Genomic DNA, 226,873 nt, shown 5'->3' on the forward strand with positions numbered 1-226,873 from the left:
TTAAGAGGATTCATGGAAAGATCGGTGGAATTTCAACTGGCAGAGAGAGAGTGAGGGTCTAGAATGGCAAGGAGACCACAGGGCCAAAAGGAAACTAGCTCAAGAAGTGGCTGTGGAACATGAGTCAGGGGGTTTGGCATGAGCTTGAGATAGGCAGTGGAGAGGAAGCGGGGAACGTGGGCTAATTCTACCCAGGAAGGGCCTGACCAGGCAGGGTCCTGTCCACAGCAGCACAGCTTCTCCACCGAGCAGAGCAGCTACTGGGTTTGTGGAGAGACCTTCAGAAGCAACAAAGCTATAGTTAAGTTACCAGAATTTGACTTTGCAATCTGTGTACAGGAAAAGAGGACGGGAAATCTGGAGCCAGGAGTCACTTGAAGGTTTAGGTAGGAAGAAGCAAAACTGCCAGTATCCATAGATGATGTGTGTGAGTACACAGGAGCCCCAGGAGAACCTAAAATCTAGTTATTTGATTTATAGAAATGTTGGCAGATAAAACAAATGTAACATTTATGCATAATGAAATCTTATTTAGTCTTAAAAAGGAAGGAAATTCTGCCACATGCTAAGCATGGATGAGAAACCTGTATGAGGGTCAAGAAGCAACAGTTAGAACTGGACATGAAACAACTGACTGGTTCAGAATTGGGAAAGGAATATGACAGGCTGTATATTGTCACCCTGCTTATTTAACTTATATGCAGAGTACATCATGAGAAACGTTGGGCTGGATGAAGCACAAGCTGGAATCAAGATTGCTGGGAGAAATATCATCAGCCTCAGATAGGCAGATGATACCACTCTAATGGCAGAAAGTGAAGAGGAACTAAAGAGCCTCTTGATGGGGGTGAAAGAGGAGAGTGAAAAATCTGGCTTCAAACTCAACATTCAAAAAACTAAGATCATGGCATCTAGTCCCATCATTTCATGAAAAACCAAAGGGGGAAAGGTGGAAACAGTGACAGGTTTTATTTTCTTGGGCTCCAAAATCACTGCAGATGGTGACTGCAGCTATGAAATTAAGAGACACTTGCTCCTTGGAAGGAAAGCTATGACAAACCTAGGCAGCATATTAAAAAGCAGAGACGTCACTATGCCAACAAAGGTACATATAGTCAAAGCTATGGTTTTTCCAGGAGTCATGTATGGAAGTGAGAGCTGGACCATTAAGAAGGCTGAGCACCAAAGAATTGATGCTCTCAAACTGTGGTGCTGGAGAAGACTCTTGAGAGTCCCTTGGATCAAACCAGTCCATCCTAAAGGAAATCAACCCTGAATATTCATTGAACTGACTCTAAAGCTGAAGCACCAGTGCTTTGGCCACCTGATTCAAAGAGCTGACTCATTGGAAAAGTCTCTGATGCTGGAAAAGATTGAAGGCAAAAGAAAAAGGGGGCAACAGAGGATGAGACGGTTAGATAGCATCACTGACACAATGGATATGAATTTGAACAAACTACTGGAGACAGTGGAGGACAGGGGAGCCTGGTGTGTTGCAGTTCATGGGGTGGCAAAGAGACACGACTTGGTGACTGAACAACAACAATAATTACATACATATACCACATCTTTATCCATTCATCTGTACATAGACTCTTCCATGTCTTAGCTATTATAAATAGTCCTGCCATGAACATTGGCGTACATGCATGTTTTCAAATGAGAGTTTTCATCTTTTCAGGATATATGCCAAGGAGTGGAATTCCTGGATCATATGACACAAAGATAGTTGTTAACAGCTGCCAGCCAGTGCTACCAGTTGTTTTGTTCCAATAATGGCCCACGAGCAGAATTCTGAAGGCTAGACTTCCACGTGAGTCCTGGTGGATAAAGTGGCTCTTTTTCTAGAACCGGGCATGTCAATCCTGCCAACCCCCAGACCACCAACTTGCTACACTTTATATTCCTGGATGAAGCCAGCTTTATAGGAGCCATGATGTCATTTCCCAGTTTCTCAGCTTTCTGGGAGTCCTTTTTCTATTCACAGAATGGCTTTTGAGCTCCCATTCAACAAGGATCCTTCCTTCAACAAGGATCACCTATGACCTTGTGCATCAAAAGGAGCTACAGTTGGTCAACTTTTCCATCAGTACCCAGCTCACCCCATTTCAAGAGAGAAGCTCCTAGAAAAGCACATTGCCAATATCCTCTTTCCACTATTGATATAATGAACTTTATTAGCTCCTTCCTATTAATGACGTGGAGTCCTAAGCATTTTAATCAGAGGTCCTCATTTTGAATTCTCCCTACCATTTGTTTCTAGCACACTGGGTTCCTGGGCCTTTTGTAGAAAAGCTGGAGATGAAAGGAAGTGTCTCCCTCTGAATGGAAATTAAGCATGAGAAGTTATTACAGATCAAGGTGAACTGGAAATGAAATAAACAGCCACTGTATCCCAAACAGGAAACCACTAATTAGATTTTTGAGTTCAGCACAAATGCCTCCTAAGCTGCATGTTAATACAGGAACTCACTGTATATTGATTCAATTTGCTTGAATCGAAGGCTGCACAGGCTGGATGTGTCCCCAGAGGTTCATTGTGCTGAGCATCCCACAGCAATGGTTGTATTGAAATGTAAATTACACCTTGAAACATCATTTGTGTCCAGTGTTTGGAAGCTGGTCATTCTAAATTATTATTTTTACCTTGTCTTGGCCTTGGGAAAATGTCAAAAGTGGCCAGAACTCATTCCCATGTCAGACAAACACATACATCTAGTATTAATTATACACAAAGCAGACCCATAAATTTCAGTCCCTGAACCAGTCTGACAATTCTTTAATTAAGAAACTTCAGCTATCATATATATATATATATAACCGAGTCACATTGCTGCACAGCAGAAATTAACACAATGTTGTAAATCAAATGCTGCTGCTACTGCTAAGTGGCTTCAGTCGTATCCGACTCTGTGCGACCCCAAAGATGGCAGCCCACCAGGCTCCCCCGCCCCTGGGATTCTCCAGGCAAGAACACTGGAGTGGGCTGCCATTTCCTTCTACAATGCATGGAAGTGAAAATTGAAAGTGAAGTCATGTCCGACTCTTGGTGACCCCATGGACTGCAGCCTACCAGGCTCCTCTGTCCATGGGATTTTCCAGGCAAGAGGACTGGAATGGGGTGCCATTGCCTTCTCTGGTAAATCAACTCACTTCAATAAAATTTAAAAATTAAAAAAAAAGAAACTTCAGCCATCAAACAGTCCTCAGTTGGGACGTGGGGTTGACAAGCCTCAGAGATGGCGTCAGGTGACTGAGTGCTCTAAAAGCATGACCTGCTTTTGACAATTGCATTATTTCGGGAGAGAAGCAGGAAGATTCAAAAGAGAACTCCACAAGGGCATGGGTAAAGAGAGAGGGGCAGAGGAAAGGAAATGCAAAGTGGGAAACTGCTTGCTTGGTAGAAATGCAACAGGGGGCAGTGGTCCAGTGGTTAAGAATCTGCCTTGCAGTGCAGGGATGTGGGTTGGTCCCTGGTCAGAGGCACTAAGGTCCCGCATGCCATGGAGAAACTAAGCCCGAGGGTGGCAACTGCTGAGCCAACACGCTCCCAGGCCCGAGAGCCCGTGAGCTGCAACTAAGACCCAACACAGCCAACTGAATAAATAAAAAGAAACGCAACAGAGGTTATTTGTAGCATTTGAAGACAGCAGCTGAACTCAGTCCACCAGCAGCCTAAACTGAGAGCCAAGCAGACAAACGCGCAGAGCTCAGAGGGCAGGGCAGCTGTTTACGCACAGTTCCGCTTGGGGGCGCCTCCTCTCAGAACAGTCTGCCTCCCAGGATCTTCCGGGAGAAGAGTCGCAGCTGCCTGATTTTTCATTTCTTCCACCCTACCTCCCCCCCACCAAAAAAAAAAAAAAAACCAAAATCAACAAGGAAAACAAAATCAACAATAGAACAAGGAGGAGACCCTGCAAAGAATAATCGGTTGAGACTAGGGGAAAGGAAGAAGGAAATTTACCCCAAATGAATAGAGCTAATCAAACTTCTCCCAAATCAATGATTTTTAAAGAGTGGTGCCTGGATTCTCAACTCAGCATCACCTGGAAAATTGTTAGAGAGGCAAATTCTCAGGCCCACCTCAAGACTTACTAAACTGAGAGATCTGGGTCTAGCAATCTGTTTTTTACAAACCTTCCAAGCGATTCTGAGGCAAGCCAGCAATGGAGAACCACTGTCTTACATCATTATCTCCCCAAGACTGCCCCTTCCATAACCCAGTTGAGGAGGCCCCAGCAGCTTTCAAGTCAGCTGCTTCTATTTCTAACAGAATATTGTGAAAATGATGCTTATCAGACACTGAACCCCACCCCTGGAGCCTCAGGGAAGAAACACAAGTAGGCGTTCCCCAGCAACTGTCACCCTATGACATCTGCCCCTTTCATCCGTGTGTTTGTGAGCCCTGTTCTTCCTCTAAGCTTGGGGTTTCTAATTTAATTACTCTTCCTAATTTTATTGTCTTGCCTTAGAGCAAGGATCTGCAAAGGATCTTTCCAGGGAATAACCAGGTTAACTCCTTGCAGGTTTCAAGTTTGAATTAGGCAGCACATTGAAGTGGCCGCCAGAAAATTGCATTAGCACTGTGTCATTCCGTGTTCATAGCCATGGAAACCGTTCTTTCATAATCTATCAACGTCACTTTCTTAAATCGTTTAAAATCAGTGTCTCATAATTATATTTCCAGAGGATTCCTGGCAATACTTATGTGATTTTGTATGTATATAAATGTAACTTTTCCCCAGTATTCCTATTATGAAGACTTTGGTTTCCTCACCCTTAAAACTAAACAGTAATACTGAACTTTCAAGGTCATTGTGAAGGCCAGATGTAATGTCGTGTTTTTCAGTAGTGTATACTTAATAAATGGCGTCTAATTTTGTTGATATTTTCTGCTTAGTCTATGCTATCTAAACTTCCTAAAGGGCCCAAAATAAAATTCTTCATTCTAATAAAACTATGAATAACCTGGGAGAATAATGGAAACTTAAATTTTTAATTGTAAGAAACTTAAAATCCTGGAGAGAATAAACACAATACAAGAAACTTTCTTTTTCTCATCCATAATACACCAAGTAGGATGGCTCTTGAGGGCCTGTACATAGTCACTACCTAAGTGGGCTTGGAAGAGAAGAAATCACGAACAGAATGACCCAAGTAGAGGAGAAAGTGCTCACAGAGTGACGGACTTGAGGGTCAATAGGAAATAAGTGATTTCCATCCGGCGTCTTCTCTACCAGACAGTGAGGAGTGGGAGTGGTCCGTGAGCTCAGGCTGCCTGCTTTGGAATCCGGCTCTGTCATCTCCTAGCTGTGCTCTGGTGCAAGTCACTTAATATCTCTGCATCACTGTTTCCTCATCTGTAAACTGGAGACAAAATTAGCACTTGAATTCCCTAAGTTGAGAATGTTTTGAAGTGTTTAGTGTGAGCCAAGTACCGTTCCACATTCTTTATACGTACTAGATTTGGTGCTTACTACAGTCCTATGAACTATCATCAACTCACAGTTAAAGAAACCAAGGGACAGCTTGAGTGATTCCTCCTACAGCCAGTCAATTGTGGACCCAGGATGCAAACCAGATAATGTGGATCCAGAATTTTCTTTCCATCCCACTACCCCACGTGATCCCCTCAGAACAAACATGAGCAATGATTATCACCGCCACCACCACATCCACAGATGAAGATGTAATTTACTTGTTCAAACTCTACAGAACGAACGACACTGATGAAGTACTCACTGTATTCAGAACACAGCGTCAGGCATCGCTCAGCAACTTCCAATCTATTTGTGGAGACAAGATAGAATTTGCTCACTCCTTGTCAGATGTGCAAAGGAAGAAGGGGAGGAAGAGAAGAGGGGCAGGGAAAAGAGATCTTTAGCTCTCCTTTCCTATAATCTATCTCACCTTGTTCTCAAGCTCTCATCCTGCTAGTGTGATCAGGAGATGTGGGAGAGAAAGAGTTGGAAACATTAAACCTAGGAGCCATGCTCCTTCCCCTTGTCTCCTTCCACCTCCTGCTGCCTCTGCTACTGGCGGACCTGTGACTGGCCTCCTCTGGGTCTTTCTCTCGCTGAAGTTTAATTCTAATGTCTTGCTAACTATTGATAGCATAACCTTTCCCTGGATTTCACTGGAACCACTGGTCTTCCAAGGTATCTGCAACTGCTTTGAGGTCCCCCATGTGGGTGGCCTGCACTGCCTTCTGCTTTAGTATTAACATCTCTTCACTTCTGACTACTATGAACAATCTTCTTGACCTTCTGGGCTCAAGAATCAGCATCTTCCAAGTTCCCCAGTGCCAGAGGACACGTATAACTTCTGCATCCCCTAGGACACAGACAGTAAAGAACTAGGCTCATCCCTTAGGCAATTCTTTTAGCAAATTTTCCCCTACCATTTGGATACATACAGGCAAGTCTGCCATGCCAAATTCTGGGCTTCTCTCTGGAGTTTACAATGTCTCCAGGTCATGTATGAGGAAAGAAAGACCCCAGATCATGTGTTTTCTATCCTTATGCTTCTATCATCCTGTCCACTGGCCCATCACCATCCTCAATCTCTGATCTCAGAGAGGAGAGGAAAGTCATTTGCATCTGAACTCGGTCTCACCTCTTTCACCCAATAGCAGAAGGTCTTCCAGTTTCCTCTTCCCTCCAAGAAGAACATTCCTTAGGTCATGGTCTCCTCCTTTCTTTATTTTAGCCTTTTGGTCTTTTCCTGTTAGAGAAAACATTACAGAAAAATACACAGAATTAACAAGAAGTGAAATTGTAAGAGGAATTATTTTTTAAATATCTTATGTTATAGCCATAAAACATTAAGCTGCCCAGGAGCGGTGTGTGTTAAACACTTGATAAGGGGCTAAAGGAGTTCAGAGTTCAAGGGAGCAACATTCATGAGAGCTAAGATAGTCTAGGAAGGCTTCATGAAACTGATGAGATTCGGGCTGTTTGGAAGTTTTGTACTCCTTCAACAATCAGGAAAAAAGACAAAACTGGAGTTGGCATCGCAGGAGGGGAAAACCAAGTGGGCAAGTCATGACATTTATAAGATCTCCTGGGCACACCAGTTGAGATGGCATGTGTGCATGCGTGCTCAGTCATTCAGACATGTCAGACTCTCTGTGACCCTATGGACTGTAGCCTGTCAGGCTCCTCTGTCCACGGGATTCTCCAGGCAAGAGTGCTGGAGTGGGTTGCCATTTCCTCCTCCAGTATATCTTTCTGACCCGAGATCACATCCACGTCTCCTGTGTCTCCAGCATTGGAGGCAGATTCTCCACCACTGAGCCACCTGGGAAGCCCATAGTATAGATGGAGCAAGGGTTTGTTTAGGGAAGGGGTACAAAGCAAGAGACCACTAATGGTTGGGTCAAAGTGCCCCATTAGGTAGACAATTTCTGTATCCCCATTTTACAGAAAAGACCCAAAAGCTCCAAGACATTAAATGGCTTGTCTAAGACCACACGTCCAGTTAGTTGCAAAATCTTCCATCAAGTCTTAATCTTCACATGGATAAAATAAAATTATATTTGGTGGTCAGTACTTTCATCTTCCTCCACGATGCCTTGATGAGGAGAGGTTGTTATCCATATCCCAAAGTCATTTTCAATATCACCAACACACACAGTTACTCTAAGGTCAGCACGGATGCTTTGTGCAGCTTGAGCTTTCAGATGTGTGCTGTAGGCATGGTAGATACTGTTGGTGCTGACAACAGAAGGCAAATTGAATTTTCTCCTCGACATCCCCACAGGATGTCGTTTATCAAGAAAAGCCCTTTTCTATATGCCACCTGCTCTGAAAACATGACCACGAAAGGTACAATCATATAATGTTGCTGTTACAAACGCCACTCGATTTACTTTTAAATGTCATTAAAATTGCTTCTGTGAGAGTGCAGGCCTGGGAAAGAAGAAAGGTCTGTTGGGGATCATCTGCTGGAGGTGATGGGTGATCACTGCTGTAAGCCATGGATGGAAACTAGGCAAACCAGAGAGCTCAGCACAAGGAGGGCCTTTGGACAGGGGATAAACATAAGGATTGGAGGAGCTAATGTGCAGGAGCGGAAGGGATCGCCCTCAGATAAAACTCTCCTCCCAGGCTCTCAGTTATCCTTCTAATGAATAAGACCCTCAAAGTGGTGCTCGCTCTCTGCTTAACATCTCCACTTGGAAACTGATACAGGTTCTAGGTGTGCCTGAAATGTTTACACTCTAAATTTCCCTTAACCTAATTACAGTCATTTCATCATAATTCAGTTAACTGAATCCAATTCTAATCAATTGGAAATCAATCAATCAATCCAAATCTAATCAATCTAAACTGAATTCAATTCTAATCAATCTCTAGCCTAGAGGTGTGGACTTTTTTGATTCCCGTTTCTATCATTTCCTTCTCAGTATCTATTTTCAGCTGTTTCTACTCAGCTTACCTTAGAAAATGGGGCAGAATTGTCAACTGACTCTGTATCTTAATGGATTACCATTTCCCTCTCCCTTTCTTCTTTTTTCTTAAGCCTATTTACTTACATTACGTAATCACAGCCTTAAGAATAAGCCCTTGCTTCACTAAACCAGGGATTGAAGGCTTTTAGACAATAAGCAAAGTGTTTAAATGTCAGTGCTTTGTAACAAATATTTGCAGTGAGATTCTGCCCCGGGTGTCACATAGAGAAGACCACCCTAGTCCTGGGTGCTGATGGCGTGGCCACTGCCTGTACTCATAGCCCCCTACCCCAGCTTTGGAGTTCTGTAAGGCGGGCCAATTTCCTCTGAGTCTGACAGGAGCGCTTTCTTGGCCTTCGTTTGCCTTGTTTTCAGGACAGAACTCTAGAGCAAAGTGACCTCCTTTCCAGTCCTTGTCCCCAAGGAGCATCTGTCCACAGATGCACATAGGCACGTTAATTGCTTTTCTCTTAACTTCTGAGCATTTTGTTCAGTTACCACACCTTGGATCTCTATTTTGCACCACTTCCTCCTGCATAGATGGTCCTCAGAACAGTCTGTTTTCCTAGCCCTTTGGACTTTACATATTAATCTGTCTGTCTCAGATGTTGCTCTCCTAGAAAATATCTTTTTGAAAGAGTTCCCCGAGAATCCCTAGAGAAATGCGAGTGCTTCTTTGTCTCTGCTCTCACTCTATCAATACTTAGTACATGTGACCGACCTTTAGGGCAGGCTTCATACTGAATTAGAATCGCTTGTTTGCATGTCTGTTTCAAGAGACACAGAGGTGTTTAAAAACAGCTGCTTTGTTAGTTGAAGTCTCCAAAGAAACAGAATCAATCAGATGTGTGCATATATAGAGAGAAAGTGATTCAGTGAAGGAATTGGTTCATGGGATGGTGGAGCCTTAGTGAATCCAGAATCTAATAGGGAAGACAGACTGAAGGCTCAAGAAAGAGTTGCAGTTTGAGGCAGTCTGCTACAGAACCAGAAAGAGCCAGTGTTTCAGATGAAACCTGAAAGTTGTCTGCTAGCCAATTGCCTTTGCTTTGGGGGAAGAGGTCAGTCTCTTTGCTATTCAGGCCTTCAACGGATTGGATGAGGCCCACCAATATTATGGAGGGCAATCTGCTTTACTAAAAGTCCATCAATTTAAATGTAAATCCCATCCAAAAATATAGAAACACCCAGAATAAAATTTGATCAAATATCTGGGCACAGAGGCCCAGACCAGTTGACAAGTAAAATTAACCATCACAGGGATATCTTTGACATCCTCAGCACCCAGCAAAAATTTAATATACAGAGTGTTTGTTGAATGAATAGCGTCCAATGAAGAGATAACAATGTTCTCAGAGCCTTGAAATATCCAGTTCAGTATGGATGACTTGACATTTTCTTTTTGACTTATTTGTATACTTACAAAAGCCCCTTACAATAGTGGCAAGTTTTCATTTAGAGATCCATAGTCTATCTAACCTTATAGGCAAAAGATTAGGAGCAAATCCAGGGAAGGGAAAAATAAGTTTCTGTCCAGAAATGAGAAAAGCTATGTCAGGCCGCTGCCTAAGCTGAGACCATGTGATATTTCCATTTATGCTCTTCTCTTTCCCTGGGCCCCTGAGGTGGAATGGAAAGACATCCAACAAGGACTTGCAGACTAATCCCCGGGCACAATCTGCACCATTTCTTCTATCCCTGTTGCCCTTAAGCCACATGAGTCATGAGTGGAGACTGCCATAGATGGAGTGCAAGATTTGTCTAATGAATTCAGAGGCTACTTCCCCACTTCTTATCCTTTTCTCTGTATTTGACTCTTCAAACTTTTTATATGGCCCCTGAAATCAGAGTGAGGAAAGAAGGATGTTGGAGGTGCCACTATAAATTGTACTAAAATTATTTTTTGAAGTAATAGAATGTCCTTGAAAGACCTATAACTAATAATGATTTAACAGAGAGATACATGAAGGCATTCTGTCTAAGCAGCAATAGAGGAAAATGATCCTAGAGATCCTTGGGGATTTATTTATTTGCTTTATTGCAGCCCTTTTTAAATGAGATTGGTGAATTTAAATTCTACCTTGGGACTCATTTCTGTGGTTTTGGTCTGGCTCCATAATTTTCAAGAAGAGCAAAAGTGTCTGAGCACTTACTCATTCATTCAAAGTACATTTATTGAGGCCTTGTGCTAAGCCATGAAGATGACTAAGACCCAGCCCTGCCTTCAAAGAGCCCAGTACGGGGAGGCAGCCATATACAGATGGTTTAAGCAGCATTATTTATGATAACAAAAAACTGGAAGCCAACCAAATGTCTCTATCAAAGAGAGAATAGAAAAACAATCATGGAGGAGGCCCATAAACCCTAAACTTTGGAAACAGAAAGCAACCTCAAAACTTATTTGGTGGTAGAACCTGACTTGAACTACCATGAAGCTATTTAGCATCTTTATTATTCCACTTAGTGTGAATATTTTCTACATTTGAATCAGAAATATTCATGTATTTGATTACAAAATGCTTCTCAAGACCCCAATGGGGGGCTACGATAGAATACACATCCTATTATCTTTATTAAAACAAGCAAAAAAGCATGTATTTGGAAACACCTCTGGCCCCAGGGATTTTTCTAAAGCCTTGAGGACCTGTGTAGTCATACAGCAGGATTCCATCAGCAATGAAAATGAATGAGTTACAGTTACACATATCAACATGGATGAATCCCAAAAGCCTAGGGAATGAAAGAGAGTCACAGAAGAAAACATTCAGCATGATACATGTTTCCTAGAGTTAAAATGCTAACAAACCTAACACTGTATCATGCAGGAATGCATGCATTTTTACCTGTAACTGAAAGAGCAACGAGAAGCAAAAGAATCATAAACAGAGTCTGAGTGGTAGCTCCTCTGTGGGGAAGGGGGGCCACAAATTAAAACCGACAGAGTGGGTGGTGTGTTGGCAGCGCTCTGGCACAAAACACTTGCTGAAGCCTCTGTAGGCAAGGCCCCCACGTGGAGCCATAGAGAGTGTGTGAAGGGAGCTGGTGGGGGTGTGAGGTGGGGCTATGAGCTCTCATTATAACGGGGAGGCTGCCATGGTCCTCCTGCAATCACCTCTCTGTAAAATCACAGTATTGAACCTGTGTCTAACAGGACTGTTGTTGTTTTCTAGATTTTCTTCTCCCTTTGTCCTAGATTTAACCTCATATGTCCCAATTAGAAATTGGTTTAGGTAGGAGCTGGCTATCGAGGATAAAAATAAAGGCTGGAGATGTATAGGGACCTCTGATGAGAGAGGATGCAATTAAAAATCTCCAGTCAACAGGAAGTCAAGATATGAGTGATTCATTCTAAATTTGTAACCCTGACTTTATGAGCATTTCAGACAATTAACGAGAATTGCTAATGAGAATGCACACCAGCTTGATATTCAAAACAGTTATCCTCATTAAAAGTGAATCACAGTTTCTACGCATGGTATACCTAATCTCATCCTACTTTTGCACATAGAAACTGCCTTACTCAATCTGACTGTGGTGGGTATAGAGCCTGAGAAAGCAATTGCAGAATTCTTCTGCGTCATAAGTAGACGGCAGTGCCTTCAGCAGTACCTAGGGGAGATAGACACAACTGGAGACAATTGGTGGTGGGAAATTATGTTTATCATATGGTCCTGATTGTAACTCACTCCATATCTTCATCCATCTAGATGATGTTCTGGGCACTGTGCCAGACATTGGAGGTAGAAAGGTGAACATGGTCCATGCCCGTAAAAGAGCTCCCTGTTAGAAAGAGATAAAATAAGAGAAGAGATGATTATAAGCAATGTAATAGCACTATTATTGTTCAGTTGCTAAGTTGTCCCCAACTCTTTGTGAGCTCATGGACAGCAGCACTCCAGGCTCCTCTGTCCTCCACGGTCTCCCAGAGTATGTTCAGATTCATTTCGACTGACTTGGTGATGCTATCTAACTATCTCATCCTCTGCCACCCGCTTCTCCTTTTGCCTTCAATCTTTCCCAACATCAGGTCTTTTCCAATGAGTCAGTTCTTCACATCAGGTGGGCAAAGTACTGGAGCTTCAGCTTCATCATCAGTCCTTCCAATGAATATTTAGGGTTGATTTCCTTTAGGACTAACTGATTTGATCTCCTTGCAGCTCAAGGGACTCTCAAGTCTTCCCCAACACCACACTTCAAAAGCATCAGTTCTTTAGTGCTCAACCTTCTTTATGGTCCAACTCTCACATCCATACATGACTACTGGAAAAACCATAGTTTTGACTAGATGGACCTTTGTCAGCAAAGGGATGTCTCTGCTTTTTAATACGCTGTGTGGGTTTCTCATAGCCTTCCTTCCAAGGAGCACCATCTTTTAATTTCATGGCTGCAGTCACCATTCACAGTGCTTTTGGAGTCGAAGAAAAGAAAATCTGTCACTGCTTCTACTTTTTCCCCTTCTATTTGCCATGAAGTGATGGGACCAGATGCCATGATCTTAGTATTTTGAATTTTTTTCACTCTCCTCTTTCATACTCATCAAGAGGCTCTATAGTTCTTCACTTTCTGCCATTAGAGTGATATCATCTGCATATTTGAGTTGTTGATATTTCTCCTAGCGATCTTGATTCCAGCTTATAACTCATCCAGCCCAGCATTTTCCATGATGTACTCTGCATATATGTTAAATAAACAGAATGACAATATACAGCCTTGTCATATTCCTTTCCCAATTTTGAACCAGTCTGTTGTTCCATGACTGATTCTAACTATTGCTTCTTACCTGCATACAGCTTTCTCAGAAGCCAGGTAGGGAGGTCTGGTAGTTCCATCTTTTTAAGAATTTTCCACAGTTTGTTGTGATCCAAAAAGCCAAAGGCTTTAGCATAGTCAATGAAGCAGAAGTAGATGTTTTTCTGGAATTCCCTTGCTTTCTCTATGTTCCAGTGGATGTTGGCAATTTGATCTCTGATTCCTCTGCCTTTTCTAAATCCAGCCTATACATCTGGAAATTCTTCATTCATGTACTACTGAAGCCTAGCTTGAAGAATTTTGAACATAATCTTACTAGCATGTGAAATGAGCACAGTTGTATGGTAGTCTGACCATTCTTTGGCACTACCCTTCTTTGGGATTGGAATGAAAACTGACTTTTTCCAATCCCATGGACACGGCTGAGTTTTCCAAATTTGCTAACATATTGACTGCAGCATTTTAACAGCATCATCTTTTTTAAATAGCTCAGCTGGAATTCCATCATCTCCAATAGCTTTGTATGTAGTAATGCTTCCTAAGGCCGACTTGACTTTACACTCAAAGATGTCTGGCTCTAGGTGAGTGATCACACCATTGTGGTTATCTGGGTCATCAAGACCATTTTTGTATAGTTCTTCTGTGTATTCTTGCCACGTCTTCTTAATCTCTTCTGCCTCTATTAGGTCCTTATCATGTCTGTCCTTACATGAAATGTTCCCTTGATATCTCCAATTTTCTTGAAGAGATCTTTAGTCTTTCCCATTCTATTGTTTTCCTCTACTTCTTTGCTCTGTTCATTGAAGAAGCCTTCTTATCTCTCCTTGCTATTCTCTGGAATTCTGCATGCAGTTGGGTGTATCTTTCCCTCTCTCCCTTGCTTTTCACTTCTCTTCTTTCCTCAGCTATTTGTAAAGTCTCCTCAAACAGTTTGCCTTCTTGCATTCTTTTTCTTGGGGATGGTTTTGGTCATTGCCTTCTGTACAATGTATGAACCTCTGTCCATCATTCTTCAGGCACTCTGTCTATCAGATCTAATCCCTTGAATCTACTTGTCACTTCTACCGTATAATCATAAGGGATTTGACTTAGGTCATACCTGAATGTTCTAGTGGTTTTCTCTACTTTCTTCAATGTAAGTCTGAATTTTGCAATAAGGCGCTGATCTGAGCCACAGTCAGCTCCTGGTCAGCTTATTTTTGCTGACTGTATAGAGTTTCTCCATCTTCAGTTGAAAATAATATAATCAACCTGACTTCAGTATTGATCACTGGTGATATCCATGTGTAGAATCATCTCTTGTGTTGTTGGAAAAGGGTGTTTTCTATGGCCAATGTGTTCTCTTGACAAAACTCTGTTAGCCCTGCTTCATTTTGTATTCTAAGGCCAAAATTGCCTATTTCCCCAGGTATCTTTTGACTTCCTACTTTTACATTCCAATCTCCTATGATGAAAAGGATGTCTTTTTTTGGTGTTAGATCTAGAAGGTCTTGTAAGTCTTTGTAGAACTCCCTAGAGATGTGTGTTAAGAAGACCTAGTACAGAAGAGATTCCATTAAAACATGGTATACCTTGCCTATAGCAAAAAAAGATGGTATTGACCTAAGTTTTGAGGGATGAGTAGGAACTGGCCATGTGAAAGAGAAAAAAGGGGAGATACACATGAAGATCCAGTTTTATTCCTCGAGAAATAAGGTTTATTCTTCAGCTTGAATCATTTAGCCATGAAGATGTCATGTCTACTTCCTGTCAGGTCCCTTCATTCTTGAGAAATTTTAGGTATTGAGAATCTATGAATTCCATTGGTACAGGAGAGAATTTCACAAAGTCCAGGAGAGCAAGAACATATAACTATCCTGGGGAAGTGTGAAATTTGAAAGCCTGTTGTTGTTCAGTCGCCCAGTCATGCCCAACTCTTTGCAAGCCCATAGACTGCAGCATGCCAGGCTTCCCTGCCCTTCACCATCTCCTGGAGCTTGCTCAAACTCATGTCCATTGAGTCAGAGGATGAGATGGTTGGATGGCATCACCATTGAGTCGGAGATGCCATCCAACCATCTCATCCTCTGTTGTCCCCTCCTCCTCCTGCTTAAAGCCTGTGAGGGAACAAATATAAATAATAATAAAAACAGCTTCTATTACTTGAATGCAACTCTGCACCAAGCCCTGGACAGAGCACTTAGTAAAAAAAAAAAAAGTCTCAGTCAATCCTTCAAAAACCATAAATGGTATGTTTTACAGATATTGCAAATGAGACTTGAAACAGTAAATTTACCTGTCCAAAGTTACAAGGATAATAAGAGGAGGATCTAATTTTGTTTGAACCCAAAGCTTTGCTCTTGAGGAAATAAAATTAAGAAATAGTAAAGATTTAAGGAACCATATAAAATTCTCCCTGTTTCAGATCTTTCAATTATAGTTTTGTAGGATAATCTAGGAGAAGGCAATGGCATCCCACTCCAGTACTCTTGCCTGGAAAATCCCATGGACGGAGGAGCCTGGTAGGCTGCCGTCCATGGGGTCTCTTAGAGTCGGACACGACTGAGCGACTTCCCTTTCACTTTTCACTTTCATGCATTGCAGAAGGAAATGGCAACCCACTCCAGTGTTCTTGCCTGGAGAATCCCAGGGACGGGGGAGCCTGGTGGGCTGCCGTCTATGGGGTCGCACACAGTCGGACACAACTGAAGTGACTTAGCAGCAGCAGCAGCAGGATAATCTAATTTACTTTCCCACCTCCTATGACCCACAGAAGGACCCACTTGTCCCCCCAGAGAGGTAATAGGAGTGAAGTGATAGTGTTGAACTAGTATCCTTTTCAACACTATCGGAATGCTCCACTGAAGAGGCATTTCCAACCTTTTATTACAGATAAAATCATCTGTATAATTTCCAAAGAAACCATCAGACAACTCTGGCTTCACTAAAATAATTAGAAGTTATTGTGTGCAGTGGATTTTATTACTGGTAAGAATTACACAAATATATCCTACTTTCTTTCTAATATACAACAACCTAGAAGGGATATGTTGTCCAACAACTCAAAGGAAGAAATAACAACATTAATATTGAACCACAATATCCCCTGGCATAAACAATGAAAATAAGCCTTCACTTTCTCTTTCAAAACTCCTGAACCATCTTCTCAGTAAAGCCTCTCTGAGTCACACACTTGAATAAAAAGACATCCTCCTGTATTCGTCAAAGTTCTCCAGAGAAATAGAGCCAAAGGAAGTATACATAGGAAGAGATGTATTTTAAGGACTTGGCTCCTGCAATTGTGGGGGCTGCAAGGCTGAAATCTGCAGGAAAGGCTGAGGGAACAGTCAGGCTGCAGGCTTGGGTCTGGAAGCCTCCTTTCTCAAGGGATCAGTCTTCTCTCTTGAGGTCTTCAGTTGACTGAATCAGGTCCATCCCCCTCAATCATGGAGCATTACTTTCTGTACTCAAAGTCTACTGACTTACATGTCAATCATACCTAAAAAATACCTTCACAGCAGCATCCAGATTGGTCTTTCACCAAACAACGTAGTACCACGGTCTGGCTAAGTTGGCACATAAAATTAACCATCACATCTCCCATACCCCAAATCTAGAAAAATGGTCACACCGTGCACCTGACCGCCCAAGTGAGAAGCTTGGGATCTGCTAGATCCTTTCCCTCCCTTCACCCCACAAACCCAAGTCCTGAAAACACTACCTCCCGAGTATTTCTAGACTTAGTTCCTCCCTCTTCATCCTCTTGCCTACTACCATGTCTATTACCTGATTTTAAAACCACTGTCTCTTACCTGATTCTATTCAGGAATTGATTTATTAACAGGGTCCCCTAATAGATCGCCTTGCCTCAAGTTCAGCCTCTTTTTACATTTCAAAACCATTAAATTCATGTTTCATCTTAAAATGCTCCAGTGATTCCGCATTGTTTTCTAAACAAAAATCCAAGCTCCATAACACATGGCCTCAGGATCTTCATGACCTGGCCCCTGGCTGCCTCTCTGCCTTCATGTCCCTCCAATCATCCTCATTCCAAACCTGGACGGCTACTTGCAGGGGCCAAACACGCCATGAGTTTTTCATATTGTAGTAACAGTCACACTCTGCTTCCTCTACTAATAATGTCTTGTCCATCTGGGAAATGTTGGCCCCTCCATCTTCAAATTTCCCCTTTTCTCAATCAGGCTCCCTTTGGCTATAGACAGTTCATACAATACAGAGCTACATTTTCCTTTTTCTGTGTTCCCATGGCATGCAGTTCATACTTCTATCAATCACATATACACATGAAAAATATGTCTATTTACATGCTTTTCATCACCATTAGTACACCACCTGGTTAAAGGATTAGATTTTCGTCTCTATTTGTCTCTGTATTCACAGTTCAAAAGACAAAACCCACTTTAGTGCCCATCACTTAGCAAGCATCAAACAAATGTTTGCAATGGTCTTTTTACTTATTTGAAAACATCTCCTTCTAGATATAAGCTCTTTGAGGAAAATAATTGCATGTTTGGTTTACCCGTGCTTGGCACAGTGCCTGGCATATAGGAGACATTGCAAAGATTTGTCCAATGAATGAGCACATTGGCCATTACGTTCCATCATCTCAACCTCAAGTATTCTATTTTTCTTGTTCTGAAGTCTTCAGCTAGGTAGAAAGGCTCTCATCGGCATGGACTAGTCTTCTACTATTTTGTTGTCCTTTCTACTCTCTGCCCCCACCCATCTTAGGGCCTAGTACAGGGCTGGGTACACACTGCTGCTGCTGCTGCTGCTGCTGCTGCTGCTAAGTCGCTTCAGTCGTGTCTGACTCTGTGAGACCCCATAGACGGCCTCCTACCAGGCTCCTCTGTCCCTGGGATTCTCCAGGCAAGAACACTGGAGTGGGTTGCCATTTCCTTAGGGACTTAATTAATACTTGTTGGTTAAATGATGGATAGGTTTTACACCTGTGTACTCTTTCCTCTGAATCAGAGCTCCTCGTTTCAAAATTCATCTCTGAGCCTGTTATAATGAACTAGCGAAAATCAGACTGAGCAAGTCTATCCAGTCAGTTCTGCCCAGGAGAGATGGTGTGCATATCTCTTGTGATTAATCTGTACATGTCTCAGGCACACACCCATACCCTCCAAGAGGATAGTATTTCACCTGATGCTTAGATGAAGGATGAGGGAAGGAAAAGTCAGAGAGAGGAAAGCTGCTGAAAGAAGACTGGTACCTAGGGATTAAGGTGAAGCCAGAGCTGACTAGAGTTAGTTAAGTCATGGGAAGTTGTGGTTCCATCTAGAACCAAAAATCACCAAGCTCACCCTGAGCCAAGCAACTCAGCTGTACCTCTTGGACAAACAGCATCTGGAAGGTGATAAGCCCTTTATACACCACCCTTTGATCAGAGTTCTGAGCATCCTCCCAACCATATTCACAGATAAAGCCCTGGACTCCCACATCTCATTCCGACCTTGGCTCCTCACTTCTTGTCTATTCCTTCTGACTGTGTCTTCTGTTTCTAGGCCCAAAATCAAACCTCCAGGACCTAAAAACAAATGTGAGTTCCCAGTGTGACCCTCTCGAACATGGTTTTGCTGGATAAGCAGTGTATCAGTATCTGAAGAGCAGGATCTTTGGACTTAACAGACCTAGATTAGAATTCCACTCACAAGCTGAGATACCTTAGGCCCCTGAGCCTACATTTCTTAATGGGTTAAAGCAGATTTAAAAATACCTACCCCATAGAGAATGTCTTAGTCCACTTGGTCTGCTACAAAATAAAATACCATATACTGAGTGGCTTACAAACAACACATGTTTATTGTTTCTCATAGTCCTAGAGGCTGCAAAATTCAAGATCAAGGCCAGGCAGATTCAGTTTCTGATGAGGGCCCAGCCCACTTCCTGGTTCACAGACAACACCTCCTATTTGTGTCCTCTCATGGTGGAAGGGTTAGAGAACTCTCTAAGGTCCTTGTAAGTCACCAGGCCTCCACCCTCATGACTTATGCACTTCCAAAGGTCTCACCTCCAAATACCATCACACTGGGCATTAGATTTCAAAATAGGAATTTGGAAGCCGGGGGCAAACATTCAGACCACAGCAGAGTTTTATATATTAAATGAGATAAACAAGAGTAGCTATTATCACTGTCATTCACTCCCTTTCTCTATCTGCATCTGCTGGTCCCCACCCTAGGGGCAGATGGGCACATACCCAGACCCAGCCAAGTGTTCCATCCTTTCCTCCTGGCCACTGTAATTAGTTGACAAATGGGCATGTGGCCCCAGCATAAAAAACGAATTCAATGTCAATATGGTTTGAAAATGGAAGATGAAAGGTGAGATCTCACTTTTCTTCAAAATTATAAGCTCTAAGAATTACATAAGACTCTTGTTCAGCCGCTCAGTCATGTCTGACTCTTTGTGACCCCACGGACTGCAGCATGCCAGGCTTCCCTGTCCTTCACCATCTCCCGGAGCTTGCTCAAACTCATGTCCATTGAGTCAGTGATGCTCTCTAACCATCTCATCCTCTATCGTCCCCTTCTCCTCCTGCCTTCAATCTTTCCCAGCATCAGGGTTTTTTCAAATGAGTCAGCTCTTCGCTTCAGGTGGCCAAAGTATTGGAGCTTCAGTTTCAGCATCAGTCCTTCCAATGAATATTCAGGGGGAATGATAAGCTCTAAGAATAATGTAAGACTTTAATAACAAAGTGTATAGCCGTCTTTACCACCACATAGAAGGACCCTGCCTGAACATATATCCAGAGAAAGCTCTAATTTGAAAAGACAGATGCACTGTTTACAAAAGCCAAGACATGGAAGAAACCTATGTGTCCATCAAGAGATGAATGGACAAAGACTATATGATACAGATATACAGATATACAATGGAATGTTATTCATCCATAAAAAAGAAAGAAATAATGCCATTTGCAGCAACATGGATGAACTTAGAGATTATCACACTAAGTAAGTCAGAAAGAGAAAGACAAATGCCATATGGTATCAGTTACACGTGAAACCTAAAATATGAAACAAATGGACTTATTCACAAAACAAAAATAGACTCATAGACATAGAAAACAAATGTATGGTTACCAAAGGAGAAAGGGGTAGGGGAGGGATAAATTTGGGATTAACAGTTAGAAATACTATATATAAAATAGTATATATAAATATATATACAATGGCACCCCACTCCAGTACTCTTGCCTGGAAAATCCCATGGACGGGGGAGCCTGAAGGGCTGCAGTCCATGGGGTCGCTGAGGGTCGGACACGACTGAGCAACTTCACTTTCACTTTTCACTTTCATGCATTGGAGAAGGAAATGGCAACTCCAGTCTTCTTGCCTGGAGAATCCCAGGGACGGGGGAACCTGGTGGGCTGCCATCCATTGGGTCGCACAGAGTCGAACACGACTGAGGCGACTTAGCAGCAGCAGCAGCATATATAAATATAAAATAGTATATTTCCATAAGTCATAATGGAAAATATGTAAAAACTAAATTACTTTGCATATACCAGCAACTAACACAACGTTGTAAATCATCTATATTTCATTAAAAAAAAAAGACCCTGCCTGAAAATTAAGCCAATAGAGGAACCCTAACCCAGACATGCAAAGACTGAACTCCAGAATTCAGCAGTACTTGAAGCTAGCTCTACTCTCAGATTTTCCAGTACATGAACGATACATTGTCTCTTTTTTGCTGTCTCTAACTCAAATTGGTTTTTATCATATGCAACAGAGTATAGAACTATATACATAGAAGGAATCAGTTCAGTTCAGTTCAGTCGCTCAGTCGTGTCCGACTCTTTGCGACCCCATGAACCGCAGCACACCAGGCCTCCCTGTCCATCACCAACTCCCAGAATCCACCCAAACCCATGTCCATCAACTCAGTGATGCCATCCAACCATCTCATCCTCTGTCGTCCCCTTCTCCTCCTGCCCTCAATCTTTCCCAGCATCAGGGTCTTTTCAAATAAGTCAGCTCTTCACATCAGATCAGATCAGATCAGTCACTCAGTCATGTCCGACTCTTTGCGACCCCGTGAATCGCAGCACACCAGGCCTCCCTGTCCATCACCAACTCCCAGAGTTCACCCAGACTCACGTCCATTGAGTCAGTGATGCCATCCAGCCATCTCATCCTCTGTCGTCCCCTTCTCCTCTTGCCCCCAATCCCTCCCAGCATCAGTCTTTTCCAATGAGTCAACTCTTCGCATGAGGTGGCCAAAGTACTGGAGTTTCAGCTTTCCTTCCAAGGAGTAAGCGTCTTTTAATTTCATGGCTGCATTCACCATCTGTAGTGATTTTGGAGCCCAGAAAAATAAAGTCTGACACTGTTTCCACTGTTTCCCCATCTATTTCCCATGAAGTGATGGGACCAGATGCCATGATCTTTGTTTTCTGAATGTTGAGCTTTAAGCCAACTTTTTCACTCTCCACTTTCACTTTCATCAAGAGGCTTTTTAGTTCCTCTTCACTTTCTAAGTGGCCAAGTATTGTCCAATTCAGTGGCCAGACTCCAAAAGTAAACAGTCAAGGAAAGGGGTTGCAATCCCTCTTTATTACTGTTTTGTTTTGTTTTGTTTTGTTTTGTTTTGTTTTTCCCAGACCAGGTACCATCTGGCCTTTCTGAAAAACTATATATTCTAGCATTTACTAACTCATGTGTTATAGGTCAGAAGTGGGAGAAGGATAAGAAGTTTCACCCAGAAGTATCACACAGCGCTTCTCAGCTGTCTGATAAGAAAACCAGATCATGTCTATAGATCCATTTTCATTTCAGTCTGTGTATCTGTCAGGAAAACAGAAACCAGTCTAAGCATTTCAACAGAGGGAACTTAATTCAAGGAACTGGTTAGACAGATGTTAGGGGGCTAAAAGAGCCAAAAAAGGGAACCTGTGAGGTACCCAGAGGTTTTAATAACTGCAGTTGGAAGCTGCCACGCCTAAGTGAGGGAACAAAGAGAGAGACAAAAGGAGATGCTTCCTGGAGCTACAGTCAGACCTCCAGGAGAGGCAAGCCTGGCTCCTGCTGATACCGCAAGATGAAGCCAGGGCTGGGTGTCCCAAAAGAAGCTGGAGGCTAGAACCAACCGTCCCCACAGTTGGGCAAAGAGCTGTGGCTGGGATGACAATGACCAGAACCACAAGCAAACAGGAAGTCACTTCTCCCCTCCTCCTGCCTTCCGGCTTCCCGCTAGTGCCCCCTCATGGCAGAACCTAAAAAGATGCCAGCCTACAAAAGAAAAATGTTATGCGGAGATCCAGCCCCAGACACAGGAGAACTAGGTTCAATCCCTGGGTCAGAAAGATCCCCTGGAGGAGGACATGGCAACCCACGCCAGTATTCTTGCCTGGAGAATCCCCTTGGAGAGAGGAACCTGGCGGTCTGCACTCCATGGGGTCACACAGAGTCGGACCCAACTGAGCGACTAAGCACACCCATCCCCAGCATCAGGGGCAGAATACAGAAAGTGGAATTTGGAGTTGAGTGACAATTGAATAACCAACTCAGCCTACACTCTTAGATCATATTCCTACTTGATTTATCTCCCTTCTCAACAGGTTACCAGATAATTCTCTTATCAAGGAAATCAGCCCAGCTTCATTTGTCTTGACTGTCAAAGTCAGAGCTCAAACAACCCCTGAAAGTTTTTGTGCGTTTGTTTGTTTGTTAATCATGAACTACATCTTTGCATATCATTTCTCAAGTAGAATTCCAAACAGAGAGCCTGGGCTTGTTTAGCCTGACAGAATCTTGTAAAGATAGTTATAAGAGTCCCAGGATCTCCTCTTCAGAGAGTAACCACTAAAAACAGAGAATAAGAGAATAAAAGTCAATTCAAGGAAAACTGCCATGGCCTCTTTGCTCTGTACAGGACAAGGAAGCAGGGTGTATTATCGAATACTACTCACTCCTGAAGGCTTTACACATCATTATAAACCTTTTCAATGATGTATGCAGGTGTCATGGTCCTCATTACAGTCCATATGTCCCTTCAAGCCAGTGGACTATCGTGAGAATGAATATTTTAATATCTTCATTCTTTTCCATTTATCCCACACCACACATGACCATGGCCTGAAGACAAAGCCCTGACTACTCTGCGTAACTTGGCCAATTGCCAAGGTACAGTGAATCCAGAGTACAGTGGAATAGAAAATAAATGGGCCCCAACAACTGACCTCTTACAATTGGAGCTCAGGAATTTCATGATTATATGCCTAGAGTAGGGTTTTTAATTCATTTTTCTGAGCGCTTAGTGCATTATTTATATCTGCAAACTCATCTTTCAATTCTAGAATTTTTGCTTTATCTTTTGAATGATTTCTTCCCTCTCCTCATTTCCTGTGGAAACACCAATTAATCAGCTAGTAGAACTCTGGTTTGATCCTCTAATTTCATCTCTCTTCTCCTCTATCCTTGTCTGACAGTCTGCTTCCTGATAGCCCAGTAGAAATAAGACGGTTTGTGCCTCACCATCCAACAGGTAGACTTTCACTTAATTCTACTGCTTTCAGAAAGATGCCTGTCCTCTACTGCCCCTGGTGCCCTGAGTGCAGAGCCAGTCTGATTCAGTTTCTCCAAAGAGTGAACTGCTTCCCCTTGCCTGCTGGGATGTGAGAGGTGGTTGTCCAACTGATTAGGGTGCAGAAGAGAACCCTCTTGTTTTTAGCCTCACCCCTCACCTCTTCCTTGTGAGGTCTCTGGTACTTTCAATTCCTGAGCCCTTCTGGAGGTACTGAAAGCTTTGCTTATTGTCATCTCCCTCTGCAGGTTTCCAAAAGTTGTCTAAATAATAGAGTAAAGCATTCAAGAGCATAGGACCTGTGTCCAGATTGCCAAGATTTGAATCCTAGCCCCTCTACCTACTAGCCACTTGATTATTGTTGTTGCTCAGTCACTCAGTCATGTCCAACTCTTTGCAAGCCCATGGACTACAGCCTGCCAGACTTCCCTGTCCTTTACTGTCTCCCAGAGTTTGTTCAGACTCTTGTCCATGGAGTCAGTGATGCCATCCAACAACCTCATCCTCTGTCTCATCCCCTTCTACTCCTGCCCTCAGTCTTTCCCAGCATCAGGGACTTTTCCAATGAGTCAGCTCTTTGCATCAGGTGACCAAAGTATTGAAGCTTCAGCATCAGTCCTTCTAATGAATATTCAGGGGTGATTTCCTTTAGGATGGACTGGTTTAGTATTCTCATTTATAAATGAAGATTATAATAGCACCTACCTCTTTAGGTTGTTATAAAGATTAAACAATATCTTTAAAATATTTAGAGTTTTACATTGAAAACAATAAAACATTGCCAAACTAATTAAAGACACAAATGAATGGATAGACATCTTGTATTCATGGATTGGAAGACTTAATATTGTTAAGATGTGAATGCTACCCAAAGCAGTCTACAGATTTAATGCAATCCCTATCAAAATCCCAATTGCATTTTTTTTTTAAGAAAGAGAAAACTCCACCATAAATTCATTTGGTATATCAAGGGACTCCAAATAGCCAAAACAATCTGGAAAAAGAACAAGGTTGGAAGTCTTATACTTCCTGATTTTGAAACTTATTACAAAGTTGCTGCTGCTGCTAAGTTGCTTCAGTCGTGTTTGACTCTGTGCAACCCCATAGACGGAAGCCCACCAGGCTGCCCGGTCCCTGGGATTCTCCAGGCAAAAACAAGGAGTGGGTTGCCATTTCCTTCTCCAATGCATGAAAGTGAAAAGTGAAAGTGAAGTCGCTCAGTTGTGTCCGACTCTTAGCAACCCCATGGACTGCAGCCCACCAGGCTCCTCCGTCCATGGGATTTTCCAGGCAAGCATACCAGAGTGGGGTGCCATTGCCTTCTCTCATTACAAAGTTACAATAATCAAAAGAGTGTGGTACTGGAGAGAGGCTCAAGAGGGAGGGGGCATATGTATACTTATGGCTGATTCACATTTTGTATGGCAGAAACCAAAACAGTACTGTAAGGCAATTATCCTCCAAATAAAACTAAATAAATAAAAAAATTTTTTTTAAGAAAGTGAAGTCACTCAGTCATGTCCGAGTCTTTGCAACCCCATGGACTGTAGCCTGCCAGGCTCCTCTGTCCATGGGATTCTCCAGGCAAGAATACTGGAGTGGGTTACCAGTTCCTTCTCCAGTGGATCATCCCGACCCAGGTATCAAACCCGGGTCTCCCACATTGGAGGCAGACTCTTTACCATTAAGTGTGGTATTAAAAAGTGGGCGGGGGGGGGGGGTGGCAGTGTTACTGACATAAAAAGAGAAACACAGATCAATTGAACAGAATAGACTCCAGAAATTTTTGACAAGGGTGCCAAGACCATTCAATGAAGAAAAGAAACGACTTTTCAACAATGGTATCAGGTTGACTTTTCAACTAATGGTGTTGGGATAACTGATATTAACAACAAAATGCAAAAGAATGGCATTAACTCAAAATGGATCAAAGTCTAAAACTATAAAACTCTTAGAAGAAACAGGAAAAAACCTTATGATATCAGATTTGGCAATGATTTTTAGGATATGATGCCAAAAAGTATAGGCAACAAAAGTAAAAACAGGTAAACTGGAAAAAATTTAAAACCTCTGTGCATCAAAGGACACAATCAATAGAGTAAAAAAGGAAACCATGAAATGGGAGAAAATATTTGCAAATCGTATATCTGACAACTCAAAATAACCCAACTAGGACGCCCCTGGTGTCACAGGGAATAGTAATCCACCTGCCAACGCAGAGGACACAGGCTCAATCCCTGGTCGAGGAAGATTCCACACGCCATGGAGTAACTAAGCCCCTTGGTCATAGCTACGGAGCCTGAGCTCTGGAGTCCTCGAGCCGCAACCATGGAGCCTTTGTATCACAGCTACCGAAGCCTGCACGCCCAGAGCCTGTGCTCAGCAACAAGAGAAGCCACTGCAGTGAGAAGCCCTCACATTTGACAAAGAGTAGCCCTCATTCCCCACAACTAGGGAGAAAGCCAGTTAGCAGCAATGAAGACCCAGGGCAGCCACAAAAAAAATTAATTATTAAAAAAAACAAAAACTAAAAAATGAGAAAACCACTTAGCCATTTCTCTAAAGAAGATAAACAAATGGCCTTCCCCATCTGGCTCCTGTCTCAGAGAATCGAGCCTACCTTCCCAGGTATCCCCCAGGTTGATAGAGATCCAGCGGCTGCTCCCTCCCTACTATCTAAATGACGGCCTGGGGAGTCGGACCTTCCAGCCCCCCAGGTTTCTGAGGCTCAATCATACTCCCTTAGAAAATCAGCACACTGAGAAACATTAATCATTCTCCTCTCTCACAGATAAAATAGTTTTCCTACTGATCCTGGGCAGGAAGTTCTCTCAGAAATGATGTGTGTTCTAAGGTGATTCCTTTCAATCTTCCCATTTCAGGGAAAGATCTTTCCATCCAGGGTTCCAGCCTGCATCCCAGGCACTTCTCCTCATGATGTGCCTGGTACTCAGACAATTTGGAAGTCATGTAATTCACCCTTAACACTGTGCAGAGAGAGAAACTGAGGCTCAGAGGGGAGATAAGCATGACCCAGAGGCACAAGCGGTCAAAGCCAGATTCAGGTCTAGATGTCTGTGCAGCTGCCTGTCCCGCCAGACAAAGGGCAACCATGTCTTATTAATACGACCAACACCGCACCTCCGAAGCCACCCGATAGTGCTACAAAACTAGACTTTCAGGGTTTTCTTCTTCTGTGCTATGTCATCCGAGCAGGTTACCTATCTTGCTCCCTGACGAGCAACCTCTGTAATACCTTGTTGGAAACGCAGAATCTCAAGCTGCAAGCTACTGAATCAGAATCTGACTTTAACAAGATCCCCATTGGGTTTATATATACATTAAAATTTGAGGAAAAAGGATTTAAATTGTCTGAACCTTAATTTCTTTATTTGTTAAATGGGATAGTAGTACCTACCTTGTGACATTATTCCAAAAATTTATTTTTCCAAAATGCAAGGTATCTTGCAAGCAATAAGATGCCTTAGTTTGAAAGGTCAGAGATTCGCTTCAAGGAGGTTTAAAACTCAGCCATCTGGCAGCATTAAAAGAAAAGAAATCTCCATACGCTACTTCAATTTAATTCAAATATTTTATAACTTACGGTCCTGATTAGAGCAGAAGCTAGAATATAATTCGGATTAGGAGACAGTATGTTTAGTTGTTGCTCTTGGGTGAGATTGCCTGGGTTTTTTCCACTTCCTAGAAAGGCAACCTTGAGTAATGTATTTACCTTCACTAACCTCAGTTTCTGCATCTATAAAGTGAGGCTAAGAAGACATCGTGTGGTGATGAGAATTCAGTGAGGTCATCCATACAAAACACTTTCCAGAGAAGGCCCGCTCCCGGCACCACCACCACCATCTTCATCACTGTTAATCACAACCGTGCTCCCTGTGACGTCACTCAATGAGCGTGACTTGGGAAGGTCTCAGCACCAGTGCTCCTGATGAGAGACACAACAGGAGCCTCTCCACCCCTGATGTGATTAATCAATCAAAAACTCATTCCCCTTCTATGCACGCTCAGTCTCTCGGTCGTGTCTGATTCTTTGTGGCCCCATGGACTGTAGCCCGCCAGGCTCCCCTCTCCATGGAATTGTTCAAGCAAGAATTCTGGAGTAGGGTGCCATTTCCTCCTCCAGGGGATTGTCCCAACCCAGGGATTGATCGCAAATATCGTGCATCTCCTGTATTGGCAGGCAGATTCTTTGCCACTAGCGCCACCTAGGAATCAGAACCATAGTCCCTCAGTCGTGTTCGACTCTCTGTGACCACACGGACTGTAGCCCACCAACCTCCTCTGTCCATGGGATTCTCCAGGTAAGAATACTGGAGAGGGTTGCCATTCCCTTCTCCAGGGGATCTTCCTAACCCGGGATTGAACCCATGTCTTCTGCATTGCAGGTAGATTCATTACCATATGAGCTAAAGCCCTCCCCTTCTATAAAGATATGCTTATCAGTGGCAATAGACATGCCTTCTCATATTTAAGCGTACGTCTCCTTCTCATATTTAAGCGTAAGTCTCAAACTCCTTATATTTAAGCATAAATCTCAAACTCCTTACTAGTTCTCTTTTTGTCCTGAACAATTAGGTAAAATTTTCTTTTTACCAAACACTTTGTAGGGAAAAACTCAAGGCAGTGATATGCAGCCTGCTAAAAGTCTTTTTCATCTCTTCCAACTGAGCCCAAAGAGCATTTCAGCAGTTCAACAGTTACATTCTGTTCAGAATCACTAGCTGGTTTTTTACAAAGTTTTTTTCTAACTATCTTCAAAGTGAATTCTCCATAGGGGCTTTGCAGGATACTAGGATTCTAGTTGTCTAACTTATCTCCTACCCAGCAAATTAAACAAGAAGAGCTGCCTCCGTCTTTCTTATCAGAACAAGTTCCCAAAAAGAAGATTCAGTTCAGCCCACATTTTGGCATATACAGCATATTACCTCTGCACAACACTTAGGAAGCAATGGAGGCCCCAAGACCCCTGGTAATTTAGTAAATAGCAAATTTAGTAAATTTGCCCAAAGTCACACAACATGTCAGAAGGGGAAATACCTAGGTCTTAGAAAGTTCCAAGGTTGCACGGTCTAGTGACTCCCAACCCTTAACCCAGTATATTCTTCCCAATGTTTGACCTAATCTCTCCTGCTATAGCTCAAGTGTAATGACTCTTATCCTGCCATCTACAGAGAAATCTTCAGGGATTCCTTTTTAGGTCTCACTCATCTTGGCCTTCACACAGGTATCTCCTTGGGAGAAATTAGTTCAACCCCATTAGAGCCTCAGATCCCACCATCTTTGATTGGCAGGAGGTGAACCAAACTGTGTGTGATGTGTCCAGTCCCTCGAGAGCTGGGCACAGAGCAGGGTGGCCTGCACATTGGGAGCCCCCTGCAGGAACAATCTCGGTCTCTGAGCAACAGAGAGCACCAGGAGTCATTACAGGCTCTGGCTTTTGTATTGCTCTCGACAATTTTCAAAGCACATCTACCATGTCCTACTGAGCCTGCCAACCATCCCATGAGAAGAGCAGGACAGGAATTATGGAGCTTCCTACTTTCAGGTGAATAAAATGAGCCTCAGAAAAGTTAAACAATTTTTCCAAAATTACAAGACTAATGAGCAGTGAGGCTAGGATCAATCAGAACCAAGACCAGATATTTTTTTTAATATAAATTTATTTATTTTAATTGGAGGCTAATTACTTTACAATTTTGTATTGGTTTTGCCAAGACCAGATATTTTTCCCAGGCTTTCTCTCTCACACCTTGGAAATCAGAATGGATCCTGCCTTAAGCTATTATTAGAAATGCTCTGATCATCTGTTGACATTTTAATGAGGAGGAGCTGGCTGAGAACAGAAATGACATAAACCCACTATTATGGAAACAATGACAGATTGTACTTTCTTGGGCTCCAAAACTACTGCAGATGGTGACTGCAGTCATGAAATTAAAAGACGCTTGCTCCTTGGAAGAAAAACTATGACAGACCTAGACAGCATATTAAAAAGCAGAGACATCACTTTGCTGACAAAGATGCATATAGTCAAAGCTATGGTTTTTCCAGTAGTCATGTATGCGTGAGAGAGTTGGACCATAAAAAAGGTTGAACACCAAAGAATTGATCCTTTTGAACTGTGGTGTTGGAGAAGACTCTTGAGAGTCCCTTGGACTGCAGGGAGATCAAACCAGTCAATCCTAAAGGAAACCAACCCTGAATATTCATTGGAAGGACTGATGCTGAAGCTGAAACTCCAGTACTTTGGCCATGTGATGCAAAGAACTGACTCATCAGAAAAGACCCTGATGCTGGGAAAGATTGAAGGCAGGAGGAGAAGGGGGGGCAGAAGATGAAGATGGTTGGATGGCATCACTGACTCAGTGGACATGAGTTCGCGCAAACTTGGGGAAACAGTGCAGGACAGGGAGCCCTGGTGTGCTGCAGTCCATGGGGTCCCAAAGAGTTGGCCATGACTTAGCCACTGAACTACGACACTGTCAGTGGGGAAGCCTGAGGCGGGGTTGGATGAAGAAAAGGAGAGAAGAGAAGGGCTCCCAGAACAAACATCTTGAGCTCCATTGTTTTATTGGAGACGAGATCTGACCAGGCCAAACAAACCCATCTGTAAGCTTTATGGCTTTGGTCCTAGACCAGGTCCCTGGGGGACAAACACTTTGTGTCTCTAATGGCCCACAATCTGCTGGGCACAGAGTAAATTCTCATACAGCTTCAGTGAATGAATGAATGACAGTAACTCCTGGCTTTGTCTTTCACAAGGTTATTGCCCTCCCCTTTAATTTTCTCTCCCTGCAACCTCTCCAATCTCTCTAGCCCAGGTCAGGGTCAGACCTCCTAATCAAGACAGGAATTATAGCCCAATAAAGGCCTCACCTTGGCCCATCACAGAGTGCAAGCAGCTCTGAGCCTGAGACAGCAGTTTTCAGGTGAATCAAGCTAGCAGTTTTATTGCTCATTCCACTTGGACACATCAGATTTGACATTGTTCCCAGCAGAGGGATTGCTTGTTGCAAAACAAAATGAAATCAATATCGTTTTATTAGCCATCCAGTGTAATAAATTTGCCCCAGATGACAGCCTCTACAGCTGATTCTTACCAAGCCAGGCTGCGTCTGAGATCTCAGAGCAACGTGTGCAAATGTTCTCCGTTCCTCCTGCTCTCTCCTCTCTGTCCTGGGCACAGTCACCCTGACCCCATGCTTAATCACTCTTAGTCTCTTAATCATGCTTCCTGAATCCAGGCTCTTGCCCTCTGGCCTTTCTCCACCTGATCCGGACAACCTCTCCTTCCTGGGGCCTTCAGAGTCCTTTACAGCTTCTCTCTCTCGATTGATTTCTTCTCCCCACTGCCCCTGGTCAGCCCACAGGCCGCGGAGCCATTCCGCAGTCCTCACGTGAGCACCCCAGCTTTGCACGTGCTAGTCCCTCTGCCTGGAGTGCCCTTCCTCACTTCTTTACCAGAACTCCTACTCATACGTCAAGAACCACTTCCTCTGAGACGCCTTCCCCAAAGGCCCCCAGAGAGAGGCATTTGCTCACTTCTCCATACCCTCTCAGTATTAACTCGCATCCTGACACCTGGCCCGTTATCTTTTAATTTTCATTTACTTGTCTCTTCTCCTATTTGTAAATTCCTCTGAGTATGAAGTATTATTCAACTTCCCATCCTTGCATCCATAGCAGGCACACAAAAAAAGCGTGTTGATGTGCAGGGAAAGAGTTACTGAGAATTGTCCAAATCTCTGGAGAACCCAGGAGCTATTGCTTGAGGAAATTCACAGGTTGCATGATGATAAGAAGGTTTCCTTGGTGGCTCAGTGGTAAAGAACCCGCCTACCAATGCAGGAGTTGCCGGTTTGATCCCTGCATCAGGAAGATCCCCTGGAGAAGGAAATGACAACCCACTCCAGTATTCTTGCCTGGGAAATCCCATGGACAGAGGAGCTGATTCCAATCTGTGATTACATATTACAGTCTGTGAGGTCTCAAAAGAGTTGGACATGACTTAGTGACATAACAACAACAATGCTAGGAAGGGGTATTGAACATTAACACTCTCCTAAAAGTATGCAAATTTTTGAAACTAATCACAGAGTGATTAGTGAAGAGCTGACTCATTGGAAAAGACCCTGATGCTGGAAAAGATAGAAGGCAGGAGGAGAAGGGAGCAACAGAAGACAAGATAGTTGGATGGCATCACCAAGACAATGGACATGAGTTTGAGCAAGCTCCGGGAGTTGGTGATGGACAGGGAAGCCTGGCGTGCTGCAGTACATGGAGTTGCAAAGAGTCAGATATGACTGAGTGACTGAACAACAAATAGCCAATCTATTTCAACATTTTAAATGTGTAAACTCTTTGGCACAGCCATTACACCTCTAGGAGTTCTTCCTACAAACATTCTCACATATGCACTAGGATATATCTATAGGAATCTTTGGTGCAGCTTTGTTTAAAATAGAAAAAAAAAAAAATACAACTTAAGTGTCCATTAAAGGAACACCAGTTACAAGGAGACTGTTTTGGGACTTCCCTGGCAGTCCAGTGGTCAAGTCTCTGAGCTTCCTCTTCACAGGACACAGGTTCGATCCCTGGTCAGGGAACTAAGATCCTGCATAGCAAGTAGTTTGGCCAAAAGAAAAAATAAATAAATAGAAAGAGAATGTCTTACCTAAGTCATTTAATATTACTTAGTAAGAAGAATGAAATAGAGCCATATGTACTGATTTGGAAAGATGTCTCAAGTATAACCAAAAAGTATTGCAGCACAATAGAAAAGAAATACACTAAATGGTTAACAGTGGTTATCTTTAGGACATGGTATTAGAGAATAATTTCATTCTGAACTCTATAGATTTCCCTACTTTTTTTATTTCCAAACAAACGTTTATAATAAAATTAATGCGTTAAAAAAAAAAAAAAAAGAAAAAGGCAGAATTCTCCCTTCGCCTTCTCTCTAGAGTCCCAACTGAAGGCTCTAGAGAATAAGCCCAGGACTATTCACAGGCTAGAAAAACTAGAACCTTCTTCTCCGTGGGTGCTCCACGAGGTAGACACAGCTCCCAGCCCTGCTTTCTCCCAGCTGTCAGTCACAGTCCCTCTTCTTCTGCTTCTCTGGGGACATGGGGAGAGCTGAGCAGACTGGGTGCAGGTAAGTCGGAGAACTCTGACACCAAAAGCTGCCTCTGCCTCTCTCTCATCCCTCCAAGCTGCCTTGTTGAGACCAAGAGAAATGAAACAGACTGCAGCTACACCATTTAGCAGCAGAAAGAGCCCTCTACCTTGACTTCCAGTGGCATCCTAGGCCCTGGGCAGGGTCTCTTATTGCAGGGAATTCTGCAGACAGGGAGGCTGGCCTGCCCAGGGCATGGCCTGCAGAAGGCAGGTGGGGACATAGCTCTTCGGAAAGGGAAAGGACAGGATAGTTGATGAATTCCATGAATCGGTAAATTGCCTAATCTAATCTTTCTCTTTGGGTGAGTGTCCTTTGTCTCTGTTTTAAATGATGGAAAAGGTCACGGGATGAGACTGCTGTCAGCTTTGTTTCTACTAAATGACAGGATCCAGGTCTGGCATCACCAATATTCCAGAAGCCTAGAAAAGGACATTAAGCGAAAGCAGCCCCGCCTACTCTCCTGCTGTGTAAGCTCTAGGGTCTGACCTGGGCTGAGAGGGCCTGAAAGATGCATATGTAGGAAATAAAAATAATTCTGGTTATGCTATACTATTAGTTCTAGTAATGCTATTACATAATAGCTCAATAAATACTACTTTTTTACATGGTGTCAAGCACTGTGAAAATGCTTTAAATGCATTTATCCCTCTTTAAAACAATCTTACAGAAAACACTATTATTATGCCAATTACACAAATAAGAACACTGACACTATATTAAATAACCTTCACAGCCTGTGATACTAGGACTGGTGTAGCCCCATTCTCAACCACTATACTATAGTGGTTTATACAGAAGAATCTGAGCTTCCATGAGAGATACACAAAGATGAGCCCAAAATTTAAGAGTAAGCACACATATTTACTTCCCCCTTAAAATTCTATAAAACTGCAGGCGGTGGGGGTGGGGGGTGGTGAATAATAAATCAATTAACATGAGAAGCAGTATAGTATATTGGTTAGGCACACAAGCACTGGAGTCAGACTATCTAGGCTCATATCTCAGCTCTACCATCTATCAGCTGTGTGGCCTTGGGCAAATCGCTTAACCTCTCTCTGATCCTACTTAGTATAAACCTTACCCTCTGTGTGAATGTGCAAAGTATATATTATCTCATGTAATTCACGAAATCCTGTATGAGACATCTTCCCTTATACAAGTTCCATTGATTTATGTACCCGACTTCACTTTCACTTTTCGCTTTCATGCATTGGAGAAGGAAATGGCAACCCATTCCAGTGTTCTTGCCTGGAGAATCCCAGGGACGGGGGAGCCTGGTGGGCTGCCGTCTATGGGGTCGCACAGAGTCGGACACGACTGAAGCGACTTAGCAGCAGCAGCAGCAAGAAAGATAAGTTCCCACCATTTTAATCCATGCATCCCAGTTTCACAGCCAATAAAGTTAAAAAGAAAACGTGTCTTAGAATCAATGAAGAATGGTATTTTCATGGTAGAGATAAGAAAACGGAAGCTCACTCAGATGTAAACAACTTCTCAATTTCTTCTGCACTCTGTGTGGGTGGTTTCTCCTCTGGTCTCCATACCACGCCTAGAGCTGGTTTTGTTAGTTCATTTGCTTTTAATTAAGTTTGGGCATAAAAAAAAAAAAAAAACACACACACACACACACCACACTTTTCCTACTAGAAGCATCCAATTTACTCCAATAGCTCCAGGAAGGCCATGACTGTTTGGAAGATTAAGTTCTCTGTCTTTAAAGGCAACTCTAACGTTTCACATGACCTTAAGACAGGACCCCTCATGCAGACTATTTCGTGTGCACAGTAGGGCTTTCCCTTGTTCCCTTTCATGGCAAAAGTCTCAGGGTCTGGAGGAAACTGAAGGGGCGCAGTTGAAAAGCAAAGCAGCATATCTTGGTAGGAAGCGTGTTTAATAGAAAGCCGCGTGCCTTGTTTTCTTAGGAGAGAGATCGGGAGGCTTCCTTCCAGTTCTGACCTCCTCCTCGGTCCGCCAGGACGGGGGGAGCTCGTGGGGGAGCAGCTACTGCCCCCCAGCACCCTCCTGCCCCTCTCAAGTTGGACTGAGTCCTAGAGGACATCTGCTCTACCTCTCAAGCTCTAATGAGGAAACTGAGGCCCTGCCGGTGGAAGGGACCCGCCGCCATCGCACAGTCCGAGGGATGATCACGGGATCTGGGCTCCGTCCCAGACCCGGGCTGGAGCCTGCCTCTGCCACTGGTGCCGCATGACCTAAGGCCGGTCCCCTAAGCTTCCTGGAAAAGAGCTGTAAGAGTTTCTCCTTGAAAGCAGTGAGGATTAATGGATGCCTGGCACACAGTCTGGCGTGCAGAACACAATCAGTATCATGTTTTATTTGCTACCTACAACTTCCTGTCATTTACTCGGGTTATTGCGCTTCACTTGTGCGGAGGAGGTTTGATGCCTTTTTAATACCGCAGCTCTTCACATAAATGAAGAATGCAGTCCTGTTCCCCGGGTCTTTTCCAAGTTATGCTACACAGTCTCTTCAGTCCTGTTTCCTGTGACATGATTTTTTGATACCTCATGGACCCAGCAATCCTCGTTGAAAAATTCCATTTGAAGCTTTAAAAAAAAAATAATACATACTACCAAAGAGTCATGGGACTTCCTTGATGGTCCAGTGAGGAAGACTCCACCTTCCAACGCAGGGGGAAAGGATGCAATCCCTGGGATCTCAGATCCCATATGCTTTGGGGCAGCTAAGTCCACATACCACAACTACTGAGCCCACACGCCGCAAGTAGAGAAAGCTCCTATGCCGCAAGGAAGACCCAACACAGATAAAACTATTTTCAAAAATTAACATAGAAAAAATGACAGGTCATGAAAATATATTCACAGCATGTATTAGAGGAAGGATTACTATCTCTCTAGTAGATCAGTGAAAAATCCTATACCATATACTACACAAAGAATTTTTTTTTTAATTTGAGCCCAATTAATAACAGGATAAAGAGTATGAACACGAAGTTCATACAAAAGGACTTACAACTAGTAAAAAAGTATCTAGAAAAATAATCAACCTCATTAATAACCAAAGAAATAAAGACTAAAATGATTGTGAGGTGCTATTTTATATGTAAAATTAGAAAAGAAAAAAATGGGTTTTGTCATGATAAGATCTAGTGTTTATTAGGCTACAGGGAAACTGGTATTTTCAATAGTGCAACTGCCAGAATAAATTTATACAACTTATTTATAAAACAATTTGGCAATGTATCTAAGGAGCAATAATAAATGCATACACTCTGATCCAAAAATGTCAATTCTGGTAATCTATCTTAAAAAATGTAAACATTTTATATTGTTTATAAAAGAAAGCTCAAAGTTTCTGTACCCACATGAGAAAATGGTGACCAGGAAGAATTTATATTAAGCAGTTAATAAACAGACAATATTACATTTTTTAAAGTAGGCTATAATTGTATATACACTGTTGTTAATGGCAATTATGCTTTAAAGAAAAGAACTCATAGGAAAAAAACATTGCAAATAAATAAACCAAAATGTAGATAATTGTTTTCTTGAGATAGTGGAATTCTTTTGACTTTTTTTTTTCACCTCAGCTGGGAGAACATGATGACTATACTCTGAGAGGCTGCAACTGCCGTAATATCTAACACCTCTGCAGGAAAATTCAGTTAAGTAAATCTTTGCTTTGACTAAGGAGCTTTATCAAAAGGATTTTTAAAATAACAATAAAGTGTTTATTTCAAAAGCAAATGCTGCCAAAAACAATTTTCCTAAAACCACTTCACTCCAGTATCTGGAGGCTGGTAAAAACATATCAGTTCAGGAAGGATGCATATATATTTGTATAAAAAGATGTCATGGCTATTTTCATTTGGGAACAGATCTTGCAGCAGTTGAAATTATAAATCTGTGCTGTTTTTACCCAAAGAAGATAAAAATATTAAAAGGACAGCCAGGGTAAGATCCTGGTAGGAATAACTTCCCAACCAGCTCCTTGAAAACATTTTGCTTTACTTATTTCATTTGCTGACTGTGGTGGAGCATGTCTGAAAAACCAGTGGGAACTCTCATTCCAATTATGACCATAGTTAATTATAAAACTATGAGCAAGCTATTTAACTTCACTAAACCTCAGTTCTCTCATCTGTAAAATGGGGATGAGAATACTTAGTTATAGAAGTATCACAAGAAATAAATGAAAAAGGGTGTGTATTTTCTTTTTTAATTCTTATTTTTTATTTATTTTTAAGTCTTTGGTAAATCTTGTTATCACACTGCTTCTGTTTTTATGTTTTGGGGGGGTGGGGGGTTGGCCAAGAGGCATGAAAGATCCTAGCTTCCCTACCAGGGGTTGAACCCACACCCTCTGCACTGAAAGGCAAAGTCTTAACCATTGGACCACCAGGGAATCCCAAACGGTGTGTATTTTCAACAACCTATCAAAGCAGGTGGTTGGACATAGTATCCCATCCTCCTACCAACACACAAGACTCCTGAGGGAAATAAGTGTGCGGCAAAGTCTAGCTGAAGAACATGCTTTACTGCTGCTGCTGCTGCTAAGTCGCTTCAGTCGTGTCCAACTCTGTGCGACCCCATAGATGAGACTGCAAACATGAATGCAGACTGGGCCATACTTTGTCTACACAGCCTGGATCATGGGTTCAAAGTGAAAACAAGCAGGACCTTATGGAGGTTTCCACCAACTCTACCCTATTTCTTCATAACAAAGACTCTTACTCATCGCTGACTACCATGCAAGGGATACCCGGAATCTTAACCCTATGCAGCTGCTGGGGACGAGAACACTACTGTTTTATTAAAGATTCTGAGGACTTGCGGCCATTCCAACTTTGTCTCCTACTAATCTCTCCATTTACCCTGAGAATCAGACGCATCTAACCCTTACTAGCTCCAAAACGTGGCCTGCTGTCTCCCCCTGCACCCTCCCCACTCTGACCATCCACACTGCTTTCCCGCCACATCAATATCAAGCGAATGCAGCAGCAACAACAAAAAAAACTTCAGTCGATGCGTAGAGATGGGATGGACTTCTCCACATCCGTATTACGGACACTTTTGTCATTGACAGATTTTAATGCTCTCCATTTCGAACAGTTTCAAACTACCCTGAGGTCCAAGACAGGGTAAACTTGGAGTTTTGTTGAGGATAGAATTTGAATCACAGTTGCTGTGAGTCTGGAGTACAGGAAAGGATCATGGAATCAAGAGGCTGGTGAGAGGGTTTAGCATAAACAAGATCCCGGAGGAGGAAGGGGACAGACTGTGGTGGTGACTCCTGTCCACTCTCGCCTTTATCCCACTCTCTTAGAGAAGGGGTGGGCAAAGGATTAGAGTCTAGTCCCTGAACCCCAGAAAAGGAGTCTGGAGGCATCAGGAGAGGTAGGCCAGGTCCTCTAAAACGGGAAAGAGGAAGGCCGAGTAGGGAGAATGGCCAAAGACCCAGGGGCAGGGCTGATCACTGATGACTGGAGACCAGGGCTCAGGCACCAGCTGTCAAGTGGGAGCTTGAGACCTCAGGAGCCAAGCACGCTCTTTGTCACGTCTACCAATTGAGACTGATGTTTCGGTTGTATTAATATTTTTTCTGAATTCTGTGGAAGAGTATGAAGCTATAGAGGAGTTCTCAAGTTCAGAGGTCCCAAAGGCCTTGGCACGTATCCTCTGAAATGAGAGAATCTAGTGGATTCGGTGAGTGCCTCCATCATACTACCCATCACCTGAGGGTGTTGGGGATTCTGCTTTTTCCTCTACTAGAGGGGCCAGGGGCTTGGTCCTGGTGGTCCTTGTAGCTATCTTTGGAACCACAGGTCAAAGTGGAGCAATGATGGCTTTTGACTTTTGGGCCAGGCTGATTTGCTCATGAGTAAAATCAAATTAAAAGATGTGTGCTCCATGGAAGGAAAGCTATGACAAACCTAGACAGCATATTAAAAAGCAGGGATGTCATTTTGCTGACAAAGGCGCATATAGTCAAAGCTATGATTTTACCAGTAGTCATGTATGAATGTGAGAGCTGGACCATAAGGAAGGCTGAGCACTGAAGAACTGATGCTTTTGAACTGTGGTGTTGGAGAAGACTCGAGAATCCCTTGGACTGCAAGGAGATCAAATCAGTCAATCTTAAAGGAAATTAACCCTGAATATTCATTGTAAGCGACTTCACTTTCACTTTTCACTTTCATGCATTGGAGAAGGAAATGGCAACCCACTCCAATATTCTTGCCTGGAGGATCCTAGGGACGGGGGAGCCTGGTGGGCTGCCATCTATGGGGTCACACAGAGTTGGACATGACTGAAGCGACTTAGCAGCAGCAGCAGCAGCATTCACTGGAAGGACTGAAGCTGAAGCTCCAATACTTTGTCCACCTCATGTGCAGAGCTGACTCATTGGAAAAGACTCTGACGCTGGCAAAGACTGAGGGCAGGAGGAGAAGGAGGTGACAGGGGATGCAATGGTTGGATGGGATTACTGACTCGATGGACATGAGTTTGAGCAAACTCTGGGAGATAGTGAAGGACAGGGAAGCCTGGTGTGCTGCTGTCCCTGGGGTTGCAAAGAGTCGTCTATGACTCAGTGACCGAACAACAACAACAAAAAACAAATTCAAGCTGGCTTGTGGATCTTTTCTCATCAGCGTTTGGACTTGCAGAGAAAGTCCAGAGAAAATTCAATCAGTCTCTGGTAGCCAAAGCCAGATGCAAAACTTCAGAGCTGTCAGAGGCTGTTTTCCTCCCATTAAAAAAAAAAAAAAAAAAGCCAGATTGCTACTAAATAATCATAATAACAACTAATACTTTTTAAGTACCTTCTATGTACCAGGCACTACGCCAAGTCCTTTATGTGCTTGTAGTCCATTTAGTCCATAATCTATTTAGCCCTTACAACAACCCCAGGAGGAAACAACACGATTATCTTTTTGTTTACAAAGAAGGAAACTGAGACAAAGCAGGGTTAAGTAACTTGCTCAATATCACATAGCTATTAAGGAACAAAGCCTAAGGTCATTTGGCTCCAGAATCCATTATCATAGCCTCTATTCCGTGGGTCCCCGCCTCCCGGCCACAAACCTGTACTGGCTCCTTAGGAATTGGGCGGCACAGCAGGAGGTGGGCGGTGGGTGAGGGAGAGAAGCTTCATCTGTATTTACAGCTGCCCCCCATTGCTCATATTACCACCTGAGCCCCGCCTCCTGTCAGATCAACAGCAGCATAATAAGTGTAATGTGCCTGAAACCATCCCCGCCCCCAACCATGGAGAAATTGTCTTCCACAAAATTTTGTCCCAGGTGCCAAGAAGGTTGGGGACTACTGCTCTGCTCTACCTTGGAGAGCTGGCAGGCAGAAGTGAGAAAAAATGAGATGGCCAGAGCCCTGGTTCTATTCAAGCCCCCGTTTCAGCAGTTCCAGTCGGCATCTGGAACCATCTGCCCCAAGTCTGTTAGAAAAGGATGCATGACACAGTTGGTACTCAAGGGGAATTTCTACCACTAGCAACAAAAAAAATGTCTAGCAAAGATAGTATAAGCCCAGCATGGAGTCTGGTGTCCACCGGCAACCTTTGTACTCTGCCTCTTCCTCTTCCTGTCTCGACAGGGCAGCCAACGTGAGATCCCACTTCCAGATGAAATCACACCCTTGTGCTCTGGTGCTCAGTCAGGTCCCACTCTTTGCAACCCCATGAACTGTACCCTCCAGGCTCCTCTGTCCATGGGATTCTCCAGGCAAGAAGACTGGAGTGGGTTGCCATGCCCTCCTCCAGGGGATTTTCCTGATCCAGGGATCAAACCCGAGTCTCTTGAGTCTCCTGCATTGGCGGGCACATTCTTTCCTACTAGCTTTGAAGCCCTCCAGTCTCCTCCCGGAGCCCTAGGAGAAAGTTGAGACCTCTCTGTGCAACATACAGGATCCTTCGGGGTCTTGCTCCTGCTTCATGTCTCACCATTTCCCTGCCTGCTTCCCATGACAATCTACAACTAGGGGGAGAAAAATTCCTGGGCTCCCACACAGTGTCTCAATCCCACAACCATTTAATTTATTTTTTATTGAAGGATAATTGCTTTACAGAATTTTGCTGTTTTCTGTCAAACCTCATCATGAATCAGCCACAGGTATACATATATCCTCTCCCTTTTGAACCTCCCTCTCATCTCCCTCCCCATCCCTCCCCTCCAGGTTGATATAGAGCCCCTGTTTGAGTTTCCTGAGCCACACGGCAAATTCCCATTGGCTGTCTATTTTACATATGGTAATGTAAGTTTCCATGTTACTCTCTCCATACACCTCACCCTCTCTTCCCCTCTCCCCAGGTCCATAAGTCTATTCTCTATGTCTGTCTCTCCACTGCTGCCCTGTACATAAATTCTTCAGTACCATTTTTCTAGGTTCCGTTTATATGTGTTAGAATACTCAGTCCCACAACTGTTTTATCTAAATTCACCCAAACTGCTTGGGGCTTCCCCAGTGGCACTAATAGTAAAGAACATGTTTGCCAATCCAGGAGACATAAAAGATGCAGGTCCAATCCCTGGGTTGGGAAGATCCCTCGGAGGAGGGCATGGCAACCCACTACAGTATTCTTGTCTGGAGAATCCCATGGACAGAGGAGCCTGGTGGCTGCAGTTCATGGGTTCCCAAAGAGTCGGACAAAACTCTTAACAAGTGACTTAACAAGCACGCACCCCAACTACTCACAAGTCATTCTCAGCATTGGTGTCCACTTTGGGTCCTGCTCTCTTGGCTGGTTTTTGCTAGTCACTTCTCCAGATGCTTTTAACCTCTGAGCCACCAGGGAAGACCAGAGGTTAAAAGCATCTGCCTGCAATGCAGGAAACCCAGGTTCGATCCCTGGGTCAGGAAGATCCCCTGGAGAAGGAAATGGTAACCCAGTCCAGTATTCTTGCCTGGAGAATCCCATGGACGGAGAAGCCTGGTAGGCTACAGCCCACGGGGTCCCAAAGAGTCGGACATGACTGAGCAACTCTCTTTCTTTCTTTCTCCAGATATAGTGAGCCCGAAAACAGAGCTCACGACCTTAGCACTGCCAGATGAGGTTCGCTCACCTGGAAGACTCCCGGACACTGTATCCACGTCATTTCTGCCCACTGTACCTCCCCTACCTGGGATTCCGCTGCCTAACCGAGGTGACTATGAGCACAGTGCCTGGAGCACAGCAGTTGCTCATCGTGTGATATCTTCCTTCCTTCCCCTCGTCCCCACGGGAGAGCCCTATAACTGCAGTGCACCCTCATCCTGCCCTCGTGAAAGCATCTCAGGACAGATTGCCCACTTCATCTGCCTTGCAGCTTATCTGAGAACCATCAGGCTTCCTGTTCGGGTCCTAGGATCAGACAAGAAAGGTCCAAGTCCTCATGCCTTAGGTCGAGGTGGGCGCTCCTTTGAGGGCTGGGTCTGTGGCTGCAGGGGCCGATCTAAGGGCTCAGCTGTGAGGAGGAAAGAGCTTCAGAAGCTGACACCCCAGCAGACCGGAGAGGGCCAGCCCATACAGCACCTTTCCCTGACCTGAGTTTCACTATAAAAAGAACCAGCTCAAAACAAGCTGTGCTGGGAGCACCGTTCCATCCTCAGAGCAATTCTACCGTGTCGGCAGAAGAAAGAGGGCTGGAGCATCCCACTCTAGTACAATTGAACAATTACCCCTTAAAGGTGATAATTACTGTTTGATCATTTGTAAGCAAAGGCAAGATGGGTTTCAGGGTTTTCTCCTCCTTGTTGGAACTTTCTGTGAAGAAACTACTTATTTTCCAAAGACACAGACTTTGTGCTTCAGACCCAGATGTGAATGCCTTCAGTACCTACCCTTCCAAGAGGATATAAATTTCCAAGAGGACATGTTTCTCTTTTGTGCTGTGCTGCTAAATTTAGGGGTGACCATGACAACTATCTGGATAACTTAAACTGGAAGAGGACTAGACAGAGGATGACATGGTTGGATGGCGTCACCAACTCAATGGACATGACTTTGAGCAAACTGCTGAAGGTAGTGAAGGACAAGGAGGCCTGGCTTGCTGCAGTCCATGGGGTCGCAGAGAGTCAGACACGACTGAGCGACCGGACAACAGCAACAAGGACTAGACCTTTAGCATGTGCCCATGAGAGGGCTTCCTGTAGGGCTCAAGGGGTGAAGAATTCACATGCAATGCAGGAGCACGGGAGATGTGGGTTTGATCCCCAGGTGGGGAAGATCCCCCTGGAGGAGGAAATGGCAACCCATTCCACTATTCTTGCCTGGAAAATCCCATGGGCAGAGGAGCCTGAAGGGCTACAGTCCAAAGGGTGACAAAGAGTGGGACACTCTGAGCCACTAAGCACACACAGGCACTTGTACTTAAGAGGCAGCTATCTTGTCAAATGCCATACTGACATCTCAGCAACCGTTTGACCAAGATGACAACATAGTGTTTCTTGCAAGGCCTATATAGAAAAAAACCTATATTCAGATTGCATTTTTGTATCCGTAAGCTGAGTAATTGATCTGCCTATTCTGGACATCAGAATCTTATCTGCATGATTCAAAGTTTGGAACCTTATCATGGCTGGAAAAAAGTCGAGAATAAACGAGACTAACCTATGAAATAAACTACATACAAATTATTATGCAAATTATTTAAGCATAAACGTACAACTCTGTGGGATGGGAAGGTAACTTCAGGAATGGTGGAACCCTTTGATGCTTAGCCAGGTATGTCCAAAGAACATTTCTGCCCTCTTTCTATCTGGAAGGTCTTCATTTGTCATCCTGATTCTTCATTATAATCCTTTTCTGAGCCCACAGGACACATGTCCCACATATATCTCTAATGGCCACTTGCTAGTCTTGAAATTTTGAGAATTCTCAGCCTCTCTCTTTCTCTTTTTAAAGATGTTTTCAGTTTTTTTAATTGAAGTATAGTTGATGTACAATATTATATGTTACAGGTATACAATATAGTGATTCACAATTTTTAAAGGTCATACTCCATTTATATTTTTTACAAAATATTGACTATTATCCACGTGTTGTACAATATATCCTGGTAACTTTTTTTTTTTTTTTTAAAGAATTTCCAATGTGGACCATTTTTAAAGTCTATTGAATTTGTTACAATACTGTTTCTGTTTTATGCTTTTGTTTTTTGGCTGCAAGGCCTGTGGGATCCTAGCTCCCTGACCAGTGACTGAACCTGCACCCCCTGCCTGGGGAGGCAAGGCCTTAACCCCCGGACAGGCAGGAAGTTCCCCCTCATGGCTTGCTTTATAGATGTCTCCCTTTCTGTCCTAGTTCCAAGTTCAGGCCATAAGTGCTGACAGAATCACAAAGTCATTATTTTTATGGTTCTAGTGGCCATGATTCCTAATACATCAGTGCAAATATCCACAAATTGCTCCACCTTAAAGAGGTGCGGGGTTCTGCTTGCCTTTCGACAGCCCCTGAGCAGGAGGACACGTGTCATGTCACGTGCCGCTCGGCCTTTCAAGGGAGGAGCTCCACCTCCGGATGCAGTGCCGTCTTGAGTCTCCGGCCCCGAGGAGGTCCTCTACCCCAGGCTGCCTCCCGTGTGTCCTGCCCACAGCCGTCTGGAGAGGTGCCAGTTCTCCACTCCACATTCTCTCATACCCAGCCTGTACCTATTCTGTTCATCTGTAGAGGATGCCTTTATCCTCAGGGAAACACCCACCCTTTTCATACATGCCACCCATGCCTTTCATTCATATATACGTGCTGTGTGCACTACGCTCAGTCACTGCAGTTGGGTCTGACTCTTTGGGACCTAAGGACTGTAGCCCACCAGGCTCCTCTGTCCATGGGATTCTCCAGGCTGGAATACTAGAGTGGGTTACCATGCCCTCCTCTATGGATATTCCCGACCCAGGGATCAAACCCAAGTCTCCTGTGTCTCCTGCATTGCAGGCGAATACTTTATCACTGCGCTATTAGGGAAGCCCACACACACACATATATATATATATATATTTATACACACACACACATATATATACACATACATATATACCACAATTTATTTATCCATTCATTCTTTGATAGGCACATTTGGACTGTTCTTTTGGCTAATATGACTAGTACTGCTATGAATATGTGTATACATGTATTTGTTTGAGTATCTGCTTTAATTCTTTGAATAGACATCTAGGAATGGGATTGCAGGGTCATACAGTAATTCTGTATGACTTTGGAGAAGGCAATGGCAACCCACTCCAGTGTTCTTGTCTGGAGAATCCCAGGGACGGGGAGCCTGGTGGGCTGCCGTCTATGGGGTCACACAGAGTCGGACACGACTGAAGCGACTTAGCAGACTTAGCAGCACAGTAATTCTGTGTTTAACCTTTTGAGGGAAGACCCACTTCTTTTTGAAGTGGATGGGGAATTCTTTGTGAAAGGGGGTGGACATTTTCCCATAGAAGACCCAGAGGTGATTGGATATCGTCTACAGACGGCAGGACTGTGTCTTATTTCTGCATTCTCATGGCTTAGCACAGTGCCTGGCACCATAAACATGGCTTAATAAGGATTAGTTGAAGGAATCAATGAAAAATCAATGAGAGACACTATCAAATATGATGTAACACAGCAAGGGACATAATGTTTTAGCAGTTCTTTTTTTCTTTTCTTTCCATTATTCTTTCCTTAATTCATTGTAATCAGCAAACCTGTAACGGGGTGACATTGCCAGGCCCCTAGTACAATCAGGAAAAGATTTCTCCCCAGATGTGTGGGAGACAAGGATTGGTGGTCACTTTCAAGCCATGAAAAAATGTGATATTAACATGACACAAAGCTTTTGTGACAATGGGCTCCTCTGACTCAAGGATTACACAAAAACTGTAAAATGCTGTTGCAGAAATAGGGCAGAGGATTTTCTTCTGTTCAGTCCACATCCGCCCTCTAGTGTCGAGAGCTCCAAGTAAGCTAAGGAAGGAAATGGAGCCCACTGGGGCCCACCAGTCTCTCAGGGCCCCATCCCCCTGCCTTAAAAATGACACTGGGGTTCCTTTACAACACCTATTCAAAGAGAAAAGCACTGACCGATGTCAGGGGCCCAGGCTGCATCCCCTCTTCTTAAATTCACAAGCGCTGCACCTCCAGCCATCTCACGCACTTAACGTCCAAGCTGGGTCCCCAGACCTCTGGGCCTCACAGGAAAGGGTACTGGAGTCAAGTGTCCAGGGAACTCAGGATGCCTAAAGAAACTGTGCTGTCACTGGAGACGAAACGGGAACCCGCCAAAGAAACTCGAAAATACTTTTACCTTCAGCTGGAATGTATTGACTCGGGGTTAGATTGTCACTGCTTATCTCCCATTTGCCAAACGGTAGCTACCTATGTCTTGAATTAATTGAAAATAGGAAAATAGGTAATAATTTTATATATGTGGTGGGTAAAGAGTGCAAGGTACGTTTTAAAGTGTTTAACATACTAAAAGTGGCCCTTCACAGTGAAAAAATCAGGACCCTCTTCCTTGATATCCTGTTGGCCTTGGAGATACAGATTAACTAGGTTGCTTTCAAGATGGAGCATTTTCACGGCCAGACCCCCCTCATCAGACATTGGGAGCAGCAGTGATTCTTTAGCCTACACTAGTGAATGGCTCATATGCTTTCTAGAAAGTGCTCAAACTTTTATCCCTTTGGGCTCAGAAGCTTTTGAAATCTCCTGAGAGTCTACTGTGTAAAATCCGAATTCCTTGGTCCTTTTTTCTTTTTTTCCTCAGTTTTATCTGCCCCAGTTCCTCTCCGTCTTCCGAATGACTGCAGTGCCCTGATCTATCAAGTCTTCTCACCAAACTATGACTATATTTTGAAGGTTTATTCATTCATTAAACACTTATTTATTAAAGGCTCGTTATGGGCCAGGCATTATGGTAGGTGTTGGCGAAAATGATGACAGATGTATCTCTGCTATCACGGAGGCTACGTAGAAGAAGTGCCGTGATGTGGGAAGGTTGGAAAGTCGCTCAGTCATGTCCAACTCTTTGTGACCCCATGGACTATACAGTCCATGGAATTCTCCAGGCCAGAATACTGGAGTGGGGAGCCTTTCCCTTCTCCAGGGGATCTTTCCAACCCAGGGATCGAACCCAGATCTCCCGCATTGCGGGCAGATTCTTTACCAGCTGAGCCACAAGGGAAGCCCTAGAATACTGCAGTGGGTAGGTATCCCTTCTCCAGTGGATCTTCCCAACCCAGGAATCAAACCAGGGTCTCCTGCATAGCAGGTGGATTCTTTACCAACTGAGCTATCAAGGAAGCCCGGCAGGGGGCGGTATTATAGGAGTCCATAACCAATACACGAGGTTTATGTGTAGAGAGAGCAGGCAACCGCCCCCCCACACACACACACACACACAACACACACACAAATAGGTGGGATTTAAACAAAGATCTGAAGGATAGGAAGGAATGAACCAGGTAAAGAGGAAGAGAAAGGGGTCCGACTTGAGAGAACAACACGGACAGATGCTCCAAAGTGGGAAGAAGCGCGGAGATTAATTAAATGTCCTTGCTTATTCCTGCATTCTCTCCCAGACCTTGTCCCGACAATCTCTACCTACTAATACCTTTAAAAGCAGGGCTCAAATCTTACCTCCTCTTGCTAACCATGACCAAAAAGTATCATCCTCAACTGAACTATATTCTTTTTTCTGTACCATTTAAACGGCTCTACTTCCCTTAGTGGTTCAGGCGGTGAAGAATCTGCTGCAATGCAAGAGACAGACGTGGGTTTGATCCCTGGGTCTGGAAGATCCCCTGGAGAAGAGTATGGCAACCCACTCCAATATTCTTGCCTGGAGAATTCCATGGACAGAGGAGCCTGTCGGGTTACACACAGTCCACGGGGTTGCAAAGAGTGGGACACGACTGAGGGACTAACACTTTCACTGTTTCACAATCCATGACTGCCTTTTGTGCAAGGGATTAGAATGTTATGTTTTCCTGGTTATATTATAAGTTCTGGAAGAGCAGAAATCTTTGCATATAGTAGGAACTCAAATAGTTGTTGAACTGAGTTATGTTTCTTTACATTCCTCACAACAGCTAAACTTAAAGTGGGCAGATATTTTTGTGAGCAAAATTAAAAGAATGAAAAGTGTTCTATTGTTCAGTGACGGGCAGGGATCATCAGGAACTATGAAGGGTCTGAGATCTTACCTATCTGCAAGATAATAAGTTAGCCTGCCATGGTTACCCGGACGCTGGCAGATGACCTGAGGCTAACAAACCACTTGAGCACCTGCATATTTGCCTCAGTTCCCCTCCCCCTGAGTCTCATGGCATGATGCAGATGGCCCTGGAACGTGCCTGCATGTGCAGTGGATTGCATTACAGAGACGAACCTTGAGCTAGAAAAACCCAAATCTTTTATAATAGGCAGTAGACTTGAAGCCTTTCACTCCAGAGGGAGAAACTGTACTTCCCAAGACTGTTCATTATACTGTCTTGCAAAGTTCTCTCGTCCTTAAAAAGAGAGCCCATAACAAAAGGCAGACAGGCCTCTATGCACAAGCTATGCAGAGTCTTGACAGACCTGTGGAGAGCGGCCTCCCAATGTTGAGCAAAGTCAACAGGCTTTAGTACTAAAAATAGCTGCAACTCATTGAGTATTTATATGTACCATATACTATGCTAAGTATTTTATCTGCATTAGCTCCTTTATTCCTCTTAACACACGAGAAAATATTAACACATTTATGGAAAAATATTTTTTATCAAATAAGACTTTCAGCAGACAAATAATAGGAGCAGTGGAGAGTTTGGGAACACAAGAGCATTAGGCAGGTCTCACATGCATGCTCAGTCACTTCAGTTGTGTCCAGCTCTTTGCGACCCCATGGACTGTAGCCCACCAGGCTCCTCTGTCCATGGGAATCTCCAGGCAAGAACAGAGGAGTGAGTTGCCATGCCCTCCTCCAGGGGATCTTCCCAACCCAGGGATCAAACCACGGCTCTTACATCTCCTGCGTTGGCAGGGGAGTTCTTTACCATTAGCGCCACCTGGGCTGCCCGGTCTCAGTTCAGGTCAGTCGCTCAGTTGTGTCCGACTCTTTGAGACCCCACGGACTGCAGCATGCCAGAGGCCTCCCTGTCCATCACCAAATCACAGAGTTTACTCAAATTCATGTCCATCGAGTCGGTGATGCCATCCAGCCATCTCATCCTCTGTCGTCCCCTTCTCCTCCTGCCCCCAATCTTTCCCAGCATCAGGGTCTTTCCAAATGAGTCAATTCTTCGCATCAGGTGGTCAAAGTATTGGAGTTTCAGCTTCAGCATCAGTCCTTCCACTGAATATTCAGCACTGATTTCCTTTAGGATAGACTGGTTGGATCTCCTTGCTGTCCAAGGGACTCAGGAAGTGGCTAAATCTATTAGCTGAATACCACCTGGACTCATTCCATCTGCTGTCCCTGCTCCTGCCTCTGTACTTCTTTGGCAAAATGAGGCTGTGTGGGCTCCCAAATTCACTTGCTGTAGTTCCAGCAAACTTCAGAAGATGATTAAGAATCCCTGAATTCAATTGCTAATTCCACAAAAAGGAATATGATTGGCCCCAACATCAACACTGTGTATGTACGTTGGGGAGAGAATTTTATAGTAATACAAATAATAATGTGTATTAATATTAAAGAGGTACACTTTTTCATAACCATTATTGAATTTAAGGTAAATAAAAATTTTGTGTTCTCACTGGTCTGTATCTTCCAGTATACTGAGAGCTCCTAAAGAGCAGCTGGAGTTATTTTTATTAATAATACCTGTTGACTTTACTTATATCATTTAAGAGACTTAAAATCATATTGGGACTATATTTATATATGTACATAAATTAAACATTTTCTTGTCACTAAGTTTTTTTAATACTTAATAATTGCATAATATTCCAATTAGGAATATTTCTGCAGGTTACTGAATACAGGACAGAGGAGCCTGGTGGGCTACAGTCCATGGGGTCGCAAAGAGCTGGACACAACTGAAGTGACTGAATATCTTTATTATCTCTGTGCTGTGCTTAGTCGCTCAGTCGTGTCCAACTCTTTGCCACCCCATGGATTGTAGCCCACCAAGCTCCCCTGTCCATGGGGATTCTCCAGGCAAGAATACTGGAGTGGATTGCCATGCCCTCCTCCAGGGGATCTTCCCAACCCAGGGATCAAACCCAGGTCTCCAGCACTGCAGGTAGATTCTTTACCATCTGAGCCACCAGATTATTTCTAATATGTCATTATTATAAATAACACTGCAAGAGCTAAAATTTAAAAAAAATCTTAGCCTCAAGGACTTCCCTGGTGGCCCAGTGGCTAAGACACTGCGCTCCTAGTGGAGGGGCCCCAGGTTCAATCCCTGGCCTGGGAACTAGATCCCACATACCGCAATTAAAATATCCCTTGTGCAGCCAAATAAATAAATAATAATAAAAACTTTAAAAAAAATCTTAGCTACAAGGTAATTTAGAGTAAATTCTTAGAAGTGAAACTAGCTATTCAATTTTTAGAGTTTATATATTATTACATTGTTTTCCAAATACGTTGTACTAACATAAACTCCTGCCAGTAGCTTGAGTGACCGTATCTGACGGTTTATTTGGTAGAACTGATCATTATTTTTTAGAAAATCTTTAACAGGTAATAATGGTATATCCTTCTGTTTTACTCTTTTTTTTTTTTTTTTTAACTGTGAGATTAACTCTTTTTGAGGAGGGGTTGTTCTTTGTCTTTCAATTTTTAAATAATCACTTATATTTCCTCTCCATACACTGTTAAAGCCCTGTCAGGAGTTGTGTTCTTTTCTTTTTTCCTCCCTACTTTAAACTTTTCATTTTGCATTGGGGTAGATGCTTTTGAACTGTGATGTTGGAGAAGATTCTTGAGAGTCCCTTGGACTGCAAGGAGATCCAACCAGTCCATTCTAAAGGAGATCAGCCCTGGGATTTCTTTGGAAGGACTGATGCTAAAGCTGAAACTCCAGTACTTTGGCCACCTCATGCGAAGAGTTGACTCATTGGAAAAGACTCTGATGCTGGGAGCGATTGGGGACAGGAGGAGAAGGGGACGACAGAGGATGAGATGGCTGGATGGCATCACCAACTCGATGGACGTGTTTGAGCGAACCCCGGGAGTTGGTGATGGACAGGGAGGCCTGGTGTGCTGCGATTCATGGGGTCGCAAAGAGTCAGACACGACTGAGCGCCTGAACTAAACTGAACTGATAGCCGGTTAACAATGTTGTGGTAGTTTCAGTTGTACAGCGAAGGGACTCCTGTTCTTTTAATGTGTCTCAGTGCTTAGAACTGTGCTTGTCATGCAGCTGACACAAAGCTCTGAAAACAAATCCGTAGATTGAGTGGTAACTTTACATTCTTATAAGCATAATTAAGCCACTAAAACCTGACGATTGATTACCACTTTGTTGTTTTGTTAGTTGCTCAGTGTGTCCAACTCTTCGCGACCCCATGGGCTGTAGCCCACCAGGCTCCTCTGTCCGTGGGATTCTCCAGGCAAGAGTACTGGAGTGGGTTGCCATGCCCTCCGCCAGGGGATCTTCCCCACCCAGGGATTGAACCCAGGTCTCCCGCATTGCGGGCAGATGCTTTACCGTTTACGCTAACAGAGAAGAATTTACAAAGAATACATCCCCGCATCTGAACCCCACAACTACTGTGTGCTGCTATTTTCAACACTTTACCATGTGGGGAAAACTCTGGAGTAACTAAGGTCTGAGCGAGATAAAATGGTGATATATCAATCAGGTCGTCCCAAGAAACGAGAGAATTCAATAATGTTCTTGCCTGGAGAATCCCTGGACAGAGGAGCCTGGTAGGAGGCCGTCTATGGGGTCGCACATAGTCGGACACGACTGAAGCGACTTAGCAGCAGCAGCAGCAGCAGCAGCAGCAGCAACAGCAAGACAGCAACTAAACCGAATAAATATGGTCCTCCCGTACACTAGAGGGCGAAGCAGCCAGATTTGCAGCAGCAAGAAATGAGAAACGAGAACCTTGGGGGGACTACACTTCCCAGAAGTGCTCTGCGCAACTCCCGGCATGCTCAGCGGCCAGGGCCTGCACGTCCCAGGTTGCCGCGGGGTTGGACGTTACCCGTCGTCCACTAACCCAAACCGGTGATGGCCGCTGGCTCTCTGGCGGGAGTCGGCCGTTTAGCTGTACACCTCATTGCCAGGGTACGGGCGTCGGGAGGTTCTCAAACAAGATTCCGCTTCTTAGGGCGGTAACGGCGTGCACGGGTTGGGGTGGGGCGGTGAGAGAAGCGGAGCCGCTGTAAACCATGTTAGTGAGCTGGGGGTCAGTCTCTTGAGAGGGCCAACTTCGCGAGACCGCGCGCGGTGCAAGCCTGTGCCGGGAAGTCCCCTAGAAACGCCACAGGCCGAAAACTACATTTCCCGGCATCCTCTTGGCGCCAGAACTACGTTGCCCGAAAGGCTGAGCGCGATTCGCCCCGTCTTCTCACCCGGCTGCCTCCGGTTGGAAAACCTGTGAAATGTGGGGGCGCTGGGTTCGTCCGCTCCTGCGTTCTGAGGTTTCGAGCCCCTGTGGGTGTTTTTCGCCGGCCCTGCGGAGAGGTGAGAAAAGGCACCGTGTCGCCCGATGCCTGTGTTCGCTGTGGGGAGGTGGTGTCGGTGGTTGGTGCCAGCTTGGGCGAGAGGAAGGCGAGGGTGCCTCCGCCTCCCTCCAGCCCACTCCGGGGCCTGGAGACCCTGCTGCCGAGCCTCGCCCCGAGAGGTTGAGGCGGGAGGCGCGAGGGCCCAGAACGCGAGCGCCAGCGCCCGAAAGCCTGTCTTCCCGCCTGGCTCTTTCGCTCGAGCCCCGCCAGGTGTCTCTCTCAACCCTTCTCTGTCAAGGGAGGCTGGTCATCCCCGCCCCCTCGCAGGTGTGTAGTTTGTGCCCGGAGAGGGCCGTCACCTTTCGCGGTTTGTTCAACTTATACTGTGTTAACTCGGGTGCCTACCTCGAGCCCAGGTCATTTGGTAATCTACAGCGCACGTTTCACTTCAGTTCAATTCAGTCGCTCAGTCGTGTCCGACTCTTGGCGACCCCATGAATCGCAGCACGCCAGGCCTCCCTGTCCATCACCAACTCCCGGAGTTCACCCAGACTCACGTCCATCGAGTCAGTGATGCCATCCAGCCATCTCATCCTCTGTCGTCCCCTTCTCCTCATGCCCCCAATCCCTCCCAGCATCAGAGTCTTTTCCAATGAGTTAACTCTTCGCATGAGGTGGCCAAAGTACTGGAGTTTCAGCTTTAGCATCATTCCTTCCAGAGAAATCCCAGGGCTGATCTCCTTTAGGATGGACTGGTTGGATCTCCTTGCAGTCCAAGGGACTCTCAAGAGTCTTCTCCAACACCACAGTTCAAAAGCATCAATTCTTCGGCGCTCACCTTGCTTCACAGTCCAACTCTCTCATCCATACATGACCACAGGAAAAACCATAGCCTTGACTGGACGGACCTTTGTGGGCAAGGTAACGTCTCTGCTTTTGAATATGCTATCTAGGTTGGTCATAACTTTCCTTCCAAGGAGTAAGCGTTTTTTAATTTCATGGCTGCAGTCACCATCTGCAGTGATTTTGGAGCCCCCAAAAATAAAGTCTGACACTGTTTCCTCATCTATTTGCCATGAAGTGATGGAACCAGATGCCATGATCTTCATTTTCTGAATGTTGAGCTTTAAGCCAACTTTTTCACTCTCCACTTTCACTTTCATTAAGAGGCTTTTTAGTTCAGGTCCGCTTTATTTTCGCTGTAGTTTTCCATACTCGGGAGCAAACTCAGAGAGAAGGACAGGGAAGCCTGGCGTGCTGCAGCCCGTGGGGTCTCAACGAGTCGGACTCGACTGAGCGACTGAACAACAAACGCTTTATTTACGCTGTGGTTTTTCAGTACTTGGCAATCGCCTTTCAAGAAAAAGGAACGTGATCACGGGAAGCTACAGTGGTTGACGGGCAGGTGCACCTGTCACCAGTGTATGTTGGACAACTGAATTTATTGAGAGTCGTTTCCAGAATCTTTTCCCCACAATTTTTAAACCCTTTGGGGTTGTCTGCAGAGTAGGTACTTCGTGCTAACCTCAGCGCTCTCTATTCACCTTAAATCTTAAGTGCCGGGGGAACCGGGATGCCAGCACCACAACTTTGTGCTGTTTTGCTCGTTTCATTTTAGTCACACAGCAAGACTGCCGTTATTGACCGCCCCGCCGCCCCCCCCGCCCTCGCCGCCCCCCCCCCCCCCCCCCGCCGCCATCTCTAAGACTGCTGTTTAGTGCCCAGGGTCCTTGGCACGGTATTTGTTCTTACTTAGGACGAGCTGGTTGGATGCATCACTGACACAATGGCCATGAGTGAGCAAGCTGCGGAGATGGTGAAGGACAGGGAAATCTGGCATGCCAGAGTCCATTGGGTTGCAAAAAGTCGGACTCCACTGAGCGACTGAACAACAACAAAGGTATTTAGTTCGTGTGTGTGTTTAGTCGCTCAGTCGTGTCCAACTCTTTTGAGACCCCATGGAGTTTAGCATACATACACATTATGATGGACTGTACAAAACGGACGTTTTTTGAACCCTGGGAAATCATCCCAGTCTCAATTTTTTGTAAAGTTTCAGAGCTAATATAATTTGAGTCCCTCATCACTAAACAAATATTTATTGAATGTTTACTGTGTTCAAGTAGTTTAAACTTGCCTCAAGTCAGTAATCAAGGAATTTAAAAACCTTGACCTCTGACTCAGGGAAGGATCTTAGTTTTCATCTAGTTACATTACCGTTTTAAAGATAAAATAAGGCACAGGAAGATGTTATGTAAGTTTTGTGACCACTGGTGCTGGTTTCCTCAGTTCAGTTCAGTCACTCAGTCATGTCCAACTCTTGGCGACCCCATGAATTGCAGCACACCAGGCCTCCCTGTCCATCACCAACTCCCGGAGTTCACCCAGACTCACGTCCATCGAGTCGGTGATGCCATCCAGCCATCTCATCCTCTGTCATCCCCTTCTCCTCCTGCCCCCAATCCCTCCCAGCATCAGAGTCTTTTCCAATGAGTCAACTCTTCGCATGAGGTGGCCAAAGTACTGGAGTTTCAGCTTTAGCATCATTCCTTCCAAAGAAATCCCAGGGCTGATCTCCTTCAGAATGGACTGGTTGGATCTCCTTGCAGTCCAAGGGACTCTCAAGAGTCTTCTCCAACACCACAGTTCAAAAGCATCCATTCTTCGGCGCTCAGCCTTCTTCACAGTCCAACTCTCACATCCATACATGACCAGTGGAAAAACCATAGCCTTGACTAGATGAACCTTTGTTGCCAAAGTAATGTCTCTGCTTTTCAATATGCTATCTAGGTTGGTCATAACTTTCCTTCCAAGGAGTAAGCATCTTAATTTCATGGCTGCAGTCACCATCTGCAGTGATTTTGGAGCCCCAAAAAATAAAGTCTGACACTGTTTTCACTGTTTCCCCATCTATTTCCCATGAAGTGATGGGACCGGATGCCATGATCTTCATTTTCTGAATGTTGAGCTTTAAGCCAACTTTTTCACTCCCCACTTTCACTTTCATCAAGAGGCTTTTTAGTTCCTCTTCACTTTCTGCCATAAGGGTGGTGTCATCTGCATATCTGAAGTGATTGATATTTCTCCCGGCAATCTTGATTCCAGCTTGTGCTTCTTCCAGCCCAGCATTTCTCATGATGTACTCTGCATAGAAGTTAAATAAGCAGGGTGACAGTATACAGCCTTGACGAACTCCTTTTCCTATTTGGAACCAGTCTGTTGTTCCATGTCCAGTTCTAACTGTTGCTTCCTGACCTGCATACAGATTTCTCAAGAGGCAGATCAGGGGGTCTGGTATTCCCATCTCTTTCAGAATTTTCCACAGTTGATTGTGATCCACACAGTCAAAGGCTTTGGCATAGTCAATAAAGCAGAAATAGATGTTTTTCTGGAACTCTCTTGCTTTTTCCATGATCCAGCGGTTTCCTAGTTCATTACTATTTCTCTTACTTAGCAGAACATCAAAAACACTGAGCTTCTAAAAACAGATTTTTTGGCTGTCCCTGAGAAGTCAGCCGCTGGATGTGGAGTCCATAGATCTTGTGTTAGTTTATTATTTAATATATTAATCCTGATCATCTTGATGGAACTAGCAAAGCATATGTCAACAGACCAGCATGTAAAAATATATATTAATAATCAGCTATGTCACTGAAGTGTTGCAACTCTACAGTTAGTAATATTTTTTAATTTTTAAATTTAATTCAAGTATAGTTGATTTACAAGGTTGTGTTAGTTTCAGCAATGGTGTTATATATATACACATCTATACTATATATTCTTTTTCAGATTCTTTTCCATTATACTTTATTTCTGTTTTGAAAATTTTTATTGAAACATATTTGATTTGATTGTATACATAGCAATTTGTATCTGCTAATGCCAAACCCTTAATTTATCCCTTGTCACACTCATTCCCCCTCATTCCCCTTAAGTTTCTTTTCTGTCTGTGAGCCTGCTTCTGTTTTGTAAGTAAGTTTGTTTGTATCATTTATTAGATGCTACCTGTAGGTGATACCATATGATAGTTGTCTTTCTCTGGTTTACTTCATTTAGTATGATAGTCTCTAGATCCATTCATGTTGCTGCAGATGGCATTATTTCATACTTTTTTATAGCTGAGTAATATTCCATTTTGTATATAATCTTTTTTTGTTTACAAATTCCTTTTACATTTTTATTAGCATATAGTTGATTTACAGTGTTGTGTTGGCTTCTGCTGTACAGCACAGTGAATTATTCACACATATGTGTGTGTGCTGTCTCTTCAGTTGTGTCTGACCCTTTGTGATCCTATGAACTGTAGCCCCACCGGGCTCCTGTGTCCATTGGATTCTCTAGGCAAGAATACTGGAGTGAGTTGTCATGCACTCTTCCAGGGGATCTTCCTAACCCAGGGGTCAAACCTGAGTCTCTTAAGTTTCCTGCATTGGCAGGTGGGTTCTTTACCATTAGCACCACCTGGGGAGCCCCTATAGCTATACATATATCCACTCTTTTCTAGATTCTATAGGTCAGTATGGAGTATTGAGTTCCCTGTGCTTTCCAGGAGGTTCTTATTAGTATCTATTTTATATATAGTAGTGTATATATATGTCAATCCTAATCTCCTGATTTCTCCACCTTTTTCTGTTTTATAAAGTTCATTTGCTCCATTTTCTTAAATTCCACATATAAGCGATATCATACAGTATTTGTCTTTGTGTCACTTAGTATGACATTTTCTAGGCACGTGCATGTTGTTGCAAATGGCATTATTTCCCTTTTTTATGACTGAGTAGTATTCTGAAGCCATTTTGAGTATTTTCTTGTGTAGGGAGTGTTCTAATTTCATTGATTTGCCAGGTTTCCCAACACCACTTGCTGAAGAGACTCTCTTTTTCCCGTTGCGTGTTCTTGCATCAGTTGTCAAAGAGAATTCATCAGAGGGCTGTGGGTTTACTTCTGGGCTCTGTGTCCTGCTCCAGTGATCCGTGTGTCTGTTGCTGTGCCAGTGCCACACTGCTGAAATTTCTGTAGCGTCATAGTATTGTTTGTTTTTTGTTGTGTTTCTTCAGGATTAATTTGGCAATTCTGAGGGGTTTGTGTGCGTGTGTGTGTGTGGTTCTATATAAATTTTAAAATTTATATAGAAGTTGTTCTAGTTCTGTGAAAAATGTCATGGGTAATTTGGTAGGGATCGTATTAAATCTGTATATTGCTTTGGATAGTATGGTCATTTTAACAAGTCTTTTAATCCAAGAGCATGGGATTTCTTTCCATTTGTTTGAATCACCTTCAGTTTTATTAGTGTTTTATAATTCTCAGCATATAACTCTTTCACCTCCTTGGTCAAGTTGATCCCTATGTTTTGTTTTGTTTTTATTTTTTTGATGCGGCTTTTAAAAGGACTGTTTTCTGACTTTCCTTTTCTGATATTTCATTGTTAATGTACAGAAATGCACATTGATTGGTGTGTGTTGAACCATCATTGTGTTCCTGCTGCTAAGTCACTTCAGTCGTGTCCGACTCTCTGCGACCCCAGAGACGGCAGCCCACCTGGCTCCGCCGTCCCCGGGACTCTCCAGGCAAGAACACTGGAGTGGGTTGCCATTTCCTTCTCCAATGCATGAAAGCGAAAAGTGAAAGTGAAGTCGCTCAGTCGTGTCCGACTCCTAGCGACCCCATGGACTGCAGCCCACCAGGCTCCTCTGTCCATGGGATTTTCCAGGCAGGAGTACTGGAGTGGGGTGCCATTGCCTTCTCCGTGCGTTCCTGAGTGAAACCAATTTGATCATGATATATGATCCTTTTATGTGTTGTTGGATCCAGTTTGCTAATATTTTGTTGAGAATTTATGCATCTATATTCATCAGAAATATTGGCCTGTAATTTTCCTTTTTGCTAATGTCTTTGGTTTTGGTATCAGGGTGATAGTGACTTCATAGGATGACCTTTGGAGTGTTCCTTCTTCTTCAGTCTTTTGGAAGAGTTTGAGAAGGATCAGTATAAGTTCTTCTTTGTATATTTGGTAGAATTCTCCAGTGTAACCATCCCATCCTGAACTTTTGTTTGCAGGGAGTGTTTTTAATTATACATTCTAATTCACATATAAGCAGTTGTTTTGTTCATATTATCTCTTGATTCAGTTTTGGGGGCTCCGTGTTTCTAGAAACTTGTTCACTTCTAGGTTGTCCAGTTTATTGGCATATAATTATTCAAAGTATTCTCTTACAGGTTTTTGTATTTCTGCAGTTTCAGTTGTTATTTCTCCTCTTTCATTTTTTTTTTCTGTTTATCTGGATCCTCTCCCTTTTCTTCTTGGTGAGTCTGGCCAGATTTGTTGATATTGTTTATCCTTTCAGAAAACCAACTTTGGGGTTTTTCTTTTGTTTGTTTTAGATTATTCTTTATTCTTTATTTATTTTTTATTTTTTATTCTTTATTATTATTTATTTTTTTATTCTTTATTATTATTTTATTCTTTATTATTGTTTATTATTCTTTATCATTATTCCCACATAACTTGTGGGAATTCTAACCAGTGGACCACCAGAGAATTCCTCATTTTCTTTGATCTTTATTTTTTACTTCCACCTACTGACTTTAGGTTTGCTCTTCTTTTTCTAATTCTTTTAGGTGGTGGCTTAGGTTGTTTGAAATTTCTCGTTTTCTTGTCTTTCTTCTTTTTTTTTTTTTTTTTGAGGAAGGCGTTTCTCTGTGAACTTCTCTCTTAGAGCTGCTTTTGCTGTATCCATAGATTTTGCTTGGTTGTGTTTTCATTATCATCTGTCTCAAGGTATTTTTATATTTCCCTTTTGATTTCATTGTTGACCTATTTTTTTAGTAGCATATTATTTATTCTCCATGTAATCTTTTCCTTCTCTTCCCCCCCTACCCCGGGGTTGATTGCTAATTTCTTACCATAATTGGTCAAAAAAGATGCTTGAAATAATTTCTATCCTCTTAAATTTATTGAGGTTTGTTTTGTATCCTAATACGTGGTCTGTCCTAGAGAATATTCCATGTGTGCTTGAAAATCATGTGTGTGGGGGGATGTAATATCCCAAAGATATCAGTTGCTTCTAACTGTTCTGTTGTGTTCTTGAGGACCTCTGTTGCGTTACTGATTTTCTGTCTGGAAGGTCTGCCCACTGATGCCAGTGCGTGTTCAAGTCTTCTACTGTTCCTATACTCCTGCCAGCTTCTCGATTGTGACAGTATTTGTTTCATGTATTAGGTGCTCCTATATTGGGTGTACATATGCTAGCTAGTGTAATATCATTTTATTATAATGACCCTTTTATCATCATATATAGTGTCCTTTATCCTTCGTTACAGCCTTTGTTTTAAAGTCATTTCTGTCTGATAGGAGTTTTGCTGCTCCCGCCTTCTTGTCATTTCCATTTGCATGAAGTGTCTTTTTCCATCCCCACCCTTTGAATCCGTGTGTGTCTTTGCCCTAAAGTAGGTTTCTTGTAGACAACATAATGTTGGTTCTTGTTTTATTATCCAGTCTGCCACTCTTAAGTCTTTTGATTGAAGCATTTAGTCCATTGACATTTAAGGTAATTATTGATAGATATGTATGTATTGCCATTTTAAACCTTGTTTTCCAGTTGACTTTGTATTTGTTTCTTTCTTGCTTTTTGTGTTTCCTTTTGTGGCTTGATGGTTTTCTTTTGTATTATGCTTGACTACCTTTCTTCTTGGTGTTTGTGAATCTATTGTATGGTTTTGATTTGTGGTTACCTGGTTTCCAAGTTTGTTAATCCATTACGGTATCTTCTTGCTTTAGATTGGTAGTCATATAAGCTCAAACATGGTCTAAAAGATCAACATTTTCATATTCCCTTTGCCCGCATTTTGTGATTTTGATGTCCTATTTTTATGTCTTCATGGTTATCCTTTTCTGTTCATTGTAGTTATAGTTACTTTTGAAAGGTTGTTGCTGAGCCGTGAAAGACACCGGGATTCTTGGCCTATAGAGGAGAAGAATTAACCCTGGGGCCAGGGACGAGGCTTGATAGCTCAGAGCTTTTGTGTGATAAAGTTTTATTAAAGTATAAAAGAGATAGACAAAGCTTCTGACATAGACATCAGAAGGGAGCAGAAAGAGTGCCCCCCTGCTAGTCTTTAGCCAGATGTTTTACAGCTACCAGCAGACTGCTAATTAGAGAACGGAAATGTCTCAAAACTCAGAGACTGGCACCAGGCCCCTCACCCACAGCATACATTTTGAGATAACATTGGCACAAGGTGAGTTGTCCCAGGCCATAAAATGATTGACATGAATCTTGAAGAAAGGCAGGTTTCCAAGCAAATACAGTCCCACTAACATAGCTTAAGAGAACACTTGCATGAGTAAAACATACTAGTTTGTCAACTCGGTTCTGAGTCTGAGTTGAATAGCTTAAAACAAACATTTTGGAAGAAAAATGCATTGGTTAGCTCAAGGTTTGAGAAAAGTTTAGGTGTAACTAAGTGTTGTTATGGCAATACAGAATTTTAAAAGAAACCTCTTTTTAAATTTGTGTAAAGAAAGGGGGAAAAATCTAACACTTGTTTGTTTCCTCCTGCCGCTTGATAGAGAGAGAAAAAATGTCTGACACTTGCAGCCTGTTCTTTCTTAAATTTTTCTTCTTAATCTGTGTACTGGTTTATTTAAATGATTTACTTTCCTAGTGTTGAGCTTCTCTTTTCTCTAGATTCCTGCTTCTCTATTTAGGAACTTTTTTTTTTTAGGATAGGTCTAGTGTTGCTGTATTCCTTTAGTTTTTGCTTGTCTGAGGAATTCTCTCTCTCTCCTTCTATTCTGAATGGTAATACTGCTAGGTAGAGTATCCTAGGTTGCGCGGTTTTCCCTCACTTTGAATGTATCTTGCCACCAGAGAAATAAGCCAGTAGCCTTAAGGGGGTTCCCTTATACCTAATTCTTTTTCTTTTGCTGCCCTTAAAGACCTCTTTTTACCTTTTGCCATTTTAATTATAAAGTATCTTGGTGCAGGTCTCTTTATCTTGGCTAGGATCCTCTGTGCTTCCTGTATTTGGATATCTGTTTCCTTCTTTAGGTTTAGGAGGTTTTGGGCCATAATTTTTTCAATTTTTCAAATACATTTTCAGTCCCCTTTTCTCTTTCTCCTCCTTCTGGGATCCTTATAATGCACAGATTGCCATACTTTATATTATCCATAGGTCTTTAGTTGCTTTCATCTTTCTTCATTTGTCTTTTTGTCTGCTGTTTTGATTGGGTGAGTCCCAGTATTCCATCTTCCAGATCACTTCTTTGTTCTGCATTATTTAGTTTATTCCTTTAGTTTGGTTTTCATCTCAGCAAATGAGTTTTCTAATTGGCTCCTGAGCTTGCAAAGACACCAGTATCATAAGTCTGCCAGTCACGCATCTGTGGAGACATGCTCAGATTTCAGCCCTGCCTCTGGGTGTGGGCAGCTTGCTGGCACTTGTGTGTTCCCCACGCTAGTCGAGTCAGAGCCACACCTGCTGTGGGCTTGCTGAAACCGAGGCTGCCCCTCCCCTCGCACTTGGATTTACCGCGGGGCTTCTGTGGCAGACCAGGCTTCATCCTGTGCACACTTGCAGTTGCAGCCAGACCACACTCCAGCCCCGTTGGACTGACAGGGCAGACCTCTCCACAATCTGTCCGCCCCCAGGCGCACCGGCAGATGTGTGTCTCAGGCTGGGGCGAGTGAGGTGGCCAGGACCAGCTCCGCCTGCCTAACGCAGGCCTCTGCTGCTCTCTTCTCTGAGCCTCTGCAACCCTCTCTGTCCCAGCTGATCGCCTAGCCAGTGATGGGGGTTCCCAGAGTGAGGGAACTTTTTTCTTGCACCGGTTCCATCCCAATTCTTTTCTTTCTCTCTCTCTTCCCCTTTAATCCCACCACAGTACATGATGACCTTTCTTGAAACTTTGACTGTATGAGATATGCTGGTGTTCAGTGAGTGTTTTGTGAGAATTGTGTGTTCTGTGAGCTCTACCCTCTTCTATTTTGCCATCTTGATGTCTCCCCTAAGATAAAATATTCTTCAGTTGGGCCATCTAAGAAATGATTCTGTTTCTTTGCATGTGATTTACACGTAACTCACATGTCCACACAAAATGTTACAAGCCAGCTGCCTCTGCAGGCTTACTACTTAGGAAAGAAAGCAGACCACTGTGAGTGAGGCAGGAAGAGCAGCAGCTATGTATGGACTCCACAGTGTGCTTCAGTTTTACGTTTTTTATTCTACTTTCTTTGAAGAGCTAGAAAACGCACACAATACAAATGTTGAAGAGCATATTCATTTTGTTACTGTTTTCATAGAACTTTGACCAATAGTGGCTGCTTTGACTTAGAAATTTGACTGCATTAGTCCTGCCTGTTAAGATTTTAAAGCATTATAGGCTTGGACTGTACCTCAAAACTACTACACAAGTAGCTCCAAAACTTATATTTAGGTATATTTATTTTTCAAAATCTTCATGGCTGAATCTGATACACAAATAAGGTTGAGAACCACTGGCCTATAGGATAAACTTTAAATACCGTTGCACTGCAAGCCATGATCCTCATAGTCTGGTCAGTCTGGTTTTCTCCTCCATTCGCCCTATTCCCTGTATCTACTCTCCTACCTTTGTAGCAGCATTATAGAACCTACCATTCTCCAGATTTTTTTTTCAATCTTCCTGGATGTTTCATATATGTATATACACACACACATACACATATATATATGTGTGTGTGTATACAGAAATACACATACGTTTATATGTATATAAGGAGAAAAGTCAAACCAATTCTAAGTAATTTCAGTGCATTCCTGAATGAAGTTCAAGAATATTTATAATACAGATATATCCACCACCAAACAAGGTAACAATCTTTTTAGCATCCAATCAGAAATCATCAAGCATGAAAAAATCATAACCCCATAATGAAGACGAAAAATCAACCATTTGAAACCAAGCTAGAATTGACAGATGCAAGAATTAGCAGATATGAACATGTTTAAAAATTTAGAAGATAAGGAAAAGGTAAGATGATCAAGTGCAGAAGTGGTAAATCATGGACAGGCCACGCATGGACTAGAATACTGGATTCTGACTTAAAGCTTGCCACCAGATGCAGCTGAATTGCCAGTTGACATTCCCTGATACGGTTTTCATATGAGTCTGCAAGCAGTTGACTTACGGTCTCTGTGCAGTCAAGCCGCTGTTAATGGTAACTGGTATTTGCAGCCGCTCCCCAGCACTGGCATCACTGCCTCACTTGTCCACCAGATCATTGGGTGTTAGTTTCTCACAAGGAGCCTAGACCCCTCACACGTGCAGTTCACAGTAGGGTCTGCACTCCCACGAGGATAGAGCCTACTGCCACCCGATACGACAGGGGACAGAGCTCGGGTGGTAATGCGGGCAGGGGAGAGGCTGCAAACACAGATGCCGCCTCGCTTGCCCACCTGCTTCTCCCTCCTGCCGTACGGCCTGGCACCCGGTCCATGGCCTAGGGGTTGGGGCCCCTGTTCCAGATGGCACTCAAAGCCAGGGAGATTGCTGACCTCTGTGCTAATGTGTGTCTCTCTGTGTGTGCACACGTGCAGAATTGCTCCACCTTTACATCTGCTTCCTTTTATATCTGGTTACCAGAACTCATCTGAGTACTTGAATGAATTAGTCTAAAGGACTGGACATTACTCTTTCATTATTTGAATTTAGAGTTTATGTTTAGATTAAAAAAGAAAAAATCTGTTTCCTGCCTTCCAGTCTATGAAGTCAGTGAAGACATCTGTTATGTCTGGTTTTGCTCATCATCCCTGTGCCCAACACATGCCTAGCATGCAGATGTTTTTTGACTGGCAAGATACATGGGAAGGAATCACATTCGCCATATACTATACTAGCAGAATAAGTGATACTTGAGGTTGCAGCTTTGTCTTTGAAGTGCCTAGATGTCTTAAGTGACTTAGGATAAAAAGGACAGCATGAGGAAACAGGGCGTTTCCAGTCTGAATCCCAATGCTGCCAGAGACTCTATGACCTTAGGCAAAACCTTAGGCTTTACTTTTCCTAGGCTTGATATTCTTATCTAAAAAGATGGATAATACCACCTGGCCTTGGTAGAATATAAAGTATCTAGTATAGTACCTTGTGTTTAACTAGTGTTTATGCTAATTAGCAGTTATTTTACTTAATACATAATAGCAATAAAGTTTTGTGTGGTCAGAGTTCACTTTTTAATAAAATCATCAGCAGTAGATAAAATAGGACCATTTTGTGTCTAGGTTAAAAATCGAGAGTTATTGAAATAGGACATTTATTTCAAAACTAAGAAAAACTTCTTAGGTCTTTTATGTTGATACCACTAAATACTCCAGGATTTTAAATCCAGTTCACAGATTGGCTCAACAATAAAATATCATGACCCAACTAACTGCCAAGCACTGTTTTAGGTACTGTGCTCAGCTGCTAAGTCGTGTCTGACTCTTTGCAACCCCATGGACTGTCACCCAGCAGGCTCAGGCTTTGTGCATGGGATTCTCAAAGTAGGAATACTGGAGTGGGTTGCCATTTCCTTCCCCAGTTTTAGGTGCTAGAGATACAGTAATGAAAACAGTCGAGGCCTCATGGAGCTGACATTCTGGTTCAGAGAGACGAACAGTAAATAAGGTAATTTCCAGTTAGAACTAAGAACTGTGTAGGAAATAAAATGTGGATGTTTAACAGTGGGAGGATAGAAAACTACTTTAGATGGGGGCATATTATAAACAATTATTATAGCTCTATGAAAGACTTCTGAGGAGAGTTGGGCAGTTTTGTGGCAGTAATATCCAAAGTCCTTGATATATATTATTTAAACTGACTCTTAAAATTTCAGAATACTAAAAGAAAACATTTATTGATTGTTTTCTAGGTACAGAATAATGTTGGAGACTTTTTTCAGATAAAAGAACAATGGACTCAGGAGTTATCTTGCTTGAAATTACAGAATTCCTGAGCAGAAGAGCTGGAACTATATTATAGGTTTATGGGGGAAATGCTTTAGAAGCTAGAGTGTGATGCTTCTGTTAACTACAGAAAAATAATTCTCCTTTCAGACTTCTTCACCACCAAAACCAAGGAAGGATATGATATGAGGCGAGTGGACATAACTCCTTTAGAACAAAGGAAATTAACTTTTGATACACATGCATTGGTCCTGGACTTGGAAGCTCATGGTGAGAAACGTGGATCCCTCTTGAAAGGAGAATGTTAACAACACTCATAATAGATTACCTAATCAAGACAATATCACTGTTATCAACCATTACAAGTCATTATTTAAATATAAAACCTGTCCATAAGTAGAGTATTTTAGTCATGAAAATGGTATAACTTAAAAGAATATTTACTGAAAAGAGAAATGCTCCAGATATGTTCAGTGAAAACAGCATTGTATAAGATTACGTGTACAGAATGATTCCAATTATGTACAAAAAACAACCATTGTTTCTAGGCTGATATTAAGTTCATGTGGAAGTACAAGCACAACAGAAAAAAAGAAAAACAAATTTTTATTTTCTATTAAAAATTAGAAAAAATCAAAGAACAGTCACAAAAAATTACCAGATATCCAAACAGTTACTTAAAGTATGTGATACTATAGAAATTGAAGAGTTGACTTAAAGGAATAAAGTGGCATTCAGAAACGAGTGTGTGCACATATATGAATATATATATCATTGTAAGGTGTGTGTGTGTATATATATATCTTAGAAAGCAATAAAAAAGGCATTACAAATTAGGGAAAGGAAGGACTTTAATAAATGAGTTATGATAAATGGCTATTGGAATAAATTTCTTTACTGAAAATAAATTCTAGATTGATTAAAAGCTAAATGTAAAAGAAAAAAGAAAACCGTAAAAAATATTACAGAAATATTTTTAGACTTTAATAGAGTAAGGAAGCAAGACATAAGACTGAAAGGCAATGAAAGTAAAGACATGTGACCACAGAAATATTTAAATCTGTGTATCAAAGGATATCTATAAGGTTAAAAATGTTAGCAACATATGTGACAATGAGCCTGTTGCTTTAATATACAAAGAATTCATATGAATCAATAAGAAAAGTTAAGCAGTTTTATAGAAAAATGGACAGAGGCCATAAATAGCTCACAGAAAAATAAATATATGTAAAGATGTGCTGTGGTGCTTAGTCGCTCAGTCGTGTTTGACTCTGCAGCCCTATGAACTGTATAGCCCACCAGGCTCCTCTGTCCATGGGAATTCTCCAGGCAAGAATACTGGAGTGGGTTGCCATGCCCTCCTCCAGGGAATCTTCCCCACCCAGGGATCGAACCCAAGTCTCCTTCATTGCAGGCAAATTCTTTACTGTCTGAGCCTCCCAGAAAACCCAGAAGAATACTGGAGTGGGTAGCCTATCCCTTCTCCAGGAGATCTTCTCTACCCAGGGATCGAACCCAGGTCTCTTACATTATAGGTGGATTCTTTACCAGCTGAACTATCAGGGAAGCCCATGTGTAAAGATATTTAAATGCAAGTTTTTAAGTATAAAAAATAACAACGCAATACCATTTTTATACCAATTATATACTTAAAAAAAAAGACCAGTAATACCAATGTTGATGTAGATATGGGGAAATGGATCAGTGGAATTAAAATTGGAGAGTGCTTTTAGAGAGTAACTTAGTATAATCTGTTGGTTTTTAATTATAACCTTTTTGTTTTTTCAAAAGGCTTCAGTTGACCCTTGAACAACACAGAGGTTAGGGACACCGACTGCCTGCACAGTTGAAAATCTGCCTGTAACTTTATAGTGGCCCTCTGTCCACAATTCCTCATCCATGGGTTCAACCAACCACAGATTGCTTGGTATATTCGTATTTACTATTGAGAAAAATCTGCATCTACATAGACCTGAGTGAGTGAGTGAAGTCGCTCAGTCGTGTCTGACCCTTTGCGACCCCATGAACTGTAGACCACCAGGCTTCTCCATCCATGGGATTCTCCAGGCAAGAATACTGGAGTGGGGTGCTAGTTCCTTTTCCAGGGCATCTTCCTGACCCAGAGATCGAACCCAGGTCTCCCGTATTGCAGGCAGACGCTTTAACTCTGAGCCACCAGGGAAGCCTTAAGTGGACCTAGTCAGTTCAAATCCATGTTGTTCAAGAGTCAACTTTATGAAAATTTAAATGATGGAAGTCTATTTTGAGATGGATGTGCACTTGTTAAAAAATATAAATACCTATTTGCTGTTTATAGGATTTGACAAAGCACAAGCAGAAACAATTGTATCAGCATTAACCACTTTATCAAATGTCAGCCTCGATACTATCTATAAGGAGATGGTCACTCAAGCTCAGCAGGTAATATTTTCATCACTTCTGATAGTCTCATTAAGATAATCTTTTTCATAACCCACCTTCTGTACACACCTGCATCTTCCTTATTGTTCTCTCTAAAGGGACCAGAATCCTTTAGTAAAGTCAGTATCCAGAGAGATTGAGGAGTTAGAATGGTCATCACAAAATTACGGTAACACACAGAATGAAATTGTCAGATCTTTCATTGTGTAAGATAATTATTTTATTTGAGACATGAGATGGTGGTAGACGGTTAGTGAAACAAGGCTTTCCCCATAGAAAGCCCACCACAGTAGAGGAGCTGACCACTTTACTGCAGTCGTGTGTGTGTGCTGGCTAATTTTCACAAACTTGGAAAGCTACTTACAAGGCTGGGAAGTGTGAGTCACTTAGTCGTGTCCGACTCTTTGCGACCCCATGGACTGTACCCTCCAGGCTCCTCTGTCCATGGAATTCTCCAGGCAAGAATACTGAAGTGGGTAGCCGTACTACTTCTCCAGGGGATCTTCCCGGCCCAGAGATGGGACCCAGGTCTCCTGCATTGCAGGAGAAGCCCTGCATGGCTGGGAAGGACTTCCATGTATCACCTGGCTTAAGATGCTTTCCCACTCTGTTGTTTTCCTGTATTTCTTTGCATTGATCACTTAGGAAGGGATCTTTTTTCCTCTCTCCTTACTATTCTTTATTAATACAGAATGAGTATATTTATTCTGTAATAAAATGTTTATTAAAGATTAAAACAAAAATAATAATATAGTTAATGCCTTAGAAGTGCTTCATAATCATGTTTTGGGGGAACAAGACTGACAGCCCCTTGAAGCCACTTCTGTATGACTTCTGAGGTAATTCTCCTTAATATTTCTTTTTTTTTTTTTAAGTATTTATTTATTTAGCTGTGTCAAGTCTTAGTTGCAGTGCACTGGCTCAGTAGTTGTGGCACATGGGCTTAGCTGCCCTAAGGCATGTGAGATCTTAGTTCCCTGACCAGGGATCAAACCCACATCCCCCCAACACTGCAGGGCAGATTCTCAACCACTGGACCACCAGGGAGGTGCCCCTCATTCATATTTCAAGCATAACTGCATAAAAGATGACAGTTAAGGACTGTATTACAGTCAGGGATGTCAACTGTACATAATAAAAAATACTTTTAATTTTATATAGGAATAATATTTAAAGCAAAACTTCCTGCACATCAGAACATTCACTGGAGTCACACTGTCCTGCTTCAGCCATTAGGCCTCTGTCTTATTACATTTATTGAGTGCTGCTGCTGCTGCTAAGTCGCTTCAGTCATGTCCAACTCTTCGCGACCCCATGGACTGCAGCCTACCAGGCTCCTCTCTCTGTCCATGGGATTTTCCAGGCAAGAGTACTGGAGTGGGTTGCCATTGCCTTCTCTGTTATTGAGTGCTAGCTGTGCTCCAAATATTACTGTGAACGTTTTATGTGCATTTTCTCATTTAATCCTGAAAACAGTGCTATAAGGTATAGGTAGTTATTTCCGTTACACCAAAGAGGAGTTCAAAGTCATTAATAAATAACTTGCCCAGAGTCTCAGAGTAAATGACAGTATTTGGATTCAAACCCAGGCAGTCTGACTCCAGAACTCACATTTTTAACTTCCACTCTATGTGACTGCCATCTGAGGGCTGTTTTTGGAGATGATGTGTGCATTCCAGACCCTTGGAAGTCATTTCTTAGTTATGTATCTGGAACTGTTATAGCCCCCGTTTTCTAAAAGTCAGTTTTGAAATAGCCTTTCTCCCTGAATTGGTCAGCAGAGGACTATGACCCCAACAGTGCACCCCGGCCATAGACTATGACAGAGTGGGAGTTCCATGAGTGATCTTGTTTGGGTTTTTTTTTTGTTTTATGAACCATGTTATAGAGATTCTTCAAGGCTATACTCTTATCTGCTTTTTGATAAAGGGGGATAAAAGATGAATCAGCAAACTACATGATTTTGAGAAGTTTAGTGGTAAAAGTTAGATTTTCTTTGTAAGCCTGCTTTATATCATTTATACAGGGACTTCCCTGGTGGTTCAATGGTTAGGACTCTCTGCTTCCACTGAAGGGGGCACAGGTTCGATCCCTGGTTGGGGAACTAAGATCTCACATGTTGCACAGCCAAAAAATAATCATTTGTACAAAAATATCCCTCGCTAGCAGGCCCACTTTTCCTTTCAAAAATTCTTTGTATTGCCAAATATAGGAAAGATACTCAGGAATTTAAACAAAACTAATTATGGTATGCTGACAAGGGCTAATTTAAACCATACTTCTATTTTATTACCTGACTTCTAAGTCTTATCTAGTATCCTAGAAATTTCCAGTGGTAGAAAACCCTTGAGAGTTAAAGCAATGAAAGATAAAAACTTTCCCATGTAGATATTTTTTAAATAAACAAGATTATTTGTTGAAGAACTCTTAGAGGTTAAGTAAGCAATTTATTGGGATTCTTTCATGGAAAAGACATTAGTTTCTCTTCACTGGGAAATCCTTCTCCTCCTTGAATCTCCTGTTTTTTGTTTGGATATCTCAAATATATAGATAGGTTTCATATGCTTAAATTTTTTTTTACTTAGCCAAGCAACATTATACCTTGTAAAAAGATAATTTTGTGTGTGTGTGTGGCAGAGTTTTATTAAAGTATAAAAAGAGACAGAAAGCTTCTGACACAGACATTAGAAGGGGGACAGAGAGCGCCCCACTACAGTTTTTTAAGTTTCATGAAGTTCCATGTAAGGGGATGGTATTATATAGATCACTAGATGACTTTACGGAGAAGGCAATGGTACCCCACTCCAGTACTCTTGCTTAGAAAATCCTGTGGACGGAGGAGCCTGGTAGGCTGCAGTCCATGGGGTCGCTGAGGGTCGGACACGACTGAGTGACTTCACTTTCACTTTTCACTTTCATGCATTGGAGAAGGAAATGGCAACCCATTCCAGTGTTCTTGCCTGGAGAATCCCAGGGACGAGCCTGGTGGGCTGCCGTCTATGGGGTCGCACGCACGGACACGACTGAAGTGATTTAGCAGCAGCAGATGACTTTAATTTTGCATTTCAGGAAATAACAGTACAACAGCTAATGGCTCATTTGGACTCCATCAGGAAAGACATGGTCATCCTAGAGAAAAGTGAATTTGCAAATCTGCGAGCAGAGAACCAGGTGATACAAGTCTCAATTTATTAATAATAAAATACTGATATCACAAGTATTCTGCTTGGTGAATAGGACCCAAAAACAGTTTCATGTGGTTATTAAATAAGTTTTAGGTAAAAGTCTACTACGTGTTCAACCGTACCTAATCTTCCTATGTATAAGTCAGTGTTTTGCATACTTAAAGAATTGTTAAAAAAAAAAAAAAGAGTTGTATTTTATATGGGTCCCATAAAGGAGGAAATCTTTGAGGTATTTTATAAATTTCTAGTGTGGTTTAGAATAATGTTTTCAGAGCTGAGAGTAATATGGCTTGGGGGAGGAGGGTTCTTTAATTGTTTTTGTCACTTAAAAGAAAAATGTTTGTGTAATTCAGTCAGAACTTTGTTATCCACTAGCCTAAAATATTAGAATATCAACCTACTTTTTATTAAAGCAGACTACAGTAGGTCCCTCTTTATCTGCATTTTTGCTTTCCACAGTTGTACTTATGTGTAGTCAACAAAATCTGAAAACATTAAGTAGAAAATTCCAGAAATAAACAGTTCATATGTTTTAAATTGCGCACTGTTCCGAGTAGGAGAATGTCTTTCACCACCCTGCTGCATCCCCACAGGACATGAATCATCTCTCTGTACAGAGTATTCACACTGTGTATGCTACCCACCAGTTAACATAAGAAAAAAACAGTACGCACATAGCTTTCAGTACTAGTCAGGGTTTCAGGCTTCCACTGGGGGTCTTGGGACATATTCCCACATGGACTGGGGGGACTTCTATATTAAAACATAAAAACATTTTCTAATGTTCATATTATTTTCTAAATAAGATGAACTATGTTTTTTTTCTTTATTTATAATCAAATTTTATATTAGAAATCCATAGATTGTCCAATTTTTGCTTTTGCAGGGTTTCAGATTTTTTTTGGTAAATCATATGGACTTTTGGTTTAACACCAATTGTGTGTGATCTTTCTTTATACCTAGAAAATGAAAATTGAATTAGAACAAGTTAAACAACAACTGATAGTAAGTGAAACTTTTTTACCCCACTTCGGAATATGTAGTCAGATATTCATGACAAGATCACTTTTTAAATATTTTTATTTTCTTTTACAGAATGAAACTAGTCGAATCAGAGCAGATAACAAACTGGATATCAACCTAGAAAGGAGCAGAGTAACAGATATGGTAATGTGCTTTTAAATGTACTTTTTCAGTCACTTATTCCTTTTAAATTCATTTTTAGTTTTTTTTTTTTTTCTCTAACCTCCTGATAAGTCATATCCTTTAGTTTACAGATCAAGAAAAGAAACTTATGGAAGCAACCACAGAATTTACCAGAAATGTAAGCTACTGGGTAACAGTTCCTCTGTTTTCCTACCGCTGTCATGCTGCCCTCAGGCGTGTCACTCTGTAGCTGCCCTCACGCATGTCAGTCTGTATGTCAGGACTTGAACAAGCTGGCCCTATACAGCCTGTCATTTCCTCATAGCTGCTACTATAGGTACCAGTACTTTGGGGGAAGCTGCCGCTAGGTGGGTGGTAGTCCTGGAGCTGTGACTTCTGAGTCAGAATCAAGCTTTCCAGGTAGCACTTTTTTTCAACTATTTTTATATGGAAGAGAACTATTTTTTCAAAAAGACCAGGGAGTCATAGTATTTAAGTGCTAGATTCAAGTAGTTCTCTCACATTATTTTTTAAGTAAATATTTATTGAGTGCTTATTATATGTTAGATCCTACTTTACTTACTATTTATTTAGTTATTGTATCAGCCTCTGGTTGAGGCAGGCACTCTTTCTCCCATTTTACCAGTTCGGAAAGTGAAGCCTTGGGAAGTAAAGGTCACAGAGCTAGTAAGTGGTAGAGCCAGGACATGAACATGGATTCTAAACTCCATACTCATAAATACTGTTTGTCTCTCAGTAATCCTAAACTGTAATCATTACTTAATCTCTATGGCTGAATAAAACCTAGCTTTCTGACTCAGCCTGGTCTTTTCCTTTTTTAAAAGTTATAAGCCACTTGGTCTACATTCTAACATGAGAGACATCATTCTTGATTATAATTCAGTAGAAGTACAGGTACCATTTGCCTTTCCAAGTAGCCTGTTCCCTTCTCTAACTTCTTGGCCAGGTAAAGGAGATGAAATCAAATTCTCTCACAGCTAATTTCTGAGCTCTAAGTATCACCTTCTCTTCCTACCCTTTATTAGCCTCTGTGCACGAGACATTCAGCGTTAACTCAATAGGCATATCTGCCATGGTCTTTAATATTGGTGTCGGTTTATCATAAATCTGGTTGGTTTTTCCTTTTGTAAAAGATACAGTTTTAACTATGATATCTTAAGGACTTTATACCCATAAAGTGATAGTTCTGTGACTTAACATTTTTGCTTCTTAGTTTATCCTTGTATATTTAGGTCTCAAATTCAGGCATACCTTAGAGACACTCCAAGTCCAGTTCCAGACACAGCAATAAAGCAAATATTGTAATAAAGGGAGTCACAGCAATTTTTCAGTTTCCCAGTTCTTATAAATTTACATTTACAGTATACTGTATTTATTAAGTATGCAATAATAGCATGTCTCAATAAACAATATCCATACCTTAATTAAAAAGTAACAGTCACTAAAAAGATGTTAACCAGTTATCTTCTGAGCCATTACCGAGTAGTAATCTTTTTGCCATTACCGAGTAGTAATCTTTTTGCAATAATAACATCAAAAGTCACTGATCACAAATCACAATAAATATATAGTAATAACAAAAATGTTTGAAGTATTGTGAAAATTACCAAAATGTGACACAGAGACATGAAGTGAGCAAATGCTTAGGAAAAACAGTGCTGATAAACCTACCTGACTCAAAGTTGCCACAAACCTTTCAATTTGTTTTAAAAATGCAGAATTTGCAAAATGCAATAAAATAAGGTATGCCTGTAACTTCCTATGAGGTTTTTAGTGGAATGTGCCCAGAATGTGATAATCCTGCTGCTGCTAAGTCGCTTCAGTCGTGTCTGACTCTGTGCAACCCCAGAGACGGCAGCCCACCAGGGTCCCCCAACACTGGGATTCTCCAGGCAAGAACACTGGAGTGGGTTGCCATTTTCTCCTCCAGTGCATGAAAGTGAAAAGTGAAAGTGAAGTCGCTTAGTCGTGTCCGACTCTTTGCGACCCCATGGACTGCAGCCTACCAGGCTCCTCTGTCCATGGAATTTTCCAGGCAAGAGTACTGGAATGGGGTGCCATCGCCTTCTCTGCTGTGATAATCCTAGTAGTCTCCAAATATCAAAGTAGAAGGAATACTTTTTGTCAGTTTATAATGTTCATGTAGTTTTTATATCACCATGCTTTTAAGCTATTTCCCCACTTAAAACTTTTGTAACACAAAATTAGCCCCTACATGAGGGTTTCTAAAGTCAGCATTTCTGTCCATGATACATAGAGACAAAATCTAATTATCTTATTCTTAATTACTACAGGATACCAAAACCAGAGGAATTATTTCAGAGATTGGTAACAAAATTGACACTGAAATTGCTTCTTTAAAAACCCTGATGGAATCCAACAAGCTTGAGACAATTCGTTATCTTGCAGGTAAGACTGTTGTCAGAGAAAGGAATTACTGTCATTTGGTTTTCAGACCTATTAGCTCCTACCTCCCAAGGTAGCCATGTGACACAAAAGGAGGAGCTGTAACAGATTTATTGTTTGGTCCCCTGCAGTACTTGGAAAACGTAAGTTTAATAGGCAGCTCTGCATCCTCTGAATAGGAAAAAGTGTACAGAAATCAAAGATACACATAAACACCCATACAAAATTATACAAAGATTAAACTAGGTATTCCACAATGAAAAAAAATGAATATTTTTTAGGTACAAATCACCAAAATAGATACAGGCTATTAAACACCACGGAGAAGGCAATGGCACCCCACTCCAGTACTCTTGCCTGGAAAGTCCCATGGACGGAGGAGCCTGGTGGGCTGCAGTCCATGGGGTCGCTGAGTCAGACACGACTGAACGACTTCACTTTCACTTTTCACTTTCACGCATTGGAGAAGGAAATGGCAACCCACTCCAGTGTTCTTGCCTGGAGAATCCCAGGGGCGGGGGAGCTTGGTGGGCTGCTGTCTATGGGGTCGCACAGAGTCGGACACGACTGAAGCAACTTAGCAGCAGCAGCATTAAACACCACAGCAACAAAGGGGTACAAATTACCTCCATTCTTGAATCCAGCTGAGGAAGCAGGGATACTGCCCAGAATGAGTCTGTCACATACTGAGTCACAACCTTGAGACCTGACCGGTTTATAGAGCCCCAAGGAGTTAGGGAGAATGCCCTCGAATAGTATTTTTCTTTTTTATAAAAAGTAATATATTTTCATCCTAAATTGGTCATATAATTCAAAAGCAATATAGTAAAAATGAAAGCCTTCTCCTCCCCATATGTATTTACTATTAGTAGTATATATCTTTCCTAGGTTTTTCCTTCTGTATGTGAACAGTATAGATTTTAAAAATAGTAATTAGATGATACTCTACAGGCTACAACTTTTAAAAATTTAACCAAATGTCTTGAATATCTTTCCATATGAATATATAATATCTTTTTACTAGAAATCATAGTATTGTATAATATGAAAATACCATAATTTACCTAAATATCATTTATAGACATTCTGCTCTGAAGTTTTCATTATTAAAAATAATATTGCACCAAATAGCCATATACATGTGTGAATAGATACACATACACACATTTACATTCTGTGCCTTCATGCTAGAATTTCTATATAAATTAATTGCTTATGCACATCTAAAAATTGGGATCAAAAAGATATACACAGTTAAGATTTTATGTTATTGTCCAAAATAAAATAGCTGCTTTATAGCATCAGTGATTTTTCTGGGCGGGCACTCATTATGTTGGAGCAGCAGCAGGAGTAAAGATGAAGCCCCCAGCCCCCTACTGACGGTCACCTCCACACCCCCTTCCTCTCAACTTGAATGACTTAGTCTCTGCCTTTTTCAAATATTGGGCTTCTGCTGAAGATCCATTTGAAGAAATGGATTCTAAGGCTAAAATGAGTTTCAAAAACCATAGCAAAAGTCTCTGGAACCAGAGATCTGTTCAGTAGTAATGCTCAGGGGAAATTCCAGATCAGCCCAGTTTGGAGTGATCATTCCCACTTTGAAAACAGATCTCAAAGCACCCCATTAGAAAGAGCTTCTGTTCCACTCGGCTTCTTCTGGTGTATCCACCTATAGATCAGTGTCGTGGTTAGTCTGAGCACGGTGATGGTCTCCAGAAAGCTTTTCATTCAGTAGTGGACATACACGAGGCAGACTAACAGACTTAGTGGCAGTGGGAAAAGAAATTAGCAAGTCTGTTTAGAAAGTTAGAAGATTTCCTATGTTCCTTTTTTCACTGAGGATTTACAACTACTTGTTCTGAGGGCACTGCTCTTCTTTTTAAGCAACAGTGTCTACTTTAGAGTCAGGTACACACAGCCTGGAGTCCTGCTTCCACGGCTTGCTCACAGTACAGCTCTGAGCTTGTTGCCTCATCTATTCGATGGGAATACCATCACCAACTTCATAGGGTTTTAATTATGGCTAAATAAGGTAATATATGGAATTCTTCAGCACACTACCTGGAACATGGTAAATAGCAGCAGGATCAAATGAGAGAATGTGTAATTGACCAGTGACAACAAGGCAAGAAATTCTTTAAGTGTTACTCTTTCTCCTCAAATGTCCAGCTTCCCACTGTGACTTAGACCTAATCCCATTTCTTAAAATTAGGGAACTCTTGTCATTAACCAAGTTTTAATAGTGTGATCAAATGGGATAATATATAATTAATTTACACATTAAAAATAGGATAGCTTTACTAAGAATGGCTGTTTCTTATGTCTTTAATATTGAAGTTTGCTTTTCATCTCAGAGTCTCTAAAATCATGGCTGTTTAAACAAACTAAAAACCTAGGGAGTCCAAAAGCCTCACCCAGATTCACCACCTTGAGGAAAACAGAAAGGTTTTCTCTTTAGAGTGATGTAACACAGACAACAGGTGGTATATGAACTATTTTAAAAGTCTGATGCCTTTTCTTCTACCTCACTGAGTTGTTTTTGAAGGGTTTTCATTAAAAATTCATTTTTTATTAATTTTTAATTATGAAATCACTTTTAATGTACTTTTAAGACAATTAAATTTGTCTTATGGATATGTGGATGTCTGTTCTTCTATCTTAATGACATAATTTTTTAATGTCGGCAAGAAAAGTTTTTCACTTAAAAATTATATCTAAAATTAATTTGTAATTATTTAAAGTAGTATTGTTAATGTAATAATAATGACATGAAACACTGTTTATAGCTTCTAATGGATGTACCATCCATACTTTTAAATTATTGTCATCCTTATGTAAAATATAGGAAGCTTCTAAGAAGAATTGGTATTAATCATGCCCTAATGGATATCCTTTATCGTTAGGTTTTTCATCCCCTAGAAAATTAAGCTAAGGTAGAAAACTGGCTGGATTTCCTGATTTTTTTTTTTTTTTTTTGCTTTCAACTTAAATTGAAAATGACATTATTCTGTTTATCTCTGCAGGATAATCTCAAATGCATGACCTATAACATAGCTGCTTCTTTTCACAGCCTCAGTGTTTACTTGCCTGGCAATAGCATTGGGATTTTATCGACTCTGGAAATAACAGTGGAATTGCTGTAGCTATGCATGCTCCTACTCCAGTGCTTTGACTCTTGGAACACTGCCTGGATGGATTTACTCTGAACATTCAGTAGGAACTGAATACATGATTATTTAAAGTACATAGACTAAAAGGAAATATTTTAGAACGGAAAGGTATATTTTGTCTTTATTTTTCATGTATGTCTTTATTATGTTGAAAGAGGCCATTCCAGACTTGATTGATTGGAGATAGGGCTTTTGTCTTTATGCTTTTGATAGCTCATAGAAACTGAACTAGTTTTTTTGTATGTTTACTTGAACTGTAAATCATACAGGATTTCTTTCGTATCTGTTGCAAATCTGAAAACTATTCCCGAGCCCACACGCTTGTTACTGTATTCATATAAAATATATACAATAACAAAGTTGTTTGGATTTTAAAAGCAACTTATCATATGGCTAGAGTTAGGTTTTTGGTAATAAACTAAAACAGTAAATTTTAAAACAATATGTGCCCTAGTTCAAGTATATGACACTCAGTATGAAATCCATAGAGTTGTTAATTTCTAATTCACAAAAACCGGTTTATCCTTGCTTCTTGGGAACCCGTCTTAAATTTACTACATAAAACAAAGCTTTTTAAAATCCAGCACATGTCTACTGGCACGTAATCCCTACTCTCAAGAAAATCATGGGGAATTTTATATTTTTGTTTTGCCATTACTGGGTCTATTTTCTTTGATAATGGCGTCTATTAATAGGATATATATTTCAAGAAAGTACAAAATACCATTTCATCTCAGACCGTCAGTTTTAGCCAGATCAAGAAGCCAAGGCCAAGAAGTGCTAACTATTTCAAGGTTTCATAATGCCTTGGCAAAACTTTAAAGTTTGATGATCCATTAGTTACTCAAAATGACCTCCATCATTTGTTTAGTTATAAATAGGGAATCTAAATTGTAGAGCAGTCAAAAGACCAGCCCATATATATGGTCTAGTGAGTGAGAATCAGACACTTTCCAACTAAATTTGTTTCAAAGATCTAACAGCTGACTTGTTTGTAAAACAAAACTTTCTGTACACATTATTTTGTATTCTGATTTAAAATATCTCAGAATTCACTTGACTAAGAAAATTCTTAACACATTATAAATTGTATGTAAATAAGTAAAGATCATATTGCAATAAATTCTACAGTACATTTACTCACTCAAATAAGAATGCCTGCTGTGGACATGCTGGTCCCCACATGCAGAGCTTCCCATGGAACTGAGGATCTCAGTTGAAGATAGACAGTAAACAGGTAAATTATTCATTTGCACAATTTAAAATACGCTAAAATTTTAAGAGGGACTATGTCTTCCCTCCATGTGAAGGAAGCTCCAATAGCATAACACTGGAACCACTCAGCTGTCCTGCCACAGGTGGTTCAGTGAGATTAAAGGAGAAGCAGACCCTGGTAGCCCAGCCACTTCTCCCCACTCCTGTCTGGGACCAGCCTTTCTACACACAGCGCTCATTCCATTCTGCTCCTGTGGGATCAAGCCCTGGTGATTAGTTCAGAGCACAGGTACTCGGCAAGCCACCAGCGTGCAAGCCACTGGAGCTGCAGCCCTGGAGCCGCAGCCCTGGAGCCCACGAGTGGCCCAGAGGCCCCCAGGCGCACGCACGCACACGGTTCTAGTTGACAAGTCCACCAGAGCAGGAGCCTGCCGGAGTGCATCCCAGCACTGCAGCGGGACGGCCAGCCTGCAGCCCCACCTGCACGTGTGCACCAGCAGTCGTGGCCTGGACCCTGCTCCAGACCTGCTGGGCTGTCCCTGCGCAGCCAGACTGAGTGCCCTCCTCAGGTCTTGGCTGAAGCCCAGGTTTTCGCACCCAGATGCCACGCACACCAGCAGGTATGCGTCTTGGGCTGGAAGTGTGGGGACATGGTCAGGACCTTCCGTGTTGGTCCCTCTGTGCCCTTCAGCTCCGTGGGCCAACTCCACCCCGCCCTCCAGCCCCTGAGGTGTCCTACCTGTCCTGGCCAGCCTGCCAGCCCCGCAGGAGGCTCCTGCCTCACAGGCATTCTTCCACAGCACGTGCCCAGGCGTGCAGGTCCCGTCCCAATTCCTCTTCTCCCTTTCCCTTCATCCTCCCAGTTATGTGGGGATTGGAGCTTTGGTTCTATGAGATCTGCAAGCATTTGTAGGTATTCTGTGAGAACTGTTCCACGTGTTGATGCATTTTTTGATGTATTTGTGGGAGGAAGTGAGTTCCATGATCCTGTCCTTCAAGCCATTCTGAACTGGAGTCCCAGTATTTTCTCAACATAAAGGAAAAAATGAGGCAGTGGAAACGGCTATGCACAAACACTGAGAATAGTGACTGTCATTCTGTAAAACAGCCACACTGACTATACAACATGAATACGCTAAATAATACATACCAACTCACCTGTTCGTCACAGCAGTCCTCTTAGGCAGGTGGTTATCCTCCATTTACAGCTAAAGAAACAAGCTAAGTGAAATTAAGGTCACGGAACCAGTGAAGCTGCCAAGGTCACACACTGGGTAAGTCACACAGACTTTAACTCCAGATTTTATACTCTTAATCACAAGAATAATCCCCAAGTTGAGTTCTTTGATAACTCACTCTAGTTTTGATTTGCATTTCTCTAGTACTTAGCGGCTCTATCCAGGCTCTTCTTTCCATGTGTCCAGGTTCACTCCTGGCAGTGTCCAGTGACTCACTGCCGTACCGCATTGCAGAAGAAGAAAGGGGCAAGATGTGGGCAAACTGTTTCCCTTCAGGGACATGACCACAAGGTTATACATGGCATTTCTGCTCACACTCTTATCGGCCACAACTTGGCATCTTACCTGCAAAGAAAACTGAGAAGTCAGCCCTTAGCCTGAGTAGCCACAAGCCCAGATAAATCCTAATAATTTGGGAAAAGAAGAGAAATTGGGGGACAACCAGGGAACCTCTGCCACAAGGGTACGTGCCTCTGTTAAAACGCTCTCCTGGTATTTCCTGCCTCACTGGTACAGACGGAGATATGGCCCTGAGAAAACTGGAACAAGTACAACAAAGTGTGAGAAAACTGAGTGAATAGAAGAAGCTACTCCAGGGCGCGATTCCCTTACAGTTATCAGGCTTGAAGGAAAAAGTAAGGCTGTGTGAAGTCCCCGAAGGGGAGGGAAATGTTGGACTTGGGAATTCCAGTTGTGATAAAGAAGAATGCAGACTCTGAAATTTCCCTCCTAAGGTTAGAATCCTAGCTCCACGTTGCTGTGTGACTCTGGACGAATTCCTTAACCTCCATGTATCAAGTACTACACCTCCGTCATATAAGCTGTGGTGGGAATTAAGCAGTAATGTGAAGAACTTACACAGATCACACACAAAGTGCCCAATGAATGTTGACAACCGTTTTTACTACAGATTGAAAGCCTACTGCATGATAATGACTAAAAGAGTTATAGAAAGGATAGGTAAGCCACTTTTTAACACTTGCTTATAGCCCTTGACAAGCCTAAACAAGTCTTAGCAACCAGATGCACTCATGTCAGGGCATTCAAGTCCTGGTGATACTGGGCCAAAATGGCCTTCAGCACCATGTAAAGTATCTGCCAGGCCCTAGAGGCTGGACAGTCTGGGGTGTGATGAGAAGGCTGCTGCCGGTGAAGCAAGGGCTTTGGGCTTGATTATCATTGGATATGATTATCATCCTGTCCAATCAACCTTGTCTATTAGTCCTTTCTTATAAAGCTTGCAAGACAGAACAATGGCTGAATTCTAAAGCAGATTATTTAGATGTGTATTTTTAGCAAATACATATTATATATTTTTTCTTTTTACAAGAGCTGATTTTCATTTTATGTAAACTTCCCTGGAGATATTTGGTTGTTATTATAAAGTTGTTCTTTTCTAAAACTTACTAGTCTTGTAACTTCTCTGGTGGTCCAGTGGCTAAGACTCTGTGCTCCCAATGCAGAAGGCCCAGGTTCAACCCCTGGTCAGGGAACTAGATCCCACGTGCTACAACTAAGACCCGGCACAGTCCAATAAGCAAACATTTAAAAAACAAATAAATAACACTTACTAGTCTTTTTCTCCCAAGTTCAGATGTTCTTTAACAGTCAAGTCATTTGACATACATATGACTAAAGCAAGCACATGAAAGATGCTCAACGTCACTAATTATTACAGGAATTAAAATCAAAACTACTATGAAGTACCACCACTCACTGGTTAGAGTGACAATCATTGAGAAAATCTATAGGACTTCCCTGGTGGTCCAGTGATTAACAATCTGCCTGTCAATTCAAGAGACATGCGTTCAATCCTCCACCTGGGAAGATCCTGCAAGTTGCAGGGCCGCTAAGCCCGTGAGGCACAACTACTGAAGCCCGAGCACCCTAGAGCCCATGCTCCACAACAGGAAGCCTGTGTGCCACGACGACGGGTAGCCCCTGCTCACTGCAACTAGACAAACCCCCACACACATAGAAGAAGGCCCAGAGCAGCCAAAAGTAAATACATGTTTCTAAAATTTACAAATAAATGCTGGATAGAATCTGGAGAAAAGGGAACTGTCCTACACTCTTGGTGGGAATGTAAATTGGTGCAGCCACTATGGAAAACAGTATGGAGGTTCCTCAAAAAACTAGAGTTGCCATATGATCAGCAACCCCACTCCTGGGCATACAGGCAGATCAGATCAGATCAGTCGCTCAGTCGTGTCTGACTCTTTGCGACCCATGAATCGCAGCACGCCAGGCCTCCCTGTCCATCACCAACTCCCGGAGTTCACTCAGACTCACGTGCATCGAGTCAGTGACACCATCCAGCCATCTCATCCTCTGTCGTCCCCTTCTCCTGCCCCCAATCCCTCCCAGCATCAGAGTCTTTGCCAATGAGTCAACTCTTCGAATCAGGTGGCCAAAGTACTGGAGTTTCAGCTTTAGCATCATTCCTTCCAAAGAAATCCCAGGGTTGATCTCCTTCAGAATGGACAGGTTGGATCTCCTTGCAGTCCAAGGGACTCTCAAGAGTCTTCTCCAACACCACAGTTCAAAAGCATCCATTCTTCGGCGCTCAGCCTTCTTCACAGTCCAACTCTCACATCCATACATGACCACAGAAAACACCATAGGCTTGACTAGACGAACCTTTGTTGGCAAAGTAATGTCTCTGCTTTTGAATATGCTATCTAGGTTGGTCAACCTTCCTTCCAAGGAGTAAGCGTCTTTTAATTTCATGGCTGCAGTCACCATCTGTAGTGATTTTGGAGCCCAGAAAAATAAAGTCTGACACTGTTTCCACTGTTTCCCCATCTATTTCCCATGAAGTGATGGGACCGGATGCCATGATCTTCGTTTTCTGAATGTTGAGCTTTAAGCCAACTTTTTCTCTCTCCACTTTCACTTTCATCAAGAGGCTTTTTAGTTCCTCTTCACTTTCTGCCATAAGGGTGGTGTCATCTCCATATCTGAGGTGATTGATATTTCTCCCAGCAATCTTGATTCCAGCTTGTGCTTCTTCCAGTCCAGCGTTTCTCATGATGTACTCTGCATAGAAGTTAAATAAACAGGGTGACAATATACAGCCTTGACGAACTCCTTTTCCTATTTGGAACCAGTCTGTTGTTCCATTTCCTGTTCTAACTGTTGCTTCCTGACCTGCATACAAATTTCTCAAGAGGCAGATCAGGTGGTCTGGTATTCCCATCTCTTTCAGAATTTCCCACAGTTTATTGTGATCCACACAGTCAAAGGCTTTGACATAGTCAATAAAGCAGAAATAGATGTTTTTCTGGAACTCTCTTGCTTTTTCCATGATCCAGCGGATGTTGGCAATTTGATCTCTGGTTCCTCTGCCTTTTCTAAAACCAGCTTGAATATCAGGAAAGTTCACGGTTCACATATTGCTGAAGCCTGGCTTGGAGAATTTTGAGCATTACTTTACTAGCGTGTGAGATGAGTACAATTGTGCGGTAGTTTGAGCATTCTTTGGCATTGCTTTTCTTTGGGATTGGAATGAAAACTGACCTTTTCCAGTCCTGTGGCCACTGCTGAGCTTTCCAAATTTGCTGGCATATTGAGTGCAGCACTTTCACAGCATCATCTTTCAGGATTTGGAATAGCTCAACTGGAATTCTATCACCTCCACTAGCTTTATTCGTAGTGATGCTTTCTAAGGCCCACTTGACTTCACATTCCAGGATGTCTGGCTCTAGGTCAGTGATCACACCATCGTGATTATCTGGGTCGTGAAGATCTTTTTGTACAGTTCTTCTGTGTATTCTTGCCACCTCTTCTTAATATCTTCTGCTTCTGTTAGGTCCATACCATTTCTGTCCTTTATCGAGCTCATCTTTGCATGAAATGTTCCTTTGGTATCTCTGATTTTCTTGAAGAGACCCCTAGTCTTTCCCATTCTGTTGTTTTCCTCTATTTCTTTGCATTGATCGCTGAAGAAGGCTTTCTTATCTCTTCTTGCTATTCTTTGGAACTCTGCATTCAGATGCTTATATCTTTCCTTTTCTCCTTTGCTTTTTGCTTCTCTTCTTTTCACAGCTATTTGTAAGGCCTCCCCAGACAGCCATTTTGCTTTTTTGCATTTCTTTTCTATGGGAATGGTCTTGATCCCTGTCTCCTGTACAGTGTCACAAACCTCATTCCATACAGGCAGACAAAACTATAATTCAAAAAGGTACATACACCTCTCTGTTCACAGCAGTACTGTTCACAATAACCAAGATGTGGAAACAAGTGTCTATCAGCAAATGAATGGCTACACTACTCAGCTATAAAAAAGAATGAAATAGTGCCATTTGCAGCAACATGGATGAACCTAGAAATCATCATACTAAACGAAGCATGTTAGAGACATATCACTTATATGTGGAATCTAAAAGTATGACACCAATGAACTTAACTATGAAGCAGACACAGACTCACCAATAGAATAAACTTGTGTTGCCAAGGCAAGCACGGGTGGGAGGGGAGGGGGATGGAGTGGGAGTTTGGGCCTCGCAGATGCCAACTATTCTATATATTGACAGAAGGGGTAGACGACAATGTACTACTGTGTACCATAGGAAACTTCAGTAGCCTATAATAAACCATAATGGGAAAGAATATGAAAAAGAATGTGTGTATATTTATGTAACCAGACCACTTTGTTGTACAGAAGAAATTAACATTGTGTATCAACTATATCTCAATAAAATAAATTATTTTTAAAAAGTCATTTGAAAAGTTGGGGGAAAAAAGCTATGCCTACACTGGTAAAATAGTACTCTAGAAAGTAGAAGAAATATAATTTATTATGAAGCCATAACAGAACTTTTAATAATCTTTAATATCTATAACTAAACCTTTTTTTACTAACTGCATTATAAAGTTTATGTAAATACTTGAAAAATTAATAATTCACAAATACAGAGTTTTGACTTGCCTACATAAATATATAAAAAGTATATTGGGAGGGGAAATACAACTGAGTCCATGTAATTTTAATCCCTTTGACACTATGTAACATATTTCTGCCTTCAGAATTGGAATAACTGCACATCAGAGTAATTCTGAGATGAATTTATATAGATTTACATTTATGTCTATTTAAAAATAGAAAAAATCAAGCAAGTTTATTTAAAGCTATCTCACTGATTAGTACCTTTTCACAAAAACTCCCCCAGAAGACACCTTCTTCTTCACTCGCCTCTTCTCTTTGCTTAACTCACAGGAAATGTCATCTTCCTACAAAGGAAAAGATGGCCAAATTAGATGTCTTAGGATTTCTACGCTAGATACATTTTCATCTTTCTACATTATGTTTCAACATGCTAATAATTTTCAACTCTAGTTTACATCTCTTTTAGAATTTTGTGTAAGTAAGTTCTTACATCTGAAGCACCAGAGCATCATAATGTGCTGACTCATCAGCCTGGGAGGCACCTGGAGAAATCAGCCAGCCCTGCCTTCCCCTCATACCCCCAGTACAGAACACCTTGTCATTCCTGCTTCTTAGACCAACATTTCATAGAATGTTACTAAAGGAAATAACACAAAGTGTTAATATGCCACCCTCTGGATTCTTAGCAAGCCCCATTCTGCTAGGAGTCACATTCCAGGTCCTGCACGTCCTCTGTTCACACAACATCCCCTAACTGCTCTTGTCTCGTATCCTGCTTTGCCCTGTCACGTACTGTTTCCGAGTATTTCTCATTCCATCATGGTATTCTCAGTATCTAGCACAGAAGACTCACTTCATAAAAGCTCTGGGCAGGAGGAAGAGAAAACTAGAAACACTGGATACTCATATATGTCAGTCATCTTTGAATAATTCTTCTAGTCAAAAATGCTCTGTTCAGTTGAGCAGGACAGATCTGAATGCAGCAGGAGTTTCAGGAACATCACAAGGTGCATGTCTTATCAGGAGAGCCCGTGACTAGAGGCGGCACTCCCCAAGGTGTTCCCACCTACACCTTTGCTAATGAGGTCAGTCAGCTTAACGCACACGAGTGCGTGAACACAGAAGGAAACTGCTGTTATTGCAACACCACCTGGGAAAACAAAATCACACATCTGTCCCTTCCCTCAGCTGCAAACTTGAGCGAGGAATAGATGGAGAACCTGCTCAGATCAGATCAGATTAGTCGCTCAGTTGTGTCCGACTCTTTGCAACCCCATGAATCGCAGCACGCCAGGCCTCCCTGTCCATCACCAACTCCCGGAGTTCACCCAGACTCACGTCCATCGAGTCAGTGATGCCATCCAGCCATCTCATCCTCTGTCGTCCCCTTCTCCTCCTGCCCCCAATCCCTCCCAGCATCAGAGTCTTTTCCAGTGAGTCAACTCTTCGCATGAGGTGGCCAAAGTACTGGAGTTTCAGCTTTAGCATCATTCCTTCCAAAGAAATCCCAGAGCTGATCTCCTTCAGAATGGACTGGTTGGATCTCCTTGTAGTCCAAGGGACTCTCAAGAGTCTTCTCCAACACCACAGTTCAAAAGCATCAATTTTTCAGCGCTCAGCCTTCTTCACAGTCCAACTCTCACATCCATACATGACCACAGGAAAAACCATAGCCTTGACTGGACGAACCTTTGTTGGCTGCTAGCCATCCCTTATAGTGGCCACGCACTGGTGAGCATAGAGTAATACGACCCCTTCTCTTGAAAAAGCTTGCCAACCAACCAGTCTGAAGACCAAGATCAACAAGCCTTTCACTGGGGTTTAGCAGATGGTGCCACTGTACTTCATACTTTACACATACAACAAGGTGAAGCAGGTTGTATTACCAACATTTTAGAGATACAGAGACAGAAGTCCGAGACGTTAAACAACTTTCCCCAAGGTCACAACACTAAGTCAATGGCAGGATTTTAATCCAAATTTTGTCTGACACCTAAGATCATGTTATAACCATTCTTCAATTGTCTTCCAGCAAAAAGTTTGCTCATTTGGTTCCTACAACTGTACTATGTACTGTATATACTATGCTATAGGTATACAAATAGGCATGAGAGCTGGTTCCCACTCAGGAGTCTGGTGGAGTAGGAAATGGAAAATAGATGCTCAATTGACCCCCAGGTTTCAGGAGGACCTCAAGATCATCAGGGGATGAATGCAAAGATGTACATGAAAGAAAAACACTAAGGTAGGGCAGGAGTTTAACCTCACCCAACTAAGAATCAGAGAAAGAAAACAATGCAGGGAAAGATAGGAAGCTACTTGTCAGAGACAGCCAATTTTCTAGTGCTTAATAGCATTACCAGACTTTTGCTAACAGTTAACATTTATTTTCCTTCATTTTTCATATATGCTAACTCATAAAGGAGGTTTGTAACAATCCCAAATACTCTAGAAAGTGATTAAATACCAAAGCCTCAACTAACATCAAATAGGTAACTTGTTCTATCAAACCAAGCCTTACCGTAAACTAGTTCAAAAGAAAATAGGTGCTTGGCACCCAACAGGCCTCCAGTAAGTGTTCACAGGAAGTTCCAAATTCCAAATGTTTTTGCATTTGGGGAACATTCTTCACCAAGATTACTCATTTCCTCATCATAAATTATAGCCAGAAACATTTTTCTCCCTAATATGTGTTTTCTCCCAAACTTGGGAAAAAAGAACTGCAATACTGAGAGATGTATAAATCATGATGCTTAGGCACCAAAAGCAATTCTAAGTGTACATTAGCCAACAACCCCTCTATGAAAATGTATTCTAAATATTAACCAGTTTCCATCTGAAAGAATATACAGGTTTGTTAAAGAGACCAACAGCACTGCACATGAAACTGGTGGCAAAGGTACATGGGATGCTTGTTTTTAAAAGTTCATGCAACCTAAGAAGTTCTGGGAAGCATACACAACTAAAACGAAATAAATCCCACCTTCCTGATTATGAGAAAAGTCTTAATACAGTGTCAAAACTGTATAACCAATACAAAGACAGATGACAAACTTCTAGAACTTCCTTACAGTAATAGCTCAGCATGGATAAACTCACTTAAACTCTCAGATTGTTCCAAGGATCATTAACAGGCTCACAGGCTAGGATGTCAGGACAGAAAAGCCCAGCAGAGGACATATCAAAGTCCAACCATGTTCCACAGCCTTGTAGGCAGAAAACGAGAGAAAGTTAAACCCGGAAGTAATCATGGAATGTTACCAGTTCCACAGTGGCCATTCTAGATTAGAAAGCATGGCCCAAAGCTTTACACCAACGACCTCCCAAATGACACTGGCTTTAGACGGAAGCATGAGTTCAGTGCTGCCTCAATCTGTGGCAGCAATCTGCCTCAATCTCTACCGAAGCTATTAGAGTTCCCATCTAGTTTAAGTTTTTTAAGTAAACATTTTTATTTAAGTACAATACACATATTAAAAGTGTTAGTTGCTCAATCATGTCCAACCGTTTGCAACCCCATGGACTGTAGCCTGCCAGGTTCCTTTGTCCAAAGAATTTTCCAGGCAACACACGAGTGGGTTGCCATGCCCTTCTCCAGGGGATCTTCCCGACCCAGGGATCGAATCCAGGTCTCCTGCATTGCAGGCAGATTCTTTACCATCTGAGCCACCAGGGAAGCCACATACCAAAGAGCACCCCAAAGAGTGTGCAGTGTGATGAACTTTACAAATGAAAACAAAATGAACAAAGGCTTGGGGGTGGGAAAGTGTTGGGCAAGTTCAGGAAGAGGTAGGCTACATGTAAGAGAATAGAAAACAACAAGCTTGTGAAGTGGGTTAATATAAGCTGAGACAGCATACGACAAAACACTACAGAAAGTTATTATCAAAACCAGTTATTATAAAGAAATGATTTAAGTGCATTACATCAAACTAGCCTAAGACATTTTTTTCTGGCTAAAAATTATACTATTGCAGATTCTTTTATAGATGATTTTACTAAATCTTAAGATGGAGACCCAATCATGGGTCTCTTTATCAGTAGGTGGCAGGAGAAAGATTAGTGAGAGCTTCTTGAAGCCTCTATAAAAGTAAGTACAGAATCCAAAGTTCATTTTATTTATACTTCATGTGTTTAGACTCCCAAATAAACTAATTCCTTCTACTCTCAGATGCATAGGGCTCTACACATTTATCCACTGTTTACATAACTCAAATGTAGAAAATGGAAAGAAAGAAAGGAAAAAGGAAAGGATATGAGGAGGGGAGAATGTAATACTATGAATACTGGAGACAGAAGATACCTCAGGATTTTCACACAGTATTTCATCTAACATCAATACCCCATGGGGTAGGTGTTATCCCCATTTTACAGATGAGGAAATTGAGACCCAGAAACTTTTGCAGAACAGAAAATAAGCAGCTTCCATGAGAGGTCAGTGACATTTGCTCATTTACAAAAACTGGTGGAACCTACAGGACCACAAAAGCCAAGGGGCCCAGAGCACAGGACCACAAGTCAGCACTCCTGAGAGCTACACATTGCTGGTAGAGAGCAGATCTTAGGGAGGAGGTGCTCTAGGGAGTGATGTCAAACTTACCCTGGGAACACACGTTTCTGGGCGAGAAGAGAGTAATCAGAAACAGCTAAAGCCCCAAAAATGTCCTATGCAGACCATCAATTTGGATTGACTCAAAAGGTGTGCAGCAAAAGATACAGGCAGCTAGTAAAGAACAGTACATCCCTGCTCTGAGGAGACCAGAGCCGGTAGATTTCCCACCATAAGGCGGACAGGAGGCGGATCTGGAGTGTGGGAGTTTATTAAAGGTGTGTGTCCAGAAGACAACACTGCAGGACTGCCCCAGCCAGCTTCTCCATACTAAAGTGCCCCAGGGGCTAAACATGAGATCAGATGATCATGGCAAAAGAAGAGAACGGGTTAATTATGATGGTTAATTATATCCTCTGGAAAATTAAGCACAGATGAGATACCAAAACCCAGAGAAAAATGTTTGAATTTGCATATAGAAATATACACATGTATTTGCAGGTGAACAGAATGTTGTCTAATATGAGACCAAACCACAGCAGCTTCTTCTGGAGAATGGAACTCAGAATGGGAAGGAGCATCTGCCCTGCTTTTAACATTTAACAACAAGGACATATATTATTTTAGTATTTTTAAAGTGATTATTAAAGTCCTCATGAGTTAATTTTGTTCCAGATCTATACCACCTCAAATATGATTTATAATAAAAACTTCCTGGCTTTTTATTTTGTACAAATTAATAATTACTCTCAATTAATCTCTTATATATGTATACACACACACATATATATTCCTTTCATTCCTAGAACACTCTAGAAATTATAAATTATCTCCAATTTATACCTAAGGTACAGAAAGGTTAAATGACTTGTCCAAACCAAAAATGGTTGTAGCTGGAATTCAAACCGAAATAGCGCCATCCAAAGCTTGTACTCTTAGCTACTCTTATATACTATCTCTTGAGAAACATAAACGTGTTAAGAAGGATACCAACCACAGCCACAAAGTTGGGGACCTGAGTTTTTTCCAGCATCTCCTTGAGTTGATCCACCTCCACTCGATACTCATCCAGCTGACATTCTAACTTCTCTCTGCGTAATCGTTCATACTCCAGCTGGCCCTGCAGCTCTTTGATAGTCCTGTCAAAAAATTTTGTTTTCAATCAATAACCAATATCAACTAGCAATTATTTCTGGTAATAGTGAAAAGTATCCATACATTATATTTAAGGCAAATAAATCATTTATTCAACAAATATGTATTAAAAGTCTACTGTGAGCTCGCACTGATCTAGATCCTGGGAATAAAGTAGTGAACAAAGTAGGCCGTTTCTGCCCTCATGGGGCTTTCTTAGGCAGGGGAGAAAGACAGTAAAGAAAATAAGAAAATATATGTACTCAAATATAAGTATGTTGGAAGGTAATAAGTACTAGGGAGGGAAAAAATAGAGCAAGACAGTCTAGAAGATGTTGTAGAGGAAGGGGTTAATATTTCGTACACAGTGACCAGGGAACGCCTTACTGAGAAGGGGGCTTGTGAGCAAAATTCCAAAGGAAAGAGAAATAATTAAGTGGACATCCAGGGAAAGAGCATCCCAGACAGAACAGCAAGTGCAAAGGTCCTGAGGCAGAGAAATGCCTGGGAACTAGAAGAAAACTGGAAGCCAGTGTGACTGGAGTAGAGTCTGAGAGGTAAAAGAAGCCAGAACAAGCAGGGTTGTGCAGGTCACAGGGAGGACCAGGCTTCACTCAGTGAAACGGGAAGCCATTGGAGGGTCTCAACAGAGAGAGCAGGACTATAATAACAGATTTCTTTTGCTTTGTTCAGCTTTCTAATGATGTCAAATCCACTTTGTGTGATTACACAAATATCAAGTAAACAATTCAATGAGTTTTGTTTCTTTTCTTTTTTCGTGGCCAGGCCATGCAGCATGTGCCCCCTGCAGTGGAAGCACAGACTCTTTAAACACTGGACCACCAGGGAATTCCCTTCAATGAGTTTCCACTAATGTGTACACCTTTGCATTCACCATGACTACCAAGATACAAAACACTTCTGTCATCTCAGAAAGTTCCTCACATTCTCCCCAGGCAATCCTTGCTTTGCACAAGCACCCAAACTTCTGAACACTGATCATGTTAGATTAGTTTTGTCTCTGCTCATAAATGAAGTTGTACATTATATACATTTGTGGGCCTCGCTTCTTTTCAGTGAACAATAGGTGAAATTTATCTGCTTGGGTTTTAACATGATTAACAGACCACAGGGTATGAGGGTGGGAGAGGAAGGAGCAGGGACAAGGAGTTGGGAGACATATCAGGATAATGTGAAAATAAACGAAAATAAACCCAGACAAATGATGCTAGGATTTGAACCAGAGTTATTTTCTGCCTTATTGGGATGATGAGGGGACCAGAACTCCCAAGGCATGCTGACTTGTATGTCAGGTCTCAAAGAGGGCAATCTAAGAATAAACAATAGTAGCTCTAGTATGGAAGTGAGTGGGGTTGAGGCTGGGGATAGGAAGAACAACGTAACTATGGAAACCTAGAATTCAGAAAACAGGAAATGAAAATCAGCCCCATGATTGATTCGTTTCATCTAACTAATAACAAAATCAAAAGGACATCCCTCAACCAATTCTTAGCCAGGTTTTCTTTACATTTACATCTAGTATCAGGAGTTTGTATCCAAAAAATAAATGTCTTAGGATGTACTCAACACAAAGTGGGGAACAAAGAAGTGGATGGATCATGGAAAAGGCAAGGGAATTCCAGAAAAACATCTACTTCTGCTTCATTGACTAATACCTTTGACTGTGTGGATCACAACAAGCTGTGGAAAATTCTTAAAGAGATGGGAGTATCAGACCACCTTATCTGTCTCCTGAGAAACCTGTATGTGGGTCAAGAAGCAACAGTTAGAATCAGACATGGAACAACTGACTGGTTCAAAACTGGGAAAGGAGGACATCAAAGCTGTATATTGTCACCCTATTCCCTGGTGGCTCAGATGGTAAAGCATCTGCCTGCAATGCAGGAGACCCAAGTTCAATCCCTGGGTCGGGAAGATCCCTGGAGAAGCAAATGGCAACCCACTCCAGTACTCTTGCCTAGAAAATTCCATGGATGGAGGAGCCTGGTGAGCTACAGTCCTTGGGGTCACAAAGAGTCAGACACGACTGAGCGACTTCACTTACTTAATTTATATGCAGAATACATCATCTGGCCTGGATGAAGCACAAGCTGGAATCAAGATCACTAGGAGAAATATCAACAACCTCAGATATGCAGATGATACCACTCTAATGGCAGAAAATGAAGAAGAACTAAAGACTCTCTTGATGAGGGTGAAAGGGGAATGTGAAAAAGCTGGTTTAAAACTCAACATTATGGAAGAAATGGACAAATTCTTAGAAAAGTATCACCTTCCAAAACTGAACCAGGAAGAAATAGAAAATCTGAACAGATCAGTCACAAGCACAGAAATCGAAACTGTAATCAAAAATCTTCCAACAAACAAACCCCAGGACCAGATGGCTTCACAGGTGAATTCTACAAAAAATTTAGAGAAGAGCTAACACCTATCCTACTCAAACTCTTCCAGGAAATTGCAGAGGAAAGCAAACTCCCAAACTCGTTTCTATGAGGCCACCATCACCCTAATACCAAAGCCAGACAAAGATGCCACAAAAAAAGAAAACTACAGGCCAATATCACTGATGAACATAGACGCAAAAATCTTCAACAAAATCCTAGAAAACAGAAACCAACAACATATTAAAAAGATCATACATCATGATCAAGTGAGCTTTATCCCAGGGATGCAAGGATTCTTCAACATCCACAATCAATGTAATATACCACATTAACAAATTGAAAAATAAAAGCCATATGATTATCTCAATAAATGCAGAGAAAGCCTTTGACAAAACTCAACACCCACCCATTTATGATAAAAATTCTCCAGAAAGCAGACACAGAAGGAATATACCTCAACATAAGAAAAGCCATATATGATAAACCCCAGCAAACAGTATCCTCAATGGTGAAAAACTGAAAACATTTCCTCTAAAATCAGGAACAAGACACGGTTGCCCACTCTCACCACTACTATTCAACATAGTTTTGGAAGTCCTAGCCACAGCAATCAGATAAGAAAAAGAAATAAAAGGAATCCAGACTGGAAAAGAAGAAGTAAAACTTGCAGTGTTTGCAGATGACATGATCCTCTACATAGAAAACCCTAAAGATGCCACCAGAAAACTACTAGAGCTAATCAATGAATACAGTAAAGCTGCAGGATATAAAATTAATACACAGAAATCCCTTGCAATCCTATACACTATCAATGAAAAAATAGAGAAATTACGGAAACAATCCCATTCACCATTGCAACAAAAAGAATAAAATACGAATAAATTTACCTAAAGAAACAAAAGACCAATATATAGAAAACTATAAAACATTGATGAAAGAAATCAAAGATGACACAAATAGATGGAGAAATATACCATGTTTGTGGATTGGAAGAATCAATATAGTGAAAATAAGTATACTACCCAAAACAATCTATAGATTCAATGCAATCCCTATCAAGCTACCAACAGTATTTTTCACAGAACTAGAACATATAATTTCACAGTTTGTATGGAAACACAAAAAACCTTGAATAACCAAAGCAATCTTGAGAAAGAAGAATGGAACAAGAGGAATCACCCTTCCTGACTTCAGATGACACTACAAAGGTACAGTCATCAAGACAGTATGGTACTGGCACAAGACAGAAATAGAGATCAATGGAACAAAATAGAAAGCCCAGAGGGAAACCCAAGCACCTGTGGACACCTTATCTTTGACAAAGGATGCAAAAATATACAATGGAAAAAAAACAATCTCTTTAACAAATGGTGCTGGGAAAACTGGCCAACCACATATAAAAGAATGAAATTAGAACACTTTCTAACACCATGCACGAAAATAAACTCAAAATGGATTAAAGATCCAAATGTAAGACCAGAAACTATAAAACTCTTAGAGGAAAACAGGCAGAACACTCGATGACATAAATCACAGCAAGATCCTCTATGACCCACCTCCCAGAGTAATGGAAATAAAACAAAAATAAACAAGTGGGACCTAATTAAACTTAAAAGCTTATGAGCAATGAAGGAAACTATAAGCAAGGGGAAAACACAGCCTTCAGAATGGAAGAAAATAACAGCAAATGAAGCAACTGACAAAGAATTAATCTCCAAAATATACAAGCAGCTCATCAGCTCAAAACCAGAAAAACAAACAACCCAATGAAAAAGTGGCAAAAAGACCTAAACAAACATTTCTCCAAAGAAGACATACAGATGGCTAACAAACACATGAAAAGATGGTCAACATCACTCATTACTAGAGAAATGCAAATCAAAACTACAATGAGATATCATCTCACGCCAGTCAGAATGGCTGTTATCAAGAAGTCTACAAACAATAAATGCTGGAGACGGTGTGGAGAAAAGGGAACTCTCTTATACTATCGGTGGGAATGCAAACTAGTACAGCCACTATGGAGAACAGCGTGGAGATTCCTTAAAAAACTGGAAACAGAACTGCCATACAACCCAGCAATCCCACTGCTGGGCATTCACACCAAGGAAACCAGAATTGAAAGAGACACGTGTACCCCAATGTTCCTTGCAGCACTGTTTACAATAGCTAGGACATGGATGTCCATCAGCAGGATAAGGAAGTTGTGGTACATATACACAATGGAATATTACTCTGCTATAAAAAGGAACACATTTGAGTCAGTTCCAATGAGGTGGATGAAACTGGAACCTATTATACAGAGTGAAGTAAGTCAGAAAGAGAAACACCAATACTATATATTAACACATTTGTGGAATTTAGAAAGATGGTAACAACAATCCTATATGCAAGGCAGCAGAAGAGACATAGATGCAAAGAACAGACTTTTGGACTGTGGGAGAAGGCAAGGGTGCGGTGATTGGAGAAAATAGCCCTGAAACATGTATATTACCATATGTGAAACAGAGACCACTGCAAGTTCGATGCATGAAGTAGGGCACTCAAAGCTGGTGCTCTGGGACAAACCATAGGGATGGGGTGGGGAGGAAGGTGGGGGGGGTGGTTCAGGATGGGGGGACCCATGGACCCATGGCTGATTCATCTCAACGTATGGGAAAAACCATCACAATGTTGTAAAGTAATTATTCTCCAATTATTCTCGCACAGTCGTGTCCAACTCTATGCAACCCTATGGACTGTAGCCTTCCAGACTCCTCTGTCCATGGGATTCTTCAGGCAAGAATACTGGAGTGGGTTGCCATGCCCTCCCCGAGGGGATCTTCTGGACAAAGGGATCGAACCTGTGTCTTTTACATCTCGTTCATTGACAGGCAGGTTCTTTACCCTAGTGCCACATGGACAGTCCCACTGTATGGGGAAAACCATCATGATATTGTAATTATTCTCCAATTAAACTAATTTAAAAAATCAACTTTAAAAAAAGGAAGATCATGGCATCTGGTCCCATCACTTCATGGCAAATAGAAGGGGAGAAAAGTAGAAGCAGTGACAGATTTTCTTTGGCGGGGCTTGAAAATCACTGTGGATGGTGACTGCAGCCATGAAATTAAAAGGTGCTTGCTCCTTAGAAGGAAAATTATGACAAACCTAGGCAGTGTATTAAAAAGCAGAGATCACTTTGCCGACAAAGGTCCATATAATCAAAGCTATGGTTTCTCCGGTAGTCATGTATGGATGTGAGAGTTGGAGCATAAAGAAAGCTGAGCACCAAAGAATTGATGCTTTCAAATTGTGGTGCTGGAGAAGACTCTCAAGAATCCCCTGGACTGCAAGAAGATCAAACTAGTTAATCCTAAAGGAAACCAACCCTGACTATTCATTGGTAGGACTGATGCTGAAGCTTCAATACTTTGGCCACCTGATGCAAAGAGCCAACTCATTGAAAAAGGCCCTGAAGCTGGGAAAGGTTGAAGGCAAAAGGATAAGGAGGCAACAGAGGATGAGATGGTTAGACAGTATCACCAACTCAATGGACATGAATCTGAGCAAACTCTTGGAGTTAACCGAGGACAGAGGAGCCTGGTGTGCTGCAGTCCATGGGGTCACAAAGAGTCAGGCACAACTTAGTGACTGAACAATAACAAGAAGACTATTAAAATTGTGATGACCTTGGCTAATAGATTTGGAGTCAATAGATTCAGGCCAAATCCTGGCTGCACCCCTCGCCCTTAGTCCTCTCTTTGTGACTTCATGCAAGTCTCTTCACCGGTAAATTAAATCTTGGTTTCCTAATCCACATAGTGAGAGAATAGCTCATGGAAGTATGAAGATTGCATCAAACAATATATATGAGAGGCTTACTTCATGCCTAGCATACAGCAGAGCTCAGAAGTATCAACAGTACAAGTAGTATAGCAATCTGTCTCAGAAGTAAAGGGAACAAAATTTAAAGCTCATTATCTAGGAAATAACTGCTCCACTGTGAAGTACTTTTCTAGACTACAAGGGATCTAAGAAATCTCAGCTAGGCTCTTAGGCAGAGGCCAATACTAAAAACATTCTACAGCTCAAAGACTTTACAGAGGCAGTGGATAGCTACTTGTATGATGTGACTAATGAAATACAAAGACACTCTTATTAAAATAAAATTTTTTTTGGTTTACCACAACTTTCAAATATCCATGGAAAGATAGCTTATCAAAGACTTAGATGTTACTTTGAATAAATTACCAGATCTCTTACTGAGACTAGATGCAGAAGAGGATGAATGAAAGGGAAACAGGAGGTTCTAATGAGGAGGAGGGAGAGAATCCAATGAAAGGAAAGGGCAGGGGAAGCAAAGAACCCATGTGCTCCACTCTTTAAAGACCCACGTTTACTAAAACCAGAAGTCTCCCTGCTGCCTAACTGTGTTCTCTGCGCACTGTGTAAAGGAGACAGACTAGCAGAGCAGCAGTGGGAGGAGTAAGCACTTGACACCCTCTGTCTCAGCAGCTGTTCATCAACTAGAGAGGGGCCAGATGTGCCGAGAGCCGACCCTGGGTGCAGGAAGTGAAAGGCGAGGGGGCCCTCACTGCCTCCAGGCTTGCGAGCATTCTGGGGGGCACCACCATCCATGAACACAGGACTGGGTCACACACTTGTGAACAGGAAGTCCAATATGACAGGGATGGCTAGAGACTGTGTTGGCTGAAAATCGCGCAGAGCTGTCTCAAAAACAACAACTCCTCCTTATGTTTTAGTTTTGCAAGATAGAAAGTTCTGGAGAACGGTTGTGTGAAAATGTCAATGTACATAACATGACTGAATTCTACCTTAAAAACGGTTAAGGTGACATATTCTATGTTACGCATATTTTACCACAATTTTTAAAAAATCTTAACACCTTCTCCATCTGAGAGTTTAAGAGGAAAACAGGTTGGAAACTCAAACCCTTTGGTGGGATGAAAAAACAAGTTCTTCAGCAACAAACCCTCACGTGACATGTAGAAAGGTAAGTAAAAACAAATTACTAGAGTTTTGAGGACATTACTTTGCAGACTCGAGCTGTTCTTTCTTCTGCTTTATATCTTCTTCTGTTATTCCTCCCAAATGTTTATAGTTGCTCTCAGCAATTTCAAGGAGGTGTCTCAATTCTATGATTTTCTTAAAAGCTCTCACTGCAAGACAGAGTTGAACAGCAACCTAGTTTAGACAGGAAACAGCCCATGTGCTCACAGGAGGCCGGCCCTGAAGCATATTCTTCCTCTAGAGCCGTGTCTGCAAGGTCAGGGGGAGGGGAGGGAGGGAGGGTGGTGTCTACACAGAAGGATAAACACCAGTAGCAGAGTATTAGGGTGAACAAACAGTGAAATGCCTGACTGGGCGATACTGATGCTGGAGGAGGTCATTGTTACTGCTGTTATTAATACCATGAACAGGGAGGGAGGGAGGCTGGCCAGCAGCGTTTTAGGACTACCGATCACGCATAATCTAATTATGTCAGACAGTTAGAAAAATTGAAACATGCTTGATTTCTTTAAGATAAACCAGAACTAATACAATCCCCAAATTTTGTCATTAGTCACTTGTAGTACCTTCAAAAGATGATACTGAAAACGAAGTTTGCTGATAGCTGCTTTGAGCTATTCTCCAACTATTAAAACTAACATTTTTCTATCCTTTCTGGTACTAGTTCTCAACCTGGGTTGATTTTTCTCCTAGAAGGAGTATGCGACAATATCTGGAAAACTTTTAACTTGCTGGAGGATGAAGGGAAACAGGCTATTGGCATGTAGAGGCTCAGGATGCTACTAAAGATCTTAAAATACACACGAGAACCCCCTCAACAAAGAAGGATCTGGCCCAAAATGTCAATAGTACAGAAGCTGAGAAACTCTGCCATACAACTAGGTTAACAAATAACTTCCTCTGATTTATCTCTCAGTTGGTTAGAGTTGCAGGTTCCAAACTGCACACATCAGAATCAACTTGGGCACTTTTAAAAATGCATATGTTTGAGCCCCATGTCAGTCCTACAAATTCAGGTCTTCATACTCCTCAGGAGCTCCTCTGACAATGCAGATGTGCAGACAGGTTTGGGATCCACTGTAACCACCAGCAAGCAAATAAGGGGATTTTTTTTTTTTAATGTTACATAAGATTGAAAGAATTCTGACTGTTTATCTAATCTTTAGTATTTGAAGGCTATGTTTTGAAAAAGCTGTTCTATGGGATTGTAAGAGCTAGGACTGATCAGGATTAGCTCCAGGAAGAGAGATCTTAACAGAGGTGAAACTTAAAATAAAAGTGCTAAGAGTTACCGTGCATTTGTGGAGTGCCTATGATGGGCAGGACACTACGCGAAGTGCCTTGTACATTTTAATCCTCACAAGAACCCTGTCAGAAGGTAGAAATGGGCCACCTTGGCAGCAGTGAGTGTCTTCACTGAAAGCAACTGGATGCTGGATGACATGACAGGTGTGTTAAGCCAGGAGCCAAACATCAAATGGTTCCAGGGTTCTATGATGCCATGACCCTAAACCTAACTCACTAAAGAATGCTCTGAACTGAAACTCAGTTCCAAGAATTCTGGGATGACAAGAAATCCAACCAGTTCCCTGTAGGTGGTCTTGCAAAACCTAGTGTTCCAAGAAGAGACTGGCTAGTCCTTTGGATTTTGTTCTGGCATAAAATTAAATAAGGATAAGGAAATAGCACATACAAAACCCTCACTAGCTGCCAACACCACAGCCAGGCACCAGCAGTCTCACTGTATGACAAGGGTGTAAGAGGATGTTTACATCAAACACACCACAGTAGGAACCTGTTCTAGTTTCATTCATGGTCTTTCCCAAAGCATCTTTTAAAAATTTTGTGATTCACTGACAATGATACTTCACAAGTATCTCCTGCTCAAATCATTTCAGAAGACACTGAAATTCTACAAATTCCCGGCTCATTTTCCGCAATTCTAGTAAGTCCTTGCTAATTCTCAGTACAATCAACAAAAAGAAATCTAAGCACAAACAAAATAAAAAATAGATAAAGTGGATTTCATCAAAATGAAAAGCATGTGCACTGCAAAGGACATCATTAAGAAAAAAGACAACTCATGGAACAGGATAATATCTGCAAATCATGTGTGTGACACGGGACTTAAATCTGGAAGTTCTCTTACAACTCAATAATAAAAAGATAAATAACTCAGTTGAAACATAGGCAAAGGATTTGAGTAGACATTTCTTCAAAGAAGTTTTACAAGTGATCAATGGGCACATGAAAAGATACTGAACATCCCACTAATCATTAGGGAAATGCCAATCAAATCTACCAAATGAAATACCACTACACACTCTAATCAACTATTAATATAATCAATTAGACAACAACAAGCTCTGGTAAGATGTGGAGAAACTGGAACGCTCACATAAGGTTGGTGGGAATGTAAAATGGTGCGGCCACTTTGGAAAACAGTTTGAAGTTCTTCAAAATGCCAGACATACTTTTACCAGATGATGCAGCAATCCCAACTCCTAGGTGTATCCAAAGAAATGAAAATACACGTCCACACAAAAACATGTATACGAATGTTCACAGCAGCATTCTTCTTAATAACCAAAATATGGAAACAACTCAAATGACCAACAACTGATAAATGGATATATAAAGTGTATTTAGCAGTAAAAAAGAATAAATATGAAATATGAAACAATGTTACAAAGTACATGAAGCTTGAAAACGTGGTAAGTGACAGAAGCTAGTCACAAAAGACCACAGATGGTATCATCTCATTCATATGAAATGCCTAGAATAGACAAACCTACAGAGAGTAGGTCAGCAGATGCCTAATCTGAGGGATGGTCTGGGGGTAAGGAAAAGAAGGTAGGGGTAATAGGTACGAGGTTTCTTTTGAGGGTGATAGAAATACTACAAATTTTATTGTAATAATGGTTGCACAAATCTGAATTCACTAAAATCTTAATTAAACTGTACACTTTAAATAGGTAGACTGAATGGTATGTGAATTACATCTCGATAAAGCTATTTAAAATAAAGCTATCAGGAAATTCAGAAGATCATTGACTCTGAGCCTTGCTGTGAGGTGATCCTGCATTCACCAGGAAAGAGGTTTCTACCATCCCTGGAGAATAAGGTTCTATCTAACAGTGTTCTGGGAGTTCTTTAAAAAAATGTTCTTTTATTTAGACATGAATTAGAAATTTTTCTCAGAGACTACAGGTTTGGTACAACTAGTTCCTCCTGTCAGAATAACTGAAAATACTTCCCAGAGATCGGGAAGAAGGGAACTGGGCTTCCCTGGTGGCTCAGTGGTGAAGAAGCAGCCTCTCAATGCAGGAGACACAGGTTCAATCCCTGGTCCATGAGGATCCCACATGTTGAGGAACAACTAAGCCCATGCAGCACAACTACTGAGCCTGTGCTCTAGAGCCTGGGAGCCACAATTACTGAACCCACTGCTGCTACTACTGAAGCCCAGACGCTCAGGAGCCCGTGCTCCACAGCAAGAGAAGCCACCACAATGAGAAGCCCACGCACTGCAACCAGAGAAAAGCCCAAACAGCAACGAAGACTCAGCACAGCCAAATAAACGAATATCATTAAAAAAGAAAAAAAGAGGAAGGGAACTGACATTTACTAAGCTTCTGCCGTGAGCTAGGCACATCCCATTCGTTAGCGCCCTCTGTGAGGGTGATGTTAATATTCTCATTTTTACAGGTGAGGAAACCAAGGTTCAGAGTAACACAGCTAGAAAGAGGTGAAGCCCTGATGTCTGAATCCACTGCCCAAGCACTGCTCACTATACTACACCTGCCTCTGCTTTGGTTAGCCTCCATTCAAACAGATCCTTCTTCTCTTTCTCCTCATTATCAAAGAGTGCCATTGAAACAGTTGTTCTCATCCACTCATATGAGCCATGGTTCTCTGACAGACACCATGAGAAGTGAAATTAGGGTTATGTGGCATGAAAATATCACTTTCCTCATGGAGGGACTGAGATCATGTTCAACAACCCCTAGTACAAAACTTTGTACTACTTCTCCCCAAAATACCAAAGTATTGTACTTTGTAGATGGTAATTATCTTTAGAATAATTCCCCAAATTTGTGGTAAAAAGTGGCTACGGTATTTTTTTTTAAGGGAAAATCATGAAAGAGTTGGCACACTTACCTCTGGCATCTGTTTTATCCGACTCACTGAGACCTAAATCATCTTTGGCATCAGTGCTTCCCTCAACACCATGTCTTATAAAAAACCTAATATCATTTTCATTAATTTCATTCGCATCATCTATATCGTATTTCTGTAGTCCTTCTAATAGCTTTACTGCTGCTAAATGGGCAAACCTGTAGAAAAGAATTAGTAATTAACAGGATCCATAATCTTTTTCAAATTTAAATCACAGTTTGTACTTAATTTAGGGAATTACACTCTACATCATCTCACCAGCTCACCCACCACTAAAGAAGCAAAACTGTATCTGAAGGTCGGTGACATGGTGACACATACCCAGCTATGCAGGAAACTCAAATAGTTAGTGGAAACGAAGGATAAGCAGTCATATTAAAGGCTGATTCCATATTTTGGGGAGAGGCCAATTTACATGGCATGTGGAATCTTAGTTCCCCAACCAGGGATTGAACCCAGGCCCTCAGCAGTGAGAGTGCAGAGTCCTAACCACGAGGCTGCTAGGGAATTCCCAGATTCCGTAATTTTTAGTGACAAAAATCCAACTGAAAGAGGTGATCTACTATCAAAAGAATATTTGGTGGAGCCCCAGACACAGCTGCTCAACTGAGCAGAAAGCCCAGAACCACCCTACTTGATCTACCTGTGTTCACTACCTTTTCCTGATGGCCTAATTTGGACTGTAGAATTAGTTCTGGTTCCAGTTTTAGGGAAAACTACAGCTCTAGCCCCCTTAATCTTCATCCTTCCTCAACCCTCAAACACTCAGCATGGCTTTGAAATTTAATGGAAAAATAATGACTTTTCTGTCCACATTTCCTATTTTCTTTGATCTCTCCACACCTCTATGAAGCTAGTAATATACTCTTGGTTTTCAAGTTGTTGCTGTGACTGTATGTAATCTGCATTTTTTCCCCAAAGTTTTGCTAATTAAAATGTTTAATTGCTTTCTCTTAGGAGATGAAGAATTACTCACTAAACACAAAAACCTAAAATCCCTATTTTTTCCCCCACACACATAACCACATGCACACATATATCCTCACCTTTCACCAGGTATTGCAAATCATTAATGATACAGTAATAAAGACAGGAAGTTGTAAGGTTACAAAAATTCATTATATCTATTATTAGACTGTAACCTAACAGCTAGCACTTACTGAGTACTTGCGTTACAACACATTCAAGGGTACTAATGTAACACCACATTCACACTTAGCATTTTAGTGGATGAATGACAAAGAATGGGGGCCAGACATTACAATCACTCGTGATACTGACATAGACAAACAGATCCGTGGATTAAATATACGGTACAGAAATAAGCCCATGTATACATGGACACCTAACTTGGTCAAAGACACAAAGGCAATTCAGGAAAAAAGACAGCTGTTTCAACAAATGGTGCTAGAACAATTAGATACCCATATGCAAAAAAAAAAAGAACTTAGATGCATACCTCATACCATATACAAAAATTAATTCAACATGGATCACAGACATCAGTGTAAAACCTAAAACTGCACAATGTCTAAAAGAAAACAAAAGAAGAAATTTCTGTGACCTGGTGTTAAATCAAAGATTTCTTAGATATGATACCAAAAGCGTAACCCATAAAAGAGCAAATTGATAAAAAAAAATTTTTTTGTTCTTGGGACTTCCCTGTTGGTCAGTGGCTAAGACCCCACACTCCCAATGCAGGGGCCCAAGTTCCATCCCTGGTCAGAGAACTAGATCCCACATGTCGCAACCAAGAGTCCACATGCCATAACTAAAGATTCTGCATGCCTGCAACTAAAAGATCCCATATGCTGCAACTATTTTTTTTTAAATACATGCTACATGCTACAACAAAAACTGAAGATCCTGCAAGCCACAACTAAGATCCAGCACAGTCATATAAATTAGGAAATATTTTTTAAAAATTATTCTTGCTCTTCATTATTAAGAGGATGAAAAAACAAACCACAACTGAGAGAAAATCTTCACAAAACAAAAATCTGAGGAAGAATTAGTATCCAGAATATAGAAAAAGCTCTTAAAACTCAACAATAAAAACAACACTACCCAAGTTTTAATACTAGACAAAAGATCTGAACAGTCACTTTGCCAAAGGAAAACAAATGACAAATATGAATATGAAAAGATGCATCAAATCATTTTCCATTAGGAAAAAACAAAAGCCACAATAAGATACCAGTACACACCTACTGTAATTACAAAAATAAAAATATCTGGCAATATTAAATGCTGGCAAGACAAGGGGTAACAGAAACTCTCGTCCACTGCTTGTGAAATGCAAACTGGTGTGGTCACTTTGGAAGGCACTGTGACAGTTTGTTAAAAAGATAAACACACCCTTAGCATCTGACTTTCCTGGTGCCTCAGACGGTAAAGGGTCTTGCTGACAACGCGGGAGACCTGGGTTCGATCCCTGGGTCAGGAAGATACTCTGGAGAAGGCAATGGCAACCCACTCCAATACTCTTGCCTGGAAAATCCCATGGACGGAGGAGCCTGGTAGGCTACCATCCATGGGGTCACACAGAGTCAGACACGACTGAAGTGACTTAGCAGCAGTAGCAGCAGCAGTCCTACTCCTAAGTTATTATCCAAGTGAATTGAATACTTGCGTTCACACAAAAATCTGTATGTAAATACATATAGCAGCTGTATTCATAATCACCAAAAATAGATACAAATAAGACGTCCTTCAACAGGTTAGGGGATAATCAAACTCTGGAATACTATGGAATTCCACAGCCAATGGAATTCAACAACTGCAACAAGAAAAGAGATGAACCACTACACATGAACGAACTTCAAAATAATTATGCTCAGTGAAAAAAGCCACATACATAAGAGTATGAGTATATACTGTATGTTTCCATTTATATAAAATTCTAGCAAATGCAAACTAATCACTAGTGACAGAAAGCAAATTCACGTTTGCTTGGGGATGCAGCAGTGGAAAGCAGTGGACGGGAGAGAGATTACAAAGGTGCACAAGATTTTGTGGGGGGTGAAGGATAAGTTCACTATCTTGATTGTGATTATGACCTCACAGGTATATACAAGTATCAGAATTCATCAGTTTGTACTGTACAAATATGTGTGCTTTATTGATAAATCTATTTTTAAAAATAAAGACAAAAGTTAGCCTGAGTTGATAATGATGCTGCTGCTGCTGCTAAGTCGCTTCAGTCGTGTCCGACTCTGTGCGACCCCATAATGGCAGCCCACCAGGCTCCCCTGTCCCTGGGATTCTCCAGGCAAGAACACTGGAGTGGGTTGCCATTTCCTTCTCCAATGCATGAAAGTGAAAACTGAAAGTGAAGTCACTCAGACAATGCAGGAGACCCAGGTTCAATCCCTGGGTAGGGAAGATCCTATATATAACATGTACTGATAATGTAACTATAATTAATAAAAGTTACATTTGCACATTTATCTCTCCACAAGACCATAAGGTTGTTGAGAGCAAGGACTAAGTTTTTTCATCTTAGTAATTCTAATGCTAACCACAGCACCTGGAACATGGTTAAGCTGAATGAAAAACAATCAAATGAACAAATGGATAAACAAAGTATTCCTTGAGGACCTGATTTGAAATGAGCTCCAAGTGAGCAATAATGGGTGTTACACTTAATTCAAATACAAATATTAAAATTTGTTTCAAAATCCATACAGCTCCTTTTGATTCCTCCTTTCTATCACACAGCATTTCTCAACAGGTACCAGCATTTGGGTGGGACAATTCTTCACTATACACCACTGTTCTGAGCACTATAGAATGTCTGGCATTCTGGACTGACCTCATGAAACATCAGTGATGGTCTCCATCACTGTGACAACACCCCTCCACACACATTTCCAAATTCACCACCCCACGAAAAAAGGGGACGATACTATCTCCCAACTGAAAAGTACTGCTTTAGAGAGAAGAGCCGATACGCTGTCAAACATCAGTTCAGCTTGAAAATTATCATGCCATCAGCATTTGACTGAGTCCTATAATTTCAGAAATCTTCAGAGATAGAATTCTGAGTACAGGAGAATAAATGCAAAATTTTAAAAACAAAGACAGAAGCAAAACAGATAGAGATACCTCTTAGCCACATCACTGGGTTTCTCCCTCGCTTTGTTGGTAATGTTATTGTCTGCTCCCATTTTAATTAGCCATTGCAAACACTCTATATGGCCTTGCCCAGCAGCTGTAAAAAACAAACAAAACAAAATGCACACACACACAGAAAATCAGTAAACAATTTTCTAAAATTTTGGACAGTACCACTAGAGAATACTTTTGTAAATACTAATCCTTACAATAATCAACAAAAGTAGGTGGCCAGATGTTATCTTCTCTATTTCATTTATTCATTCATTAGACACATATTTAATCAAATGTTTGCTATGCTCAGCCCTTATGTAGGAACTTTACATACAGATACAAAAAACCTCAAGTTCACAGAGGATATTTATTTAACATCACACAGCCAATAAGTAATGGACTTGAAACTATATGCTTTGTGCTAACCCTTATCCAGTGCTCATCGACTGTACTCACAGCTCCTGACCAATTCTGTATCAGGCCAAATGTGAGTATAATCTGTGTGAATGTGAAAGACTGAAAAATCTTGTCATCTTGTATAAATAGTTTATACCTCTGACCTTCACAACTCAGAATTTACAGGCTCCTCAATGATTACCTAAACTGTTCATTACCTTTCCTTAAAACACATGCACTCAATATTAATTTTCACCTCCACAACTCAGCTTGTATGCTTTCGTACCTGGTGCCCATCACCCAATTATATGCTCATCTAACTTCTCCCCTCCTCCTCAGTCCATCTCAAGACTCAGGGAAACTGTGCGGGGGGGGGCGGGGGGGGGCGGGGGGGGTGGAGTTCAATAATCTAAAAAGATCTGAGTTTAGATTCACTGAACAACAGACTGGAGGACAGGACAGAACTTAGAAAGTAGCTGGCATACAGAAATAACAGACGTCTACAGAGTTGATGAATAAATGATGAAGAAAATGAATGAAATCTCAGCTCTGCTCTTACTAGTTGTGCAACCTCAGTCAAGAAACCTGAGGGGGGTGGTACAAATGGGGAATTTGGAATTATCAGATAGACTACTATATATAAAACAAATAAATAATAAGGACCTACTGTATGGCATAGGGAACTATATCTTGTAATAATCTACAAAGGAAAAGAATCTGAAAAAGAATATGTACATATATGTAAATATAATCACCTTGTTATATATCTGAAACATTGTAAATCAACTTAACTTCAATTTTTTTAATGAACATTAAAAAACAAATCTGATCCCTCTGGACCTCAATTTCCTTGATGTCATATTTATAAGAATAATACACTACTGCTTCATAAAACTACAATAAGGATTAAATATGATGACAGTTTTACACCTTGCTTAGTGTTTGCTGCTGCTGCTAAGTCACGTCAGTCGTGTCCGACTCTGTGCAACCCCATAGACGGCAGCCCACCAGGCTCCCCTGTCCCTGGGATTCTCCAGGCAAGAACGCTGGAGTGGGTTGCCATTTCCTTCTCCAATGCATGAAAGTGAAAAGGTGAAAGTGAAGTTGCTCAGTCGTGTCCGACTCTTATCGACCCCATGGACTGCAGCCCACCAGGCTCCTCTGTCCATGGGATTTTCCAGGCAAGGGTACTGGAGTGGGGTGCCATTGCCTTCTCCATGCTTAGTGTTTGCTAACATATTATATCTATATTCCCGTGACACTTCTGTAATTTAACCCCAAGAAACTTCTGTTCCTTAACATCTACTCCTGAATTGCTATTCCATGTATTTTAACAGCCAAATACTTTTTGCCACTGATTACATCCTGACTTATACAAATCTCTAGGTGTTCACAGTATAAGCATGTAGCTCCTTAGTAGTAAGGTCTAAATCTCATACTATCTTCACGGTGCAGGCATGTGGTTGGTGCTGAATACATACATGTGTGCTCAGTTGCTCAGCTGTGTCTCTTTGTGACCCTATATGGGACTCCATAAATGTTTATCTTTTAAGTGAATGAATGGATGAAGATGACTACTTTGGAGAACTCTGCCTTGTTGTCTTAACTTTCCAACTGTTTAACCCTTTAGGTCAATGATGTGTAGCTCTGCATACATATTTGAATTATGTGCTGTGTGTGTGCTCATTCATGTCTGACTCTTTGTGATCCCGTGGACTATAGCCCACCAGGCTCCTCTGTCCATTCTCCAGGCAAGAATACTGGAGTGGGTTGCCATTCCTTCTGCAGGGGATCTTCCCGACCCAGGGACTGAACTAGCATCTCCAGCATCTCCTGCACTGGCAGGTGGATTCTTTGACCACTGAGCCACCTGGGAAGCCCTGCTGAATATATACATGCCTCTGTAAAATGAGTCAAAGAAGAGGAACTTTTGGTATGACTCTGATGCTTTAAAAGTCAATCTACCTCCAATATTGGCAACAGTGAGGAAAGGACACAAAGCCAGACCCAGTGACATGGCAATGCCCTCACTGCAGCATGCAGCCAGCTTACAGAGGCCTGTAAGGCTCTTGTCCTCCCCTTCTCTGCTTGACTCATCACCAAAATTCAGTGCTGGCTCCTCAAGAGACGGGCATTTCTCTCAGCAAATCTAAAACCAGCTAACAAAGAATACTGCAGGGGACTTCCCTGATGGTCCACTGGCTAAGGCTCCACACTCCCAACGCAGAGGGCCTAGGGTTCAATCCCTGGTGAGGGAACCAGGTCCCACATGCTGCAACCAAGGATTTCTCATGCTATAACTAAAGACCTCATGCATGGCAACTAAGACCTGGCACAGCCAAAAAAATAAATAAATATATATTTTAAAAAGAGAACACTATGGGATTTCCCAGACCTCAAGATGCCCATCTTTGTTATAATGCTACAACAATGACACCCCACATAAACATTAGCAATAGAAACCAGTTTTATATATATAGGATATGATATGGAACTTTGCTCCAGGGTACCACGTTTTAAAAAATACTCTATGAACATTTTGAATCTCCTCCCCATTCACAAACATTCAGCGGAGATAGGTGCAATGAAATTCTCCAAGTCTAGGGTAGAACGTTTACCGAAGTGAGGACCTTTCTATGTGAGGAGAAACCCCTTTTTCATGTTCCTCTTCCTCCTGCTCCACTGACCCTCTCTCTGCTAAAATATGGTGCTTAGATTCTATACTTGAGATGCAATATGACTTAGATGAACTTTAATGATTAAGCTAACAACAGAACCAACAGAAACATAATCTGCGACTGGGACTCCCAGGAGTAATGTATGAAATAAAGTCCAATTTAAACACAAGACTATATTAATAAGCCTACTTTTTACACTAAGACTTTTAAAAGAATTATATGCCACTGATTATAAAGAAACTTATGACATATCACAAATGAAACAGAATGGAAATTCACATGCAGTAGGTTAAAGATTTGGTTTTTGATTTTATAAATGAAAGTAAGATTGTCAAGAATAAATCCTACAGTATATATTCCCACCACTGAGCTGACAATTTAACAGTCTGATTAAAAAACAAACATAAGGAGATTAAGATTCTAGAATTTCATAGAGGGAAGGAGAACACAAAGAAAAGTGGCAGATATTTTGAAAGTGTGTTCAAATCTAATGTTCATTGATATTTCTATGGCAGTAAAAACATTTTTGCAGGGTACAAGAAAGAAGAAAATTCTACTCAACCTTATTAAAAATATATATATTTATTTATTCGGCTGCATCAAGTCTTAGCTGCCACACGTGGGATCTTAAATTGTGTCATGTAGGATCCTTTGTTGTGGGCTGTGGGCTCACTGCACCAAGGCATGTGGGATCTTAGTTCCCTAAACAGAGAGCGAACCCACATCCCCTGCACTGCAAAGGCGGATTTTTTAACAAAGGGACCACCAGAGAAGTCCCCTGCTCAATCTTTTTTTCTAGAGAGATGGTTTCTGTTTCAATAAATTAATCAGTCATTTTTAGTCCAAAGAAATGATAGTCCTCAGAAACTTCTCTGGTAGTGAATATGACACTGCTATGTAGCTAACATGACAGTGTCACATGAGAATTTCTTGTGAATTACCCTCAAATGTAATAATGTGTAAATGTCTGACATAAAAGAAATTATCACACTTGAGTTGAAAATTAAGTACCCTGTGTCCCATATAAGGTAGACTGATACCTCTCAGCATATCAGGAAAAATTTTACATTTTCATGTGCTTCCAATGAATAATTATTTTAACAGGCAAGTAACTCAACAGCTGCTGTTGCTGCTAAGTCACTTCAGTCGTGTCTGACTCTGTGTGACCCCATGGACGGCAGCCCACCAGGGTCCCCCGTCCCTGGGATTCTCCAGGCAAGAACACTGGAGTGGGTTGCCATTTCCTTCTCCAATGCATGAAAGTGAAAAGTGAAAGGGAAGTTGCTCAGTCATGTCTGACTCTTAGCGACCCCATGGACTGCAGCCTACCAGGCTCCTCCATCCATGGGAATTTCCAGGCAAGAGTGCTGGAATGGGGTGCCACTGCCTTCTCCAAAGTAACTCAACAGAAATTGTGTCAAAACTGAAGCAGGAATCATAACTTACCTTTATGCATAAGAGTTGATCCATTATTATCACGTTCATTAATATTAATTACTCCATCTTCTATTAATTTCTTAAGCATTTCCAAATCACCCTTAAAGGCAGCCACATGACCTGGAAATGCTAAATCTATGAATAAAAAAATTTAGTATTTCAGTAAACACAGGAATTCATTCTTTTTCCCTGCCTTAATCAGTCACATATTTCAGGTTTCAATATCATGAGAATGTTATATTAGAATTAGTTTAGTTGATGCAATGAAAAGTAATAAGATTATTATTATGTGCCTTTCCACCCCTTGGGATATCAAAAGGACTATACTGTACCAGAACTATTCCTGTCATCTCCCCTGTTTCTCTCAGGCCACCACAAAATACAAGGAGATGGTCATTTTCAACCTTTTGCATAAAGATATACTTGGTCTTGGGAGAAGGCAATAGCACCCCACTCCAGTACTCTTGCCTGGAAAATCCCATGGACAGGGGAGCCTGGTAGGCTGCAGTCCATGGGATCGCTGAGAGTTGGACACGACTGAGCGACTTCACTTTCACTTGTCACTTCATGCACTGGAGAAGGAAATGGCAACCCACTCCAGTGTTCTTGCCTGGAGAATCCCAGGGACAGGGGAGCCTGGTGGGCTGCCATCTATGGGGTCACACAGAGTCGGACACGACTAAAGCGACTTTGCAGCAGCAGCATACTTGGTCTCAAGTTCTCCATTTGCACAGACCATTTCGTTTATAAGGAAGTGATGAAAACAAAAGAAACTGGAAGCAGATAAAGTATATATGTGTGTGTATACATCTACAGGTGTGCATGCAACTGACCTGGCACCTAGCACATAGCAAATACTTAATAAAATGTTTTTAATGATAACCATTGCACACACTGGACCCTTACTGAATGTCAAGCTTGGCAGTAAGCACTTATAAGGACTGCCTCATTTTGCCCTCTTAACAACCTGCAACAGCTATTCTCAATTTTATGTATGGAAAGAAAACAACCTAGAATACTCAAAGATTATTTTTAAATGTACAAAGTTGAAAATATAGTAGCTGATTACCAGTCTTACTATAAAACTATAGTAATCAAAACTTTGTAGTATTGGTAAATAAATGGAATATCAATAAGACAGAATGCACAAACAAAATATGGGCCATCCACACAATGGAATACTACTAAGCAATAAAAAGTAATGAACTACTAATATACATAATACAAATGAATCTCAACAGACTTCCATTAGAAAACCCAAACTAATCTATAGTGACAGAAAACAAATCAGTGGTTGTGTAGGCCAGGGTGAAAGAAGGGATGAGAGGGTATGAAAAAATATTTGAGGTAATGAAAGTGCTTTGCATCTTGATTGTGATAGTGGTTTCATGATATATAGTAAAACTCAAACTGCATACTTTAAATATAGTTTATTGTACATAAATCATATTTTAATAAAGTTTTTTAAAAAAAAGGACATCATTTGTGAAAAAACAAGTCACAGTGTGAGAAAAAATATATCAGATAAAATTAATAAAAGATAGGTATCAGAACTATATAAAAGAACTCAAGTAATTTAGAAAAGGACAAACAACAATTCTACAGGCAATTCATAGAAAAGTAAACTAGAACAGCCAGTAACTTTATGAAACAATGTTCAACCTTATTAGTAATCAAAAAATGCAAATTAAAACACAAGTTAAACCTCTTCATACCCAACTAAGTGGCAAAAATTTTTAAGTCTGACAATACTGAATATTGTTCGCCTAAATTCTCACCAAACATTGCTGATGAGAGTGTAAATTATTACAACCACTTTGATGAAGAATGCAGCATTTATACCTATTTATACTGAAGATGGGCGTATCCCACCAAACAAAGCCTAAAGTAGAATTTCCCAAGTGTTTACCAAGGCAGAGCTCTCAACTCTCAGTCTTCAGAGTAGACAGGCAGTACACCTCAAGAAGTCTCACCCACTGGCACCAGTGTGCCACCCAAGTATCATCTTCAGTGTAGGCTATGTGTGCAAAAGGTAGGGAGGCACTTCCCTAAAGAATATCTTGCACATGCACACAAGGACACTTTTAAGAATATTCATCACCACATGGATTGTAACACTGAAAACTGTAAACAATCTAAATATCAAACTGGAGAATGGAATAATTATGTTTTTATTAAATGCCATACTACACAAAAACTAAAAAGAATAAACTAGAATACATCCATCTGTCTAATAAGCCTCAAAAAATCATCAGATCAGATCAGTCGCTCAGTCGTGTCCGACTCTTTGCGACCCCATGAATCACAGCACGCCAGGCCTCCCTGTCCATCACCAACTCCCGGAGTTCACCCAGACTCACGTCCATCGAGTCAGTGATGCCATCCAGCCATCTCATCCTCTGTCGTCCCCTTCTCCTCTTGCCCTCAATCCCTCCCAGCATCAGGGTCTTTTCAAATGAGTCAGCTCTTCACATGAGGTGGCCAAAGTACTGGAGTCTCAGCTTTAGCATCATTCCTTCCAAAGAAATCCCAGGGCTGATCTCCTTCAGAATGGACTGGTTGGATCTCCTTGCAGTCCAAGGGACTCTCAAGAGTCTTCTCCAACACCACAGTTCAAAAGCATCAATTCTTCGGCGCTCAGCCTTCTTCACAGTCCAACTCTCACATCCATACATGACCACAGGAAAAACCATAGCCTTGACTAGATGAACCTTTGTTAGCAAAGTAACGTCTCTGCTTTTGAATATGCTATCTAGGTTGCTCTTAACTTCCCTTCCAAAAAATCATAACATTTGGCAAAAAAAAGTCAGAGAAGAATACATACTGTTTTATGCCATTTTTATAAAGTTTTAAAAGAAGTTTCAGGGACTTCCCTGGTGGTGGTTAAGAATCCACCTGCCAATCCCGGGGACATAGGTTCATCCCTGGTCCAGGAAGATCGCACATGCTGTGGAGCAAGCCCGTGCGTCACAACTGCTGAGGCTGTGCTCTAGAGCCTTTGAACCGCAACTACTGAGCCGTCATGCTGCAACTACGCACGCCCGTGCACCCAGAGCCCAGTGCCCTGCAACAGAAGAAGCCCTTGCGCTGCACTGAAGAGTGGCCCCAGCTCGTCACAATTAGAAAAAGCCTGCGCACAGCAACAAAGATCCAGAGCGGCCAAAAATCAATCAATCAATCAATCTTAAAAAAAAAAGTTTCAAAGACTACTAGTTGTCCACTAAAACCTCCTTCCTTTCATAGCAACAAGAGTTGTAGCAGAGCTGAGGGTTCTCAGCTGGTTACTGAATTCTCCAGGCTTCCCCACGGCTGAGTGTGGCCATGTGACTGACTAACCTCTTGCCAACAGGAGGTTAAAAAAAGTGATGACTGCAAATTAGACTTTGAAAATCCTAGCTTATACTTTGTTCTCTCCCCACCTCCTGCTGGATTAGCAACACCTAGAGAGAGAGCTGGTTAGGATGACAACAGGTCTCTGATTGACTACACAGAACAAGATTCACTCTCCAACTGAAGCTATCCCATAAAAGAAATAAACTTCTATATCATTTAAGCTGTTGAATTTTAGGATTTCTCATTAGTTACAACAGTTTAGTTCCCTACTCTAAAAATTCACAAAATGATACTGCATATTTTTGTGAGTACATATATACTAAATATAAAACCACAGAATGGAATTATAAATCTAAAACAATGGTTACCTCTGAGGATGGAGAAAAGGGAATGAATGGTACTGAAACAGAAAACTTCAAGTATATCTAACCTAATATTTTATTCTTAAATCTAGTGGTATAAAGGATGTTCATTATGTTAATCTCTCTCTATATATATATCTGCTTAAAATATTTCATACAAAGAAGAGAATCTGGATGAATTGTGTGAACAATGATATGCAATATATTTTAATATAATATTTGCCTTATAACTCCTTTCCTTTTCTTCTCTATTCTGCTTTTTAAATGCTAAAACACTTCAGACTTATTACTTACTTTCTTGATCTGTTGGATCATTTCCTTCATACTCAGACCCCCGGATAAACTGTAAAATGTTCTGCTTGAAGAACCTCTGGGCCAGGTCCAATACATTTTCTCCATTATCATTGAAGGCTTTCAAACCTTGGGAAGCACTGCTCATTCTACTGAGTAGGAATTTAAAACAGTGAAGGTGGCCTTCCATGGCTGCTAAGTGAACTAGAGGTGAGAGGGAAAATAACAATTTAATTTTAGATTGACAATAAAATAACTTGAAAAAAGAAATAACATATTAATTCTAGTTCTCCTAGGGAGATGACTATCCTTACTCTAAATAACGGGGCTTCCCAGGTGGCACAGTGATAAAGAATCCATCTACCACCTTCCCTGGGTTGGGAAGATCCCCCAGAGAAGGGCATGGCAACCCACTCCAGTATTCTTGCCTCAAGAATTTCATGGACAGAGGAGCCTGGTGGGCTACAGTCCATGAGGTTGCAAAGAGTCAGACACCTGAGCATGCACACACACACACTCTTATATAACAGAGATGTACTCTGGACGCAAGGATGAAAGTGAAAGTGAAGTTGCTCAGTCATGTCCGACTCTTTGTGACCCCATGGACTGTAGCCTAACAGGCTCCTCTGTCCATGGGATTTTCCAGGCAATAGTACTCAAGTGGATTGCCATTTCCTTCTCCAGGGGATCTTCCCCACCCAGGGATCAAACCCGGGTCTCCCGAATTGTAGACAGATGCTTTACCGTCTGAGCCACCAGGGAAGTCAAGGATCACAGACCGTTTTTTCAGCATACTTATCCTTAGGTAGCCTCCAAGTCAGGCCACAGCAGTAGGCTTAATGGTTGAACAGTTACACTTACTGTGAACTAGAAAAGCTAAATAAAGGTCACCAAAGCGCAGATCTGAAAAAATTTTCATGGAAAGCGAAATCCAAACTGTGCAGCTTATATGAGAAAAAAACCTTTCTATATATTATTATCAGTCATGTCCGACTCTTTGCGACCCCATGGACTGCAGCACACCAGGCCTCCTTGTCCATCACCAGCTCCCGGAGTTTACTCAAACTCACGTCCATTTGAGTCAGTGATGCCATCCAACCATCTTATCCTCTGTCATCCCTTTCTCCCACCACCAGGGAAGTCCTCTATGTAATATAGGTGATAGGTGGGTTATCTCAATATTTTGGAAAAAAGTGGAAGAAATAAACCAAAATAGTCATTATGCAAATAGGGGTAATGTTATTTTTATCACTATGCATTTTGTCATTTTCTATAAATATTACTTTTATTATAAACAAGAAAACTGGATCAAAACTGCAATCTATTCACACAAACTATCTCACCCATTCCTTCTCTTAAATTCTTGAAAACAATAGGAAAGATATTTCTTAAAGCCATAATGACAAGAAAAACAGACAAGAATACTGTGAACAGACAAAAAATGTTAAGGGGGCAGGGGGTGCTTCCCTGGTGGTCCAGTGGTTAAGAACCTGCCTTGCAATGCAGGGGACACAAGTTTTGATCCCTGGTCTAGAAAGATCCCACATGTCTCCAGGCAACTAAGCCCACCCAGCCTACAGGCCCTGCTCTACAACAGTAAGAAGCCCACGCACTGCAATGAAGACTCAGCACCATGAAAATAAACTGAAACTAAATAAATTTTAAAAAATGTTTAATGTTAAGGAATCCCTGAAAGAAAATATAATGAATTAGACTGGAGAGCCATACCCCAAAATCTGCAAAAATAAAGGAGTGGTTCTGAAGTACTACAAGCTTAGAGGCAATAATTACAAAGAACAGGAGAGCCTTTACACCTCTTGAGAAGTGACCATTGGGAAACAGTCCAATTCATGTATAAATCTTGGCTCTGGACAAATAGGGCAGTGCCCAAGTGACCAGAAAAACTCAGGAGAATCAATTAAGTAACAATATCCGAAAGACACTTCATTGGCACGTGCCACTGTACACTTTCTCAGCTGAACTTTCCATTAGAAAACTCCCCCTGAAAGTTCAGATTCCTCTAACTACTTATTCGTTGTATACACTGAAATGTATTATAGGAATTTCTAACTTTACAGGTCAAAAACTGAACTCCTTACCCTTTTTTACATACATACACAACTCTCCCCATCTCAGTTACTAGAAATGCTCTTCTTTCTGTGAAGCTCAGGCCAAAACCCTGAGTCCTGTTTCTGTCACTCCCCACATCTTATCAATCAGCAAATCTTACTGGCTCTATCTTTAAAAGATACACAAACCCCAATCACTTCTCACTATCTTTGCTGCCTCTACTATCTTTGCTGCTCTACTCTGGCTAAGAAATTGCAGCCTAAATTATAGCATCAAGCTCCTAAATGCTCATGCCCACACCCGCATTACAATCTAGTATTATGAACATACTAGCCAAAAATGATGCTCTTAAACAGATCACCTTTATGTAAAAATCCTTCAGTGGCTCCTGTTACCTCTCAACCTCATCATCTATTACTAACCTCCTCACTTCTGTTTGAACTATACTGACTTGGTGTTACTACTCACTGTTACACAAATATACCCAGGCACGACGCTGCCTCAAGAGCTTTACACTTGCTCAAGTTCTTCCTAAAATGTTTCTCCTCCAGGATATCAAGACCTGTTCTCTCAACTCCAAGTCTTCACTCAACTGTCAACTCTTCATGCAGGCTTCTCTCACCACCCTATTTTAACTTGATCCCTGTAACACTGTACTTCCCTTTGCAATTGAACCTAAACACATCCTTATTTAATATATGTTTTGTTCATTCAGTTCAGTTCAGTCACTCAGTCGTGTCCGACTCTTTGAGACCCCATGAATCGCAGCATGCCAGGCCTCCCTGTCCATCACAAACTCCCGGAGTTCACCCAAACCCATGTCCATTGAGTTGGTGATGCCATCCAACCATCTTATCCTCTGTCGTCCCCTTCTCCTCCTTCCCTCAATCTTTCTCAGCATCGGGGTCTTTTCAAATGAGTCAGCTCTTCACATGAGGTGGCCAAAGTATTGGAGTTTCAGCTTCAGCATCAGCCCTTCCAATGAACACCCAGGACTGATCTCCTTTAGGATGGACTGGTTGGGTCTCCTTGCAGTCCAAGGGACTCTCAAGAGTCTTCTCCAACAACACAGTTCAGAAGCATCAGTTCTTCAGTGCTCAGCTCTCTTCACAGTCCAACTCTCACATCCATACATGACCAATGGAAAAACCATAGCCTTGACTAGATGGACCTTTGTTGGCAAAGTAATGTCTCTGCTTTTTAATATGTTGTCTAGGTTGGTCATAACTTTACTTCAAAGGAGTAAGTGTCTTTTAATTTCATGGCTGCAATCACCATCTGCAGTGATTTTGGAGCCCAGAAAAATAAAATCAGCCACTGTTTCCACCGTTTCCCCATCTTTTTGTCATGAAGTGATGGCACCAGATGCCATGATCTTAGTTTTCTGAATGTTGAGCCTTAAGCCAACTCTTTCACTCTGCTCTTTCACTTTCATCAAGAGGCTCTTTAGTTCTTCCTCACTTTCTGCCATAAGGGTGGTGTCATCTGCATATCTGAGGTTATTGATATTTCTCCCAGCAATCTTGATTCCAGCTTGTGCTTCATCCAGCCCAGCATTTCTCATGATGTACTCTGCATATAAGTTACATAAGCAGGGTGACAATATACAGCCTTGACGTACTCCTTTTCCTATTTGGAACCAGTCTGTTGTTCCATGTCCAGTTCTAACTGTTGCTTCCTGACCTACATATAGGTTTCTCAGGAGGCAGGTCAGGTGGTCTGGTATTCCCATCTCTTTCAGAATTTTCCACAGTTGATTGTGATCCACGCAGTCAAAGGCTTTGGCGTAGTCAATAATGCAGAAATAGATGTTTTCATGGAACTCTCTTGCTTTTTCCATGATCCAGCAGATGTTCCCAATTTGATCTCTGGTTCCTCTGCCTTTTCTAAAACCAGCTTGAACATCTGGAAGTTCACAGTTCACGTATTGCTGAAGCCTAGCTTGGAGAATTTTAAGCATCACTTTACTAGCGTGTGAGATGAGTGCAATTGTGCAGTAGTCTGAGCATTCTTTGGCATTGCCTTTCTTTATTCATTTTTATTATTATTATTAATAATAATTACCCCCTTACCACCATACAAAGGCAGACACTTTTGTCTGTTTTATTTGCAGTGATATCCACAGCACCTAGGGACTGATGGACAGATGCTTTAAAAATAAATTTTGAATTAATAATTTTTAAGAGAGAGATCTGAATATAAGCAGTATAGTCCTGAGGCCACATTCTTAACCTCTACATTATACTATTAAAAATATACTATAAATGGTTATAAAATAATTATACATTTTTTAGAATGTATAGTTTTAAAGAAATAAAAGTTGAATGTTTTTTCAATGAGCAGTGAACAATAGACGAACGAAGTGATCAGGCAAATTCAATAAAGTACTAAATAAAAATGAAACCGCCCCTTACCTTGCATTACAGAAAGGTCGGTGATAGGTGGGCTGGAGATTTAAACGTAAAATGAAATAATAAAATTCCTAGAAGATACTATAAGAGTATCCTTGGGAATTCCCTGATGACCCAGTGGTTAGGACTCCACGTTTTCACTGCAGAGCCCAGATTTAACCCCTGGTCAGGGAACTGAGACACCTCAAGCCGTGCAGTGTTGCCAAGGGAGGAAAATTTACACACACACACACACATGCGCACACACACAAAAGAGTGTCTTCACCTAGTAGGAAAAGACTTTTTAATAAGATTCAGAAAACGCTAACCATAAAGGAAGAGCTTATTAAACATTAAAATTAAAATTTCTATTCATCGAAAGATATCTCAAAAGAATGAAAAGGCAAGACATAGAAAAGATAGTTAAATGGGAAAGATAGTTGCAACGCCTGTGACAAAGAGCTTGCATCTAGCATATATAAAGACCCCTATAATTCAATTAGAAAAAAGACAGTTTAATAAAAAAAAAAATGCAGAAGTTTCACACTGGTATTTCACAGAAGAAAATAACTAAACAGCCATTAAACATATGAAAAGATGTTCTACATCCCTAGTCATCAGGGAAAATACAAATTAAAACCACAAAAATATATTACTACATACTCAAAAGAATGACTAAAACCAAATAAATAAATACATTTTTAAAAAAAAATGTTCATGTCAAATATATTTTACTACCTCAGTTTTGTTAGGAACTATTAGAATGATGACAGTTTAAACTTCTTAAACATGATTCAAACATTTGAAAAGTTTATATTAATGAAAAGTCAAAATGTTTGCTTTTGCAAATACCTGGAAGGTTTCCGTTGTAGTCCACGTCCTCTACACTACATCCCCATTTCACGAGAAGCTGCAAACAGCCAAGCCGCCCATGAAAAGCTGCATAGTGCACAGGTTTCCACTCTCTCTTATCAGTCACGCTGGGATCCTAGAGATAACATTCACAAGGACTCAGTTTCTTCCCATTTTGCAGCAAAAACACTAAGTCTAGCAGCTTAATTCTACAAATGAGAACAAGAAGCTGTTATTAAAACTGTAAGGCAAACACTAAATATAACAGAAATGTTTACTGCAACCACTGATTTGAACATATGAGCTAAAATAAAATACTAATGATATTTTAAAATCTTTTTAAAAAGATTATAACTTGCCACGTAGAAACTGTTTCTAAAAAGGTACTTAACTAGTCATTTTACAGGTCACAAGTTCCTGACCAACAAAATGAAAGATGGATTCAAATAATCAAATCATATCTTGGGAATGTAATCCAAGAGTTAATGAAAAATATTTAATTCTTATAAGAAGTTATTTTTTATAACCACTGCAATTTTAAAAATAAATATTACAATAAATGAAATTTTTGGAGATATAAATCACTTTGTAAATTAGTTCATGAACTAAGAGTTACAAAAGAAACATGGGTAAACACATATCAATTCAAAAAGGTTACAATTGCTGGTTAAGATGTGTTTGAAAGCCTCAAAATCTTCCCTGGTAAACTCTGAACTCATATGAAGGACCTATGGCCTCTGAAATATTTTGTACCACTAAGCTGTTTTTTTTTGTTGCTGAAGATTTAATTAAATTATTGCTCCCATGTTTAAGGATGGGAAAGTTAAAAAGAGAGATCAAATTATGTCCAGAGTCTTATGAAGGATATAAAAAGTCAGGAAGAGATAACCAGACTACCAAATGTTAGTCCATCTATATGATTATACATTCTCACATATTAACAGGAACACCTCACCACTCCACTTCGGAGCATTATTTGTAAAGTGAAAGAATGTCCATGTGTTGCAGCAAGGTGTAAAGGAGTGCATCCACGATCATCTTGAGCTGCCAGGTTGGCTCCATTGATTATAAGAGCCTGAAGGCAGAGAAATAAGAAGGAATGTATGTGAACACAGACGCTAAATCATGCAGATGCAGATTATTTAAAGGCAAGCAATTTATTAATATATAGCTAAGCTATTACATAACTTTTTTTCATGTGTGCTACACGCAAAGTCTAAGAAATTCTTAGCCAGTCCTAAGAAAAAGCTTGAAATCCTTTTTAAGATTACCTAGGAGACACTCATAACTGATTTCACATTTTGATTTGAGTATGTACATATACTCATATACGGAGAAGGCAATGGCACCCCACTCTAGGACTCTTGCCTGGAAAATCCCATGGATGGAGGAGCCTGGAAGGCTGCAGTCCATGGGGTCGCTGAGGGTCAGACATGACTGAGCGACTTCACTTTCACTTTTCACTTTCATGCACTGGAGAAGGAAATGGCAACCCACTCCAGTGTTCTTGCCTGGAGAATCCCAGGGACGGGGCATCCTGGTGGGCTGCCGTCTCTGGGGTCGCACAGAGTCGGACACGACTGAAGTGACTCAGCAGCAGGTACATATAATTCATAAATTTTTCATGAGCACAGATTAAAATTAACTTAAATAATTTAATGCTAAGCTAATAAAACTGAAATTTAAACTTCCTCTATTCCAAAAGCAGGATCTTTTATTAACTGGGTTTTTAATATAATAAAAGGACTTCACTATTAAAGTGACCAGTTCTAAGCTCCAAATCAAACTTCTAACTGCATCTGAGGAGATTCCATATGAATTTACACTTGGCCCAGTTTCTATATATGGGTTATGGAATATACACAACATGTCCCTCTATATAATATACAGAGTAATTAGTTTAAAAAATTATTAGCTAGCATTTTTCAATTTTATCTCCCTCAGACCTTTTTCTTTTCTAACCAGCCTATATTTACCAGTATCTCAGCTAAAGTTTACTTAGTCATAATTCCTACCAAGAGTTTTAGGAAGAATAGTTTCCATGATTTTGGCTGACTCTCATTAACAGACCAGTCAATAATCATCACAAACCACATACCAAGGGCTTACTACGTCACTACAAAGAATATGAAGATGTACTAACTTAGGGAATTAGGATATATGTAGAGACAAAGATAATCAACTATACAAAGCAGTCCTTAGTAAGTAAATGCACAGCACAGTACCCAAAAGCATCACAAAAGCTTCAAGAATGAAGAGATCACTTTGAGGAAGAAAAGGACAATCAAGACAGAGAGAATGGCTTAAACGAGTGCTTAGGGGAAGGCAAGCATCAAGTAAAACTTCATTTGACCTTGATACCCCCTTAAGTTACTACTGTATTTGTACCTTCTTTCCATTGCCTACTTTTCAAATTAACACCTCAGTGCCTGAATGTAAAGTCCACCTACAAACCGGATGCTATCTCTATCATTCCAGAAATATAGCCAACCTCCCACTATAGAGTTCTCCAATTCAATGGCATTTCCTTAAGTGTTGTTCCTTTTAGTTTTATTCTGTAACTGATACACTACCTGACTTCTTCAGCTTCTTCCTTCATTTGCAGTCGATGCATCCTGGCTCTCTATCTCTCTTTCTCCTCTGAATTCTTTACTCATTTCACTACTTGCTTCCATCCCCACTAGAAACATGCTTCAAAACTCAATTCTCCAGACACTCTTCTCTAAGCTTTATTTCTCCTGAAATCTTGCTCCCCAGTGCCCTTTTCAACCGCCTAGACCATCTGTACCTGAATGACTGACTGGCACCTTAAACTCAACATGGGCCAAATTGAACTCAACATCCTTCCTCCCAAATCTCCTCTTCCTCTCAGATGTCCCTATCTATAGTGCCATAATTATCCGTCATTCTGACTCAAAACCTTACAGTCTCACTATACTTTGTCAGTGCTTACTTTGTAAGATGTTTTAAATAATTTTGTTTCTCATTGCAACCAACTAATCTTATCCTCTACGGTTAGTGATTATACCAAAAGTCTCCTGATTTTCTTGCTTCCAAACTATTCATTCTAGATAATCCTGGATGCATCTTGCTAAAATAACTTCCTAAAATACTGTTTTCATTACCACATTTCCCTGTTAACATACATGTGCATGTGTGTAATATGTGCATATATATATATGCACATATATATACACACATATAAAAGTCTCTTTCCTATACAAATGAATCTTTATTCTATTACTAAGACATTTTACAAATCTGGCTTATCTAAACTTAGTTCAGAACAGTTCACATAACAAACCATCTACACTCAGTCAAACTCATACAATAGTATATTCCTTGAACACACCACACTTTTCCAATTCAAAGATTTCACACAGAATTATAGCATAGATGTTAATAGGACAAAGTCTGAATTCAAACTTCGGCTTTTTCACTAACATAGGCAACATACTTAACTCTGAATCTGTTTCCTAATTTACATGAAAGGAAACTCAAAACACCATTGTATTAAATTAAGTGATGCATGGGAGACTGTGATTGACAAAAAGTGTTTGATAAATTTAATCACTATTTTTCTTTTCACATTCCCTACATATAATGCTTCCTCACAAATTATCTTCTTAAAATCAACTCATTCTTTTAGGATTAGCTGAAGTTTCATTTGGAAGTTTCATTCCCTCCATTTATGACTCCTCTATCTCAAGTTCTACAGTTCTTCTCATCTATACTTTCATGAGAATCTTACTCAAAGACTATGATGTGTACTGTTTTGTAACTCACTGAGTAAAGGTCCTGTCATTGCAAATAGAATCTCAGGCTTCTTACAGTTAGGGACTGTTTGCTTATACGATTTCGTATTCCTCCAAATTTCAATCCTTTCACTACATTTTTTTCAACCTACTTACTCCAATAAACTAGATCCTGACACATATTAATGTGTAACTCTAGCTAAGGAAATACATTAAATGAGGAATTTTAGGCATGGTAATCTGGACATGACTGTAACAGCCCTTAAAACAACCCAAACAGATAGCCAACTACTTTAGAGAGAAAATAATTTCAGATCTTAAACAATCTGTTTGAGTGATTTGTTTTGTTGTTGTTTAATCGCTCAGTCCTGTCAGACTTTTTGAGACCCCATGAACTATAGTCCGCCAGGCTCCTCTGTTCATGGAATTTCCCAGGTAAGAACACTGGTGTGGGCTGCGATTTCCTTCTCCAGAGGACTGTCTTAACCCAGGGACTGAACCTGCATATCCTGCATTAGCCGGTGGATTCTTTACCACTGAGCCACTAGGGAAGGAATTTCTAAAGCAATTAAATGTATTGACTTTTTAAAAAAGTAACCAAAGGTTTCCCTGGTGGCTCAGTGGTAAAGACTCTGCCTGCCAATGCAGGAGACATGGGTTCAATCCCTGATCCAGGAAGATCCCATGTGTCGTGGAGCAACTAAGCCCATGAGCCACAACTGCTAAGCCTGTGCTCTAGAGCCCGGGAGCCCCAACTATATAAGCCTGGGCACCCTAGAGCCTGTGCTCCCCAACAAGAGAGGCCACATCAACGAGAAGTCTGCATGCCGCAACCAGAGAGTAGTCCCCACTCGCTACGAGAAAAAAGCACATACAGCAATGAAGACCCAGGACAGCCATAAATAAATAAATAAAATTATAAGAAAAACAGAAAACATAACCAAGTTATTATTACCTGCATGCAAGCATCCTGTCCCCTGATAGCAGATATGTGAGCTGCCGTCCAGCCTCTTGCGGTTACTTGGGAGATATCAGCTCCATGCCAGAGGAGCCAATGAAGACACTACATTAAGAAAACAACCATGTTAACCATGTTAGCAGGATGTAACATTTTTATATCTTAGTCTATCATCATAAAATACTACATGGTTAACAACCATGTTAACCATGTTAGCAGGATGTAACATTTTTATATCTAACATGTTAACCATGTTAGATATAAAACATGTTAACATGTAAACATGCTAACATGTAAACATGCTAACATGTTAACCATGTTAGCAGGATGTAACATTTTTATATCTTAGTCTATCATCATAAAATACTACAGCCTGAGAAGCATCACAAATGAATGAGGGCGCAGGTATAAGAAAAACAAAAGCACAATCACAGTGATATGGTAGCCCACATCTGGCCTTACTGTTGGGTAAACAATACGGAGTGGTAGGAGAAGAGGAAAACTGGAGACCACCTTCCTTGTCCATAAGGTGAAATGCTACACTATCCCAGTCGGTTTTTGCACTGAATGAAACGCTGGTCCAAATCTTATGTTTGACCAATACTTTACAAGCCAAACAAAACATATCTGTGGTTAAATTCATTCAACAGCCACCAATTTACAACCTCTGCCATAGGTTTTGAAATGAGTCCAGAAAATTCTATATCAGAGCAAACACTGTTATTCTGAGAAGGCAATGACAAAAAACCATCCAAAAGAAAGAGAAATGCAAGAAGGCAAAGTGACTGTCTACAAAGGGTTTACAAAGAGCTGAAAAAAGAAGAGTAAGTGACAGGCAAGGGAGAAAAGGAAAGATATACCCAACTGAATGCAGAGTTGCAGAGAATAGTAAGGGGAGATAAGAAGGCCTTCTTAAATGAACAATGCAAAGAAAGAGAGGAAAACAATAAAATGGAGAAGATTAGAGATCTCTTCAAGAAAATTGGAGCCATCAACAAAACACTTCATGCAAGGATAGGCACGATAAAGGACAGAAATGATAAGGACCTAACAGAAGTAGAAAATATTAAGAAGAGGTGGCAAGAATACACAGAACTACAAAAAAGGCCTTAAACCCAGAAAACCACAATAGTGTAGTCACTCACCTAGACCCAGATATCCTGGAATGCGAAGTCAAGTGGGTCTTAGGAAGCAATATTACAAACAAAGCTAGTGGAGGTGACGGAATTTCAGCTGAGCTATTTCAAATTCTAAAAGATGATGCTGTTGAAGTGCTGCACTCAATATATCAGCACATTTGGAAAACTCAGCAGTGGCCATAGGACTGGAAAAGGTTAGTTGTCATTCCAATCCCAAAGAAGGACAATGCCAAAGAATGTTCAAACTACTGTACAAAAATTGAGCTCCTTTCATGTGCTAGTAGCTTAAAATCCTTCATGATAGGCTTCAGCAGTAGGGAACTGACAACTCCAGATGTACAAGCTAGATTTAGAAAAGGGAGAAGAACCAGAGATCAAATTGCCAACATCCATTGGATCATCAAAAAAGCAAGAAAGTTCCAGAAGAACATCTACTTCTACTTTATTAACTATGCCAAAGCCTTTGACTGTGTGGATCACAACAAACTGGAAAATTCTGAAAGAGATGCAAATACCAGACCACCTGACCTGCCTTCTGAGAAATCTGTATGCAGGTCAGGAAGCAACAGTTAGAAATGGACATGGAACAATAAACTGGTTCCAAATTGGGAAAGGACTACATCAAGGCTGTATATTGTCACCCTGCTTCTTTAACTTATATGCAGAGTACATCTTGAGAAATGCTGGGCTGGAGGAAGCACAAGCTGGAATCAAGATTGCTGGGAGAAATATCAATAACCTCAGATATGCAAATGACACCTTATGGCAGAAGAAGAACTAAAGAGCCTCTTGATGAAAGTGAAAGAGGAGAGTGAAAGAGTTGGCTTAAGGCTCAACATTCAGAAAACGAAGATTATGGCATCTGGTTCCATCACTTCATGGCAAACAGATGGGGAAACAGTGGCTGACTTTATTTTCTTGGGCTCCAAAATCACTGTGAATGAGGACTGCAGCCACAAAATTAAAAGACGCTTGTTCCTCGGAAGAAAAGTTATGACCAACCTAGGCAGCTTATTAAAAAGCAGAGACATTACTTTACCAACAAAGGCCCGTCTAGTCAAAGCTATGGTTTTTCCATTAGTCATGTATGGATGTGAGAGTTGGACTATAAAGCTGAGTGCCAAAGAACTGATGCTTTCAAACTGTGGAGTTGGAGAAGACTCCTCAGAGTCCCTTGGACTGTAAGGAGATCTAACCAGTCCATCCTAAAGGAAATCAGTCCTGAATATTCATTGGAAGGACTGATGCTGAAGCTGAAACTCCAATACTTCGGCCACGTGATGTGGAGAACTATCTCATTTGAAAACACCCTGATGCTGGGAAAGATTGAAGGCAGGAGAAGGGGACAACAGAGGATGAGATGGTTAGACAGCATCACCAATTCAATGGACATGAATGTGAGCAAACTCTAGGAGATAGTGAAGGACAGGGAAGCCTGGCTTGCTGCAGTCGATGAGATCAGAAAGAGTCAAACATGAGTTAGTGACTGAATAACAAAAGAAAATAAGTAGCATATTTAAAAAGGGGAGGGAGCCAAATAAATCTTAAGATCTTTTAAAATTAACTTAAGTGTCAACAAATACAGTACTAGAGGTCTGTGCCACATATAGTGTCACTGTCTTTATATTTTCAACTTTGTCATCTACCTTCAAGAAGTTTCTTTCTTGTGTCATTCAGATACACTGTCACATCAGTCATTATGATAAATCATTTTTTGGAAAGGGTAGTAACTTAGGTATCATCTGTCTATCACAGAGATTAATGGCTGATAAAATATAAGGGGGGTGGTGTTCAACCTCACTAATAATCACAGTAAGTCATTTGTTTTTACTCAACAAATATTTATGGAGTGTATGCCAACACTGCATAGGTAGTGCGGAATAAAACCACTGTAAACATTCATGTACAAGGTTTCTATCCTGAGTAAATATGTACAAGTGAGATTGCTAGGACACAGATAAGTTTCACTTGACAAGAAGCTGCCAAACTGTTCTCCACAGGGGCTGTATCAGTTTACACTTCTACCAGCAGTGTATGAGGCTTCTCATTGCTCCATATCCTTGTCCATATTTACTATTATCATTTTTCTGGGTTATGTTTTTCTTTTTGTTTTGCCATTCTAATAGGTGTGTAGTGGCATCTAATTGTGGTTTTAATTAGCATTTAATGATGTTGAACACTTTTTTCATGTGCTCATGACCAGTCATATATACTCTTTGAGAAAGTGTCTACTGAAACCATTTGCCCATTTTTCATTGGGTTTTTTATTTTACTACTGAATTGTGAGAGTCATACATTCTGGCTACAAGTTCTTAGTCATATTTATGATTTGCAAAAAGTTCCTATGTTTTCATCTAGAAGTTTTATTAAGGTTAAGTTTCACATGTGTTTATGATCTGTTTTCAGTACATCTTCACACACAGTACCAAGTATGAATTAAGGTTCACTTTCTTACATACGGCTGTCCAGTTGTGCCAACACCATTTAATAAAATACTGCTTTCCATTGGACTATATTTGCATCTCCGTCAATAATCAACTGACCAATCAGCAGGACTTCGGAAATGACTAAGTGAGGAGCGTAGTAAATCCTCCCCAAGAAGCAAATGACAAAGCTCGACAAAACTGTCAAAAACAACCATTTGGCCATCCAGTGGTTAGGACTCTGCACTTCCACTGCAGTAGACATGGGTTTGATCCCTGGTAGGGGAACTAAGATTCTGCATGCCAAGCAGCCATGGCCAAAAAAAAAAAAAAAAAAAATTTAAAGACTCTGCAAGGCATATAACAAAATGAGAAGCATGTATCAAGAAATATCTGCTGATTCTAAGAACAGAAGGAGCCTGTGGCATATTAGCCTGGGACTACAAGCATCCTTAGCCCCAGCTTCATGACACAGAAGTTCTACCCAGGTGGACAGCTCCACTGCCCTGCTGAAGAGACTGAGAAGTCCCTGCCCAGGCACATTTTAAAAACAAATCTACTCCTCAGTGACAACAATCTAGGAAAGCCAACATCAGAACCAGTCATGATACTGGTTGGGGCAAACACAAAACTAAAATCCTCCTAGAAAATCAACAGAAAAATTCAAGAAATGAGACAACCTAAGTTGCTAAGATTTTGAATGCTGATGAAAGTGAAAGCCTCTTGATGATAGCAAAAGAGGAGAGTGAAAAAGCTGGCTTAAAACTCAACATTCAAAAGCCTTGCTAAAATTCCACTTATCCTTTCTGGTCTAAAAAGTTGGGTACATGTACAACGTCATTCATAGCCAGGAAAGATTGAAGAGGTCCCAAGCTGGCTGGACATTCCTGGCTAAGGCCTGAAAACACATGGAAAAAAAAAAAAAAAGGCAAGCTGACTTGTAAACTGCTTGGACTTTGAAGACATTCCCCAAGCCATACACAGAATCATTAGCAAGGTGGTTGCCTTAGTGGCTCAAGGTATTTAAGCGCAGCCTCTGATTAACCACTGGCTGACCACTAAGCTATGCTGTCCCAGGGGTGACCCCTATGAAGCCAGACTTTAAAAATAAGAAGGAAATTCCCTGGTGATCCACTGGTTAGGACTCAGCTCTTTCACTGCAGGGGGCACAAATTCAATCTCCAGTTGGAAAACTACTTATTAAGATCTCTCAAGCCACACAGCCAAACTAAATAAATATTTTAAAATAAAAGAATTTAAAAAAAAAAGAACAGTGCACACAAACCATGAGGGAAACAGATTCCACAAAATTAGTCCAAACAAACCAACATACTAACACAGAACAAGCACCCCAGGGAAGAGGGATAGAGGAAGTAGAATCTGAACCCAGAGGTGTTATGATATACAATCTTAAACATCCACCAGAATGTGCAATGAAGAAAAGGCAATCTCTTCAACAAGTGATGTTGAAAGTTTGACAGCCTCATTAAATCAATGAAGTTAGAACACACTCTCACACCATATACAAAAATAAAATCAAAACGGCTTAAAGACTTAAAAAAATAAGATATGACATCATAAAACTGCCAGAAGAGAACATAGGCAAAACATTCTATGACATCAATAGTACCAACGTTTTAGCTTAGGTCAGTCTCCCAAGGGAATAGAAATAAAAGCAAAAATAACAAATGGGACCTAATTAAAAAACAAGAATGTTGTAATATATACACAGGAAAATGAAGTAAATAGAAACTTTCTCTGAGAGGATACAGATGCTCAACTTAGTCTTCAAAGCTGCAATAAATAGCTTCAGAGAATGAAAAGAAATTATTTTTTAAAGAATTTAATGAATTAAAGTATGATGACAACAATGATTCATCAAATAGAAAAAAAGAGAATTTTTTAAAAAGAAAATTCTGAAAGTACAAAATATATCTGAACTAAAAGTTTACTTTATGGAAGAAAGTGAAAAGAAATAAAGAGCCTCTTGATGAAAGTGAAAGAGGAAAGTGAAAAAGCTGGCTTAAAACTCAACATTCAAAAAACTAAGATCATGGCATCCAGTCCCATCACGTCATGGCAAATAGATGGGGAAACAGTGGAAACTGTGATAGGCTTTATTTTCTTGGGCTCCAAAATCACTGCAGATGGTGATTGCAGCCATGAAATTAAAAGATGGGAAATCTACGGAAACAGTGAGAGACTTTATTTTTGGGGGCTCCAAAGTCACTGCAGATAGTGACTGGAGCCATGAAATTAAAAGACGCTTGCTCCTTGGAAGAAAAGCTATGACCAACCTAGACAGCGTATTAAAAAGCAAAGACATTACTTTGCTTACAAAGGTCCATCTAGTCAAGGCCATGGTTTTTCCAGTAGTCATGTACGGATGTGAAAGTTGGACCTTTTAAAGAAAGGTGAGTGCTGAAGAATTGGTGCTTTTGAACCGTGATGTTGGAGAAGACTCTTGAGAGTCCCTTGGACTGTAAGGAGATCCAACCAGTCCATCCTAAAGAAAATCAGTCCTGAATATTCATTGGAAGGACTGATGCTGCAGCTGAAACTCCAATACTTTTGGTCACCTGATGCGAAGAGCTGACTCATTTGAAAAGACCCTGATGCTGGGAAAGACTGAAGGCAGGAGGAGAAGGGGACGACAGAGGATGAAATGGTTGGATGGCAACTCGACGGACATGAGTTTGACCAAGCTCCGAGAGCTGGTGATGGACAAGGAAGGCTGGTGGGCTACAGTACACGGGGTCACAAAGAGTCGGACACAACTGAGTGGCTGAACTGAACTACAGGGGCTCAAAAGCTGATTTCATCTGATAAAAGAAAAAAAATGAAGTCTAGTAAAGCACAGTTTTCACCAGTTATTAATTTAGTGGTCATTTTATACTACCAACATAAGTCCTACAAGTCTTAAGAAATCTCAAAAAGGTTAACAGAATGTAAAGGTATTAGTGCAACACCGAAGTAGAGAAGTAGGAGATGATCCTTAAATGGCAACAAAGAAATGCACCAAAACTTTTTTATTTAGATTTAATTTTGTTAAAATTCAACAAACATTTCTTGAACAGTTGCTATACACTGTGCTAGACACTAAAAATATAAATTTAATTCAACAAACTTAGCAATACGACAAACATTTATTGTGAATCCACAACATGACTCCAATATTCCAGACACTATACTAGATATTGAGGGAAAAAAAGATAAAACTCAAATGAAAAAAATGGTACCTTCAAAGAGCTCAAAATCTAACAGAGAATACAATTCCATGTGATAAATAGAATTTTTCAAATGTGTATAAAATTGAGGGAAAAGTTGCTAGTTGGATGATACTGAGAGGGGAAATACAGAAGGCTCTGCTACTTGAGTAAGTGCTACTTGAGCTGGATTTCAACTGGGAAGAGGTGAGACCAGACACGTGAAATGGCTCATAGGCAGTCTGCAATAATATGAAACGGTAGACTGGTTTGGGAAATGCCAGTCGCCTGCACTGGAGCATAAAACAAGTCTGACAGGAGTGGAGGGACAGGGGTGGAGGCTGAAGAGGCGTCTACCATATTAAACAGCCCAAACTTTATCCTACAGAGCAGAGAGTCACTACAGGGACTTAAGGAAGGTTTTCTGGAGAAGGAAATGGCAACCCACTTCAGTATTCTTGTCTGGAGAATTCCATGGACAGAAGAGCCTGGTGGGCTACAGTCCACGGGGTCACAAAGAGTCAGACACGACTGAGTGACTAACATTTTCACACTTTCACTTTCTTTCAGGAAAGTTTACTGCTTCTGTTTTAGAGCAGTAATCTTGTGTGTCAGTTATAACTAGAGGTAGACGATCCAAGAAAGAAGGAAATCAAGTAGCTCTAAAGCAGTGGCTATGAAGGTGGAGAGGACAATTCTAAGAGTCAAAGATGGAAGAGAATCAACAAACCTCGTCATCAGTTTTCACCACATCCATACGCACCGTGAGGCACTTCATCCAGACAAATGCTTATACTGAGTTTTGCTTCTGAGACAACTCAATAATGATTCAAAGGACATTTGAATCATTAGCCTGGAAAGCTAAGAAAGGGAGTGAAAAGAATAATGGTTTAGTTTCAGACCAACTGAATGAGATGCCAGTCAGGTATGCATGAGCTGCTGATAAGCACTGTATGCAGAAACCACAATTCAGATTCTGGAGAGAAAACAATTCTATGAATTATTATACAGAAGAGATCAGACAAGGAAGTCTAAAAATGGCCTGGAGGTAACATAGAAGAGAAAAGTCCACTGGCAGGGCATAAAGAAAACCACTAATTTGGCAGACTAAAATCAGTATTTCCTCTTCTCTTCAAAATCATTTTTAACAAAAAGGCAAGAAAATCCCATCGTTGATGAAGCTAAGAGACATCTGAAACCATAAAATAGATGGGAAAGCTGCCAAAGTGTAGATCCATCAGGGATGTGGGAGGAAACAGCAGAGAGAAGTCCCCACTCAGGGCTGCAGGCACAGACAGACCATCAGGCGCATTCCTCCCAGGTGAGAGGGAGCCACCAAAAGGGCAAAGGAGAAATCCCACAGTTCAAGTGGGGCACACAAACTGGTGGAGAGAGATTCTTTGGACCAGATTTGGTTCCAAGAAGCTGAAAAGCCCAAACAAACAGGAAGTCACACAGAGACTCCATATTCATAGAAAGCAGACTGTGCGGCAGGGGAAAAAGAGAGATGCATAGTGCAGCCTACAGGCAACAGGGAAATGTAATAGCTAAAATAAGCTCCCCACACACAACAGTGAGAATCATGAGGAAAATTCCAGTTGGCTTTGTACACAGCCCAAGAATAAAAAGTTGTGCGTACAAATAAACTTATCTATGAAATAGAATTCACCTGCAATGCGGGAGACCTGGGTTCCATCCCTGGGCTGGGGAGATTCCCTGGAGGAGGGCATGGCACCCCACTCCAGTATTCTTGCCTGAAGAATTCCATGGACAGAGAGCCTGGAGGGCTAAAGTCCATGACGTTGCAAAGAGTCGAACACGACTAAGTGACTAAGCACACAGCACATGAAACAGAAAGAGACTCACAGACACAGAGAACAGACTTACCATTGCCAAGAGGGGGCGGGGCGGAGGGAAGGATTGGGAGTTAGGGACTAACAGACGCAAACTATCACATTTAGAATGGATAAACAACAAGGTCCTACTGTATAGCATAGGGAACTATATTCAATATCTGGTGATAAACCATAATGGAAAAGAAATGAAAAAGAATGTATATATACAAGCATAACTGAATCACTGCTGTACAGCAGAAATGAATACATTGCAAATCACCTATACTTCGATAAGATATATCAATAAAAAAAGGAATTTATGCATTAAAATATTAACTAAGCACTGCTTATACTATTGAAAAACTAAAGCCAACGAAATATCCATCAACCAAAAAATGAATACATTCTGATATTTACCTAAGAATAGACTACTACAACATGGCTGAAAGAAATGAACTAGAGTACATATAGGGAGAAGGACATGGCAATTCACTCTAGTGTTCTTGCCTGGAGAATCCCAGGAACAGGGGAGCCTGGTGGGCTGCGTCTATGGGGTCGCACAGAGTCGGACAGGACTGAAGCGTCTTAGCAGCAGCAGCAGAGTACATATATGTAACCACCTCATTAAGTCAAAACTACATTGTTGAACAAAAAAAAGCAAGCTGCAGAATGATCCAAATAATATGACATTCATATAAAACATGTCATTTAAAACTATGATCTAATCATATATAATAACAGCATGAAACATAGATGGTAATAATAAACACCAACTTCAGAGCAACAGTTACCTCTGGAGTTGGAAGAAGAGAAATGACACCTGGGAGGGGCGCTTAGGGGCTTAAAATGCATCTGTGAGATTCCATCTCTGCCCAAAATCTGAAGCAACTACAGCAAAAAGATCAGGATCTAATCTGTTATCCTCTGCAAGCCACCCTCTCTGCTGCTTTTGGAATCCAGCCACCACACTGAGAGGAACCACAAACTAGTCCACATGTGGCGACCTCACAGAGAGGCCTGCGTGGAGAGGAATCAAGATGGCCAGGGCCCACAGCCAGCCTCTACTACCAGATGTCTGTGTGATCAGGCCTTTGAAAGATTCCAGCCCTAGCTTTTAAATCCTCTTGCTGGAGCCCCAACATCATAGAGCAGAGCAAAGGTGTCTCTGATATCCAAATTCCTGCTTCACTCCTAAGCATAAATAGTTATTTTATGCCACTAAGTTTTAGGATACAATTTATTACAAAGCTAACCAGAACACCCAAATGTTAGTGAATTGAAAAGAAAAATATTTGTGTATATATGTATAACTGAATCACTCGGCTAAGCAGCAGAAATTAACATTGTAAATCAACTATGCTTCAATAAAATTTAAAAAAAGAAAAACATTTGCGGTGCCCAGCATAAGGCCTCAGTCCTGTTTGCTAAATTTACAAAGCTGCCAACAGCTCCAAACTTACCCAGTTTAATAATTTATAGTTTCTTACCTCCAAACTGCCAGAATGTGCTGCCCAATGTAAAGGGGTAAATTTATGGAGAACATCAACTTCGTTAATGCTGGCACCACGCTGTACGATTTCTGAAAGCTGCTTTACGTCTCCAGCACGTACTGCATCATGTATGCTACCAAAATGCACTTTCTTCCTGGCACCTACTGAAAAACCAAATTGCTTAAAATATATTGCAAAACTAAAAAAAGCCTAAGCATTGACATATATAATCTATCACATGTAAAGTAGGTAACTAGTGGAAAGCTGCTCTATAACACAGGGAACCCAGCTCGGCGTTTTGTGCCGACCTGGAGCTGGGAGGGAGGTTTAAGAGGTAGCGGTATATACGTAAATAGAAGTATGACTCATTCGCATTGTTGTACAGCAGAAACCAGCGCAACATTGTAAAGCAATTATCCTCCAATTAAAAAATAAATTTAAGATAAAAAAAGACTAAAACAACAATTGAACCGAAAGCACAAAGTCACTTTGGCTTTCCAAATAATTTACTAACAAAGATACTCATGAATAACATCTTAATCGGACTTCATTTTCAGCTCTAATATGTAAAGAGCACAGAAGTCATCACGTACATTCATACAGGAAAAAAGCTGAACAAACTGAAAATCAACAACTTTCCTTAGACTCATCAGAATTCAGGTCTCAGGGCAAACAGCCACCCTGAATTTGGAGAGACAGGTCAAGAGAAATGTGGTCAAGTTCAGCTCACCTGGAGCAGAAGCCACCGGAACCACAAACTTCCAGAAGCACTCAAGTGGTAATTTTGACAAACTATTGGGGGCTGGGTTATGTACTAGCCTAAGAGTGAGAAACTCCTCAGGGCAATAGTCTTACAAGGCCTCCTCATTTTCATAGATTTTACCTTCAAAACTCCACCAGGTTATCACTGTGAAAAACCAAAAAAAAAAAAAAAAAATCGCTTCATGTCTTCGGTAGAGGGAGGAGAGAGGTGACCATTTGGAAACCTGCCCAGCTATTCTCTGTAACAAAGGCCAACACTCCAGTGGAAAAGACTTAACCAGAACCTTATCTCACATGGGCAGATACATCTTATCAATGTTTTTCATATCTTTCTCATATATCCTACACTAAGAAAGGGATGGCACAACTTTTACTTCATACACGAAGTTTCATATTTTATAATTTCATGTTCCAAACATCAAGACTGCACGGTCAACCTTACTGTCCCGTGAAATATCTTAACGTGCATTGTGAACCAGAAGCACCGAAAGTACTTAAGCATGAACAGACAGTAGTTGGGGAAGAAGTAAATAGTTCAAATCAGTTGACAGCTGAAATCATTTCTTACACCAACTATTAGCAAAATACTATGCATTTTACTCAAAAATCCTTTCTGAGCATCTACCATGTGCCAGGCACTATGATAATACAATGAACAGACATGGATTTTAGACATTTTCTTTCCACAGATGCTTTTAAAACTACTGGGATAAATTCGACACAATAAAAAGCCTGACAGTAACATCCTAAGAGTTCAGGTAAAATAAAGGAGGAAGAGGAGGAAACAGTGGAGCAAGTCTCTGAAGAACGATTGAGATATATGTATCCGGGCAAAGGAATAAGGAAGCATCCCACAAAAAACCAAACTACTTGGTAAATGTTTAATGATGTTAATCCCCCTAGGTCAAACCTTCATTATTCTCCTTTATTGATTTCTTTTAAACTTTGGAGTAAGGGCTTGTATTTGGTTCTCCAGATGAGCAGTGGGGCCTTAGTTCCTCGACCAGGGACTGAATTCATGCCCCCCTGCAGTGAGAGTGCAGAGCCTTAACCACTGGATCACCCTGAAATCTCCATTATTCTCCTTTAAACAAGTACTGCAAGATCTACAAATGACATTCTACCCATTTTCATCCATTTTATACAGGAACACTCTAATCCACCATATGCAAGGACACTACCCTGATCACTTCATGCCTCCACACTCCAAACCGCTTCTGGTTATCCAGTGCTCATCTAGAGGCTCTCAGTATGACTGTCTATGCCCTCCCATAACTTGCTGCATGCTAAGTCGCTTCAGTCGTGTCTGACTTTGTGGCTCTATGGCTGTAGCCCTCCAGGCTCCTCTGTCCATGGGATTATCCAGGCAAGAATACTGGAGCAGGTTTTCATGCCCTCCTGCAGGGGATCTTCCTGTGTCTCAGGGATCCAACCCGCATCTCATTATGTCTCCTGCATTGGCAGGTAGGTTCTTTACCACTAGCACCACCTGCGAAGCCCTCCCATAACTTGCCTCCATCTAATTTCACAACCTTTTTCTCACCACATGCCATTCCAGTTTATTCATTCATCCACTCATCCACCCACTCCACATTACAAGAAATGTTTGGCCAGATTCTTTTACTAATATGTATCTAGAAACATTTTAAAAACCTGTACACAATGTTGAATCCTGATTAGGAAGCAGTTTCCAACTGTAAGAATTAAAGAGCATGATAACTTATAGGTGGTTTTTATTCAAGATTTCTGCCTTGATTATATAGAACTTTCTAAGAAATACTTGTGTATGTCATTTTTTTTAAACTGGAAGAAAAAAATTCTGTTGTTTCATGTAGTGTTTAGGATGTCCTTCACTCAGTTGATTAAAAAGATGAAAGCTGAAAAAAAAAAAAAAAGACATGGTCTCTATCCTCAAAGAATTCACAGAGATATACAAATACAAATTACAAAACAATGTAGTAAGAGCAACGACAGAAATATTCCTAAGAACTTAGGAAGCAGAAGACTTCTAACTCAGCTAGGATAGGAGGGAAGGAGAGCAGAAAAGGGTTTCTAGGAAAGGTAACACCTGAGATGAATCTTCAAGGATTAGCAGGATTTTGCCAGGTGAAATGCATGCAGGGAAAGGCATCCTGGACAGTTCAAGAAACTATAAAAATACCCACCCTACTGTGGAAGCATAAGGTTGAAAGGAAAAGAAGCTAGAATTAGACAAGAGACAGGATGTACTGGAACTTGGGAGAGTTGAACAGATAGCGGGGAGTCATTAAAGGATTTTAAGTAGAGGACTAAGAATGATCAGATGTGTAACGCTGGCTGCAGTGAGGGGAATTAATGGACTGGGGAGCAAAACAGCAAGAGAAGAGACTCAAGGAGACCATGTAGGAAGATATCTACAGGAGTCTCCACCAGAGAGGTTGAGACCCTCAACTAAGAGAACAGCAGTAGGAACAGAAAAGGAAACAGATTCAACATATATTAGGCAAACAGGACGAAATGAACTCGGAGGGATCTGGTGTGTGAAATAAGGGAAGAATAACAGGACAACTCCAAGGTGTGTGACTAAGTTACACAAGTGGTACAGGGCCACTGAAACAACCAACACTAAAGGACAGAGACGACATAATGATACAAAATCATATTTTGAATGTGTTGATCTTGAGGTGCCCAAGGAAGAGTTCCACAAGGGAACTGTATATGCAAGTCTGCAGCTCCAAGGAGAGGTCTGGAGCTGAGCTCTCACGGTTACCTGTGTCTCAGTAGCAGGCAGCTTTCTCTGATCCCCAACCTCATCCCACAATGGAGTCAGGGGCCCTCTACTCTTTCTTATAATATTCATCAGGCTAGTAATTACTTGCTCAGTATTTATCTTCCCCACTAGGAGGAAGGAATGTGTTTGTGTTCTTTGCTCACAGTATCCTTAAGAAAAAGCACAAGTAGACACTCAATATTTACTGGATGACTGAATGAATAATAGGGTTATTATTATTATTCAGTAGGGTTGAAGTCGTAGAACTAACAAGCAAAAAAGCATCAGTGATGGCACTATCCGAGGGGGGAAAAAAAAGCAACATTTATGGAAAGGATAGAAGAAAATTTAGGGTGGATGGATGGATGCGTGGATAGTTAGCTAGCTAGACAGACAGGCAGAGTCGGGAAAGTGGAAGGAAGAAAATTAGGTGAGTCTAATATTTCCAGGGCTTCCATGGTTGCTCAGAGATAAAGAACCAATGCAGGAGACGCGAGTTCCATAACCTGCTTCCGGAAGATCCCCTGGAGAAGGAAATGGCTACCAACTCCAGAGTTCTTAGCTGGGAAATCCCATGGGCAGAGGAGCCTGGCAGGCTACAGTCCATGGCGTCGCAAAGAGTCGGACACGACTCAGGGACTAAACAACAACAAACAAATACTATTTTCACAGAGTCAAATGCCGCAGAGATGCCAAGAACTTAAAAGGGTCCATAAACTTTAACAAGAGTTGCTATCACCTAGGAACGAAGTCTCAGGAATGGGCGCAAGTGGGCGCCAAAAAAAAAAAGGTAAGGAAAGCTGAAACGAGGAAGGATGGGGGCCAGATGACCAGATGAGCTTTGGGACCCACTGTAAACAGGTCGATTAAGGGGAAAGAAATGAGTGACAGGTGAGAAAGGGAAATGCCAAGAAGGGGCTCGAGTGAGAAAAGTGGAGTCTGGCAGAGACAAGGGCCAGCGAAGCGGTCCGACTCACACGGGGTCGCAGTCTCCGTGGAGGAGGTGGACGGTCCCGAATCGGACACCCCGGGCATGGTGCGGCGACTCGGACTCCGGGGGGGCGTCGAGTCCAGGCCCCCGCTGCTGCGGCGGTCTTCGCTCGCTGTCACCCACGAGCCACTGCAGCAGCGGCTGTCTCCCTCGTCGTCGCTAGGCCCGGGGCCGCCGTCCTCCGTCGTCCTCCCCCAGGAGGCCCGGCAGCGGGAACCTTCGTCCTCACTTTCCCTCTCCCAGAAGCGGCGGCGGCTGGCGTCTTCGCTGACGCTCACCGCGGAGGAGTCGCTGGCCAAGTAGCCGCGATCTTCACTCACCCCTTCCCAGGAACTGCTGAGGCTGCGGCCGCCATCCACACTCGCGCCCTCCCAAGAGCCACTGAGGCGGCTGCGGCGGTCGTCACTGCCCCTCTCGCCCGAGTCGCTGGCTCGGGGGCCCCGGACCTCCCGGACTTCCTCCCAAGTCCCGCCGAGGCGAAGGCCGCGGTCGTCTCTGACGGATCCCGAGGAATCACTAGTTGGGTGACTTCCGACTTCACTGAAGCTCGCGTCGCTGCTGAGGCCTCCCCTCAGTCTCTCCCAAGAGTTGCCGGGACGGTGGCCGCCGTCTCCCCTGACTCTCTCCTCAGAGACGCTGCGGCCGTGGTCCAGGTCTTCGCTGACCCTTCTCGAGTTATCGCGGGAGAAGCCGACGTCTTCACTTCCTTTTCCCGTCGGTACCCGGCAGCGGCGGTCGCTCTCCTCGCGGATTCTTTCTCTGTCTTCGCTAAGACGAGAGCCTTGGCCCTCGCTCACTCTTTCCCTGGACGGATCACCGCGACGGCCGTGCCGGCCGTTTATCCTCCACACGCGCTGGCTGGTGCGGCGGCCGCCGTCTTCGGTTGCTACTCCGCGAGATTCGCTGTGGCGGCGGCCGCCGTCGACGAGCACCCGCTCCACTGAGTCGCTTTCCAGCGTCCCGACACCAGCTACCTGGTTAGAGAGTTGGGGGGCGGGGGGCGCGGGACGCGGAGCCGGCGCCCTGGAAACGGGTAAACTTCCGGCGTGCTGCGGTAATTTCCGGTTCCTCGCCGCTGTGCGTCACTTCCGGCTTCCTTGCCCTTTCTTCTTCTTTTTTTTTTAAGTACTCTTTATTTTTTTCGAGGCGTCCCCTCTAGACATGGTGGTGTGGAACGGGTTTCGGTGAAATGGCGCTCGGCCTCCCGTCCAGCCTGTCTCGGCCCCGTCTCTATAACGGCTTGGTATCGGTTGCGCCCGCCAGAGCTCGGCTACGCCAGTGGAGAGGATCCGGGACTGCAGTCGGCGTCCGTGACCCGAGTGTGTGCCGCGAACCGGGCGGGGCCTTGCATCCTCTGGAAACCTAGTGTACTTTTTCGGTGCCGGTTGAACCGTTGGAGAAAGTATATTCTTACCCTGTCATAAGTACGAACAAAAGACCTAATGGAGAAGTTAAGCGGCTGCAGTGCTGTGCTATTATTGAGTGTGCCCACCGCCAGCCTCTTTGATAATCGCTTGGTACAATTTCTCACACTAATTTTGTAAGGTAGGTGTTTCCCCCGTTTTACAGATGAGGAGATTCGAGGTATGAGTAATTTGTTAAGGCCATACAGCAGGTAAGTTGCAAAGCCAGTGTGAAAAGAGAGGTCTTTAGTCAAAAGACTGCTCCAGATCTCCTGACTCCCAAGATTTCGTTTCACTGTAAAATGGTTTCTTTGAACAGTTTGGCCCAGATCTTTCTCTGCAGCCCAGTTGCTTGACGTGTGTTCTTCCATTCGTGTTTATAGCAAACACGGGTCAGGTGTTGTGCTAGCATCTGAAAATACAGAAATTAGAATTCTCTGCCCTCCAAGAACAAGGGCATCACACACTTTGATTCTCCTCTTACCCTGTTCTCCCCCACCCCCTCCACAACCTTAATTGCTTTGCCACAGGTTTTGTTTTGTGAACACAATTGGGAAAGTCCCCTGACCCTGCTTTTCCTCTCTTGAAATATAGTAAATGCCTTTCTTTACCTTTCATCGCCTCTTGTAATAATAATAACCTCCATTCGTTGAATTCGAATGATGTGTTGTTTAATATAACCTACCAGGTTGGTATTACTGTTCCTTTCTACAGATAGAGAAGTTTAACGCCAAAGTTAATTTTTGAGGGTACATTTGGAGAAGGCAACGGCACCCCACTCCAGTACTCTTGCCTGGAAAATACCATGGACGGAGGAGCCTGGTGGGCTGTAGTCCATGGGGTCGCTAAGAGTCGGACACGACTGAGCGACTTCACTTTCACTTTTCACTTTCATGCGTTGGAGAAGGAAATGGCAACCCACTCCAGTGTTCCTGCCTGGAGAATCCCAGGGATGGGGGAGCCTGGTGGGCTGCCGTCTATGGGGTCACATAGAGTCGGACACCACTGAAGTGACTTAGCAGCAGGCTCTGACGGTAAAGAATCCGCCTGCAGTGCGGGAGACCTGGGTTTGATCCCTTGGTTGAGAAGATCCCTTGGAGGAAGGCATGGCAACCCACTCCAGTATGCTTGCCTGGAGAATCCCATGCACAGAGGAGCCTGGCGGGCTACAGTCCATGGGGTCGCAAAGAGTTGGACCCAACTGAGCGACTAAGCACAGCACAGCACACACAGCTAGTAAGTAGTGAGTCCCCGCATGAGGTATCCAACCTAAGTCTTGATTTTGCTGTGCATACTCCTCAAAGTCTCTGAATTCCCACGGTCTTTATTAGACCAAGTATCACCTTTTATTGTTGTTGTTGCTAAGTCACTTCAGTCGTGTCCGACTCTGTGTGACCCCATAGACGGCAGCCCACCAGGCTCCCCCATCCCTGGGATTCTCCAGGCAAGAACACTGGAGTGGGTTGCCATTTCCTTCTCCAATGCATGGAAGTAAAAAGTGAAAGGGAAGTCGCTCAGTCGTGTCCGACTCTTAGCGACCCCATGGGCTGCAGCCTACCAGGCTCCTCCGTCCATGGGGTTTTCCAGGCAAGAGTACTGGAGTGGGGTGCCATCTCCTTCTCCTATCACCTTGTATTAGTTACCTTTTAACAGTTGGTGCCCACTCCTACCCCCTAGGGACTCTGACCTGGAAGATAGGAACTATATGTTTAGTCCATTGTGGCATTCCTAACATCTAGAATACCTAGTTTAAGGGAAGTGCTTTCTAACTGTTGTTTGGGTGAATGAGTGGGTTGGTGTTTGGTTGATTGTCCGGTAAATGAACTAGTAGATTGAACATAAATTTTTTCAGGGACTTCCCTAACAGTATTCTGCGCTTCCCCTGCAGAGGGTGCCGGTCTGAACCCTGCTTGGGGGACAAAGATCCTACTTGCTGCTCAGTGAAGCCAAAAGCAAAATTTTTCAGTTGGTAGAGAATTTGAGATTAGTCAGCCTAGTCCTCTCATTTTTGTAAATGGTGTAACTGAGGCCTTTTGTCTTATCAGACATCTATTGAGTTAATTAATATGGGCCAGTTCTTATGCTAAATGATTTGTAAATAGTCTTAAACTTAATCTGTATTATTATTTCTATTTTTACAGGTGAAGAAACCAAGATTTGGCCAAGATCACATAGCTAGGTGATAGGGAGTTAGAACCCACTATGACTGACTCCAAATTAATCCAGTGTTTGTAGCCACATTATAATAATGGTAAAGACTTTCTTTTTTGCTCTGTTGTATGGATAAACACCCTGAGGGAATAAGGCAGCGCACTTTTGATATACATTTGGTGGAAAGAATCAGGAAAGAAAACAGAGAAGCAGAAAAAGGAAAATCTCCCAAAATAAACTTGAATTAAAGATAAAAGCAGAAATTAATGAAACAAATAAAATTGATCATAATAGTAGCTGGTGTTTGAAAAGAACAAATAGCAAATCTGAGGAAGAAAAGGAAAGAAAACGGGAACAAGGGGAACATATTACATATATGAGGGACTTTGAAAACAGAAGTGAATTATTTGTGTGTGCTCAGTCACTCAGTGTTGTCCAACTCTTTAGGACCCAGTGGACTATAGCCTGCCAGGCCCCTCTGCCCATGGAATTTTCCAGGCAAGAATACTGGAGTAGGGAACCATTTCCTTCTCCATGCGATCTTCCTGACCCAGATATTGAGTAATCATTGTAGTACTTTGTAAATTAGAAACTTGAATATACATTAGGGAAAGAATGGCTAGATAAATTATGTTATATTCATATAATGAAATATTACATGAGGAGAAATGCAACTCTCCATGCATTAATCAAAATGAAAATAGTTGTAAGACAGTAAATGAAAAAGAAGGCAAAACAATACATATGTGATCTCATCTAATTTCTAAAAATTAGTTTGTAGAATTTTCCAAAGTTTGGTAAAGATCTAAATTGTTAACTCAGTGGCTACTTTAGAGAATAAGATATGAAAAGAAACTATTTTTGTCTGGTATCAATTTTTTATTTTTTAGATATTCCTAAGTAAAATTAGGGCTTCCCTGGTGGCTCAGAGGTTAAAGTGTCTGCCTGGAATGCAGGAGACCCGAGTTTGATCCCTGGGTTGGGAAGATCCCCTGGAGAAGGATATGGCAACCCACTCCAGTACTCTTGCCTGGAGAATCCCATGGAGGGAGGAGCCTGGTAGGCTACAGTCCATGGGTTCACAGAGTCCAACAGGACTGAGTGACTTCACTTTCACTTTCAAGTAAAATTAGGAAGCACAGGAAAACATGCACTCTTACATAAAGCAAACTTTTAAGAAGTATATGAGCCAAGAATGATTAAGAGGCTAAGAGGACGCTGATTTTAGCAAGGAGTCATTGATAATATTCAGGAGAGCAATTTTAATGAAATAGGCCAGCTGTATAAAAGCACAGGATTTCAAGGTAAGTGAGGGACTAACTGAAGGAAGTTTCTCAAGTGAAACATTTCAGAACACTGAAGTGGGTATCGGCATTCCAGAGAATCAGAACCCTTTGTAAGTAGGAAATTTGTGGTTACAAGTAAAATTGGCTATCTCATTTTTTGCAAAGTGGGGTGATAAAGCAGGTTGTTCCTATAATCCTCTGTAAACTAACTCTTTCCATCTAGTTCTACAGGAGGGAGTAGGGCCAACCCCAGGACAAGAATTAAGTGGGTTTTGGAAACCATCTCTGCTTTCTGCCTTTACACCTTCTTGGCTTCCCTTTTGTGCTCCCCTCTAAACCCTCACTGGGCTGCCCCATGGGTGCTTTTTTGCTCTTATTCTATTAACTTGTCCTTCCCCACCTGCCCAGCAGTGCCCATTATTTCAGAGAGCTGACCCCATATAGGAGTGAGCAAAATTCCTACTCCCACAGAAGTTCAGGCTGTTCTTGACAGTTACCTGATTTTCCGTCTCCACCTCCAGACTGCCTCCTCTTTAGTCAGCTATATCTTTCTATTTGCAGACAATGCCTAGAGACCTTATTCTATCTTTCTGAGTATTCTGAGTAAACCCATCAAAGCATTCAATGAGTGCTAACTAGGCATAAAGAAAGCCATCCAGGAAAATACAGTGAAAATCTAAAATTGTCTTTTAGGTTGAACTATTCTGAGAACCTTTAGTTTTTTTTTTAAATTGAGGTATATTTGACATTTGGTGTTAGATGTACAACAGTGATGTAGTTTTTGTGGTAAGGGTTATATTTCCTTTATAGTTATTGTCAATGTTGGTTGGCCATATTCCTTGTGCTGTGCAGTATTTGCTTGTAGTTGACTGTACACATAGGTGTTGTACCCCTGAATCCCTTACTCTTACCTTTCTTCTTCCCCTTCCCACTTCCCCACTGCTAACTACTAGTTCTATATTTGTAAATTGTTTTTGTTGTTTACTAGTTTTATCTTTTAGATTCGACACATTTGATATCATTATTTTGTTGTTTTTAATATATGAGGTCCTTATTTTTCTCCCCAAAGCTTATTGTTAGCTGAATAACAAATTACTTTGTATTTTACAGAACATGAAAGTTGGAAGTTAAAAGTAGGTAAATTATGTTAAAATCAGAGGATATTGTAAAGAGGGTATAAACAGTGAAATATTCCTTTTATTTCTTCTCACAAACTTCCAACTCTTATTTCCAGACAGTACTCCAGGAACTTCCCTGGCAGTCCAGTGGTTAAGACTCCGTACTTCCACTGCAAGGGGCACAAGTTCGATCCCTGATCTGGAAACTAACATCCTGCATGCTGTGAGGCAGGACCAAAAAAAAAAAAGACAATATTCCATCTTCCCTGGGGCCTCCTTTAGCTTTCCTTGCTATACTCTCTTGTGTAGAGTAATGGTTCTAGTTCCTAATGGTATGTGTAACTCTTTTCCATTTTCTTAACAGCCAAAAAAGTAGGTGCTGCTGATTTCTAGATCAGTTGTCAGATCTGGCTATTTACTAGAATTAACCATACGGCTTTTTAATGGGGATGTAATCGACATAGAACGTTGGTTTTGGTGTAACTGGAGCTTTTTACGTATTAGAGGTGTCTCTGAGAATCTACTAAGTAAGACTGGAGGTAAGCAGTCTCTTCTTAGCATTCACCATGATTCTAATGCATAGCCAAGTTGAAGGGCCATCCTTCTAAGTCACTACCTGACATCTACATCAAAAACTAGGAACTGAATTTTCAACTTCACCTGCAGATACCTGTGAATATGTAAGACAAATATTGTCCTTCCTCAGACTAAGTCCTCTTGTGCTATTCTGCCACATCTCTTTCCAGCTGAGACTGGTCTCTCCATCATTTCCGTCTTCAGTCTGTCTCTCCAGTGAGTTCCGTTAGTAAACTAAGTGCTAACATCTGTTTATATAACTACAATCAAATCTCTCCAGTTAAATTTCATAGAATAACTTGTCACCTCTCACCCATACTCAACTGTTGTTCAGTCAGTAAGGGATACCTCTCACTTTTTCTGTATTTGACCTTTTGGACTACCTATCTGGAAAAGTTTCCCAGTTGCTGGTTTTTGCTTCTTCAGTTGTGGTTATTTCTCACCTTCCCACCTGTGAGTCTTTAATGTTCCCTGAATATTCTCGATACATATGTAGGTTTGAATGTCCCCTTCCTTGACTGTGACATACTTATAAGCATTTGATAAAAGCTATGGATGGTCTTCCCCCAAAAAGGCACATGAAGTCTTGGCCTACATTTTTAGATTCAGACTGCAGCATTTCTTCCATGACATTGTTCATACAACATATGAATGTTTTATCTCTCGCAAATCATAAATGTTTGTCTCAAATCTAGTGGAGACCAGTTTTCTCACTGGACCTCCCCACTGCATTTACTACAGATCTTTCAATTTTTATTCACTTTCTTTAAAAACGAAGACCAACCTTGGATGCAGATAGGCTATCGCTTCTGCTTAAAATTTCTAGTGGCTCCTGTGGTCATCAGTGTAATACAAGCCTTCACATCTGCTGCTCATTCTTCATAGATACCCTTGCCTGCTACCCAGTGTGGACTCTAGTTTGCCCTCAGATTCTACCACCTCAACATACAAAGTCTTCCTTAACCAACCTTCAGAGAGTTTGGTGTGCCTTGTTGTCTTAGGGGATTTTTGTAATTTGCAGAAATAGTATGAAATGAAGTGAAACAAAGCCAGGTTCACTCTACAACTTCATAAATGAAGGATTTAATTTCATCTGTAAAGTGAGAATACCATCTACCATTTAGAATTATTTGTAACCATCAGAGTATATGTAATATACCTACCATGTAAGTGCCTACCATATAATAAGTGCTAAACACAGACTTTTGTTGTTTTATAATAGCCTATCTCCTCCAGTAGATGGCAGAAAAGATTAATCTTGCATCTCAGAGTGCCCAGCTCATAGCAAGTGCCTTCTTCATGTTTTAAAGAACAGAGTGATGAAAGACAAAGGAAAAGGAAATCACTTTCTGAAGGCACTCAAGAAATAAAGAGATACAAACTGGAGTTTCTTCATCATTCTATTTATTACATGTATGAATATTAACATGTCATGGCATCCATCTAATTCAGTCAAAACCAACAAAGGAAAAAAGGTTAACCATGTTTCAAATTAACATTCTTACAGATTCCCCTGTAACTTAAAATAGAAATATGTTCATCTGCATTAAATTGACAAACCTGAAAAATGTCATTTAAAAAAAAAAATCACCTTTAGTACTTAAATATATTTGTTAATCTTTTGAGGGCATCAGTGTCCAAGAATAAAAGTTGCTTCATTAGGTACTTTTCAAAAATGGACATCTGGATGGTTCTCTCTAGCTGGAGATACATACATAGATAGATAGATATGCAAATACGTCCTATTTCGTTTAAAAGTTTTTTTTCAAATCTGCCTTTTCATTTTGAGAAAAGTCCTGCGGTGCTCTCGTCACAACCCCCTTTTGAAGGATTAAAGTAATTCAGACTTTGCTTTAATCATGGGAAGCTGCTAGAAAAAAATCTTATGTTGAGGTTGCTGTTTAATTCCATTTTCGCCCAATAAAAAGTACAGAAACACTGTCTTTATTTGATGGTGTGCATAAATATTACACTCCATGGATAGCAAAAATATTTTTTATTTATAATTTACAGTTTCACAAGTGAAAATCGTACATTTTTACACATACAATTTCATTTTGTTAAATTTGCACACATCTACAGAACTTTCACACGACAAGCACCTGAAACTGTGCAGGCAGTAGGAAATGCAAATACTAAAATGTATTTATTAACCAAATGATAGCTGAAGGCCCTGCCCCAGCTAGACAATTTATATAGATATGTCTATATATACATAAAAATTTCTTCACCTTCTAGATTTCAACAGCAGCTTTTTTTTTTTTTTTTAAAAGAAAAACATACCTTTCTCATTTTATTTAAACTGACTCGACTGTATCATTTTCTGTTTTAATTTCAGTGGCTGTTGCTATGCTTTCCTCTGTGCAAGCTGGTGGAGTATCAGTTCGTTCTTCCTTAACTTTGGGACTTTCACAGGGTTCCTGCAATTCGTTTTTGACAATGTTCAACATAATGTTCAAGGGATTTTCAACTGGTGTCTTGCTGGGAGATGGTGTACAATCAAATGAAGATGTCTACAAAATGAAAAACCCTTTAAGTACCGATAAATATCACATTAAATGACATTTAGTTTTATAAGACCCTTTTATGGGCAAAGAAACATATATATACCAAATGCAATTTGAAAACCCTGCTGTCCCTGCAAAACATGCCATAAAGGCAGCCAATTAGAATGTATACTGAGTGATATCTACTCAAGTAATGAGATAAGGTAAGAAAAGCAGTCATGAGGCCAAAAGAAGTTGATTAAATGACTAGACATGTTTCTATATTTTAACCCCCAACGGCACCCCACTCCAGTACTTTTGCCTGGAAAATCCCATGGACAGAGGAGCCTGGTGGGCTGCAGTCCATGGGGTTGCTAAGAATCGGAGACAACTGAGCGACTTCACTTTCACTTTTCACTTCCATGCACTGGAAAAGGAAATGGCAACCCACTCCAGTGTTCTTGCCTGGAGAATCCCAGGGATGGGGGAGCCTGGTGGGCTGCCGTCCATGGGGTCGCACAGAGTCGGACACGACTGGAAGTGACTTAGCAGCAGCAGCATAACCCCCTACATATATCCTGGGATTTGTGACTCCTAGTTTCAAATACTCTGAGGATTTTTAAAAAATCCTCCCAAACCATCAAAACATCCTGTGAAGTCTAATCTTTTGGTGACCTAAGTATATCTTCCAAACTGCCCCTTGAACCTGTGAAACATATTCACTGAGAATTAATATGTTTCACTGTTTAGTTTTTTTAAAAAAATGGTCACTCTACAAATATGAAAATTTGAACTTCTAAAGTCAATATACTGATGTCTTTTCATAATTCATATATGATAATTTAAAAATTATTCCTATATTACGTGGCTGAGTAGGGTATATAAAAGAAGTAAATGTGACCTATAACTTGTTCAATATTATTACCATCATGAACCTTCTCATTTTCAGTCTTCCTCACATTTCTCTAGGCCTAATGCTGTAGTAAGATCAAGATTCAAATGAAAAGAATGCAAGGAAAATGACACACAATCTCAACAGACCATATCAATCTACCACCAATATTTAGTGAACAACCTAAATGCTCCATCAACTCTAACAGCTCAACATATCAAGATTAACAATGTTGAGATGCAAAAAATAAAATCTGTCAATGTAAATGAGAACAAAGAGTAACCAAAAAGAACTTACATTTTGATAATCTTCATAACATGATGGATGATAAATCTGAAGCAAAAACAAAAAGTTATTATTAACAAAAAGAATTAAGTATTCACGAATTAAGTATTCATATGCATGCATTCTCATTTCTAATGGACTATTCTGACAAAATTTTCTTTTTAAATTTAAACCAGAAGGTAAACTATCTTTGGAAAGGCAAAGAAAATCATTTGGTCAGAAAAACAGATAAAAACAAAATTTTCATTCCGATTTTTCTTAAAGCTTCCTTTGTGTATTTAGTTAACATGGTATATAGTAAACTACTTAATATATGAGTTTTGATGATGAAGTATAATTTCAGATCAAAATTGTGGGATTAAGCAGAAGACTAGCTAGACTCAGAAGACCTAGTGCTGGACTTATCATTAACTAGTTAGGCAACCTCTTTTATAAAATGAGTACAAGACCAGATGATTGGTAAAATGCCTTCCATCTCAAATACTGTGACTCCCTAAAGTCTAATACTTAAGAAATACTGCTTTTATTAAAAACCATAAAACAAAAACAATTTTCTTTCAAAGTAGAACTATCCCTACAAAATTAAAAATTTTTAAATCTTAACACTTCCTTATAAAGTATGTCATAAAGAGCTGAAAATTACCTTTCCATCTACTCTAATAGCATTTTTTAAATGCCATTCCTCCTCCTCTTCATCCCAGTACTGTTCAAATTGCTCTTGACAGATTTCACAACTCTAAAAATAGAATCATATAAAAATGAAGTTTATGTAACAACACATTTAATCCCATTAAGTAAAAATAAGCAAACATTTTGTTACGTGGAGAAAATGAGTTTTCTGCAAATTTAAACAACGTTCAAATATATAATACAAAATAAGACCTAAGAATTTTGCATTCTTCCATGCAAAAATAGTTAACATTTCACTGCTCTCACTTTTGTATAAAATACAAAACCAAACTCAAGAAAAACACAGAAGAGTAAAGCTCACAAGAAATCTTAAATTCATTAAAAGAGGGATGTAAATAAAGTTATATGTTTATGGTTATTTACTTAAAGGAAATGAAAGGCATGACCAGAGATAGAAAATTTAATGTTTCCCTTTTACCTCGACTGCTCCTGCTGGTCCAGCCGGTACACTTTGGAACTCCTTTTCTTTAGCAGCCTCCTGAGTTTTGAGTACAACTTCTTCGTGTACCTTTTCAAAAAACTGGCTCTTTGCACGTTCTTCGAGATCAGCTATTTCCTCAAATTCTATCCAGTCCTTAAAAAGAGTTAAAGAGTATTTTCATTTGATTCTAAATTCTTACTTATAATGCCATTTCAATATAAAAAGTTCATTCTTCTACAATATACTTTAATATTGGTTATTTAAAATTTTGTCATCTCTATGAGCCCCATAACTAATAGACAACATAAAGCAACTAATGAACAATTACGATCTTAGTATCAACATTCCACTACCTCTACAGTTACAACTACTTATGCAAGTAAAATAAATTTCATTTACAATTTACCAAAAAAAAAAAAAAATCAGTCATGGAACCTTGAAATTTTAGAGCTGGAACTAACCTGTGTTGTACTCTAATACAAGCAAATACATACTCTTCAAAAAAAATTTTTTTTAATTAAAAAGATTTTATATTCTAGGGGTCAAATTTTATTCAAAAAATTCACTAGTACTCATCAATTACTTAATTTACTTTTAGAATGATATAATTTAAAGGCTAGAAGTTCAGAGGCACATGAATTACTTACTGTTAAACTGTAGTACCAACGCCTGTGAGTGACTTTTCTGCTTACATCTTTTTCAGTTCTATTTTGTCGATAATGCCAGTCCAAGTGATCTGCGTATACATCTGTCTGTGATGTTGTAAACCTCATTCCACAGGAATAACACTGAATACCAGTGTACAGTCGATTTATAACACTATCATAACGTCTATTTTGAAAAATACAGAAATAATTTTTCGTTTTGATAACATGGTTTAATGGCCTTTAAAAAAAAAGGCAGTTATAAGTACTTCAATTTTCCACATTTTAATAATGGTGAAGCCATTATTATGTGACAAAATAACCGTTTCAGCCAAGAGCTGGTTGAGACTTACTATCCAAAGATCAATAATATTCTCTAGTATTGTATCACTGACTGTCTTTACCTTACTGTTGGTTAAATTTTGGAACATGGAGTCTACCCTCTTATCAACAGACCTGGCTCAGTTACTTATTTCCCTCTAGCAAATAATGGAATGATCATTGGCCCACTAATAAGGCAATACTTGGCCTATTCTTCGATTAATGTCAGTATCAAGGTGGATATGGCAGAACAATTCAGGTTCACCTTTCTAGAACTTCACAGTTTTGAGCAACTCAACTGTCCCACCCTGGTCTAAAGAAGGAAAGAGAAACTGAGGTCAGCAATAATCAGTTTTTTTTTAAAATTCTGGGCTCCCTATTTGGAAAGAAATAGGAATGCAGAACAAGTAAGTGAACAAACAGGCCATTAAAAACTCCAAAAACATTTTTAAAATAATAGAATAAAGCAAAGCATAGTACACTAGTATTCTATATAACAGAAAACAAAATATTTAGAGGCATAATATTACTACTGAATAAAAATTTAATGAGAAATGGTTTAATAACTATATAGAGGAGAGCTGGTAGGACAGCAGAAGACCCAACTAAGTCTTCACTTTCAGGAAGTCAAGAAATTGTCTAAATGGGATAAATCAAGAAATGTACTAAATCAGAAGTTCTATTTTTTTTTAAGAAGTTGCTCTTAATCTAATAAAGCAACTGTAAATGATTTTATGTAAGTAATATAGGCAATAAAAAAATGAAAATATATGCACCAAATGTTAACACTGGTTATCAGTAAAGTGGGAATTGTAGGTAACTTTATTTTCTTGATTTTATTTCTGTAAAATGAAAAGTTTTAATTTTTTAAATATCAGCCTATAAAAATCTCATTTTCTTAACTTCAAAAGCATGAATAGCAGTAAAGAAAAAAAGTTATGATTAGGAGAAAATAAAGGTAAAGGAAGACATGAGTGACTTACTAATACCTAATACTCAATCTCCTTATACTTGCTATAAAACAGTAAGAGGGGTAAGATGAATGGCACTAATGACAATAACCACTGTTACAAAGTCACCGTCCCTTTTACCTGAGAAAAATCAGAAAACTAAATTACATACTGTTTTAATTCTTCAATTGTAAAATTGGTAAGATCTGGAACATCTTGATCTTCATTTTGATCTTCCTCCTCCTCAGCAGGGGGCTGAGCAGCAACTTCATTTACTTCTTCAATTGAAAAAAAACAAATTTCTAAATACCGGTTTCCATGTATTCTTTATAGGGGAACACTAGGGTGTTAAAAGCATATGGAGAACCCCATCCTGTCTACTCAGGGCTTCTGATCTTAGGTTTACTGGCCAAGGAACCTAATACAATTATTTATTTTGATAAGTGATATTATGTTTGATCTGTTAAAAGTCAATCTTTATGAAACTCATTAATAGTCTATTTTTATAGGCTAAAATAATATAGAACAACTAGAAAAAAGTCTGCACATGGTATTTGCAGGAATATTTGTTAACTGATAACAGTGTCCACTATAAAGGTAACAGTTCCATGTTAGAAAATTTTTAAGTTTCATTATAAACCAGTTATATTTAATTTTCAAAAAACAAAGTATACCTAAGAATTCAATTATTGTAAGAACTCTATCATAGAACATATCATTTTATATCATATGTCTTTATAACTTAAGCTTTGTGTAGATGAATTACAGATCCATACTTACGTGTTGTAGCTGAATCAGGCTGGGACAATTTGAGAATTCCTGTTTTTAGCAGTTTTGAAAATAATTCATTTACATCCACCTGACTGAGATGATTATCAGGATAAGCCTTAGGCAGGGCTCCTTTAAAAAAATAACACTCTTAAAAGTAGAACAGAGGCAAACTATACTAAACATTTTTAAAGTTTTTTTTAAGATATCCTGTCAATATTAACTTTGAAAAAATCTTAAGATCAGTGTAATTATCAAAACTCCTAAAAATGTACTTTGAAATTTACGTCAGCAAATCATCACCTCTTAAAAATCTATTTAGGACAAATACTGGAACCACAAATATTTAAAAGGACATTCCCTGGTGGCTCAGACAAAACCTGCCTACAGTGCAGGAGACCAGGTTCAATTCCTAAGTCAGGAAGATCCCCTGGAGGATGGCATGGCAACCCACTCCAGTATTCTTGCCTAGAGAATCCCAAGGACAGAGGAGCCTAGCAGGCTACAGTCCATGGGGCTGCAAAGAGTCAGGCACAACTGACCGACTAACACTTTCACTTTCGTGTATTAAACCAGTATTACCCACTGTTGCCCAATTAATCCATGCCAAAGAAAGACCGAGTACAGAAAGCTTAATGCTTCCTTCTATGCAATGCAGCACCACACCTCTAGATCCAACTTTTCACCCTTTCAATTCTCTGTTCTTCACCTAACTATATTGGGAAAGGTAGTCTTATACAGATGAAATAGGCTACCATCTCTTAGCAGAGATTTCCAAGAGGAAAAAAAAAATAACCAGAGCCTAAACAGAAGTACTCCTGCCCAGCTCCCCAACTCCCCCGCCTCCCCATAACTACCCAGGAGAACTAATGCAGGGAGATGAGCCATAGGGCTCAGAATATACCTACCCCTCTGACCTGTACTTAATCACCGCCCTGGGAAAGCCGCTCAAACTACTGCTGAAGAGGTAAATTACTGAAGCTCCAATAATTTGAATAAATGAAACAAGAATAATATTCTCCTTAAGCCCCCTGGCAAGCAATCAATCCAATTCCATATTTGGCTAAGTTCTAATTTAAAAATTATAATTCTTTAACTCAATTATGAAAGACAGTATTTTAATATGTTTGTGTACCATTACTATCCATCTTATTTACCACACCTTTACACAACAGTTCTGAACCACTAAAAATTCCTCTTAATGGGAGAAATTCAATTTGCATCCACAACACAATAAATGTGAGCAAACTCGGGGAGACCGTGAAGGACGAAGCCTGGCATGTTGCAGTCCACGAGTCACAGAGTTGGACACGACTTAGCAACTGAACCACCACCACCACAAAACAATACATAATCTCTGCCCCTAACCATTGCGTACTCTTTACCAGGTGGTGCTAGTGGTAAACAGCCTGACTGCCAACGCAGGAGATCTAAGAAATATGGGTTCGATCCCAGGAAGATCCCCTGGAGAAGGAAATGGCAACCCGCTCCAGTATTTTTGCCTGGGAAATCCCATGGACAGAGGAGCGTGGCAGGCTATAATCCATAGGGTCGCACAAAATTGGACACGACTGAAACAACTTACCATGCACACACTCTTAACATGTAGCACAGTGCCGTGTGTACAGTAGGCTAATTAATGTCTGTTGAAACGTCTGACTACATGAACAAGTCAATTACATCAGCCATTTCACACACTAGTTTAACATTTACATTTCATTAGAATTAGTTATTTATATGTCTAGGAATCCTAACTAGCTGATCACATGTCTGCCAGCAGCCAAGTTTAGTGATCAAGAACATGAACTGTAGGAAAAAGAGCCAGGAATCAGACTCCTGGGATTCTAACTAGAAATTCCACTTTCTGGTTGTGTTACATGCTAAGTTGTTTATCTGTGCCTCAGTTTACTTTATTTACAAAAGGGTAATGATAACTGTTCCTACCGGAGGTTGTTATAAGGATTAAATGAATTAATATTTATAAAGGCACTGAGGTATTTGGCAATATATATAATATTTGTTTAAAGAAAAACAGTCCAAATGAAATAAGTCAGTGAAAGACAAATACTGTATCACTTACATGTGGAATCTAAAAAATACAACTAGTGAATATAACAAAAAAAGAAGAGAACACAAGAGAACAAATTAGTGGTGACCAGTTGGGAGAGGGAAGAAGGAAAGGGCGATACAAATATAGAGAGTAAAGGGTTAGGAAGTGCAAACTATCAGGTATAAACTAAACTCAACAATATATTTGTACAATGCAGGGAATATAGTAAATATTTTACAATAACTATAAATGGAGCAAAACTTTTTAAAATTATGAATCACTCTATTGTACACCTCTAAAATATAATTTTTTAAAAAAACACAGAAAACAAAAAGAAGCTTTGACAGTCTCAGATTTACTTTTCTGTGCATTTAGAAACAGGAATAAGAGGTGATTCTCAGAACAGACCTGGAATTTCAAACTTGGGTACCCAATGATGGTGTCTAGTTTATCAACCGATAGATGTAACTGAACAACTATTTAAATAAAAAAACAATCTATAGATCCTGCTACACTATAAAGCTCTTAGAAGGATAAACCTTATTAAAGTTATCCTAGCACAACGCCCGCTGCTGCTAACTCGATTCAGTCGTGTCCGACTCTGTGGGACCCCATAGACAGCAGCCCACCAGGCTCCCCGTCTCTGGGATTCTCCAGGCAAGAACACTGGAGTGGGTTGCCACTGCCTTCTCCAATGCATGAAAGTGATAAGTCAAAGTGAAGTCGCTCAGTCAGGTCCAACTCTTAGCGACCCCATGGACTGCAGCCCACCAGGCTCCTCCGTCCATGGGATTTTCCAGGCAAGAGTAGAGTGGAGTGCCATTGCCTTCTCCCAGCACAATGCCTAGCATACAGCAAATGATCAATATTTGTTTGAATGACTAAATGAACATGAGTATGTTTACTACAAGGAAAAAAAGGTTTTAAATCTTGAGAAAAAGACCTTGAGAGAAGCCAAACACGGAATACTTTTCATATCTCTTTAAGTAAAATGAAGAAGGCAGGCATATCTAACATATTCAATAACCTCCAACCCAGGATATAAGATGTGATTTCCTCTGTGACATTGCCATGCCCTGTATACATCAGCACCCTAAGGCTGTTAAAGCAAAAGAACACTGACAGGTTCTGTATATTATCTCCTACAAAAAAGAGCAAAATTTACAGTCGTTGCACACTATCTCATGCTACCAACTCCAATACAACAAACCCTCCACTCAACAAGAAAAACTGAGTTCTCGAGGAAAATGCACTAATATAGCACTTTACAAGTCACAAAGTACTTTTGCATATGCTATCTCATTTGATTCTCTGAAAAAAATAAGATTCCCAGGCAAATCCTGACGTTTATCATATCCTATCTACAGAGGAAAAATCTGAATGAAGCCCAGAAAGGCTATTTGCTTATATGAACTTATATGAACTACTGCCTACATACATGTATAGCAGCAGAGTAGAGAGGTTCTATCCCTGCTCTTTTGACTCTAGAATCCTAATATTTTCCTTCCCTTTTCATTATGTGAAAATAAGAAAATACTAATCCTGTCAGTCTAGCAATTAAAAGCAAAATGTTTTCAAATTAATTTAGTTTCTTGTGATGATACAGTTGAATAATTAATCCATAAACTAGAGCTTGGCTAGGACTTTACTCATTACTTCAGAACTTTTCGAAAACTCTAAATTTGTACCCCTAACAGAGGCACACTAGACCATGTTTCTGAAAATGGCTGTTTTAATGATTCAGAAATAAAGCAAGTACCACTACAATTTGGTTAAGTTAGCTCTCAGTACATTGACTTCACGGCAATTCTTATTTACATATTTCCATTTTCACCTATTAAAACTAAAACTTTTTCTTTTTTCTTTTTTTTTTTTTGCCTGCATCATGTGGCTTGCAGGATCTTAGTTTCCTTACGAGGAATTGAACCCAAGGCCTTCAGCAGTGCAAGTGCACAGTCCTAACCACCGGACCACCAGGGAATTTCCTAAAACTTATTTTTAAAGCCTCAGTATCTACTATTGTTATTGTATTCATAACACTGTTATGCTTCATCCCATAGATGCTTATCAGGGACATCTAGGAAATCACAAAAGTATTCTTCTACTTCTCTTTCAGCATGTTGTGTACAGTTATTACTTGAGCATCCATAAAGACATATAAATGAATCAACTTATAACGTGATGTCCCCAGTATTCACTTAATGTTTACTGGATCATCACATACACACAAAACAAAAATTCAAAGTATCAAATAACTAAGACTTCTGAGATTTGTCACTGATTTCATTTTATCTCAACACAACTGTCACATTCCTATCCCAACCTCTAGCTGCCACCTAACAAAACTCCTTCCCTCTTTTTTGTGGTCTATCAATCCTGGCTAACCATCTATAGTTGTAAAGGGGATTAATGTGAAAACACGTCAACAATGCAAACAAGCAAAGAAAGGAAGCAAAACATTCCAGTCAGATTAAATTTCTCTAAATTGCACATCCCTCTCAAAATTGTCATCTTCTAAAACTGACAAGGTAGCTATTCAATCAAACAATAAATATCTTTTGAGAAACACAAAGCTCAGAAAGTTAACATACCTGAAGGATTCTGAACAAATGCTCCAGGATTTTGTGGATGAACTGGCAAAAATTGCTGTCCTTGGCCAAATGCTACTGGCTGAGAAACACCAGTCAGAACCTTTAAGAAAAATCTTGGTTTTAAGAATGTTTTTTCTCTATTTTAACTAAAATCTTAACATTCAAATTACCAATACATTAAAATAGTCACAGATATCATAAGGCCAGCTTTTTATGATAATGAAGATGTGAAAGTATGACCTGACTAGTTCATTCACTTCTAAGGCCTTCTATAAAAAGCAGTAATACCTTCCTTTAGATTTTTCATAGAATTATAAGAAACTGAGAATGGATGTGAAAGTTCTTTGAAGTTTAAGATACCCTGCAAACTTAAGGTAGCCAGCAACTAGCGAACTGTGTGACCTTACACAAATCACTTTACCTTGCCAGTGCATTCTCTTATTTTACAAACAGAAAAGCTGACATGCAGATATGTGACCTATACAGAATCATAATGGCCGTAAATATCAGAGCTGAGACCAGAACTCCTGACCTGACTTCCTTACAGATTTCAGGAGCCTGCTTTAATTAGCAATCTGAACTGCTTTATGATCACTTTGTTAGCCATCAAACTTTGAGTTACAAAGTAGTCTGTAAAAATTTTAGGGGACTGTTAAAAAATAAAACAGCCATGAAACAAGAGCTGTATATGCATACAAATATTGTATTGTACTCAAGAGTGAGGTAGGACATCTGCATACTGCTACTATATAAACAAATGTTCATTTATAAGCCTTGTTCAGGATTCCTCTGAACCTTTAGTGGTATGTATTTTTTCTTATGTATGAAACCCCCATCAATTCTGTATAATGTAGGAACAAGACTAAGTCAAATCCCATTCTAGAGTATCTTATTGATTACAGTATCATTTAAGAACAGGTAATAGCGTAAATCTAAGGAGGCCAATTGTTTTCTCAAGCCACTGGATATGGACAGAAGGCTGCTTTCTAACAATGATGCTTATAACATGCTTTAAAAGCTTTCTTGTTTTAGACTTTCTTCCATGCGATGTTACTAGTATAAATAAATTCATCCTAGTAAGAAAGTGTCAGTACCTGCAAAACAGTAATTCTAGCCCTGGAGAATTTGAACAGGCAAACAATAATAGTCATTAACATCAACCGTATTAATCACAAATTATAAGCATATGCTTTAACATTATTTCAATGTGCATTTTAAAATATATGCAGAACAAGTTAACATCAAACAACTCTATTTGACTGGAATGACAGAAAGGTGGTGAAAAGTAAAAAGAGAGGAAGAAAAAACTACAGACCATAAAAACATGGACAATCTGATTTTCTTGTTTATTTAACTCAGGCTAAGGAAGTTCTCAAAGAACAGTCCATAAAATCAGCTTTATGGTTACTTAAAAGCTTATGAAGGCTTAACAGTTGTATAATATAGCAGAGGTCTATGAAACACACACAACTGTATCATACTTTAATCATACCTTTGAAGCCAAAAAAATAAAAATCAACCCATAAAATGAAAAGCCGTAACAGGGAGGCTATGCATATGTAAGGGCAAGGGGTATACGGGAAATTCCTATACTTCATAGCTCAATTTTGCTGTAAGCCTAAAACGACTCTTAAAAAAACAAGTCTTTTTAAAAAAAAAAAACAAGATTTTGTGGGGTAAGGGGAGGGAGACTGGGAGGGTTCTCTAGATCCTGAAAGAACTAAGATCAATTTTGGATTTAAATCACAAATTTCAGTTCCTAAAGACTGTCATCCCATTTTCCTAGCAGTTGGGGTTTTGAAGTACACTAAAAACTTCCTCCAAAACCAAAAATTTACTAAAAAAAAATTAAATCTTTAAAAGCCCTTTAACCCATAAACTATATCCTAAAAACCTTTCTCAAACACTAGACACATTAAAAATGGTTCATATTAACTTTAGAATAACAGACTTACCTGTTGAGATGCCTGAATATTTCCTACTGTTATTGGAGCAGGTAAATTGCCAAAGTTTCCAAATTGAGAACTCTGAAGATTCTTCTCATCAAAATAGTGTCCAGAAGCTCTGTTAAGGGGATTGGAAAAACTCTGGTTTCCAGGGCCATGTGGTCCATTGAAATTTGGTCCTTGAGGTGAGTCAAACATTTGTTCGTGTCTTTGGAACTGTAGTCCTTGGGATGGGGCATTAAAAGCATTGCCAGGTGGATCATTATATGGGCCAGTCTGATTGAAAGATACTGATTCAAGCCTCTGTGAAGGATGATTGTCAAATCGTGTGCCTTGAAGACCAAGAGGAATATCAAACCTTGATGCTTGCTGGTGTTGTGGTCCTTCAAATCTCTGAGGCACACCATCGAATCTTGGTTGAACCTGCTGTCCAGGAGGTCCATCAAACCTCTGTGGGCCTGGCTGACCAGTTCTTTCAAATCTAGGACCTGGCTGACCGTGTAATCCATCAAATCTTGGCAGGAGTGATGACTGACCTGGCTGCCCTTCAAACCTTAAAGGATGACAACCTTCAAACCTCGGACCGCCTTGACCCAGAGGTCCTTCGATTCTCAGGCCACCTCCTGGGACCGAAGGACCCTCAAACCTCATTCCACCTCCTTGTTGGACTAAAGGTCCTTCAAACCTGATCCCAACCCCTGGTTGACCATGTGGACCCTCAAACCTAAGGTTCCCACCAAGCTGATTATGTTGTCCTTCAAACCTCATACCAGCTACTGACTGACCATGGGGGCCCTCAAACCTCATTCCAACTCCCTGCTGTAACAATGGGCCCTCAAATCTGATCCCACCTGATGGCTGACCATGAGGTCCATCAAACCTCATTGCAGCCCCTGATGGACCATGACCTCCCTCAAATCTAAGTCCACCTACTGGCTGACCTCGAGGATTCTCAAATCGAAGTCCACCCACAGGCTGACCATGAGGTCCCTCAAACCTCAGACCACCCACAGGTTGACCCCGATGTCCTTCAAACCTGAGACCGCCCACAGGCTGGCCCCCTGGTCCTTCAAATCGCAAACCACCTGCAGATCCCTCAAACCTCAGACCAGGGGAACCTTCAAATCGGAAGCCACCTCCTCCTGCTTGACCAATCGGCCCCTCAAATCGCAGAGGTGTCCCGACTGGTCCTGGAGGACCTTCAAATCTCAAAGGACATCCACCTCCTAACTGGCCTTGTGGTCCTTCAAATCTCAAAGGGCCACCTCCCCCCATCTGTCCTGGTGACCCATCAAACCGAAGAGAACCTGGTGCAGGAGGTCCATCAATTCTAGGGCTTAATTTATTAGGTCCTTCAAAAATCATCTTGGCTGGGCCATCTCTCGCTACTGATGGCCTGCTAGGTCCATCGTATAACGGTCTATCTTCAGCTAAAGCCGTAAGTCGCTGATTTGTATCAAGGCCGGCGAATCTTGATGCAGGGCTATCTACAAATGGTTTATCTGAATCTTCATATCTAGGTCGTTTAAGTGGAAAACGATCATTGAATGGTGATCTCTGCTCTTCTCGTACACCTTTTAAAAGGAAAAAAAAATTATTTTCCTGAATCTGATAATGTATATCAAATTATCTTAAAATCTTCTTCCTATATTCTTGTAAATGTTTATTCAACAACACCCATAACTATCTCACTATCAGAGGGGAGGGAAAAGACAGCAACAAGCAGCGGGTAAGAGAATGCCCTCTAGAACTAAACACACCGGGGTAAAAAAAATCCCCACTCAGACAATTTACTAATTATTTGACTTTGAGAGCAAGTTATTTAACCTCTCTGGTCTTGTTTCCTATCTGTAAAATGGGGATAATACATACTGCATTGGGTCACCGTGAGGAATACATCAGATTACTAGGTAAGTACCTAACACACAGTCGACCCTTTTAGTATTAGCTCCCTCCCCTTTGAGGGAAAAAACCGCAACAAAACAAACAACAAAGCAGTAGTCTGAACAGTCACAAAAATCCATCCCCACTTAGCTTGTTCATTTTCCCTTCACTGCTGTGTGATTCAATAGGTATAATCTGATTTAACTTTTTCTACCTTTAGAAGAGACTTGCTCGTCATGTCTTCTCCGGCCCTCATGGGGTGAAAGATTCTCAGCATAAGTACGACTCCCAGATATAGGAGAAAGACGTCTTGCTCTTTCACTAAATTGTTCTTTTCTGTCAAACTGTGCTCCACTATTCCTACTTGCATGTTTACTTTTGGATGGCTCACATTCTATTCCAGACAACAAGGCATCAGTCAAAGGGTAGTCAAAAATATCAGGATCTAAGAGATCAAGTCTTGGAAATGAATGCTGAACCTGTGTCCTTTTCAGTTTTGCTTTATGTTCATAGTAGGTTAATTCAGCATCAGATAAGAGAGGTTTCTTTTTTAATCCACCTTTATTTTCTTCTGTAGGACTATCCCGTACACTGCATCTATGTTTACCTTCTTGATACTGAAATAGCTGTCGTATTTGATGCACAACAACAAGGAACTCATCCTGTGTAATTTCACCAGATGCTAAACGTTCACTCGTCTGCATAGGGATGATAAGAGGAAATCAAATATTTTAAATATAAAAAGTACTTATAAAAGTTACAGACAAAAGGAGAATCATGACTACATGGGAGTGTGGTAGCTACCTTTTGAAGTAATTCTCTTTTGCTTGCAACAGTTAACTCTTTAGGAATCTGAAGATTGGCATCTACACTTAATCGATGCTGCGGCTTTGGGGCTCGAGGTGACAAGATTCCTTTAGTGCTTGACCAGCTCTCCCTATGCCTTAGATGAGGAGCTTTACTATGTTCATCACCCTGTTGTAAACTGAAACCATAAAAGGAATATGTTACTTTATAAAAAATACTTAAATACTCAGGACCATATTCAAAGATCCTTAATAGGATCTGGTTAAAATGAACACATCATAAAAGTTAATTAAATGATTAAGAACACAAGATCTGAAGTCAGGAAAATCAGATATAAATACTGATTCTTGTGTATCCTGGATGTGCCACCTTAGGTAGATTAGTTAACCTTCCTAAACTTCAGTTTATCTGTTAAGGTAAGCAATAATAATGGTACTTAACTTGACAAGGTTTTAAGAATTAAAAGGGGGGAGGGGGGAGTACTAATTATACCACCCAGTAAACATTATCCAGTTTTTAAAGTAACACTATGTTTTTAAAGATACACATTATTCTACTTGATTAAAAATGTTAACATCCTACCTTTTATTTTCTTCCCAACCGGATTTCCATCTTTTGGTAGACTTGGAACTTGGCCAATTTTCTACATTCTCCTTTGGTTCAGTGCTTGACTTGGTAGAATGTTGACCAGCAGTCTCTTGGGGTCGTTCCTCTTCAGTCTTTTTTATCCGCCTTGGATCTCGAACATCCTGTTTAGTACTTCTCTTTGCACTTCTTTCTTCCCTGGAAGGTGTAAACTCCTCCATGTGTGACTGTTTAACTCCTGACTGGCGAATCTTCCCAGCTTTGGGGGTTGAGGTTGGAGACATACTCCTTTGCCTTCGTTTGGGTGACCGCCTGTCTCTTCTCTTGGGAGAATGTATAATTGGTGACCGAGACTTGGGTGATCGTGATCTTGATCGCTTTCTAGTACTCGATCTCCCTGGTTTTGTCCCCGGTTTTTCCGATTCTTCCGTTATTGTATCCTGTTTTTGTACAATGCCATTTATGATTTTATTTCTACTTCCCACCAGTCTGTGTTCAGATGATTTCATGTGCTCATCTTTATCCTTTTTTTCTGCAGTTTTTCTCTTGTCCTTTGTATCATCATCTTTGCTATCAGTCTTATCCTGAAGATGTTTTTTTAATCTTGGATCTCTCTTGCTCATATCAGACACCCTTGTACTTTCAGCTTCTTGATTTTTCAAGTCTTTTGTGTGGGATAATTTATTTTTCAAAGGTGACGGTGATTTAGATTTAGATTTGGATTTAGAATCCAATTGGTCAAGTTCTTTCTTGGTTATTTTTTCACCTGATTTACTTTTTTCTTGCTTGGATGAATTTAGTTTTTCAGAGGGTACAGTTTTACTTGTCTTAATATCAGATTGGTTCAGTGTGTTCATTAGGAATTCTTTCCTGTGACTTTGATCTTTTCCATGAGAAGAATGTTGACTCATCCTATTAAGACGGGGATCCCGGTTAGTTCCTTTCGTATCTGGAATTTGTAAGGATGGACCTGGACGACTTTTCTCAGGCTGCACAGGAACCTGATGGGGAGCTTTAACTGCCATAGGGGGAATCTGTGAAACATGTAATTTGGATGGTGCAGATCCAGGACCTAAGCTGGATGTCTCCTGCTGAACACTAAGGGAAACTGCCTGAAATACAAAATAAATGTTCATGTTAGAGCTGTGAAAACATTCCAACATAATTTTCAGTGCATCCTTTTGGTATTTTAAGTGGAAATAAAAATAAAAGGAGAAAGATTATATTTATTTATGTGGCCTGTTATTTCTTCCTGGTTCTCTACTTTGAGGTTTTATAACTTTTAGGTAGAATGGGGAAAAAAAATCTTCTAATTATTCAGAATTCTGGGCCAGACTGATATTGAGAAACTACTAAATAAATCACTACACTCTAGTTGCACAGGCATCAAAGTCATTCCAGCTAAATTTCAAGTCATAAAATTCAGTTCCTCTCACAGTGGCATTGATAATGAACTTTTAAAATTTTGCAGTGCTGTACTCCCTCACTCTCAAATAAGGCCAAGCACTAAGTAAAATAATACAAGGTTATTCATGAACAGAAATACACAATCTTCCTGGCTTCCTTAATTTTGTGATGGCTTTTTTTTTTTTTTGGTAGCCTTCTAAGGAACTTGCTAAAGATTTCTGCTCATGAAACCTAAGTTCACAATAAAGACTAGGCAAAAACACTTGCCACAATACACCATCTGGGGAGTGATATTAAATTCACATTTTTAACAAAACTAAGATGCTATCTCATAAGACAGCAAGCTAATAAAAAAGTTTTTGAAAAAAATAGTGCAGTGTATATTCAGGTGAGTTTTACAATAAAGTGAAAGTCGCTCAGTCGTGTCCAACTCTTTGCAGCCCCATGGACTGTAGCCTGCCAGGCTCCTCTGTTCATGGAATTCTCCAGGCCAGAATACTGGAGTGGGTCGCCATTCCCTTCTCCAGGGGATCTTCCCCACCCAGAGATGGAACCCAGGTCTCCTGCATTGCTGGCAGATTCTTTACCAGCTGAGCTAAGAGGGATTCCTGAGTTTTATAATAAGGATATAAAAATCTGGCCTAATAAATATACCTTAATTGCAAAATAAAGGCAAAACAAATACAGTTAACAAACATAACATGTTAATACAAATACTAAATAATTCCACCTCCATCAGAAGGCAAATTTAAAAACACTCAGAATACCAAATCTCCTTTACTTACCAGTTGTGCCTTAGCTTGCTCAAGCTCAAGCTCCAGCTTTTTCTGCTGAAGTTCTAACAGCTGCTTTTGTTTTGCCAGTAATTGCTGCCTTATTAGTTGCTCTTGAGTAAGATTCTTTTGTATATCCGGGACAATAGGAGGAGTGGAGATGCTAGGGGAACTGACCACTGTGCCAGGTGTTGAAGACTCTTCAGGCTACAAGAAAAAATAATTTGTTAACAAAAAAAAAAATCACAGCTAAAAAGGAAGTAGCTAAGGGGGAACTTAAAGTTATCAGTTTCTCTTTTAATAAACACTATCCATAATTTTAAATGGCTAATCATGTTTAAAAGCATAGAAAATTTTCAGGAATTTAAAAACCAAAATAAATATATTATGCACTGAACAAGGACAATACTTATCTTAAAGGCACTGTGAACCTGAGCAGGGGGGGGGCACTTTTTAATTAAACTGATTCAGCACAGCATATTTTGATAATTTTTTCTGGCAAGAAATTTTAGAGAAGTCAAAACTTGACAGTTGAAAATATTAGTTATGTATCATTTATGTTAAAACTTACCGATTTATTTAAAAACTTAGGATTCACATGGATGCTAGATGTATTCACATTGGGGGGCAGAGGTTTAATAGGCCAAGCAGGATCTAACGAATTGACTCTGACATCCAGGGCATAAAGTTTCTTCAAAGGAAATATTTCATCCCATGTGGAACGTAATTTAAATAAACTTTTTCTAGTATTTTCATCCACCTAGAACAACAGAACAATTCTATGGCTTGTTAAGTTACTATAGGATATTTTATATATCAAGTATAATGCTACATCAATCTCAGTTCTACTTCACATATAGCACACATATTTCTCATTCATAATTATATATAACAGTAATAATTTAATAAAGTTGTATTTGCACAAAGTTAATTAAAAAAACTTTTTGTCAAAAAAAAGACTTGACATAGTATTCCTAATGTAACTTTTACTCTAGACAAAAATATAAAAGTAGAAAATAGTTTATCTGATGACTTAAATTTTAAGTTATTTACATTTAGTACAAAGTAAGACAAAACTATTTAACTGATTTCATGCAATACAATATGGTTAGTACCTATGAATAAGCTATTTGTAGTGTGGTAGACACCTGAATAATTTAAATTCACAAAATTTTACTCACTGGTAAGCTTTAGTTTTATATAACATATCTGCTCATGCTTTAGTTTTATATAACAACTGCTCATGCTTGTGATGAGCACAATAATACTTTTTAAATTACCATCAGAGAAATCTAGCACTTGGGAAAACTGAATTAATTTTTAACTATATTTGAATCTTCAGATATTTACTACAAAGTCATTTTCATCATCTTCAGTGTTAAGGCCTAGTTAAGAGTCAGTAAAAGTATTCTACCAAACACCCAAATGAATTTGAACATCCCGAAACTGAAACCAAGAAACTGGTTTAGCATCCCTATTTCTACAATGCAAAGTTGGTTTCTCCTTAGACTAAAGTCCCAGGCAAGCAGTATTTAGTCAAGGTCTACAGTACTATTAACAAGTTCTATTAATACAATTTGAAATATGGCTTTCCAAATTTCTTCTGCATATACTTAAAATTTATTTTCTCTAGGAACTTAAAGGGAAAAGTTACTCAAGTAGCAACTACACATTTTCTAACAAACAAGTAAAATCTGATAACCAGTAGTTCTAAATAATCCCAATTCCCCAAACCTGACAACTATAAGATTTCTCAAGATATCTACTAAAATGTAAGAACCACCCATTTTTTGGTGAGAAACAGTATTTAAACCCAAGTATCTTATAAATGTCCTTTTGCTCAGTGTGAAAGATGAAGCCTGACAGGAAGAAGAATTACTTCAGCGAATCCTTTGTCTTCCTCAACATAATAACTAGATTAACCAAACTATCAGATACACTGTTATAGAAGGAGATTACAATTTCTAGGTAAGAGAAACTAACAATCCTTTCTTCTAAACACTAAGAAGATCCAGAATTGGTGGTGCACAGGAGGGGGGTGGGTGTGGGTGTACTTCCAAAATAACCTAAAGCATTTCACTGATCCACCATTCACGTATCTCATAAAATATACTTGAACAAAGTAACAAGAGTAACAATTCCAGAAGAAAAAAAAAAAGTCAAGTTTCAGGAATCACAGGTTGACACACACTAGCATTATGCTTTTTAAGAAATAGTTAACATCCTAACACTGGAAACCTAAACAATGACATTTGAAGTACTCTTGACAGCTTCAGATCTTTTTGCCTACATGCTAGTAATGAAACAGATCTTCTATCTAATAAACACACACACATAAAAAAATTCTAAAAGCAAACTCATCTGTTTTTGAATGGATAATGTTAAAAAACCTAGCACCCACTTTAGGTATATAACACTAACTTTAGCCCAAAAAGAATAAACATTTAACCACCCAAGAAAACCCAACACAAAGGCAAGAATTTATTTAATCAGGAACATTTTTTTTAAAAATTCAAATGTTTCTAAATGTATATATACCTTTTCAAACACACAAATAAATGTTGCAACTAGATTTTTAGTAAAGGCAGTGAGATACTCTCTTCCAACATTTTTCACGATAGAATCCATAAGGTACATAACAGGAAGCTTCTCTGAGGAGGGAGCCTGAGTAATAAAAAGAAACTGAGAAGTTTAGTATAATGAATTGCAACCAAAGAATTACTTTTAAAAATGAGTTTTTAGGCTACAATACAGACCTCTATTTTGTTGGTATTACTTTTGAATCAATATTAACCTTTAGGAAATTTAAGTGTTCAAGTTCTCACCTCTTACAACGGTCTTTAGTTGAGCATACAAATTTCAGAATTAATCGGAAAGAAAAAAGTCCCTAGTACACTCATTTAACAATCAATGGAATTTCAAGTTTGTATAGTAAAAAAAAAATGTGTTTAAAAGTGACCAAAAAAGGGGGTGGATATTTTCTGCAATCCAAGTGTAAGCTTTGTGACCCACATTAACTTTGATGTACCCAGACTCAATGAAACAGTTTTCAGGCCTCTAGCCCTAGTCTTTTATATGTTAAAGTCTATGAACCCTTGTTACCTGTAAAATCATTAGGATTATTTCTCTATAATCCAATGAACAAAAGCAATTAAGTACACTTCACATATGAAGTTAATGACAAAAAATTTTTTTTAACTTGCACATTAACATGCATAAAAGTGCAAGTTGTTACTGATACAAGAAAAACTGGATGGAGCAGCCGCTGAGTCATGTAAGTCAGGTTGAACTTGACTCCGGAAACCAGGATTTGTCCTGAAGATTTTCTTCACCGCATGGATTCTCCGTCGAAATAGTTTTCCTCTGACCAGCACAAACCAAGGTTCTAAATTTGTGCAGGGCCTGTATGATGATGCCGATACAGGTGGCCCTTTCCAAAGCAAAGAAACGTTGCCCCCGCTCAACTGTAAAGCCTACCCATCACTGGCTTTTAGAAGGCACAGCAAGTTTCCAGAAAGCATCAGCAGGTTCACAGACTTGTTGAGGAGCATTAAAACACACCACATAAACCAAGTGTTAACTCCCACTCCACAGGAGCACCCATGATTTAAAAACAAAATTAACCCCATTTTACCCTTCCCATGTGTATAGGAATTAACCCTGAACACTTACCCACAGCTACCTGAAGCTAGGGTAAGCTAGGGTAAGCTCACAGTTCTGCAGTACACAATGCCACCATTATTTCACAAAACCAATTGCCCATACAAGTGTGTGGAAGTGCTCCTGCTTCTGATAACAACCAAAGTTGACTAAGGAAACCTTTGAATAACTTTGTATGAAAGAAGTTTTTTACAGTACTAATACAAGGGTTTCACAAGGCCATTGCATGTGGGTAAACTATTACCAACATGTCAACTGCTTTACTGCTGTGTCTTTATCTTACCATGTCATGTTTTATACCATTTTAGTCATTGTTGTACTTATGAAGAAACAGGCTCTTTAAAACCAGAATCTGTTCAGTAGGCTAACTTTTTATTGTACAAGTAAATGAATCCTTGTATGTAATATTTTTTCGCTACTACTGCCTCATGGGAGGAGTCAAAGAAGTGTGAATCTTTAAGTTTAGTAATGCTGAGACACTAGAGGATAAGGACACAAACATTCACCTCCAGAAACACAAAACCAAGCCAGTTTGCTACCAAATGACAGAAAATCCCTCCCCTCACCCTTGCCCCCATCCCTCATTAAGATATTTCCCCAAAGTGACTGTTACATCTTTCCCTCCATCTGGCTTTACAAAAATAACCAGGAAATGTGTGCCAAAAAAAAGATTCAGCTGTCTTTCATCAGCAAATAGTCCATCTATTTTCACCACTCTGTGTAGCCATACACAAATACAAATTTTAATGTGGTCACTATATTCAGCATTTAGCTTTCATTTCTCGAAGGTCTTCTGGATCCTTTTAAAAACCAGCAAGGAAACGGTTGAGTGACAACCTAAGCTGCTAAATATTAGGCTCTGTGGAATATTAGTAACACCAAAAATACAGGTAGGATTTTAAAAACCAATGATATTTTCTTAAAAAACCCAAGTGCACTTTTGTTTTTTTAGAAAAGGCATTTAATGTTAAGCCTTCAACAAGGCAAAAACTTAAGTTTTCATGTCCAACATGTTTGTGGTATCAATAAAAAGGATGTTGAATATGAGGAATGCTTCCTTTTAAAATCTCATACTTTCAAAAAAGAACAAAAGCTGTTTCACAGACATTCACAGGAAAAGGTGAATAAGGACTCATATTTTAGCTGTCAGACTGAGCATGACAAACTTGTTGGGGCTTAAAAAAAAAACACCCTTATTTTTGTCCTCTTTAAAGTATGAAAGGACCGCCTGAAACCGTGTATCTTGTGAGCACATTTACCCAAAAGAGTGGACAGAACCTATGAGAATGAACCCAAGTCACTTAAAGACTTTTGTTTAAAACACACAACCACGTAGATAAAAATAAGTCTTGGAAACAAATTCTACACCTTACAAAGGTAAATAAAAAAGACAAATACATATTTCATATGTTTTATTCACAAATTTTATAATACCAGTCACACATTTCAAAACCATTTATTAAAGTCAGACCACTCAGTTTTACACTAGACAGAAACCGCCTCTAAACAATATATTGGTGGTTGTTGTTAAAGTGGCCTTTTAAAAGGGGTTCACTCTGCTAAAAGGAGGCTGATCCTGATCATTTCAATCACTAACTAGAAAAAAAACTAAACCGTAAGTACAAGCTTCAAAAATAACTTAAAACGTATTACTGGGAAGCTTTTAAAACTCATTACGATAACTAAGTTTAACAGTAAGTTGACTTAAATGACACCTCGCTCCCACATGAATCCACAGAAGAGGAGAACTACAGGGAAATTAGGGTGGCAGAGGACCACTACTGTCAGGGGTGAAGCAAAGAACGTCTTCACTCTCAGGGAAGGCAGGGAGGGGGGAAAGCAGGAAAGGAAGAGGAGGGACTGAACTTTTCAAAAAACAAGAAAGAACTACAAGTACTTGTTACCCAGTGGGCCAGTTCTCCACCTACAGGTTGGATAAGATCTCCTCCCCACCCTCTCCAACCCCACCCTCGACCCCAATTTTCCCGGATTTGGGGACAAATGAGACCTTCCGACAGGAGAATGTACACAAGTTCTATCTAGCCGCCCCCACCCCAAAATGGGGATGACGGGTGTGAGCAGCTGCCCGGCTGGCAGAGAATGGATTCTCCTCTCTTCCCTTTCGCATCATGTGCTTTCCAGGCGCCATGTTGGGCTCCTAACAGGCGGCTGCTCCACTCGGGGCCAAGGCCCTATTCCCACCCCCCAACAGCTCGCTCCCAGGTCCCCCTTCACCTCCTTCCAACCCACAGAGCACCATTACCCAAAAGGGCTCGGGGAGAGGGGGGCGGGAACGGGGAAAGAATCATTCCCCACCTTCCCAACGCGGGGGGGGGGGGGGGGACACTTCAAAGGGCTTTAACTCTTACTTCCCCACACCACGAACTGCCTTTCAGTCTCCCCCTCCCCAAAGGAGCGCGTGTGTCGGGATACACGAGGCAGTGGCCTAAATAGGGAGCTGGGGAGCGGAAGCGGGACTCCACCCTTGATCCTCCCCACTCCCTCCCCCCGAGAGAGGCCCATGCTCGAAGCCTGGGCCAAAGACCGAGAGCCTGAGTTGGAGGGGGGGGGAGGGTTGGAGAGGAGGAACACCGTCCCCCTTCGGATGGAAGCGAGACCTGGGATGAGGCTGACACTAAAATCAGGGAGTATTAGAAGAATAGGAGGCTGCGGGGTGTATAAAAACCTTGGCGGTTTGGGCCTCGATGAGAGAGACGATCTCCTTGGCGAAGGGCAGGTTCTCCTCGGCTAGAATGGTCAGCATATTGATGTGCGGTTTGCTATTGAAGGTCAGGTCTTCGAGTGATGACTGATAATCCCGACAGGCGTCCTCCCGGGCCCCCGCAGTACCGGCCTCGGCCGGCGTCTGCTCTGACATTGCGCCGCGGCCCCCCTCCGAGGTCCGCCGCAGCTGAAGCTGAAGCCGCTCTGGATACCCCGCCTCCCTTCCGACTCCTCTCTTCCTCTCCCCGGGTCTCTCGCGGCTCCGGCTTCACCACATGCTGACCGCGGAGGGGGGTTGGGGGACGACACAGGGGGAACCTCGGGTATGAAACGCCGCCGTCTCACGGGTGATCTCCGTCCACTTCCAGCCGCCACAGAATCTTCTTTCTCCACAGACACAAAATGGCGGCGGCAGTGGCGGCTCCAGCTCCGAAAATGTCTGTGTTCCCAACCGCTGCGTCGTGCGAAATGAGCTAGGGGAGGGGAAATGTGCGGTAAGGGGGCGGGGCCGTTGATAACACAAGACGCGATTGGCTTGCCCTGCAACGTCATAAGCCCCGCCACCGGCCCTTCCGCTGAACGTCCTGGCACCACCTTCTTCTCGGGATCCTACCCGGGCTTTCGCAACACCTATTTCTCAGAAGTGGGGTGGAAAAGACGGCCTCTCTCATTGGCCGATTCGTAAGGGACTGCTCGGTCATTTGTTGCCATAACAACCCATTCAGGGAGGCCAGTGGGCCCGGGGGAGGCTATTCCCGAGGCCCAACCCAACCGATTTAAGGCTAGCTCTCAGCGGCCGGCTCTTCGACCCTCCCTCCGGATCGCTCCGGCCGCTGAGGCGCTCTGTCAATCACCAGCCCTTCCGGCAGCCAGGCGGCCGCAGCGGAAAGCCAGGGCTGAACCGAGAAGGGGCGCTTGGCGCGCCCCGCCTACCCCTGGCGCGTCCTGCGACTCAGGTGCTCCCGAGAGCCTGGGCGGGCCCCGCTGTCGCGGCCGACCGTCCCCTCCCAGAGCCGAGGGCCAGAGGGAAGCGCCGGCTTCACCCGGAAGCTCGGGAAGAGCTAGACTCGGCCCCGGCGCGCCGCTTTCCACTGCCACAGACGAAAAACACCTCAGCTGGCTGTCTAGAGTTGAAGCCCTTGATTTAGAAGGTGTGTGTGAGAGAGAGAGAGAGAGAGAGGAAAAGAGGAAGGCTTTTTTCTATGAGGCATGTGGAGGAGATATTTGGGAACCCAGTCCTGAGTTCTAGGAAAGCTTTCTCACTATAGCCTCACCCAGCCCCGAGCCGATAGCCCCTTCGAAACACCCCTAGGGTTCGCAGTTTGGGTCACCTAAGAAATACTACATAAATACTTGAAAGAATCTTTTCCCAGGTTTCTAAAGTCCTATTTGGAGGCTGGAAATGACGCAAAACACAGAGCATTCAAGTGCGGAGGAGCTGCCACAGAACACAATAAATGGTGGGTTTTGTTTTCGTTGAGTCGAGATAGTAATCTAAATGTAGGCTGGGGAAAAAAATAGGTATTAATTACATAAAATGTGCATTGCCCTCAGGCTACTAGGCTCTGCAGAGGTACTTGTTCCCCAGAAGAAACTGCTCTTAAAAATGAAGTAATTCCTTTATTTGTCCTATGTAGAGTTAACATTTTCGTTTCTGTTTCTTTTTGGGGTTTTTCAGCAGCTTGATTGAGGTTTATTGATACATAGTAGCACATATTTAAAGTGTACAAGATTGTTTTGACATGTGTTTTTCATTTCTTCCTAACGTGATACCGCAAATGAATGAAAGCCTAGGGAGGAGAACTTATTTTTTGTTATTTGAAGCTACTAAATATTGTTGAATAAGTATTTATGAATCTCAATACCATTGTTAGTGATGATTCTTAGTTATAATAAAGTTGAGAAATTGTCAAAGTTCCTCTTTTCTCAAGGCACATGTCCGCAGTAAAACAGCCCTTCTAATAGTTTTCCTTGTAATTTTAAAGCTGAACTTAGTTACTAAACTTTTAGTTACAGAAAATACCTTGTCTTTCCTTATTTTTTAAATCATCTTAACAACCAAGTGAACGTTTAAAAAATAAAAATAAGTTTTCATAGCTCTGATTTGGCTTCTATTGTGTCCCTCCGAAGCTACACAGAGAGTAAACAGTATATGCTTAGCATATAAATCAGCAAATCTATGTACCCACAAAAGACGGGGAAAACTCAAGAGTGTTATACAATCGTATTTAAATTGATTTAAATACTATTTACAAGAATACACTTTTACTTTATGTACTCCAAGAACGAGATCATCAGTATTTTTAAATATACAAATGAATGCATGAAACTTCTCCCGTGACAGATTCAACGCCAGTTCTTTTAATGCTCTCTGCACCTACATTAAGCCCATCTCTATGCTAGGTTCATCGGTGACCATGATAGGCGCTGGGCCTGGCCCTTATCATACTTACAGCCCAATTATAATCTCATGGAATAAAATGGAAAAAGTACTACACCTGACCAGGAAACAGTGGGTTTCCCAGAGCTATTGTAAAAAATCAAACCAACTGGTTATTGTTTCTTTCCTTTTCTTTCTTTCTTTTTCTTTTTTTTTTGAGGAAAATAATTAAACTCCTCCCTTGGTTCACAGTGTTTACAAGAGGACTTAACTCTTCCCCAAAAAAACCTCTGTCTTAGGAAATCAGGTACCTTTTTGATGTAAATGATGTCATCACACTAAAATGTATATACTAAACATAGAACGGAGAAGGCAATGGCACCCCCCTCCAGTACTCTTGCCTGGAAAATCCCATGGACGGAGGAGCCTGCTAGGCTGCAGTCCATGGGGTTGCTAAGAGTCGGACTCGACTGAATGACTTCCCTTTCACTTTCCACTTTCAGGCATTGGAGAAGGAAATGGCAAACCACTCCAGTGTTCTTGACTGGAGAATCCCAGGGATGGAGGAGCCTGGTGGGCTGCCGTCTATGGGGTCTCACAGAGTTGGACACTACTGAAGCGACTTAGCAGTAGCAGTAAACATAAAAAGTCAAAAGGAAATACGAGAATGAGAATTAAAAAGCAACCCCTTTATAAACAGATAATTAGCACTTCCAGCAGGTGAAATATTATCTTTAACATGTGAATCCAGTTTGTATAAATAATATGCAGGGATAATATTTACAGTATATATATATATATGAGTATATGTGTGTGTGTGTGTGTGTGTGTATGTTAGTTGCTCAGTCATGTCCAACTCTTTGCAACCCCGTAGACTGTAGTCTACCAGGCTCCTCTGTCCATAGGATTCTACAGACAAGAATACTGGAGTAGGTAGCCATTCCTTTCTCTAGGGAATCTTCCCGACCCAGGGATCGAACCCAGGTCTCCTACATTGCAGGCAGATTTCTTTACTGTCTGAGCCACCAGGGACAGCCCCGTGTGTATGTATATATGTAAAATATTTGCATATTTTAATTATATGTATGTATATGATTGCTCAAGGGCTTCCCCAGTGGCTCAGTAGTAAAGAATCCACCTGCACTGCAGGAGATACAGGAAATGCAGGTTTGATCCTTGGATCAGAAGATCCCCTGGAAAAGGGCATGGCAACTTACTCCAGTATTCTTGCCTGGAGAATCCCATGGACAGAGGAGCCTGGGCAGGCTATAGTGCATAGGGTCGAAAAGAGTCAGAGGTGACTGAAGCAACTTATCACATGACTGCTCAAAACATGAAGAAAATTTGTATCCACTTAAAACATTCTTTGTTATTTAGACATTTTACAATCATAAAAGTAATGCATGCTTATTCTTAAGAATTCAAGTACAAATATATAAATAAAAAATGAGGGACTTCCTTGGTAGTCTAATGCCTAAAACTCCACACTCCCAAGGCAGGAAGCGGGGTGCGATCCCTGGTCAGAAAACTAGATTCCCACATACCACAGCTAAGACTCTGAATGCTACAACGAAAGATCTTGAATGATGCAACTAAGATGGAAGATCCTGAGTAGTGCAACTGAGACCAAGTGTGGCCAAATAATTAAATAAATGTTAAAAAATGAAAGAAAGTTCCACTTTCTGCTCTTGGCCACAAGATAATTACTGTTCAGTATATAATGTATTTTCCATGCCTTTTTCAATGAACGTATAATAAATATGATATGTACACTATATTATATTTGATCTTGACAAAAATGGGTCCATTACTTTTCAAACTCAAAGTATAATGGACATCCTTTCAAGAGCAGACCTAAAACTATGTAACTCAAAGTATTTGTTTTTAAAGTTTATGGCTTAGAAATATAGCTCTCAAGAATAAAGCAATTCTGGTATTTCTAAACGAAGTTCTAAAACTGGCGTATAGTAAATATTCAAAGAACACTTGTTGACAAACCCAAACTTTCGATTTCAGTTTCGCCTTGTTTGTCCACTGTTGTATTCCACTAGCTGAAATAGGCAAATACAAGGTCAGCTGAGAACCTAGGCTGAGGCTGGACTTGATGATATGGAGTTGAGAGATAATCAGGGGGAAGAGGCTGACAATTCGAATGATGTGATCACCATGTTCCAAAAATCAGTTCATAGTTTGGGGTCTTAGAAATTTTGCCAACACCTCTACTTTTAGCAATCTTTTCACTTGTTTGCAGAAAAATATGATGATATAATTTCTCAATTTAAGTTTTACTCCCATATATTTATTTTTAACCATTCAGCATTTCTTTCCAATTGTGCTTGAAAAAAGCAAAAGAATATGCAGCAAATATATACTAACAGAAAACCTCCAAAATGTTATTTCATAACAGATTATAGGTAGCTAGATTTTCTTGCTAAAAAGTTGATTTTTTTCATTAGTCCACTCAACATGGCCCCTGCTTTCATGGAGATAGTTACATTGTATATGTGCTCAAATGCTCAGTTGAGCCCCACTGGTTGGAACCATATGGACTGTAGCCCACCAGGCTCCTCTGTCCATGGGATTCTCCAGGCAAGAGTACTGGAGTGGAGTGCCATTTCTTCCTCCAGAGGATCTTCCCCACCCAGGGATGGAAGCCTCATCTCTTAGGTCTCCTGCATTGGCAGGCAGAGTCTTTACCACTAGCGCCACCTGGGAAGCCCCATTGTATATATGTAGTCTATATTTTATATATAGAGAGAGAGGAAACAGAAAGAGAGCCATAGTCTGCTGAGTGAGATAAGCAATTAAACCAGCGTGACAAGAGTCTTACCACACAGTGTGACAAGATAGCAACATAAACTGTGAGTGTGAAAGAAGCATGTAAATCAGACTGGAGTGCTCAGGTAAGCCCTCCCTGATTTGTTAACAGTTGACAGTTTTCAAAGGCATGGCATTTGGAAAAAGGCATTCCTAGCAAAAAGACAGGTAGATCCAGGTTTCATGGGTCCCAAAACATACACAATTTGGAGACCTTCTCAGAGAAAAAGAGTGCAATATTATGCATATAAAGTTTTATGGCCTATGTTAAGTGAGGTTTTGCTGATTTCACTGTATGTCCAACCTATTTGAAGTAACCTGTTCAAACAAGGAAATAAATCTCTGAGATCTGCAACTATTTTAAAACAGATCAAAAATATATGTGTAGGAGAATTTATGAGGTAAGAGCAATTGCAAATGGCCTTTTATGAGCTTTGAAGTATAAGAAATAGGAGTCCACTGAAGGATTTTTATTGGGGAGTGGCCAGATTTTTTGTATCAAAAGATAATTCTGTGAGTGCCAGGTCTGGTTAAAAAAAAGTTATTATATTTCTTTTAAATATTTATTTGTATTTTCAAATATATTTATAAATAATCAAAATTATTTCTTTCAAAACTCTTAGGGTTGCCTTTTTTGTGTATTTAAGAAAAAAAAGTGATGCTGCTTAAACAAAGGTAACTACAGTGTAAGTTTCATGGGGTGGAAAGTAGATATACATAATGTAATTTTGACATATAGTTTTGGTTATAAAGTTTACTCTGAGAATTATGTGAATTAGGACTTCCTTGGTTGTCCAGTGGTTAAGAATCTGCCCGCCCATTCAGGAGACATGGATTCAGTCCTATCTCGGAAGACCCCACATGCCAAGGAGCAACTAGACCCATGGGCCACAAGTACTGAACCTGCAATTTAGAGCCCTCGAGCTGCAATTTCAGTATCCCACACACCTAGAGTCCTTGCTTCCCAGCAAGAGAAGCTACTGCAAAGAGAAGCCCGAACACCGCAACTGGAGAGTAGCCCCTGCTCTGCCCATAACTAGAGAAAGCCTTCGCACATCAATGAAGACCCAGCACAGCCAAAAATAAATAAATATAGATTTTAAAAAGGAATTATGTGCTTCAGTTTTAACTGCATCACATTCTAAAATTCATTTCCCAGATTACCTGGTGGCGGAAATTCTTGTGAGTCAAAATAAAAGCCCTGTTCTTCTTAGCACTTAAATCATTTTCTGGTGGTGATTTCTGCTCTGAGAAGCCAGTTCATCTAATTTCAGGACTGTTCTGTGCCAGGAAATAACTTGGGTTAAGGCAAGAACAGAGCCTGTTATCAGGTAAGTGAATTAAACTGAAGGAGTGTGTACTGCATAGAGAAACCATAACTCAGAATAGTGGTTCAAAGCATGGAGTCTGATAAAATAGTTTTACTCCTTTCCCTGTAGCAGTTTCTTAACCCAATGACTCTAAAAAAAATTATCTAACATCTTTGAACTTCTGATTTCTCATATGTAAGAGGGAATTATTGACAAGTCTTACCTTATAAGGTAATTACAAGGATGGAATGAGATGATAGATACTATTGTGGACTTTGTCCTGGTACATTGACCTAGCAATCTCACTTCTAATTCCACACAAAACCAATTTACTCACATTTGGGAAATAAAGCGTGTAGAGCTTCCCAGGTGGTTCAGTGGGTAAAGAATCCGCTTGCAATGCAAGAGAGGCAGGAGACTCAGATTCGATACCTATGTGGGGAAGATGCCCTGAAAGAGGGCATAGCAACCCCTTCTAGTATTCTTGCCTGGAGAATCCCGTGGACAGAAGAGCCTGGTGGCCGCAAAGAGTCGGACACGACTGAAGCAACTGAGCACATGTGCAGCAGGAGGTTATTCATTCCAGCATGGCTTGAAGTAGCAACATACTGAAAACGATTGAAATGTCCATTGTCGTGGGACAGACTAAAATATGGTGAAGTGACAGTTGCTCTGCTGCTGCTGCTGCTAAGCTGCTTCAGTCGTGTCCGACTCTGTGCGACCCCATGGAATATACAGTCCATGGAATTCTCCAGGCCAAACTACTGGCGTGGGTAGACTTTCCCTTCTACAGGGGATCTTCTCAACCCAGGGATCAAATCCAGGTCTCCCGCATTGCAGGCAGATTCTTTACCAGCTGAGCCACAAAGAAAGCCCATACATCTGTGCAATAGAAGGGCAGTTCTCAAACTTTTTAATCTCAAGACCATATTACACTCTTGAAATTTTTTGAGGACCCCAAATATCTTTAGTTTATATGGATTACATATAGTAACATTTATCATTTTAGAAATTAGAACTTAGACATAAAAAATATTCATTTAATATACAATAATAAACCCTTTACATATTAATCTAAAAATATATTTTTTAAAAATTTAAATTCTTTTTGGCCATACTATAAGCACAGCTTGTGGGATTTCAGTTTCCCAACCAGGGACAGAACCTGGGTCCCTCCGCAGTGGAAGCATGGAGTTTCAACCTCTAGACCACCAGGAAATTCCCTAAACACATTTTTTTTCTTTTCTTAAAAATTTATTATTATTGAAGTATATTTGATTTATAATGATGTGTTAGTTTCAGGTGTACAGCAAAGTGATTCAGCTATATATGTATGAATATATATTCTTTCTCAGATTATTTTCCATTATAGATTAATATTTTTATTTTATATTGGAGTATAGTTGATAAACAATGTGATAGTCTCGGGTTACAACATAGTGATTCAATCATACGTATACATATATCCACTTCTTTTCAAATTCTTTTCCCATTTATGTTGTCACATTATATTAACCAATGTTAATACTACATTGGTTTTTAAAAATCAGGGAAACACAATATACACACATAATGATGTACATGTTTGTATGTGCAGATAGTATCACTGGAAGAATATACCAGAGTAACGGGTGCCTTGGACAGGGCAACATGGGAAACAGGGTAAGAAGAAATCTTTTCACTTCATTCTCTTTTTTGCCTTTGGAACTTTCCACCTTATGAAAGTATTAATGAAAAAAATTAAATTTCTTTTTAAAGAAAATGATGATATGTATACATACTTTCCACAAGTCCTGGAAGATGGTTAATGAATTACATATAGTGTCTTTTTATTCTTAGATAAAGCCATTATTCTAAAAGGTTTTTTTTCTTCTATGTTTTTTTTGATGGGAGGGCTACATCATGTGGGATATTAATTCCTCCACCAAGGACTAAACCCACACCCTCTACAGTGCAAGTATGGAGTCTTAACTGCCGGACCACCATCAGTTCAGTTCAGTCGCTCAGTCGTGTCCAACTCTTTGCGACCTGGAAGCCCCTAAAAACTCTTTGTTTTTTTAACAATAGGAAAAACATAAGATAATTAAAAATCTTTTATTCAAATGCACACAGTTTTATTAAGCTGCTTCAGAATTAAATACATGAAATCTAAACATCCTGATAACTGCAGTTACTTTACATCTGTTATCAGAATCAGTTACTTTGCATCTGTTATTAGAATGATCATAACAATCATGGACATAGACAAACAAAAATCTGAAAATAATGTCAATTCAATCACACAGCAAATAAATGAGCTACCTGATCACTCAAACGAAGAAACCTAAGACAAATCAGAAAATTTCACAGAGCCAAATCATCATAAACTTTAAAAAAATTGTTTAATCATTGGCTTGAAAATGTTTTTGCTGCATATCAGTCAACATTAAACTTTTAGAGGCTTTTAACTGCAAATATTTATTTCCTCTCTCACTGATCTGTAGGTTGGATGTGGCTCTGCCAGGCTTGACAGGAATCAGTTAGGCTTGATTCCAGGCTGCTGGTTGAATTCAAGCCTATGCCACATATTTCCTCATTCTCCTTGGACCAGTGGCTACCTGGGACATGTTCTTCTCATGAAGGGTCACCGGAGTCCAGGAGAGTAAACTGAAACATAAGATGCCTCTTGAGATCTCAGCCTGCAACTGGCACACTTGTCATTTTGGCCCACATCTCATTGACCAAACCAAGTTACAAGGCAAATGCATCATAGGTTGGGGTGAGGGGAGATGTCCTCTGCCTCCTCTAGTAGGAGACACTGAAAAATTATATGATAAGTACGTGGATGTAGAACTGTAATACAGGAAGTTCATGAAGCATGGGGAGCAGTGATTCGATCTATCATATCATTTTCAAAGAGTTCAATGTGCTCCTTAATGGCTTAAGAATAATGACTCTGGGTAGATGCAGTCCAAGATACAACACAAAATCTCTGGTCCATAAACAATCTCATCCTGCCGAACTGGTAGCCCCAGTTTCCTTGGGTTGGTAAACATAGACACAAAGAAGTAAATTAAACCCATACTGGAATAATCTGTATACTTGTTGTTTTTCAGTTACTAAGTCATGTCCGACTCTTTGCAACTCCATGGACTGTAGCACACCAGGCTCCTCTGTTTTCCACTATCTCCCAGAGTTTGCTCAAATTAATGTCCTCTGAGTCAGTGATGCTCACTGGCAATACTATCTGTACATATCTGGTATTTATTTGAGAGAGAAGGGAGCAAGATAGTGCAGTAGTATGAGTTTGCAGCCAATACAAGCTACCACCTTCCTCTGGCCCCAGGTTGCCTTCCTCAGCTTTCACCCTTACTGGGTATAGCAGCTCAAAGGTGCCTTTGCCAACACACACTGAATCGTGAAAGACAAGAAGACCCAGCAGCAGGATTTTTGCTGAGTGTGTGGCAAGGCATGAAACCTAAGGCTGGACTAGATGTCAAAGACAAGATCTTGTGGTACATAGGTCAAAACATACTACTTGAATCTTCTAATTTGCATACAATTCATCTTTCCCTCAAGACGTTTGAAACAAGAAATGAAACAAAACTAATTAAAGATGTAAACTATCCTGGACCGCCTCAACTTTGTTTGGACCAAAGTGATCAGGTCCTTGTCCTTCATGCCTAACAGAAGAAAGGGTGTGTCTTCTAGGGGAGAGGAGGTAGTATTTACTCCAATATTTATGGTCTTTTAAAACATTGTCTGGATAACGTCAATTAAAAGACTTGAGAAGAAACAGGGCTGCTGCTGCTGCTAAGTCGCTTCAGTCGTGTCCGACTCTGTGCGACCCCATAGACGGCAGCCCACTAAGCTCCCCTGTCCCTGGGATTCTCCAGGCAAGAACACTGGAGTGGGTTGCCATTTCCTTCTCCAATGCTTGGAAGTGAAAAGTGAAAGTGAAGTTGCTCAGTCGTCTCCGACTCATAGCGACCCCATGGACTGCAGCCCACCAGGCTCCTCCGTCCATGGGATTTTCCAGGCAAGAGTACTGGAGTGGGGTGCCATCGCCTTCTAAAATCAAGAGGAAAAAAATCAATAGAAAATAGAAGCAGATCTATAGACGACCCAGATGTTGAATTAAGATGGAAGAACTTTAATATAACTATTGTAAATACATTAAAATTATTTGATGAACAGAATGAATGAAAGATAAATTTTTAAACAAAGAAATGAATCTCTAAAAAGAATGAACAAAATGGAACTACAGACATAAAAGAAAATATGAATATTTAAATATAGCTCAGTAAATTTATAGCCATTATTTCCCAATCACCTTGATTCAATATGTGAAACATTTTGGTATAGCTGATAGAGACTTGAGAAACACCTTGATCTGGTTAGCAACATAACACTGTAGCTCTAAAGTGTATCATTTTCTCAGCAGATTTGTTTCATTATCTTTCTGTTGAAAAATGTTTAACCTTTTGCAAAAATTCTGTGAATGCACTCTATTTTGGAGTCCTGATCTCCTATATACTGTCACCATGTAGAAAATTTCAGAGAAAGTTCTATTACAAACACAAGTAACTGTTCATTTTTAAAATTGTTTTGACATTTACAGATTAATACAGAAAAATCAACTGCCCTATGATCTTGGAGGAGCCAGGGTTTTCATATGCTCCTGTTTACTCCTTTCCGTTTAAATCAAAGAAAAATTCTGATTGTAAAACATTTTACATGGTCTTACTTTCACCATCCTTGATATATCTTTACTCTCCCTGCTACAATTCCAAGGCCTTAACAATTTCAACCTTCTCTAAGAATATCTGCCTCTGAACCAGAATTGTAACACAATGCCTCAGATAATTCATTCTATACCTTTTATGATATGCTTAAATAATTCTCATTGTTTTAAAATGAGTGGTTTTATTTAAATAAATTGAATATTATATCAATTTAAGTAATTCATTTTTAAAAACTACTGTTTGCAATTTTAGAAAATTTAGCATTTTACAGAATCTGAGACATAACCGTATGGTTTTCAAACAAAAATTTGTGGTTGATTTTTAACTTGTAAAATAATCTTACTATTCATAAATGCTATGCTAAGTCACTTCAGTCGTGTCCGACTCTGTGCAACCCCATAGACGGCAGCCCACCAGGTTCCCCCGTCCCTGGGATTCTCCAGGCAAGAACACTGGAGTGGGTTGCCATTTCCTTCTCCAGTGCATGAAAGTGAAAAGTGAAAGTGAAGGTACTCAGTCGTGTCCTACTCTTAGCGACCCCATGGACTGCAGCCTAGCAGGCTCCTCCGTCCATGGGATTTTCCAGGCAAGAGTACTGGAGTGGGGTGCCATTGCCTTCTCCGACTATTCATAAATATTGTTGCAGTATTTAAGAGAACTGAGAGCTTGGCAGAGTTTTGCTTATAAGGTCAAGCATTTAAAGTGTTTAAAATGGAATGTATTAAATTTACAAATGCAGTTTAAAGGTTTAAAGAAATGCAATTAAGTAATTGTTTGATGAAGATTTGTTTACTCAAGTGAAGTTGATTGCATATTCATTAGGCAATTTTTGACATTTTCTTGATATATAAATAAAATAATTGAAATTATTATGAGTTCAAAGACAATTTTTGAAAATGAAGTTTTTTCAGTTGTCATCTTAATATATTGAATATTAGTTTTTGAAAACTCCCATACTGATGAAGTCTTTTCTGTGTGCAAAGCTCTTGGTTAAAAATTTATATTAACAAAGTCCTTTTTAGGTAATAAAAATGGAAAGTATCTCTGATAATCTGAAATGAATATATCATTTTCTTGTTTAAATACAATAATCAGCCTGTCAGAGACCTTGGAATATACCCTTGACAGCCTCACATTCTTCATTTAGCAAAGAACTCAGAAGCTGAGCAGCATAGTGTGGGTTCCCGCTCTCTGTTCTTGCAGGTGGAGCCATCTTGCCAAACATCTACTGCAGAAACTTAAACACTTCCCTGGCTGCCCATTGACCCAGCATCAAGTTCCTGATCCTGAGGTCCCACCGCCTCTGGCCTTTGCCTCCCACTGAGCTTCAGGAAGCCAGTTGACCCTGGCTCTCTAATCCGCTCCCATGTAAATACAGCTGCAAGCATTTTCTTTCCTCAGGGCTTTAGCAATGCCATTTCCTCAGCTTGAATTGCTTCCCAGAGCATTTCCTCCCTACAACACACAAGTAGCTACTGTCACTTAACTAAGGAGGCCTTCTATGACCCTCCAGACCAGGTTATGGACTCCTGGTTTTATGTCTCAGAAAAAGCATGACAGAAATTATATAAGGTTATTCAGAAAATATCCTTAGCCAATCCCCTCTAAAGTATATTTAGGTTGTTTATAGTGTTTGTGGCTTCTCAGGGGACACTAGTGGTAAAGAATCCACCTGATAATGTGGGAGATGTAGGTTTGATTCCTGGGTCAGAAAGATTCCCTGGAGGAGGAAATGGCACCCTACCAAAAAAAAATGGTCTTTTTGCCTGGAGAATCTGACTGATAGAGGAGCCTGGCAGGCTACAATCCGTAGGAGCCCACACAAGTTTAGCCATTATGCACAATGACCTGAATAAAACTCTGTAGACTATTAATATACTGCAACAGAGCTGTTGGTGCCCCACAGATATTCCCTTGGCCTTCAATGTTTTTTACACTAAAGGATCTCTTTCTACTTCAGGCACCTGTGACTTGGCCTTAGACTTCCTAGAGGGAGGAGTCTGGATCATGCCTGGGTGGGGCATCAACACCCAGTGCTCACCATCTGATGACGGATGGGGATTTGTGGATCAGTTCAGTTCAGTTGCTTAGGTTTGTCCAACTCTTTTCGACCCCATGGACTGCAGCACGCCAGGCTTCCCTGTCCATCACCAACTTCCAGAGTTTGCTCAAACTCATGTCCTTTGAGTCGGTGATGCCATCCCACCATCTCATCCTCTGTCGTTCCCTTCTCCTCCCGCCTTCGATCTTTCCCGGCATCAGGGTCTTTTCCAATGTGAAGAGTCAGCTCTTCACATCGGGTGGCCAAATATTGGAGTTTCAGTTTCAGCGTCGGTCTTTCCAATCAACACTAAGGACTGATTTCCTTGAGGATGGACAGGTTGGATCTCCTTGCAGTCCAAGGGACTCTCAAGAGTCTTTTCCAACACCACAGTTCAAAAACATCAGTTCTTTGGTATTCAGCTTGCTTTATGGATCAACTCTCATATCCATACATGACTACTGGAAAAACCATAGCTATGACTAGACAGACCTTTGTTGGCAAAGTACTGTCTCTGCTTTTTAACATGCTGTCTAGGTTGGTTATAGCTTTTCTTCCAAGGAGCAAGAGTCTTTTAATTTCATGGCTGCAGTCACCATCTGCAGTGATTTTTGAGCCCAAGAAAATACAGTCTCTCACTGTTTCCATTGTTTTCCCATCTATTTGCCATGAAGTGGCACTGGATGCCATGATCTTAGTTTTTTGAATGTTGAGTTTTAAGCCAGCTTTTTCACTCTCCTCTTTCACTTTCATCAAGAGGCTCTTTAGTTCCTCTTCACTTTCTTCCATAAGGATGGTGTCATCTGCATATCTGAGAATATTGATATTTCTCCCAGCACTCTTGATTCCAGCTTGTGCTTCATCCAGACTGGCATTTCACATGATGTATTCTGCATAGAAGTTAAATAAACAGGGTGACAATATACAGCCTTGACATCCTCCTTTCCCAATTTGGAACCAGTCCATTTTTCCATGTCCAGTTCTAACTGTTGCTTCTTGACCTGCATACAGATTTCCCAGGAGGCAGGTAAGGTGGTGTGGTATTCCCATCTCTTGAAGAATTTTCCACAGTTTATTGTGATCCACACAGTCAAAAGCTTTGGCATAGTCAATAAAGCAGAAATAGATGTTTTTCTGGAACTCTCTTGCTTTTTCTATGATCCAATGGATGTTGGCAATTTGATCTCTGGTTCCTCTGCCTTTTCTAAATCCAGCTTGAACATCTGGAAGTTCATGGTTCACAAACTGTTGAAGCCTGGCTTGGAGAATTTTGAGCATTACTTTGCTAGTGTGTGAGATGAGTGCAAATGTGTAGTAGTTTGAACATTCTTTGGCATTGACTTTCTTTGGGATTGGAATGAAAACTGACCTTTTCCAGTCCTGGGGCCACTGCTGAGTTTTCCAAATTTGCTGGCATATTGAGTGCAGCACTTTCACAGCATCATCTTTTGGGATTTGAAATAGCTCAACTGGAATTCCATCACCTCCACTAGCTTTGTTCGTAGCGATGCTTCCTAAGGCCCACTTGACTTTGCATTCCAGGAAGTCTGGCTCTAGGTGAGTGATCACACCATCATGGTTATCTGGATCATGAAGATTTTTTTTTTGTACAGTTCTGTGTATTCTTGCCACCTCTTAATATTGTCTGCTTCTGTTAGGTCCACACCATTTCTGCCTTTTTTTGTGCCCATTTTGCATGAAATGTTCCCTTGGAATCTCTAATTTTTTTGAAGAGATCTCTAGTCTTTGCCATTCTATTGTTTTCCTCTATTTCTTTGCATTGATCACTGAGGAAGGCTTTCTTATCTCTCCATGCTGTTCTTTGGAACTCTGCATTCAAATGGGTATATCTTTCCTTTTCTTTTGCCTTTAGCTTCTCTTCTTTTCTCAGCTATTTGTAAGACCTCCTCAGACAACCATTTTGCCTTTTTGCATTTCTTTTTCTTGGGAATGATCTTGATCCCTGCATCCTGTACAATGTCATGAACCCCCGTCTGTAGTTCTTCAGGCACTCTGTCTATCAGATCTAATCCGTTTAATCTATTTGCCACTTTCACTGTATAATTGTAAGGGATTTGATTTAGGTCATACCTGAATGGTCTAGTGGTTTTCTCTACTTTCTTCAATTTAAGTCTGAATTTTGCAGTAAGGAGTTCATGATCTGAGCCACAGTCAGCTCCTGGTCTTGTTTTTGCTGACTGTATAGAGCTTCTCCATCTTTGGCAGCAAAGAATTTGTGGATAACTACCTCAGCTTTCTTGGGTGAGACACCTCTGAGGCAAATTCTGTATAGTTCCCCTGAGCAGGACTGAGCCCCAGTTACCCACGGTAGTGATCTGTTAATTAATTTGCACCTGTCCTTCCCTCTGGTCCCTTACAAGTGATTCTGGGTTCACTATCCAAATAAACTGCTTACACTCAAATCCTTGTCCCAAAAACTGTTTCAGGAGGAACTTAGCCTAAAATGTTATTATATATTTGCTTACTTGGATTCAGTCAATAATTATTAAAGTAGAATTATTCCTGGTGCAAGGATTAAGCATTTCAAGCTTTGATCAATAGTCTCCAAAAAAGTTGGTGTAAGGAATGCCTATTTAACTAGGACCATTTATTATAACATTTAGCAATTTTAAATTAATATATCCTGGGACTTCCCTGGTGATCCAGTGATTAAGAATCCACTTTCCAATGCAGGGGATGAGAGTTGGATCACTGGCCAGGGAACTAAGATCTCACATGCTGCAGAGTGACTAAGCCTGCCTGCCCAACTAGAGAAGCCTGCTACTGCAACAAAGAACCAGTGCAGCCAAAATAAAATATATAAGTAAAATAATTAATGTAGCCTATATTATTTCACATTGGAATTGAGACACTTTCAGGAGTGAGGAACTATCAGCCAAATTATTTACTAGGAATTGTTTGTACCGTGTTAAGAGAACAGAGCCTTTGGAATCAAGTAAACCCAGGTTAGAATCCCATATCTACTTATTAATTTACTTGTTAATCTTACTTGTTAATTATGTGAACTTGACAAGTTATTAATATCTCTCAGCATCGTTTTCTCTATGTCTAAAATAAGCAAATAATAATGCCAATTTCATAGGTTATTTAAGGATTAAAATGATGATATATTTCAAAAAAGTAACTTAAGATAGTGCCTGACAAGTAGAAAAAGCCCAATAAATGGTAATTATTATTATTACTGGAAAGAAAAGACAGTAACTTAGCCAAATGTAATGCCCTATGGTACTAAGCATAGTACTTGAAACCTAGAAAACACTCAAATATTTACTGAACTACTTAATTCACAAAGTTGTTATAGAGATCAAATGACAAGATGTGTATAAAACTGTTTTGAAAACTAGAACATATCATAGACACATGGTACTGTCCCCCTTAACCGGTCAAAAGCTTTACCTTTTCTCAGACAAAAGTTGGCTAGATAGTGTCATTCTTCCTATTCTCAAAATTGATATTTTGGGGCATGTTTTAGATCTCACTGTGTAGTAAACGGCCCTTTCTGGGCTTATTCTGCCTTCAGCTATAGAGCTGTCAGGAACAACTTTTTCACTCTGGAATCCTACTGCCAACTGTCCTGAATCAAATTCCATTAGACCCATGGGTTTGTGCCACAGGCAGTCCTATTGAGGTCAGAAGTATAAAGATTGGATCTAGGTTTTTGAGACAATCCAAATTTAAAATATCCAAATATTGTAAACTGATTTTTTGGGAAACTTTCCTGGTGGTCTAGTGGGTAACACTCCACCTTTCTACTGCAAGGGGAATGTGTTTGACCCCTGATAGGGAAACTAAAATCCCACATGCCACATGGCACAGTCAATAAGCAAATAAATTCAAACTGATTCTTGTGAACTGTTTTATTTTTATATAAATGTGTTATTATCAATTTATTCATTCCTTCCTTTTATTTTTATTGAACACCTAGTGTGAGAAGGCGGAGAAGGCCATGGCACCCCACTCCAGTACTCTTGCCTGGAAAATCCCATGGATGGAGGAGCCTGGTAGGCTGCCGTCCATCGGATCGCTAAGAATCGGACACAACTGAGTGACTTCACTTTCACTTTGCACTTTCATGCATTGGAGAAGGAAATGGCAACCCACTCCAGTGTTCTTGCCTGGAGAATCCCAGGGATAGGGGAGCCTGGTGGGCTGCCGTCTATGGGGTCGCACAGAGTCAGACATGACTGAAGCGACTTAGCAGCAGCAGCAGCAGTGTGAGAAGGACTTTCCAGATGGCGCTAGTGGTAAAGAACCAGCCTGCCAGTGCAGGAGCTGCAGGAGACCTGGGTTTGATCCTTGGGTAAGGAACATCCCCTGGAGGAGGGCATGACAATCCACTCCAGTATTCTTGCCTGGAGAATCCCATGAGCAGTGGAGGCTGGTGGGTTAAAGTCCATGGGGTCGCAAAGAGCTAGACACGACTGCACCTACTTAGCATGCACGCACACAGTGTGAGATAAAGAAGTGACAGTATTGAACAAAATAAACATGATCCTTGCCCTTGTGAAGCTTACGATCTTATATGAGTCGCTAGATGTGGTTTAATTTCTATGCTTTGCAAGATTTAAAGCCTGTGTCCATATTTTTTCATTTTAAAAAATACTGTCACATTGTGAAAAGGTGCAAAGGATTATCCCCTTTCCAATAGTCCTACCAGAAAAAAGAGGAAGAATAAAGAGAATTCTACTTTAAAACCAAACACTTCACTTATCAAATAAAATCATAACAACTTGAGAGGAAGATGTTCTTGTCTCCATTTTAAGAAGAAGTGAGACTCAGAGAGGCTAGATGTCTTGCCAAAGTCTACCACTAACAAATGCCGCTGCTAAAATTAGAACCTAGCACTGCCGGATTCCCCAGTCCAAGCTCTCTCTTCAACTCCATTCTTCTGCACATCAAGCAACCAGCTATTAAGGCAAATGAGTATCGTTGAGTGTTATGTGCCACGTTGTTTGTTGTTTAGTCGCTAAGTCATGTCCAACTGTTTTGCGGCTCCATGGACTATAGCCCAAAGGTATCCTTCCTCTGTCTGTGGGATTTCTCAGGCAAGAACACTGGAGTAGGTTGCCATTTTCTTTTCCATATGTGCCATGGGTGGGATACAAAAAAATATATATGGTTCTTAAACTCAAGGGCCTTAAATCCGATTGTGACATACCAAAAAAAAAAAAAAAAAATCAACTAAACTGACGCTTACTATAACGAGTTTCCAGAAAATATACATAAATGTGCATTTGAATACTTCAAAATAGTTTCATAGATGATATATGAGTTGCCCTAAACCCTTTCAGGCATATGTGTTTCCTATGGGGCTAAAAGTAATGTCTCTGATCACATTGTATTCAAGGAGTTTTCCTGCCTTCCTTCCCTCCAAGAACGTGAGCTCCCTGAGGTCAGAAACCACCATAACCTTTGTGTTCCCATAGTCTAACACAGCACTTACTACCCAATAGATAGTAGTTTGAATAAGGTTGAATTGAATTGAGATGGCTGTTGAGAATTGGGTATCATTGGTTAATGTTTTTTTTTTCTTTTGGCCAGGAGGCAAGCAGGGACCTTAATTCCCCCTTCCAGGGATCAAACTCAGGCCCAAACTAAATGAGAGTGCAAAGTTTTAACCACTGGACTGCCAAGTCCCTAGAATGATTTAAGATTAACAAGAGATTAACCCCCACAAGCATTCTGGGTGGGGGGTGATAGTGAGGGCGAAGGTGAGGAAGTATATGGGAGACTGAGTATGGCAGATGTGGTAGAAATCCTCTGAATGGAGCAGGTTTGAAAACCTGAACCTCACAGCTGTTCCTGTGTTTGTTCAGGCACATATGGCCTGGGAAGGAAATCTTTAAAGTTCAAAAAACTAATCTGAGATTAGAGGCACCATAAAAGAAAAAGGTCCGTTTTTGTTTGTTTGTTTTGTTTCCCCCATAAAGAGGGAAAGGTAGTTAAAACTATCACGAAAACAGAAGTGGTAGGAACACTGGAGAAATTCACAGAATGCTCACCACTTCTAACAACACAAACCCTCTGTGAGCAGCCAGCCCAGAGGAATGGAGAGGGTAGCAATCATCTCATCAGTGCTGCTAGACTGCATTCCAGGGCTGAGTTAATGATCCCATCTTTCCATTTGATCCTAACTATAGCCCTAGGTGAGGCCCATGGAAACACCTCTAAAGGTAACCAATTAGAAGGCACTTCTTTCATCTGTCATCTCCTCATGCCCCCCTCTTCCTTTCCCAAAAGTCTTTAAATCATAACAATTCCCTCTCATTAACTGAGTGGCTGGATTCTGTAGCCTGCTAAAGCAAATCAAGGTGAGACCAAAAGAACCGGAGAAACACAAAAATGAGTGTTACACTGTTTCTCAGGATACTCAGAGGCCCAGTTTTCAGAGGCTGAGGGGAAGGGTCTTCTAGGTGCTGGAACTCCCGTTTGGCCCAGGTTTCAAGCACACGAGACCTCAGCTTTTGGCTACTTCTTAGTGTTGAATCTGCAGGGAGCAAGGAAAGGCTTTCTTATAAATGTTCATTCTAGATGAAATTTAAGTATCCCTATGCTATGCTATGCTATGCTAAGTCGCTTCAGTTGTGTCCGACTCTGTGCGACCCCATAGACGGCAGCCCACCAGGCTCCCCCATCCCTGGGATTCTCCAGGCAAGAACACTGGAGTGGGCTGCCATTTCCTTCTCCAATGCATGAAAGTGAAAAGTGAAAGGGAAGTCGCTCAGTCGTGTCCGACTCTTAGCGACCCCATGGATTGCAGCCTAACAGGCTCCTCCGTCCATGGGATTTTCCAAGCAAGAGTACTGGAGTGGGGTGCCATTGCCTTCTCCGTAAGTATCCCTAATACTAGCTATATCTGAGGGAGAAGACTGATTCAAGATGAGGGGCCTCAAAATTTGAAAGCTGCTTCAGCTTGTGGAGGCTCTAGAAATAACGGAGAAGAGACCTAAGATCTATCTATCATAGCATAGTATAGTATAGTTATCTTTGTACCCAGAGGACAGGGAGGAGAGTTTTCTGGGGATTATTGTTACTTTAAAAAGGCCAAACTCTGAACTTGAGCACTTTAAAAAAAAAAATTTTTTTTTTTTTTTTTTTTTTGCCAAGCCGAACAGCATTTGGGATTTTAGTTCCCCAGCAGAACAGACCCTGCACCCACTGCATTGGAAGGATGGAGTCTTAATCACTGGACCTCCAAGGAAGTCCCATGAACTTGAGCAGTTTTAAATTTGTTCTTGCATGAAGCTTACTAGTTCATTTACAAAAAGCTTTTACCCACAGTTGCTGGCTTGATCCTCATTACAGCCCTGTGAGATCATCACATCCCAATTTATCAACGAAGGTGTAGATGTTCAAAGAGGTGAAACACACTCAAAGAGGTCATTGGGTAGGAAGTTCTGGGGTTGGGACTAGAATTCAGACTGTCCTTCAGCTGATCCAATACAGTTAATTTTTCCCCCATAAATCAAGTAATACAAAAGTATTTTTAAGGTTTTATTGCAATTAGCAGAAGCAAATCACAGCCTCAGACCTGTCATCTTGCTAACAACTCAGCAAACATGTACTGCACCCAAGCATGAACCAGGAATTAGACTAAGCACTGGGAAAAACAGACATAAATAAGTCATAGACTTGACTTTACCCTCAAGGTCCAGAGTCTAGTTGGGGAGGCAGAGATGTAAAAAATTAATTGTATTGTGGGGTGATAAGTGCTATAATTCAATTGAGAATTGGAAATACAGTTGAATAAAGGAAGATCAACTCTTCTTGTGGTGGTTGAAGGATAGTGTCCCAGAAGCAGTGGTGATTAAGTTAAAACTTGAGATATAAGTAGGAGCATGACTGGTGGACAAGGGAAAAGACATTCTTGTCAGAACTAGCAGCTGGAGCAAAGGCAAGGAAGTGTGAAACAGTATGACTGAATTGTTATCATTCAGTGGTGGCTCAGACAGTAAAGAATCTGCCTGCAACGTGGGAGACTTGGGTTTGATCCCTGGGTTGGGAAGATCCCCTGGAGAAGGGAATGGCAATCTACTCCAGTATTCTTGTCTGGAGAATTCCATGGACAGAGGAACCTGGTGAGCTACGGTCCATGAAGTCGAAAAGAGTCCGACAGGACTGAACGATTAACGCTTTCACTTTCTTTCACATAAGTTAATGAATACAAGCATTATACTTCCTGCTGTCACTCCTTCAACCAGCAGTTCCCACATCTGCAGTTTGCACCAGACACCATTTAACAAATATTTATTGAGCCCCTATATGGTGAACGCTGCTTTAGGGGCTGGGATACAACAAAACAAGCCGAGTCCCCGCCTTTAAAGGCTTTCCTAATGGTTCAAGTGGTAAACAATCTGCCTGCCAATACAGGAGATGCAGGTTCCATCCCTGGGTCAGGAAGATACCCCAGAGGATGAAATGGCAACCTATTCCTTTAGTTTTGCTTGGAGAATCCCATGGACAGAGGAGCCTGGCAGGCTATAGTCCACAGGAACGCAAACAGTTGGACACAACTGAGCACACACACACACACACACACATGCCCTGCCCTTAAGAAGCCTACGTTGTTGTGGAAGGAAGCAGGCGATAAAAAAAAAATACATTAGTGAGTGATAAGGGTTATGTAAACAGGTAGCTGCTGCTGCCGCTGCTAAGTCGCTTCAGTTGTGTCCAACTCTGTCCAACCCCATAGAGGCAGCCCACCAGGCTCCCCTCTCCCTGGGATTCTCCAGGCAAGAACACTGGAGTGGGTTGCCATTTCCTTCTCCAATGCACGAAAGTGCAAAGTGAAAGCGAAGTCACTCAGTCGCGTCTGACTCTTCGAGACCCCATGGACTGCAGCCTACCAGGCTCCTCCGTCCATGGGATTTTCCAGGCAAGAGTACTGAAGTGGGTTGCCATTGCCTTCTCTGAAACAGGTAGCTACCACAATATAAAATTTTAGTTCCAGAAATACATTATTTAGAATTTGTTTGGCTGTACATAACAGAAAAACTTAATACAACAGGGACTTAGACAATAGAGTTTATTTCTCATGTGAAAGAGGCAGTCCAAGGCTGTTATGACCAGTTATCAACTTATCAGAGACCCTGATCGGTTCTAACATTCTATTCCTCCAGGTCTAGGGTGTGACTCTAACCCTCATGTTCCAAAATAGATGCTAGAGCTCCAGGAATCATATCATCATTTAGAGAGAAGGGTGGAAGACTAGAGAAGGATGAGCCTTTTAGAAAGATAATAAGAATAATTTATAGCTTTTTATGTGCTATTTAATAGTAGTTCTTTTGCACATTTAGTTTTTTAGCATTGGAAGGTCAAGAAGTTTGGTTTTTGAATCTGTTATAAACTAAATTCTGTAAATGGAGATCTCAAACCTCAAAAATAATATACATACCAGGAAAAAAAAAATGTAAGAAGAATCTATACCATTTCTACTTGTTGTGATTCTGCCTAGCCACAAGGGAAACTTGAAATATAGTTTTTCAGCTGTGTAACAATAAAAATGAAGTCGCTCAGTCATGTCCGACTCTTTGCGACCCCGTGGACTGTAGCCTGCCAGGCTTCTCTGTGTAACAATGAACTCAGGTAAAAATGAGGATTCTGCTTCCAAAGAAGGGGAAAACGAACATTAAGAAGCATAATAGTGAAGATCCCAACAGGAAACAGTTGGTGCTTTCAAAATTAGAGAAGGTGTATTTACAAACAGATTGTGTGTATGTGCCTGCTAAGTCGCTTCAGTCGTGAACAACTCTGTGACCCTATGGACCCTGCCAGGCTCTTTGTCCATGGGATTCTCCAGACAAGAATATTGGAGTGGATTACCATTCCCTTCTCCAGGGGACCTTCCTGACCTAGGGATCAAACCTGTGTCTCCTGCAGCTACCTGTACTGCAAGCAGATTCTTTGCCACTGGAGAAGCCACTCGCTTTTAGATTACTCCCAGTGAATTCATAGGTTTGACGTTATTTTCTGGGCGTTGCAAGCTGGTATCAAGACTCAGACCCCAAGGGGTCATTCACCATTAACTGAAAAGCATTAAATGAGGAAGGCAGCTCTGAACTGGAAGAAATAGAGGGAAAGTTAGTGGTGGTAAGGACCTGATTAAATTAAACATATAAGAATAATACAGAGAGACAAATATCATATGATATCACTTATATGTGGAATCTAAAAAATGATACAAATGAAATTATTTACAAAACAGAAATGGCAAACTTATGGTTACCAAAGGGGAAAAGGAATAAATTAGGGGTTTGGGACTAACAGATACATACTACTAAATATAAAATAAATAACCAACAAGGACCTACCATACAACACAGGGAACTTTACTCAATATCCTGTAAAAACCTTTATGGGAACAGAATCTGAAATGGAACATATATATGTATGTGTAATTGAATCATTTTGCTATACACCTGAAACTAATACAGCACTGTAAATTAACTACATTCCAATATAAAATAAAAAAAATTTTTAAGAACAATGAATAAATGTGTATAGTGTTCTTTAAAATACTTGCTTAGAAATCATGATCTAATTTTTAAACTACAAAACCTGTATGTAGTTACAATTAAAAGTTAATGCATTCTCATTAAATACATTAATGAGTATTTACATTAAATCCGAAAAATACAGAAAAGAAGAAAATGATTAATTGCCTACAGACTATAAACCCAAAAGAAACACTGTTATATTTCAGTTATTCCCATTCAGTTTTTTGAGTTGGATTTCCCTGGCGGGCCACTGGCTAAGACTTCAAGTTTCCAATGCAGGGGGCTGGAGTTCAATCCCTGGTCAGGAAACTGGATCCCACCTTGCAACTAAGAGTTCGCATATGGCAGCTAAAGCTCCCTCATGCAACAACTAAGACTTGGTGCAGCCAGATAAATTAATAATAAATTAAAAGATAAATATTTTAAAAAATAATTATAAAACCCAAACCCATCGCTTAGAAAATTGGGGGGTAGACAGCATCTTAACTGAACATCAAGAGACTTTGCCGTTATTATTTAGTAGCTAAGTTGTGTTGGACTCTTTCGTGATTCCATGGACTGCAGCCTGCCAGGCTCCTCCATCCATGGAATTTTCCAGGCAAGAATACTGGAGTGGGTTGCCATGATCTCCTCCAGGAGATCTTCCCGACCGAGGGATCAAACGATCAAACCCGCATCACTTTACGTCTCCAGCATTGGCAGGTGAGTTCTTTGCCACGAGAGCCACCTTGGAATCCCCTACTGTATAGTACAGTATATTCAATATCCTATGATAAACTATAATGGAAAAGAACATGCAAAAACAATGTGCGTGTGTGTAATGGCATCAGTTTGTTGTACAGTAGAATTTAACACAACACTGTAAATCAACTAGACTTCAACACAGTAAATGACATTGTTTTGGAATTTCTTTTTGAACAGACTTGAGGTTCTGTTTAAAAACATAAATTTGTGGGGACTTTCCTGGTAGTCAGGGGTTAAGAATCAGCCTTCCAATGCAGGGTATATGAGTTTGATCCCTGGCTGGGGAACTAAGATCCCACATGCCAAGGGGCAACGAAGCCCGCCCCACGTGCCACAACCAGAGAAGCCTGTGTACCAGAATGAAGAGACTGTGCACCAAAGAAAGAACCAGCACAGCCAAAGACAAAACGTAAATATGTGGAACTTCTAATGGTTACATTGTTTACTTCAAGGAAAGGCAGTGTCAACAGATGAATGGATTACAAAGATGTGGTAGATACATACATGGACATGAACTGGGGCAAACTCCAGGAGGTAGTGAGGAACAGGGAGGCCTGGTGTGCTGCAATCCATGGGGTTGCAAAGAGTCAGACATAACTTGGCAACCGAACAACAACAACAACAGATATATACAACGAAATACTACTCAGTCATGAAAAAAAGATGGCAACCCACTCCAGTACTCTTGCTTGGAAAATCCCATGGACGGATGAGCCTGGAAGGCTGCAGTCCATGGGGTCACTGAGGGTCGGACACGACTGAGCGACTTCACTCTCACTTTTCCCGTTTATGCACTGGAGAAGGAAATGGCAACCCACTCCAGTGTTCTTGCCTGGAGAATCCCAGGGATGGGGGGGCCTGGTGGGCTGCCGTCTATGGGGTTGCACAGAGTCGGACACGACTGAAGTGACTTAGCATAGCATAGCATAGCATAAAAAAAATGAAATAATGCCATTTGCAGCAGCATGGATGGACTTGGAGGTAATTACGCTAAGTGAAATAAGGCAGACCGAGGAAGGCAAATACTGTATGATAGCACTTATATGTGAAATCTAAAAAATAAAGCTAGTGAATATAACAAAAAAGAAACACACTCACAGATATAAAGAACAGACTAGTGTTTGCCAGCAGGGAGAGGAAAGCAGGGAGGGGCAAGTTAAGGGTAGGGTTTTAGGAGGTACAAACTACTATGCAGAAAATAAATAAGCCATGAGGACATACTGTAAAACACAGGCAATATAGCCAATATTTTATAATAACCATAGATGGAGCATGCCTTAAAAATTGTGAATCACTAGGTTGTACACCTGAAACATATAATATTGTACATCAACCATACCTCAATAAAAAATTTTTAAGTCACTGTAATGATTTCAATAAGAAATATCAACACTGTAATGATTTCCATAAGAAATATCAACACTAGGGGTATAAAGTATATCCTAGCCACATCCTCAAATGTCTAAAAGAGGCACTCACAACAAAAGTTTCCCCAGCAAGATGAGCTGTTAATATTATTGAATCAGGGTTAAATACAATTGAAGCCCAGGGCTTCTACAGTTAGTCTTTCTATAGCTGTCTGAACCTTTGAAGTATTTTGGTGTTGTTAATTTGATGGATAGAGTCACAGACTGGGTAGAACAAAATATTTTCTGTCCCTTATCATGACTAAACCAGAGCTGCTACCTTGGTGTCCTGGAGATTTAAAATGCTCTGAATTAAGAGGAAATGTTATTGCCAGAGCTACTCCCTCATTGATTGAGAACAGAGAGTGCTTCTAAATGAGCACACCTGTATTCACACAAGTACTCAGAACTCTTGAATCCACAGGTGCTAAGGGCTGCTGCTGCTATGTCGCTTCAGTCGTGTCCGACTCTGTGCGACCCCGTAGACAGAAGCCCACCAGGCTCCCCCACCCCTGGGATTCTCCAGGCAAGAACACTGGAGTGGGTTGCCATTTCCTTCTCCAATGCATGAAAGTGAAAAGTGAAAAGGAAGTCGTTCAGTCGTGTCCGACTCTTAGCGACCCCATGGACTACAGCCCACCAGGCTCCTCCATCCATGGGATTCTCCAGGCAAGAGTACTGGAGTGGGGTGCCATTACCTTCTCCGGGTGCTAAGGGCAGTCGTATAGATATTTCCAAGAGGAGGACAATGGAAGCATCAGTGGCTTCAGACAATTCAAAGTTCAAATCCTAAATACTTCCTGGCTAGGGTGACCTTGGGAATTGAACATTTATGAGCTCCAATTTCTCAGTCAGTATAAATTAGGTCTATAAAAGATACTTTATAAGGTAATTGTGAGAATTAAATGAGAAAGCAAATATAAAAGGGGCTTACCAAATGATACCTCTCTGAGAGAATCTGTGGAGTCTACAGGGACCTTTAAAGTGTTCAGTATGTTTCTGAAATAATACAAGGATGTATTGTCAATATTGGGCTTCCTTGGTGGCTCAGCAGTAAAGAATCCACCTACAATGCAGGAGATGTGGGTTCGATCCCTGGGTCCGGAAGATCCCCTGGAGGAGGGCATGGCAACCCACTCCAGTATTCTTGCCTGGAGAATCCCATGGACAGAGGAGCCTGGCGGGCTACAGTTCAGGGGCCACAAAGAGTTGGACACGACTCGAAGCGACTGAACACGCAGGTACACGCACTGTCAATATTATGCCTATGGGTCATAGGCACAAACACATTCATCCTACTCTCCCAAAGCAAACACAAATTTCTGTCAGAGCAAAGCAAACAATAATTAATGGTTATATTTTCAGAAGGGGAGGGTGAAGGAGTGGAAGGGATGAAAAGGGGAAGACAGGCAAGGGGGATATTTTGCTAACAAATGCTGTAAACAATTTTACGAGACTGATGAACACGAACATTCAGGAAGCATCATAAGAAATAGAATTAGCTTCAGCCTTGAGGAAAGAAAAGGCTAGCAGACAAACTTGTCACAAGCCACCAGGAAGCACCATGTGAACAGACCGGCACAGTCAAGCACAGGAGGCATCCCGAGTCCAGGTGTTTCAGGCCAGGCATTTACCAAACAAGGAGCAAGAGTGAAGAGAAGACTGGGAACCCCTGTCATCGCTGCTGCCCTTCAGGTAAGGCTGACAAGGCAGTGGCTTTTGGAGCTGGATTTTGAAAAAGGTTGTTCAGAGCACTTGAGAAAGATTGTTGCATAAGACGTGGAGTGTAATGAGAAGGAGAAAGGGGATGGAAAGACAGATGTGAAAGAGGCAGGAGGAAAGGAAAAGAGGAAAGAGTCCAGGGTCAGTAGAAAAAAATATTAAAAGTCCAGATAAAATCACACAATCAGTCAGATATTTTAACTTAGCACCTACTATGTGCAGAACACTGAAAGTCTATGCTGAGGATACAACAGAATAACAACAGGTGCTACCATTCTTTGAATATTTTTAGAATATGAGGTACTGTGGCAACAGGTAATATATTATTTTTTGTTTCCATCTCAACAACAGCTCTCTGAGGCGAGGATTCTAGACTTGAGTGGTTAATCACAGCTGGTTAGTGACCACCAGGGATTCCCAAACCAGGTCTAGCAGAGTTATGCCAGTGTACTTTCCTTTTTCTCTCTCCTCACCTTCCCTTTAATTTTCATAGGATTTTAAGAAATGCATTAACTATAAAAGATACATATTTATTGTAGGAAAACTGGAAAACACTCTTAATAAGACAAAAAAGAAAATTTTTTTTAAATCTATGCAATTTTAAAGTAGTACAAGAAAGAACATCCTGAAATTGATTGCTAAAGTGTGTATGGAAGTTTCTGTTCTTGCAATCATATCAATGCTGAGTGGCATTCTTTTAAAAGATGCCCATTCGATAAAGGGAAAGAGAAGCTCATTGTTATTTTAATCTACATTTCTCCATTACTACTGAAGCTTTATTGTTTTTCATGTTTTTGGCCTTGGCCTCTTTTTACTTTGAGTGTCATACACTAGTCTTTTTTCTTCATTTTCTTTGGGAAAGTCTGCTCTAATTGATTTGTAAAATTATATCAAGAATATTAACTTTGTTGTACTTGGCAAACATTTTCCCTAGTTTCTCTTGTTTTGATTATGTTTCGACATAAAGATTTTTTCATTCTTGTGTAATCAAACATTGCACAATTCTTTTATTTATTTTTTATGTTCTTTTGCTTTCTTTCCTTTTAAGCTCTTTATATGTTTCCTTTTATGTTGTTTTGCTTTCTTTTGTTTGGAAAGACCTTCCTTATCTTAAGATTGGCTTCTCTTATCTTCTAGTGGGCTGGGTTTTGAAGGAGGCAAGGGATGTGGATTGACCCAGAGGAAGACAAGGAAGGGATTTAGGGACTCAAAGCAAATGCAGTGATGGAGTTGGTGCTGCCAGAAGCAGGCACTGGCAAATAGAAATTGAATTGCATCAGTCTAAAGACAGCAGACATGGAGGAAAAAACTATAAGTTTGGGACCTTGAAGCCTGGGCTATGAAGCTTGATATTGATTTGTTAAACAGGAAAGAGACTCACACCAACTTGTCTCAAAAGGGAATCCCACATGGGAAAAGGGCACTATATAATGTAAATTTTTAGAAGTTGCACAGATGCAGGGACCCAGAAGAGCTAGGATGCTGTTGCTGAAATCCAGGCCCTAGGTGATGGCACACTAAATGGGCATGACTGGCTGAACAGGTGGAATAGAAGAGGCAGGTCCAGGAAATGTTTCCACAGGGAAAATAAAACAAAAAACAGCAACAAGAAGAAACCCAGGAGCTTGCAACTTAATAAGTACAAGAGGAGGAGACATACAAAAGACAGAGGTTAAACCGTCTCCTATGTCTGGAGAAAGAGGTAAAGTTTCTGTTTCAATAACCGTAGCAGGGAGATTTGGAAGGATAAACTGATTTTGGGAGCAGCACAAAAGGAAAAACCTAAGCTTAGTGTTGGCATGCTCTAATTTTTGGGTGCTGATGGAATATTTCTACAATCCCATGAATCAGAAGAGAGAGCGAGAGCAGCTCACTGGCCAAAGGAAGGAAGTTTGAGATTAGCAAGAAAACTGAAAGACTTGATTCTGTCTTCCCCAACGTACGACTCGGAGCCGGGCTTGGGCTCGAAGGAAAATAAACCAGCTTGCTCTCTCCTTAGGCAAATTTGGGGACTGACTAATTAATGATCAGCCTAAATGGTGTAATTTTGAGAAATGACAGCTTTTATGTTGGTGTCGATGGTTGGGGTGAGACCCTCTAAGTAGGGTTGCCAGATGAAATAATAGATCCCAGCTACATTTGAATTTAAGATGAACAGTAAAAAAAAAAAAAAGGGTAAATATGACTCAAATGTTGTATGGGATCCCTTGACACTAAAAAATTATTCACTGTTTATCTGAAATTCTTTTAACTTAGTGTCATGTATTTTTTTTTTTTTTTTTTTTTGCTGGTGGCTCAGTCAGTAAAGAATCTGCCTGCAATGCAGGAGACCGCCTGCATATACACACTACTTTATATAAAATATATAAACAATAAGGACCTATTTATAGCACAGGGAACTACTGATTAGTTATTCAATATCTTATAATAACCTATAAAGGAAAAGAATCTGAAAAAGTATATATATATTCCTTTTCAGGTGTATTTAGGCTTCCCAGATGGCTCAGTGGTAAAGAATCCTCCTGCCAAGTGGGAGACTTGAGTTGAAATGCAGGTTCAATTCCTGGGTTGGGAAGATCCCCTGAAGGAAATGGCAACCCACTCCAGTGTTCTTGCCTGGAAAATCCTATGGACAGAGTAGCCTGGCAGGCTACAGTTCATGAGGTCAATAAAGAGTTGGACATGACTTAGCAACTAAACAACAGCTACATGTATTTTTCTTTGCTTAACCTGGAAACCCTACCTATAGTGGGAGATTTTCCAAGAAGATGGCAGTTTGTACTAACAGTTGGTGACAGTTGAGAAACAGTAAATATAGCAGGAAATTTCATCTTCCTAAAGATGAAAAGATGCAAATGAAGCAGGAGGAAGAGATAATAAATGCAGAGTGAATGAATTAATCAATTTGTGTTTCCTGAGCAACTACTCTGCACCGTGCTGGGTACTTTCGGGGCTTCACTCAAGGAGATTATAATGAGTGTTAAGTTCAGTTCAGTTCAGTCATTCAGTCATGTCCGACTCTTTGTGAACCTGTGAACTGCAGCACGCCAGGCCTCCCTGTCCATCACTATCTCCCTGAGTTCACCCAAACTCTTGTCCATCAAGTCGGTGATGCCATCCAGCCATCTCATCCTCTGTCGTCCCCTTCTCCTCCTGCCCACAATCCCTCTCAGCATCAGAGTCTTTTCCAATGAGTCAACTCTAAGCATGAGGTGGCCAAAGTATTGGAGTTTCAGCTTTAGCATCAGTCCTTCCAAAGAATACCCAGGACTGATCTCCTTTAGGATGGACTGGTTGGATCTCCTTGCAGTCCAAGGGACTCTCAAGAGTCTTCTCCAACACCACAGTTCAAAAGCATCAATTCTTCGGCGCTCAGCCTTCTTCACAGTCCAACTTTCACATCCATATGTGACCACTGGAAAAACCATAGTGTTGACTAGATGGACCTTTGTTGGCAAAGTAATGTCTCTGCTTTTGAATATGCTGTCTAGGTTGGTCATAAGTTTCCTTCCAAGGAGTAAGCGTCTTTTAATTTCATGGCTGCAGTCACCATCTGCAGTGATTTTGGAGCCCAAAAAATAAAGTCTGACACTGTTTCCACTGTTTGCCCATCTATTTCCCATGAAATGATAGGACCAGATGCCATGATCTTCGTTTTCTGAATGTTGAGCTTTAATCCAACTTTTTCACTCTCCACTTTCACTTTCATCAAGAGGCTTTTTAGTTCCTCTTCACTTTCTGCCATAAGGGTGGTGTCATCTGCATATCTGAGGTTCTTGATATTTCTCCTGAAAATCTTGATTCCAGCTTGTGCTTCTTCCAGACCAGCGGTTCTCATGATGTACTCTGCATATAAGTTAAATAAGCAGGGTGACAATATACAGCCTTGATGTACTCCTTTTCCTATTTGGAACCAGTCTGTTGTTCCATGTCGAGTTCTAACTGTTGCTTCCTGACCTGCATATAGGTTTCTCAAGAGGCAGGTCAAGTGGTCTGGTATTCCCATCTCTTTTAGAATTTTCCACAGTTTATTGTGATCCACACAGTCAAAGGCTTTGGCATAGTCAATAAAGCAGAAATAGATGTTTTTCTGGAACTCTCTTGCTTTTTCCATGATCCAGCAGATGATGGCAATTTGATCTCTGGTTCCTCTGCCTTTTCTAAAACCAGCTTGAACATCAGGAAGTTCACAGTTCACGTATTGCTGAAGCCTGGCTTGGAGAATTTTGAGCATTACTTTACTAGCATGTGAGATGAGTGCAATTGTGCAGTAGTTTGAGCATTCTTTGGCATTGCCTTTCTTTGGGATTGGAATGAAAATCTACCTTTTCCAGTCCTGTGGCCACTGCTGAGTTTTCCAAATTTGCTGGCATATTGAGTACAGCACTTTCATATAGTCGGTCATTTAAGAAGCATGTACTGAGAACCTATTGTGTGCTGGGTTCAGGCCTTGGCACTAAGCTCTCAGATGAAGAAGATCTTGTTGGAGGTCACAACCGTAGGGGAGACTAGAATAACTCAAGAAATATCCTTTGGAGACCGATTCAAGAGGAAATCTAATTGGGAACTAAAACTGTGTGTGGCTCATGAGAGCAAAAATGTGAGCTAAGAAGTGATATTTCTTCTATCTTCATAGCTTTGCTTAGTTTCGAGAAGCAGCCATAGTTCAAAGGAATCAGTGACCTGCTGAAGCTGGTATTAATGAAAGGATAGGGCCCTGAAGCCAAGCCTTGAGTCACTCTACAGCTCTGTATGTGACACCTCACCATAAGAAAGAGCTCATGAAACATGCTAACTGTTTCTAACATTCTAACATGAAGATGAAAAAAGTCTGAAGGTGAAAAGTCACCATAGGAATATTCTGAAGACAAAGTGCTGAGCAATAATATTCTTCCTCCAAGTTTCTGGATCCTTTGTAAGAGGTATTTCTTCTGTGACAAAGTTGAGAGTGCAGATGAGTTTTTCTGATGCGGGTGAACTATGGTGAAGAGTTCCTTGCTAAACAGATCTGGGGAGGCTGACCTGGAACCTCCTATGTCCCGGCTCCTCTTCATGTCCCCTTTTACCCTGTCCATGGCTCAGCATCCGACACAGGAGTGGCTGTGAAGTCATGAGGCCTCTGCAGCCTTTGTGATGGGTACCTTACACACAGTGCCATGTTCCCCTTTTTAGGGCACCTCTGGTACAGGGCCACAGACAAAAACACTTGTTAGTGTTTTTAAGAGTACTTCACAGTTTATAAAGGGCTATAATCCACATATTTCTCTCATTACTCAGAAATATCCTGGGAATTACTTTCAGATGGGGAACCTAAATCTCAGAGATGACAGGTTATTAGTCCAAGTTCACCCTGCCTAAAAAGGTTGGTGTTGGGATTTGGGACCTAAATTCTTCTAACCCTAAATCTCACAATTAATCACATTGCGGTTGCCTGTCTTCTAGGCAATTCTTTATAAACGTAACGAGTAAAATCCTGTTTCTGAGGACCATCTTCTGAGTACTTGAGCTTTTGGATATAAAAACTTATTATTAAGGGATTTGGCCTCAACTCTTGCCCTTCTTTCTCTGGTAACAGAAACTACCATTTACTGAGCACATTCTGTGATCTATGCATCAGTGAAGCAAGTAAGTTCTTTAAAATTTAACAATTGATTACTCAGGCTTTAACCATGCTCCTTTCCAAAACATCATGAGTCCTGTTCATCCCCCCAAATGTTACAATCTTTCAAGTACCTACTTCTAAAAAATATTTATTTATTTGGCTGAGCCAGCTCTTAGTTGCAACACATGGGATCTTTGTTTGTGGCATGTGAACTCTTAGTTGCAGCAGGCTAATGTAGGATCAAATTCTCTGACCAGGGATCAAACCCAGGCTCCCTGCATTGGGAGTGGTCCCATCAAGTGAAGTGAAAGTCGCTCAGTTGTGTCCGACTCTTTGAGACCCCCATGGACTATACAGTCCCTGGAATTCTCCAGGCCAGAATACTGGAGTGGGTAGCCTTTCCCTTCTCCAAGGGATCTTCCCAACCCAGGGATCGAACCCAGGTCTCCCACATTGCAGGCAGATTCTTTATCAGCTGAGCCACAAGGGAAGCCCAAGAATACTGGAGTGGGTAGCCTATCCCTTCTCCAGCATATCTTTCCGACCCAGGAATCGAACCAGGGTCTCCTGCATTGCAGGCAGATTCTTTACCAACTGAGCTATGAGGGAAGCCCAGTCCCATCAGGAGTCTACTTTTAATAAAGACTCTCCTGTTTCCATATGTTCAGTCACACAGTCCTGTCTAATTCTTTGTGACCCCATGGACTGTAGCCCCTCTGGCTCCTCTGTCCATGGACTCGTCCAGGCAAGAGTACTGGAGTGGGCTGCCCTTTCCTACTCCAGGGGGTTTTCCCGAGCCAGGGATCGAACCCACATCTCTTGCGTCTTTTGCATTCGAAGGTGGATTCTTTACCATCATACCACTTGAGAAGCCCTTAAAGGCTCTACTACAGTTTCTCAATTAGATGTAGTTGGCCCAGTTCTTGGACTTCGTGTGACATTTGGAGGATTGACATCTCCAGGAATGCTCAAGTGTTTTATTGAAGACATGCATCCCCTTATCTTTCAGTGAGGAGGGTCCTGTGTTGATTTTCCTGAAGCTTTAATATAAGGAAGTCACAATGAAGAGAGGGGGTGGGTGGATCAGGAATGGGAGCTGCATGCCAGCCCCTGATGGGAAAAATTCAGAACAGGGCCTCTGTGTGCTCACTGCTTCACTTAGTTGATTCGCAAATATTTGCTAAGCACAGACAACACCCACATGCTAGCTGTTTGGGGATCTGGCCATATCCTCCTAGCACATGAGTAGATAGACAAGTTAATAGGTCATTTTTGTTTCCACACAAAATGCCTGCAGAGTATAAAAGATCAGTGCTTGACTTTAAGTTCTAATCACAGATCTTGATCTACAGGTTGGGGTACATGGCTTTTATTTATTTATTTTTTTAAGCTTTTATTATTTGCCTGGTGATATGCTATATATTTTGATATTTACCATCCAAGATTCTGTTTCCTTGACTGTAAAATAGATAGAGTAATGGTCAAGCTGACTTGTAGGGCTATATTAAGTGAGATGATGAAAATAATAGCTACAATGTGTTGAGACTGAGCCTTATGCCAGGCACCACTGTAAGCAGAGTGGTGCTTACAGAGGAGCCAGGGTGGCTACAGTCCGTGGGGTCACGAAGAGTCAGACAGGACTGTGTGACTGAGGACAGGAAACAGGAGAGTCTGTATTAAAAGTGGACTCTTGATGAAACTGGGCTTCTCTCATAGCTCAGTTGGTAAAGAATCCTCCTGCAATGCAGGAGACTCTGTTTTGATTCCTGGGTCGGGAAGATCCACTGGAAAAGGGATAGGCTACCCACTATTATAAATAATTACAATAATTATTTAACTCGATCCTTACAAACCTCAAGAGGTGGATACCTTTTTGAAAAACTGAAGTATAGTTGATTTATGTTGTGTTAGTTTCAGGTGTACAACAAAATGATTCAGATATATACACAAATATATATATTGCTAAGTTCACTAGCAACTTCAGTTTAGTCGCTAAGTCATGTCCGACTCTCTGTGACACCATGAATTGTAGCCTGCCAAGCTCCTCTGTCCATGGAATTCTCCAGGCAAGAATATTGGAGTGGATTGCCATTTCCTTCTTCAGGGAATCTTTCTGTCCCAGGGATCAAACCTGCATCTCCTGTACTGACAGGCAAATTCCTTACCACTGAGCCACCAGGGAAGCCCATATATATATATATATATATATATATATATACATATGAGAACTATAGGTTATTATAAGATACTGAATACCTTAGATCCCTATGCTATAAATAGGTCCTTGTTGTTTATATATATTTATATAAAGTAGTATGTATATGTTAATCACAAACTCCTAATTTATTCTTATTCCCTCCCACCTCCAACCCATCTATCCCGTTTGATTACCATAAGTTTGTTTTCTATGTTTGTGAGTCTATTTGTTTTGTAAATAAGTTCATTTTTTTTAGATTGCATATATAAGTGATATCATACAATATCTGTCTTTGTCTGACTTACTTGACTTAGTATGACAATCTCTAGGTGCATTCATGTTGCTGCAAATGGCATTATTTCATTCTTTTTTGGGGCTGAGTGATATTCCATTGTACGTGTATACCATATCTTCTTTACCCACTCATCTGTCAATGGACGTTTAGGTTGCTTCTATGTCTTGGGAATTGAAAATAGTGTTGCTATGAGGTGGATGCTCTTATTAACCACATTTCACAGATAAGCACATTAAGGCTCAGACTGATGAAATAAGTTGCCCAAGCTCACAAGGAAAATAAATGACAGTGTTTGGACTCTAACCTATGTTGGTCAGAGATTAAATATATGTGCTCAGCTAGTGATCCACGGTGCCTTCATAATAAAAGTGTAAGAAGATTCTAATTCATGGTTTGGCAATGGCTGTTCTCTGTTGATTGTTTCTAATCCATTTTGCAACACTAGAAACAGTTTTAAAACCAAAATTAAAAATTTCCTCTGCTCAACAGCATTGGGCCAGTTTAGTCTTGATCAAACAAACAGAAAACAAGACCATATCTTTGGAGCTTGGAAGATAAAGTGAATACATTTCCTTTTTGCCTTAATTAATTCTTTTATCTTGTTAAAAATAGTCTTTGGTGACCTTTGGGAGCAACCTTGAAGGAGAAAAATTCACGAAAGGGCAACATACAGCCTGAACTGAAAGTGAGAAAGGTGGAGAGTAGGGAGGGAATTGTTTTTTATTAAACTCCTCCATATGCCAGTCATCTTAAGTATGTTATTCAACTCATTTTGCTCTATAAGCCTGGAAAGTGTCGAAGTGTTAGTCTCTCAGTCATGTCTGTCTCTTTGTGACCCCATGGACAGTAGCCCACTAGGCTCCTCTGTCCGTGGAATTTTCCAGGAAATGCTGGAGTGGGCTGCTATTCCCTTCTCCAGAGTATCTTCCTGACCCAAGGATCAAACCCATGTCTCTTGCTCCTCCTGCATTGCAAGAGGATTCTTTGCCATCTGAGACACCAGGGAAACCCAATAAGACTCACTGAGCATTTAAAGTACACCTGGAAGTGTGCTGATGATGATCAAATTCTTGCCACAACATTGCAAAATGAGGACACAGAACCTCAAAGAACTTAAGCAATTTGCCCAAGGTCACATGTCTGGTTGTTGACAGAAACTAGTTTCAAACTCTGGTTTGCCTGCTTTCAGTCTGCTTTTTTAATACATTTCTGCTTGGCCCAGATGATGCTGGAAAAGGAATTCTCTGAGATTCTAAGTTGATAAGCCTAAGTTTTAAGTTCTAATTGATAAACCCAAACCACATCCCACCCTCTGACTCTTGTTCGCCACTGGTTGACTCACACTTTCAGACAAGATGGGAAATGAGGAGAGACCAATAAAAAATTTCTATAAAATTTTTTTATAGATTCAATAAACTAAGCATTGCTTTAAGCACTATTTTGGAAAATGTCTAGTAACTTTCAGTTTGGCTTTAAACAAATGCCTTTTAGGAGTTGCTGATTGCTCTGGAAAGACTAAATATCAGTTTTCCAGAGTCTGGGAGCTTTGCAGTGAGTGTAGTGCTTGTACATCTGAGAGGCAGGTCACTTGAGCTGTAGGGTCAGAAATCCTCTGACATGGGACAACTCTTTAGGCACAAATAGGCTTGGGGCCAACTACTTCTGCTCTGAGCAGTCCAAATGGAGCTAGGAACGAGAGGCATCCAGTGAAATGTTTCACAGGATAATCCAACAGGCTGGTCTCACACTGCCCTCGGTCAGCCATGTGGAGAGGCACGTGTTTTTAGAATGTTTTGAACTATTCTCTTATGCATTAGAAAACCAAACAGCAAAGAAAACAGCTTGCTGCTGAGTTATGTGGCTACAGTGTTTACCATCACAATTCCATTTTTTTTCCTTTTTAAATTGCTTTGTACAATGAAGACAGAAATTAAAATAGACTACCTTGGGAGTTTTCTGGTGGTTCAGTGGTAGGACTTGGTATTTCCATTGCTGTGGCCCAGCTTCAATCCCTGGTCAGGAAGCAAGATCCTGCAGACTACGTGGTGATCACGTAAGCTGTGCGGTGCAGCCCCAGTAAATTAAAAATAAAACAGTCTACTTTTTAGAAAAGACAGCAGTTTCTAGCATTTACATCTCATAAACATCCAGTTGCTAAAAGAAAATCATCTAACTATTGATGTCACCGAATTTTATTGAGCACTCACCACATATCAGCCATTGTGACAGAAGCTGATGATAAACTGATGAACGGCTCCTGCCTTTCAGGAAGCTTTCTATCCAGTGGAAAAACAGCACAGGCATGTGGAGTCACACTCAGAATAAAATGAGGTATTTTTCACAATTGAGTTACTTCCAAGGCAGGCTGCAGTGACCGTGCCAGGGAGGGCCTGGTTCATATCCCTTCTGCTTCTTAGTGACACAGACACCTTGTCCAGACATTCCATCTCATCCATCACTAGTTTAACCCTCTGTTAGAGATCAAGAGTGCCATCTCATAGGACTGTTTTGAAATGCAGCACAGTACTAGATTCGCATATCATCAAGGAGATCTGCCAGATCTGCTCTGTTTTGTTTTTTCTTTAAAGATTTATTTATTTAGTGTTTTGACTGTGGTGGGTCTTTGTTGCTACATATGGGCTTTCTCTAGTTGCAGTGAGCCGGGGTTACTCTTCATTGTGGTGCGTGGACTTCTCATGGTGGTGGCTTCTCTTGTTGCAAAGCACAGGCCCTAGGAGCAGGGGCTTCAGTTGTTGAAGCACTTAGGCTCAGTAGTTGTGGCTCCTGGGTCTCGAGCCCGGGCTCAGTAGTTGCGGTGCTCTGGCTCAGTTGCTCCGCAGCATATGGGATCCTCCTGAACCAGGGATCAGACTGTTGGCCCTTGCATTGCAAGGCGAATTCTTGACTACTGGACCACTAGAGAAGACCTGTGTGTGTTTTGTTTTTGAAAGATAATATATGCGCCTGGTGAAAAAAAAAAATCAAACAGTACTGAGGAGTATAAAGTGTAACTCTCTCCTAGTTCATTTCCTTGGAGGCTACTACTCTTTTCAATCCTTTGTAATGTTACTCCAGAGATGTTTTAATACTTAATATACATGTATATATATATCTTTAAATTTTTATACAAATGATAGCATCCTATGTATACTCTCTGAATTTTGTTTTTTTTTTAACGTATTTTAGGGATTTAAAAATATTGCACAGAGATTGCATCTTTTTGGCTCTAAAGAATTACATTTTGTGGATATGCTGCAATTTACATAATCATCACCCTGTTGATAGACATTTTGGTTATTCTCCATCTTTTGCTGTTCCAATGCTGCAATGAATATTCTTTATATATATCCTTGTATGTACATTTCTGTAGGGTAAATGGGATGCTAGGTCAGAGTTATGGTCATTTTTGACAGACATTGTCAAATTATTCTCCAAAAAAATTGCACCAACTTACACACTCATCAACAATGTATGAAAGGGACCTCCCTGGTCCAAGACTCCGTGCCCCAGTGCAGGGGGCCAAGGTTCCATCCCTGTTTGGAGAACTAGATCCCACATGCTGCATCAAAGATGAAAAGGTCTCACGTGCCACAACGAAGACCGGGTGCAGCCAAATAAATAAATAAGCATTAAACAAGAAAAGTTAAAAGGAGATGCCAGGTGGCATTAAAAAAAATGTATGAGGACTTCCCTGGCGGTCCAGTGGTGAAGAACCCACCTGCCAACGCAGGGGACATGAGTTCAGTCCTTGGTCTGAGAAGATCCCACATGTTGCAGGGCAACTAAGCCTGTGCGCCACAACTATTGAGCCCGCACGCTCTAGAGCCCACACTCTGCAACAAGAGAAGCCATCACAGTGAAAAGCCCTCGCCCTGCAACTAGAGAGCAGCCCCAGCCTCCACAACTAGAGACAGCCCGTGCTCGGCTACGAAGAACCGGCTCAGTCAAAAATGTGGTGAGAAAGATTTTAAACATATGAGAATAGTTCTCCATACCCTAGCCAAAATCATGTACTATCAAGCTTTTAAATGTTTGCCAAGCTGATGAAAAAATCTTACTTTGTTTTTTCAGTCTCTCGTTTTAAGTGAAACTGAACATCTATATATATGTGCAAAAGCGACTTTTTGTTCAGAAAGTTTGCCATAACCTAATGCAAAAACAGGAAGTTGAAGAAGCTAATGGAAGAGAGTAGATAACAGAGAACACCCTGTTTGATTATCGAAGATGAAAGATCTTGCACAGACAAGATCTGTGCAAGAAGCAAAAGCAGAATAAAAAAAAAAACCTAGGTGACCCAGTACGTGTCAGATATGAAAGAAGAGAGAAGTAATTTAGGCAAATGAATGGATTGCAGAGAAAGGGAACACATGGTGGGAAATTTGGCCTCTAACATTACTAAATTGCTACCAAATTAGGGTTTTTGTTAGTTGGTTATATATATATACACACACACACATATATATATATATGAACATCGAACAATGACAGTAATACACACATTGACAGTAATACACACATTGCATTGATTTAATTTTATAGTAATCTTATTAGGGAAATACTATAATCCATCTAAATATTTAAAAAGCAAATTAGAAAAGTAACATGTGCAAAATAAAAAATTATTGAATTGTCCTGATTCATATTGGAATTCAAAGTCTGACATATCTGACTGCAAAACTGATGCTCTTTACACCATTCCAAGTTACATGGGCTTAAAGAAAAGATTTATGAAGAAAAAAATTATCTTACATCATTCAGGGAAGCAAACTGCCTACAATATTTGCAAAGCACGAGGAATTATTCCCCGAGCTGCCATATCATCAGTTTAGTTTAAACATGACAATTCTCTGAGGAACCCATTATAATTCACAGCTGTCTCCATTCTGAACTGAGCAAGGTCATCCTCTTTACAGAAAAACACCCTCTTCCCTTCCCTCTTGTCACTTCTCTGCAACTCATTTGGGAAAACATGTTGAATTGCATTAAGACTTTAGATACTATATGCTGCTGCTGTTACTACTGCTGCTAAGTCGCTTCAGTCGTGTCTGACTCTGTGCGACCCATGGACAGCAGCCCACCAGGCTCCTCTGTCCAGGGGGTTCTCCAGACAAGAACACTGGAGTGGGTTGCCATTTCCTTCTCCAAAGATACTGTATAAAATTGAAAGTGAAGTCGCTCAGTTGTGTCCAACTCTTTGTGGCCCCATGGACTATAGCCTACCAGGCTCCTCTGTCCATGGGATTTTCCAGGCAATAGTACTGGAGTGGATTGCCATTTCCTTCTCCAGGGGATCTTCCCGACCCAGGGATCGAACCCAGGTCTCCCGCATTGTAGACAGACGCTTTACCGCCTGAGCCACGAGGGAAGCACTGTATCAGCAGTACTTGCATTTAAATCTTTGACACATATTTGTAAAAATTTGCACTCTCTCTAGCATTTATCAGAGACCCCCAATTTCCTGGTACCCTTGCCAGCCAGTGTCCTTTCCAAACTCTTCTTTCTGGCCCATTTGGGAGGTGACACATGTCCCTCCTAATTTTACCTTGTACATTATTTATAATCAATAAAGTTAAACATATTTATTCTCTTGGTATATTTTTGCCCATTTAAAAATGTGTTGGTTGTTCTTTCTTCATTGATTTATAAGAGCTCATTATAACTTAAAGAATTAATCTCCAAGACTTTATTATAGACTGCGAATATTCTTCCTCTTTACTGTATAGTCATATTCAAATGTTACACAAAAATGCCTGGCCAAGAAAATAACATCTTCATTAAATATATTGACTGTTAAATTGGATGGGGATTGTGAACACATAATTAACATAACTACTTTGGAACAGTAATGGGCTATTGGAGAAGGAAATTCTTATTATTTTGGACTGGATGGTATATATAGTATCCATAAAAGTAGATTCTATATCATTGCTTATCTTGGAGAAATCATATATTTATATTTCACTTAACACTAATCAACTTGCTAGCTTCCTTACATATGCATTATTATTTTATTTTGTCTTTTCATTGGGTAAATGCTTTCATCACTCAGTGTTTGCTGAGCCTGGCAAGGTAATTGACCACATGGCTCTTTAGTCTGTTGTTCCCAAAGCTAACTGTACACTTCATATACTAAGTCCTTAATAAAGACAGTTAAAACAAAAGTAAACATTAAGTCAAAACAAAAGTAAACATTAAGTCAAAACAAAAAATATATAAATATATAAATAGTGAACATTAATTCCCCAGATATTGAATTATGGAGTAAAGGTAAAGAAATGACATAATAACTTCAGAAAAATAACACAAAAGTACAAGTCCCAAGTTTCTCAAATTTGGACCAGGATAAAGAGAGAACTTGGAGTCAGATTAGGTTGAAAAAAAAAAAAAGAAAAAGAAACAAAGAAAGAGGGGATAAGAAACCCCAAGAGGTTATAATTAGCTTACAAACATCTGAGGAGTGAGCAGCATAGGAAAAGAGATCAGCCTTGTTCTAGAAAAGAATTTAGACAGAAAGTGAAAGTGAAAGTGAAGTAGCTCAGTCGTGTCGGACTCTTTGTGACTGCCATGGACTGTAGCCTACCAGGCTCATCTGTCCATGGAATTTTCCAGGCAAGAGTACTGGAGTGGGTTGCCATTTCCTTCTCCAGGGATCTTCCCGACAGGAAACCAGATGGCAAAGTTTGCCGGGAAAGAGACTGTCTAAAAAGAGCGTTGTTCCTTTCTCTGAGAGACAGCTCTCCAGAGAGGAGATGAATTTTGATTATTCAGGTTTCTAAGGACCCTACCCACTACCTGACAAAGAGGAGGGTTGTTGAGTAAATTGACTAAATGGAATGGGCTCCATGGGAGGCAGTGAGTTCTCTATCTCTGGAAGTGGCTAGGAAGTTGGAGTGAATCCAAGAAAAGATAGGATTAGAGTACACTCTTGATTATATTTGTGGTCCTTTCTACCCAACTATGATTCTTACATTCTAAGATTTCCAAGATGTTTGCAAATCTTTAACATAATACAGTCAGCTTGTTCTCTGTCACATACTTGCCGCATAGCTCCAAAATATATTTCCAGTCTATTGACTTCCATCCATCTCTGCTGCCTCTCTCTTAGCCAAACCACAATCTTTTCGTATCTGAACTTCTGTATTGGACTCTGAAAAGGTTTCCTTGGTTCTAAATTTGCAGACAATGTACTCTTTAATACTATAATCAGAGGGACTTCCCTGGTGGTCCAGTGGTTAAGAATCCACCTTCTAAGGCTGAGGACTTAGGCTCAATCCCTGGTCAGGGAACTAAGATCCCACATGCCTCAGGGCAACTAAGCCCTTGAGCTCTAGAGCCTGTGCTCCACAACTAGAGAAGCCCCTGCATGCTGCAACTAGGGGAAGCCTGTGTTCCACAACGAAGACCCAGTGCAGCCAATAAATAAATAAGTAAAATATATCATTAAAAATTGTAATTATATAAGATAGCCCTGCTGCTTGTAATCCCTTAGTGGCAAAATATAAGAAACAGTAGAAAGAAAAAAATAAATTGTATGTTGTTTAGAGGTGATATAATTGCTTCAGATCAGTTCGGTTAAGTCGCTCAGTCCTGTCCGACTCTTTGCGACCCCATGAATCGCAGCACGCCAGGCCTCCCTGTCCATCACCAACTCCCAGAGTTCACTCAAACCCTTGTCCATCAAGTCGGTGATGCCATCCAGCCATCTCATCCTGTGACGTCCCCTTATCCTCCTGCCCCCAATCCCTCCCAGCATCAGAGTCTTTTCCAATGAGTCAACTCTAAGCATGAGGTGGCCAAAGTATTGGAGTTTCAGCTTTAGCATCAGTCCTTCCAAAGAACACCCAGGGCTGATCTCCTTTAGAATGGACTGGTTGGATCTCCTTGCAGTCCAAGGGACTCTCAAGAGTCTTCTCCAACACCACAGTTCAAAAGCATCCATTCTTCGGCGCTCAGCCTTCTTCACAGTCCAACTCTCACATCGATACATGACCACTGGAAAAACCATAGCCTTAACTAGACAGACCTTTGTTGGCAAAGTAATGTCTCTGCTTTTGAATATGCTATCTAGGTTGGTCATAACTTTCCTTCCAAGGAGTAAGCGTCTTTTAATTTCATGGCTGCAATCACCATCTGCAGTCATTTTGGAGCCCCCAAAAATAAAGTCTGACACTGTTTCCACTGTTTCCCCATCTAATTCCCATGAAGTGATAGGACCAGATGCCATGATCTTTGTTTTCTGAATATTGAGCTTTAAGCCAACTTTTATACTCTCCTCTTTCACTTTCATCAAGAGGCTTTTTAGTTCCTCTTCACTTTCTGCCATAAGGGTGGTGTCATCTGCATATCTGAGGTTATTGATATTTCTCCCGGCAATCTTGATTCCAGCTTGTGCTTCTTCCAGCTCAGCGTTTCTCAAGATGTACTCTGCATATAAGTTAAATAAGCAGGGTGACAATATACAGCCTTGATGTACTCCTTTTCTTATTTGGAACCAGTCTGTTGTTCCATGTCCAGTTCTAACTGTTGCTCCCTGACCTGCATACAGATTTCTCAAGAGGTAGGTCAGGTGGTTTGGTATTCCCATCTCTTTCAGAATTTTCCACAGTTTATTGTGATCCACACAGTCAAAGGCTTTGGCATAGTCAATAAAGCAGAAACAGATGTTTTTATGGAACTCTCTTGCTTTTTCCATGATCCAGCGGATGTTGGCAATTTGATCTCTGGTTCCTTTGCCTTTTCTAAAACCAGCTTGAACATCTGGAAGTTCATGGTTTACGTATTGCTGAAGCCCAGATTGGAGAATTTTGAGCATTACTTTACTAGCGTGTGAGATGAGTGCAATTGTGCGGTAGTTTGAGCATTCTTTGGCATTCCCTTTCTTTGGGATTGGAATGAAAACCTACCTTTTCCAGTCCTGTGGCCACTGCTGAGTTTTCCAGATTTGCTGGCCTGGGGAGAAACAAGAGCATCTTGGAGATCTATAAAATATAATGAAAATCTCTTCCTTATAGACAGGAAGAGAATTTAGTTCAGAGAAAAACCAATATGCAAACTTCAAGCAAACAATGACCAGTTGAAAATATAATGTAGTAATATCTTCATTAGTAATATAAAAAAAGACAAATGTCTAGGAATAAATTATGAGAAATGCACAGGCTCTGTATTATAATACTAAGGAACACAAAAGATTTGAACAATTAGAAAGGCAGGTCCTGTCTGTAGCCTGCCAGACTCCTTCTGTCCATGGTATTTCCCAGACAAGAATACTGGAGTGGGTTGCCATTTCCTTCTCCAGGGGATCTTCCTGACCCAGGAACTGAAATTTTTGTCTCGTGCATTGACAGGCGGACTCTACTACTGAGCCACCAGGGAAGCCCATTCATGAGCGTGAAGATTCAATAATAGGAAGAGAATCTATCATTAAAACTCTCCTAATAAAAATCCCAATGGATTCTTTTTTTTTGGAAATAGATAAGCTGATTCTCAAATTCATATAATTAAAAAGAATAGTAATAAATTAAAAATAAAAGTCCCACCAGATATTAAAGCATTTTAAAGTCACAATAACTAAGACAGAAAGAGATCAGTGAACAGAGAAAAAGACATTAAAAAATACAATCAAGTACACATAGAAATTTAATATATCTATCATACAAGTCTCATTTCAAATTATTAGGGAAAAATTGTTTACTCAATAACTGCTAAATAAAAATCCGGATATCCATCTGGGGAAAAAATTAGCTTGGCACCATATCTCTTACCATATACCAAAAATAAATTCCAGATAAGTCAAAGATTTAATTATTATTTTAAAATTACAAATAGAAGTATGGAGGTATTTTGTAAGTTTCAGAGTAAATTTCAGAGTAAAGAAAAGGACTAAACAAACTGTCATTATTCACACACCATATGGTTATATACATAGAAAATTCAAAAGAACTCACAGATAAATTACTAGAATTAAAAAGCAACTTTAAGAAGGTTGCTGGGAAAAAAAAAGAAGGTTGCTGAATATACAAATCAGTTGTACTTTTCTGTATTGGCAACGAACAGGAATTAAAATTTCTAAAGTTTCAAGTACTTAGAAATAAATTCATACCAAAAAATGAGCAAGATCTTTATGTAGAAAAATGTAAACTTTACTGAGAAAAATTAAAGGAGAACTAAAAAAAAAAAAAAAGGAAGGATATACTATATTCATTGGTTGGAAGATTCAGTTATATAGATGTGAATTCTGTTATCTATAGATGCAATGCAATTCCAACCCAGGTCCCAAGATGACTTTTATTTTGTTTTGTTTATGAAACTCCATAAGCTAATCTAAAATTTATAGGGACATGGAACATCCAATCATAGCCAAGACACTTTCGAAAAAGAACAACGTAGGAGTAATTGCTTCATAAGATATCAAGATTTATTACAAAGCTATAGTAATTAAGTCAGTGTGGTAATGGTGCAAGAAAAGAACATGGACGAATGGAATGGAACGTGAAGCACAGGAATGATGAACTAGCTCACTAACACCTGATTGATTGTAGAGGTGGAACTTCAAAACACTGAGGAAAGCGTGCATGCATGCTAAGTTGCTTCAGTTGTGTCTGACTCTGCAACCCCATAGACTGCGGCCCCGCCAGGCTCCTCTGTCCATGAAATTATTTAGGCAAGAATACTGGAGTGGGTTGACATTTTCTCCTCCAGGGGATCTTCCTGACAGTTAGGAAAGGATGGTCTTTTAATAAATAGTACTGGGTCATTAGATATCCATATACTAAAAAAAGGAAAGACAATACACAAAACTCAACACCAGGTAAAGCATCACCCTAAATGTGGAAAGTGGAACAGTACAACTTCTAGGATATTTCTCTGGGGCATATCTACCTTAAGATAGCTAAAAAATACCTAAACAGAATCTTAAAAAGTATAATAACAGAAAGACCAGTTTACTACATTAAATGAAGAACTTCTCTTCATCTAGAGACAGCATTAAGAAAATGAAAAGGCAAAGCACAGACTGAGAGAAGATGTATAAAACATATAATCTACAAGGACTTACATCTAGCATATAGGAAAAACACCTACAAATCTATAGAAGTCAAACAATTCAAATATATAGATGGGCAAAAGTCTTCAAAGACTTGTCACAAAAGACAATATCCAAATGGCCAAAGAACATCAGTACTCAGGGAAATGTTAATTACACAACGATATACCACAACATACCCACTAAGATGGCAAGCGTTGAAAAAGAAGGAAAAGGATGTGGAGCAACACCTTTTCATGCATTGCAGATGAGAATGTAAATTGGTTCAACCAACGGGGAAACTCTTTGGTATTAGCTATGGAAGTTGTATATATATATAGATATGACCCCACAAGTCTACCCCTGGGAATATACACAACAGAAATACATTTATGTGAGCACTGAGAGACATATACAAGCACATTCCTAGCAGCACACAGCATTCATTATTTGTAAGAGTTAAAAACTGTAAACAACATAATCATAAACAGTATAATGAACAATAAACGGTGGCATGCTTTTTTAACAGAATACTATCCAATGAAGAAATAAAACCCACAACATATGAGTTAAAGATGTTAGAATTTAAAAATATTGCTATATGTATTATCCCATTCTTAAAGCTCAAAAACAAGAAAAAATGAAACTATGGTGTTTAGGAATTCACTATTATGCAGTAAAGGGTTTCCCTGGTAGCTCAGTGGTAAAGAATCCACCTGCCAATGCAAGAGAGTGCTGGGTCAATCCTTGGGAAAAGGAAGATCCCCTGGAGAAGAAAATGGCAACCCACTCCAGTATTCTTGCCTGGGAAAACCCATGAACAGAGGAGCATGGCAGGTCCATGGGGTTGCAAAAGAATCAGACTTGATTTAGCAACTAAACAACAACATTATGCAGTAAAACTATAAAGAAAAGCAAGAAGTTATTACTATGAAAATTCAGGAAGGTGGTTACCTTTTGATGGGGGGGAGGGAGCCCAAGGGGGCTGTGGGGATTCAGGCAGTGTGCCAGTTCTTGATGGTGGTGGTGGTTATATAACTGTTGGCTTTGTGATCATTCACTGAAGTTACGTGTTTTGTGGACTTTTCTATAGGTGCATTGTATTTCACAGTTTGAACAAATAGCTTTAAAGAAACCCCTGTCTCTAGAGAGAAAGCAAATATGTCAAAATGTCAACAATTGTTACAACTAGGTGAAGAATATTGTTTAATTCTTTCAACTTTTGTGTAAATGAACACTTTTTAAAAGTTGGAGGAAAAATTCTCTTTTGACCTAACTTCTCCTGCGGCTCCTACCTAATTTCATCCCTTTCCTTAAGGCAAAACTCCTTGAAAGTGTTGTCTGTTTTAAGGGTCTCCAGTTTCCTTCTGATGCTCTCTGAACACACTCCTATCAGTGGTTTGCTCCCACTACAGCAGTGAAACTGCTCTTTCAAGGTCACCAGTGAGCTCCAGTGTTTGTCTCAGCTCTTATCTTTATTTACCAACTGCACTATTTTACATTGTTGATCTCTCTCCATCCTGAAATATCTTCCCGCTCCCAAGACAATTGCCTGATTTTTCTCTTACTATTCCAAATGCTTCTTGATATTCTCCTTTCCTGACGTTCTTCATCGTTCCTGACCTCTAAATACTGGGCTTTGTCCCTGGACAAGCACATGGACATTTCAAGTCTTTATTTAAATGTAAGTTTTTAAATGTGACCTTATCTGTTCACTGTTTTCTAAAATTGCACCCCTATACATAACTCCTTTTCTTAGTTGCTTAAAATATTCTCCTTAGCACTATCTAAAAATGCTATCTATTTGACTTATTTATGTTGTTTACTCCTTGTCTCCACCACTAAAATGTAACTTTCAGGAGTTACTTTCAATGTTGCACATCCAGAACCTAAAAGAGTGCGTGGCACATCTTCAGTTCAGTTCAGTTCAGTTGCTCAGTCATGTCCGACTCTTTGCGACCCCATGAATCACAGCACGCCAGGCCTCCCTGTCCATCACCAACTCCTGGAGTTCACTCAGACTCACGTCCATCGAGTCAGTGATGCCATCCAGCCATCTCATGCTCTGTCGTCCCCTTCTCCTCCTGCCCCCAATCCCTCCCAACATCAGAGTCTTTTCCAATGAGTCAGCTCTTCGCATGAGGTGGCCAAAGTACTGGAGTTTCAGCTTTAGCATCAGTCCTTCCAAAGAACACCCAGGGCTGATCTCCTTCAGAATGGACTGGTTGGATCTCCTTGCAGTCCAAGGGACTCTCAAGAGTCTTCTCCAACACCACAGTTCAAAAGCAACAATTCTTTGGTGCTCAGCTTGCTTCACAGTCCAACTATTTAGGCACTATTTAATCTAACAATATATTAAAAAGAAGAAACATTACTGACAAAGGTCTGTACAGTCAAAGATATGTTTTTTCCAGTGGTCACGTATGGATGTGAGAGTTGGAACATAAAACTGAGCACTGAAGAATTGATGTTTATGAACTGCGGTATTGGAGAAGACACTTGAGAGTCCCCTGGACAGCAAGGAGATCAAACCAGTCAATCCTCAAGGAAATCAATCCTGAATATTTATTGGAAGGACTGATGCTGAAGCTGAAGCTCCAATACTATGGCCACCTGATGTGAAGCGCCGATTCATTGGAAAAGACCTCGATGCTGGGAAAGATTGGAGGCAGGAGGAGAAGGGGACAACAGAGGGCGAGCTGGATGGATGGCATCACTCAATGGACATGAGTTTGAGCAAGCTCCCGGAGATGGTGGTGGATAGGGAAGCCCGGTATGCTGCAGTCCAGGGGGTCACAAAGAGTCGGACACAACTGAGCGACTGAACAACAACACATTAGGCACTCAGCGATTGTTGACTAGTTACTGAAGTACACTTAAAGTAAAATCCATAGTTCTAGCTTATAAAATCCAGGTTAATTTGTATTCATTTCAGACCCCTTTTACTTCTCTAAATATATCAAGCCCTTCCCCCTCTCTGAGACCTTTACACTTACTGTTCCCTCTGCTGAGAAAACTTCTTCCTAGATTTTCTCATATTGTCAGCTCGGGCTCAGTGAAATATTTCCTCCACAGAAAAGCCCAGGCTTCCCAGGTGGCACTAGTGGTAAAGAACTGCCTGCTACTGCAGGGACGTAAGAGATGTGGGTTCTGTCCCTGGGTCGGGAAGATCCCCTGGAGAAGGGCACGTCAACCCACTCCAGTATTCTTGCCTGGAGAATCCCATGGACGGAAGAGCCTGGTGGGCTACAGTCCATAGGGTCACAAAGAGTTGGACACGACTGAAGCAACTCAGCATGCGTGCGGAAAAGCCCACTTCCACTGCTCTGTTTGCCCCTTCTACTTATTTACACTGTTATATATTCCTTGTTTAGTTCTTTTGCAGTGCTTATTTACCAGAGTTTTCTTGTTAATTTATTTGATGACATGATTTTTTTTTTTTTTTTTTGATCTGTCTACCCTGGTAGAATATAAGCTTCGTGAGGGTCAGGGTCTAGTCTGTCCACCTTTCTCATCGATATAACCCCAAGATCTAGCATAGGCCTGGTGCAGAGTTGGTGGTCAAGAATGTCTAGTGAGTGAATGAATAAATAAACAATGAAGTAAATAAGCAGAAACAACTTCTTCAGTGCTTAGAGCAGGGTTCAAATAGAGGCCATCCCATCACTATCCAGGAGAGGACACAAGACATTTGTTTGGATGCAGCAAGAGCCCAAGAAGACATCCTCAGCATTCCTTTAGAGTCAACAGCTTTTCAAGGTCCGTTCCTCTCTGAATAGTCTGACCAGTTACTGAGGGATAAGGAGCAAATGTGGAAATAGTCCACCTGCACCAAATGGGCGCCTTTTGATGTATTAATCAGAAATAGCCTGAAATGCTTGGTTATGGACGATTAAGGGTGGCTGGCCTTTGAGACCCAGTAGTTCGTGCTTGAAACAACCATGCTTGTGTGGGAAGACAAGTGGGGAGTGTGGCTTTCTGGTTGGGGGCAAAGTACACTGTGTGTCCTACCCACTTCTCCATTTATTTTATTATTATAATATGTTGCAGAGCAGTTTCACACCACATTAAAGTCAAGGGGAAAAGAAATCACAACAGAGAAAATTACAATTTGGAGTGGAGAAGTTGGTGGGATAGAGGGGGATCAATTTCAAGAGGAGGAGGAGCCATGAAAGGCCGAGCATGTCATTTACATGACACCATTGAATCTTCATAATAACTTTTCTTTTTTTAATATATTTATTTTTAATTGGAGGATAATTGCTTTACAATATTGTGTTGGTTTCTGCCATACATCAACTATAATAACCTTTCATGGTATGTATATAGTTCCCATTTAACAGATGAAGAAACATGGGGTTTAGAGATATGATGAATTTGTTCTAGTTCACATGGAAAGTAAACAGCATATTGATTGAAACCTTGATCCCTCTAATGTCAAACTCATACATTTACCACCTAACTGGCAGTGTGCCACCTCTTCCTCCAAATGAACAGTCTGGGACCCCCAGAGATTTGTATCTGAAATAGTCGGCCTAGAATTCCCTCTACGATGCTATTTCATGATCTATTTCTCTCCATTCTCACTGACTAGCATAGTGCCTGGTTCATGGCTGGCTGTTCAATAAACATACACTGAGTAAAAAATGAATGAACAAATGGACAAAGGAGATGTCTTAAACAATTACCTTCCCTTTGAATCACATGTTGAGGATCCTCCTCCCCTGTGCAGCTCTTTAGGGAAAGGATGTCTCTTCAAGAACAGCACAAAGGACCTGACAAAAAGAGGCTGCAGTTAATCTGGTGTTGTGCTTCCTCTGCCTTGATCTGGGCAATATTCTAGTTGTAAAGCCTGTAGGATTACCTTCTGGTGGTGGGGGGTAGGGTGCATGCACGCCTCCCTCTCAGTCACATCCAACTCCTTGTGACTCCATGGACTGTAGCTCTCCAGGCTCCTCTGTCCTTGGAGTTTTCCAGGCAAGAATACTGGAGTGGGTTGGCATTTCCTATTCCAGAAGATCTTCTGAACCCAGGGATCTCTTGCGTCTCCTGCATTGGCAGGTGGATCCTTTACCACCTGCCACCTGGGAAGTAGTTGCCAATAACAATAAATACCAACAACATTTATTGAGCATATACTATGTGCTAGGCACTGTGCTAAGCCCTTTCCATGTTTTGCCTTATTTAATCCTAATAAGTCTGAGAAAGAGAGGTAAATATATTATCTCATGTCACAGGTAAGAGAAAGAAGATTCTGGCTTGATTATGAAAGTAAACTACAAGAGGGGAAGGGATAAATTAGGAGTATATGGGTTTAACATATACACTACTGCTACTGCTGCTAAGTTGCTTTCAGTCGTGTCCGACTCTGTGCGACCCCATAGATGGCAGCCCACCAGGCTCCCCGTCCCTGGGATTCTCCAGGCAAGAACACTGGAGTGGGTTGCCATTGTCTTCTCCAATGCATGAAAGTGAAGTCGCTCAGTCGTGTCCGACTCTTATCGACCCCATGGACTGTAGCCCACCAGGCTCCTCCGTCCATGGGATTTTCCAGGCAAGAGTTCTGGAGTGGGGTGCCATTGCCTTCTCCGAACATATACAAAGTACTATACATAAAATAGACAAGCAGCAAGGACCTATTGTATAGTACAAGGAACTAATTCAATATTTTGTAATAACCTATAACAGAAAAGAATCCAAAAACAGGAGATATATACATATACATACACACACACACACACACACATACATGAATCACTATGCTGCACAAAGTTGTAAAAATCAACTACATTTAAATTGAAAAAAAAAATCAATGGCCAATTTGTGAAACAAGACTTATAAAGTCCCTACTTTTTTGTGTTCTTCTTTCTTTCCCTTTCCTTCTAAGATATAAAAATGTAATGCCTTCAGAAACTCAACTGTTTGAGAATAGAAGGATCAGGAAAAGATTTGCCCAATCAAAAAACTCAACAATCTGTAAGACATTGTATTTGCCCTGACCAAAATGGTAGGACAGGTTTGCTCTCAAAAGATATACTGTTTTTATAGAAAATATATTAAATTTGATGTCAAAAGCCCTGGATTTGAGTCCCAGCTTTATGGTTGACTGTAGGTTTTTGGTTGTCATTAATCTCGAGGATCCTCAGCTTTCTCACATGTGAAATAGGGATCATACAAAACTCTCTGCAATAGGCTTGTACTAAGGATCAAAAGAAAGAATGTGATTTGGGTAAGGTGAACCCACCTATAAAATGCTGACTGTTCAGAGATGTGCTGGGCTTCCCCAGAACTCGCAAAGGTCAGAGTGTGGCATGTAGTCCCGGTAGAGTGTCTCTTGTCATCCGAGCTGGTGACAGTAAGTTTGTGTCTTGGATTGGACATATAGTGCTAAGACTATTAAGACTATTAGGAGATATTTCTGTGTAGAGTTTTAGTTATTCCTTCTTATACAGACATTTGTTACAGCAGCAAGGAACTGGAGGCAGGACGGTTTCTGATGCACCAGGACTTGGGTTTCAGAGAGGATATTATATTCAAATCATTAAGACATAGGGTGAAAGATGGTCTGAATACAGTATATTTTCTTCATTTATTTGTGCCTTCTTTAAGGTCTCTGAATAAAGTTTTGGTCTTCTCTCTAAAGACAGACATATCTTTTGTTAGATTATACCTAGATACTTGACATTTTTAATGGTATTGTAAGTTGTCTATTTCAGGCACTTTTAAAAACTATTTGTGGCTGGTATATAAAAATACAATTGACTTTTGTAAGTAGTCTTGTATAAAAATAACTGTCCAAGCTCTTATTAAGTCTAATAATTTAAATATAGTTGAATTTTCTTTCTTCCTTTCCAATCATTAATACCTCTATTTATATATTTTTCTTGCTTTACAGAGCTGGATAAGAGCTACAGGACTACAGAGCTACAGGACAAGGATAAAATAAGTCTTTTTTTTTTTTTTTTTGCTTTTTTGCTCAAGTCTTTTATTCTAGACATCAAAGAGAAAATTTTCATCTTTTAACCAATAATTATTATATACTTTAAAAAGTTATCCTTTATCAATTTCACAGCTTCTGCTTCCTTAAGCATAACTTTTTAAAAACTAGATATCAAAAAAAAAAAAAACCTAGATATTCTTTATCAATTTAAGAGGTTCTCTTTCTAGTCACAGTTTGGCAAGAGTTTTTTTTTTATGAATGGACACTGAATTTCATTAAAATTTTTCTGCATCTATTAAAATGACAAATATGTTTATCCTAGCAATCAGTTAAAGTATCAATTACATTTTGATTTTTTAAAGTATTAATCCAAACTTGGGCTTTCCAGGTGGTGCTAGTGGTAAAGAACCTGCCTGCCAATGCAGGAGACGTAAGAGGTCCAGGTACCATCCCTGGGTCAGGAGATCCTCTGGAGGAGGGCATGGCAACCCTCTTCCAGTATTCTTGCCTGGAGAATCCCATGGACAGAGGAGCCTGGTGGGCTACAGTCCAAGGGGTTGCAAAAGAGTTTACTGTATAAGCCTCGACAACAGCACTTTGAATACAGATACTTATTGATGTGTCTGCCTGCCTGAAGAATAACATCCTCTGCGGGGCACAAAGCCTATCTTATTCACAAGCTTGGAGTTAGTGCTAACTATAAAACATCTTAGCTATGTTACTAAACCTCTTGACTTAGAGTCTCTAAAGTGGGAAAATATCTCACAAGGCTGCTGTGACCATTAAGTGAGACAACACATTTTTAAAAAATATTTGACTCAACTTAGGTGTTCAAAGAAAGTTATTATTTTCTCTAACCTTCCCATTGAACACAATAATAAATGACTTTTGGATGGATGTTAAATGAAAGAAAGTGAGATTAATTTTTTAAGTTTTGAGATTCTATGACTTTTCTTTAAATGACTAATGGATCAAGACTGCTTACATCTTAGGCACTATGATATATGCTTTATAGTCATTTAATCTTCACAATAATTATTTAACATAGGTACTACCTTAATTCCCATTTCACAAATGAGAATATTGAGGCTTAGTAATTTATCCACAGTTGAGTAGGGGAGT

The 226,873-nt window shown here is 40.8% G+C and overlaps 3 protein-coding genes and 2 long non-coding RNA genes across 22 annotated transcripts; 3 read left to right on the forward strand and 2 right to left on the reverse strand.

The window, feature by feature from the left end:
* The first annotated feature begins 52,018 nt into the window (after positions 1 to 52,018).
* On the forward strand, positions 52,019 to 90,381 carry CCDC90B (coiled-coil domain containing 90B). Of its 5 annotated transcripts, XM_061406130.1 has the most exons (10): positions 52,431 to 52,519; positions 54,257 to 54,400; positions 65,572 to 65,691; positions 67,739 to 67,842; positions 70,912 to 71,013; positions 71,991 to 72,032; positions 72,123 to 72,194; positions 72,298 to 72,351; positions 74,489 to 74,603; positions 77,671 to 78,353. In XM_061406130.1, exons 3-10 carry the CDS (start codon positions 65,607 to 65,609, stop codon positions 77,724 to 77,726), a joined length of 630 nt encoding a protein of 209 aa, XP_061262114.1. In that variant the 5' UTR covers positions 52,431 to 52,519; positions 54,257 to 54,400; positions 65,572 to 65,606; the 3' UTR covers positions 77,727 to 78,353. The 5 variants fall into 5 exon arrangements, with proteins under 5 accessions (XP_061262109.1, XP_061262110.1, XP_061262113.1 ...); XM_061406125.1 differs by lacking the exon at positions 54,257 to 54,400 and having other exon boundaries at positions 52,019 to 52,519; positions 77,671 to 81,629; XM_061406126.1 differs by lacking the exons at positions 54,257 to 54,400; positions 77,671 to 78,353 and adding an exon at positions 90,162 to 90,381 and having other exon boundaries at positions 52,026 to 52,519.
* Positions 72,246 to 140,619, reverse strand: ANKRD42 (ankyrin repeat domain 42). Of its 12 annotated transcripts, none has more exons than XM_061406114.1 (14): positions 139,605 to 140,614; positions 135,114 to 135,280; positions 125,021 to 125,128; positions 121,266 to 121,385; positions 120,311 to 120,446; positions 115,002 to 115,202; positions 111,022 to 111,147; positions 106,499 to 106,604; positions 103,851 to 103,922; positions 102,374 to 102,549; positions 98,235 to 98,361; positions 90,655 to 90,799; positions 85,373 to 85,455; positions 72,246 to 79,882 (listed from the first exon to the last, which is right to left on the reverse strand). In XM_061406114.1, the coding sequence occupies exons 1-14, from the start codon at positions 139,660 to 139,662 to the stop codon at positions 79,849 to 79,851; spliced, it is 1,659 nt and encodes a 552-aa protein (XP_061262098.1). In that variant the 5' UTR covers positions 139,663 to 140,614; the 3' UTR covers positions 72,246 to 79,848. The 12 variants fall into 12 exon arrangements, 11 of the variants coding, with proteins under 11 accessions (XP_061262098.1, XP_061262106.1, XP_061262105.1 ...); XM_061406122.1 differs by lacking the exon at positions 139,605 to 140,614 and adding an exon at positions 137,532 to 137,734 and having other exon boundaries at positions 135,114 to 135,277; XM_061406121.1 differs by lacking the exon at positions 139,605 to 140,614 and adding an exon at positions 137,532 to 137,734.
* Positions 140,620 to 140,675: 56 nt separating this feature from the next.
* Positions 140,676 to 145,829, forward strand: LOC133241062 (uncharacterized). The gene is made up of 2 exons (XR_009734499.1): positions 140,676 to 141,163; positions 143,163 to 145,829. It is a non-coding gene; the product is annotated as an uncharacterized LOC133241062 (long non-coding RNA).
* Positions 145,830 to 147,539: 1,710 nt separating this feature from the next.
* Positions 147,540 to 172,638, reverse strand: PCF11 (PCF11 cleavage and polyadenylation factor subunit). 2 transcript variants are annotated; one of them, XM_061406111.1, is made up of 16 exons: positions 171,999 to 172,638; positions 168,191 to 168,316; positions 166,224 to 166,412; positions 165,665 to 165,859; positions 163,470 to 164,584; positions 162,885 to 163,065; positions 162,295 to 162,778; positions 160,206 to 161,770; positions 158,251 to 158,350; positions 153,622 to 153,741; positions 153,014 to 153,119; positions 151,574 to 151,757; positions 150,924 to 151,079; positions 150,459 to 150,551; positions 149,828 to 149,863; positions 147,540 to 148,665 (listed from the first exon to the last, which is right to left on the reverse strand). In XM_061406111.1, exons 1-16 carry the CDS (start codon positions 172,188 to 172,190, stop codon positions 148,450 to 148,452), a joined length of 5,058 nt encoding a protein of 1,685 aa, XP_061262095.1. In that variant the 5' UTR covers positions 172,191 to 172,638; the 3' UTR covers positions 147,540 to 148,449. The 2 variants fall into 2 exon arrangements, with proteins under 2 accessions (XP_061262095.1, XP_061262097.1); XM_061406113.1 differs by having other exon boundaries at positions 162,688 to 162,778; positions 171,999 to 172,636.
* Positions 172,639 to 172,723: 85 nt separating this feature from the next.
* On the forward strand, positions 172,724 to 183,477 carry LOC133241061 (uncharacterized). 2 transcript variants are annotated; one of them, XR_009734498.1, is made up of 6 exons: positions 172,724 to 173,187; positions 173,410 to 173,496; positions 178,062 to 178,564; positions 180,141 to 180,205; positions 181,027 to 181,363; positions 181,647 to 183,477. It is a non-coding gene; the product is annotated as an uncharacterized LOC133241061 (long non-coding RNA). The 2 variants fall into 2 exon arrangements; XR_009734497.1 differs by having other exon boundaries at positions 181,027 to 183,477.
* The last annotated feature ends 43,396 nt before the right edge of the window (positions 183,478 to 226,873 follow it).

This window comes from Bos javanicus, chromosome 29 (genome assembly GCF_032452875.1).
Source record: "Bos javanicus breed banteng chromosome 29, ARS-OSU_banteng_1.0, whole genome shotgun sequence".
NCBI classification, from domain to species: Eukaryota; Metazoa; Chordata; class Mammalia; order Artiodactyla; family Bovidae; genus Bos; species Bos javanicus.

Excerpts from the sequence above, each read along its gene's own strand:
- CCDC90B (XM_061406125.1), top strand. The coding sequence starts at position 52,438 with ATGTGGGGGCGCTGGGTTCGTCCGCTCCTGCGTTCTGAGGTTTCGAGC. Across the intron at positions 52,520-65,571 it reads TTCGCCGGCCCTGCGGAGAG|ACTTCTTCACCACCAAAACC; the intron begins GTGAGAAAAGGC and ends TTCTCCTTTCAG. Across the intron at positions 72,195-72,297 it reads GGAGCAGAGTAACAGATATG|TTTACAGATCAAGAAAAGAA; the intron begins GTAATGTGCTTT and ends CATATCCTTTAG.
- ANKRD42 (XM_061406121.1), bottom strand. The coding sequence starts at position 137,592 with ATGCTCTTTAATTCTTACAGTTGGAAACTGCTTCCTAATCAGGATTCA. Across the intron at positions 125,129-135,113 it reads CACATTCTGGCAGTTTGGAG|TGTCTTCATTGGCTCCTCTG; the intron begins GTAAGAAACTAT and ends TTCTTAATGTAG. Across the intron at positions 90,800-98,234 it reads GAACAGCTCGAGTCTGCAAA|GACTATCAAAGAGCTGCAGG; the intron begins GTAATGTCCTCA and ends ATTTTTTGACAG.
- PCF11 (XM_061406111.1), bottom strand. The coding sequence starts at position 172,190 with ATGTCAGAGCAGACGCCGGCCGAGGCCGGTACTGCGGGGGCCCGGGAG. Across the intron at positions 163,066-163,469 it reads GGTTGGGAAGAAAATAAAAG|TTTACAACAGGGTGATGAAC; the intron begins GTAGGATGTTAA and ends TTATGGTTTCAG. Across the intron at positions 149,864-150,458 it reads CTATTAGAGTAGATGGAAAG|ATTTATCATCCATCATGTTA; the intron begins GTAATTTTCAGC and ends TTTTTGCTTCAG.